This window comes from Vulpes lagopus, chromosome 10 (assembly GCF_018345385.1).
Source record: "Vulpes lagopus strain Blue_001 chromosome 10, ASM1834538v1, whole genome shotgun sequence".
NCBI lineage: Eukaryota > Metazoa > Chordata > Mammalia > Carnivora > Canidae > Vulpes > Vulpes lagopus.
This window is the reverse complement of record NC_054833.1, coordinates 51045057-51333414: the sequence shown is the minus strand read 5'-3', so window position 1 is coordinate 51333414 and position 288358 is coordinate 51045057. Positions and strand designations below refer to the sequence as shown.

The following is a 288358-nucleotide window of genomic DNA, read 5'->3' as shown; positions in this document are numbered from 1 at the left end:
GCATTGCCCCAAATCCTAACACTTGTCAGCAGTTTACCACACTAATCCAAGGCTCTATCTGAATTAATGCAATACCCTCCTTGAGTGATCTCCCTATTTCCAATCCTGCCTTTCTACATTACCTTCTCAAAAGAGCTACCAGAAAAATCCTCTCAAAGATAAACCAACAGGTTCCAATCTGGCATTTAAAGAGCTGAGAAGTTGCCACTCTGTCCCAACAAGTACAAAGAAGAAAAAAAAAAATGAAAAATCAACAACTCTTCTTTGATCTCCCAGGAAAGTGACCGCCTCAAAACCAGGGAGACAGGTGGGTACAGAGAATCACAAACTTACATGTGTGGAAAGCAATGGTCCTGTGGGAATCAGTGCCCGGGAAGGAAAACCCAAACTGTAACTGACTGGAGGCTCAGCATGGACAGAGTGGGGAAGTCTGAGTTAAATACTCCAGGGGACCCAGTCATTGGGAAAGCAGTTGTACCTCTAGACGTACCTCTAGACGTTTGAGGACCACCAGGTCCTCAAAGTAAAGATCAGAAGAAACTCTCCTGCTTCCAGCAGCAGGAGAAGCATTTTGATAGACACCAGAGCATTCTCTTCTTCTTTCCAAGGCCAGCCCTCAGGAGGAGCTATTTCACTGCAGCTTCACCCACGGGGGTTCTATCACAGCCTAGCCCACCTGAGGCAAGGGACACGCCTAACCCCAGCTCCCTCTAGCCATTTCTTCCCCACCAGGCAGGAGAATATGACTAGGAGCACTGGTGAAGTACGCAGGCCAGGTGCGTTGGCTCAGAGAGATAGAAAGCCTAGGAACCAGAAAGAACTTCTAGAGATCAACACTACAACAAACATGAAGAATGCTCCTAATGGGTTTATGAGCAGACTGGGCATGGCTGAGGAGAGAACAAAAGGAACTTCCACAATCAAAAAGCAGAGAGAACAAACACTGAAGAAAACACAACAGGATACATAAGAATTGTGCGACAACTACAAAACATAAGCCAGATCATGACACTGTCCTAATCAAAACCTTCAACACCACTTACAACCCATCACTCAGGAAAGCCACAAGCTCTCACACTGGCCTGTTAAGACCTAAAAGATGTGACTCATGCTACGTCTCCCACCTCTTCTTCTACTCCTTTCCCTCTCCCGTTTTTCCCAGTCACAGGTGTCACCCTATTGTCTTCCTAGGCTCTATGAGTTCACCTCTGCTTCATATCCTTTGTGTTTGCTGCTTCTTCTGCATGAATATTCTTCCCCTCGATATTCACCTGGACCACGCCCTGACTGTTCACAGGCTGCAGAAACATCACCTCCACAGAGAGACCTTCCTTTAACGCTCTACTGAGAACACCAGCCTATCTCCTTCTAGTTTACTGTACTTCCTGCAGCAACATTTTCCATTTTGTATAGTATTTGTTATGCAATATTTTAATTCAAGCATGTGTTCACTTTGTCTCCTCCACTAGAAATATAAGCTCCATGAGGGGAGGAACACTGACTTTATCAGCTCCCTGCTCTGAGCACCAAGAATGTATCTACCTCACACAGATTAGGTGTTCCATGAACAGTGAAGTAATAAATGATTATTACAATTTACAACAAGATTCTTTTAACCTGGTGTGTCAACCTGAATGGACTATGCTCAGATAACTAAAACTAAATAATTCAGAGTTCCACATAAAATGGTCTGTCCGTTTCTGAAAAGAAACTTTCATAAAAATACATCCTTCATTCTACATTGAATTCCCAGAACCTATGACACTTCTAGTCTTTCCCTCTAAATAAATAGAAGTAAAATGATCTTACAGGCTAAATTTAAACCCATACAACTCTTGGTGATGGGAAGAATAACCATTTCTATTTAAACCCAAGTTTGTTTTACTCCTCCCAACACACACATACACACATAGACACCTTTGTTGTTTCTATTCTAGTTTTCATTAAGTGAAGTTTTTCACCAGGCAGTATATTCACAAAGTTTAAAAAAAAAAAAAAAAAGTCTAAAAAAATGTATACTATAAAAGGTCTTCCTCCTGAACCTCAGATACCAAGTTCAAACTCCCACCACTGAAAAGCAACCACTGCTATCCCAAAGCAGGCTTGAGCGAATTATTCCAAATATTTCAGCTTTGTGGGCTGAAAAGTCTCTGTCACAACCAATCAACTCGGCTATTGTAGGGTGAAAACAACCTCAGACAAGATGTAACAAATGTGGACACTGTGCTCCAGTAAAACCTGATCTGCAAATCTAGACAGCAAGCTGAGTGAAACCCCAGCAGAGCCAAACCCGTTACACAGCTGAGTTCAAATATGTCTCTTTCACAAAAAACGTTTGGGTAATGTTTGGAAAGGACTGCAACCGGGATCCCTGGGTGGCGCAGTGGTTTGGCGCCTGCCTTTGGCCCAGGGCGCGATCCTGGAGACCCGGGATCGAATCCCACATCAGGCTCCCGGTGCATGGAGCCTGCTTCTCCCTCTGCCTATATCTCTGCCTCTCTCTCTGTGACTATCATAAATAAATAAAAATTTTTAAAAAATTTAAAAAAACAAAAAAGGAAAGGACTGCAACCAAGAATGCTATTTGAAACAAAAACTAATCCTGCTAACCGTAATGATGTACTAATACATATTTTCATACAAATATGCTATATAAATACAAAGTTTTAAATAGATTTAAGATTATTCCAAGATGCCTGCTCTGTAATCCATAATGTTACTTTAAATATACTCTTTGTGGTATAATTATAAAGAACTGAAGGAACATTAAGATAAAATTCACTGGTCACCTAACTAGCAGCCTGTTGCCGACATTAAACTCTGGCCCAAAACCTTCCCTTAAATGGCACATCAAATACACAGTTAACACTCTCATGCTATACATAAAAAAACTAAACCAGAGTCTATATTTAAAAACAAAATAAATCCCAAGTATGTATTTCCCAATCAATTCCAAAATATCTGTTCCTGATAGGTCTTAGAAAGGATTTGGTTTAATAAAATAAAGTTCAAAAAGAATGAGCTCTCTAAAAAATAGATCATGCTAGATGGAGTAATCAGCTTCTAAAAATTGAAAGGTATCCTAGGAACATATCTTACCTTAGATGCCATTCTCATAAAAAGTTTATTTTGATTTTCTGCTGTTCCCATCTTTTCATTCTTGACTAAGTCATTTAGGCTGAGATTATCATCATCATGAAAGTATCTAACCCTTTCTTTTTCTTCATGGGTTGAAGCCTATGAGAAAATGAACATTATTTAGTGAAAACATGGGTGTTTGAAGTATTTTTAGTTAACATCTGTAAATCTGACATTATATGTAAAAAGCCCACTCCAGATCACAGTCTCTCCCTTCAGCTTATCCTATTCTATGTGCTTCCTTAGGGAGGGACTTCCAATAGAATACTTCTATCTCTGCCCCATTACTTTTCTCTTTCCCAGGGATGGAAGCACAACATTATCTGATTTCTGGGTTTTGGGGAAAAGGTAGAAATGCTCTATCCCTTCTTCTCTCCCATCTCTACCCTTCTCCCGGGTGCCTGAGTGGCTCTTCTTGTTGTAACAATCCTACCACCATGGAGGGAAATCTGTAGTCATTCAGAGATGAAGTAAGCACATCAAAGACAGAGGTGAAATATGAGCAAACTCATGTCATACAGCTCTATCAAAAACAAAGCTAACATTCTGATTCTCATCTAAATCAATCCTGGGTTTTCCTATCAGTTGGTTCTATACCTACACGTGGAAAAGAAGAGTGCTATTTGTTTCCTCTCAAGTCAAGTCTCCCTCACATTCCTTTATTCTCACATTTCCTTCTCCAAATAAAACCTGCTCTTCAGCCTCCAAGATCTTCGGAACCACATTCCCATACTTTTTCCCGACATTAGTATTCCTGAAATCACTAGACTAAATCTTCTATTCCAGGACTCCAATCACTCTCAGGCTCCACGTCCTTAATTTCTGGCTCTCTTATCCTTTCACTATACTCAACAGGCAAACCTCAATCCTGAACGAAAGTGTCTGCCCTCTTGACCCTGATACCTGTACTGCTCGGTCAGAGGCGACTCAAAAAGCCTGACGTCATCTGGCAATGCACCGATGACTGGCTGGCGAGTTCTGTCCTTTCATTATTTCAAACTTCACTATTCTCCTGCTACATCTCTGCTTCAAACCCCTAGTTCCTCCCATTTCATTAGAAGAGGGATCTATCCCACTCTATTTGCTGAACAAATTACTATCTCTGGCAGTATAGGCACTCAAGAGGCAAATAATCAACACTGAAAAAACAAATGAACCAATCTTTGGACCCAACCAACACTGGTATGATATTTTAAATTTAAAACAAAAAAATCTAACTTAGGAAAACAGAATACATTTTTTACCATCTCAAGACCCTCAAGGGAGAACTAAAAACGGTAGAGCTAGAAGATGGAAAAGAAAATAAGGTTTATAAAAGATCACAGGAACGACATAATTAAGACATTATTGTGTATTGATACCCCATCACCATGACTCAAATTAGCTTACACAAGAATTTTCCCTAAGAGCTATGATAAATATGTAAAAGAAGTTGGAAATAATGGCAAAAAAATGTGCTCAAAAGTAAAACTGCCAGGGTGCCTGTATGACTCAGGCAGTTAAGCATATGATTTTTTATTTCAGCTCAGGTTATGACCTCAGGGTCATGAGATTAAGCCCCGCATCAGACTCTGCTCTAAGTGTATAGCCTGCTTAAGTTCTCTCTCTCTCTCTCCCTATGCCTCTCTGCTCCCCAAAAATTAAAATTGCCTTAAACATTCAACGTTCCCAGTTACTGGAAAACCATAGTTCAATCAGATTGCATTTTGTAAAATATAAAGGGATATACCCCAAAATAAAAATAATAATATAATTTACTACCTTCTAATGTTTGTATTATAAACCTACATTACAGAAAATATCCTGAAGTAGTCTGATGCAAAGAAAGCCAAGGGGGAGAGAGGAATTCTGATTTAATAAACAAAGAACTATGTTAAACATACCATTTGTCTCTTCCTTCTTCCTCCTTTAGGTTCCAGAGGTTTTCCTGGTGTATTCACAGGCCACACTCTTCCAGACTGATCTGTTCTGACCAGGATCACTTCTTGGTCTTCATTCTATGGAAAGATAACATTTAAACATACTGTGAAGAGTACTGAATATTTATATTTAGTAATAAAAAAAAGCATAAAAATAATTCTAGCTTTCCCATATAGATTATCCTCAGTCTCTTGGAATTTCATTACCCAATATAATGTAAAATGATTGTGATCTTTTCAGAGAAAAGCAGGGGAGGATTCAAAGTTCATTTTATTATTTTTTAAAAAAGAAGCAATCATAGAAGCAAACTTCAAACAACGTTTCCATCTAGACAATATTAAAAGATGACTAAGAACCAATATTCATACCAGTACTATATGGGAGTGCCCATAATTTATGCAGCCAATCTCCTGTTTAATGCATGTTTCTTCAATTTAAAGATGCTACGAAAATCTGATTATAAGAAATAAAGAAATGAGGGGTGTTTAGGTAGCTCAGTGAGTTAAGTGTCCAACTCTTGATTTCAGCTCAGATCATGATCTCAGGGTCATGAGACTGAGTCCTGTGTCAGGCTTGAGATTCTCTCTCTGTCTCATCCCCTATCCCTGCTCAAGCACACATACTGCCTCTCTAGAAAGGAAAAGGAAAAGGAAAAAAGGAAAATGAAAGCAATGAAATGACACAACAAACCTGCTAAATTAGCTGCTATAATGATGCTCAACCCAACTTCTATTCTTTCCCTAAAATGCTTTCCACTTCTCTGACTCTTTAGAAGTTATATCCCACTTATTTTCAACCCATAATCTTTTTCCTACAAAGTATTGGCCAAATACATGGCTGGTATGGTACAGAAGATTAAATGAGGAAAATGAACATTATTGGAAAGGTTCTTTTTTTTTTTAAAGATTTTATTTATTTATTCATGAGAGACACACACAAGGAGGGAGAGAGAGAGAGAGAGGCAGAGACACAGGCAGAGGGAGAGAAGCAGGCTCCATGCAAGGAGCCCGATGCGGGGCTCGATCCCAGGTCTCCTGGACCACGCCCTGGGCCAAAGGCGGCACTAAACCGCTGAGCCACCCGGGCTGCCCTATTGGAAAGGTTCTAACAAAGGATCACATAAGAAATATTACATAACTATTTTATTAAAAAGTAGTTTGAAACAAGACCAAGCCAGATTATTCACACTTCAATTTTTTCTCAAATCAGAATCAATTATTAAAAATTGATGTGAAGTCCATTTAATATTTAGTTCCCCTGTTAAGATGGAAGGAAAAAAAATACATATTACTGATTTATATTCACATATGATATTAAGTAGATAGTAAAGTTATTTTCACTACTTTTCTTCTTCAATTAACTAACATTAATTAATGATGTATCTATCATATTTTAAAGGGTATCTTTTGTCATTCTCTTACTGGGTAACTGAGATGGGCAACACATTATTTTTTATCTAAGTTTATCGAATTGCTAAAGTGGATCTCCGCAAGGACTTTCAAATTACTAATTCTAATACATACTTATCAATTATCATCTTCCTTGATTTGAAAGTATCTGATTCTGTTTATTACATTCTCAGCCTGAAACTCTTATTTCAGTTTTCTAAATACTCTTTCCTAGTTCTGCCTTATCTCTCTCTGACTCATTCATTCATTAAATATTCTAAAAAGTACTAGTTACCAAAAGAATTTAGTACCTGCCTACAAGAAGTGTGCAGCCTATTGAGAGAATCATTGTCTACATGAATTAATCAGCATAAAGAGAGTCAACTTCACTTTCTCCTCCATTTTGAGCTACACTCCAAGTGCTGATGATTCCAGGGTTCCTTGGTTTCCATCCTTCTAGCCTGAACCTGTCACTAGTATTGACAAAAAAAAAAAAAAAAAATCATTTTGCTCAACACAACTGTAATTGTGTCACTTTGTTGAAAAACTTGCAGGAACCCCATATCACCTAGGAGAAACCAGTACCATTCAAAGTGTAGCCCACAGACCAATGCCAGTCTGAGAATTACCAGCCATGATATATTTATCAGTCCTTGATGAGTTAAGTACAAAAACTGAGTGTTTATAAACTTTTATCACAATCTCAAAGAGTAATCTTATGTTGGTTCAATCTAAATTAAAATCTGGACCTATATTTTAGACTATCTTTATTTCATTTTTCTATAATTTGTATTGTGCTTTACAAAACTATTAGTCCCTGATAGGCTGGAAAATCCAAAAGAACAAAAAACAAACAAACAAAACAAAAAGCACTCTGCTCCTACACCACATTCTGCAAATCACTGTCCTAGATAGTGGGATAAAGGCCAAGCACCTGAACATACTATGTAAGCCCTTCAAATTCAAGTACTATGGCCTTCTTCAAATTCACTTTTTCTCTAGCTGTTCACAGTTTTTTTAAGTTTACTGTCCATTTCACTTCCTAAATAATTTTAGGCATGTCTGTATTGCTAGACCATAATCTTTTCAGTAGCTACTTGTCTACTTACAATTATCCGTCTTTACCACTTTTACAGACCAAAGACCAAGCTACGCATTAGGTGGTCCCTATAGTATCCGGATGGAGCAAAAAACAATGGTGCCTGATAGACAGAATTAACAAACGAGTGCCTTGGACAAATTAATTCTAGTCCCACTGCTTGCCCACTGCACTCCATCTATGCTCCTCTTCTCTGTGCTTTTCTACTCCCTGTCTCTTGGGCACCCCCAGGGACACCATGTGTTCCCACTCTGGGTACCCAAGACAGAAATATGAGCTATTTCCATATTTGGTGTTACATTAATACAGAATGTGGGGCTTACTTAAGAACCTACAACAGGATCAACAAACTGAGGCCCACTGGCCAAATCCAGCCTACCGCTGGTGCTACAAGCTAACAGTGGTTTTCACCCTATTAAATGGTTGAGAGAAATTCAAAAGAATAATATATTTCATTACGAATAAAAATTGTATGTAGTTCTCATGTTAGTGTCCATAATGTTTTACTGAAACAGAGCCATGTTCACTCTTGTATATATGGTCTGTGGCTGCTTTCATTCTGCGACAGCTTAAAAGCCATGTAATGGAGTTGCCATGACACATACTGGAAAGCCCATAAAGCCTAACATATTTCTATTTGATCTGTAGAGAATCTGCCAACCTTTGATCTATATTATTCTTCAGGTGATAAAACTAATTCAGAATCATTTAATGTTTACTTTTATTATCTGAGAACAAGCAAGATAAAAACTTGCAACTGCCTGATAACATTACAAACAGATGTAAGTGGGTATCCTGGGTGGCTCGCAGTTTAGTGTCTGCCTTTGGCCCAGGGTGTGATCCTGGAGACCCAGGATCGAGTCCCGCGTCGGGCTCCCTGCATGGAGCCTGCTTCTCCCTCTGCCTGTGTCTCTGCCTCTCTCTCTCTCTCTCTCTCTCTCCCCCTCTCTCTGTGTCTCTCATGAATAAATAAATAAAATCTTTTTTTAAAAAAAGGGGGGGTAATCCCTGGGTGTCTCAGCGGTTTAGTGCCTGCCTTTGGCCCAGGATCCTGGAGTGCTGGGATCAAGTCCCGCATCCGGCTCCCTGCATGGAGTCTGCTTCTCTCTCTGCCTATGTCTCTGCCTCTCTCTCTCTCTCTCTCATGAATAAATTTTTTAAAAATCTTTAAAAAAATAAAAATAAAAAATAAAAAAAAGATAAAAAACAGATGCAAGTTCTAACAGGGAGGGTAATAGAATAGGACCCGGTGCCCTTTCATTTGTCAATATGGGCCAGATATCCACTTATGGCCACCACGAAAACCAGTATAACCTGACATGGTTAAAAAGCTAGACAACACAGAAAAATACATGAAACAACCAAGCTAGAAGAAACAGCCAGAAACTAAATGTGGCTGCCTCCAGCATGTGGAGAAGGTCCAAAAATGGCTCAAGACATTGCCTTTCTTTTATACAGGCCTTCCAGCAATATTTGGATGTAACACACTGATTAAAAAGAAAAGGAAAGGGAAAAAGAATACATCACTTTACTTCAAAGCTGGTATTTAAAAATTCTAAATGTTTGTTTGAAAGCCGTTGGTGGCATCTCGTAAATAAAGGAAAACTCCCCCACTAGCTCAGATTTTCCCACCAGTTGGTGTTCTGCAAGTCCGTCATCACTGAAGGCCATAAAACATGTTTCTTTTAAAATTTCATTAATTAGGCAGTTATTAAAATTCACAGGAGTTGCATGATTTTTAAACAATCTCTCCTGTATCTCTAATTATGTCCACAGAGAGCAGATTATTCGCTACTCACAAGTTCCCAGACAATACAGTGAGTGGACTAAACACTGAGCTGCTTTCCATTCACCAAGACATGTATCCTGGCTCAAGGCTATTTGTTAATGTGTATATTTATTCACAGGGCTACAGATGCTCAAAGGAAGCACCTTTTGCTAAGCCTGTGATGGTACCAGATGGACTCCAAGCAGCCTTAGTTATGCCTCCCTTTCTAAATTCTTAATACTGTTTTATTGGTGCCTCCCCTCTCCACTTGATCAGACTTCCTAGAGGCTTATTTATTTTATTAATTCTTTTCTTAGTTTTTTGATCACTTCCACTTACTTTTGGTTTTTCTATTTCAGCTATTTCATTTTCTACTCTTTGATATGTTTTCTCTTCTCTCTTCTGCACCGAGCTCCTGGCCCATGCCACAGACCGCACAGCATGCAATTGTGAATCCCAGGGCCAGAATGCCCACGTGCCAACCCTGTCTCCTTACAGAACCCTGCACATGACTTAATTACCTCGATTTCCTAATTTACAAAAATAAACAAAATAACAAGGTATTTTCATGATCAAATTAATATATATAGCTTATTTCAAACAATGTTTAGGAATAAAGTGAGAAATAAATATTAGCTTTTACTTTTTAGGTCTCTTTTACTTATCAAATCCTTTCTTTATCTGAGTCTTACCTAGGATTTACCCCCTTTCATCTCTAAATTTCCTAGGATATTATTATGCTTCATATACATCTACAATTGTTTCATATATTTTTCAGAATATTATTCTGTTCTCAGAACTGAAGCTACTAAACATACTTAAAGTCCTTTTGAGACTGTGCCTACATTTTAAATTCACTGGCAAGGAGTCTTTACTTACCAATTATTTTTTACTACCTTTCTGTAGGATAACACTTAAGCATGCAAGTGTGCAAGCTTAAATGGGAGGGGTTTTCTTCCCTTCTCTCCTGCCTCTCTGCCTCCTCTTACCCTTCAATAAATGGGAATTTTGACAGCATCTTCACCCAGTCCATGAGGATTCCCAGTTCTACAACAGTATCTCACTCACCCTGTGACACTAGGGCTATTTCACGTTGTCCAGGTAATGGCTGCAAAGCTATGTCTGCCTTCTTCCATCTAAAACACCTGCCATCCTCATCATTTCCTAGGCACTACAGCCCAAAGTACTCCAGGCCTTTTCCAGACTCCTTTCTCAGAAGTCCTCAAGCCAGGCTAAGGCTGGGAGAGGCTATGTGAGAAAATCTAGTTCCCATTAATGTCAAAGGAGCTGAGCTCTCAGCTGCTCTGCCGATTTTTGGAATTAGATCCCTGCAAGCTCCAGCTCCATACATTTGTTTTATATTTTTGTTCAATTCAGAGAAGTGTATCTTCACTTTCAAGCATGTTACATCTCCTTCAATTCTCTTTTTATATTGTGTCTGTGATTGTTATGTTCTCATACAGAGCGAAGGCCTCATAGCACTAATCCACCTCTAGTCAGAGCACTCTGAAATGCTGCTCCACAATTTTCCAAACACATTAGGGTTTAGGGATCCCTGTGAAACTACACCAATCCTGAGATTTAGAAGATAAGAAACAGCCTGACACAAACTGAAAATATACACAGGACCACGACCTTTCAGTTCCTCAAGCAACCCTGTCAATGCTGGAGTAAGTAAAAATTAATGCTAGACTACAGCTGGATTATTTGGAGACACATTAATTAATGATTTTAATTTTTTTAAGCAAAGATTTTCTACCACCAGGATAACACCTGGCGCGGGCATAATATGAAAGCTAATTCAATTCTTCAATGTCCTTTCATCATTGCTTTTTCATAATCCTTACGTATGAAACTACCTGAAAAAACACGTAACTTTACATTATATTTTTAACTATGCTCCTTTCAGCATTTGCCAGGGTGCAGGCAGATGAGAGAAGGAAAGAGATTGAGAAATTTTTAAATGTTAACTGACATTCTAAAATCTTTCCACATTTAAATAATAGAATTCTTTTGATATAATTTTTATTGTTATTTTGACGCTTATGAAACAGATAAATTTAAGGACATGTAATTTAATATGTCAACAATAGCGGTAAAACCTGAAAACTGCCTTATATTTTTCCTATTTAAAAACAAAGTAAGGGACGCCTGTGTGGCTCAGCAGTTGAGTGTCTGCCTTCGGCTCAGAGGGTGATCCCAGGGCCCAGGATCAAGGCCCACATCACACTCCTTGCAGGGGGCCTGCTTCTCTCTCTGCCTATGAGACTGCCTCTCTTTCTCTCTCTGTATTTCTCATGAATAAATAAATAAAATCTTTTTTTAAAAATTAAAAATAAAAACAAAGACAACTTTTCCAAATACAAGTTAATATTTACATAATTTTATAAAGTTCTAAAACATATCTCATTTAATTTTAAAAACCTTATAACACATGTATTATTGAGCCACATTTTACTAGCGAGGATCTATTTCCTCTCCTTTAGTCATTCCATCACAACTTATTTCTATTACTCTATTTCTCTACAAAAAAAATGAGTAGGGATCCCTGGGTGGCGCAGCGGTTTGGCGCCTGCCTTTGGCCCAGGGCGCGATCCTGGAGACCCAGGATCAAATCCCACGTCGGGCTCCCGGTGCATGGAGCCTGCTTCTCCCTCTGCCTGTGTCTCTGCCTCTCTCTCTCTCTCTCTCTCTCTCTCTCTCTGTGACTATCATAAATAAAAAAATAAAAAAATAAAAAAAAATGAGTAAAAATGGTATTTTAGTAAACAATGACTTTCTAAAAGAAAAGGTAAATTGTCAATGCTCCTTTAACTGGTGATGTGTTTCAACTGCAAAAAATTTCTTTCACCTAAATGCAAGTTTGCACACATCTTGGAGAAGGCCTTGAGTGCCTGATTAAGGTCGCAACAACCAAGACCAATTTAACTGCTGATTTCACACATTTTATTTTATTTTTTTTTCACACATTTTATTATACTGTCTAGCATTGGGATGAAATCATGGGCAATCTGAAAAGACAGGTCCATAACTGGCATAAAATTAAATAAAAAACATTGCAGACCTTTCATTTTTTAAAAATATTGTTGCATTTCATTCCATTAGATCAATGAACTCTTACCACTCAAAACCACTTCTATCACTATATAATCCAACAGCATGAATATGTCTAATACAGTGAACAAGATATGGACCCTGTTGTTAAGAAATTCATAAATTAAATGGCAAGGAGAGGAGGAGAAAGAGTAAACAGGGAGTTTATGCAAATCTCCACTAGACTCTTAAGTAAGATAAAGTATAAATCAAGTAGTACCGATTACACAGGATGGAGAAACAGATATGTTCTTGGGTGCAAGGGAACTGGGTTTTTGGAAACACAGGTCAAAGGGTAAAGGGCTAAGAAGTTAAGGAAACAAACCCAACAAAGCACAAAGATCCAGTGCTGCTAAAAGACTTCTAAGTAAAGGCATACTCATTTTTTAGAAAAATTTTAAATTTATATTACATTTTCAAGTTCTCAAAAATATTTCAAAGGCTCTTGTCTCTAGGTAACTAATTTGGCTAACGGAGCAAAGAAGGTCAAACATGAAACCTGAGGCTCTAACTGCCCAAATCCAGGTTCTTTTGACTCTACTACAACTGCATTTAGATTAAGCCTGGTGGCAATTTAAAGAACATTCTAATGAGCAAAGAAAGAGTGGCAAGACGATCAGTTGAGATGATACAACTATACTCTAAGCAAGAGACGATGGGATACTGAAGTAGGGCAGTGACGGCAGAAAGTAAAAAGATAAGGTATGGGGATCCCTAGGTGGCTCAGCGGTTTGGCGCCTGCCTTTGGCCCAGGGCGCAGTCCTGGAGTCCCAGGATCGAGTCCTGCGACAGGCTCCCGGCATGGAGCCTGCTTCTCCTTCCTCCTGTGTCTCTGCCTCTCCCTTTCTCTCTATATATCTATCATGAATGAATGAATGAATAAATGAATAAATAAATCTTAAAAAAAAAAAAGATAAGGTATGTACAGGAGGGGGAAAGCAAGGTAAAAATAGTATTACTTGACACTTGAATGTACTGCAGGAAGAAGGAATTAAGGACCTCCACAGTTTTTAACTCAGTAAAACTGCAGGATGAGCATGCAATTAAAAGAAGGAAAATTATGACATGAATAGACATTTCTCCAAAGAAGACATACAAATGGCCAACAGACACGTGAAAAAGTGTTCAGTATCACTCAGCATCAGGGAAATACAAATCAAAACCACAATGAGATACCATCTCACACCAGCCAGAATGGCTAAAATTAACAACTCAGGAAACAATAAATGTCAGTGAGGATACAGAAAAGGGGAACGTCTTACACTACTGGTGGGAATGCAAGCTGGTACAGCTACTCTGGAAAATAGTGTGGAGGTTCCTCAAAAAACTGAAAATAGAGCTACCCTATGACCCAGCAAATGTACTACTGGATATTTACCCAAAGGATACAAACATAGCGATCCAAGGGGCATCTACACCCCAATGTTCATAGCAGCAATGCCCACAGTAGCCAAACTGTGGAAAGAGCCCAGATGAGGGGATCCCTGGGTGGTTCAGTGGTTTAGTGCCTGCTTTCGGCCCAGGGCATAATCCTGGAGTCCCGGGATCAAGTCCCACATCAGGCTCCCTACATGGAGCCTGCTTCTCTCTCTCTGCCTGTGTCTCTGCCTCTTTCTCTGTCTCTCATGAATAAATAAATAAAATCTTAAAAAAAAAAAAAGCCCAGATGAATGGATAAAGAAGATGTGTGTGTGTGTGTGTGTGTGTGTGTGTGTGTGTGCGTGCAATGGAATACTACTCAGCTAGCAAAAAGAATGAAATCTTACCATTTGACATGGATAGATCTAGAGTGTATTATGCCAAGCAAAATAAGTCAATAAAGGAAAGACAAATATATGATTTCAAACTAAGGTATAATTTAAGAAACAAAACAGATGAACAATAGGGGAAGAGAAAGAAAAATAAGAAAACAGAGAAGGAGGCAAACCATAAGAGACAAACGGAGGGTTGCTGAGGGAGAGGAGATGGGGTAACTAGTGATGGGCATTAAGGAGGGAACATAATGTAATGAGCACTGGGTGTTTGTGCAACTGATGAATCACTAAACTCTACCTCTGAGGCTAATAATATACTGTATGTTAATTAAATTGAATTTAAATTAAAAAATATTTAAAAAGAGAGAAGGAAAAGTATGTATGTAAAGGGATGGTTTTATACATCCTGAAGTTATGATACACTCATAAAAGTAAGGCAGACAACGGAAAACACTAGCTTAGGGCTCAGCATAGAGTGCAGAGCTAAAGTTACAGATCATCCACAAAAAAATGTTAACCGGAACCATGAAACTAAAAGCTAGGGCCAGGATGAGAACAGAGATTTTTACTCTTTCCTCACTCATACCTCACTCTGCAGCCTCTCAGAACAACAAACCATCCTCAAATCACAGCATCTCCCTCTCAGCTCTGCCCCCTCACCCTAGCTCCTTGGCCTGAACCACCATGCCCCGCCGGTTTGCCAGGGGAGAACAACAAAGTGGCTAAGAAAGGTGTTTGTTTGTTTTAGAGAAACAGCAACTTAAGTGTATTTGCAAGTAATGAGAAGGAGGCTAACAGAGAGAAACTGAAGATTCCATACAAGAGAGGGTGGGAAAAGGTTGTGGAGGCCAGAAAGGGAATGAGATCAGAGCTCTGATAAAGAACGCGGCCGTCAAAGAGATGAAAACCTTTCCCACTGCCAGATGAGAGATGCAGAAAGATTCATCTTCTGGGGACAGAGTCAAAAGATAGACATTGAAAAAGTTCAACCTTATAATCTCTGTTTTCCCAATCATTAGGCAGGAAGCAAAGAGACTGCTAAGAATAAAGCAGGGAATCTGGGGAGAATGGCAAAAGTTTTGAGTAGCTGCTAAGAGAAATGTGATTTTTTTTTTTTTTTTGCAGGCAAATTTGCAGGGAGAAATGGGTCATTCTAAATTTCTTCAGTCTCCCTTCCTAAAATAAATTTTAGAAATTGTATTATTGGGACACTAAATATGCTGATATGATTACAATTTCATTTAATAAAAAATAACTGTGCAGCATGGAAAAAAGTTGACAGAATGAGTAGAGGAAAGCAAAATAAAAAAAGACTATAATTATGTAAAATTATGCATGTGCTTGCACAGTTATAATGGACAGACACTTGAGGGAAACATCAAAAATATTTTTTAAATGTAGATTTCTTTTTGTCTTCTTTGCATTGCTTTGTCAATCGTACAAAAATATTTAACATGTCATTAAGAAGGAAGGAAGGTAGGCAGGCAGGCAATAAAACTGGAGGGAAATACTTCAAAATATTTTATCAGTGTATAATCCCTGAGTGGTAGGATTTAGGGTGATTCATTTTCTCCTTTATTTTTCCACATTTCTATAAAGAATGCATATTATACTTGTAATTAGAAGTCACCTAAGAATAAAAAAATAAAAACATTCTTTAATTTATTTTAAAGCCCATGTGCTATTATAATAGAAATTTTCTATTTAATTGTGTGAGCTTTTCAGGGCAACTTAAATTTTTGTGTTTAGAACTTGCATAAGTGTCACATATGAAAAAGTATTTTCAATATCTAGGTAAGATTTTATATTTCAAACATCAGTTCATCCATCTATGTCAAAGGAATTATTTTAAATAATTTATGGACTTGAAATAATTTTATTTATTTATTTTTAAAAAGATTTTATTTATTTATTCATGAGAGACACAGAGAGAGAGGCAGAGACATAGGCAGAGAGAGAAGCAGGCTCCCTGCAGGGAGCCTGATGTGGGATTCGATCCTGGGATTCCAAGATCACACCCTGGGCCGAAGGCAGGTGTTTAACCGCTGAGCCACCCAGGAATCCTGACTTTAAATAATTTTAAATTGCACACACATCCCTAACCTCATTTCTTGCCACCAAATTAAAACTTAGCTGAGACTCACATCATCCTGTATTTAATTTATTCAAAAAATGAAGATAAATGACTTCATAGAATTTTAATGAGAATTAAATAAATTTCTACAAATAAATGATTAAGACAAGTCCTGGCACATAGGCATGCCCTCAAAAAATACCATCTATTACTATTAATAGTAGCAGCTATAATACTATACACATCAATTAATACCACTGTCCTGAAAAATAAAATTATATCTTGAAACTTAATCAAATAAACTTAGAAACAGAAACTAAGTAAAAAATATTACTAAAGGAATTAGAAGCAAAGTGGTTTTCTTTACGGTAATAATTCTTTATTAAACATAACCTAGAATGCTCCAATGGCACAGATTTCTAAACCAAACTATATTTCATCACTTAATATTTAGACTTAATTTGGAAAATCACACATGGGTGATATACTGGGTATTTCTGGGTAGATAGGAACATAACAAATACCATAAACTTTTTCTATGATTCATTATGATATAATTTATAGTGTTTTGTTTCCTTGTTTTGTTGTGTTTACTTCCAATCACTAATTTTATTTTCTCTTTCTCATAAATCTTTATTAGCAACTGTCTACCACAGAACATGTCTGGTATGTGAATATTTACACACTACAAAACTGAAAACTGCATATTGTTTTCCTCAACTCTAAAGCTGAGGCGATCACAGCTGGGCCGAGGACACCAATCTTGTCCTATCAGCTCTTCGGCCTTTCCCTGGAGCCCCTGAATAAAATGATCACCCCCCCAATAAGAAAACAGCATTAAAAAAAAAAAACTTTTATTTTTAGCTTTCCTAAAAACACATTAAATTTGACTTCTTATAACTAACTTGTTATGCATACTACAATACAACCAAAGTAATTTTTAAATACAAAAAATTTACTTTGGGGGATCCCTGGGTGGCGCAGCGGTTTGGCGCCTGCCTTTGGCCCAGGGCGCGATCCTGGAGACCCGGGATCGAATCCCACATCGGGCTCCCGGTGCATGGAGCCTGCTTCTCCCTCTGCCTGTGTCTCTGCCTCTCTCTCTCTCTTTGACTATCATAAATAAATAAAAATTTAAAAAAAAAAAAAAAAAAAAAAAAAAAAAAATTTACTTTGGGGTTGATTTGTTTCACTTAAAATTGCACCCTTAAATTGCAAATATACAATATAAATCCTCATTCTTCCATGACCTCCCCCCAAAATCTGGAAAACAATGTATTAGAATCAAACCCTTCAAGAGAACATGGAAGTCTCCGGACTCACTACTGCCCAAATACAGTAGCATTTCATTTTTCCCTTAAATTTAATTATACAACAGAAAAAAAAAAAAAGGCAATGAAACGCTGATGACAGTAGAATGATGAGCATTTGAGGAAACAGAGGTGAATCGGTGGAAGAATGAGGTGTTCCTGGGTCATTCCCTCTCCAAGAAAACCAACTAACTAGTTATGGCTTTAGTAACTACTGGAGGGCCCTGGCTCACAATTTGAGAGCCCACAAAAGAATTCTTCATACCAAAATTCAACATGATATATGTATGATCACAACTATCCAAATTATTACAAGTTGCTCTAAATTATTACATTTGAGAGAATACTTTTCATGAAACAATAAAAAAAATTTTTTAAATAAAAAAAAACCTACCCCAAAGGGCCAACAAGTCATTCAAGCTGATGTTTCCTATTCCATGACTGATGTCTACGGGTCACCACTCACACTTAGCACCCGTGCTAAAGATGATTTCTGTGGCTTAGAAAGAAGTCTTACAGAGAGCTGTCATAAAGAGAAAAGCTTTTCCCTTGGCAAAGTTACAAACATGATGATAAGATCCAAAATTAATGGCTACGGCCTCAAAACATTCTCTGGATGCCCAGATTGCACTGGGCCCTCTTCACTATCCCCACATGTCTATACTTTTCCTTTGAAGTACCATCAAAGCTGTAATTATATATTTGTATAACTGATCTTATTTATAAGTTTTCTTTCCACAGAGAATGCTTTCCAAAGGAAAATATGATGTCTGAGTTAAGATTTTAAGGATGAACAGGAGGTGATAAGGAAATAGAGGGAAGGAAGGATAATATGTCTAAGCAAAGGAAATGATTTGTGCAAAGGCAATGAGCCTGGAGGGAAAGTCAGGCAGAGGTCCAGATGATGATGGCAAAGAACTGACACTTATAAAGTAGATAAGAAAAGAAAACAGCAGATTTAAGAAATATTTAGCAGGTAATGCCAACACTATTTCATGAGGAATTTGATACAAGATGCAAGAGTGAACAGATCTAAGAGTCTATGTTACTATAAAATGTGTATTTAGGGATCCCTGGGTGGCGCAGCAGTTTGGCACCTGCCTTTGGCCCAGGGCGTGATCCTGGGGACCCGGGATCGAATCCCACATCGGGCTCCCGGTGCGTGGAGCCTGCTTCTCCCTCTCTCTGCCTGTGTCTCTGCCTCTCCCTCTCTCTCTCTGTGTGACTATCATAAATAAATAAAAAATTTTTTTAAAAATGTATATTTATGTATCATCTATGAAATTGTTTGGCTTTAATTTAGCTTAAAATGTTTACTCTTTAGAAATAGTCTACTTAGGGATGCCTGGATGGCTCAGTGGTTGAGCGTCTGCCTTTGGCTCAGGTCGTGATCCTGGAGTCTTAGGACTGAGTCTCACATCGGGCTCCACGCTGGGAACCCTGCTTCTCCCTCTGCCTGTGTCTCTGCCTCCCTCTGTGTGTCTCTCATGAATAAATAAAACCTTTCAAAAAAAAAAAAAAAAAGAAAGAAAGAAAGAAATAGTCTATTCAAAGAAATAAGCCCTCTAGTAATGCATAGAAAATACTTCTAATTGTAGACCACAGAAATCAGATAATTTAGGGAGGGTAATAAAAGAAGGAGAACTGTATACAAAATAGGTACCTCCCAGACCTGTTTTGCTTGGCCAGGGAAATGATTAAAGGGGGAGAAGATCTCTGTGGCAGGAAAGACTGAACTACCAAGTAAAGTATACCCATGGTGATGCAACTGGTGAACAGTGGAATAAATGCAAGGCTACAATGTTTATTTTAGATTTAAAATACTCAATTTAGAAAACTGAGAATACATGTGATTTCTACAAAGAAGGAACTGAAAAGTATTTGCTGAATGAAGGTCAAACCTCACTACTTAAAAATGAAAGGCAAAGCATCAACACAACAGCCATTTCAATCTTGTAATTAAATTTTTTTCTCTTTTACTGTGTTTATGAGGATCAGTTGCAGAGACTAGAATGCCAAAACACAGGAAAACAGTGTAGGTGTACCTATAGTATGGGAATCACAGCAATTGTGTTATAGAAAACTCACCATGTATTCAAGAATCAGAGTCAAAACACAGTGTGAAGGTCAAGTATGGTCAAACTACAATTGGAAATATTTTACATCACCACCAATCAAGTACCTGACTTTATATACAAAATGCCACAGATGAGTTTGTTCAAATTATTCATTAGTTAATGTTTCTCCGAGGCCCTCTAAGACCTTCCATTAATTCCTCAGTTTCTTTCAGGAGAATGTCTATGAACCTTCCACAGAGCTGTCCAGGAACTATAAAAATTTTTTTCTCTTTTTTTGCCAGCCATGCAAAAAGAATTTTACAGCCCTTGAACCATCACACAATGACTACTTCATTATCCACCATGAATGATAAACTGATTTGGGTGCACTATTGTAAAAAACAAAGTGTAGAGCTGAATTCCCTTAGATTAAATGTGTCCACGATGTGATTCCACTGAAGGATCATTAACAGGGAGAAGTTAGGGATCCCTGGGTGGCGCAGCGGTTTGGCGCTTGTCTTTGGCCCAGGGCGCGATCCTGGAGACCCGGGATCGAATCCCACATCAGGCTCCCGGTGCATGGAGCCTGCTTCTCCCTCTGCCTGTGTCTCTGCCTCTCTCTCTCTCTCTGTGACTATCATAAATAAATAAAAATTTAAAAAAAAAAAAAAACAGGGAGAAGTTACAGAATGCAGACGAGGATCTATTACATTAGAGGATTGATTCAACCTGTCCTGATAGAGAACTGGTCATCTTCCACAGCTTATCACTCAGTGTCCAAGCACTAGTGTGATGGAGATACTATGCAGTAGGGTTACTATTTCAATAAGGTATTAAAGTGTACTTGTGGGAAGGCCAGACCAGAGGATTCTGAGGTTCACAGATCATTTTTAAGTAGAAAACTCTCAGTGATAAAATTAATTGAAGGCACTTGTATAACACATACTTCAAGTGTTTCTTGGGGTTGTCTACAATATGCCATGTGTTACTCCAGGCACAACATATGAACTGAGAGAAACAGCCCTTATCCTAAATACTGAATACTTCACTCTCTAAAAGGGAAGAGAAATAAGCAAACTAATAATTACAAGTGCTGATGGCTGTTCACTAGAGCCAAAACAATATTCATAGATTGCTGAATCATGAGATTTACCTTGTTCATACAGCCTAGCATTTCTAACACAAACTATGCAATGAAAGCTCTCCTCTTCATTCAACTGTTCTATGAATGGGATTTTCTCCCAAAGCACAAAATTTTTATAAGAAACATCTCAGGATTTTCCTCTAATAAGTCAGGAAATTTCTGTGAAGTAGGAAACAACTCTGCATTCTACTCTCATTTCTCAACAAAAGTACTCTGAAAGGCAGTTGAGTCAAGGCCCTGGCCTTGGGAGAATAAATGACTTTACTGGCAACAGAGAATTCTATCAGAGTTGTGTGTAAAGGTTTTGCATGTATGTCTGGTAAGACTTGAACAAATTGTGCAAGTTTTCAGTCTCTGCAGAGAAGATAAAGTTTTCTTTGTGGTCAAAAAATCCTTAGAATAAAAATCTTTCTATATGAAGCTTCAAGGCTATTCAGTTTCCTGAAGAGTTTACAAACAGAAAGTCAATTTTGTGTACTACTTTGAATATGACTTTGAATCCTGCTCCACTGGGTTATGTGGTTCACTGCTCAGAAGCTAGGAGGATCTAAAAATCACAGATATTAGTAATATTATAAACTTATTTGCTCAAGAGAGGAGATACAGTTACTGTAGGATATCCTTAAAACAACAGGAAAAAAAGTTATTTAAAAGAAGATCTGCTTTAGTTTTTTCAGTTGATTGCTTTCAATTTCAAGAATCCCCTGAAGTCCAGTCACAGCTTTAGAACCCTTTTGTATAAAGTGACAAGTGTTGGGAAAGAAACAGGTATAGATTATAGGCTGATGACTAGAATACAAATATATACCACCTGAAAAGATAAATGCCACAGAGAATACTTTACGGGCCTTAAGTCTCAAAATAAGAATAGGTCACAATTTTTTGAGAGAATGAAAAAAAAGGCTTCAGAAGGAAGTAAAAACAAATTGAAAAGTGGACAAACTTCAAGAGGGTGATCTCTGGCACAGAAAATTAGTAGCACATGTAAATGTCAGAGTGACATGTACGTTATATGAGGGCCTTGGAAGTGAGGCTGGAAAATGGGGTGCATCTATGGAAGGTCACATCATAGGAGGATCTGGGATTTAACAGAGTTAGCACAAAGAGACCACACAGAAGTGTTAAGAGTATAAAAGTTCTATGATCACAAGGACCTTAAAAACCTAAGTATGGCTGAAGTGCATAAGACCAACCATACGGTGCCCCTGGGTCCAGCTTCCTCTGTAAGTCCCTACTTTGTAACTCTACTTGCAGTGTCTTACTTTCAACTCCTTAATCTGTGTAAGAAATGTTAAGTGAACCACTTTTTAATTTTTTTTTAATTCAACTAATAAATATATAATATATTATTGGTTTCAGGTCAGTAATTCATCAGTTGCATACAACACCCAGTGCTCATCACATCATGTGACCTCCTTAATGCTCATCACCTAGTTACCCCATCCCTCCATCCCCCTCCTCTCCAGTGACTCTCAGTTTGTTTCCTAGAGTTAAGAGTCTCTTATGGTTTGTCTCCCTCTCTGATTTCATCTTATTTTTTCCTCTCTTCCCCTCTGATCTTTTGTTTCATTTCTTAAATTCCACGAATGAGAGCATATGATAATTGTCTTTCTCTGACTGACTTATCTCACTCAGGATAATACCCTCCAGTTCCATCCACATCATTGCAAATGGCAAGATTTCATTTTTTTTTTTTTTTAAGATTTCATTTTTGATGGGTAATATTCCACTTGTGTACATTACCACATCTTCTTTATCTATTCATCTATCAATGGACACCTAAGTTAACCACTTTTTTAAAATAGGAGTTGGCACAACGTAGTAAAAACAGCCAATTTTACAAACATAGTCTCTACTATGATCTAAATCATCAATAATACTAGCTTGAAGAACACCCTATGGAACTTGACTTCATATATTCTCATCTCCTCACATACAGATATTAAATTATACATATTAATCTTTGAGAGCAATCCTTTAAAATCAGTTATAAACCTCATTATAAACCTCTCAACACTGTAATACACCCATTTCAGCCCTTCAACTTTTCCTATCTACATTTAACTCCTGCACTGATTTCATGCAATTATAATGGAGTTAAATACCATGTCAAATGTCAAGAGCTCTCCAATTCCAGTTCAGAATTCCCCAATTTCCAACATCAACCTGTCTTCCTTACATTTCTATTTGTTCCACATCTAAAAGACATCCAGGGGCACCTGGGTGGCTCAGTGGTTGAGCATCTGCCTTCGGCTCAGGGCGTGATCCTGAGGTCCTGGGATTTAGTCCCACATCAGGCTCTCTGCGGGGAGCTCCTTCTCCCTCTGAGAATGTCTCTGCCTCTCTCTCTCTCTGTGTGTCTCTTATGAGTGAATAAAATTTAAAAATATTTATTAAATTTAAAAAATAATTTAAAAAAAGACATCCAAATCCAACATATCTAAAAATAGAACTACTACTTTTTTCCCCAAAACATACTCCCCTCTTCTTTCTACAACTCCAAGAACAGCCACTCTATTCTTCCAGCTGCTCAAGCTTTAAAACTTTGAAGTCACTTTGCCTTCCCTCTGTATCTCATACACCCCTCTCATCTAAACCATTATAAAAATCCTGTCTACTCTCCTTTCAAACTATATACAGGAAACATTTATGCATATAAGAATCTAACCACTTCTAACCATCTCCTAGGCTACTATCTTGGTCAAAGCCATTTACTATTCTTTGTGTGATTATTGCCAGAACCTTTCTACATTCCAGCTTCTACTCTCATGCTTCTTCAATTTACTCTTAACAAAGAACCCAGGATCATCCTGTAAAATATATCTTCTCCTAGAAACCCTTTAATGCCACCTCATTCAGAATAAAAACCCACTTCCTCATCCTGACTTTCAAGCTTCACATGATCAGGCCTCCCATGGCCTCTCTAACCTGGATCTTCTACTTCCCTGTCTTCCAACCATTCCCCTCCAGCAACAGTAGGCTCCCTGCTTTTCCAATCTTTGGGAACCCTCTGCTCCTCATGCCCCGATTGCTCTTCACCCAGATACAAGGATCCACTGTTTCACTTCAAATCTTGTCACTTTTTTTTTTTTTTTTGTCACTTTTTCAACCATAATAAGCTTGTGTACTCAAAGCCACAGGGCACTCAAGATCCCACTAGCCTGCGACTGGGTGTCTAACTTTCTAATATGCTACAGAATTTATTATGTTTAATGTGTACTGTCTCTCCCAACCCAAATGAAACTCCATGCAGGCAGGCATTTTTATCTGTCCTGCTCACTAATAGATGGATGCATGAATCCTGGAACAAAATATTTTGTTTTTTATGAAACAGATACCAAATTGAAGTTTCTCATTCTTTAGGGGAAGAATTTAAGGACCAGAGTGTATTCTATGAAGTCAAAGTATCAGTAAATGGTAGAGTCCAAAATAAAATAGGGTCTCTCTGGCTTAAGCTTTTTTCCACTAGAACACACTGGTGGAACATGAGAGAATATATACGAAAATAAATTTTAAAAACAAGCAAATACACATAAATACACCGACACAGATATAGAGACATTTTACATTAAAATATTACCACTGCCAAGTAGTAGTAGTATCCAATATTATACAAATATTACCACTGCCAAGTAGTCATTATATACCTACAAACTTTCATCACTTACCTCTACCCCAGATTTTTTTGCTGGTATCTGTGTTATAGTTTCTTTGAATTTATTTGCCTTTTCAAGTTGAGCTTTAAGTCGTTCTGCTAATTCCTTCAAAGAGAAAAACAAACAAACAAAAAAAAAAAACAGAGAAAAACAAGAAAAATAGGTGTCATATATAGCTTAATTCCTCAGTGTAGAGTACTTCAAATTTAAACAACAGAAGGGGAAATAGCCTAGTGAACACTGAGGTAGCCATAACCTGAATTCAACCACCAACTCAGAGACTAGTAAATTGCTTTTTAATGAATTTATCTCAGTTACACACTTCTCAAATACCCATGGTATTTGTTTATGCTTTAAAGGTAAATAATTACAAGGACATATATTCTAGAGGAGAGACAGGGGCATGAAGAAAATACACAACCTCAAGAATGACATTTTTCTAATTCTCTGGATACTATAAACATTCAATACTCAAAAATTCAGTTACTGTAACAAGAAAGCCTTAACAAGATTTAAATATTACCTTCTTTATTATTGAGAAATTTAAATTAGAACTCTAAATATATCTCATTTTTACTCTAGAAAGTCTATAAAAATTTATATAAAACAACTGACACACAAAGAAACAAATTAAACAAATAGAATTACATGACAAGCAAAGAATAGTATTCTCTACCACAATGGTTCCATGACCAAAGGAACACTTCTTTTAACATAAATTAGCTTCCTAATTTGGTTAGGACCTCTCTTTCACTATTTTAAACTAAATCCTTTGTGCTCTCAAAACTCAAACTTATTTCCTGCTATTATTATTGTTGGTGGTAGTTTAGCCTTTCTTACCAATTTCTGGGGTGGGCTGAAGTTCAGTGTTTCCAAAGACCAGATTCAAAGAGAAAGAGCAAGATAAGCCTTGTATTAGACACACAAACTAACAAAAATAGAAGCATCTTGTTCGACCACCTTTTATTCTACTGAATAGTGTCACACTGATAGTACAACTAAAGGGAAACCACTTAAAGATCACTGATATTTGGGTCTGAGATGAATACATTCATATGACCATGAGGGAATCTACCGTCAAGACATGCAAAGCTGTCTGGCTTTCCTATTCCACCATGCATAATGTAACATGTACTAGTACATCAGAAATGTGACACTATAATACATAAGTAATCAATAAATATAGATGGGTGTAGCTCTCACCAAATCATCCCCATTTTTTTAAATTCTGAGGTAAATCAGTCTTAAATCATAACACTATTATGAAAATTAAATGAACTAACTTATACAAAAATCTAATGCTTATCAGGCATAAACATACTCCATTACAATTTGGACAAGTGAATTAACCATCTTTTTTAGAAGCTCATTTGTGAGATTCCTAAGTAAAGAAATCTAAGAAAGAAATTCACACTCTTAATAATATGTGACTAAAACAGGGAAAGAAGACAATGCCACCTTTATCTCCTTCAAATAAGCTATGCTAGAAGTCCAAAGTAGAAAGGAAATTTTAAAAGCATTTTGTTCCCTACGATCTTAAATTTCAAAAATCTGACAAGACATTTTATTTAGAAGTAGACAGAACTGTTTTTAGAAATATTCAAGAATTTCTTTAAAGGATAAATAAACAGCAGTTATTTTTCAAACTGTGCTACATCCACATTGCAAAGAAACTCCCAAAATTACTTGTAAGAGTTAAAGAGTTAATGTCTATTCTCCTAAGAACAACACAGAAGACTTACCATATTTCCCATCATCTCTGCCTTGATAATCCTGGCTCCCAATTTATTCTTCTCATCAATACTCAAGATGTGGCTGGAATCATCCTCAGGACCACCTCTGTTTGAACAACACAGATTAAAAGCATATGAAATATAGGAACATTCAAGTAACAACATGAAGACCCAAATGTTATTTTCATTGACATCAACAAAATTCTTTAGCAAAACAAACAAAAAAAAACAAAATTTCAGTATTTCACCAAAAATCAACAGTTTAAAGTTCTCTGTTACAATGTCACAATGGCCTATGGCAGTTATAATAATAACTGATCAAAGTTCCAGCAACAATGAGATAAATAATAATGTCACTATTCTTTACTAATATTTCCATAATCATTTTAAAAAGGAAACAAGAGAAAATTAAAACACTAGAATCAGGGCATAATTCTACATGGCTGGGGTAATTCTTATTTGGTGTGATTAAATTACGGATAAGCTAAGAAACTATAACTAGGAAATGACTATTTAACTGCATTCAAAGGGCACCTGGGCGGCTCAGTCAGTTAAGAGTTTGCCTTTGGCTCAGGTCATGATCCCAGGGTCCTGGGATGGAGTATAGCATTGGCATCGGTGCACTGGTGGCATCGGGCTCCCTGCTCAGTGGGGAGCCACCTTCTCCCTCTCCCTCTGCCCCTCCCCCTGCTTGTACTCTCTCACTCTCTAGCTTGCTCTCCAGCACACGCACTCTCTCTCCAATAAATAAATAATCTTAAAAATAAGATTTAAATAAATAAATAAATAACTGCATTCAAAGAATAAAAACAATGACCATGAGTCCTTTTTGCAACATAAACCCTGAATAAGTCAAACAACATAAACTAATTTATAACTAAGATCATGTCCCAAACCTATACTCGGTGAAGATGAGAAATTTCCAGCTAGGGTTAGAGTCCTGGCATAAAAAAGTTGTCTCAGTTACTTCTTTATGAAAGATAATGGCAGGGAAGGGGAATGCCGGCCGCACCTGAAGGACTCCTTAGTGAATGAGACATAGCTAAGACTCTAGAACTCCAAATCAGCGAGAGAAAGGAGAAAGAAAGCTGGAAAGCGAAAAAATTACAGCAAAGTGTGGAGCATTCCCCTTGAGTATTCAGCAAGAAACTACCTGTAGTCAGAGAAAGCATCATTCCAAAGATCAGAGGAACAGTATTCAGTATTCCAGGAATGGAAAACTCACAATTCAGAAAACACCGGGTAGAGTATTAGGGGCCTTATTTCATTACTGGAAGTCTAAAGGAACAAATAGTTTCCAATTAATTTAACTATGTCACAAAGCTCAAGAATATTTCCAAGAATTCAAAAACATTCAGCAATCAACAAGGTAAAATTCATAATATCTAGCATTCAATCAAAGATTACCAGACATGCAACGACATAGAAAAGTAAGACCCACAATTAGGAGAAAAAGCTATCAATCAAAATCAACCCCAAAATGACTCAGATGTACGAAACTACAGATAAGAAAATTAAGTTATTATTTTAACGGTATTTATATGTTTAAAAAATTATAAACTGAGATATAAAATAGATCAGAATTGAGCTTCTATAGTTGAAAACTACAATGTCTGAGATAAAAAATACAGTAGATAGGGTTCATGAAAGATTAAACTGCAAAAAAATTTGTGAACTTGAAATCTTAAAACCCATGCAGCAAAATGAAACAAGAGAAGAAAAGAATTTTAAAAAATAAAAAGAGCTTCAGAGCTATGAGACAACCTTAAATACCCTTCTGTTCATGTCATTGGAGACCCTGAAAGAAACAAATGGGAGACAGAATATACATAGCAATTTTCCAGATTTACTAAAAATTTAAAAACTTACAGAACCAAGAATCTCAGGAAATCCTAAACCCAAAAAGAACTACAAAAAAACAAAAAAAGCAAAACAAAACAAAAAAAACAACTCCGCATCAGGGCACATCATAATCAAATTGCTCAAAGCTAGTAATAAAGAGAACACTTTTAAAGCAGCCATAGTGGAGAGAAAAAGACACACTTAAGCACACAGAAACAGGTAAATGTGACAGCAGATTTCTCATCAGAAACAATCCAAGCAAGAAGAGAACAGCAATACCTCTAAGATACTTTAAATCGTCAACCAAGAATTCTATATCAAGTGAAGGTATCTTTCAAATATAACACAAAATGAAGCCCCTTTCAGAAACAAAGTTGAAAGAATGTTAAATAAAAGGCAGAAGAAAAATTATACCAGACTGAAACGTGGATCAATCCAAAGAAGAGCAACAGAAATGATGATAAGAGTAAATGTATAATACTTTTTCTTATTACATAAATTTCCTTAAAATAACTATTTAAACAAAATAATAAGTGAGAGATTTATGATGAGGATAAGTGAAATGTATGACAATGCTAACAGAAAGGACAAGAGGGGTAAGTGTAAATAAAAACTATTGTAAAGTTCTTATACCATACAGCAATGGTATAACACCACCTAAAGTTGGACAAGTTAAAGATGTATACTATCAAATATAAAGAAACGACAAAAATAACACCCAAAAAAATTATAAGAAAAGAAATAGAATCATAAAAATATGCAATCTAAAATAAGTCAGATAAAGAGGAAAAAGAGAACAAAGAACAGATAGTATAAACAGAGAACAAATATCAAAATTACAGATTTAGACCTTATTATATCACATTATATATAAATGATCTAACCATCTGAAATAAAAGGTAAAACTGTCAGGTAAAAGAGCAAAACTCAACAAGAAACATACTATAAAAACACAAATATGTTAAATATAAAAGGGTAGAAAAAGATATACTGTTGTAACACTAGTCAAAAGAAAGGTGAAGTGGCTTCTTTAAAATCAAACAAATTATATTACAAAGCAATAAATATTACTGGGAACAAAGAAAGCTTTTTCATTTCATATGAAAAAGTGAACCCATCAAGAGTACAGAAAAATCCGTAAATGTTTATGAACATAATGAGGGCTTCAAAATACATAAAGCAAAAACTGATAAAATTGCAAAGAGAAACAGACTAATTTACAATTATAGCTGTCGATTTCAAGACTCCACTCTCAATATTTGATGGAATAAATAAATTCTTCAAGGATATGCAAGACTTGAATAACAATAACAACTAACATGACCTAATGAACAATCAGAGAATATTCTACTCAACAACAGAATACATTCTTTCCTAGTACATAGGAACACTTAACCAAGACAGACCATATTCTGAACTACACAAGTGTCCATAAACTTAAAGGGATTTAAGTCATACAAACTATGTTCTCTAAATCCCGTGATATTATTAACAAAGATCTCTGGAAAATCCTCAACTATTTGGAAACTAAATAGCATATCTGCAAATAACCCATGGTCAAGAACAAAATCAAAGAGAAATTTAAAAGTATTTCAAATCAAATAAAAATATAAACATAATATATCAGAATTTACAGGATGCTACCAAAGTATTACTTAGGGAGAAACTTATAGCTAGCTCTAAATGCTTGTATTAGAAAAGAAAGATCTCAAATCAATAATCTCAGTTTACAAGTTAAGTAGAAAAAGAAGAGCAACTCAAACCCAAGTAAGCAGAATGCAAGAAATAAAATCAGAGTGGGAATAAATTAAAAAACAGAAAAACAATAAAGAAATGCAATGAAACCAAATCTGGTTAGGACAATCAATGAAATTGGTAAACCTCTAGTTGAACTAATTAGGGGAGAAAAAGATAAAAATCACCAATAAAGAAATGAGAGACGCAAAATCACTAAATATTCTGAACACCTTACAAAAAGATATCTGGATGGAAATAAGCACATAAAGAGATGCTCAATATCACTTGCCATTAGGGAAATGCAAATTAAAACCATGAGATACTGCTACACATTTCCAAGAATAACAAAAATTGACCATTCTAAGTTTTTGCAAGGATGTAAAGGAACTGCAAGTCTTACACACTGCTAATGTAAAATGATACAACTCGGTAAAACTATTTCAGTTTCTTAAAATTTAATAATTTAATGACCATATGATCTAGCCAGTCCTCTCCTAGGTATTCACTCAAGAGAAAAAGAAGCACACATCCATACAAAGATTTATACATGAATGTTCAAAGAACCTTTATGTATAATAGCTAAAAACTGGAAATGTTCAAAATGTGCACCAACAGGTGAATGGAAAAATTGTGTTCTCTCTACCAAAGCCAAACTACCCACCCACCAATAAAAAATAATAAATTATTGTTATATGCAACGACATAGATGAAGCACAAAGTAAAAGCCAGACAAAAAGAGAGTGCATAACATATGATTCCACTTATATAAAACTCTAGAAAATGTAAACTAGTTTATAATTAAAGAAAGCAGATGAGTGGAAGTTTAGGGGACTTGTAAAGGTGTGGGGAGAGGTGGAGAAAATTATAAAAGGGTACCAGAAGCTTTGGGGGGAGGGGGTTTGAGGTTTCATAAGAATATACATTTTTTAAAACTCACCAAATTATACATTTTATATATATGCAGTTTATATATGTCAATATATATATACCTCAATATAAATATACCTCAAAAAAAATTCTCAAAGGGGAGTGATAAAAAACTTTTAAGCTGAAAAACCTGTCATAATCTCACATATAAAGGATATATCTATGATATTCCTAATTTTTCTGAATTACTAAATATCATCATACTCTACTGAAAATACTTGAGTTTCAACATACATGCTGAGCCAGTAATACTAAACTATATATATAGACCTTTAAATCAAAACTTGACCTAACAACCAATTATTTTTAAGTAGCAAATTCCTTTTTGGGCAAAAAAATATATATATAAATCTTTCAATAGGTAGCATTTGAGTTTTTTAAAAAATAAATAAAAATTTAAAAGATTTATTTTTAAAAAAACATTAATTAATATCTGCAAAAAATTCTATAAGAACCATTTCATATGAGGGAAAGAAAAAAACCACATTCTGGTGCTCAAAGAAACCTAAAATATTACAAGTGAAGCACCAATAGAAAAGAACGTGTTTTTGTTCCCCTCAAGTCCTTTCAACCTACTCATTTGTATTTTTGATTCACTGATGTTTACTGAGCACTTCCCCATGCCACATACTATGAAGTAACTATACTCCCTTTTTTTTTTTTTTGAGACGTGACATATTTTTTTCTTCCAAATTCTTATTTAAATTCTAGTTAGTTAACATATAGTGTAATACTGGTTTCAGGAGTAGAATTTAGTGATTCATCACTTACATACAACACCCAGTGCTCATCACAAGTGCCCTCCTTCATGCCCATCAGCCATCTAGCCCAACTCCCCATCTACCCACCTCCATCCACCCTCAGTTTGTTCTCTATCCTCCAGGGTCTCTTATGGTTTGCCACCCTCTCTCCTCTTTTTTGTATTACCTTCCCACACATTCATCTGTTTTGTTTCCTAAATTCCACATATGAGTGATATTATACGGTGTACATCTTTCTCTGACTCAATCTACATTAAAAACCAATTAAGAACAACAGTAGGAGGTATTACTTGTATTGTTGAGGTACTATCCGTATTGTTAGTTGTATTTTTGTATGGAAAATATTTTTTAGTAACTTTTTCCAAATTAAATTCTGAGGTACACGTAATTTTTATTGTATTATAAATGTAATTTATTTTAATTTCAGGCAACCCAATCATATTTCAATAAAAAGCTGGACTTCCTAACCAACACAACTTTCCTCAACTTGTTTTTTTTCTCATTCAATTAATTCCTCGAAATTCTCTGCTTTGAAAACTACTATTTCTGTTCTTTATGTAGGAACTATATAAATATTAAATTTTTGGGATCCCTGGGTGGCACAGTGGTTTAGCGCCTGCCTTTGGCCCAGGGCACGACCCTGGAGACTCGGGATCGAATCCCACATCGGGCTCCCAGTGCAGGGAGCCTGCTTCTCCCTCTGCCTATGTCTCTGTCTCTCTCTCTCTCTCTCTGTGACTATCATAAATAAATAAAAAAATTTTTAAAATATATTAAAATTTTACATGTATGTATAAGGCATAACAAATTTAACCATACTTCCCGCCCTTTTGAAAAAGTTATCAGTGGAATTATTCCCCCATGAAGTCAGCCTGCCCCCTTGATCTACCTTTTAAACTGCCCAGCTTCCTAAGTGAAAAACTTCCTAATATTCCTTCCGATTTTTCTGCCTTTCCTTGATGCCAAATCTTTAAGTATTTGACCACATTTTTCTTTCCAACAGTTATTCCTAATTCATCCATTTTTCATCTCAACTCCAGCCAACTGAGAAATAAAGAACATAGGAAGGTAAAATGGATAAGGGGTTGGTTTCCTCACTATTTCTCCAAACTTTTCTTTGCTAATCCAATAGATGTTTTACTATAATCCCGACACATAACATGTGCACACAGGATTTCTCACTGAATTCAAATATTCAGGAAATAAGCTATCTTGCATGCAAGCTCAGATTTATAGAATTATAGACCTATATTCAGAATTATAGAATAAACACCAGAGAAGTCTAGATGGCACAGTCAGTTAAGCATCTGACTCGTGGTTTCAACTCAAGTTGTGATCTCAGGGTTGTGAGATAGAGCACCACGTTGGGCTCCACGCTCAGCATGGAATCTACCTGAGATTCTCTCTCCCTCTTCCTCTGTCTCTCCTGCTCTCCTGCTCTCTCTCTCTCAAATAAATAAATTTTAGAAAAAGAAGGAGGAGAAGGAGGAAGAGGAAAAGAAGAAAAGTCAAAGGCCCAAAACCATTAATTCATCTCCTTTAGAGAAGAAAGATTTTAGGGATGTTAATAAACTACTATATCAAGTGTCAATATGTCAATAGATACATGCCTATGAATAGATAAGGATAAAAATAAAAGTATAATTACCTAAAAACAGACTACTAATAAAATTCTAAGAGTTCCTAATGCAAGTTTGCATGAAGCTCTAGAAGCTGTTTCTAAACTGCCAATTATAACCTTGCAAGAAATGAGAAATCCTTCCTAGGATTATGAGAAAAGGAGTTCTGGAGTTAGACTGACATGAGTTCAAATCCAGACTCTGTCACTAACTTTATGAGATTGGGCAAGTGTCTTAACCTGAGGCTATAAAACCCAAACACTGATTAATACATACCCTTACATTATAGGATCAAATGTGATAATGTATAAAATTATAGTAATTGCAGTAATAGAATAAAATTCCAAACACAACACATAACCTGGTACTCAATAATGGTTAGTTCCTTTTGCCCCTAAGAGCCAATTACTAAATCAAAGAAGAATTCTCCAACCAGTCCTCTGTTCACTATGTTCAAAATCCAATGGTAAAATCTTTTCAAGAAAAGAAAGAGGGCTGCTGGGCTGGCTCAGTAGGTGACTCTTGACCTCCGGGTCAGGAACTCAAGCCCCACACTGAGTGTAAAGATTACTTACACAAATAAAAAAAACTTAAGACAAACGTACAGAAGAATGTCTAGGAATGGTGCACAGAGAAGTAACCAAACCCTTTCAGGGACCGCAGAATTAAAAGCTTCATCACTGAGCCATGGAGGCCAACTCAAGTTCCTCCTCTCTTCTACATTCATTCACTCCTTCAGTTCATGACTTCTTGTCTCTCAACTATAGCATCCTAAGCAGTATTTCAGACTCAAATCTGTTCCATTTCCCAAGTTAACCTATGAAATACCTTGGAATCTTTCTAAAATACAACTCTGATTTCAAATCCTGGACATACCTGTTTCCTATCACAACAGAATACTATCTGACTCATAAGCATAACTTTGTATGCCATTTACAGAGCACACAAGCCACACCTGCAACACCTGCCTATTCATCTTCCTCCCATTCAACTACATTCCATAAATTATTGAGAGGCCAATGTATGCTATGCACTCTCAGGATTCAGAGATGCGAAGACTCCAGATATGTCCTCTCTTCAGGGAGCTACTGCATCTAATACTCCAAAATACTAATCACAATATTCAACTAGACCATGCTGTTTTTTGTCTCCAAGTTATTTCCTGGATTCTATTCCCCTGATTATGTCTCAGAAGAGACATCCCTTCTTGTATGTAAGAACTGAAACTATAAGGATCTATACCTATACCTGTAACTTTAAGTCCATGGCATTTATGCTCCTATATTTGTTTACATGCTTATATATAACTGACTTTTTGATACTATGAGCTCCTTGAAGAGTATGATGTCATAGCCGTTTTTATACCACTAGACCTAGGAAATCAGTGTGTTCAGTAAGTATAAAATAAACAGTAGAAAGAATTTGTCAAAGCCATCTAATTTAAGCTCCAAGGGACATGTCTGGCACAAAAATAACCTCCCCTTGTCACTGTATTTCTTGTCACAGCAGACACCTTTTTCAAATCTGAGTAAAAGTTTATTTCTTAAACTTCCAGTTTCCAAAGATTACTTAAAGGAAATATGATATGCACATGGACTGCTAATTTTAAGGTAACTCTGTTCCAAAAATTCATCTATATTTTTTGGTAAAAATAAAATAAGCTAATAGCAGTTAAGTCATAAAAATGAGAGGACACTGCAATTTTATGAGCTGTGTATGAATCAAGCTGTTAATCACTTTTTTTCTTCAGAAGCTATTAAAATCACTGTGGTCCATATCCAGAGTAAAAAGAACACCAATATTATGGGGATCATATGTTGAAAAACACTGACCTAAGCCATCAAGAATTTCTATAATTTTCTCCTGTTGTTCACAATATACAGCCACACCTTCCTCTTCCTTAACACTTCCACCCCCGGTTAATTCTTCTACTTGTAGGAGGACACTGGATTCTATTTTCATCCACAGTAACCTTGGGATTTTGCTCAATTATGGCATCTGTCATCTCTCTTCTAAAATCAATACTCTTAAAAAAATAAAAAAAAATAAAATAAAATAAAATAAATACTCTTTTCCATTAATAATGTATTCAGGTATCTGTGCCATAAAAAAAAAGGGAGGGAGAGAAAAAGGAGGCCATTCACTTAACCTGTGTCTCCCACATATACTTTCTATCTCTACCATCTCATGATCATAATTTGGTCTATGATATTCCAAAGATGATATTCATGATTAAATTGCTAAAGACCTCTATTATTTCTATCCAAAGGTCTATCTTTGTCATTTTACTTGACTCTTTCCTTTTTTTAAGAACTTTACTCTTCCTGTCACTCTCAGTATATAAGCTTAAAGATTCCATCAAGGGGACAATGAAGGTATTAAGAACTCCAACAAAGCTCACAAGTTTCAAGAAGATAACTATAATCCCAAGAGTCCTTTAAAAGCAGCAACTTTCATTGTCATAAAATTTGTACTCCTACATCTTTTGGTGGGGGTGAGAGGATTTCCTAACAGGAATTAAATTGTTTATTAGTAGATAAGGATAAATTAGATAATATACAAGAATTCCAAACACCTGATTCTAATATCTTCAATATTAACACATACTTCAACATACTTCGTAGAAGAGCAGTAGGTATCAAAGACATTAAAATGAATCGTTAAGCACACAAAGAACACATTATTTCATCTTGTTAATACCACAGCAAAGATACCGCCTAGCTGCAAACAGCAAGAAAAGACGTCTCTTTACTTTCTCTAAGCATTTACAATGATGAGCAAATACTCTGAAAAAAATATTGCTGGGGTACCTGGGTGGCTAATCAATTAAGCATCTGCCTTTGGCTCCCCCTGCTTATGCTCTCTTTGCCTCTGTCATATACATAAATAAAATCTTGCAAAATAAAAAAACAACAAAAATAACAACCACATTGCCATAACATCTGCAATTACACTATAAAAAGAAAAAACTGCAACTGTTTCTCATTTTCCAGGATTACTGCTAAATTTCAGAAGTCCTCTTCATAGTTTCTAAAAACTATGGGTTAGTTCCTTATGTCAACTTCATAAAATCCAAATTAAGGACATCACACTAATTTTTGTTCATACTGCATACTTCCTAGGTTTCAACATCCTGAAAATATATACCTAATATTTTCCACAAAACAAAATTATATACAAACACATTTTATTTCTAAGAATAATAAGCTTAAAGATCTTGAGCACATTGACCACTTTGAAAGGATGTTTTGTGTCTACATAAGATAACTGTAGGCTCTAAAGAGGACAAAGGAAAAGAATGAGAAATCTGATCAGAGTAAGAATGAATGAAAGGAAGGATGAAAAAGAAAAAGTGAAAAAAAATTTAAAAAAAAATAAAAAAGAAAATAAAGAAAAAGGAAAAGTGAAACAAGAAGAAAATGCAACTCTACTAGCGATGAAAACACTATACATTACATGAAAACTAAAGAGTCTCATGGAGAACTCAAAAAAGTTATCACGACACATGACTAATTAGCAAAGATAAAATAAAAGTAAACAAACATTGTAAAAATATGTCAAACTTCACCAATACTTAAAGAAATACAAATCAAGGAACAACTGTTTCTGAAGTAGGTATACAACAAAGATTGAAAAGTGCAATAATACTGTTGGCAAGGAAGAGAAAAGTTTGGTTAGAGAGTAAAATGGTTAATATAACAAAATATATAAATAAAATTCCACGCTTGGAGTTTTTCAGCTATATTTAAATAGTGTGCAAAGACACATATTACAAAACTATTCACTGCAGCATTATTGTAAGAGCAACAAACTAGAAACAACCTAAAGTTCATCAACAGGAGACTGAGGAGGAATACTAGCTTCTATCTAAGTTTTAACAGAATATTAAAGGGCCTTTGAAAGCTACATACATACAAGCTGATGTGAAAAGGTCTTTTTTTTAAAAAAAAAAAGATTTATTTATTGATTTATGATAGACAGAGAGAGAGAGAGAGAGAGAGAGGCAGAGACACAGGAGGAGGGAGAAGCAGGCTCCATGCCGGGAGCCTGATGTGGGACTCAATGCCAGGACTCCAGGATCGCGCCCTGGACTCCAGGATCGCGCCCTGGGCCAAAGGCAGGTGCCAAACCGCTGAGCCACCCAGGGATCCCTTGAAAAGGTCTTTAAGATACACTGATAGGGCAGAAAAAAATCAAGGTTTAGAACAGTATATGCATTGTGAAGCTATGTAACTTAAATATATAATTGGTTTTTTATATATAATTACACATGCTATCTCTTGCAAAAAGTCACAAACCCAGAAAATGGCTAGTATTATATACAATTGCCAGATAAAAAATATGACACCCAGTCAAATGTGAATTTCAGGTAAACAAAAAAATTTTTTAGTGTAAGTCTGTGCAAATTCTGCAAGGGACTTACTTTTGTTTATTTGCTAAACCTAGTAACCCTAGTGACACAACACTCGGCAAGTTACAACCTCAAATGTTTCTGTTTCCCCACCTGGAAAATTGAGGAGTCACAATATTTTCTCCTAGTTCTAAAATCAGTTCGATGGGTAGCCCGGGTGGTGCAGCGGTTTAGCGCCGCCTGCAGCCCAGGGCGTGATCCTGGAGACCCTGGATCGAGTCCCATGTCAGGCTTCTCTGTATGATGCCTGCTTCTCCCTCTGCCTGTGTCTCTGCCTCTCTCTCTCTGTCTCTATGAATAAATAAATAAAATCTTTAAAAAAAAATTAAAATAAAATAAAATAAAATAAAATAAAATAAAATAAAATAAAATCAGTTCGATGATTTTTTTCCCCATACTTTTAAGATTCATGGTTCTAAAGCTCCCTAGAATTCTAGCATTTTATAAAAAATTCAGCATATACCCAGAATAATGTTCAAACAAACAAAGAGTTTCTCACGATTCTTCACTGACTCAAGTCCCTGAAAATAGGCATTCTTCCACATCTTCCCTTGGTCTCTTACTTCACAAAACGTACACAGGCTCAGAACTCATTTCATCTTTCACATATATGTAGATAATTTCTAGACTGTTCTTTCCTTCTCCGGTCAGTCATGGAATTCATGGAAAGCTTCAAACCATCTGACATCAAAATAACCCAGCATTCAACTTTTTTTTTTTTTTTTTTTTTAACATCCAACTCTTTAACTCAAGCATTCACTCTTGACTTCAGCTCAGGTCATGACCTCACGGTTGTGGGATCAAGCCCTAGACTGCTTGAGATTCTCTCCCTCTGCCTCTCTCCCCACCTAAGTGTGCTAGCTCTCTCTCTAAAATAAAATATATAGTTTACATAAATATATATAACATATAAGCATATATACAGCTTCTAGTGAGTGCCTATATAAAATATTTTCAAAATATATTTTATAAATAAAATACATTTATTAAAACAAATCTTTAAACATATGTTTACATAAATACATACAGTATAACATTCTAACATGTATGTTATAAACATATCGATCTTCCAGTGAGTGCCTATATTACAGTAGTTCTATCGGAAACTTACAACTTAAATACAACCTACAAGTAAGAATTAGATAACCAGGTGAAATAGAGTGTAAGACTGTTTCACATGCAGCTGCAGTCACAGGCGTCAAGACCTGCAGATTGCCCAAAGGTTAAGGCAACCCTGATGATCAAAGGAAGTAAGTTTCAGCCCATCAGGAGGTGGGGACTAGAAACAGTCTACCTTTCAGAGTACCTAGAGTAAAGCCCAGGCAACTACATTATGTGTACAGCCTTAGACATTCTCTAGTCCCTGACATGTATGTCCAGTCAATACAACTAGATCTTTCCATTGGTTTCCTGGGAAAAAAGCCCTACCTTGAACCAGAACCCATCTGACTGGAGCTCCCACGGCTCAGTCCAGGTTTTGCCAGCTTCCTCCCCACTGCAAGATATACACTGTGATTTAAAATCCACAGCTTCAGATGGAACTGCTAACAAAAACAATTTACCAGACTCATGACCCCAAACCATAATGCTGACACCTACTACTGCCACCACCAAATTCGATTATTGCATAAAACCTCCTCCTTTAGTGTCCCATTCATTTGGTGGTATTTTTAAACATAATCTGATTATCATTCTAGTATAAGCTAATCATTATCCTTTTTGGGACATGTATTTTCCATTTATGGCTGGCTATCTCCAATAAGACCCAGCTCTATAGCTAAATCAGTTTCTCCTCAACTGGGATTTCCTAGTCTACTAACCCAGCCCTGTATATAACAGGTTCAAGATAACACCAGGAAATGCTACCTATTTTCCTAATTATTAGAGGTACAACCATTATACTATCAATATTTTTCTTTTGAAATACTAACATCTTGAGGGAGGGACAAGATGGTGGAAGAGTAGGGTCCCCAAGTCACCTGTCCCCACCAAATTACCTAGATAACCTTCAAATCATACTGAAAATCTACGAATTCGGCCTAAGATTTAAAGAGAGAGCAGCTGGAATGCTACAGTGAGAAGTGTTCATGCTTCTATCAAGATAGGAAGACGGGGAAAAAGAAATAAAGAAACAAAAGGCATCCAAGGGGGAGGAGCCCCGCAAGGAGCCAGGCTAAGGCCAGAGTGAGTGCACCCAGGACAGGAAAGCACCATCCTAGAGAAACAGGAGCTTCACCAATCTTCCCAGACAGCAAGGGGCTCGCAGGGAGTTAGAGCAAGACCCCAGGAGGGCAGGGATGCCCTCAGGCCCCGGGGAGAGTGCGCCAAGCGCCTAAAGGGCTGCAGCACACACATGGCTAGACCTGGGAGCAGCTCGGAGGGGCTCCGGCAGAGGAAGAGGCTCCACCCGTAGGGGGCTGCGCGGCCCCAGGAGCAGCTCAGAGAGGCTGGGGCGGCAGCTCCGCAGAGAGGTGGCTGCGGGGCCAGAGCTCGAATCCAACAGCACAGGCCCAAGAGCACAGAGTGCTGGGGACACAGCCCAGGATCCGGCCTCCTCCTGGGACAGGCAGAGGCCAGGAGGGCCCTGGACAGCAAGGACACTCCTGCCCCAAGCTGAGCAGATCAGCGGCCCCACCCCAGGAGCCTCCAGGCCCTGCAGACACAGAGCTCCGTAGTTACTGCGGGAGCTGAATCCAGGGCTCCAGACCTGGCCACCACCACTGTGGTTGTTCCTCCTGGGGCCTCACGGGGTAAACAACGCCCACTGAGCCCTGCACCAGGCAGGGGCAGAGCAGCTCCCCCAAGAGCTAACACCTGAAAATCAACACAACAGGCCCCTCCCACAGAAGACCAGCTAGACGGACAAGTTCCAGGAGAGGTAAAAAGACTTAGAGTATACAGAATCAGAAGATACTCCCCCGTGTTTTTTTTCTTTTTTTTTGCTTTTTGATTTCTCTTTGCTTCCTTCAACCTTTTTTTATCTTTTTCTTCTCTTTTTCTTTTCTTCCTTTTTTCTTTTTTCTTCTTCTCTTTTCTTTCTTTCTTTCTCTCCTCTTTTTCTCCTTTTCCCAATACAACTTGTTTTTGGCCATTCTGCACTGAGCAAAATGACTAGAAGGAAAACCTCACCTCAAAAGAAGGAATCAGAAACAGTCCTCTCTCCCACAGAGTTACAAAATTTGGATTACAATTCAATGTCAGAAAGCCAATTCAGAAGTACTATTATACAGCTACTGGTGGCTCTAGAAAAAAGCATAAAGGACTCAAGAGACTTCATGACTGCAGAATTTAGATCTAATCAGGCAGAAATTAAAAAACAATTGAATGAGATGCAATCCAAACTAGAAGTCCTAATGACGAGGGTGAACGAGGTGGAAGGAACAAGTGAGTGACATAGAAGACAAGTTGATGGCAAAGAGGGAAACTGAGGAAAAATGAGACAATTAAAAGACCATGAGGATAGATTAAGGGAAATAAATGACAGCCTGAGGAAGAAAAACTTATGTTTAATTGGGGTTCCCGGGGGTGCCGAAAGGGACAGAGGTCCAAAATATGTATTTGAACAAATCATAGCTGAAAATTTTCCTAATCCGGGAGGGGAAACAGGCATTCAGATCCAGGAAATAGAGAGATCCTCCCCTAAAATCAATAAAAACCGTTCAACACTTTGACATCTAATAGTTAAGCTTGCAAATTCCAAAAATAAAGAGAAGATTCTTAAAGCAGCAAGAGACAAGAGATCCCTGACTTTTGGGGGGAGGAGTATTAAGGTAACAACAGACCTCTCCACAGAGACCTGGCAGGCCAGAAAGGGCTGGCAGGATATATTCAGGGTCCTAAATGAGAAAAACATGCAACCAAGAATACTTTATCCAGCAAGGCTCTCATTCAGAATGGAAGGAGAGATAAAGAGCTTCCAAGACAGGCAGGAACTGAAAGAATATGTGACCTCCAAACCAGCTCTGCAAGAAATTTTAAGGGGGACTCTTAAAATTCCCCTTTAAGAAGAAGTCCAGTGGAACAATCCACAAAAACAAGGACTGAATAGATATCATGATGACATTAAACTCTTATCGTTCGATAGTAACTCGGAACGTGAACGGGCTTAATGACCCCATCAAAAGGCACAGGGTGTCAGACTGTATAAAAAAGAAGGACGCATCTATTTGCTGTCTACAAGAGACTCATTTTAGACAGGACAGCCTGAAAATAAAAGGTTGGAGAACCATTTACCATTCAAATGGTCCTCAAAAGAAAGCAGGGGTAGCCATCCTTATATCAGATAAACTAAAATTTACCCCAAAGACTGTAGTGAGAGATGAAGAGGGATACTATATCATACTTAAAGGATCTATCCAACAAGAGGACTTAACAATCCTCAATATATAAGCCCTGAATGTGGGAGCTGCAAAATATATCAATCAATTAATAACCAAGGTCAAGACATACTTAGATAATAATACGCTTATACCTGGTGACTTCAATCTAGCGCTTTCTACACTCGATAGGTCTTCTAAAAACAACATCTCCAAAGTAACGAGAGCTTTAAATGATACACTGGACCAGATGGATTTCACAGATATCTACAGAACTTTTCATCCAAACTCAACTGAATACACATTCTTCTCAAGTGCACATGGAACTTTCTCCAGAATAGACCACATACTGGGTCACAAATCGGGTCTGAACCGATACCAAAAGATTGGGATCGCCCCTGCATATCCTCAGACCATAATGCCTTGAAATTAGAACTAAATCACAACAAGAAGTTTGGAAGGACTTCAAACACATGGAGGTTAAGGACCATCCTGCTAAAAGATGAAAGGGTCAACCAGGAAATTAAGGAAGAATTAAAAAGATTCATGGACCTAATGAGAATGAAGATACAACCGTTCAAAATCTTTGGGATGCAGCAAAAGCAGTCCTATGGGGGAAATAAATCGCAATACAAGCATCCATCCAAAACCTGGAAAGAACTCAAATACAAAAGCTAACCTTACAGCTAAAGGAGCTACAGGAAAAACAGCAAATAGATCCTACACCCAGCAGAAGAAGAGAGTTAATAAAGATTCGAGCAGAACTCAACGAAATCAAGACCAGAAGAACTGTGGAACAGATCAACAAAACCAGGAGTTGGTTCCTTGAAAGAATTAATAAGATACATAAACCACTAGCCAGCCTTATTAAAAAGAAGAGAAGACTCTAATAAAATCATGAGTGAGAAAGGACAGATCACTACCAACATCAAGGAAATACAAACGATTTTAAAAACTTATTATGAACAGCTATACGCCAATAAATTAGGCAATCTAGGAGAAATGGACGCATTTCTGGAAAACCACAAATACCAAAACTGGAACAGGAAGAAATGGGAAACCTGAACAGGCCAATAACCAGGGAGGAAATTGAAGCAGTCATCAAAAACCTCCCAAGACACAAAAGTCCAGGGCCAGATGGCTTCCCAGGGGAATTCTATCAAATGTTTAAAGAAGAAACCATACCTATTCTACTAAAGCTGTTTGGAAAGATAGAAAGAGATGGAGTACTTCCAAGTTCGTTCTATGAGGCCAGCATCACCTTAATTCCGAAACCAGACAAAGACCCCACCAAAAAGGAGAATTACAGACCAATATCCCTGATGAACATGGATGCAAAAATTCTCAACAAGATACTAGCCAATAGGATCCAATAGTACATTAAGAAAATTATTCACCATGACCAAGTAGGATTTATTCCCAGGACACAAGGCTGGTTCAACACTCGTAAAACAATCAATGTGATTCATCATATCAGCAAGAGGAAAACCAAGAACCATATGATACTCTCATTAGATGCAGAGAAAGCATTTGACAAAATACAGCATCCATTCCTGATCATAACTCTTCAGAGTGTAGGGATAGAGGGAACTTTCTTCAACATCTTAAAAGCCACCTACGAAAAGCCCACAGCAAATATCATTCTCAATGGGGAAGCACTGGGAGCCTTACCCCTAAGATCAGGAACAAGACAGGGATGTCCACTCTCACCACTGCTATTCAACATAGTGCTAGAAGTCCTAGCCTCAGCAATCAGGCAACAAAAAGACATTAAAGACATTCAAATTGGCAAAGAAGTCAAACTCTCCCTCTTCGCCGATGACATGATACTCTACATAGAAAACCCAAAAGCCTCCACCCCAAGATTGCTAGAACTCAGACAGCAATTTGGCAGCATGGCAGGATACAAAATCAATGCCCAGAAGTCAGTGGCATTTCTATACACTAACAATGAGACTGAAGAAAGAGAAATTAAGGAGTCCATCCCATTTACAATTGCACCCAAAAGCATAAGATACCTAGGAATAAACCTAACCAAAGAGGAAAAGGATCAATACCCTACAAACTATAGAATACTTCTAAAAGAAATTGAGGAAGACACAAAGAGATGGAAAAATATTCCGTGCTCATGGATTGGAAGAATTAATATTGTGAAAATGTCAATGTTACCCAGGGCAATTTACACGTTTAATGCAATCCCTATCAAAATACCATGGACTTTCTTCAGAGAGTTAGAACAAATTATTTTAAGATTTGTGTGGAATCAGAAAAGACCCCGAATAGCCAGGGGACTTTTAAAAAAGAAAACCATAGCTGGGGGCATCACAATGCCAGATTTCAGGTTGTACTACAAAGCTGTGGTCATCAAGACAGTGTGGTACTGGCACAAAAACAGACACATAGATCAATGGAACAGAATAGAGAACCCAGAAGTGGACCCTCAACTTTATGGTCAACTAATACTCAATAAAGGAGGAAAGACTATCCACTGGCAGAAAGACAGTCTCTTCAATAAATGGTGCTAGGAAAATTGGACATCCACATGCAGAAGAATGAAACTAGATCACTCTCTTCCACCATACACAAAGATAAACTCAAAATGGATGAGAGATCTAAATGTGAGACAAGATTCCATCAGAATCCTAGAGGAGAACACAGGCAACACCCTTTTCAAACTCGGCCACAGTAACTTCTTGCAAGATACATCCACAAAGGCAAAAGAAACAAAAGCAAAAATGAACTATTGGGACTTCATCAAGATAAGAAGCTTTTGCACAGCAAAGGATACAGTCAACAAAACTAAAAGACAACCTACAGAATGGGAGAAGATATTTGCAAATGTCGTATCAGATAAAGGGTAGTTTCCCAGATCTATAAAGAACTTATTAAACTCAACACCAAAGAAACAAACAATCCAATCATGAAATGGGCATAAGACATGAACAGATCTCACAGAGGAAGACATAGACATGGCCAACATGCACATGAGAAAATGCTCCGCATCACTGGCCATCAGGGAAATACAAATCAAAACCACAATGAGATACCACCTCACACCAGTGAGAATGGGGAAAATTAACAAGGCAGGAAACCAAAAATGTTGGAGAGGATATGGAGAAAAGGGAACCCTCTTAAACTGTTGGTGGGAATGTGAACTGGTGCAACCACTCTGGAAAACTGTGTGGAGGTTCCTCAAAGAGTTAAAAATAGACCTGCCCTACGACCCAGCAATTGCACTGCTGGGGATTTACCCCAAAGATACAGATGCAATGAAACGCCGGGACACCTGCACCCCGATGTTTATAGCAGCAATGTCCACAATAGCCCAAATGCGGAAGGAGCCTCGGTGTCCATCAAAAGATGAATGGATAAAGAAGATGTGGTTTATGTATACAATGGAATATTACTCCGCCATTAGAAACGACAAATACCCACCATTTGCTTCAACGTGGATGGAACTGGAGGGTATTATGCTGAGTGAAGTAAGTCAATCGGAGAAGGACAAACAGTGTATGTTCTCATTCATTTGGGGAATATAAGTAACAGTGAAAGGGAATAGAAGGGAAGGGAGAAGAAATGAGTAGGAAATATCAGAAAGGGAGACAGAACATAAAGACTCCTAACTCTGAGAAATGAACTAGGGGTGGTGGAAGGGGAGGAGGTCGGGGGGTGGGGGTAAATGGGTGACGGGCACTGAGGGGGGCCCTTGACGGGATGAGCACTGGGTGTTATTCTGTATGTTGGCAAATTGAACACCAATAAGAAAAATAAATTTATTATTAAAAAAAATGAAATGCTAACATCTTTAAAACCTGTTAATGTCAAAAGTGGATTATTTCTTAACTGTAAAACAGTCACCATAGTTCATGCTTCCTTCTGCAGAATCTTTCATATATTGTTTTCACTCCATATGTAGGCTTTGGCAGCATATTTTCCTTCAGTCTCCCAGACCTCCACTGGCCATGCAATATTTACAATCATAACTACACTTAACAATGGAGTGATTTCCTTTGAAAACAATATGGCAGCAGTAAAGCAATATGGCAGCAGTAACACAGTCTACCAAAGTACCTCCTGTAGCATATCCAGTTAAAGGGATTATCAACTCATTCCATTTTTTTAGATTGCAAAAAAGCAACAATTTTGATCTAATATAGCTACTGAATTCTTCTTCCATTTATTAAATAAAACTGTGGAATGCAATGCAACCCATAAAACAAAGCTACTGATTTTTTTTAATGTGCATATCTTGTCTCCCACAATACTTAAGAAACTGATCATAACTCATATCTACTTAATAAGTGATACTCTGCAAATACAGCTCATTTCTTTGAATCCTCTGCAATTTAATATTCATTCATCAGCTTAAAAAACAAATGACAAAATACCCAGCAAATGGAGACTGTGTGTCCTGTAGATGCTCTTTCTTCAGAGAGTCATCTCTTAGGCTCTCATCCCGTGATTCTTCTCTCGCATCGTCTGTAACGTCCCCATGGTCCACAGTGCCCCCAGTTTCTAATGATCTCTGATGTGACCATTTCCTGTTTCCTTCTCTCACATCAGATTGGCTCCATGATGAAGAACTTTCTTCACTGTTTTCTGTGGGTTTTCGAAAACCATGATCAACCAGTGCTGAAGATGAACAGGAGGGTTCAAAATTTCTGCCCTTGCTATGAAATGACAGTTCTTCATCATCAGAGGGTCTTAAAAATTTGGGTTTCAAATTTCCAAAGGAAGAAAACTCTTGATTTTGCCTTGGACTGGACTGTCTTCTACAGGTTTCCAAAGACCCAGACCTATTATCTTTTTCATCACCACTAAACTTCTCTTTATTGGTACTGTTTGTAATATTTGTTGAATGGTATCTATCCCTTGAATTTTTATTATATTTTACCAAGTTTGATCTTCTACTTTCTTGACTACTTTGTGCTTTTTCTGCGTATGTTGGTTTCCTCCATCGTTCTCGTTTACAATCTTCTTTTGTGGATGCAGTTTTTTCAGCTTCTTCTAATTTTGACTGAAATATTTCCATTGACTACAAAGAAGAGAAATTAAACAAGATATCTACAATTAAAAAAAAGGTTCAATGACTTGTGCCCCCATATGCCACTGTGCTATGATACACTGTCATATAAACACAATGAAGAAAAACCCAACAAAGAAGAAAAGAAGAGACCCATACAATCATCCTACCAAATAAAGGCTTACATGTGCCCTCATCTAATTCATATGTAGAAGACCTAACCTCTGGTACTCAGAACACGACAGCATTTAGAGATAGGCACTTGAAAGTAAAAAGTTCAGTTGAACCCCAAATCAATCTGACAGATATCCATAAAAGAAGAAGAAATGTAGAAATATAAATAAAGACAGAATGGATGAGCATACAAAGAGAAAATACCACATGAGGGATGCAGTAAGAATGCAGCCATTTACAAGCCATGAAGAGATGCCCCAGGAGAAACCAAACATTGTAATGCCTTGATCTTGGACTTCAATTCTCCTCAACTGTGAGAAAATAGATTTGTTGTTTAGGCCTGTGGAACTTTGCTATGGCAGTTCCAGCAAACTAATATACTACCCTACAATAAGTGCCAAAAAAAATATGATTAATTCATCAAAAATTACCAAATAATGAAAAATATCTGGGAACTCAACAGAACTTAGACCAAATGCCCAGGACTAAAACAAAATATAATGCAGAAAACAATGAAGACATCATTTCTAAAAAATTAATTCCTACGGTCAGTGAGATTCAAGAGGCTGCTACGTTACTAAAACATAACAGACTCTCATGAAAAACAAGAATTCAAGAACATGAGAAACTTATAAATGAAAAACTATGTGTCCAAAAACATGCAGATATGGTGAACAAAAGAACAGGAAGTATTTCATCCAGTAACTAGTGAATTCAACGCTAGCCTGAGAATCCTTTCTACCTAGGAAAAGATGGTAAACAAATACATTATAAGGAAAAAAGACACAAGGACAATTAATTCTAGAAAATCTAATATGCATATATGAATACTACCAGAAGGAAAAAGCAAAGATAGAAGAAAGTATTAACAAGATAATAATAATACAAGAATATTTCTCCAGCTAACTTTCTAGATATGAAGGGATCATCTGGTAGTCTTAGGAGAGAGGAGAAAATAAAGCATATAAAGATTCATAAAGAATCATACAGGGCAGGGATCCCTGGGTGGCGCAGCAGTTTGGCGCCTGCCTTTGGCCCAGGGCGCGATCCTGGAGACCCGGGATCGAATCCCATGTCAGGCTCCCGGTGCATGGAGCCTGCTTCTCCCTCTGCCTGTGTCTCTGCCTCTCTCTCTCTCTGTGTGACTATCATAAATAAATAAAAACTAAAAAAAAAAATTAAAAAAAAAAAAAAAAAAGAATCATACAGGGCAGCCCCAGTGGCGCAGCGGTTTAGCGCGGCCTGCAGCCCAGGGCGTGATCCTGGAGACCCTGGATTGAGTCCCACGTCAGGCTCTCTGTATGATGCCTGCTTCTCCCTCTGCTTGTGTCTCTGCCTATGTCTCTGCCTCTCTCTCTCTCTCTCTCTCTGTCTCTATGAATAAATAAATAAATAAATCTTTAAAAAAAAAAAAAGAATCATACATAAAAATCAGTCGGTTGAGAATCTGACTCTTGATTTCATCTCAGGTCATGATCTTAGGGTCCTGAGATCGAGCGCCATGTCAAACTCCACACTCAGCAAGCAGTCTGCTCTCAATTCTCTCTCCTTCTCCCTCTACCCTTCCCCTACACTTTCTCCCTTTCTAAAAAAAAAAAAAGTAAAACTGTTACCAACTCTTCATCTGTAATACTAAACACTACAAGTTACAGGATAATGGAATAAAGATCAAGTTATGTTGGGAAAAATGGACAGTAAGATACAAAAGAAAAAACCTGATCCGTTCTTACACCATACACAAAATAAATTAAAAATGGATTAAAGACTTAAATGTGAGATTTGACACCATAAAAATCCTAGAAGAGAACACAGGCAGTAACACTGGCTGCACAAACTTTTTTCTAGCTATATCTCCTGAGGCAAGTGAAACAAAAGCAAAAGCAAAAACAAACTATGGGGACTACACCAAAATAAAAAGCTTCTGCAGAGCAAAGGAAACAATCAACAAAACTACAAGGCAGCCTATAGAATAGGTGAAGACATTTGCAAATGATATATCTGATACAGGGTTAGTATCTAAAACATAAAAGAACTTATAAAACTCAACACCCAAAAAACAAATAGTTCAATTGAAAAATGGGCAGATGACCTAAATAGACATTTTTCTAAAGATGACATACAGATGGTCAACAGACAAATGAAAAGATGCTCAACACCACTCATCAGGGAAATCAAAATTACAATGAGCTATTATCTCACACCCGTCAGAATGGCTAAAATAATACAAGAAACAATAGGTGTTGGCAAGGATGTGGAGAAAGGGGAACCTCTTACACTGTTGGTGGGAACACAGTGGTGTAGCCACTGTATTAAACAGTATGGAGGTTCCTCAAAATGTTAAAAATAGAGCTACCCTATGATCTAGCAATTGAACCACTAGGTATTTACCCTAGTTTACCTAGTACCTAGTTTACCAGATACAAAAATGCTAAATCAAAGGGATATTACAGAAGCAGCCCTGTTGACTGATGAACAGATATACAGATAGACACACACACACACACACACACACACACACACACACACACAATGGAATATAACCCATCAAAAAGAATGAGATCTTGCCATTTGCAAGGATATGAATGGGGCTAGAATATTAAGCTAAGTGAAATAAAGCAGTCAGAGAAAGACAAATACCATAGGATTTCACTCATATGTGAAATCTAAGGAACAAAACAAATGAACAAAGGAAGAGAGGGAGGTACAAACCAAGAAACCGACTCTGAACTACAGAGAACACATTGCTGGTCACCAGAGGGGAAATGGGGTGGTGGGGGGAATGAGGGAAACAGGTGATAGGGATAAAGGAGCACAGGTGTTGTGCTGAGCACCAGGTGTTGTATGGAAATGCTGAATGCCCAAATTGTGATTTGAAACTAATATTAACCTGTATGTTAACTAACTGGAAATTAAATAAAAACTTAAAGAATTTTTTTCAAATTATTTCAAGAAAATCTGAGAGCTGAGATGGGGGAATCAAAACATGTTAAAGTTATTATATTAGCCTAGGCAGAGATAATCCATAACATTTCATCTTTTTTAAGTATTTAAAAATACAGATTTAACATGTCTCTTAAATTGAATAACAACATGATTAGAACAGAAATGATGGAAGGGAGAAGAAATGTGTGGGAAATATCAGAAAGGGAGACAGAATATAAAGACTCCTAACTCTGGGAAATGAACTAGGGGTGGTGGAAGGGAGGAGGGCGGGGGGTGAGGGTGAATGGGTGATGGGCACTGAGGGGAGCACTTGACAGCATGAGCACTGGGTGTTATTCTGTATGTTGGTAAATTGAACACCAATAAAAAATAAATTTATTATAAAAAAATAAGAACAGAAATGATGATGGGGAGGGGGGTAGTTTCATAATAAAAGCATTGCATCAGAGGCAGCTCTCTGCCTTCTTATTGAGACATGTGTCTAAACTTAGTGGCTTCTAAGATTCAATAAAATACGGTAATGATACAAACAACAAAAACAGCAAGGACCACAATTCATCCAGTGCTCAATATATTACCTACTTTACACCGTTTAAATGGGTCCTAGGAGAGAACACCTAGGTTTGAATCTACTGACTGAATCTCACTTATTTTTCCTGCTTACTCATATTCTTGAAATCTTATTTTCTAAACCTGTTTTTTTCTAAATATTAAAATTACTAGCTATGAAAATCCAAAAATATCCACACATGGTAAATGGAGGAGCTGGTTTTAAAATATCATGGTTCCATTGTTTCAAGAGTGTGTGTGTGTGTGTGTGTGTGTGTGTGTGTATATATATGTAAATACATTATTTATATATATAGTTAATATATAATTGTTAATATATAAAACATATGTAAATATATTGTTAAAATATATTTTTAAAAACCTGTCATACTGCAAAATCTCTGGAATAAGCAAAAACCCCTAAATATATTAAAATTTTAACAGTGGTTATCTCAAGAGGTATACCATGGAGGATTTCCTGCATTATTTAAATTTCCTCACAATGAAAAAGTTTATTTACATTAAACACACACACTTAAATTGTATTCACTTAAGTTTTATATTCATCATGTCAATAAAAATATGCTACCTAAGTTTACATAATTAAAAAAAGGTAGAAAATGCCTTTGGCAGTCAATAAGAGTAGAGATTTAATATTCATTTAATTCAAAAGAGCTTCATGGCACAAAACACTGACAAAGTTAAAGACACTTATTTCTCATATAACTATAACACATTAATATTAATTAGATAGTAATTATGATCTATTAAATATTAATCTCATTAATATCAGTACTCACCCCATATCTTTCAGCAACAATGTCTTCAAAATTTCTATTCTGTTTCTCAGCCTGTTCCTTCATTCTTTGGTAAGACTTTCTCAGCCAGCTTAATCCACCATCTTCCACTACTGAAACTAAATTCCAATACTTAATGTTAATTATACTTCTCATGTGGTTATAATAAAATCAGTATTTATTACTTCTGTAATAATTTCTAAAGTATAAATTAGGAATTTTTTCTTGGACATTAAGAACCATAAGGACACTTAAAATTCAACATGTTAAAAAAATAAAATTCAATATATTATTTTTTTTATTTTTTAAAAAACGTTTATTTATTCGACAGAGAGAGAAAGCATGAACAGGAGGGGCAGAGAGAGGGAGAAAAAGAGAATCTCAAGCGGACTCCATGCTAAGCACAGAGCCTGACACGGGGTTCAATCTCAGGACGCCGAGATCATGACCTGAGCTGAAACCAGGAATCAGAGACTTAATCTGTGCCATCCAGGTGCCCCTCAACATATTGTTTATATAGCTATATATGCAAGGTACAGATTTTAGGGACGGAGGAAGGCAAAAATAAATAAAACTATACTCAAAAACAACTGCAATCCAAGAGTATGAGGATAAGAGTACAAAAATAATAATAATATGTAACAAAAATAAAGATAGAAGTAATTACAGAAAAATGAGAAAGGAGTTATTTCTAAATAGGTGGTCAGGGAAAATTTTACAGATCAGGCTTAAAACAACGAGTTGGATTTCTATAAACAAAGATAAGAGGAGGCAGGGCATTCCCAGAAATAAAGAATAAGAGTATACAAACAGCAGGGAAAAAGCTACCTCAGATCCAGCACAAAAAACAAATAAGGAAATCACAGGTGATAATACGGAAATGTATATAAAATAAATTATTCTATGCAGTCATTATTACCAACTATGAAAATCTGAATGCCTCCAAACTTTATTAAGCTGCTTGTATTTCCTTCTACATACATAACACTTTTGATGTGCATAAAGAAATCTAATCACTTAAGTCAAAACTCTATTCCTGATTTTCCTTGTCTAAAAATATGATTGCTTTGTATCACCCCCAGTTCTATCATCAACAAAAATACACAGAGACTGTGAAAGACACATATAAGATTTTTTGCAGTGAAGTCTGCAGTAATCCCTGCCTTGAAAATAATCCAAATGTTCACTATAAGAAAAATGGAAATACAGCATAAATGATGATATATTCCTAAAACAGACTAGTATACAGCATGAAAATCAATAACCACACCTATACACAACATGGATGAATGTGAAAACATGAACACAGGCAGCAGGCACCAAAAGGGCACACAATACGCACTCTTATGATTCCAGGAAAACTGACCTTGGTGCCAGACACCACAACAGTGGCCACCTTTCCAACAAGAGCACAGTGCCTCAAATGCCACAGAAGGAGCCTCTGGGATGCTAACATGTTCTGTTTCTCAAAAATGTGTGTTGATGACAAGATTTTGTGAACGTGATTAGTCTGTACTTTCAGACTGTGTACTTTTCCGCATGAGTTGAATTTTAATAAGAAGTTTAAAGGGAAAAAAAAGATTTCCTCAATCTATTAACTGCAGTCTCACTCAAATCTCCAGTCTCTTTGTTAAGCAATCTCTTCTAAGACATTGGTCTTTCTTTATAGACCTAAAGTACTTAGTACTTCAAAACCTAGATCTCTACTTAACTCAATGATTCACTTTTCTTCCAAGTTTATTTTGCTCTTGCTCTCATTTTCTTATATAGTCTATGTAACAACGCAATCAGTGAACAAAGTTAGTCTAAATCCTCAATTTACACAAAGAGAAACCTGTCTTTAATACCTATATTAACATCCCAGCTACACAAGTTCAAAGAGCTATCTATGAAACTGATAAAAATGCTGATGGGCATAGTGATTATTTCCTGAACAATCACCAATATATTAACATAGTTCAGAGGAAAAAAATCTCAGAGAAAAAGGAAGACTTTTATCCTTTTGTGTTGACATTTATCAGGGAAATCAAACAAGAATAAAAATTTTCAGTGAATTCAGCTATGAACAAAATTTACAATCTTAGAAATATTTATAAAAATGTCATTTCTAGTTAATCATATTTTCAATTTCAATAGTCTTATTCATCTTATAATTAGATACAATAATGCAATATTTTTAAAACAAAATATCATCAGACATTTTAAAAGCAAATGAAAAATAACAATTTGCAGTACCATCCATCATGAAATTCAATCTAACAAATATTTAGTAAACATTTACTACAAATATGAAAATGTTTAAACCTAGTAGGAAGTAAAAACATAAAACATAGTCCCTACTCACTATGCTTAGGTAAAGATATATCAAATAATTATAATAAACTCACCAACATACAACATTTAACATACACCTATATCTAAAGCCAAAATGTAACAGACTAAAGGGATACACTTCCCATCATAATTAAAGGCTGTATTGGTAGACACAAAATACAGCTAAACAAATTCAGGCTACATTCCCCATTTTTCTCAGAAGATAGATAATTTAAAAAATAACAACAAGCTAAGTATCAGGAGACCTAAATATCAGTCTTGCTGCTCCTACAAATTAGTTGTAAGATCTTAATCAAGTCACTGACTTCCTTGGACCTTTGTTTCAATTACAAGGCAGTTGATATAAGCCACTTGTGATGTTTCTTCCAAGTTAAAAGATTCAAAAAGGGAAAGCCAAAAAATAGAAAATATACATAGAAAGAACAGAAATACATCAGAATGGTCTGTAGGCAAGAATTTCTACTAACTACATAGTAGTAAATACAATCTGGTAGTAAAGAATCCAAAGTCACTAAAGCTAAACGAGCCATCAGATCTGGGTTCTAGGATCACTCATACAACTACGAGCAAATTAGCTAGCAGCCCTAAGTAAGCCTTAGTGCCTTTGAGATTCAGAACAATAACAGTTACAGTGCTATCTTCACATGGATGCTATGAAAATAAGCTTATATATATATGTGCCAGGTAAACTTTATACAAATATTCCCATTACCAGAATATTGGTAAAAGTAATTCTGTATGAATGCTGAGAACAGTTTCGTTACTTGTCTAATTAATCTTTTCTAAGGAAAAAAAAAAAACAAGATTAATTTTTGAAAATATGGTACCTCAATCATCACAAAAAAACCTGTTGATAAAATCTTCCCAAAACATTTCATCATAAGAACAAGTATTTGACATTGTCTTCATTATTAAGCATTTACTGTATCCCAGATATTCAGCTGAAAAGACATTCTCAGCAAATGCTCACAATACCTACGTAGGACAGGTATGGTCACTGTTCTCTATCACATATGACGCTGGAGAGGCACTGCTGAGGGACGACAGTGCTATGCAAAGCTGCGAGGGGTGACTGGTGGTGGCACTAAGGTTACTGGTGAAGTTTCCTTAGACAACTACTATGGAAAGGGGCAGGCAGGTGGAGAACGGTGCTGGCCCCCCGACCTCACACGGAGTGGTGTACCCAGTTCCAATGCACCTGATGTTACACGGTGCCCCCGACTGTGCACCTGCCGGCGGGGGAGGGCGGTGTCCCCTGCAGCCCTGCTCTTCTCCAATCACAAATAATGTGATTTAGGGAGCTCTTCTGCCTTTCCAGTGATAAAATGGGTGCTAACTCTTAAAAACAAAACCCATAATAAACATATCTGAGATGGATATTCACAATTTCTCAGAAAAAGTGGCAGTGCTGAAGGAAAAGATAACGTTGATGCATATTTGCTGAAATTCACTGATGAAGATTCTGAAGGTACCTCGTGACCAGCCTACACCAGAAAACTGATCCAGAATCGACATCTAAGTAGGAGGGTCAGCCCCTACTGCTATCAAGAATAGGTGCTATCTGATCAATTCTCAAGCAAGATCAGCTTAAAGAATGGTTGGGAAATGTGCTTTATTATGATTATCTCTAGGCTGATTTTCCAAATGATTTGTGAAGTGGTTTCTAGACAATGTGAATTGTCCAGGTTTTACACTATTTACCTCAAGAACCTACACAGCTTGTCAATTTCATAAATACTTATTTCTGAAAACATCTTTTACTGTAACTTTAGGTTAAGAGGTAATATCCTGTGAATGCTCTCATATAAAGACGCATGGCTGTTATGAAAACAGAGTTGTGTTTACTGCTGACTACTGTTACTCTTACATGGAGCGCGTGCTATGTGAAGACTGAGAAACCTTTTTCTCATGTAAAATACAGGTGCATACATATTCTGCAGGAAATACTCAATAAGATAACTGGATAATAATTTATCCTTCTCTTTTCATTTCTAAACCGAGCTTAACCAGGTAATAATGAAAATGAAAGGAATGATAAAACATCAAATATTCACCAAAATGCTTTTCTTCCCTATTTTGCTTTACACAGCATTTTGGCTCAGGAGTTTATCATATTATTCACTTAATTAAAGTATCGTACTAACTGCCAGAGATAAAATGTAAGCAAAAGGGACATCAGGATGGCTCAGCAGGTGAGCATCTGCCTTTGGCTCAGGGCATGATCCCAGAGTTCCAGGATCAAGTCCCACATCAGGCTCTCTGCATGGAGCCTGCTTCTCCCTCTACCTAGGTCTCTGCCTTCTCTCTCTGTTTCTCATGAATAAATTTTTAAAAATCTTTAAAAAAAATAAGGTAAGCAAAAGCAGCCACTCTCTCCCCACATAGAACATATAATCTCATTAAAGATTGTCCAATAAGCACATCAATACATGTGAAATCACTACTGAAGTAAAGGTTCTGAAATCAAGGGACACAGAGCTACTGGCATACAGCAGCTCACAGCCTGGTGCAGGGGTCAGAAAAGGCCCCACCAAAGAAGCTGCAGCAGGGCAATAAAAGACAAGTAGGAGTTAACTAGGTAATGGAGGGGAAAGCTGTGCAAAGGCCTCATGAGGCCCATAAACAAAGGTCTGCTGGGGGCGCTCCAGCAGCCAGAGACCAGAGAACACCAAGGGCCTCCTGGCATCCTGAAGGCTGTTTTTATCCAGAAACCATGGGACACCCCCTGAAGAACTGAAAGGAGGAGGCCTATGACAGGACTGGTCTTACTTTCTGAGGACCTCATTATGGTTGTGTTGTGGAGAATGGGCTAGGAGGCAGCAAGCAGACCACTGAGTGGCTGGCAAGGGCAGGATCCAGAGACGATATGGCCCAGGTGTGGTGCACAGAATAGCAGACTGGGTTCAGATGGGGCTTGCAGACTTTTTCTATTCTTTCCATTCTATATTGTAAAAAGGATATTTCCCACCAAAAATATTTTAGGCAGAAAATTCTGATTTGCTTTATGCTTTTGAGTTGCAAAATTTGATTCCATAAGCAAGTATGAAATCACTGGCAACAAACACTACCAGAAAAACTCTTATTTTCTAGCGCTAAAGAATGGGACAATAAGTTAATACTATACTGAATCATCCTGGGGCTTGTATTGTGTGTAGGTTATGTCCTTACACAGCTATTTTCCTTAACCTCTGGATGTGCCAATTTGGCAGAATATTAAATACTTGAAGTTGACATCAAATTAAGCTGGCTAGTTTTAATAGATTTTTTTTTCAAATACAAATTGCATACTTACTCAAAAAAAAATTTGACATAAATGTATGATAAAATAAAGGGTGAAAGTACACTACTACCCTTTCCATCTATGAAAGGCACAGAAAAGCATGCTGGGAAGTGAGCAGGCTCTAGAGCCAAACTATTTGTATTCAAATTGTGGCTTGAATACTCACTAGCCATGAACTTAAAAGAATTTACTTAAATTCTTCTTGTAAAATAGGAATTAAAAACTAGAGCTATAACTCTTAACTACAGAGAATATGCTGATGATCAACAGAGGGAAGGTGGGTGGGGGATGGGGGAAAGAGGTGATGGGGATGAAGGAGTGGACCTGTCATGATGACCACTGGGTGATGTATGGCTCCATAGCTCCTAACTATTAGGAGCCCGACCATGTCAGCCCTACCACTGGTCTAAACAGAATGATTACACTGCCTGCATATGCAGCCAAACAATGCAAATCATTTAAAACTTAATTTCAGGAAGACAGGCAAGATGGCAGAAGAGTAGAGGTCCTCAACTCACCTAGTCCCACCAACTTACCTAGATAACTTACAAAACATCCTGATCACCTACGAATTTCACCTGAGACGTAAAGAGAGAATACTCGGAACACTACGGAGAGAAGGGTTTTCACCTCTAGCAAGAATCCTCTAGGGTGACATTTACTTAGGTCGTGGTTGATATGCTTGACTCAGCCCGCTCATGCAGCCACTCTGCACTGAGCAAAATGACTAGAAGGAAGAACTCACCACAAAAGAATCAGAAACATTACTCTCTGCCACAGTTACAGATTATGGACTACAATTAGATGTCGGAAAGCCAATTCAGAAGCACAATTATAATGCTACTGGTGGCTCTGGAAAAAAGCTTGAAAGATTCTAGAGACTTCATTACTGCAGAATTTAGATCTAAACAGGCCAAAATTAAAAATCAATTAAATGAGATGCAATCCAAACTACATGTCATAACAACTAGGGTTAAAGGGGTAGAAGAAAGAGTGAGTGACACAGAAGACAAGTTGATAACAAGGAAGGAAGCTGAGGAAAAAAAAGAGAAAAACAATTAAGAGACCATGAGGAAAGTTTAAGGAAAATAAATGATAGCCTAGGAAGGAAGAATCTATGTACAATTGGGGTTCCAGAAAACGCTGAGAGGGACAAAGGGCCAGAAAGCATATCTGAATAAATCATAGCTGAGAACTTCCCGAATTTGGGAAGGAAAATGGGCATTCAGATCCAGGAGATAGAAAAGTCTCTCCTCCCCGCCACACAAAATCAATAAAAACCATTCAACACCTCGACATTTAATAGTGAAACTTGAAAATTCTAAAGATAAACAGAATCCTTAAAGAAACAAGAGATGAGAGTTTGTTAACTTATATGGGGAGAAATATCAGATTAACAGCAGACCTCTCCACAGAGACCTGGCAGGCCAGAAAGGGCTGGCAGGATATATTCAGGGTAATAAATGAGAAAAACACACACCGAGAATACTTTATCCAGCAAGGCTCTCATTCAGGATAGAAGGAGAGATAAAGAGCTTCCAAGATAGGCAAAAACTGCAAAAATATGTGACCACCAACCCAGCTCTGCAAGAAATATTAAGGGGGATCTTGTAAAAGAAAGAGGAAGACCAAAGAAACAATCCATAAAATGGGGGCTGAATAGGTATTACAATGACACTAAATTTATATCTTTCTATAGTTACTCTGAACATGAATGGGCTAAATGATCCCATCAAAAGACGGAGAGTTTTGGGACTGGATAAAAAAGCAAGACCCATCTATTTGCTGTCTACAAGAGAATCACTATAGGCCTAATAAGGAAACCTCCAGCCTGAAAATGAAAGGGTGGAGAACCATTTGCCATTCAAATGCTCCTCAAAAGAAAGCTGGAGTAGCAATCCTCATATCAGATATATTAAAGTTTATCCCAAAGTCTGTAGTAAAAAATGTAGAGGGACACTATATCATGCTTAAAGGGTCTATCCAACATGAGGACCTAGCAATCATGAATATTTAATTCAATATTTAATTCATTCAGCTCCTAATGTGGGAGCTGCCAAGTATATCAATTAATAACCAAAGTAAAGAGATACATAGATAATAATACACTAATAGGAGGAGACTTCAACATGGCACTTTCTGCAAATGACACATCTTCTAACCACAACATCACCAAAGAAGTAAGGGTTTTAAATGATACACTGGATCAGATGTATTTCACAGATACATACAGAACTTTGCACCTGAACACAACTGAATATACATTCTTCTCAAGTGCACATGGAACTTTCTCCAGAATAGACCACACACTGGGTCACAAATGAGGTCTCAACCAATACCAAAAGATTGGGATTGTCCCCTGCATATTTTCAGACCACAATGCTTTGAAACTAGAACTCAATCACAAGAAGAAATTTGTAAGAAACTCAAACACAAGGAGGTTAAAGATTATCCTGCTAAAAGATGAAAGGGTCAACCAGGAAATTAGAGAATTAAAAAGATTCATGGAAACTAATGAGAATGAAGATACAACAGTTCAAAATCCTTGGGATACAGCTAAAGCAGTCCTAAGAGGGAAATACACTGCAATACAAGCATCCCTCCAAAAACTGGAAAAAAACTCAAATACACAAGCTAATAACCTCACACCTAAAGGAACTGGAAAAGAAAAGCAAATAAAACATACACCAAGCAGAAAAAGAGAGATAATAAAGATTCAAGCAGAACTCAATGAAACAGAGACCAGAAGAACTGTGGAACTGATCAACAAAAGCAGGAGTTGGTTCTTTGAAAGAATTAATAAGATAGATCAACCATTAGCCAGCCTTATTAAAAAGAAAAAAGACTCTAATAAAATCATGAATGAAAAAGGAGAGATCACAACCAATACCAAGGAAATACAAACGATTTTAAAAACATATTATGAACAGCTATATGCCACTAAATTAAGCAATCTAGAAGAAATAGGCACATTTCTGGACCACAAACTACCAAAACTGGAACAGAAAGAAACAGAAAACCTGAACAGGCCAATAACCAGGGAGGAAATTGAAGCAGTCATCAAAAACCTCCCAAGACACAGAAGTACAGGGCCACATGGTTTCCCAGGGGAATTCTATCAAATGTTTAAGGAAGAAACAATATCTATTCTACTAAAGCTGTTCCGAAGGATAGAAAGGAACGGAATAATTCCAAACTCGTTCTATGAGGCCAGCATCACCTTAATTCCAAAAACCAGACAAAGACCCACCAAAAAGGAGAATTATAGACCAATATCTCTGATGAACATGGATGCAAAAATTCTCAACAAGATACTAGCCAATAGGATCCAACGGTACATTAAGAAGATTATTCACCATGACCACGTGGGATTTATCCCCGGGATGCAAGGCTGGTTCAACACCCGTAAAGCAATCAATGTGTTAGATCATATCAACAAGAGAGAAAACAAGAACCATATGATCCTCTCATGAGATGCAGAGAAAACACTTGACAAAATACAGCATCCATTCCTGATCAAAACTCTTCAGAGTGTAGGGATAGAGGGAACATTCCTCAACATCTTAAAAGCCATCTACGAAAAGCCCACAGCAAATATCATTCTCATTGGGGAAAAACTGAGAGTCTTTCCCTAAGATCAGAACCACGAAAGAGATGTCTACTCTCACCACTGCTATTCAACACAGTACTAGAAGTCCTAGCCTCAGCATCAGACAACAAAAAGAAATAAAACTGAGAGCCTTTCCCTAAGATCAAAACCACGAAAGAGATGTCCACTCTCACCACTCCTATTCAACACAGTACTAGAAGTCCTAGCCTCAGCATCAGACAACAAAAAGAAATAAAAGGCATTCAAATTGGCAAAGAAGAAGTCAAACTCTCCCTCTTCACAGATGACATACTGTACATAGAAAACCCAAAAGACTCCACCCAAGATTGCTAGAACTCATACAGCAATTCGGCAATGTGGCAGGATACAAAATCAATGCCCAGGAATCAGTGGCATTTCTTTACAGCAACAATGAAACTGAAGAAAGAGAAATTAAGGAATCAATCCCATTTACAATTGCACCCAAAAGAATAAGATACCTAGGAATAAACCTAACCAAAGAGGTAAAGGATCTATACCCTAAAAACTACAGAACACTTCTGAAAGAAATTGAGGAAGACACAAAGAGATGGAAAAATAGTCCATGTTCATGGATTGGAAGAATTAATATTGTGAAAATGTCAATGCTACCCAGGGCAATTTACACATTTAATGCAATCCCTATCAAAATACCATGCACTTTCTTCAGAGAGTTGGAACAAATCACCGTAAGATTTGTATGGAATCAGAGAAGACCCTGAATAGCCAGGGGAATACTAAAAAAGAAAACCAGAGCCAGGGCCATCACAATGCCAGATTTCAGGTTGTACTACAAGCTGTGATCATCAAGACAGTGTGGTACTGGCACAAAAACAGACACATAGATCAAAGAAACAGAATAGAGAACCCAGAAATGGACCCTCAACTCTATGGTCAAGTAATATTCAATAAAGCAGGAAAGACTATCCACTGGAAAAGGACAGTCTCTTCAATATATGGTGCTGGGAAAATTGGACAGCTATGTGCAGAAGAATGAAACTGGACCATTCTCTTACACCATACAAAAAGATAGACTCAAAATGGATGAAAGATCTAAATGTGAGACAAGAATCCATCAAAATCCTAAAGGAGGGATCCCTGGGTGGTTCAGCGGTTTAGCACCTGCCTTTGGCCCAGGGCGTGATCCTGGAGTCCCAGGATCAAGTCCCATATCAGGCTCCCAGCGTGGAACCTGCTTCTCCCTCTGCCTGTGCCTCTGCCCCTCTCTCTCTCTCTCTCTCTCTCTCTCTCTCTCTCTCTCTGTGTGTGTGTGTGTGTGTCTCATGAACAAATAAATAAAATCTTAAAAAAAAAAAAATCCTAAAGGAGAACACAGACAACACCCTTTTTGAACTTGGCCACAGTAACCTCTTGCAAGATACACCCATGAAGGCAAGGAAAATAAGCAAAAATGAACTATTGGGACTTAAGATAAAAAGCTTCTGCACAGCAAAAGAAACAGTCAACAAAACTAAAAGACAACCTACAGGATGGGAGAAGATATTTGCAAATGACCTATCAGATAAAGGGCTAGTATCCAAGATCTATAAACAACTTATTAAACTCAACAGCAAAGAAACAAACTATCCAATCATGAAATGGGCAAAAGACATGAACAGAAATTTCACCAAAGAAGACATACACATGGCCAAAAAGCACTTGAGAAAATGCTCTGCATCACTTGCCATCAGGGACTACAAATCAAAACCACAATGAGATACCACCTCACACCAGTGAGAATGAGGAAAATTAACAAGACAGGAAACAACAAATGTTGGAGAAGATGTGGAGAAAGGGGAACCCTCTTGCGCTGTTGGTGGGAATGTGAACTGGTACAGCCACTCTGGAAAACTGTGTGGATGTTCCTACAAGAGTTAAAAATAGAACTGCCCTACTACCCAGCCCTTGCACTGCTGGGGATTTATCCCAAAGATACAGATGCTGTGAAAGACTGAGACACCTGCACCCCTGTGTTTATAAAGCAATGTCCACAATAGTCAAACTGTGGAAGGAGCCTCGGTATCCATTGAAAGATGAACGGATAAAGATGATGTGGTCTATGTATACAATGGAATATTACTCAGCCATCAGAAAGGATAAATACCCATCATTTGCTTTGACGTGGATGGAACTGGAGGGTGTATGATGCTGAGTGAAGTAAGTCAATCGGAGGACAATCATTATATGGTTTCACTCATATGGGGAATATAAAAAAATAGTGAAAGGGATTATAGGGGAAAGGAGAGAAAATGAGTGGGAAGAATCAGAAATGGTTACAAAACATGAGAGACTCCTAACTCTGGGAAACAAACAAAGGGTAGTGGAAGGGGTGTGTGTGGGAGGATGGGGTGACTGGGTGACGGGCACTGAGGGGGGCACTTGACAGGACAAGCACTGGGTGTTATACAATATATTGGAAAATCGAACTCCAATTAACAAATATACATATAAAAAAGTAAAATAAAAGATAAAAAAATAATAAAACTTAGTTTCAACTCTGGGATCTGAACCTCTGACAAACAGAAGCTGTCATTTTTCTTCCTAAATAAGCATAACATGGGAAAGGGAGGTGATGATAGCCTGTTTACGAAGGGGAAAGAATAAAGGCTCTCTAAAAGCTTTATATTAGGTCATTCTTCTCTTCGTGTCTTAGAAATGCTGTTTCAGCCAGCTGAAAAATACTTTCTACAGTACAACTTTAAATCTTCCACATTCAAGAAGTTGAGAATATTGGCTGCAAATACCCAAAGATTCAGTTTGTCGACTCTAAGTGTTCTCTGATTGTCCTCTGACAACAGTGGTGGTAAAGACTTGTATCGAAAAATTAACTCAACACAGTAATGGTTCAGTGAGCTAACTTACTGCCCTCAACTTCTACTTTTAAGTACTAAAAAAGGTATCTCTGAGAGATTCTTGTGTGACTACAGTTACTAAGATATTTTTACCCATCCTGAAAATCAATAAAGAAAAAGCTACAATTACTAATAACTCTGGCAAACCCAGTAAAGAAAATTATAAACAAACCTTCAGGGTGGCTCTAGGAACATCTCCACATAAAATATAAAAAGAATTTTTATAAATGGCCAAAATAACAGTAAATGAAAGAACAAAAAACGCAGGAAAATATTCTGATTAACCACTAAAAAAAAAAGATAACACCATAATTTACAATGCCACCATCTGTGCACTGGGTTAGCTGTGGTTAAATAAACTTTTCATGGACCTGTCAGTGCAACATGTAATTGGCATATAAATATTTTTTAAGTTATGGTACCAAGTGTGATTATGTGACACTTAAATATTTTATCTCCATCTGTTGGAAAATAACAACACTATCCTAAGGTAAATAACAAGTTTTATGAACACTGGCAAAATAGAAGTCTCCAAAAATAAATCACATCTTTAATATTTATGCACTATTTTCACAAAATCTCAAACTTAATACTTTTAGACATTTTGTTATAAAATTTGTAACAAACCTAAGCATTATTATATCCTCACAGAATCATACTTTGTATTAATCCATTCAAAACAGAAACTCAAATATGAAAACATTATCAAGTATAAAAATATACACAGTTAATCAATTTTCCCCCAAACATAAAAGTTAAAATAATCTTTCCAGGTTCTAAATTTAAATAAGGCCTTAAAAAAATAAAATAAAATAAAATAAAATAAAATAAAATAAAATAAAATAAAATAAGGCCTTAAAAGACTGCACACATTTTATTTGCTTTGTCATCTGCTATCTAAACCTTCAGTAATAACCTATAGGTGCTCACAACAGGAAGCCATATGGATTCCACATCAGATAATCAATAAACTCATAGTTGTTATACAAATACAGAAACAAACACAGAGAATTCTGGACTTAATCTAAACTATAGAACCAAGCAGAAATACTTAATATTTAAGTAACCAAATATTGCCAATCTACTAACTTTGGTCATTCCCTTAGGAATACCAAGTTATGAGACAAACGTGTGTGGCTACAACCAAAATCTAGAGATACCTTTGGAAACTGATGACACGTTACAGTCTTCTGATGGAAGACCTGTCCCACCATCTTTCCAGTATGGATTCAATTCTCTCTCCAGCAGTATGGACTAGAACGAAACATTTTCAGAGATCATAATTTAAAAATAACCTCACCATAAAATATGTTAATAAATAATATATTTGAGAGTCAGTTAACGGTTGTAACCTTAGACAAATATTAAGACACACTCTTCTGCAACTCACAAAAAAATAACATGTAAATTAACATCATGCCTACTATGAATCAGAATCTAGCTGCAGAAGATAAAATAAATGGTCAATGTGCCTAACTCAGCCCTGGCCGCCTTATGAGACGGTGAGGAAAAGAGACAACACACAAGTCACTGACAAGTGCTCTGAGGACCGAAGTACAGAGTAAAAAGCCACACAGGGTTCAAACGCCTCTCACTGAAAGCTCAGACTTCTGAGAGGGAGTAATCCATGCAGCCTTACCAGGGGTTGGGGAATGACACACAAGAACCTTCGCTGAGCACTGTTTGTAAATAGAGCTGTTGAAAAACAGCAAACAACGCCAATGTTTTGGGGTTAGAATGTTAGAATTTCCACAAGAAATAGACAACTGCAGTATGGCATAATTAGATGATGACAGACTACATAGTGATTACAAGGAAGGAACCAGAAATAAAATATATCAATATAAATCAATTACTAAAACACTCTCAGGCCTTTTAGTCAAAATGGCTTCTACAGCTTCCAATCACTCATCACAACCACCCAGCTCAGCACAAACAGAAAAGATACACAAAATATACAACATACTTTCAGTTCAAAACAAGATAAACCCCTCTGTGGACCAGAAGAGCACAGAAATGTGAAGCAGTAAGTTGAACTGAAACCACAGGCCTTACTGGACTCTATGTGCATGCAAAAAGTGATAGCCCTTGGTTCAATATCTGTAAGATAAGGGCAGCCCTGGTGGCCCAAAGGTTTAGTGCCGCCTTCGGTCCAACAAAAAATGGTGGATAAAATTGTTTTAAAAGCTTTTAAAATCTATTCGTGAGGGATCCCTGAGTGGCTCAGCGGCTGGGTTCCCGCCTTCGGCTCAGATCGTGATCCCAGGATCTGGGATCAAGTCCCTCATCAGGTTCCCTGTGAGGAGCCTGCTTCTCCCTCTGTCTATGTCTCTGTCTGTGTCTCTCATGAATAAATAAATAAATCTTTAAAAAATAAAATAAAAGATATTCGTGAGCTGACAAAAGAGTACAGAATCTTCAAAGAACAAAATTTAAGTTCAAGGTTAACATGGAAGAATAGGCAAAACCATTAGGATTTGATTTCTTAGTTTTTACCAAAAAAGAACCTGTCACCTCCCTGGTTAGACTACTATAAAACCTCCAAGGTTCTATAATCAAGGAATTTCTTCCAGTGGTCTTGTGCAGACACTCAAACAGATAACATCAGTTTCTCAACAGGACACAAAAGGTTGGAGTCACACACTGAGGAGGACACTTGACAACAGTGTAGACAAACTGTGAGATATTATGTGACAATATACAACAGTAAAAGGACTGGGTATATAAATAACTACCACCAATCAGTAAGAGAAAGACAACTCTAAAAGAAAAATAAGCAAAATACATAAGCAGCTCATTCTATAAGAAATCTGAATGACAGGGATCCCTGGGTGGCGCAGTGGTTTGGCGCTTGCCTTTGGCCCAGGGCGCGATCCTGGAGACCCGGGATCGAATCCCACATCGGGCTCCCGGTGCATGGAGCCTGCTTCTCCCTCTGCCTGTGTCTCTGCCTGCCTCTCTCTCTCTCTCTCCTCTCTCTCTCTCTCTGTGACTATAATAAGTAAAAATTAAAAAAAAAAAGAAAAGAAATCTGAATGACAAAAAAAAAGACATGAAAAGATGTCTCACAGTAATCAGTCAAAAGCATATAAAAACAATGAAATGCCTTTCTCACTCATGACAAGAATCTAAAAGTTTGACAATCACAGATACTAAGCGTGGTAAAGAAACATACAATTCTGAGGCAGTCTGTGCTGTTACAATCTCTTTGAAGTATTTGTAAACGAAGACAGGTGTGTGGCATAATTAGATGATGACAGACTACATAGTGATTACAAGGAAGGAACCAGAAATAAAATATATCAATATAAATCAATTACTAAAACACTCTCAGGCCTTTTAGTCAAAATGGCTTCTACAGCTTCCAATCACTCATCACAACCACCCAGCTCAGCACAAACAGAAAAGATACACAAAATATACAACATACTTTCAGTTCAAAACAAGATAAACCCCTCTGTGGACCAGAAGAGCACAGAAATGTGAAGCAGTAAGTTGAACTGAAACCACAGGCCTTACTGGACTCTATGTGCATGCAAAAAGTGATAGCCCCAGGGGATCCCTGGGTGGCTCTGCGGTTTAGCACCTGCCTTTGGCCTAGGGCATGATCCTGGAGTCCCGGGATCCAGTCCCACATCAGGCTCCCAGCATGGAGCCTGCTTCTCCCTCTGCCTGTGTCTCTGCCTGCCTCTCTCTCTCTCTCTCTCTCTCTCTGTGACTATAATAAGTAAAAATTAAAAAAAAAAAGAAAAGAAATCTGAATGACAAAAAAAAAGACATGAAAAGATGTCTCACAGTAATCAGTCAAAAGCATATAAAAACAATGAAATGCCTTTCTCACTCATGACAAGAATCTAAAAGTTTGACAATCACAGATACTAAGCGTGGTAAAGAAACATACACTTCTGAGGCAGTCTGTGCTGTTACAATCTCTTTGAAGTATTTGTAAACGAAGACAGGTGTGTATCTTCTAACTTAGTCATCCCACTTCTAGATGTGCATTAAGAAGTCCTCACATGCAGGGGAAAAAACACACAAGAACCTTCGCTGAGCACTGTTTGTAAATAGAGCTGTTGAAAAACAGCAAACAACGCCAATGTTTTGGGGTTAGAATGTTAGATTTCCACAAGAAATAGACAACTGCAGTATGGCATAATTAGATGATGACAGACTACATAGTGATTACAAGGAAGGAACCAGAAATAAAATATATCAATATAAATCAATTACTAAAACACTCTCAGGCCTTTTAGTCAAAATGGCTTCTACAGCTTCCAATCACTCATCACAACCACCCAGCTCAGCACAAACAGAAAAGATACACAAAATATACAACATACTTTCAGTTCAAAACAAGATAAACCCCTCTGTGGACCAGAAGAGCACAGAAATGTGAAGCAGTAAGTTGAACTGAAACCACAGGCCTTACTGGACTCTATGTGCATGCAAAAAGTGATAGCCCCAGGGGATCCCTGGGTGGCTCAGCGGTTTAGCACCTGCCTTTGGCCTAGGGCATGATCCTGGAGTCCCGGGATCCAGTCCCACATCAGGCTCCCAGCATGGAGCCTGCTTCTCCCTCTGCCTGTGTCTCTGCCTCTCTCTCTCTCTATGTCTATCATTCATAAATAAATAAATAAATAAATAAATAAATAAATAAATAAATCTTTAAAAAAAAAAGTGATAGCCCTTGGTTCAATATCTGTAAGATAAGGGCAGCCCTGGTGGCCCAAAGGTTTAGTGCCGCCTTCCGTCCAGGGTGTGATCCTGGAGACCCAGGATCGAGTCCCACATCGGGCTCCCTTCATGGAGCTTGCTTCTCCCTCTACCTGTGTCTCTGCCTCTCTCTCTCTCTCTGTATGTCTCTCATGAATAAATAAATAAAATCTTAAAAAAATAAAAAGGCTAAAAAAATTTCTGTAAGATAAGAAATAGAGTGCCCATGTGAAATAGGAATGGAGCCAGTCTTGCCATAGGAAGCCAAGGACGGGGTGGGTACATCCTCCACTTGTAAAAGAAGGCTGGAAACTTGGCATGCATGTCTATAACCTTCTAGACTAAGTCTACAGAACCATGCTACAGACAACAGACCACGGCACAGTGCAGGCAGAAGAGACCCAGAGGACACACACATAGCCTTCAGCATGTGTTTGTATACTTTTCTGTGATCTTCAACCAAAGACAGATAGGATGTATGTTCTTGTATATGTCTGTATGTGTGTGCATCTAAAACAAAGATTTTAGGAAACAAAATGTGTCTTTATTACATGTAATACCTGCTGACATTTTATATTTTTAAGTGCTGATTGCAATAACTCAATTACATGACCTACATTTTTAAAAACACCATCCTAGAACACACAAAAAAAAATGATATCCTGAAAAAAAATGAGACATAAAAATCAAGCTTCAGTGAAGGACGATCATTAGACTTTTTGCCAGTATCTTCATTTTATCCCCACTTCCATTACAAGAGTCAACATTTGATTTTAAGGCAAGGACCATTTAGTTCAGTTGAAAGAAGAAAAATTTCACGATACATATCAAGTCAGGCCTTGAAGGATAAATATGATGTAGCCTTAATGGAGAAAGAGGGAATTCACTGAGAAAGAACTAGATGAACAAAAATGAAGAGATGGGAATTTGCAGAGAAATAAGGTAGTCTAGCTTAGGTACAAATTACCTAAGAGAAAGAGTCCAATCCAATGTGTTGGACTCTATTTGTGGCAGCTCAGGGGTGGAGGTAAAGGGGTCTTCAAAGGAGACTAAATATGGCACCTTTCTCTTTTGCCAGGCTCTGAACAAGTTCAGAAATACAACAAAACCTTAAGGAAACAAAAGACAAAAATTACTTTTATTGCTGATGAAGGCTAACCTGGAAGAGAATTCTTTTTTCAGTAAAAAGCAAGTGGGCCTGTTAACTGAACTGCACAATGAGGCAGGCTCTCCCAGGTGGAGCCAGCACAGAGCCAAGGCCACCTCCCCAAATCCCCACAGGGCCCCTGCAGGCAGTCACCTCCATAAGCAGGAAATGCAGGGCAAAGCCAAGGATGCCCCGTTTATTCTGTCCAAATTTTCCAGAAGAAAATTTACTCCATATCCTCAAGGACAGAATGAAAAATGAGAGTGGCACAAAATACCACTGATGGAGTTTCTTCCACCAGAAAGGAAACATTAGCAATGTTCCCCTTCCCTGGAATCATCAAAGATTTCTGAGCAGTCACACCATGATCCCAGATGTACTTTGAAAAGATCACCCTGACACCAGTCATGGGATGCTGAGTGAGAAGTGAAGAGGTCACAGGCATTGCCCATGCAACAGCAAATCAGGGCCTGAAACCTACTAGTATCTAACCTCATATGACTCTTCATCCCAGGGACCACCACCCCATTCATCGCACACATTAACTCTGCTCCAGTACAGATAGGACAACTGAGGCGCATATGAAGGCATAAGACCTACAACTAGGAAGAGGGGCTCTGGCAGAAATGGAAAAGATGACATACATGCAAAAGACAAGAACTCCACAGGCAGGTGAGCCGATCAGCAGATGCTGGCTTGAAGGAACCAGGGAAGTTCATAGAAGAGTTTGTAAGAAAAGATTGTTAATTAGAAAGTCTGGAATTCAAAGCTGGAAAGGTGAGTGATAAAAAATTATGACAATTTCTTAGGAAAATGAAGATAGTTTTATGTAATGGTATTTCTAAGAATAACTGGTCACTACTTCAGTCTGTTAAAGACATCTCAGGGTCAACCAAGGCCTATGATATGATACAGAGAACAGGCCTGAACAGGATATAAACAAAACATAAGACCACAAGCCAGGGTTACCCTAACATGCCAAAACATTAATGCCCACCAAGAGCAGAGCACAATTCAGAAGCAAGTTTGTCATGGCACCAGGTAATACCAACTTCCAGACATCACACAGCTCCAGGATCCCCTGGCCACCCCTTCCCCGACACCACACGTACTCTCCCTCCCCTCTCTGAACACAGTGACTCTGACTCCATCAGGTCTCAGAGACAGTACCACGTTCCAGAGCTTAGTCAGGATGCTCTGAATATCCCTGGCCTTCAGTGTGCCATATGAACAGCTGCCAATACGACATACCACATCTATGTTTTCAGAATAAAAATTAAATGGAGGTGGAGGACACAGAAAATAATACTACTCACAGGACTCTTAAGACCGCTCTCACATTTTTCATGTCTCTCTCCCTCTATGGCACGTTCAAGGTCAACTCTTAAAGATGACCTTTTTGTTCACTAATTCTCTCTTCAGCTGTATTCAATTTGTTGTTTACTCATCTACTGAGTTTCTAATTCCAACTGCAATATCTTTTATTTCTACAAGTTCTTATTGGCTCTTTCTCAAATCTGCCTTCACAATAACCTTTTATTTCTTACTCACATTTTTTATACCTGTCACTATATAAAGCTATTAAATATCCCAACAGATAAAGGTTTTATGGATCTGATTCTATTGTTCATTATTTCAGATTAACTCTCATTCATGGACTATCTTTGTGTTTTCATGTATTTTGTGATTCTAGATAAGAAGCTTTCTTCTGGGAAACCAAGACACCTAAAGTTACAGTGTGGTCCTCCAGAAAGCACTGGCGTTCACTCCTGCCAAGCACTTCAAAGCATTACCGACATTAAATACTTTAAAATACTTTAAATTAAATTCTCACCTTGAAGATTTTCAGACCACACAAGTAGCACAGTTCAAGCCCAAAACCCTTATGAATCCAAGCTATGAACCAAACTCAATATTCACTTAACTACAAATGCCCTAGATTTATTAATCTTGTATAGCATTAGAGTGACTTCCCACAGGAGATTCATTTTATAAGAACTTATACCACATTCCATAGTTATTCCCACTAATGTTATTAAATACTGCAAAAGATAAAATAATATTTCACAAGTAAATCTGCATTTATATAAATATATCATTGCTTAAGGGTGATTGGAAGTTAAAGCATTTTAAATGCTCTTACCTGTTCCAGTGCTTGGGTTTTCTCTTGCTCTATTTTCCTCATAGTCTCCTTATCAGCTTTGAGTGATGATAAGGACACAGTTTTAACAGACATGAAATCAACAGTCATCCACTCATCTCTCTGTAAAAAAAAAAAAAAAAAAAAAAAGTCATTTCAATCTAAATTGGTTAGAAGTAAACAACAAACAACAAACAACAAACACTTGGTAACAGCAGCAAGGATCCTGGAGGAACACAAGCCTGGATCAATCCTGCATTTCCTCACCTGAAGCAAGCTTTTTAGTCTCTCTCCTATAAAATGGAATAAAATTCCTACCCTTCCAGGTTGTTTACAGGAATAAGCCAGAAAAACGATTTAAGGTGCACAGTCCCAGTGCCTGACACAGTATAGGCCTTCACGCACCAGCACCTTCCACCTTCCTGCCCTCTGGCAAACATTCTCACTCAGGCAAATGAACCACAGCCCCAATCTGTCAACTCTTCAACTCTAAATATTGCTAACAGAAATTATGACATGACATGGCTATGGAAAACAACTGATGGCACTCTACCCACTGGAGAAAGCTCTGACACAAGGGGCAGTATGGAGCTTCCAGCACAGGAGGGAAAGCGCAGCTCTTCCAGCAACAGCCAGGAGGAGGAAACCCTCTGTGGGGCCAGAACAGATGTAAGCCCTCACCTTCTCACAAAGGAAAAACAGAAGTCTAAAGACTAAGCAAACAGCATCACTGCCAGAATTATTTGTAAAAGTATACTATTTTCAAAGTAATTTTTCTCCTGAAATAGTTATAACCATATGTCACTTCAACATTCATCCATTTTTAGCTGTTCACACTTTTTTCTTTACCATCAGGTAACTTACCTGAATGACTTGGTTGTCTTCTCTTTCTGAATTTTCATCTTTCACTTTCCAGGCCTTTTCTCTGCCAGGAGTCTGCGATGGGACAGCCTCAACCCACTCATCTTCAGAGCTCTAAGAATATTTAGCAGTAAGTGAAACTCTCAAACTTGCATACTTGAATGTAAAAATTCATGGTGAACTGTTTCCTGGAGAAAATTCTCAGAGTAGAGGTTCCCTCTAAAAAGTGACATTGAGGGCAGCCCAGGTGGCACAACGATTTAGCGCCATCTTCAGCCCAGTGCCTGATCCTGGAGACCCAGGACTGAGTTCCACGTCTGGCTCCCTGCATGGAGCCTGCTTCTCCCTCTGCCTATGCCTCTGCCTCTCTCTATCTCTCATGAATAAATAAAAAATATATATATTTTTAAAAAGTGACATTGAGGGAGACCTGGGTGGCTCAGCGATTGAGCGTCTACCTTTTGCTCAGGGCATGATCCTGGAGTTCTGGGATGGAGTCCCGCATCAGGCTTCCTGCATGGAGCCTGCTTCTCTTTCTGCCTATGTCTCTGCCTCTCTCTTTCTCTGTCTCTCATGAATAAATAAATAAAATCTTAAAAAAAAAACAACAAATGAAAATAAAAAGTAACACTGAAAATCTGAACAAAGAACATACAAACCCCACTCTTTGGGGATAAGCCCATGAAACACCACGACTGTCATCATGCCAAGGGAAGGAGAAAACAAAAGATTAGGACTGACAGCAGAGCACGCACTACAACACAGAGCTGCGGTTCTCACCGACAGGAATACTGACATCTTTGTTTATTTGGAACAAGGGAAACAACATTCAAGTAAATGACTTTGCCTCTAAGTTTCCCCTTTTTAAACTTCCCTGGGTCTAAAAACACAGAGATCTCAGTTAACAGCCAAGCTGGTTAAGTACTTGGTTACTGTGTTTAAATACCAGATTATTAAATCAGCTACAAAGTATTTGGCCAACAGCCCTGGTGTGCTCAGCATTTTGCCAGATTCTGGGTTCTGTTTCCCACAAACACATCAATCACCTACTTCTATATTAAGTACTGTAATAAGTCCTTTCACATATGTTCTCAAGCTGACTCCTTCAAACAACCCTACATAAAATACTGTTTGGTTTTAGAGGTAAGAAAAGCTTTCCAAAATTAGGTAACTTGCCCAAGTTACATGGAATCCAAGGAGGAGAACCAGAATAGCAATCCAGATTCCCCGAGCTCTAACATCTATCTGTGGAGCTGTACAATGTTAAGTGTAGGAAAGTTCCCTAGAAATAACCCAGTACACAACACTGGCTAAGGTGTAAGCAGAGAAACATGGAGGCCAAGAGAAAGAGGATTTCCTGAATGAGTACAATATTCCATCATTCCACAAAGTTCTTGAGAATTACCTAACTAGAAAACAAAAATATGTCTGGTAAAAGGTATAATCCACATGGAATAAACATATTTGTGCTCTGGCATCTCAAGTGCCAGCTGTTTCTCAACAGAGAGCAAAATTTATTCATTCCTTCATTCATTTAGGTATTGATTTGGATTTATAGAAATGTTAGAATTAGCTATTTACATATATAGTTATAATTTTTAAGATAATCACTATAAATAGATTTCCGGCCTACTCATATTTACATTCTCAAATCAATTTAGAAAAGACTGCACTTGTCATGATAACCACAAAGTGACATATGGAAGTGTTGGATCAGTGTACTGTACACCTGAAACTAAAGGAACACAACGTGCTAACTGGAATTTAAATAAAACCTTTAAAGAAAAATCAACGTATAGGGGGAGGGGCAAGATGGCGGAAGAGTAGGGTCTCCAAGTCACCTGTCCTCAACAAATTACCTAGAAAACCATCCAATCATCCTGAAAATCTACGAATTCGGTCTGAGATTTAAAGAGAGACCAGCGGGAATGCTACAGTGAGAAGAGTTCCCGCCTCTATCAAGGTAGGAAGACGGGAAAAAGAAATAAAGAAACAAAAGGAAAAAAAAATTAAAAAAATAAAAAAAATAAAAAATAAAAAAAATAAAGAAACAAAAGGCCTCCAAGGGGGAGGGGCCCCGCGAGGAGCCGGGCTGAGGCCGGGGCGAGTGTCCCCAGGACAGGAGAGCCCCGTCCAGGAGGAGCAGGAGCTGCACCAACCTTCCCGGGGGAAAGGCCTCCCGGGGAATTGGAGCAGGGTCCCCAGAAAGGCGGGGATGCCCTCGAGCTCTCTGGGACAGTAACAGAGGAACTGCGCCCCGGGAGATGCGCCGAGCTCCCTAAGGGCTGCAGCGCCCACGGCGGGACCCGAGCAGCTCGGAGGGGCTCGGGCTCGGGCGGCGCCTCCGCGGAGGGGGCTGCGGGGCTCCGGGAGCAGCTCGGCCACGGCGGCTCGGGCGGAGGAAGAAGCTACGCGCGAAGGGAACGGCACGGCTCCGGGAACAGCTCGGAGGGGCTCAGGCGGCGGCTCCGCGGAGGGGGCTGCGGGGCGGGAGCGCGAATCCAACAGCGCAGGCCCCGGAGCACAGGGTGCCGGGACACAGCCCAGGATCCGGCCTCCCCCCGGGACAGGCAGAGGCCGGGAGGGCCCAGGACAGCAAGGACGCTCCTGCCTGGAACTGAGCAGATCAGCGGCCCCGCCTGGGAGCCCCCAGGCCCTGCAGACTGAGAGCCCCGGAGCTACTGCGGGAGCTGACTCCAGGGTCCCAGAGCTGCCCCCGCCACTGTGGCTTCCTCCCGGGGCCTCACGGGGTGAACAACCCCCACTGAGCCCTGCACCAGGCAGGGGCAGAGCAGCTCCCCCAAGTGCCAACACCTGAGAATCAGCACAGCAGACCCCTCCCCCAGAAGACCAAGGAGACGGAGCAGTTCCAAGGGAAGTCAAAGAACTTAAAGTATACAGAATCGGAAGATACTCCCCCGTGTTTTTTTGTTTGTTTGTTTGTTTTTGTTTTTGTTTTTTTTTTTGTTTTGTTTTGTGCTTTTTCTTTCTTTCTTTCTTCTTGATTTTTGATTGCTTCCGCCACCTCCCCTTGTTTTTTCTTTTTTCTCCTTTCTATTCTTTCTTTTTCTTCTTTTCCCCCCTTTTTTTCTCTTCTTTCTCTTTTCTCGTTTTCTCTTTTTTTTCCTTCTCTCTCTTTTTCTCCTTTTCCCAGTACAACTTGTTTTTGGCCACTCTGTACTGAGCAAAATGACTAGAAGGAAAACCTCGCCTCAAAAAAAAGAAACAGCCCTCTCTCCCACAGAGTTACAAAATCTGGATTACAATTCAATGTCAGAAAGCCAATTCAGAAGCACTATTTTACAGCTACTGGTGGCTCTAGAAAAAACCATAAAGGACTCAAGAGACTTCATGACTGCAGAATTTAGATCCAATCAGGCAGAAATTAAAAATCAATTAAATGAGACGCAATCAAAGCTAGAAGTCCTAACGACGAGGCTTAACGAGGTGGAAGAACGAGTGAGTGACATAGAAGACAAGTTGATGACAAAGAGGGAAACTGAGGAAAAAAGAGACAAGCAATTAAAAGATCATGAGGATAGATTAAGGGAAATAAATGACAACCTGAGGAAGAAAAACCTACATTTAATTGGGGTTCCTGAGGGCGCGGAAAGGGACAGAGGGCCAGAATATGTATTTGAACAAATCATAGCTGAAAACTTTCCTAATCTGGGAAGGGAAACAGGCATTCAGATCCAGGAAATAGAGAGATCCCCCCCTAAAATCAACAAAAACCGTTCAACACCTCGACATTTAATAGTGAAGCTTGCAAATTCCAAAGATATGGAGAAGATCCTTAAAGCAGCAAGAGAAAAAAAGTCCCTGACTTTTATGGGGAGGAATATTAGGGTAACAGCAGACCTCTCCACAGAGACCTGGCAGGCCAGAAAGGGCTGGCAGGATATATTCAGGGTCCTAAATGAAAAGAACATGCAACCAAGAATACTATATCCAGCAAGGCTTTCATTCAAAATGGAAGGAGAGATAAAGAGCTTCCAAGACAGGCAGGAACTGAAAGAATATGTTACCTCCAAACCAGCTCTGCAAGAAATTTTAAGGGGGACTCTTAAAATTCCCCTTTAAGAAGAAGTTCAGTGGAACAATCCACAAAAACAAGGACTGAATAGATATGATGACACTAAACTCATATCTATCAATAGTAACTCTGAACGTGAACGGGCTTAATGACCCCATCAAAAGGCGTAGGGTTTCAGACTGGATAAAAAAGCAGGACCCATCTATTTGCTGTCTGCAAGAGACTCATTTTAGACAGAAGGACACCTACAACCTGAAAATAAAAGGTTGGAGAACCATTTACCATTCAAATGGTCCTCAAAAGAAAGCAGGGGTTGCCATCCTTATATCAGATAAATTAAAATTTACCCCAAAGACTATAGTGAGAGATGAAGAGGGACACTATCTCATACTCAAAGGATCTATCCAACAAGAGGACTTAACAATCCTCAATATATATGCCCCGAATGTGGGAGCTGCCAACTATTTAAACCAATTAATAACCAAACTCAAGAAATACTTTGATAATAATACACTTATACTTGGTGACTTCAATCTAGCTCTTTCTACCCTCGATAGGTCTTCTAAGCACAACATCTCCAAAGAAACGAGAGCTTTAAATGATACACTGGACCAGATGGATTTCACAGATATCTACAGAACTTTACATCCAAACTCAACTGAATACACATTCTTCTCAAGTGCACATGGAACTTTCTCCAGAATAGACCACATACTGGGTCACAAATCGGGTCTGAACCGATACCAAAAGATCGGGATAGTCCCCTGTATATTCTCAGACCATAATGCCTTGAAATTAGAACTTAATCACAACAAGAAGTTTGGAAGGACCACAAACACATGGAGGTTAAGGACCATCCTGCTAAAAGATGAAAAGGTCAACCAGGAAATTAAGGAAGAATTGAGAAGATTCATGGAAACTAATGAGAATGAAGATACAACCGTTCAAAATCTTTGGGACGCAGCAAAAGCAGTCCTGAGGGGGAAATACATCGCAATACAAGCATCCATTCAAAAACTGGAAAGAACTCAAATTCAAAAGCTCACCTTACACATAAAGGAACTAGAGAAAAAGCAACAAATGGACCCCACCCCCAGCAGAAGAAGACAGTTAATTAAAATTCGAGCAGAACTAAATGATATCGAGACCAAAAGAACTGTGGAACAGATCAACAGAACCAGGAGTTGGTTCTTTGAAAGAATTAATAAGATAGATAAACCATTAGCGAACCTTATTAAAAAGAAGAGAGAGAAGACTCAAATTAATAAAATCATGAATGAGAAAGGAGAGATCACTACCAACACCAAGGAAATACAAACGATTCTAAAAACATATTATGAACAGCTGTATGCCAATAAATTAGGAAATCTAGAAGAAATGGATGCATTCCTGGAAAGCCACAAACTACCAAAACTGGAACAGGAAGAAATAGAAAACCTGAACAGGCCAATAACCAGGGAGGAAATTGAAGCAGTCATCAAAAACCTCCCGAGACACAAGAGTCCAGGGCCAGATGGCTTCCCAGGGGAATTCTATCAAACGTTTAAAGAAGAAATCATACCTATTCTGCTAAAGCTGTTTGGAAAGATAGAAAGAGATGGAGTACTTCCAAATTCATTCTATGAGGCCAGCATCACCTTAATTCCGAAACCAGACAAAGACCCCACCAAAAAGGAGAATTACAGACCAATATCCCTGATGAACATGGATGCAAAAATTCTCAACAAGATACTAGCCAATAGGATCCAACAACACATTAAGAAAATTATTCACCATGACCAAGTAGGATTTATCCCTGGGACACAAGGCTGGTTCAACACTCGTAAAACCATCAATCTGATTCATCATATCAGCAAGAGAAAAACCAAGAACCATATGATACTCTCATTAGATGCAGAGAAAGCATTTGACAAAATACAGCATCCATTCCTGATCAAAACCCTTCAGAGTGTTGGGATAGAGGGAACTTTCCTCGACATCTTAAAAGCCATTTACGAAAAGCCCACAGCAAATATCATTCTCAATGGGGAAGCACTGGGAGCCTTTCCCCTAAGATCAGGAACAAGACAGGGATGTCCACTCTCACCACTGCTGTTCAACATAGTTCTGGAAGTCCTCGCCTCAGCAATCAGACAACAAAAAGACATTAAAGGCATTCAAATTGGCAAAGAAGAAGTCAAACTCTCCCTCTTCGCCGATGACATGATACTCTACATAGAAAACCCAAAAGCCTCCACCCCAAGATTGCTAGAACTCATACAGCAATTTGGTAGCGTGGCAGGATACAAAATCAATGCCCAGAAATCAATGGCATTTCTATACACTAACAATGAGACTGAAGAAAGAGAAATTAAGGAGTCAATCCCATTTACAATTGCACCCAAAAGCAGAAGATACCTAGGAATAAACCTAACCAAAGAGGTAAAAGATCTATACCCTAAAAACTATAGAACACTTCTGAAAGAAATTGAGGAAGACACAAAGAGATGGAAAAATATTCCATGCTCATGGATTGGCAGAATTAATATTGTAAAAATGTCAATGTTACCCAGGGCAATTTACACGTTTAATGCAATCCCTATCAAAATACCATGGACTTTCTTCAGAGAGTTAGAACAAATTATTTTAAGATTTGTGTGGAATCAGAAAAGACCCCGAATAGCCAGGGGAATTTTAAAAAAGAAAACCATAGCTGGGGGCATCATAATGCCAGATTTCAGGTTGTACTACAAAGCTGTGGTCATCAAGACAGTGTGGTACTGGCACAAAAACAGACACACAGATCAATGGAACAGAATAGAGAACCCAGAAGTGGACCCTGAAATGTATGGTCATCTAATATTCGATAAAGGAGGAAAGACTATCCATTGGAAGAAAGACAGTCTCTTCAATAAATTGTGCTGGGAAAATTGGACATCCACATGCAGAAGAATGAAACTGGACCACTCTCTTTCACCATACACAAAGATAAACTCAAAACGGATGAGAGATCTAAATGTGAGACAAGAGTCCATCAAAATCATAGAAGAGAACACAGGCAACACCCTCTTTGAACTCGGCCACAGTAACTTCTTGCAAGATACATCCACAAAGACAAAAGAAACAAAAGCAAAAATGAACTATTGGGACTTCATCAAGATAAGAAGCTTTTGCACAGCAAAGGATACAGTCAACAAAACTAAAAGACAACCTACAGAATGGGAGAAGATATTTGCAAATGACATATCAGATAAAGGGCTAGTTTCCAAAATCTATAAAGAACTCATTAAACTCAACAGCAAAGAAACAAACAATCCAATCATGAAATGGGCAAAAGACATGAAGAGAAATCTCACAGAGGAAGACATGGACATGGCCAACATGCACATGAGAAAATGCTCTGCATCACTTGCCATCAGGGAAATACAAATCAAAACTACAATGAGATACCACCTCACACCAGTGAGAATGGGGAAAATTAACAAGGCAGGAAACCAAAAATGTTGGAGAGGATGCGGAGAAAAGGGAACCCTCTAACACTGTTGGTGGGAATGTGAACTGGTGCAGCCACTCTGGAAAACTGTGTGGAGGTTCCTCAAAGAGTTAAAAATAGACCTGCCCTACGACCCAGCAATTGCACTGTTGGGGATTTACCCCAAAGATTCAGATGCAATGAAACGTCGGGACACCTGCACCCCGATGTTTCTATCAGCAATGGCCACAATAGCCAAACTGTGGAAGGAGCCTCGGTGTCCATCGAAAGATGAATGGATAAAGAAGATGTGGTTTATGTATACAATGGAATATTACTCAGCAATTAGAAACGACAAATACCCACCATTTGCTTCAACGTGGATGGAACTGGAGGGTATTATGCTGAGTGAAATAAGTCAATCGGAGAAGGACAAACAGTGTATGTTCTCATTCATTTGGGGAATATGAATAATAGTGAAAGGGAATATAAAGGAAGGGAAAAGAAATGTTGGGAAATATCAGGAAGGGAGACAGAACATAAAGACTCCTAACTCGGGGAAACGAACTAGGGGTGGTGGAAGGGGAGGAGGGCGGGTGTTGGAGGGGAATGGGTGACGGGCACTGAGGTGGACACTTGACGGGATGAGCACTGGGTGTTTTTCTGTATGTTGGTAAATTGAACACCAATAAAAATTAATTAAAAAAAAAAAAAGAAAAATCAACTTATAGACCTGTTTACTACCACTTGGTGTTATCACTAAAAAATTCACACATTCCTTGGAGGAGTGCCAAATTTACTATGATCAAGCTAAAAAAAAGTTCATGTTACTGTTCCACAGGATTCTGTTAAAGGCCTTCTTCTTCTTTTTTTTTTTTTTTAAGATGTTATTTTTGAGCAATCTCTACATCCAACATGGGGCTTGAACTTAAAACCAAGAGATCAAGAGTCACAAGCTCTCCTGACTGAGCCGGCCAGGCGCCCCACGAAGGCCTTCTAAAAATACAGGTTTGCTCTGTCCTACAAGACGTTAACCCATCACCTGAAAGTCACTTATCAGGGCCATCAGCTGCTTCCCCAGAACAGCTGCACACATCCCCACCCCACATACACCCAAACACCACAAGCTTCACAACCTCAGGTGAACCCCCACATACACCCAACCATCATGACCTTCACAATTTCCGCTGAGCTAGACTCTCAGCCACAACTAGTATCCCTCTTACTGGTCCCTGGCCGGTTCTCTCTTCCACTCCCTTGGCTTACTCCCCTTTGAAGCACTTAGTTTTACATTTACTTGTGTGATTCTCTGATTCATGTCTTGCTCTCCCATTAGGCAGTAAGTTCTATGAGGACAGTAATCACATCTGCTCTTGCCTACTTTGTATCCCCAAGGACCTAGCTTAGTGTCTTGGCAGAGAGGTGAGGCTTATGATCTTAAACATCTCCCAAGTTTTCTACCAACTCCATTCCCCATACAGTTAAGAAATGGATCTCCCCTCCTCTATCAAGAAAAATGAAGCCACTTTAGCTTTCTACTCAACTTCTAACAAAATTATTTATGGTTGTGCCTATCCTTTCCTCCTGTTAACTCTTCCTCTTCAAGGCAGGTCCTCCATATATTTTGGCCCCAACCATTCCTGTTCCTCTAGGACCATGCACCATCAATGGTCTCCTTCTCTTGTAACTTCAACCAAAGCTCTCTACTGGCCTAGAAATATGTCTTCCCCATCCTTTGGGTATGTGTGAATGAAAGGAGAAGGGGAATCTTAATAGTCCTTATGTCTCCCTCTAGTAGCAATTTATCTCCCAACTTCTACTCTAAGTTAAATTCTTAAAACAGCAGTCTATACCCTTTGCCTGCCCATCCACTCACTCTCACCTAATCCTCAAAATCTACTATACAGCTAATGTCCCCATTAACCTACTGAGACTTCTTCAAAGGTCATCACTGGCTTCCACTTTGCCCAATGCAGCAGAATGTTTCCATCTTTATCCCCCTGGGCCTCTGCTGAATACAATTCTGAATAACTCACTTTCTCAACCTCCATGACCTTTCTCAGTTCTGCTCCCATTCTTCATTTCTTCTCCATTTCCCTCATGCACTTTTCCTCCTTTGCTCAGCCCTTAAATAACAATTTAGTCCGGGGTTCCATTCTCTGTCCACTACATTTTTAAATCTCTAAACGTCCCCCTTTGGCCATTAAATCCACTCTCATGCCTTGAGTTACCACCAATTGTGCTGATATCTTTCAAATTTGTCTACCCAAAGTTTTAGTGATTTAACCAACTACCTACTATATTTAGATGCCATGCTGAACTCAATAAGAACAAAAAACTAACCCATCATCTTTTCCACAATACCATTCCTTCTCTTCTATTACTGAACTCAATTACATGGTAACACCAACGACCCACTTATCCAAGCTCACAATCTCAGGATCAACTTTCCCCTCCCATCTAAACCTATTTTAATTTCCGAAATATTTCTTAAAAGCATCATAAAGTGAACACCACATGCCTACCATGGGAGCCCACTTTCACCCCTGGCCACAGCTGACTGGTTCATAGGTAGGTATGAACCCAATTCATAGGTAGGATCTACCCAGTTCAGATCAAGCTGAAATACGGATCAGGAATTTGAAATCAAGCCTATCTGGAGCTGCTCTAAAACTAAAGAGAAGTGGAAATGCACTGGCAGAAGCTATTTTTGTCATGAGGAATAAAATTCAACAAAAATTGATCTGTTATCAAGGAAAAAAATGAACTCAGAGAAAAACAAACATGGAAGATGGCAGGATGACTCATAAAAGCATTCACAATAATTCCAGCCATTCCTGAAGCCCAGCTGTTCTTTTATAGCTATATGTCCTAGGAGACTTTTGTTTTTTGTTTGTTTGTTTGTTTTTCTAGGAGACTTTTGTACTCTAATAATTGTCCCTTTTTTCTGAATAACCCAATTTAAGTTTGACCTCTGTTACCTGCAACCAAGAGCCCCAATTAATACATCCCTCTTCCTTTGAATTATCCTAGATCACATCTTATCATCTCTCACACAAATGAAATAACCAAATTAGTTTCCTGGACTCGTCCTTCCTGCTCCCCTTTCTTTTTCCAACATCCATCCTAATTATATCTGGAGTAATATAAAGAGTACATTTGACCTCTTTTAGGGCTCCCTGTCACAAAGTTCCTTTTCTTTCCTACTAAGAGAACCCTATTTTATTTGGAGACATACTGTGCCTCCCTTGCTGGAAAGTGAAGACTTATGATCAAGTGTCCAAATACATGGAAATAAAGGTATTATCTGGGACTTTCTGGAAGTCGAATTATGAAAGAGAGGGTATATATCTTCTTTCTTGGTATCGAGTCTAAAAGGTAATGCTATAAAGATGAGAGAGTAGCAAAACAGTAGAAGCCTTACTCCCAGAAGTTCACACTAGTCCAAGACTGTCTACCCAAATTCTCTTATAGGAGAGAAAAGTTAACTATCTTGTTAAATCAGTATTTAACAAGTATGTATTGTTCTGCCTTGGCATCATGAGATTACTTGAAATTATATATCTATTTATCTATATTTATATAATTATTGAAATTATATATCTATCTAACTACAAAATGAGTTCCCCAAAGGTCTGAAAAAAAAAAAAAACTCTATTTTTATATTCCCTGTGTCTCTATCAGTGTCTGACAGAGTTGACATTCAATAAAGGTGCACTAAATTAACTAAATCCTCTTTTTCTATTCCAAAAGCGCTAGTCAGAAACTTTAATTAGCAGCCAGCATGCAAGCTTTAAATACCAGGCACTGAATGAAAGAAGCATCAGTGATACATTTAGTATTCTTATTACTCATTCAGAGCATTCTGTACCAATGGTCCATACCTGGACCATCTGTGCAACTTGCCTGCCTTCATTCCCTTTCTATTAATTTTGCTTCTCATTTTCACCTTATACAATCACCTCACTACCTTAGCAAAATCACTGTTCACCTCTCCCTGATATGCTATGACCTCAATTCTTTTGATTTTAGTTTCAATCTTCCACCTTACCGAAGAACTCATACACCATCAAGTTTAATGTACTCCTGACTTAACAAAGCCTACACATTTGAGGTTTTTCCTCTTTCTTTCTTATTTGATTATAGTTGACACACAGTGTTATATTAGTTTCAGGTATACAACTTAGTGATTTGATCATATATTATGCTGACTCACCACTATGTAGTTACCATCTGTCCCATTACACTGATGTTATAATATCACTGACTGTATTCCTTATGCTCTTCTTCCCGTGACCTACTCATTCCGTAACTGGAGGCCTGTACCTCCCTCTTCCATTCACCCATTGTATCCACCCCCCACCCCCCATAGCCCTTCCCTCTGGCAACCATCAGTTTGTTCTCCATATACATATTTCTGTTTCTCCTTTTCATTTGTTCCTTTTTTAAAATTCCATTCATGAGTGGAATCGTATGGTATTTGTCTTTCTCACTCTGACTTATTTTACACAGTATAATACCTTCTAGGTCCATCCATGTTGTGTCAAATGGCACAATCTCATTATTTTTGAAGCTTGTGTAATATTCCATAGTGTGTATGCACACCACATTTTCCTTATCCATTCATCTACTGATGGACACTTGGGCTGTTTCCATGTCTTGGCTATTGTTAATAATGCTGGGATAAACACAGTGGTGCATGTATCTTTTCAAGTTAGTATTTGCATTTTCCCTGGGTAAATACCCAATGTGGAATGCCTAGATTATCACTATGTAATGCCCTTGTCTCTTGTTATGGTCTATTTTAATGTCTATCCTGTCTATGTAAATACTGCTACTCCAGCTTTCTTTCCACTTCAATTTGCAAGGTGAATGTTCTTCATCCTTTCATGTTCAGTCTGTAAGTTTCTTTAGGTCCGAGGTGAGTTTCTTGTAGGCAGCATAGAGATGGCTCCTGGTTTTTTATCCTCTCCACTTCTGATTACAGCATTTAGGCCACTTATATTTGGAGTAATTATTGATAAGTATGAACTTATTGCCATTTTTTAAATTTGTTTTCCGCTATGTTTACAGTTCTTTGTTCCTTTCTTCTGATGCCCTCTTTCTTTGTGATCAATGAATATACTGTTTTGTTTCACTTTCTTTCTCCTTATATTTTGGGTGTATCATAGGTTTTGGGTTTATGGTTACCATAAGGTTCATATATAACATCCTAAGTAAACAAAAGTCTATCTTAATTTGATGGTCTTTTTGTTCAAACATATTCTAAAAAAAAAAAAAAAAAGTTTTTTCTTTTTCTCCTTTTCTCTTTTTACTCCCTTCTCCACATTTTATGTATATGTTGTCATGTTTTACATCTTTTTATTCATATTATTCCTATGTCCATGGCCATTTCTTTTCCCTCAACATTTCTTGGAAGGCTGGTTTAGTAAGGATAAGCTTCTCTTTCTTTTGTCTGAGAAATCTCTTTCCAATCTGAAAGAAACCCTTGTCAGGTAAAATATTCTTGGTTGTAGGTTTTGGGTCTTTTCAGCATTTTGACTATATCACACCACTCTCTTCTGGCCTGCAAAGTTTCTGCTGAAAAACCAGCTGATAGCCTTATAATTTTTTTCCCTTGTAAATGACTTTTTATTTCTCTCCAGCTGCTTTTTTTGACATTTTTGACATTGTTGTGTGCCATGGTGTGGACCTCCATAGATTCATCTTGTTTGGAACTCTTGTGCTTCTTGGACTTGGATGTCTATTTCCCTCCCTAGGTTAAGGAAGTTTTCAGTTATTATTTCCTCAAATAAGTTTCCTACATCTTTTTTCTTCTTCTTCTGGGGCCTCTATAATGCAAATGCTTGTTCCCTTGATGATGTCCAATAGATCTCTTCATCTATCCTTTCTAAAATTATTTTCAGTTTGTGTGCATTTCATTACCCTATCTTCCAGATCACTAATACATTCTCCTGCATCCTTTAATACATTGTTGATTTCTTCTAATACACTTGTTACTTCAGTTATTGTATTCTTCAACTCCTATTGATTCTTTTTAAGAATTTCTATCTCTTTACTGAAGGCCTGAGTTCTTCCATTCTTTTCTCCAACCTGGTGGGTATCTTTATGGTCATTACTTTCAATTATTTAAAAGCCATATTGCTTATCTCTGTTTCATTTTGTTCTGAGTTTTCTTTTTCTTGTTATTTCTTTTGGAGCATATTCCTCTGTCCACATTTTGCTTATGTTCATGCTTGTTTCTATAGGTTAGGCAAAACAGCTGCTTCTCCTAAAGCTGAAGGAGTCTTCTGTATGGTGTCCTCTATGAAGACCATGTGTGGTTGGTGACTTTTGCTGGCTGGCTGGATCTATGGCTGTGTATGTCAATTACTCTTTTATTTTATTTTATTTTTTCAATTACTCTTTTAAAGTAATCCATCCTGTCTCCATCTCTCTTGCTATTCTCTTGCTGTTCTACTTTTGGTTGTTCAACAGCTGTTCAGCCAGCCCTCAGCTCTTCTTCAAGAGGAATTGTTCTACCAATAGGTATAATTTGGTATGTTCCATGCAGATGAGTTCAGAGTCTTCCTACATTGCCTTCTCAAACTGAAACTCTCAGTAATTTTTTTAAACCAAAATTAACAGAATAAGTTTTATGACAGTAACAGAATTAAATTCACAGTCAAAAACAAATGAAGATAAACTGGCAAAATCCATATGTATCTGGAAATTTTAAAACGTATATAACCTACAGGTTAAAAAAAATCAATTAGAAAATATTTTGAAAACCATGACAGTGAAAATCTAATATGTCAAAATTAGAGACTCAACAATGCTAAGAGAAAGATTTATAAATTAAATACTCATTAGAAAAAAAGGTAGATTTAGAATCAATATCTACCTTAGGATGCTAGAAAGAGAAGAGTAAATTAAACAAAAAAATAAGTATTAGGAAAGAAATAATAAAAGACAGTGGAAATCAATGAAACAGAAAATACACAAACAGAAAATCAATGAAAACTAAAGGCAATTCTTTGAAAAAATTAATAAAATTGATATACCTCAAACTATACTGACCTAGAAAACAAAGAAAAAATAGAAATTGCAAAAATCAAGAAAGAAAGATGGGACACAACCACAGATTCTACAGACATTAAAAGGATAGTAAGGACATATCATAAACAATTTTATTACAAAAAATTCACCAATTAGATGAAAAAAGAAAATTCCTTACAAACTTAACTTACCAAGACTAACTCAAGAATAAATAGAAAATATTTAATACATTTAAAAGAGATTCAATTTCTGATGAAAAACCACCCCATTAAAAAAAACTCCAGGTCCAAAAAGTTTCATTGGTAAATTTTAGCAAACATTTAAGGAAAAAACTCACCAATTTGCATAAACTCTTCTAGAAAAAAGAGAAAATAATTTTGACTCATATACAAGGCCAACAATAACCTTATACCAAAACCCAAATTTGTTGGCAAATACAACCAGAAAAATAAAATTTTTTTACATTTATTTATTTATATATAAAATCACACACACCATATTTACTACACACCATAATAAACAACAATAAACATGTAATTCTCCATATTAACTGAATAAAGGAGAAAAATCAGATGATCATATTAATAAGCACAAAAAAAAGCACTTAACAAAATTAAATGTCCATTCAAGATTCCAACTCTCAGAAAAAAACTAAAGGCAATTTCCTTACTCTGAAAAGGGCATACATGAAAAACCCACAGGTAATATCATGCTCAAAAGTGAAAGGTAAATGCTTTCCATCTAAGATAAGAAATAAAGTAAGGATACCTTCTCTTACCACTTGTTTTCAACACAATACTGAAGTCCTAACTAGTGAAATAAAACAACAACAAATGAAATCAAAGGGGGGAAGAGTGTCTTTATTTACACGACATAAAAAAAGTACTAAGAAATCAACCAAAAAAGGTCACCTTGGGTGGCTCAGTCAGTTAAACGTCTGACTCTTGGTTTTGGTTCAGGTCATGATGATCTCAGGGTTGTGAGTCAAGCCCTGCATCAAGCTCCATGCGGGGTATGGAGTCTGCTTAAGATTCTCTCTCTCTCTCTCTCTATTCTTATCCCTCTCCCTCCAGAAGGAATCAATGGAAAAAAGCTATAAGCTTTTAGCAAGGTAAGAAGATACAAGGTAAATACAGGTTTCTCCACTATCCAAAAATAAAGCATTCCTATGAAACCTTGTACAAGCCAAAATGGCATAAAATAAAGAAGCAATTACCATTTCATAAAAGTGAAAATCGTCTTCAGATTTCTTTTGGTTAGCAAAAACAGGTACTAACATTGAACTTTCATAAAAGCAAAGTGACATAAAACATACTTTCAGAGAGCAGGAAAAACCTGTATACAAAGACCACTGTAAATATATATATTAGTTGCAAATACATGGAAACTGCCATTTGCTTTTTAAAGATTTCACTTTCGGTAGTAACTAAAGAAAATAAAATAGAAAAAAAAATAGAACAAAAGATACAGAAGACCTCTACACTAAAATTCAAGAACACTGAGAGAAATTAAAGAAAAGTTAAATAGATGGAGAGACATACCTACCACATGCATAATGGGTGGGAAGACTGGCAAACTTAAGATATTGTATTAATTCTCCCAAAATTGATCTACTGATGCAAAACAATTCCAATCAAAGTATCAGTAGATACTTTTATTTAAAGTAATAGGCTAGGGGATCCCTGGGTGGCTCAGTGGTTTCACGCCTGCCTTTGGCCCAGGGCGCGATCCTGGAGTCCCGGGATCGAGTCCCACATCAGGCTTCCTGCGTGGAGCCTGCTTCTCCCTCTGCCTGTCTCTCCCTCTCTCTCTATGTCTATCATGACTAAATAAATAAAATCTTTTTTACTTTTATAAAGTAATAGGCTAATTCTAAAATTTATTTTTAAAATACAAAGAACCCAGAGTAGCCAAAATAATTTTCAAAAAGAACAAAATCACAATTTACACTACCTGATTCTAACGCTTAACCTTAAGCTAAGTAATTAAGATGGTGTGTTTATTGGCCAAGGAGAGATGTGTAGCTCTATGCACAGAACAGAAAGTCTAGGTATTAACTCAAAAATAATTGCTTATTTGATTTTCTACAAAGGAACCCAAGCAGTTCAACAGAGAAAGGTTATTAGCCTTTTCAACAAATGATATGGAAACAACTGGAAATCCATATGGAAAAAATAAACTTTGATAATTACTATATATCATAAACAAAAATTAACTCAAAATGGCTCACTGATAAACAAAAAATCCAGTTATAAAACTTCCCTACATCATTGGTCTTCAAGGAAATATCACAAGAGATATTACTATGCACACAGTAGGATGGCTCAAAAGTACAAAGATCGACAATACCAAGTAGTATCAAGGATATGGAGTAACTAGAACTCTCATTCACAGCTGGTAGGATTATTAAATGGTCCAACCACAGGCAGCCCGGGTGGCTCAGCGGTTTAGCGCCGCCTTCAGCCCAGGGCCTGATTCTGGAGACCCTGGATCGAGTCCCACGTCAGACTCCCTGCATGGAGCCTGCTTCTCCCTCTGCCTGTGTCTCTGCCCCTCTCTCTCTCTCTCCTCTCTGTGTATTCTCATGAATAAATAAAATCTTTAAAAAAAAATAATGGTCCAACCACTTTGGAAATTAGTGGCATTTTCCCAAGAGCAATAAAAATGTGTTCACAAAAAGACCTGTACACAAACATTCCTAGCTAGTGTTATTCATAATGGCCCCAAACTAAAATAATCCCAATGACTTTCAAAATGTAAACAGATAAGCAAACTGGTATATTTATACAATGAAATACAGCAATAAAAAGGAAGGGATACATGCAACACGAATGAGTTGCAAAAGCATAATGTTGAGACAAAAAGGGTATTACATGAACCTATTTATATGAAATTCTAGAACAGGGAAAACTCATCTATGGTATGCTATGGCAGATCCATGGCTGCCCAATGCCAGGGTGCAAGAAAAGGGTGAGTAGGATTGACTCCAAAGGGCCATAAGGAACTTTTTGGGGAAAAGAAATGCTCTAATCTTAACTGACAGGGATAAATAGATATAAAATAGGAGCATTTTATTATACATAAATTATATCTCTATAAAATTGATTTTAAAAGTTATAGAAAAAATAAGGAAACATTGAGAAAGTCAAGATATGCTTTCTAACCTCCCATGGACCTTCAGCACTACTCAGAAATTCATCTGCTGTTTTTGTATTACCTAAATGACACTGCTTCAAATCTACACTATCTCCTCCATCCTTCATCCTACTTGTGCTCCCAAACTATCTTCTCAGATGATTTTACCTGCTATTTCACAGAGGAAACAGAAACAAGCAGAAACACCATCAATAATCTGCTCCCCTTTCCCCTACACCTCCTCATTTTTCTGTATTTGTTCACATTTTAACAATGTGCTCCTAGCTCAGGCGAGAAGGTGCTCCTACTCTTGATCAAAGTTTACTCCTTTCCTGAATCCTTGCTAATCTAAATTTATTCTCCTCAGTATTATTTATCTCTCCTTCCCTGAAGACCCCACAATAACCCAGACTCCTCTAACTATCCGTCTTTCCTTCCCCTCACTGTCTGTACAAGCGTCTCTTTCATTCTTCATTCTACTTCAGTGGGTACAGACACTGAGCATTCCTTCCAACACTCTAAAATATAGTTACACAACTTAATACCTATGTAAAAATGTACACAACGTATGTTGCAACAAAAAGACATATATACACAGGTAACGACTAACCAATGAACAATTAAGGGCATTGACTCCCCACACAGTCAAAACTTCACATATTAACTTTTAATTCCCCAGAAAAATATTACTAGTAGCCTACTGCTGACCGGAAGATTTACTGATAACATAAATAATAGATTAACACGTATTTTATATGCTATGTGTATTATACACTGTATTCTTACAATAAAGTAAGCTAGAGAAAAAAATATTAAGAAAATCATTAGGAAGAGAAAATACATTATAGTACTATACTATATTTACCTAAAAAAATCTGTTTATAATTGGATGCTTGAAGTTTAAACCCATGTTGTTCAAAGGCCAACTGTATTTCCGGTAAAGAACAAAGAAAAATAACAAGACAATGTGTCTCTAAGAAGTGAAAGCGAGAACCCTTAATCATATCACATAAATATTTACTCAACCTAAGAGATCTGTCCCCATGGGACAGAGATTCTTAACCTGTGATCTCTGTCTAAATTCCAGGGAGTTTCATAAATCCCACCAAAATAAACAACTTTGTATATAAATTTCTTTTTGGAAAAAGGATAACTTACTTTTTTCAGTCTCAATGGGATCAGCAACTCAATCCACAATTGTGAAAACAGTGCCTCTACCTTCTTTTTACTTTAATATTTTCTATCTCACTTTGTCCTGAATTATATTTAACAATTTTTTTCTAAATAACTCAAGTATTCCTACCATTACAAAAATATTGCTGGCTACTGACAAGACAGATGTATTTCTCACTATGAATAAATAAACTGCATTCTCCTATAAGATAAGCTTTCATGAGCCATTTATTTCAGGGTATACTGCCAAAAACTCAGTTTCTGGAACTATGAGAGGGCCAGACTAGAATTTGGTGATTCAACTGCACATACAACCTTCTAAAGATCATACCTAGGAGACCAATGATTCCTCAATATCCCTAGCTCATTGCACTTTAACCACATTGTACTTCTTTCTCTTTAGATATATTTGAGAGAGAAGGAGAAAAAAAAAAAGACAGAGAGAGGGATGGGGAAGGGCAGAGGGAGAGAGAGAGAATTTTGAGCAGGCCCCATGCCCCGTGCGGAGCCCAACTTGGGGTTGGTCTCATGATCCTGAGATAATGATCTGAGCCAAAATCAAGAGCTGGCCCTTAACTGACTGAGTCAATTGATTAACAATTGATTGGTCAATTAATCAGTTGATTAGTCAATTGATTAATAACAATTTGCATCGGTTCCAGGTCTCACCATTCAGGGCTACTCAGAGATTTGATCACTCAACATGCACAACTTGAATTCAATGGACTTTTGTTGGTTAGAAAATATGTTTTTTAGATTAATATTGTATCAACTTAATTTGAGTGGAAATTGAAAACTGATTCAAGTAAGTCTGACTATCACGTTAGCTTTCTAATTCCATAAAAATAATTAGTTTATACAGTTTAATATCTGACATTTCCCCCATGCCATTTATAAAGAACAACTTTCCAGCAGTACATTTGAAGCACTTTTTAACATTGTGAAGCTACAAATATAAACCATGTTTAAAAGCTCATCATGTTAAATTTCTATGTACTATTTTGGAACTAGTTTTTAAATTTTAGATTATATGTCCACCTATCTTAAGTGTACAGTTAATAATTAGCTTATTGATTGCCTTACAGTTTTCAATATTTTTTTCTTATGCAAACGTCATGCAGTAAAACACACCCTGATGTTTGGCCAAAAAAAAAAAAAAAAAAAAAAAAAAAAAAAACCTGGGTGCTCCAACAATGGACCTCTTTCTTCCAGAAAAATCAGTGTGAATTTCCCTTCCTTTGTGAGTCCTCTCCCCCTGGAACTGGCCAGAGATTCAGCAAAAGAGCATGCCCTTCCTTTTGACCCCAGAGATAAATATATAAACATGTCCTATTTCAAAAACTTAAATGTTAATTTCTATTAAAAAAATAAACAAGAATAAAAGACCCTCAAATGTCTTAAGACTCTTATTTTTATAGTACTTCCTTCCACCTTTCCACCTACTTCTACCTGCTGGCCTTTACTCCTGTCTGGTTCCTTGGTGGTGGTGGTGCTCGTTCTTTTCAGTTTCCCTGGGCAATTTATCCATCTTAATGGCTTCACCAAGCAATGACTCCTAAATTGTATCTCCATCCTCCTACCTTTCTTTGTAACTTAAGATCCATATTTCCTGGACATCTCCCAATAGATGTCTCCCCGGCATTTTCATACCCTCACTAGTAATATTTTTTAACTTCTCACAGATTTTAAGTTCCTATACATTACTCCTTTAAATACAATTTTCTCAAGTAGCTGCTTTGGTTAGCATTAACACATACTTACTGATGAACTGTCTGTTGACTCATTGCTTTTTTCATACTTCTGTTTCTTACTCTTTTTTTTCTTCTCTTTCTTTACTTTTTTTGAGTGCTTGTCTTTTTTCTTCTTTTTCTTCACAGAGTGTTCCTATAAATAATCGTTTTAAAGAGATTAAGAAAGGAAATTAGTTTTACCTTACTTCGAAAACAAATATTTTGAAGATAAAGAAATCTGTATTCCAAAAACTACATTTTCATGAAATGAAGCAATAAATATGACAGAATAAAATCTTCTCAGAAACTTTAACATGCTTCTATAATATATGCACTGCTAATAAATCACACAGCTGAGATATCTTTTCAGAAAAATATGAGGGGAGTTTTAGTTTTTAGTTTTAGTCTTATTTACAGATTCATCCGACAGATACAATCAAGTAAAAACACTTGTGTGTGTGAGCATACACACATACATACATATACGTATATCTTTCTATGGCCCCAAAAGAACTTATAGAAGATTATTAGGCCACATAAAATATAACAAGATAGTATAAATTAAAAGTATTAAAAGAGAAAAAAGAATTCAAGCAAAAAAAATGACATTAAGCTTTAAAAGATGTAACTTTTTAGATCCATAAGCTGATATAAATAGGCCAGAAATTTGCTAAGCTTTCTACCAGTCAACTGAAATAACAAAATCTGTCCAATGTTATAATGTCCAAAATATTAAAGTACATTTTTTCTGCCAGAGAGATAAATCTAGTCAGTAATGCCAACTATGGGATATTCATCCTGTAACTATCAAAAATAGTATATGAAATTGTTCTTGCAATATTAACTTGATTAAGTATAAAAAAAGACAGATCTGTTATATCAAGTGAACCTTAGTATTGACCTGTGAGAACTGTTCAATTCGTTCATTGACATCAGGTAGCATCCATGTATCCTCACCCCGAAGTCGTTTAAGTTCCCTACGCCTTTCTTCCTTTTCAAAATTGGCTTTAGCCTGAAACAACAAAAAAAGAAAAATTCACAAGTGATCCAATTGTTTTTCACAAAAGTAAAATAAAACAATTTTCCACTTTCATATAAGGTCTCCTCAGTCATTGTCCATCCCTTGCCAGGAATTTGCTTTTACCAAAGTGTAGGAAAGATTAAAAACAATACAAAACTATCCTTCAACATTAACAATCTCTAGTGAATCAAGGACAGAATCTTTGGAACTAGAGTAGACCCTCCCCTCTCCCTAAGCTCCCTACCTTAAATAGGACTCAAATTTCTTTTTTCTTTCACCATCCTACTGCTACTGCCTGAGACCTACAACTGTCAGGAGACTGATCATGCCTTCCATCTGCAATGCCCACATGTTTCCACCCAAGCTCCCAAAATGCATCAGGAAAAATCATCTTTCTAAAAGCAAATGATCATATTGCTAATTTATATTCATCTTTCAACAACAGTCAAATAAAGTTCTTTCTAGAAGGCTGCTTCTGCTTTTTCATTCTCTCTCTAAAGTCTAAAGTTGGTTTTGGTCCTTCCCTAACTCTATGCATATCTGTACTATAAAAGTTAGCTTAGGGCAGCCCCGGTGGCACAGCGGTTTAGCACAGCCTGCAGCCTGGGGTGTGATCCTGGAGAACAGGGATCGAGTCCCATGTTGGGCTTCCTGCAAGGAGCCTGCTTCTCCCTGTCTGTGTCTCTGCCTCTCTCTCTCTCTCCCTCTCTCTCTGAATAAATAAATAAATAAATCTTAAATAAAAAAATAAAAGTTAGCTTACAGGGGCACCTGGGTGGCTCAGTGGTTGAGCATCTGCTGTTGACTCAGGTCATGATCCCTGGGTCCTGGGATCCCGTCCCACACTGGGCTCCCTGCAGGGAACCTGCTTCTCCTTCTGCCTATGTCTCTGTCTCCCTCTGTGTCTCTCATGAATAATTAAATAAAATCTTAAAGAGTTAAAAAAAAAAAAACTTAGCTTACAAACCATACTCTCTCCAAAAATTGCTTAAAATACCAAAAAGGATGAAGAATATTTATTATGCATATATGTTACATATCCTGAAATCAGATAACAATACCAACCTTTCACCTGTCCAAAACTAATTGCCCACCCTTGCCTCTAAAATCTGGCCATAGTCATTATGCACACCTCACTAGGCCCCCTCCTCTACCAGCTCCTTTCCCATCCGCATTTATTTAAAACTCTAACATCTTAAAACAAACAAAAAAACATTCACTTGTACGTAGGTTGCTCTCCAGCTACAACTTTCCCCCTCATTGCCACACTTCTACATCTTATCAGATAATACAGTTTACTTTCCCCAATAATAATACCAATAAAAGACGAAAGAGGGAAACGGCCGATCTATTCCAATGTGCCTCATGTATGTTTCTGAAAATGGCAATCTTTATTTCAGACACAAGAGGAGCGAGAACCGAGGCTGTCAAATGCGCTGGGAGAGTCCTTAGTGGTGGCGTCCCTCAAAAGTGCGCAGCCCCGGTGATCAAATAATGGAAATATCAAGAATGGATAAATTTAAAAGGAAACTCCAGAAAGAAACAGGTCTCCCTAAAAAGAGAATGAGCAGCAGAAGACTGTCAACGAATCTAGGAAGGCAGGAAATAGCCAAGACTTTTCGGGCATCCCAAAGGGAGACCCTCAGCCAGATAAGATGAGACACGGAGGTGGCGAAAGAGACGGTGAAGGAGCAGAGCCAGAGGCCTAGCTCCCAGGAACCGTCCACTCCGACGATTCTAAACGACTTCCAAAGCCCCAAAACGGAGATACCTGACGTAACACCTCAGCCCTGGCAATCTTGGTCTGTTCTCTACGTTCTTCGATATTCCTCGCACTTTCAAATCTACCACTGGCAGCCGCCATGGTTGTTGTCGTAAAAACAAGGAAGCCGTCAAAGAAGTCTCAGTTTACGACTGTCGTAATTTAATAAACAAAAGGAAACTTCCGCCTGGAAGGCGGGTAGGAGGGGCACTACTTCACCTAGAGAGCATGCGCGGGGGTGAGTGGCACTTAGGGCTCGGGTGATGACGCCAACCCCAAGTTTCAGAGGAAACTGCAGAGCAAGTAGAGGGGCTGCGCCTCCATCGTCAGCCGGCCTCCGAAGTCATGTCAGTGGACATGTCAGTGGACGCTTATCGATTTGTTTTGCATGATAGCAACGGCATTCTCATCTGTTTCTTCGCAAAATCTAAGCGTTAGTAGCCGGTCGAACTGTTCAGACCCTACATCTGGAACTCTCCTAGCCAAGTGCCCTTCTGGGCAGAGTGTCCCTGTGCTGGAGGGATGTCCCGGGGGCGGGGAAGTCCAGTGGTCTGAAGTCCCGGGCTTTGCTGCAAGTCCAGAGAACTCTCAATAAAAAGTAGCCCTAGACCTACTACATACAGAAAGTTACGCGCTGTGAGCTTCGGAAAATCAACCCAGGACAGCCAACAGGGAGACCTTTTCTTGTAAAACTGTTGGGGATTTTTTTTTTTTAAGAATTTATTTACTCATGAGAGACACAGAGAGGCAGAGACATAGGAAGAGGGAGAAGCAGGGGAGCCTGATGAGGGACTCGATCCCAGGACCCCGGGATCGTGACCTGAGCTAAAGGGAGACGCTCAACCAATGAGCCACCCAGGTGCTTAAAGGGGAAAAAAAATATCTGGAGCATTCAGGCAGAAAGATGGATTCAATTCTTTTAATTTTTGTTGTTTCAGTTTTTTATTTTTTTGTAAATCTAAATAAGTATGGCATCAATAATCAAACACCTGCAGATAAATCTCTAAAAGATCAGTTACTGGAGACAAAAATAAATGCTTTCTTCCATGACTTAATGTTTATGTGGTGTTTTTAAACCATTTTCATCTGTTAGCTGTTCATATAATCCATGAAATAAAAATTAAAATATCATTTGTAGGCATCTGCCTATGTCTGCCTCTGTCTCTCATGAATAAATCTTTTAAATAAATATCACTTGTAAACTGAACTAAAATAACAATAATAAAAATAGAATTTGTGTGTGTTGTGTAACAGAATGAATGAAGATGGGTTAAATTTTAGGAGAAAGGACACCAAATTGGCATCAGCCTTGTTAGGTCATCTTTCTCTTCCAATCCCGCTCCTTTTCATTCCCTTCCTGTATAAGGCAGCCCTGGAGTCATCTAGCGGGTGTGAGCAAAGTGTGCCTGTGTCCAGGGACAGCAGGGAGGAGTTCTCTGAGCATTGAGAAGGGTGCTTTTGTGGCAGAGGGACAGCTGGGACCAGGCGTCAGGGCCCCAGCAGGGTGGGAAGTGCATCCCTTGCAGTAGGGCGCCTGAGTGGGAGAACCTAGCACAGAATGTTGGGGCTTCAGAGGGGTGAGGAGGACACCCATGCCAGGAGGGGAGCCATGACGGCAACAGATGCTGGTTATATCCTGGGTATAATCCTGGGTGATTGAACAAAGAAGTTAATATATTGGGTTTATCCCTGTTGGAGAACCGAGTTTCAAATATGGAAATGAAGAAAACGTGAAGGAACGCTGTGGTTGACTTGGAATTGGAAGTATCTGTAACTACTCACGTCTTTAATACATATAGGTTGATACAGAAATAGATATTTGTGTGTATCTAGATCTGTATCTTTATTTCTTTTTTTTTTTAATTTTTATTTATTTATGATAGTCACAGAGAGAGAGAGGCAGAGACACAGGCGGAGGGAGAAGCAGGCTCCATGCACCGGGAGCCCGATGTGGGACTCGATCCCGGGTCTCCAGGATCGCGCCCGGGGCCAAAGGCAGGCGCCAAACCGCTGCGCCACCCAGGGATCCCTCTTTATTTCTTTATAATATGTTCCACTAGCTCTGTTCATTAAGAGGTCCTGGAAATGGCAACACCCAATGTTAATGACCATATCTAGTGCCCAGATCTTGGCTTTGACAATTTTAAGCTTTACCTGAGCCCTGTGCTCAGGGCAAAAACAGTCGTTTTTAGGTGTTCAGGGGTAGGAATTTGCCTACCATTTTGTGTTCCAGGAAAAGGCTTACTATAAATAACCATCCTTCCCAAGTGATTTAGATAAGACTTGCTCATGACCTCCTGACTTACTTATCAAAGCCTCTAACTATGCATCTCCAACCCCTCAGAGGCCAACAAAATGTTCCCTTACTTTATTCTGCATGTATTTTATGCATTAGGTGGCTGCCTTGACACAGGCAAAGGTAAACTGAAGGAGGAGCAGTGACCCATGCATCCCACCTGACTCCACTCTCAAATAGGCAGACAGGTAGAGATGATGCACATGGATACACATGTGGATAGAGATAGTAGAGGACTGAGATCTTCATTTTATTCTCATCCGGAAAATAAATGAGTTTATTTATGTATTTAAATTATTTATGCTTTTTAATGACTTGCTTATTTAAAAGTATTGATTTATTATGTCTTTATCATTTTAATTTTGCTTTTTTATTTGAATTCAATTAGCCAACCTATAGTACATCATTAGTTTCAGATGTAGTGTTCAGTAATTTATCAGTTGTGTATAACACCCAGTGCTCATCACAACCACATACCCTCTTTAATTGGGTGATGAGCATTAAGGAGGGCACATAATTTTATTTATTTTAAATTTTTCATTTATTTTTATCTTATTTATAAGGCATTTATGTTTTGTTTTTATTAAACTGTTTCCTTTAGGGATCCCTAGGTGGCTCAGCGGTTTGGCGCCTGCCTTTGGTCCAGGCATGATCCTGGGACCCAGGATCGAGTCCCACATCAGGCTCCCTGCATGGAGCCTGCTTCTCCCTCTGCCTCTCTGTGTGTATGTCTATCATGAATAAATAAATAAAATCTTTAAAAAAAATAAAATAAACTGTTTCCTTTAAACAGTTGTAATAATAAAACACAGTCATACCTAATAAAAAAGATGGCTCTGAAGCGTTACACTCGAAGGACCAGTGTGGTTTGTGGGTTTCCATGTACACTGAAGATCTTTAATAGCGTGCTGATATTTTTATTTTGCCTCAGTTATCCTGTTTTATAGACTTTCTAAGCTTCCCCTGATTCATCAGAGAACACTGATGAAAATTACAGATTTGTGACTTTATGGCAATGAGATCCCAAAGTGCTTTATTGATGCTCATTTATTCAACAAATATGTATCAAACACCCACTATATGACAGGCACTATACCAAGATGAAAGCCATTGGTCCTGTCTTCAAAAGCTTACAGTCTAGCAGGGCAGGCAAGTAAGTAAACCATAAATTACACATTGATCTCCATCTCTCTCAAAGGAACCAGAATGTGCCTGTCTCGGGTCATTTGCACGTTAGTCTCGCAGCCTGGAACACTCTTTCTAAATTATGTAAATATTTATATAGTTTCAACAAGACACACTCAGGTCTTAATTATACCCCTGTTCCCTTACTCCTTTATGGGTAATAATTTTTATTAGCCCTTGGTTAACCTTTGATTTTGTTCTAAAGCTATAAGCACAAGTGACACATACCAGATAATCATATACCTTATGATGTGACACAATAGGAAGTACATTGCTAACAAGGCATTTTTTTACCAAAAAAAAAACAACTAACCAATGTATTCAATCCAACTTCTAGATCTAATGAGTTGATTGAAAACACAGGAGCTAGAGAAACAGGTTAAGCGACGTTACATGGAAGTGATCAAAAAAATCTAGAACATACTAGACGAGTAAGAGTAATACATCCTGGAGATCATAGAGCGAGATGTACATCTCTTTCTGATTCCTTTTTACAGGTGCATAGTATCCTATTACAAGAATGTATTCATTCATTTATGGCCTGTTTTCCCCCACCAAAAAGAAGTTCTATTAGAGCAGGGATTTTAGTCCACTTTCGCTTCAGTGCCTAATACAGTACCTACCACAAATACACATTTGTGAAATTTCAAGGCCTGTGGTACCTCTCATAGAGGCATCCCCAGGGTGATTAGGACTGCAAGTGGTGGGGTGGGAATAAGGGATGCTCCCAAGTCAGTGTTGAGACTTCTAGAAAGGCTTCCTGTAGGCACTAATCCTAAACTGAATCTTGAAACCCTTGTAAAAGCGGAGGAAAGTGCATGAGGTGGAAGTGACTTCTGGGCAGAGAGCACAGTAACTAACTGTACAGAGGCACAAGAGAACATGACCCTGTCGGGGGTGGGGTGAGGAAGAAAGGTAGACAGACTGCCCCTACATGTAAGAAATTAGCTAGGAGTGAATTAGAATAATCCATTTTTCTAATGTAGTAACTTGGAAAGAATCCTGCTTTTTTTTTTAAGATTTTATTTATTCATTCATGAGAGACACAGAGAGATAGAGAGGCAGAGACACAGGCAGAGGGAGAAGCAGGCATCACACAGAGAGCCTGATGTGGGACTCTATCCAGGGTCTCCAGGATCATGCCCTGGGCTGCAGGCAGCGCCAAACTGCTGCGCCACAGGGGCTGCCCAGAATCTTGCTTCTTTGAACGGCAGGCTGACACTTGACTCTCCCCCTGGGCTTCTTCCTTGAAAATTCTACAGAGGTGAAGTTCTCTTGCTGCTCAAGCCTGGGTACAAAAGGAGTTTCCATCACCTGAGGAGGGATGCCCCGGGTGTGAGGTTATCTCCTGCCTGGGGCACTCCTTTGTCTTCTTTACATCCCCAGTAGATAGTTCTCTGCACAGGAGGCTGGGCTTTAGCCTCCACTTCTTCAGCTGGCCTGCAGATGTGGATTAAGGAAGATTGGGGTAAACCAGTTCCTTCTCCTTTGTGCCTCTAACTCAGGGATAGCTGGGACAGCACACCTCAGGTCTGATAATATCGAAGAGTTTGCCAGAAGCCATGTGGTTTTCAGTTTTCTAGGCTGTGAATTCCATCTTTTAAACTGCAGAGTAGGTCACAACCCAAAACAACAAGGGCCTCTTGAAGTCTGTGTGATTTGATCCACTGGATGCGGGAGGCTGCAGGCTGCTTGGTGCTCTCAGGTCAGGGTATACAGCCAGGGCAGGGCCGAAGGGAGAGGCCGCAGCACCTGCCCACCCAGTCCCACAGGCAGCCAGGAGAGCCTGCTACAGAATATTCTCTGCCCACTCCAGTATGGCTTACACAGTAACCTGGAGTCTCTGTCGGTCATTTTACTGTTGAGAAAGAAATGTCCCTTCTACTGAAAGATTCACAGGAAATGGGCATAACAGGAAGCGAGAGACTAGATTTTTAATACTCCTTTATTGCCACTCCTGTTTCCCTACCCTGTCAAGCCAGGCAGGGGAAGGCCACCTGACACTCTTCGGGGAAGATCAGAGCAGCCCACAGGCCCACACCACGTTCATGTCTGGGATCTGCTCTGCCCTAGGCCTGAGCCTGCCCGATCCCGACACTGCCTGGTCCCAGTCCTCACCGTACACAGCCGATGCTCAAGGGAACATAAGCTGTTGCAATCTGGTATCTGAGCAGATGGCACGTGCAGGGCTCAGGAGCTGCATGGCTGCCACCTCTTGTCTCCCTCCTGCCTCCTGACCCCTGTGCCTCTGTCACAGAGCCTCCTCTCTGCACCCACCCCCACAGAGGGCCTGTGCACTTGTCATGAACATCTCAGATCAAAAGTCCCTTCCTTAGGACACCTTCCCTGACCACACAGTCTAACCTCCCTATCCTGACACTACCCCGTCACACATCCTCTATTTTAGATTCATACTATCACTTACCTCTACGTACAACTACCCTGGCTGGTTGGGTTTGGGAGTTGTTTTTGGTTTTGTGTGTTTGTTTCCTACTGTATCCCCAGCATCTAGTAAAATGCCTGTCACGTGGCAGCTCAACAAATTCAGTGAATGGATGAATTTAACTAATGAAATGTATTCATCTACTTAGGGTTTTATTTTATTTTTTATTTTTATTTATGATAGTCACACACAGAGAGAGAGGCAGAGACATAGGCAGAGGGAGAAGCAGGCTCCATGCACCGGGAGCCCGACGTGGGATTCAATCCCGGGTCTCCAGGATCACGCCCTGGGCCAAAGGCAGGCGCTAAACCCCTGCGCCACCCAGGGATCCCCTACTTAGGGTTTTAAAACACTCTTTGCAAACCTCATTTATTTGGAATTTATACTAATTCTTGAAGGAAATCAAAAGTTACCGGTTCACACAGAATCTATCAAAAACATTTTTCTACACACTGGCTCACCTGCTCAATAAGAGAACGTTTGAAAATGCTTAACCTGTCTATATGGGGTTGTTTTTGTGGAGGGGTTAAGTTCCATCACCCATGGGTAAGGCAGGCACAGCCAAAATTATCCTCAAAAATCCTTCAGATTGCCCAGAAAATACAGACATCTCATCTAGAGAAGACGACAGTAACACACATGTGTTCATGTGTAATGTGTGCGGCATCCTAGAACTTCAGGTCTCGAAGGTTGAAACTTAGCCTAAAAGTGGGATGACCATATGTCCAGTTTTTCTGGTGAAGTTATTAATAGCTTTCCACTCTTGGAAGTGTCCCAGTTTGGATGATATATCATATGGCCACTCTCCCATGAAGATCTTAATTCTTTTTCAACATAAGCCTGCCTATCTTCAGAGGAAGAAAAGGCCAAGAGTCATTTTCAACAATATGCTGAAGTCAATAACACAGATTTAAAACTCCCTGTTTTCCAGCCTCAACCGCAAAAATTTAATGGAACTGGCTCACGGTCAAACACTCAGGTCCTAAAGCCAGTCTCCTGGGTTAAATACAAACCCCACCAGCTGATGTAATCTGCTTTATGCCTCGGTTCCTCACCTGTGAGATGGGAATAATGATAATATATATGTCACAGAACCTCGGTGAGAATTAAAGTTAAAATACCAAGACATAAAATCAGTTAAACCTGAGAAGAGTGCATCCAAACCGTCAGTGCTCAGCACTTGTCAACAATAATTATTTTAGACTTCATCACATCTTTGTCAGTTACATGCTGCCACACGGATGCTTTTGTTACCTCACACTATTTGGGAAGCATCCCCCAACCTGAATGATTGTGATCCCTCCAGACAGCTAAGATTCTCCATTGTCTTCCCTTGGCCCAAACCTCTTAGATGATGACCTTTGCCCTAGTCAGAGCAGAACTGGTTAAATTCCCTTGATCTTGTGCTTTACGGATGCAGTTTCTCTCCGTGGAGGGGACCATATCTTCTCCCCTTCTCCCAACTCCTGCTCCTATTCACCTATGCTCCCCACTCAATAGAGACCGTAAAGTGTGACTGGGGGTCAAGATACCCACCCCACCCATTTTAGTGGGCTCCAGACTTCCACTGTTTTGCCACACAAGGCTTTCATGGGTTCAGGATGTGGGTTGGCTGAGCCTACAGTCAGCGGATTTTTAGTCCTGTGAGCAACAAAGGCAGGGAATAACAAAATACTAATTTATATTTCCCATGAATAACGTTCATTGTGTTTTAAGTACCAATCAACTCTTAATTATCCATAGTAATCGGAGAGAGTAATGACATATTCCCACAGAGCACTGTTCTAAATAACAAATGCTTTGGATCATCATTATTCTCCCCAGCAGATGTACTTTGCTAGTTACCCTGTATTTGTAATTTTATTGAAATGAATCTGCTTCTCCTGAGTATGGAGCCTTATAATCATAGGAGAATACATCACACAAGAGCTTTGTCAGTGGCAGAGGCCAGTCTTGGCTTAGACATTTAGATTACACGCTTACTATAGAAAAATCTCATACATCTGTGAAGAGTCAGTCATGACCACTTTAGACATCACATGGCAAGAGAATATAGTAGAATTAGGACTGGAAGTGGGGTGTGACTTGAAGTGAGGCATTGACTATATGGATGGTTGTGCTAATGAAATACTCCTAGGAGAGAATCACACAGGAAGAAATAAAAGGAGAGAACACATTAATTCAGTGACATCCTGTTGCAATGTTGACATGTTTCGGCACTATGGTTGTTTACTTCGTAGTGAAAGTAATTTTATAACAAAAGAGTTAGTTAATCAAAACTTTGAGAGAGGACAGGGAGAGACAAGAAAAAGAAAGAGAAGAGGAGGCAGAGTGGGAAAGTTCACATTTGCTGAATGCGTTACCCATGCCAAGAACTGTGCTAAGCAATTTAATGTGCGTTAGCTCCTGAAGTCCTTGCAACGACCCTGGGAGGAAGGCATTTCACAGATGAGCAATGCAGAGAGGGGCCATTCCACAAGAACTCAGGACAATATGATTTCAACATCAGCACAATTCCCTGCGAATTATTTTCTATGGCCTTCCACAGTAGTAAAGGCAGTGATGTTCAGTATAATTTTAACAGAGCAGCAGATAGTGGAGAACACATTTCTAGTTCCATCTCCATTGTAGCCCAGTCTTGATTATGTACAACAGCAGGTCAAAGCAGATTACACTTTATATAAATGCCCCTTCTCAAGCAGAGGTGAAACCTCTGAGGACAAACCACGTGATAGAAAGGGAACAGTCTCTGGGAGCCTAGAAAAGGAAATGGCTAAGAACAACCATCAGACATTGTCCAGGAGGAGAAGCAGAGGAGACTTTGACACCGCAATTACCAGAGCGATGCGATCTACCAATGTTTCAGCAATTCTTATCATGGCTGTGATATTATTCACACTGTGATTCCCAAGACGTCACGTGGCACACATCTAGTGGACATCAATTCCATGTCATTCTATGGATTACACAAGCATCTTTTGCGGACTATTTCTACCTCCTAAGAAATTTAATTTCAACAAGGGGGTGTCTGGAAATTCAAGTAAGAACATAAAATGAATGTTTTTGCATTGAAGCCTAGTTTAGATGGGAACAAAGGGGACTTGATCAGTCTCTTATGACCTCAGGTACAGAGACTCAGGCCACTGGTCCTGATCAACTCTGGCTCCCTGGTCAAAACTGAGGTTTCTGGACCTGCAAGCCTGAGTCCCACACCTGGGTGGATGATAATCACTGGCCCACCCTCCACCTCAGGTAGGAGGCCCTGTCTGGGTGGCACCAAGTCCCCCCCCCCTTGCTCTATAACTGCAACAACTTTTATCACTCCCCAGTTGACACTAGTTTATATTAATGGAGTGCCATTAGTGAACAGATGCTAGATATCTCACAAAGTGAACATGCTCATTCCCCAGTAAGTGTGATCTAAGGAGGAAGCTGGAGGGACAGCTGTTCTCTGTAGTTGAGTCTGTTTCTTAGCATCTTCCTCTCTTTTCCTTTGCTCATTTGTTTTTGCTCATTTCCTTTGCTCATTTGTCCTGAGGGACAGGACATCAGCAGTGCTAACATAGCCATATGCTAGCTAGGAGGCTCTACTATAGAATCTCTAGGGCCACCACTTCTCTGCAGCTTCTGCCTCCTTCCTCAAGCTCCAGCTTACTTTTCATCATGACCTTCCTAAAGGAAAGTTCAAAGATCTGCATTTTTCTCCTTTTGCCTAATTTCTTATGGAAATATTTCCCACAGCATCCCCCACAAACCTGCATAACCCATTGTGACACTCCAGAAAATAAATGGAGTACATTTAATAAGAATAACCATACCCATTAGAAGGGATTCTGCTCTAAAAACCCCATCCAATTTGCTAGGATTTGGCACATTTTCCCTTCAACCCACCTCTGTCCACACGAGGTGGTTACGGCACAGATTGGGAGCTCAGCTGACATCCGAGTGCCTCCATGCACAAGTGTCACCCCAGAAGGCAGCATTCACTGAAGCAGGGCAGGTTGGGGTGGAGGGATGAAAGAGGTACAACATGGCCCGGTGTAGGGTAATGGCACCTTTTAAAGTATGTTCATCTGTAGATGGAATTAAACAGAATGATGCTAAGTGAAATAAGTCAATCAGAGAAAGGCAAATACCTTATGATTTCACTCATATGTGGAATTTAATAAACAAAACAAATGAGCAAAGGAAAAGAGAGGAAGATGCTAAGAAACAGACTCAACTACAGAGAACACACTGCTAGTCACCAGAGGAGATATTGGGGGAGGGGGAGAAGGAGGGAAACAAGTGATGGGGATAAAGGCGCGCACCTGTCCATGATGAGCACTGGGTGACATAGGGAAGTGTTGGATCACTACATTGTAACCTGAAACTACTATTATACTGTATGTTAACTAACTGGAATCTAAATAAAAACTTTAAAACATTTTGTTTTCCTGCAGGAAACTAGTCAATTTTTTATTTGTTTCAGCAATGTTATTTCAGCTTTTCTTTTATAACAGACTATAAATTCTGGTTGTTCAGACACTCCTGGAACCAGTGATCTTGTCTTGCTGCTGGTTTTTTCATTAATAGGTTGAGTAAAACTTTGATGTACTAAAAAGTAATTTTGTTTGAGTATTTTCTATTGTATTTTGTATTATATAGTATTCTATCTGACTCCCTGGTAACTCCAATCTGTAAATATAATCACATTTAGAAGACCTGTTCTATGTGAGTGAAACTTCTGCTTATGAAGTGTTGTGCCCAAGATCGCGAATCCGAGAAACCGCCAAGGAGCCAACACTGATGCAATCACACGAGGGTTTATTACAAGCTCGAGCCTGGGACCAAATATACCCAACTCAGCGGAGCAGGGACTTGGACCCCGAGACTAAGAGGCTTAGCAACTTTATAGGGCCAGTGGCCAATGGGATACGCAGAAAGTTGCACAGACATGCTGGTCCACTGAGCCGGATATCCGATTAGGGTGTGTCCTGGTCTTTGATTAGGGCGGGGCAGTGCCCTAAGTAATAAGCAGGTCAGCACAAGGCAGGTACAGCCCAAAATAGAGTCAGTCCTGCTCTGCTTGTCCAGGGGTAGGGGATTTTGTTCAATTTCCTGGGTCCCACAGAAGGAACAACCATGGGTCATAGACACACCTCAGCCTTTGGTAGCTGTTGGTCTCCTGCAGTTCAATGAATGACAGAAATTGCAAATGCTTGTCACCCATCACCACGAGTGACATGGTCCCCATCACCACGAGTGACATGGTCATTGTTCTCCAATGCTGTGTGCTACAGAAGCAGGGAGAGGGCTTTTCAATAGTTCTCTGGCACAATTTCTTAACCATTTCTTTCTTCTAGAACTGCACTGTCCAGTATGGTAGCCAATAACTACATGCAGTTATTAAAATTAACTAACATGAAATGAAACTTAAAAATTCAGTTTCTCAGTGGGAGCAGTCACATTTCAAGTGCTAAGTAGCCACATGTGGCTGGTGGTGGCTACTATATTTGAGAGTGCAAATATAGAACATTTGCATCATCACAAAAAGTTCTGTTGGACAGTGCTGGTAGAGGAAATTTCAAGCTTAAGTGAAAATGTACAATAAAATAGGATGCCACAATCCTAGGAATATGTCTTTGGAAATCTGTCTTGAGGGTATTTTATTTTATTTTTAAATTTTTTATTTAAATTCAACTTAGTTAAAAAAAAAAATTAAAAAAAAAATAAAATAAATTCAACTTAGTAAACATATACTGTATTATTAGTTTCAGGAGTAGAATTTAGTGATTCATCAATTGCATACAACACCCAGTGCTCATAACATCATGTGCCCTCCTTAGTGCCTGTCACCCAGTTACCCCATCCCTCTACCCCCATCTCCCCTCAAGCAACCCTGCTTCTTTCCTAGAGTTAAGAGTCTCTCATGGGTTTGTCTGTGTCTCTGTTTTCATCTTACTTTTATTTTTCGAACCCTTCCCCTATAATTATCTGTTTTCCCAGCAACAGTAGGGCAATGAATTGTAGTCCTTGGAGTTATCTTCTCTACCTGTCTAGAGGTGAAAAGAAGGAACAGAGAGGGTGGTACCTCAAATTCCCAAGAGCCAGTGTCTCCTTCCTCTATCTGGACTTCGCTCAGGGACACCGACAAGGGCAATTCTCTTCTGCATTAAGATTCAGGAAAACTTTTCAAATCACTTTTTACCTCCATGTGATAAGTTGTTCACCGAACACCACAAAGACAAATGAATTCTTATAGGCTCTGAATATCCTGCCTCTTAAAGAAAAACTTAGTAAGTTTTTCTTACATTTCTTACTTTTTTAAAAGATTTCTTTATTTATTTGAGAGACAGAGAGCACGCACAAGTGCGGGGAGAGGCAGAGGGAGAAGCAGACTCCCCACAGTACAGAGCCTCTTGAGGTCCATCCCAGGACCTTGAGATCATGACCAAGAGTCAGAGGCTCACCCAGCTGAGTCATCCAGGTGCCCCAGTTTTTACATTTTTTAATAAATATATTTTAAAATCATCTATAATTTTCACCTTTAAAATCATCTATAATCTTCACATTTCTGAAGCATAATTACCTGAACAATGTTTAAGAAATATTTGAAACACTTAAAAGGCCCAAGAGATGAAAGGTCCTTTAATCTGTTGGATGGAAGGCAGGGAGGAAGGGAATGGAAAAATTAAACTAGTAAACCATCAGTTTCTGAGTGCTAGAAGAATTTTCTTTTCTTTCTGAGTGAGGAGGTCACTGTTGTGCCCAAGACTGCGAATCCGAGAAACCACCAAGGAGCCAGCACCAATGCAAACACACGAGGGTTTATTTACAAGCTCGAGCTTGGGTCCAAGTGTACCCGACACAGCGGAGCAGGGACTTGAACCCCGAGACTAAGAGGCGTAGCAGCTTTATAGGGGCCAGTGGCCAATGGGATACGCAGAAAGTTGCACAGTACCCTATAGTATCCACTTGAGCTGGCCTATTACTTTGGTCAGAATCAGCGGCGCGCAGTTTTGGTGGGCACAAAGCAGGGTTACATTGTTATGAGCCTATATCCAATTAGGGTGTGCCCAGCGGCTTGACTAGGGTGGGGCAGCGCCTTAAGCCATAAGCAGGTTATGTGGGGGTCATACAGGAGGTGGCAGGTGCAGCACAAAATGGAGTTAGTCCTGCTCTGCTTGTCCAGGGGAAGGGGATTTTTGTCAAATTTTCTGGGTCCCACAGTCACAGGTCAATTATTAGAGTGAAAAGGTACCAAAATACCTCGACATTGGTGTCCACATGTTTTCTTTGACCTTCAATCTAGCTGTCAGGCACTAGGTGCTTTAAGGCTGCACATCTTCCTTCAAGAAGAAATTCATTTTTCCGACCTTGACTTTTGCCAAGAGAGGCTTCTATATCTTTCTTTCACATCATTCACAGACGACTCTGCTGGCTGCTCATTAGTTTCCTTGCACCCCTTCTGCCTTCCCTCCTCCCACCCTCCATGAGCTAGACACCACCACCAAATTAACCTTCCCGAATTGCTGCTTTAACTTAATCACTCCAAAAGCTATTAGGATGCTGCTCCTGTTATGTAAGCTCCACTTTCCTTACCTAGCACTTGAAGCCCTTTGCATTCCTACCCCATCCTCTCTGTCCAGCCCCATCCACTGCCCTTGCCCCTGTGCAGACATCACTGTTTAAAACAGCACCTTTCATGGGGATCCCTGGGTGGCTCAGCAGTTTGGCGCCTGCCTTTGACCCAGGGCGTGATCCTGGAGTCCTGGGATCAAGTCCCACATCTGGCTCCTGGCATGGAACCTGCTTCTCCTTCCTCCTGTCTCTTTCTCTCTCTCTCATAAATCAATCAATCAATCAATCAATCAATCTTTAAAAAAAATAGCACCTCTCAGCCCAGACTGCCTGTTAGAAGCCCTGACAGTGCCTAGGCCTGGTTCTCAGAGGTCCTTCTTTCACTGGCCTGCGGGGTGGCTCAGACCTCCGAATTTTTAAAAGTGGTTGTGCTCTGCAGAGAAGCCAAACCAGACTCTGAACACAGAGGTACATACATTTCTGCTTTCACCTCTTTGTAATTAGCCCACTTAAACACCCGTGGGAATCTTCACTTATTCCCCAAAGTGCAGCTAGAGCACCACCTCTCCCATAAATCTCTTTCCTGGCTCCCCTAGCTCAGACTTTTTCTAAATTCTTACACCAATTTTTTCACTTACGCAATCTCTTATGTGATAACTAATCAACTATAACTGATTTCGGGTTTGGCAGTTCATAAAGTTCTTCCACAAATCTCTCCCCCAATCTTTCTTATTTATAACAGAGGCTTTAACTACCCCCAATATATGGATGAAGAAACTCTGGCTCAGAGAGCCTGAGTTTTTCCCCCAAGCTCACACAGTTGGTACATTTGGAGCCTGGGTCTCCTGAGCCTAATGATTGGGTCAGAAATATTTCAAACAGGAACAGAATCAAATCCTCATTACCATCACAGCACACAAATGTTACTCTAGGAGCCTGTCAAAACACACACGCTGAGTCCTAGTCTCAGATTCTGGCTCATCTACCTGCTCAGGTCCAGGAATTTGCACTTCCATTGGGCACTACCAGGTCATCCTTGCACAGGTGTTCAGGGGCCCCATTTTGAGAAAATTGCTGCAGGTGAATACACACCATATGGAGATGGTAGGAAAACTTCCAAAGGACCATATTACCCATGTAAAACAATATTTCAACAATAATTAGGAATTACTTGAAGGAAAAACAGTTTTGGGGCCGGTAGAGATCACAGCCTTTTTGCCCAAGGGCATCTTCTCTGTAACTGTGCAAGCTGCTTCTTAAAACCACACCTACAGTCTTCCAGACCAGCAGACAGTGGGTCGACCAGATGTCCACTTGGTGGCCAGTGCAAACCTCCTCCCTCTGAATTATGACAGGTGTACTCACTTTATGCTCCTCCTCTGGGAAGCATAGGTCACTTATAGCATTTCTCATTTCAGAAGGGCTTTGTAGAAACTCATTTGGCTCGGAGCTTTCGTGCCAAATTTCCCTCATGAGAGACTCTTCACTGACATTCTGTTCTGTTGATTAGGGTAGTGTTCTATGGCTTCTTGGGAAAAAAAAAAAAGAAAAAACTCACTCTGCCTAGATTAGAAACAGGACCGCCTGCCTCTGTGGGAAGAGCTTCCAGTATTTTAAGTGATACCATTTCACAACAACCTTGACATTCTGAAGAAGACATCTTTTCAGCATCAGCAAGAATAAAAACTGACATTTGGTCTTTTGGCATGAAACTTCTTCTGGAGGTCAAATATGTCAACAATATCCTGACTTCTGTCTGAGAACTTTGGGGAGTCCAGGATGACTCGGGTCCATTTATTTCCCGAGGAGGATTTTTATAAAGGTTGTTCTCTAACTGGAGGCAATAAATTTTTTCATGCCTCAAGGGAATCTTCCCTCACCTATATAGCATTATATAGAGAAAGGACAGAACACTGTATTGGATGAGTCCTTGTGTCTAGTTTAAACTGAATTTTAAAATAAGGCTCTCTAGTCTCTAGAGCACCACTTGGTTTTCGAGCTCAAAACACTTCTGTCTCTTGCCTTTCCCAATCCTCTGGTTTCTTAAGAAGGCAAGAAGTGTCTGGCCAGTTATAACAATAATACCAAGGATAAGCCTCCAGGGCACTGGCATATAATCCAGTGCCATGTCTTCCTCTCTGAAAAGAATTTTCCCCACTCTCAAAACAATATCCAGGCCTTTTAGCTCCTTGGAAAGGAAAGTAGGAAACTATTAAATTGGGGGTTTCAAGACAAAGGGGAGTTCATTGTTAGTCAGGCGCAAGGGAAATCCACCCCACACCTTTCTCCCCATACTCAGTGCCCCAGGAAGCTGCCCTGCATGGACTGCACCCTGGGCTCCTTTGCTTTCTGGTTTCCTCTTGGGTTCAGCCAGCGAGAGACACAGGCAGAAGACTGGACAGAGAGGAGAATGAGGTTTATTTATGCCCCTGACTCCCCTACCTGTTTGGCTATAGATGAATTAGTATGTGCTCTTCTATCAATGGACACTGCTGCTGTCAGGCAGCCCTCCCTCTCCTGGTTCCAGAAACTATCACCTACCCTGGTCTTGTGACTTCAGGCCTAGAGAAAGTTATGGCTCCCAGCTGTTGCCAGCCATGGGTGCTCCTTCTCTCTGACAGCTTCCCCTAACCTGGCCCACACTTTCGTCACCAATCCCTTCAGTAAACTTTTCACTATTCAATTGTGTCACCTGCACTGTTGGCTGGCCCCTAATAAGGCAGATCTGATTGATACGGTTTATTTTATATTAGATTTATTATAACCTAATACTATAACCTATAATATTATAAACCTACTATTATAAAACCAAGCCTCGATAAATTATTGAAAAGTAGAAACAGCCCAAATGTCATTCTCCAATCAGAAATGCAGTAAGAGGAGAATAATAAAAGAACTTTAAAAAATTTATTATAAAATCAGAAAAGTTTCCACTGTGCCTGGGAAATTTAAAGGTCTTTTACGTAATTAACTCTTTGACAATGGAAGTTGCCAGATTTCTTAAAATCAATCGTGATGGAAACATGACATTAAGAGTTTAAAGGACAATGGAAAACCTCTATCAATACAAAAGTAAAATGAAAATAAGTGAATTAAGAGTGTGTGTCACAAAGGAGAGCAGAAAGGAAGGAAATCAGTGAGTCAGAAAATAGAAAATCAGCATTAAGGAGTAAATCCAATAGCTAATTCTTTTTTTTTTAAGATCTTATTTATTTATTCATGAGAGACACAGAGAGAGGCAGAGACATAGACAGAGGGAGAAGCAGGCTTCCTGCATGGAGCCTGATGCAGAACTCAATCCTAGGACCCCGGGATCACCACTTGAGCCAAAGGCAGACCCTCTACCACTGAGCCACCCAGGTGCCCCCAATAGCTAATTCTTTAAAGAGAAAGGTAGACACAGTACTGACTGACTCAACTGCTAATGGGGCAATGCACAGAAACACAAAGTAAGAAATGCTAAGGAAAAGTAAACACAGAAAAAAAAAACTAAAAGAATCATGAAAGACCATTTGGGGCAGCCCGAGTGGCTCAGCGGTTTAGCACCACCTTCAGCCCAGGGCCTGATTCTGGGGACCTGGGATCGAGTCCCATGTCAGGCTCCCTGCATGGAGCCTGCTTCTCCCTCTGCCTATGTCTCTGCCTCTCTCTCCCTCTCTCTCTCTCTCTGTCTCTCTCTCTCTCATGAATAAATAAATTTTAAAAAATATTTTTTAAAAAAGACGACTTTGTTCAACTCTGTGTAAACAATTATGAGAACCTGGGTGAAAGCAATAATATTGTAGGCCACAGTATTTGACCTCAGATGGAAGCAGAAAATCTAATTATATTTCCATTGAAGAAATAGGGAATTTTTTAAAGAACTATCACTACCCAACAAAACAAACAGAATAAAGCAGAAAGACCCAGAGAGCCTCATGAAAGAACTGGACCAACCCTTCCAGGACATCACTCCAATGCTATGTGACCATCTCAGAGCTTGAGGAGGAAAGTGAGCAGATGAAGAAAAAAACTTCCATTTTAGTTTTATGAAAAGAGTTTAACATTGACACTAAAACCCAACAAAGACTGCAAGAAAAACCACAAACAATTCTCGTTCATGAATAACAATGCCAAAATCCTGATCAAAATATTAGGCTATTAAAAAAAAAAACATACATGGGTGAGTGAGGTTCACCTGAAAAATTTTCTATGTCAACATTAAAATATTTATTAATATAATTTATCACATTATGGATATAAAGAAAAATAATTACATTCATGTCCTTGGGTCCTAAAATGGCACTTTAGAAACTTAACAACATCCTTGTTTAAACAAAAGCCAATAAAATAGGGATAGACTTGATATCACAATAAAATTTCAGCCATTTCAGCCTTAAAGGAAATCATGAGAATCATTTCCACTCAGGTTAAGAATAAGACAAAGAAAATCACTATGTTATTATTTGACATTTACTGGAGATACTAATGCAAATAGACAAGAAAAAGAAATTAGAGTCATAAAAATTGTAAATGAGGAGTTAAAACTATCTTATCTGTGTATGATGTGACTGGGTATGTGGGAATAACAAAAGAACTCATTAGAAATTACAACTGGAAGGTATGAAATTAGTAGGCAGAATTTAAACATTATACACAAACACAGATATTGACTAGTTAAAATACATGCTATGTCCTTGGGTCATAGGACTCAACATCATAAAAATACCAACTCTTCCTAAGTGAATACATAAATTTACTATAATCTAAATTAAAAAAACAAGTTTTTAAAATTAAGGTGATTGAAAAAGTGCACACACACACACACACACACACAAATGCAGACAAGAAACTCTGGATAAGAGCAATTGGTGCAGAGGAAGAAGTGACTAGACTCATCAGATATAATAAATCTTCAACAATTAAAACTTTATAGAACTAGTACATGAGTTGACGAAGAAAATCATGAAACAAATTCTAGGGCAGCCCCGGTGGCGCAGCAGTTTGGCACCGCCTGCAGCCTGGGGTGTGATCCTGGAGACCCGGGATCGAGTCCCGCATCGGGCTCCCTGCAAGGAGCCTGCTTCTCCCTCTGCCTCTCTCTCTCTCTCTCTCTCTGTCTCTATAAATGAATAAATAAAATCTTAAAAAAAAATTTGAAAGCACAAAAATACATCCAACTAACATATAGAAGATTAATACATGGCAAAATGAGACATCTCAAACCAGTGAGACAAATATAGACCATTTTATAAATGGTACTGGGTCAACCAAGTAACCATGTGGAAGAAATGAACACATTTGACCTTTATGGTACACTAGGCCATAAGATAAACTCCAAAAATAAAGCCAAGATTACCAAAATTTAAGTGTAGAGTGAGAATGGAAAACATGGGACAGTTCCTTAGTATCTTTAAGTTAAGAAACATCTTTCTAAGTTTGATTCAAAGTCCAGAACCATGAAAGAAAAGACTGACACCAAAGCCCCATGTATGGCTACCTATACCATACGCAAACTAATAAGATAAATAAAAAGCTGGAAAAAATATTTGCAACTCACCTCACAAAGGGATAATCCCTAAAAATCAACAGAGAAAAAACTTAGGTCAATAGAAAAATGGTCAAAAGACATGAAGAAATGTTCAACCTTACTCATAAGAGAAATGCAATTTAAATGACCTGAGCTATGATTTCCGTCTATCAGACTGGCAAAATCCAACATCTCAATAACAAATTCAGATGGGGAGTTATTCTCATATACTGCTGTTGGGATTATACATCAGTATAAATTATGTGATGGGCAATTGAAAATAGCAAACAAATTGACAAATGCACATTCTCTTTGAGCCAGGAATCCCACACTTTGGAGTTGTTCCTACAGATATATTATTGAAGAATATAAAAATATACAAAGGTATGTACATGGTTTTACAATAGGTAAGAATAGGTATGTTAGTTACTACTGCTGGGTAACAACATAGAGGCTTAAAACAATACCCATTTTCAATCTCGGTTTCTGGGTGTCAGGAATCTGGACACAGCTTAGCTGGGTCCTCTGCCTCACTGTCCTCTCACAAGGCTGCCACCTGGATGCCGACCCAGAATCTGCGGGCTCATTGGAAGCTGCACCTGGGGACAAATAGGCTTCCTAGCTCATTTAGTGGTTGTTGGCAGCATCTATTCCTCAAGGGTTGCTGGACTGTGTTCCTCACAGACCAATGGTCAAAGTTTGCCCCGAGTTCCTTGCCACAAGGCCTCTCCCACATGGCAGCTGCCGGCCCAGAAGGAAACAGAGTCTGCTGCAGGACCGACATCACCTTCTATAGCCTAATCACACAAGTGACAACCCATCACACTTGCCGTATTGTTTGTCAGAAGCAAGTCACAGGTCTAGCGCACATGTGAAAGGAAGGGATCATCTCAGGGCATGAATGCCAAAAGGCAGGCATCATGGGGAGCCGTTTGCTACCACAATCAGAAATGGGAAGATGTGGGGAACTGAGCATATAGATGACAGGGTGTTGGATAGGATTCAAAGATTTTAAAATAACAAAAAAGTTAGTGAAAAGGTACTTGGTGGCGCAGCAATGAAACACCTTTTAGTATTTCAAATTTTCTGAACCATGTGAATTTATTACTTAAGATGTCAAATTTAAAATGCACTTACTTTTTTGGTAGTCTCATTCTACAGGAGATCTCCTGCTTTTATTCCCTATCAGCAAATCCAATTTCTTTACAGCATTTACAGGATTTATAACTTATATAATGACTTGAATACTAACTTGTTTATTGTTAGTCCTTTTCAGGATACTTTAAAGTAAGCTTTAGGAAGGCAAAGGCAGATCTATTTCATTCACAGTGCACTACTTAGGACCACCATGGTGCCTGGCATACAGCAAATATTCAATAATTATTTGTTATATAATGAACAAAACAATAAGAGATACAAGCAATAAGAGTGCCAATGTATATAAGACAAGAATAAAATAGATTTGATTACACTGATCTTCATATCACAAGAAAATGGAATAAAGTTGAGAATGAAGTAAAAAAAAGTAACAATGTATCCTCTTTTAAAACCCAATGGCATAGGACTCCTGGGTGGCTCAGAGGTTGAGCACCTGCCTTTGGCTCAGGGTGTGATCCCAGTTTGGGGATCGAGTCCCACATCAGGCTCTGCTTCTCCCTCTGCCTGTGTCGCTGCCTCTCTCTTTCTGTATCTCTCATGAATAAATAAAATCTTTAAAAATAAATAAATAAATAAAACCCAATGGCATGATATAGTTCCTAATCCTATTGCCAAACTTACTCTATCGCACTAGATTGTTTTTCCACACTTGTGAGCTTCTTGAGAGATAAACTTGATACAAATATAACAGATATCAAACTTATTAATATTTCCTTCTCAAAAATTTAGCTCAAACATCTTTAATTATGGCATTTCTTTCAACAAATAATTACTGATTCCCTTCTATGTTTTTATCTTTAGTGGGCTTATATCCTAAAATAAAGAAGGCAATTCATATGTTCAAATGAATATAATGAGGTACAAAGGGATAAGTAAGACCATCCCAGATAAAATGCTTTGGAAATCAGAAGAAAAAGAAATTACCTGGGGTGGAGGGGGGTTGCAAAAAGCTTTATGGAGATCACATTCAAATGCGGCCTTAAAATAATGGGATGATATGAGTATATGAAAATAGCAGAAAATAACATCTTGGGAACAGGAAGAGAAAGATTCAGTAAACAATGCAGGGAAAGTATGAGGCACACATGGGAAGGAGCATGTGGTTTGGAACAAGTGGAACCCCAGGGTATGAGGTGGGGGCAGAGAGGATTGACAGGGCAGACCCAGCAGAGAACCATTGTAAAGACTCACATCTGACATTTGCAGGAGTTTGGATCTCATTATTGGGAATTAAAGGTCACTAATGGAGTTCAGTTAAAGAGAAACGTCTTCAGATTTTATAAAACCCATTTTGGCAGCAGAGTAGAAAATCAAGACAGGTGAGGCTTAGGGCAGGGGAGAAATCAGTGCATGGAATATTTAGGAGTTGGCATCAGTAGGACATGGCGCCCTAAAATGCATGCAGTGACTGAACACTACAAGGCACAATCAATCATGGCACTAAATCTTGAGCTATTGGCAGCATGTGGCATGGAGTTCAGGGCAGAGAGTAGTTGAAAAGGGCTGGAGAGGCCAGGAAAGGCATCTGAATGCCTAGTTATGAGGTGGTGCTTTCTGTGAGACCTTGAGGAGCTGCTGCTTGCTGCTAAGTCAATCACAAGTTTGATGTCAAAGAACCAAGCTCTGTATTTAAGTGCAGCTCAGGAATCCAAAGCACAGCTTGCTCCTCATTATTAAAAGCACGAAGTCACTAAATATATATATATATATATATATATATATATATATATATTTTTTTTTTTTTTTTTTTTTTTACTAAATATTTTTAACTACTCAAGTAATACAGTATCTAGTGATCGAATAAAAAGTAAAATGAGTTGGAAATGTATTCTGGTAACTCATCCAGCTGCACACCAGGTACCAGGGGACATGCTAACTGGCCCAAGTAATTAAACCGTATCTGAAAAAAGCAGTTGCCATTCACCACCAACTGGGTGGGCTTCCGATCATCCCCCATTGCTCCTGGAGATCCGTCTGTTTTCTGCACCACAGAAAGGCCAGCTGAATGGGGATAGGGCAGCCATGGCCACCCTGGCCTCCTTCAAGTCCTTGATGGTGGTGCTCATCTCTGCAGCCCTCAGAAGCTTGGAACTGCTTCTGGTCTGTTTTCTTTATGGAGGTGGTTCTAGTGGCTTCCAAGTGGCCTTTCCCAAAGTAACAGCCCTCACTCCACAGGTCCCAGGACTCACGCAGGAACTCAGAAGCTGCTGGGTTGGGATATTCCAATTATTCATTCCAGAACCAGGGACATCACCACCAGATGGGCTTGGGGGGGGGGCCACTGGGCCCCACGGGAAGCCAACCTGAGCTTAGACTCCAGTGATCACCAGACCTCCAGGAGCCCCTACCCTCACCGTTGGGCCACAGCGCCATCCTGGATCCCAGAACTGGGGTCAGTTCAGAGCCAGTGTCCCCTAATCCCAACAGGGTCTGTTGACTTTGCCACCGGGTAAGGGGCTAATGTCCCTTTGAGGAAGGCTGAGATGAACATTCACAGTACGAACTTTTGGCAGTGGACCAGCGTCCTTCCTCAAGCTGGGGCTGGGAACTGGCTCACGTCTGGGAGTTGATTGAGGGGCCAAGACTCATTTCAGTGATTCAAGTTAGACTCAAACAATACCTTTCCTACTTACAACATTCAAGTAAAAATTTAGCAGATTCTCATCTCATTGTCTTTTAGGGACACCATCCTCAGCCAGCCAGAGCCACGGGTCCCTTGGGGTCAGACTGTCCTTCAATGGTAACCAACCCCGCCTAGCTTTGGTAGTGAGTACAGCCACTTCACCCCTGCCACCCCAGAATCCAATCATTCCCACTGCTTAGGGGATCCTAGTCTGTTGACAGCAGTTCTTGGGCTCTCAATGTATTTCAGAGAAGAGGGACCACAGAGCTCTTCAAGGATCCTAGGGCCTCCTCACAAATCTGCAATGTCCTTGGAGGTGCCCTGCTGCCAACACTGCCCCTGACGCCATCAGTGCTCTGCACAGCTCTGAAGTTGCTCTGGCTGCTAGTTGAAGCCAAGACAGTCCCTGTCACTCTGCCTGTCATCATAGACACTGTTATTAATCCCATGGCAATAACATTCCTGGCCAGAAGACACCACTACACCATTTCTTCCCTACCAGAAAGGCTCCTGGTGCTAACACTGTGAACCTGCACCATGTAGATTCCTTTGTACCCTTTTCTGGAGAGGACCTAGAGCAGCTGTAAAACCCTCGTTGTTTGCAGCCTAGCATCTGTGGTCATTCTGGTCAGTGCAGGCCAAACTCCCTTTGAGAGACCTCTTCCCCATTCTCAATCCCACGGTTTGTGCAAGACTAATGCCACCTGAATATACAAAAGAGGGCCCTGATTGCTTACACCTGTCAAGGGATCCCAATTCCTCTGGCTACAATGACAGGTATAGGGAATTGCACAAAACCCCAGCCCAAGCCAATCAGCCCTCTATGCTCCTGGCCATAGTGATAGTACACAGATCAGAGAGAATCCTGTACCACCATCCTCTACAGTCCAGTAGCCAGGGACCATCTGGCATGCAAGTTTTGTTTTTCCCTTGAACTGGCTAATGTTTCCACTGGTCTGTCTGAAAGCATGGGGGTTCCATTACTATTGGTTTAACTGCTCTATTTAACAAGGAGATGTGCCAGTCTAGCTTGTTTTGTATATTGTCCAAGAGGGAAAAAGGGAGTTTTCAGTAGGAAAAGAAACCACTATCCTGGTAAATACCTACCGTGCCTTTCCCATTCCTTTCCCAAGGTTCATAAAAAATTAAGGACTATACCACATACTTTCTTTGTTTTTACTTAAAGTCTTTCCCCACACAGGACTCAAATATGTATTAAAAAAGCTAGATCAAGGACTGATTCAAGTAATAATCATATAGACCTACTATCCCCTACATGCACCCACATCCCGGGGGCACCTCTACATCCTAATCTCTCAGTGCCTCAGGAGCTTAGACTTGGGGCTGTCTTTAAATCTCATGAGTGGTGTGCCTAGGTGGCTCAATTAAGTGTCTGCCTTCAGCTCAGGTCATGATCTCAGGGTCCTGGGATCGAGTCCTCTATCAGGCTCCCTGCTCAGTGGGGAGTCTGCTTCTCCCTCTGCTCATGCTCTGTCTCTCACACATGTTCTCTATCTCTCAAATAAATAAATGAAATCTTTAAAAAAAAATCTCATGAGCATAAGCAAGGAAAGGTCACTGCTTAGAGTCTATAGCTTGTGCACTTTTTTTGGAAAAAAATATGGACCCTTCCCCAAGAAAGATGTACACATGTACCCATAGATTTGTATCCTGTTATGGGTCACTCATAGACACTCTGAAGCTTATTAACAGACCATAGATGAAGAATTCCTTCCTTAACTGTACAAACTTCTCTAGCTTTTTATGCTGATCCTTTAAAACAGCTTCAAAAGGCTTTCATTTCCTTAACTGCCCCATTTTCCTTGCTGGAAACTACAAAAGCCAGAATGGACATTCTTTAAAATTGCATTTGAGGCTTAGTCACCATTTCTCATGAATCAATAACAAACTCCAACTGCTTTTGCAAGAGGGAAGACAATGACACTTTGCACTCTAATAGAATATCTGTTTTTTTCTTTCACACTTGCTTTTCAGGGCTTTTTTGGGACCTGTAAACAAAGGCCCAACAGAAGGCAAGGCAACAATAAAGCTCTTCACTCCCTCTTTTCATCACTATTTATTACCCCTTGCTTCCTGCCAAGGGCATTTGAAGGTTATGCTCATGCACGCCTGGCTCTTCTTGGGGAAGCATTTTCTCTCCAGTGATTTACTAAAAATAAAGTGCCATCAATCACCTGCCTTTCTGTTGCTTATCCTAATTCGGAATCCCTGGATGTATGTGTTTATCTCAACCTAACGGCCCCTAAAGGAATTTATGATCACAATCCTTGCACTGATTTCTATTTCTGTTTCACTGCCTGGACATCTAGCTGCTCAGGAGTGTGGCCTGAGCTTAAAGTACCTGCTGGATTTATCTGCAGATGTATTACCAGGAGGACGAGCTTAAGACAGCACCATGATGGACCTGTGCCTGAAAGCAATGAAGGGAAGAACAGAGCAAAGCAAAACTGCATCTGAACTGAAGGATAAAGCCCACCAGGACAGATCCAGATAACTGTGGGGCAGCTCCACTCTCCCAAGTTTGGGGGCATTGCTGGCATCTCCTGCTCCCCTACACCCCACCTCAAACCCGTCACCAATGCTGATACTTCTACCTTCAGATTACATATCCTAAAGCCACTTCCACTGCCACCACGCTGTGGCAAGCCGGTCATCATCTCCCATCCTGATGATGGCCAGGGCCTTCCAGCTGGCATCCCTGCTTCCACCCTCATCATCTTCTCTAGTCTCCACACATTGCTTATCCACTCAGAACCACTCAAATAGCTCACCGTCTGACAGAAAAAACTGCAGACTTTGCAGCACATCCTGTGTGGTCTACCTCCTTTCCCAAACCACCCTCTGCCCTCACCTCCACCAGCTCTCACACAGTCGGCTCCAGCCACACCAGCCTCCAGGCACTTTTGCTTTTGCGTTGGTCTCTTCCTCTGTCTGGAAGGCTCTTCCCCAGACAAGTACACACTTAGCTCCTCCTCTTCTCACAGACAACCATCTTGACCACCCTTTTATTTATTTATTTTTTATTTTTTATTTTTTTTCTGACCACCCTTTTAAAGACGAACCCAGGCTGGCTCAGTCCATGGAGCATGGGGCTCTCATTCTCAGGGTTGTAAGTTCGAGCCCCACGTTGGGTGCAGAGATTACTTAAAAATAAATAAATAAAATCTTTTTTAAAAAACAAACAAACAGAACCCATGTGATCTCCCCCCTTAAACCTCTTTTTCTGCTATGTTCCTTTTCTCTGTGGAGGAAAAAAACATCCCTTTTTAACATAATATATGGGTTACTTACTTAGATTTATTGGTTATCGTCTGTCCCACCACACGTGTATCACTCCCTCCAACTAGACTGTAAGTCCCATGGGCATAGGATCTCTTTACGTTCCTAGATGCATTCACTATTTAAAATAGTACCTGGCACTAGTAAGCAAGCACACAATAAACATGCATTGAATTAATTAATCAGGTAATTAATGCCTATGTCGAACTGATCCCTCCTCCCACCACAAACACACAGATTAGAAAAGGTAAAGGACAGATTTGCTCTCAGGGATGCAATTAGGCAGAAGATGGGGGAAGGAACATAACCATCTAGGATATAATGAAGTGCTGGCAGTACTTTACATGTAATCTCACATAATCCACCCAACACCTTGAAAGGTGAGTATTATTAGCCTCTCTTTACAGATGCACATTTCCCCAGGGTCCTACAGCTGGTAAGTAGTGGAGTTCGGTTTCAAATCCATGTCTGACTTAAAAAACGCTTTATTCTTTCTAGAACCACTAAACCAATTTGCCTCAGGTCGGAAGGACACCAGGGAAGAGTGTTCAGTAACGCAGACCCTAAAAAGTAAAGCAGGCACAGAGTTCCACCATACTCTGCTCTTCACATCTAATTTTCAAAGATCTGGCTATAATTCCTAGAGTATATAAAATATGATTTGAGCCAGATCAGAGCTCCATTATTATTCTCATACATTTGTCCTATCTTATCCAGTGCTGATTTGAACAGAGTAGCTTCCATACTATAAATAAGGTTTTGAAGCCACATTCAGGGAGCTAGTATTTCTAACCAAATAATCCCTACCCTCAGTCCCCAGATATTTTCATTCAAATCTGACCAAACAGCAGAGGGAAGAATTATGAGTCACACTATAACACTCTCTGCTAAAACTTCAGGTTCTTTCTCTCATTAACTGAAAAATGATAATTCTTCAACATGATAGGGTCATAACTGCAAAAGCTAATTGGAAATCATCTTGTGCCTTCTCTCTTTCCATATGGGAATTCTTTTATGGCAAGATCAAGACTTCAACTAAAGAAGGTTCTTTTAGAAGAAGGCCAGGAAGACTGTACCTTGAATACTCCTCTTCATCTTCAAGGGAAGACAAAATACAGAGATGAAGCTGGGAATCAAGAAGAGGCCAGAAGTGGGAGCTAATACATTCTCTGCCCACTGTGAGTGGAAAACATTCAGGAGGCTGACTTAAGGCTCTTGGTAAGAACAATGGACACACTTAGTAAACTCCTGACTTAGCCACTGTGGCCATTCCAAAGCAGAAAAGCAATGAAAGGAATAATGCAAAGAAAGGACCTCTCTTTTTTGTAAGTGTCAAGGACTAAAGAGATATGCAAAGTAGCAAAAAGAATAAATAATACATTTTAAGAATTTTTATCCTTATAGTCAATCAACGTGGCTTTACTTGCTTTATCTGGAATCTCCAATTCTCAAACACAATCTTCAAACATATTTAGGAACTGGCTAAGATCATACCTCTTTCATACAGAAACTGTGTCTTATTTTCCTCAGTGGATGATAGAAACACTCCCTTATTACATTGGGTTCTCATTTGAAGTAATCCTACTGTAAACAGTTCTGGGGGGAAAAAAAGCATTATTAATAGAATAATAAACTTCTTTCCACCATCAGTCTTTAAAAAATGGGTTCATGAGAATCTACCTTAACATGTTTTATTAATCAAAATTTCCAATTATAAAATTCGTGGAATTCTCTCCCTGGTCAACTCAGTCTGTTGAGAAGTTTATCAATTTTATTGGTCTCCAAGAACATGCTTTTGGTTTCACTAATAATTTCTATTTTTTTTTCTGTCATTGATTTCTGCTTTGATCTGTATCACTTCCTTTCCTCTGCAACCTGTGCATTTCATTTGTTCTTCTTTTTCTTGTTTAAGAAGAAAGTTGAGGTTCTTCTTTTGAGACCTTTCTTTTCTAACGTAGGCATTTATTTAGTACTATATATTTCCCTGTGAGCACTACTTCCGTAATGTGTTGGGAGTCCCCAAGCTGATTCCCAGGTTCAGCGATTCACTAGGACTCACAGGACTGAGCATATCATTGTATTCAGGGCTAAGATTTATTGTAGTAAAATATATCAGTCATCAAAGGGAAAGGCACATGGGGTGAAGTCCAGAGGAAACTGGGCAGTAGTTTCCAAGAGTCCTCTCCCAGTAAAGTCACATAGGACATGCCTAATTCCCCCAGCATAAAATGCTGCCAAACACAAAAGCTAGGGACTCAGTGCCCACATTTTTTACTGAGAGCTGATCACGTAGGCACTCTCTGCCTGGCCTGTACCCAAACTCAAGACTTCCAGAAGAAAGGTGCTAAGCATAAACCACCATATCTGTATAAACACTTCAGGCACAGGGAGCTGATCTTATCAGGGCAGAGGGAATGTGCCGCCACTGCCCCCCTCCCCCACACACACACCAAAATCCAAATTCATGGATACCAGCCAAGGGCCAACCTTCTAAGTAGGTCTTTCTAAGGATAGCAATGTCAGGCCTGCTGTGTTTTTTTGTTTTCCTGCACACATTTTGCTATGTCATGATTTTCATTCAGTTCAAATTACTTTCTATTTTCCCTTTTGAATTCTTGCAAATCTATGGGTTATTTCCAGTGTGGCCAGAGAGTATATTTTGTATGACTTGGATCCTTTTTAATTATCAAGTCTTGTTTTATGACCTTAAAGAAAAGTCTTTCTCAGTAAACATTCTTGTGTATTCTGCTGTCGTTGGCTGGACTGTTCTATAAATGTCAATAAGGTTAAGTTGGTTGTGTTGTTCAAGTCTGTTCTACCCTTACTGATTTTCTAGGTACTTGTTCTGTCAATCACTGAAACTTCCACCTCTAATTACAGATTTGTGTATGTTTCCTGCCCTTACTTATATCATTCTGCTTTGTGTGTTTTGAAGTTGTGATTAAGTGCATAAAAGAACAAAGTTGAGAATTTTCCATCCATGTTCATCAGGGATATTGGTCTGTAATTCTCCTTTTTGGTGGGGTCTTTGTCTGGTTTTGGAATTAAGGTGATGCTGGCCTCATAGAACGAATTTGGAAGTGCTACATCTCTTTCTATCTTTCCAAACAGCTTTAGTAGAATAGGTATGGTTTCTTCTTTAAACATTTGATAGAATTCCCCTGGGAAGCCATCTGGCCCTGGACTTTTGTGTCTTGGGAGGTTTTTGATGACTGCTTCAATTTCCTCCCTGGTTATTGGCCTGTTCAGGTTTCCCATTTCTTCCTGTTCCAGTTTTGGTATTTGTGGTTTTCCAGAAATGCGTCCATTTCTCCTAGATTGCCTAATTTATTGGCGTATAGCTGTTCATAATAAGTTTTTAAAATCGTTTGTATTTCCTTGGTGTTGGTAGTGATCTCTCCTTTCTCACTCATGCTTTTATTAATTTGAGTCTTCTTTCTCTTCTTTTTAATAAGCTGGCTAATGGTTTATCTATCTTATTTATTCTTTCAAAGAACCAACTCCTGGTTTTGTTGATCTCTTCCACAGTTCTCCTGGTCTCGATTTCGTTGAGTTCTGCTCGAATCTTGATTAACTCTCTTCTGCTGGGTGTAGGATCTATTTGCTGTTTTTTTCTCTAGCTCCTTTAGGTGTAAGGTTAGCTTTCGTATTTGAGTTCTTTCCAGTTTTGTTTTTGTTTTTTTTTGTTTTTTTGTTTTTATCTTTCCAGTTTTTGAATGGATGCTTGTATTGCAATGTATTTCCCCCTTAGGACTGCTTTTGCTGCATCCCAAAGACTTTGAATGGTTGTATCTTCATTCTCATTAGTTTCCATGAATCTTTTTAATTCTTCCTTAATTTCCTGGTTGACCCTTTCATCTTTTAGCAGGATGGTTCTTAACCTCCACGTGTTTGAAGTCCTTCCAAATTTCTTGTGATTTAGTTCTAATTTCAAGGCATTTTGGTCTGAGAATACGCAGGGGACGATCCCAATCTTTTGGTATCGGTGCCATCAGGGAAATACAAATCAAAACCACAATGAGATACCACCTCACACCAGTGAGAATGGGGAAAATTAACAAGGCAGGAAACAACAAATGTTGGAGAGGATGCGGAGAAAAGGGAACCCTCTTACACTGTTGGTGGGAATGTGAAATGGTGCAGCCACTCTGGAAAACTGTGTGGAGGTTCCTCAAAGAATTAAAAATAGACCTGCCCTACGACTCAGCAATTGCACTGTTGGGGATTTACCCCAAAGATACAGATGCAATGAAATGCCGGGACACCTGCACCCCGATGTTTATGGCAGCAATGTCCACAATAGCCAAACTGTGGAAGGAGCCTCGGTGTCCATCGAAAGATGAATGGATAAAGAAGATGTGGTTTATGTATACAATGGAATATTACTCAGCCATTAGAAATGACAAATACCCACCATTTGCTTCAACGTGGATTGAACTGGAGGGTATGATGCTGAGTGAAGTAAGTCAATCGGAGAAGGACAAACATTATATGTTCTCATTCATTTGGGGAATATAGATAATAGTGAAAGGGAATAGAAGGGAAGGGAGAAGAAATGGGTAGGAAATATCAGAAAGGGAGACAGAACATAAAGACTCCTAACTCTGGGAAACGAGCTGGGGGTGGTGGAAGGGGAGGAGGGCGGAGGGTGGGGTGAGTGGGTGTCGGGCACTGAGGGGGGCACTTGACGGGATGAGCACTGGGTGTTATTCTGTATGTTGGCAAATTGAACACCAATAAAAAATAAATTTATTATTAAAAAAAAAAGAACAAAGTTGGAAACCTGATTCCAAAACTTATCATGAAGCTATGGCAGCCAAAACAGTGAACTATTAGTATAAAAACAGATACACAGATAAAAAAAAAAAAAAAACTATGCTGAAATATATCCATATCTGTATGTCCAACTGGTTTTCCAAAAAGGTGTCAAGCAATTCATTTGGAAAAAAAATTAAATAGTCTTTTGAAATGATGTTGGAACTGGACACTGACATCCAAAAAAAGTAAGCTAATCCTTAACATGTATACAAAAATTAATTTGAAATGGATCATAGACTTAAATGTAAGGACTAAAGCCATGAAACTTCTAGATAACTATGTCAGAGAAAATCTTAAGTGATTTGAGTTGGGCAAAAATTTCTTAAACAGAACACAAAAAGGACAACATTATAATATTAAAAAATAATAGATAAATTGGGTTTCATCAAAATTTAACATGCGCTCTCTTCCAAAGACATTGCTAAGAAAATAAAAGGTAAGCCACAGACTGGGAGAAAATACTTGTAAAATATGTGAATTATAAAGCACTTTTTATCTAGAACACACATAACTTATATAACTTACTCAAGAGAAGACAACTCAATTTTTAAAAATTGATAGATTTGAACCAACTTTCACCCATGAATATATATAAATAGCAAATAAATAATGTAAAAATGCCCCACATCACTTGTGTTTAGGGAAATGCAAATTAAAAATATGGAAAGATACTATTACACATACACAGTAGAAGAGCTAATTAAAACGACTGATAATACAGGTGTTGGCAAGGATGGGGAGTAACTGGAGCTCTCAAACATTGCTCATGGGCTATCAAACTGGGACAGCCACTCTGGAAGACAGTGTGCTAGCGTCTTACAAAGTTAAACATACGCTTACCATATGACTCAGGATTCATCTCTGAGGTGTTTACTCATGAGAAATGAAAATATATGTAGATGCAAAAACACACTCCTAAAGATTTTATTTGAGAGAGAGAGGGAGAGAGAGAGTATGAACAGGGGGATGGGCAAAGGGAAAGGCAGAAGCAGATTCCCCACTGAGCAGGGAGCCGGATGCAAGACTCAATCCCAGGACCTGAGCTGAAGGCAGACGCTTAACCAACTGAACCACCCAGGAGCCCCAAAAATGCACTCCTAAATGTTCATAGCAGCCTTAAAAAATTTTAAGTTCTGACCTGGAAATAGTCCAAATGTCTATCATCTGGTGAAATGATAAACAGACTGTGATAAATTTTTATGATAGAATGCTACTTAGCAATAAAAGAAACAAACTATTGATATATGAAAGAACAAAGGTGAATCTCAAAAGTATTGTCTTGAATGGAAAAAAAAAGAGACATAAAAGTCTACAAGTGTATGATTCCAGAAATTCTAGAAAACGCAAAAGTACAGCAATAGAAAGCAGATCAGTCTTGACTATAAGGAGAGAACTAATTGAAAAGGGGCAGAAGCAGCTTCACGGGGTGATGGAAATGTTCTCTATCTTGATGGTGTGAATGATTATATGACTATCCACTGCAATGAGTCAAAACTCATCAAACTGTACACTTAAAATCGGTGAATGTTATATGTAAATTATACATTATAGAAGCTGACATAAAGGGGCACCTGCATGGCTCAGTGATTGAGCATCTGCCTTTGGCTCAGGTTATGATCCTGGGGTCCTGGGATTGAGTCCCATATCGAGCTCCCCGCAGGGAGCCTGCTTCTCTCTCTGCCTGTGTCTCTGCCTCTGTGTGTCTCTCATGAATAAATAAAATCTTAAAAAAAAAAAAAAGCTGACATAAGAATATACTGAAAACATTTGTGTATGTAGAACTTTCTTTTATAAGTTGTTTTAAATTATTTTTGAAAAGATTTATTTATTTAGTTAGTTATTTGGTTATTTAGTTATTAGAGAGGAGAGTGTAAACAAGGGAGGGATACAGGGAGGGAGAAGCAGATTCCATGCTGTGAGCAGAGAGTCTGACCCGGTGTTCAATCCCACAACCCTAAGATCATGACCTGATCCAAAACTAAGAGCCAGACACTTAACTGACTGAGCCAGCCAGGAGCCCCCAAATTGTTTTAATTTTGAAGTTTATATTACACATAAAGGTATACAAATCAAAAGGTTTTATCACAAAAAAAAATTTAAAAGGTCTTATCACATACTCAATATGTTTGTGAATTAACACAAAGCAAGCACCCATGTAAAGGGTGCCCAGAGAAAGAACCCTGTGACCACTCCAAAGGCCCATTTGTTCCTTCTTTTCAAAAGTTCACTCTTAAAAAAATTAAATTAAAAAATTCACTATTATCCAGGCTTGTAAAAGTACACTATTGCTTGTTTTTAAACTCTCGCCTCAAGAAAACTGCATAGTAGAGTTAAACCTTATCCAAAAGGGGGTCTGACCTTTTCCTTAGGCCCCTGGGAGGAGACTTTATCTAAGCCCTTGCAATATCCTGCCTGCTAAGCATCTGTTTACCTGGGGGCCTCAGGCCAAGTGGTTTTCATCCTGACCTCCAGAGCAGCCGGAGGTTAAAGGTTAGCAGCATGGGTAGTTAGCCATGTCCATGCAGATAGGCCTTCCATTAAAAATCTGAACAGTCAGCCTCAGGTGAGCCTCCCTGGTTGGCAACACTCCATGTGTATTTGTCATGTATTGTTTCTGGGAGAGGTCAGCTCCATCCAAATTTCACTGGGAGAGGATGACTGGGAGTTCCATGCATGTAACTCCCATGGTCAATGGTGCCACTTCACTTCTCTTGGCTGGCTGTATCTGTATCCTTCTGCTGAAATAAACAATGATCATTAGTGTAGCAGTTTCCGTGAGTTCTGTGAGCCCTTCTAGCAAATTATCAAACCTGAGAGTGCTCTGGGGAGCCCCTGAATGTACAATTGGCAACAGAAGCGAAGGTGGTCTTAAGAGACACACCTGAACTCTGCAGGAATCGTATAGTTATTACTCCATGAATGGCTTCTCTGACCCAGTATTAGGTTTCTGAGATCCATTCATAATGTACCTTGTAAGGAGTTTATTCACTTTCATCGCTTATGCAGTAACAACAAACTGACCATTATTTACTCACTCTACTACTGATGGCCTTGTTACTATTGAGACCTAGAAGGACAAATAGAGAAATTCATAATCATAATGGGAAATTTTGATATATCTGTTGCAACTTATAAGCAAACAAACAACATTCCCCCCAAAAAAATCAGTAAAAAATAGGTTTTTATTACACAATTAAATTAGATTTGACATCATTCAATACCTAAACTCCTGTGGGCTTTCTTTGGGAGTTAACTGTAATAGACATTTTTCCCAAATGCTTACTATATTCTTATAGCACTCAAGAGCTCTGTAAATATTATTTCAGCTAATTTCATAACAACTCTTCCAACTTTATAGCTGAAACAACTGAAGCATGGAAAAAATCAGGGAATTTGTCCAGAGTCCCACAGCTTAAAAAAAAGGGGGGGGGGGGGGAGACCAAGAGTTCAACTTTAAATCTGATTCAAGAGCCAAAGTTTTGAATTCCTATGCTATTTTCTACCTGTTCTCCAATTAATTTTGGTATTTTCATCTTCCTTGAAAATCATCTATTCCATCTAGAGTTTAAAATTTATTAGCATGAGTGCTCACTTTGGCAGTACATATACTAAAATTTATTAGCATGAGCTGAACTCAAATTACGATGTGAAGTCCTAGAATTTCTATCAGATTAAAACTGCTTTTTAGCCCCATATTTTTTCTTTCCATATCATAAACCTTATAAATTCATCTGGAGGGAACAATTATAACAATTATAATTATCACCATTGTCTCACCTAAGACCTATTGATCACTTCTGGTTTCTGGAATGTTGATGCTTGAAAACAACTTATCACAAACAGTAACAAGAGATACAATCGTCTGGGCATCATCATTCATGGAAAGCAATTTCTCTCAAAGTTGTCTTAAGCATTATGACTATAAAGGCAATGCATGCTGGCAGTTATTTAGAGAAGCACTTTCCTTTGCACATGATCATTTGACCTATGCTTAACTTTCTACCTTTGTTCCCCCTAGAAACTTGACCTAAGTTAACAGAGTAACTATGACATATTTGTAAGTAAAAACTGCTGATCGCACCCAGACTAGAACAAACTGTGAATGAACTAGAAATACCCAACAGTGACACGATGGCTTTGACTATATGGGCATAACTAGGTCTGGCTGACAATTTTTACTTTAGCTATTTAAACAAAGGAGTTAGTACAAGAGCATACTGGGGTTGCCTGTAGCACCCAGTGAACACATTTGGGAGACCAATGAATTCTTGGTAATAAACTACTCAGGATTAGTGGTTATCTCAGCCCCTTAAATATAAATCTTTTGTTCTTAGGTACAACCTCTCACTCCATTTTGCATTTTCCCCATGGCATTTATCACTACCTAGCACATAGTATCTATTTATTTGCTTACCGTTTGTCCTCCTTCTACAATGTAAATTCCAGGAGGGCAAGAGCTTCTGTTCACTGCTCCACAACCAGTGCTTAAAATAGTAACTAATATATAGGAGGGGTTCAATGAGTATCTGTTGGATGAAGTTCCTACTAAGGTATAATTATTATCTGATGGACTAATATTTTACTGAGCACCTACTATATGCTAAGCCCTGTGAGGTGAGGGCACAGAACGGTTATCATCTGTGATTTTACAGAGTTCACAATCAAAGATAAAACTTCACAAACAGGATGCCTGGGTGGCTCAGCAGTTAAGCATCTGTCTTTGGCTCAGGGCATGATCCTGGAGTCCTGGGATCAAGTCCTGTATCGGGCTCCCTGCACAGAGCCTGCTTCTCCTCCCTCTGCCTGTATCTCTGCCTCTCTGTGTGTCTCTCATGAATAAATAAAAAAAATCTTAAAAAAAAGAAAACTTCACAGACAATTCTCTACTGACCAAGAATATTTTCTTTATTAAAATGTTATATGATTACATAACCAAGACTCTACATGATTTAGTTCAATTAGTAACATTTATAGCAAAAAAGTTTATCTTCAAAATACTGTATTCTCACTCCGGGATCCCAAATAGTCACAGACTACTTCAATCACTTTTACAAACCATCCCCGTTCCTCCTCATTTAGGAGAAGTCCACTTTTATGGATAAAAGGAAGTCAGCGTAGTAGCAGCCTGGATGCATCCTAATTAATCTCTACTCCCAAATTTCTCTCAGGCGGTCTCCTTTGGCACTTTTCCACAAGTTCTCTCTTTAATGAAAAAGACAGTAAATCTCGTCTCCTTTACAAAAACAAGCTGAGCATTTCTTCCCTGTATCTATGTTCACAGAGACAATCAGACCTTTTGAAGAATCACACACCAGTTGCCCTGATCATAGTAGCTCTGCAGGATGCTGACACTGTTCAGAGTCTGGCAGGCAGCTTCCAGCTCTCCCTCACAGAACACGTGGTAGTATCGGTGAAACACAGGGCCTGGGTCATGGGCTCCGGCTGGATGCCCAGGCTTGCCTTCTCCAGGGTTTCCCTGATGGTGCCAGGGAACCAGCAAGTCTTGAGAAGGAAAGGAGGTCCTATTCGTATGAACAGGCAGCTTAGCATTAGTGACTATCCTTGCCTTATGCCCTCCCTCCGGGAGGTCAGTAACGGAGGAGACACAGCACTCGGAGTCTCGACTACTTACATTAGGCACCTGCTCCACCAGCAACTCTGGCATAGCTGTATCACTGCTGGTCCCCTCTTCCTTTCCTTGGTTAATTCTATTTTCTCGAAGATACTTGGATTTCTTCTTATTATATTCTTGTTCCATTGCCCAGACGTAAACAAGTGCCCGCCCACCAGGTCTCAGGAGCCGAACAAGTTCTTGGAGAGCTGCCACTCTACGCTCCTGGTAGAAAATACATTGTCCTTTATCAACCAAGAGGAGATATGGAGAGGAAACAGGATAGTATAACTGACGAGAGGGATTTTTTTTTAAATTTTTATTTATTTATGATAGTCACACAGAGAGAGAGAGAGAGAGAGAGGCAGAGACACAGGCAGAGGGAGAAGCAGGCTCCATGCACCGGGAGCCTGATGTGGGATTCGATCCCGGGTCTCCAGGATTGCGCCCTGGGCCAAAGGCAGGCGCTAAACCGCTGCACCACCCAGGGATCCCGAGAGGGCTGTTTTTAATTAGGATGAATAGCCCATAAAGTCTAACAAAATATAAAACACAAAAGAAAAAAATAAGAAAATTCTGTTCTGTGATTGAAGGGAAGAAGGTATTAAAGAAACAGGGAAAAGAACATTTTTATTTGCGTTAATAAAATAGACATGGAGGGTTTTCTTCTTGATTTCATTCTGAATTCACTTTAGGTCATCAGGTGATGCCAGCACAGGGCAATCTATAAAATTACTGCTTTGATTAGGGGAGAAACCACTGACACACAGGAAAAATTAGATTCTTTTTCTTCTTGTAAGAAAAATATAAAACATTTAATTCACTTATTTTAAAATTAGAAACATATGTGGCTAATTAAAAGCATGAGTAGCAGACTACTACCAGCTAAATACCTGAATTTTGAAAAAAGGGAAGGATGGGAAAGAAGGGAACCCAACCATTAGGGAGGCAAGCAAGGGGCTGAGGAAGGCAGAGGGGAAACAGAGGAGCTTGGAGGCCAAGGGAGTGGGCAGAAAGCCCAAGGTTGCTGAGCCCCCACAGCCCGGACAGCTGAAATGTAGGGACCCTGCATGCGGGGAAGCCAGGAGAAGATGAGAAGACTCAGGGTAGCCCAAGGATGGAGTCCACGGGCTTCTGCGGGAGCACCACTGCCCTGCAGCCCCTCTCCAGGCCACATGCCTTCTCATCAGAGGGAACCAACCTCAGGATGACAAGGAAGAGAATGGGAAGGAAGGAAAGAAAAACTAAAATCAGGTCCACCGCGGTCACTTCCACAAACATCTCTCATCACCTTAGCTATAGGTTCTTGGAGAGAGAGGCGATACTCACTGCTGTTGAAAAATGGTGAATCACAGCAATGGAGATGCAGGCATCACAGGACCCGCTGCATAGGGGCACTGCCAGCGCATCACAGACGAGGGCCTGGAAACACCGCTCTCTGCAGATGTCCACTAGCTTCTGGCTCCGATCACAACCAATCTGTAATAGAGAAAAAGAAAGAATTGCATAATATCCTGTTTAAATGTCAAGAGAAATTACAAGCAATGGGTTTATTCATTAGTATGAGTTATTAGATTTCACATTGTGAAACGGTGCAAGGTCGTGATTTTCTGCCCTGCAGCTGGCACAAGGTCAGATCATGTGCTTACAGGGCAGTGTTGCTAGTCCTCACAGGCATCAAACTGAACTCAAATTATTGAATGGAAACAAAAGGACTAGAGTAAAGATGACAAAGGTGGAAACAGGAAGTCCTAACTGGCATCGCAGGGGATCACCAACCAGAATCTAGATCTTTTTGTAGTATCATGCGTATAAACATGGAAATTATCCCATAAACACAGACCTTCAGATTTTTGTGCAGAGTTGCAGGTGTCTCCTGACATGACATAAACTGTACTGTGATGGCCCAGATAGCAGGAGGACAGCTGGGGTTTTACCTGCTTTTATTTATTTATTTATTTATTTATTTATTTATTTATTTATTTATTCATTTATTCATTCATTCATTCATTCATTCATTCATTCATTGTTTTATTTTCTTAATAAATTTATTTTTTATTGATGTTCAATCTGTCAACATATAGAAATAACACCCAGTGCTCATCCCATCAAGTGCCCCCCTCAGTGCCCGTAACCCAGTCACCCCCACCCCCCGACCACCTCCCCTTCCACCACCCCTAGTTCGTTTCCCAGAGTTAGGAGTCTCTCATGTTCTGTCTTCCCTTCTGATATTTCCCACTCATTTGCCTGCTTCTTTTTACTTTTCAATATATTTTACTGTACAATTGTGGGGCCCAGGAAATTTAACAAAAATCCCCTACCCCTGGCAAAGCAGAGCAGGACTAACTCCATTTTGTGCTACACCTGCCACCTCCTGTATCACCCCCACATGACCTGCTTATTGCTTAAGGTGCTGCCCCACCCTAGTCAAGCTGCTGGGCACACCCTAATCAGAAATCGGCTCATAACAATGTAACTCTGCCTTGTGCCAGCCAAGCCAATTCTGACCAAAGTAATAGGCCAGCTCAAATGGATACTATAGGGTAAGATGTAATTCAATCGGCCACCTGAGTGTGGACTGACATGACTATGCAACTGTCTGAGTATCCCATTGGCCACTGGCCCCTATAAAGCTGCTACACCTCTTAGTCTCGGGGTCCAAGTCCCTGCTCCGCTGGTATACTTGGACCCAGGCTCGAGCTTGTAAATAAACCCTCGTGTGTTTGCATTGGTGTCGGCTCCTTGGTGGTTTCTCGAATTCGCGATCTTGGGCACAACACAATCAGAAAATAAAATCCCCAAACAAGAAAAAAGTAAAATAATTTATTTCATTTTTTAAAGCTATTGAGTCTTGTTCTGCTAAATTTACACCTAACCTATATATATCAAAAATAAAGTGATGAATTCAAAATTTGTAGAACGCTATTTAATTGAACTGTTTAGTCAAATGCAATCACCTTGAGGGAATAGCCACACCCCTTCCTCCCCTCCAGGCAGGGAGGCCTCACACACCTTCCACACGACCTGGTCCTGCGGCAAGTGTTCGGGTGCCAGGAGTGCCTATCTCCTCTCTAGCTCTGCTGGTATTTTTGTACACAGTTTTGTGTTTAATCCTGAGAGTACCATATGCATGCATGTGCACATGTGTGTGCACAGGTAGGGAGAGAGCACTGTACAATGTGCACAGGTAAACTGAGGGAGGGCTAGGAGGGGGAGGGGCATAAGAAATGTTAAATCACTAATAATTATCCCCAGATATTTCTTAACTCACTCTGTATGAAATAGAGAAAAAGAAATGTGATAGATTTCAGCAGACAGAAGTAGCCACCTCAAGCCTGTATCTACTCATTTGAATTTTAGATGCAGTGAACACTGATTATTAGGTTCCCTCAGTCTATGTGAGAATAAAGAATATGAGTCTTCGTGTCAAAACAAGTCTTATTAAGTTAAATCACACTGCCATGCTAGTCATACTTAATAAGAATTTGCTCAATTTCTAACTGGTATTAAGCAGCTTCTATATTCTATCCTAGAGCTGCATTAATTTTTGAAGTATAATAAAAGGTACTAAGCTAGAGGTAAAGTATAGCGATGTATCATTGATATATTTTAAGATGAGAAAGTACGAAGGGCCCATTGATAACAGTGACACCATTCCCAATTGCTTGCCGTCTTTACCTACGTAAGATACATAACTGGCTCATTACTTTTATTTTCATCCATATTCTATGCTGCTAAGCCAGCAGTCACAATATTAAGCTGACAATACCACTCAAATAATATGTGTATTACATTTTGGTGGTTGCTACCTTTTTTTTTTTTTTTTACAATAAAATTCATTTCATGGAGTCAGAAGTTTCAAGTCTGTAAAGTTTTGTCAGATTGATATAAATCTTACTAAAAGTCTAAAAAAATCCAACTTAACTACAAAACAAATACCAGGACACAGTGCTCAACAAAGAAGGGAAGTTATTACCCGAGAACCACAGATACAGCAGAACATGGAACACAGCAGCCAAAGCAAACAAGAGGAAGTCCCTTCCTTCTGGCTTCCAGGCCACCACAGGTACCTGTACGAGTGCCTTTGTGCGCCAATGAGACCCACAAAGCAGCAGGTCTGGTGCAGACACGACACAGGTCTGGTGCAGACACGATGCATGCCTGGCTCTGCACCTTCATCCTGTGCTCACCCTGCCCAAGTCTTTCATAAGCTGCAATCAGATGGTCACTCACTTCCTCTCTCCCCATTACTATTTTTCACTTTCCTTCAGCCTCCGTACCAAGGATACTACCCAATATCTGAGGTTCTCCCTAATCATGCTGCATAGTGTCAACAGCATGAGAGAAAAGGGCTTGTTGATAAATGAGATTTAGAAGCACTCACGTTTATTAAAGGACTCACGACAAGCTACATAATTCTGTACACTGGATGGAGGTCAGGGACATAAAAACACACACTGGTTAGGCTTCAACTGTATACTTACACTCCTTTACAATTTTTAGAATCTTCAACAAAACACGAAACATGCAATTCCAGAAGGACTGCTAAAAATGAAAAAACTTTCACTCTAGTAATCAAAGGTGCAAAATGCAAAACAAGATTTCATTTTTTTCTCCTAGTAAAGTATCAAAAATACTTTAAAACCAAAATGCACTTTGGTGACGGTGGTAATAAAACTCGCTCTCAAAGTGCTGGTGACAGTACAAATGGACCCCACTGATTTTCAAAAGCAATTTTGCACACTGCTTTTTAAGGAAGATAAAAATGTTCATGACTCTTTTTGTTTTTTAAGTAGGCTTCATGCTCAGTGCAGAGCCCAACATGGGGCTTGAACTCACAACCTGAGCTAAGATCAAGAGTCAGACACTGAAAGAACTGAGCCACCCAGGTGCCCCAGAAATATTTACAACTTTTGACCCAATAATTGTTCTTCTAAAAATTCATCCCCCAAAGAACTATCCAAAATATGAAAAAAAGCTAAATGGGCTAAAAAAAAATTGCCTTTTACTGGAGCAGCCACCAGGTATGACAGCAGATTCTTTGTTTTAATAACCTCAACCCTGACACACACTCTTGAGTTATCTGTTAACACACTGCAGACGCAGAAGACTTGTCTCACCACATGTAAGTAATCTGCCCCAAGTTAGCAGAGGTAAGTGGTGGGACAGACTTACACCCAGGCTTTCTAACTCCAAAAACCCACATGCTTCCTTCCTTCCTTTCTCACTCTAAAAACCCACAAGCTTCTCAGCGTAGGTGCTCATTACTGTGTTATGTATACTAACTCCACACTGAACACAAGGAACCTCGCAGAATGTTATAAGGTCCAGTAACTATGTAAGGGTACACATCATAGTGGAAATATGAGGTGATATGGAGTCATCGAGTTGCATGCATACTTGTGATGATATAAAGCTGCTTTATTAGGGTATTAAGATTATAGGCAAACACCTTTCCGTTTGTCCATTTTCCGCATTGCAACTATTTTTATTACTTAAAAAACACAACATTTAAAAAACTGCTAAGAAAACAAGCAACTGTAGGGAAATCAGACTGGCAGTAAGGAGTTCAGAGCGCAGGGGAACAGGCAGACAAAGCCAGTCACGTGCAGTGAAAACGGCCCCCTAAAGTCTTGAGCTAAAGTCTGGCCTCAGCAATAACCAGCTGAACAACCTAGGAAAGGCACTTAGCTTCTGTTTCCTCATTATAAAAATGCCTACATCTCAGGGTTGATAGGAGAACCAAACAAAATGATGCATATTAAATACTTCCTAACCACAAAGGACTATGCAAATGTTATTATTACCATTTGGAACAAAGGGTGGACAAAATCTCTCATCCTGGAATCTAGATACAAAGAGAAACCTATGTATCCTCAAGGTATGTCATTCTGAGCTAGGGCCCACCCATTGTTGAGTCTGTCCCATTTCCTTCAAGGTTACAGAACACAGCACTGTGTCTATTCCACTTTTCATGTGAGAAATAGAAGGTGAACTCACAGGTTTGCTCCTCACCATTCAACCATCAATGAGTTTCCATCATGTGCCAAGTAAGTGAACAACAAATGAGACATGATTTCTGCCACATCTAAGACAACAGCAGCTGTTGTCTGTCACCAGAGCTGGCCGTGAAGCTCTCTCTCAGCAGAACGCCAGACTATATGGACTCTGCAGCTGGAGAGGAGGTTCTAGTACTTGTCCTGACATCAGATAACCTTGGGCCTGTTGTAACGTGACCAAGCGTCCGTTCTCCCATTTGTAAAATGGAGACAGGAATACCAATCCTACACACTACATGAGAAAACAGAACACAGCACTTAGCACACAGCAGGTACCGGATATTCTTAGGGCCTTTCTGTTCTTTACTGGGATAGTCAACAGTCAGAAACCAAAACAAAACAAACAGAAATGTACAGAAGAGTCTTACAGAAACATTATCTCCAATTCTTATCACTATAAATAGATTCCTGGCATTATTATTATACCTGTAATCCCAACTATTTACAGCAACCAAGAAAGTCCCTAACACGTATTAAGTAATGACTTATCTACAAACCACATTCAGAGTGAATGTGGTCTGAGACCAATGCACAGAATGATCACTTAGTGAGTGAGCCACGCTGAGGTCCATACTATGTCATCTACTGTTGGTACTATTATAAAGGTAGCAGTCTCTTGAAGGCATAGTCTTTGCTTATAAAATTTACCCCTGAAAATAAAGACAGCAGCTAGTGTTGATGACAGAAATGAGGAGTAACTGAGGACATCTAAAAAAGTGAAAAGCAGCTGATAAAACTCTCTCTGAGAGCCTAAGCTAGTATTTTAAAAATATATTTTGTTAAGGAAGCAGGTAATAATGATAATCATAGTTTTTAAAATTCTGAGACAATCCTACATATGAATACCTTGAATGAATGTCTCAGGTCACATTCCCTCATGAGTATCAAAAAATGCACATATTTTCAGTCTCAAAGTCAGCTGCTCAAAACACACTCCAATATATAGGCTGGAGCTTCAGCAACTTCAAAAGGCAGGCTTCCCGTTTATCACATGTAATTCCGTTTCTGGTATAATGAAAACCGTAATTCCAAGCAGACAAGGAGTTTTCATTCCTCCACTGAACCAACACTTACTGAGCCTTCCCAAGAGGCTAGACACTGCAGTAGGTTCTACGAAGAGCAGAGAGGAAGCAGTACACATGGACTCCCAACCATAAAGTGAATATAAATTATGAGAAGGGACTATACTTGTGATTTTCTAATTCTATTAAACATATTCCTCCTTGAGCAGATTCCGATTTTTTGGCTCAGTTTACCAAGAAATCATTTTTTTCCTTCGTAACAGGATGATGCAATCCATAAGACTACGTCAGTGTGGTTGACCTCAGCCTCAGTTCACTGTCCTGAGTGCTGCCTGACTCGACAAAGCTGTGGGTTATCATCAGGGAAGTCCAAAAGCAGAGCTCACTGGGAAACATTTTGGATAATACCTTAAGATGAAAATATCAGAGGATGTCACTTTGATTTTTAAGTGGCCCATCAAAACTCACTTCTTCCACATTAACAAACCTAACTCATTAGACCTTATTCTTTATAAACTAAAATTTAATTGTAAACATGATGATAATAGGTGGATACTAAGGTCTTATCTTGATGAAAAGCTGTGCTTTTATCTGTCTCAATGTACAAAACTGCCCTCCCTCAGGTGCAAGAGTGACTTACTTTCTTCATGGAGGTGCAGATTATTGAGGACGAGATCGAGATGCAGAGGATGCGCAGTGGGATGCACCCCCGGAGCCCGTGAGCGTGGGCTGCTCTTACTCTCCCGGCTATGCTCCTTACTCAGCATCTCCTGCCCCGAATCTTGAAAAAGGGAAGCTTTAGTCCTCCCAAAGCAGCCAGGATATGGCTACCTACAATAATGCCCTAGTGCAGGGAGAATGTTCCACTTGGAACATTCTCACATTTTCCTGCATGGCAGGAAAAAAGTGGACCTTAGGCAAGGAAATCATAGCTACTGGAAAGAGAAATTTGGCAGGAGAAAAAAGTAGGTTCAAATCCAGGGCCTCATGCTGTAACCTCGGTCTCAGGGTTTAAGCTATTTTAAGCCTTAGTGTCCTCCACAGTAAGACACCTCAAAATAGTAACCTTTATTTCTTCCTACTAAAAGAACACCATATGTGGCATCAGAAGCATGGGTTCAAGTTCCAGTAAGTCCCCTAATTATATGACAGCAGGGAAGTACTGTTCTCTGTGAGTCTCAGTGGCTTCATTTCTAACAGACATAAAAATATCAGCTTTTGTGGGACCCAGGAAATTTAACAAAAATCCCCTATCCCTGGACAAGCAGAACAGGACTAACTCCATTTTGTGCTGCACCCACCACCTCCTGTATGACCCCCACATGACCTGCTTATTGCTTAAGGTGCTGCCCCACCCTAGTCAAGCCACTGAGCACACCCTTACCGGAAATCGGCTCATAAAAATGTAACCCTGCCTTGTGCCCGCCAAAACTGCCCGCCAATTCTGACCAGAGTGATAGGCCAGTTCAAATGGTCACTATGACTGTGCAACTTTCAATGTGTGTTACAATCCCATTGGCCACTGGCCCCTATAAAGCTGCTACGCATCTTAGCTTCAGGGTCCAAGTCCCTGCTCCGCTGTGACGGGTATACTTGGACCCAAGCTCGAGCTTGTAAATAAACCCTTGTGGGTTTGCATTGGTGTCGGCTCCTTGGTGGTTTCTCGGATTCACAATCTTGGGCACAACACTTTAACTTTCTCATACTTAGGAGGATCTTTTTTTTTTTTTTTTTTTTTTTTTTTATGATAGAGAGAGAGAGGCAGAGACACAGGCAGAGGGAGAAGCAGGCTCCATGCACCGGGAGCCCAACGTGGGATTCGATCCCGCGTCTCCAGGATCGCGCCCTGGGCCAAAGGCAGGCGCCAAACCGCTGCGCCACCCAGGGATCCCTACTTAGGAGGATCTAAGTAAAGACAGTGGCTTCTAGAAATATCCCTTCTGGCCTGTTAAGAGCTTTATAAACATAAGATAGTCTTATTGATAAGATAATCTTAGGAAGCAAAATCTAAAGGGAGGGGGAAACACACACACACACACACACACACACACACACACACACACACTACAAATAATGGCACACATGACCACAAATTCTCAGGAGAATAAAAAAAGGAATAGGAGTGTTCATTAATTTTCCATCTGTTGGTTATAACTTTTCAGCAATGACCTAAAAGACAGCATTATGTCATGAGGCAGGTGATAACAATGTAACAAATTAAGCAAAAAGAGAGCCAGAAACAATGACTTGCCATATATAACTCCTTATTGACACCAAGATACTTTCCGTTTCCACACCCAACATCGGCCACTAACGAACCACATGGCAAACTTTTCAAGAACTCCACAACGCGTGGCCATGGAGTATGTCTCGTGCTGCTGAAGTGCTCAGCAATCTCTTCATAAACTCGATGGACATAGTCTTGCTCCAGCTGTGAGGCTTCCCTAGCACTCTCTGGAAATGATGGAGGGGTCTCCTTCATCTGGCTGTCACAGACCAAAGGGTAACCTATAAAAAAATAAGGGAATATAAATCTTTCATTTTTATCCAAGTGATTGATAAAGTATCACGTCTTCTTAAAAGAACAAGCAAATCAATGCAAATTTGGCAGCTAGGGATATGCAGGCTCTGATCTATCAGTTTAAAAATAGCTCTTACCTAACAAGTCCAATTACACGTGTGAGGGGCCTAAGTAACAAGAAGGGGAAACCATGTGCAATAAGATATGACTGCAATTTTGCCTTATCATGCAGGTGGATATTTCATAGTGAGATTAAGGGTCCTTTTGTTTAGGGAGGCATCTCGATGGGTCTGGCCTAACCAGAAGGAATTTAGCTGAATTAACACAATTTAGGGTTTTTCTCTTGGTGAGCAAAGAAACAGAAGTTCTGGGGCCCTAGGACTATTGGAAAAATAAGCCCCAGGAGCAAAGTGTCATTTGGTAATGATCATGAGCATTTAATGAAAACACTTGAGGCAGTTTGAGACGGATAGTCTCAATTCTCACAATAACACCATGAAACACACTATTGCATCCATTTTACAGATGAAGACAACACTGAAGCTCAGGACATTATGGTCCTGCAGTGACAAAGAAGGTAAGCCACAGAGCCAGTGCAGATTGCACAGCCCACAATCTCAGGGACTACAGGCATCGATCGCCTCTTTCGACAGAATCTGTACACCCTAAGGAGAACATCATCAAGTCAAGGACGTAACAAAAGAAACTGAGAGTACACTGTTACCCTAATTAAATCAATTCTGAAGTCATTTCTTGTTCCCAGCAATCATGTCTAACACTCATTTTAAATCCTTGCCCGTCCTCTGCTATGCTATAATTTCCCTTTATCTTCAGCTGAAGTCTACGATACACGTTTTTATTGCAGGACATGCAGAAGGAAGGAGCACTGCTCCCAGAGAAGCCACAGTCAGGACACAGGCATAGTTAGAAATCATGCGGCAGCTCAGATGTGGGCAGCAGCGTCCATGACTTCAGGAATTCTTCCTAACTCTGGAGAAGGGGGTGGGAGAGAGCTGGTTTCTGCTACCATTTGTAGTGCAGCTCTAAACATTTCACGAAGACATTTAAAAAGGGGTACAAAGCCCGACAGCTCTAAAATGTGCAGGTGAAAACTGACTGGTTACGTAATCTTGGTCACATTAGAATTACAGTACCACACACTCAACAATGATCCTAAACCAGTCTTGGTAAAATTTTATTCTCTTGGCAATTATAAATATCTAAGTAATCTAAAGGGAGGAGAAACCCGTTTCCTAAAAATTCAAATTTTGATCAAAAGTATCCAAAAAGATGTCCTTGAAGATGAAAAACATCTGTAAACTGAATACACATTCAGAGCTTCTATAACATGCCTTACCTTTATAATTAACATTTGCAATAAAGAAACTTTTGCATAAGAAAATTTGCAGTGTCTCTCCAATTAGACTTCCAGTTCCTCAAGCTTTATTTTTCAGTATCTTGTAAAACTACTGTCAGTTAGACACTCAGCAAATACTAAATAAATTTTTAATAAAAAATTTGATGTTTCAGGGCCTCAATGACACTTTTAGCAAAAGAAACAAAAATCTGTTTTAAGCTTCACTAACATCAAGATATTAAATATAGCAATTTCAAATTTCAAGTTTTCTAACAGATACTATTTACAAAATGAAAGGGATTTTTATATAATGAGACCATGAAATACAGGTCATGATATACTTGTATAGACAATTCAAAATAACATCCTCTCGATACGTTTTTCAGCACTTCTCTTATTCCCTCCTAGATTTCCAAATTGACCAAAACACAAACCACTGTTTACTGCCCTAGAGTTACCTACTTACCATGAAACAACCTGTCATCTCTAACTTCCTCGTTGGGTTAAGAGAAGTAATTTAGAGACTTGACAAGCTGTTTCCAATAAAACCTATTTTTGTACAAGTGATATTTTAACGTCCTACAATATTATTTAGCACCCTTAACTGTGACTTCAATTTAAAAAAAAAAATGTTTATTTGGCATCCAACTATGCCCAAGTACTGTATTTAGGAAAAATAAAAATCAATAAAATGCAGTCCCTGCCTTTAAGGAACAAACTCCATGGGGATGGATAAGAAAAATCTATATCGAGTATAATGTTATATGGAACATGAGAAATCCTGTTAGAGATGTTAAGACAAAGCTCCCCTTGGGTCTGATGGGACTTAAAAAGGTTTTTACACTAAATGTTCTCCATTTTACTGCAGAATCAAAATTATATACTTACTACAATTACAAGGCGTTTGCCTCACTTTCCTAAATGTAAATGATGTCCTCATTCCCCTCTTGCTTAAAGTTAAGTCTCCAACATCACTGGTGATAATTCCACTTTGGGGACCCTTGGATGCTTGAACAGTATCAAATTTTCTGGGTGTGATTCTAAAAACAATAGTCAAAATAATTTATTTAACACTGTATTCATAAAAATATTTCAGGTCCTTTTAAAAATATTAAAGAAAAAAGCAAATTTAGAAGAATTTATGGAAAATATCTATTTGATTCCCCCAAATTGTTAAGCACTATAGAAAAAACAAGGAAATAGAAGTCTCTATTTTTTAAGAAGTTATCCTCAGGGTAATCATATTAAAATATTGTACACATAGGGTACCTGGGTGACTCAGTGGTTGAGCATCTGCCTTTGGGTCAGGTCGTGATCCCAGGGTCCTGAGACAGAGTCTCACACTGGGCTCCCCACAGGGAGCCTGCTTCTCCCTCTGCCTATGTCTCTGTCTCTCTCATTTTCTCTCTCTCTCATGAATAAATAAAATCTTTAAAACAAAAAGACTGTACACTTAAAAATTTTTCAAGAGATATAAATAAAATAACAAATATTTTATTTTTTTAGATTTTAAGTAATTTCTACACCCAAATGTAGGGCCCAAGTCTAAGAGTTGCATGCTCCTCTGAGCCAGCCAGGTGCCCATAAATTGTTAATTAAAACTATATCTGAGAAAGAAGAAAAAAAAACAAGGAACAGATGGAGCAAAGAGGAAATAAGTAAACAATAAACTCAAATCCAATCAATAATTATGTCAAATGTAAAAAGACTACAACATCTAATTAAAGAACAAAGAATGTCACAATGGACTAAAAAAATAAAGTCCAATTACATGCTGATTACAAGAAACACTCACCTTAAAATAAGGACATAGAATAGTTGAAAATCAAAATAGAAAAAAAAAGATGTTACAGAAGACAAGTATTTTGCATGATCCAAGCAAAACCAAAAGAAAAGTGGTATAACCATCCTAATCAAAGTAGACTTCAAAGGAATAAATATCACTAGAGATGAAAAGGGATATTTCTCGTTTTTTTTTTTTTTTTTTTTTTTTTTTTATGCAGGCTCCACATCCAGCATGGAGCTCAACATGGGGCTTGAACTCATGACCCTGAGATCCAGACCTGGGCTGAGATCAAGAGCCCAATGCTTAACCAATTGAGCCACCTAGGTGCCCAAAAAGGGACATTTCATAACAACAGTGTCAATCCAGGAATATATAAAAACTGTGTATCTGTATGCGTCTAACTAATAATAATACAGCCTCAAAATGCATAAAACAAAAAGTGAATAAAAAATAGGACAAATAGACAAACACATAATTATCATTATAGCTTTGAATACATCTTTCTTAGATTGAGTAGGGAGGAAAGAAAAGATGTTCAAGAATGTCTTAAGAATTCATTGTTTTAAGATATGGATTACCTATTCCTAAAAACCTGACCTAACTGCTTTTGGCACCCCAAGCAAACTTGGGATGACACTTTCTTAGTAAGTGAAATCTAGTTGAGGGTCAAGGACATCAACATCAGAAAACAACACATAATATGGAACAGTTGCTGCTTGACATACTCATCAATACTTGGAATTACCTGAGTTTTTAATTATAGTCATTTTAGTGAGTAGCAAGTGGTATGAAACTGTTTTTTTTTTAATTAAAGATTTATTGATTGATTTGATAATAATCATACATGGGTGACTAGGAGGTGGGGCGGAAGGAGAGAATCTTCAAATGGACTCCCCACCAAGCCAGCAGCCCAAGCAGGGATCCATCTCAAGACCCATGAGATCATGACCTGAGCCAAAACCAAGAGGTGAGGCAAGACACCTGAGCCACCCAGGCGCCCCTGAAATTGTGGTTTTAATTTGCATTTCTCTGATGACTAATGATTCTATATACCTTTCCACCTGCTTATTAGCCATTCACTGATACTTTTTTTTGGTGAAGGATCTGTTTAAATCTTAAGGCCAAACCTTTGTTAGATATATGTATTCTGGATATTTTCTCCCCGAGTGTGGCATGTCTTCTCATTTTTTTTTTTAATGATATTTCTTGATGAGTTAAGTCTTTAATTCTGACACAACTAACCTTTTTTTTTCTTTTATACTGTGTTCTAAAATCTTTCTTTAAAAAACTTTGCCTACCCCTAGGCTGCAGAAATAATCTCTTGTATTTTCTTCTAGACAATTTAAAAGTTTCACTTTGACATTTAAATCCATGCTCTACCTTGGGGCTCTTGGGTGGCTTGGTCTAGTAAGCATCTGACTCTTCATTTCAGCTCAGGTCATAATCTCAGGGTCGTGGGATCAAGCCCTAAGTCGGGCTCCCTGCTCATTGGGAAGTTTGCTTGGGGTGCCAAAAGCAGTTAGGTCAGACTTTTAGGAATAGGTAATCCATATCTTTAAAATAATGAATTCTTAAGACATTCCTGAACATCTTTTCTTTCCTCCCTAGTCAAATTATAATCTAGTTGAAAAAGTATTAAATAAAAAGATAAACATTTTTTAGGTTTAAATAATAGTTCAATAGAAGATACATCTCTATCTTCTAAGATAATACAATCTTTAGGAATTTGAGGGAGAAATTACTTCAGGCTAATGCACCCAGAAAAAGTTTTACATATTATAAAGGCAGAGCTGAGCTCTACATCAAAGACAAAAGAAAAGGAAATTTACTGCCAAGGGCTGGCGCGAGAGAGTAAAGGCCAGAGGGCACAGCATGAATTTGGAGAGGGAGCAATCAGGTCCAGCTGTAACAACATGGTTAAGGGCACAGATCCTGAGGCCAGACTGCCTGGCTTCTCATCTTGGCTCTGCTACTTAATGGTTTTGTGACTTTGTTCAAGTTACATAATCTCTTTATGCTCGTTTCCTTTAAAAATAGGGACAAAACCATGGAACAAACTTTCCACTGTGACTTGTATGAGTTAAGTGAGCTAATTGTGTGAAACTCAGAACAGGGCCCAGCAGAAAGAAAATGCTCCAAAACTGATTTAAAAGGAGAGTCAAAGGGATCCCTGGGTGGCGCAGCGGTTTAGCGCCTGCCTTTGGCCCAGGGCGCAATCCTGGAGACCCAGGATCGAATCCCACGTCGGGCTCCCGGTGCATGGAGCCTGCTTCTCCCTCTGTCTGTCTATGTCTCTGCCTCTCTCTCTCTCTGTGTGTGTGACTATCATAAATAAATAAAAATTTAAAAAAAATAAAATAAAAAAATAAAAGGAGAGTCAAATAAATATATAAATAAACATCTGCCAAGCCAGTCAGATAACCTCAAGGAGTGAAGCAGGTGGGTTGGTCTAGAAATACATTGTTCGCTGTTAAATACATACAAACAAACAGTTTTATTTCAAAACAGAGTGTTCTCTTCCACTTTTCTTCACTTTTCCACTCATTCTAGCTTCCCATTTCCTACTTCTAACACAGACAAGCTCTAGTTCACATTCAAGTGACTGTGTCCTCGCAAAACACGAGAGTGTGAGCACAGTAATACCTGATAGCTGATGCTCAGCCCAGGCGTGGTGGGATGTGCAGAGAACTTGAGAACACAGGCCTCATCTACATAAGGCCCCAGACTGTCCCCAGGACCAGGGCCAAGGGATCCAATGGCCCAATGTTGTCAGATTTCCCATTTTCTTTGTTTTTAAAGATTTTACTTATTTATTCATGAGAGAGAGAGAGAAAGCAGGCTCCATGCAGGGAGCCTGACATGGGACTCAATCCAGGGTCTCCAGGATCAGGCCCTGGGTGGAAGGTGGCGCTAAACCGCTGAGCCACCCAGGCTGCTCAAGATTTCCCATTTTCAAAAGAAGCTGAAGATTGAGATTTTTAGGTGGAAGCTGATTTTTACATCCAGGCAATTTTTTTAAATGCTACCACATAGACCACCACTGGCCGAGCCAAAACAGAACATGCCTGCCTGCTATGTTTGACTCATGTGCTGCCAGGCTGCCATTTTTTTATTTAAGGCATGGTGGTTAGAATAGTAAATCTGAACTAGATCAAATTAAGAGTTTGGAATTAACATTACAGGGCGGAGTTTATCAACCTTCTTTTTTTCTTTTTTCTTTTTTTTTTTTTTTAAGATTTTATTTATTTATTCACGAGAGACAGACAGAGAGAGAGGCAGAGACACAGGCAGAGGGAGAAGCAGGCTCCATGCAGGGAGCCCGATGTGGGACTTGATCCCGGGACTCCAGGATCACGCCCTGGGCTGAAGGCAGGCACTAAACTGCTGAGCCACCTAGGGATCCCAACCTTTTTTTCTTAAAATTAACTTTACCCCTGACTTAGGGCTCGAATTCACAAGCCTAAGATGAAGAGTCACATATTCCACAGACTGAGCCAGCCGGGTGCCCCAAATCAACCTTCAATCTCTATCCCCCAGTACTACTTTCTAGTGCTTTGTTTTCAGCAGAGATCAAAGTTTTTGTTTTTTTTTCTTTCATCAAGGGGTATTACCTGTGGTTTATGCATATTTTTAAGTGTATTAAATACGCTTCTTCATCTCTTCTCCCATCTCCCCAGAGATATTAATGAATACCTCCATGGTTGGTATATCATTATTTGGCCAGCCTCTTTCTATTAGTCTCTACCTGTAGCCCCTCCCTCCTACTCTACCCGTAGCCCCTCCCTCCTTACTCTACCCCTTCCCTACACACACACATAATCACAATAGAGCCAATGGGTATCAATGGAAGCCTTTAACAATAACACTGATGGTTTTTCTTCCCTAAAATCATTGTAAAGAATTTTGATACAAGAGAAAGGCTTAAAAACAAATATTGACTGCAATTCAATATTATAGAGATAAACTATTCTTAACATTTAACTGCATAATATGCTTTGAACAAAAAAATAATGTTATTGGGGACATCTGGGTGGCTCAGTCAGTTAATGTCTGCCTCTGGCTGGTTCAGGTCAAGATCCTGGGGTCCTGAGGATTAGCCCCAAGTTGGGATCCCTACTCAGTGGGGAGTCTGTTTCTCCCTCTCCCTCTGCCCTAATGCTTATGCTCCTAATGCTTATACTCTCTCAAATAAATAAAATTTTTAGAAAAAAGAAAGAGAAAAAGAAAGAAAATAATGTGATTGAAATGACGTTTAGGAGAATCTGTACCGTTACCCAGAATAGATTAAAATATGTTTATAACAGAGGCCTATGAAAAGAAATTTTTCATTTTATATTTGCTAAAATACCATTACTCTTAAGTGCATCAATAGTAAAAATGCTTAAGCTTAAAACAAGAAACTGTGAATATTCTCAAAATTCTAGAAGTACTTGAAACCACTGGATCGAGAGGTGGGGGCAAGATGGCAGAGGAGTAGGGGTCCTCAACTCACCTGGCCCCACCAACTTACCTATATTACTTTCAAGCCATCCTGAAAACCTACGAATTCGACCTGAGATTTAAAGACAGAACAGCTGGAATGCTACAGAGAGAAGGGCTTTTGCTTCTAAGGAGGTAGGAAGGTGGAAAAAAATAAATAAAAAAGAACCAAGTGGGGGAGGGACCCCGCGAAGAGCCAGGCTAAGACCAGGCGGTAAAAGCCCCCAGGACAGGAAAGCCCAGCCCCGGAGAAGCAGGAACTTTAAAAAATCCACACCAGATTCTTCCCAAACTGAAAGGTGCTTAGCAGGGAAATCAAGCAGAATCGCAGGAGGGGCAGTGGAGCCTCCAGTTTCCCAGAGTCACTAATACAGGAAGCGCACCTGGGGGGAGAGAGTGGCACAGACTGTGGGCCAAGCTTGGTAAAAGGCTGGAGCGCAGCCCGGCGGGGCCTTGGGGAGAAGCCAGTCGGTCAGTCGAGGGCTCCAGACTGAGGGGTCTGCACCCTGCTGCCTTCAGGAGCTGCACCCCGGGAGTGCGATTCCAGTAGCACAGGCCCTGGATCCAGGGCGCCAAGAAGACACAGCCCAGGATCCTGCGCTCCCCCTGGGACAGACAGACATGGGAGGGCACAGGACAGCAAGGACTCTTCCACTGCTGGGTGCCCCCAAGCTGTGCAAATCAGTGCACCCCCACCACCCAGGGGCATCCAAACCAGTGCGGACTGGGAGACTACAGTAGTTACTGTGGAAGCTGACTCCAGAGCTGGAGAGCTTGCCGCTGCCAGTGGTGTTGTTCCTCCTTGTGTCACCTTGTGCCTGGAAGAGGCGGGGCTGCCAAGGGACAGAGGCCTCACTGGGTCAACAGCTCCCACTGAGTCTGGCACCTGGCAGGAGGCGGGGCAGCTCTCCTAGGTGCACACACATGAGAATCAGTACAGCAGGCCCCTCTCTCTGAAGACCAGCTGGAAGCACAGGGGAAGAGCAAGTTCTTGACCAAGCAGCGTTGGAAAGCTCCAGGGGAAGTCAAGGGATTTATAATATATAGAACTAGAGGGTACCCCTCTTATTTTTTTTTCCTTCTTTTTTCCAATACAACTTGTTTTTATATCAGACTGTAAATATCCAATTTTTTTTCTCTTTTCCCACCTTAACTACAATATTTTACCACCTCTTCATTTTTAAGATTCTTCCTTTTTGACTCTTATATTTCTACAATTACAGGTCCTAGATATATTTTCCACTTCTAGAATCCGTTCAAACATACTCAACTTAGTTTTGGGAAATATACAAAAAATGTTTTTTTGGTTTTGTGTTTTCTCTTTTCTCTGCTTCATTTTGTTCTACAATGGTGGAAGTAAAAACCTTCTAAAACATGACGAGCATGCACCCACAACCAAGTGGTATACCGTGCTGGTTCAGTCTGTGAGATTCCTCATTCCCATTCTGCCCCCCTCTTTTATCTCATTTATGTTTTGGTGGTCAATGTTAGGGCCTTCTACCAGTATTTCTGGTTTATATAAATTTGGGACTGAGCATCTTCTAACACAGAACTTAATATACTTAGAAAAAAGAGGATCACCCTCTAGAACCCCTCAGGTAGACTACATTCTCCCTCCACTACAACTTCATCACCACCACCATCTCCCAGTTCCCCTCCTTTTTTTTCTTCTCTCTTTTTTTTTTTCTATTCTTCTTTGGGATTTTTTGCCTTTTATTTTTTCACTGTTTTGTTTTAAAATTTGTTTTTCACTTTAGTGGTCCTTTTATTTCATTCTGATCTTTCTTTTCAATTTGTAGAATCATATAGGGTGAAATTTACTTAGGTCATGGTTGATATTCTTGACACAGCCCACTCATATAGCCACTCTGCACTGAGCAAAATGACTAGAAAAAACTCACCACAAAAGAATCAGAAACACTAATCTCTGCCACAGAGTTAGAGAATTTGGATTACATATCAATGTCAGAAAGCCAATTCAGAAGCACAATTATAAAGCTACTGGTGGCTCTGGAAAAAAGCATAAAGGATTCAAGAGACTTCATGATTACAGAATTAAGTACTAATCACGCCGAAATTAAAAACCAGTTAAATGAGATGCAATCCAAACTGGAGGTTCTAATGACAAGGGTTAATGAGGTAGAAGAAACGGTGAGTGACATAGAAGACAAAGTGATGGCAAGGAAGGAAGCTGAGGAAAAAAGAGAAAAACAATTAAAAGACCATGAAGATAGGTTGAGGGAAATAAATGACAGCCTCAGAAGAAAAAAATCTACATATAATTGGGGTTCCAGAGGGCGCCAAGAGGAACAGAGGGCCAGAAAACATACTTAAACAAATCATAGCTGAGAACTTCCCTAACTTGGGGAGAGAAACAGGCATTCAGGTCTAGGAGATAGAAATGTCCCCCCTGCCAAATAAATAAAAACCATTCAACACCTCGATATTTAATAGTGAAAATTGAAAATTCCAAAGATAAAGAGAAAATCCTTAAAGCAGCAAGATGCAAGAGATCCCTAACTTATATGGGGAGAAATATTAGATTAACAGCAGACCTCTCCACAGAGAGCTGGCAGACCAGAAAGGGCTGGCAGGATATATTCAGGGTCCTAAATGAGAAGAACATGCAGCCAAGAATACTATATCCAGCAAGGTTCTTATTCAGAATAGAAGGAGAGATAAAGAGCTTCCAAGATAGGCAAAAACTCTAAGAATATGTGACCACCAAACCAGCTCTGCAAGAAATATTAAGGGGGACCCTGTAAACGAAAGAGGAAGCCCAGGGAAATAGTCCACAAAAACAGCGACTAAAGAGGTATTACAATGATACTAAATTCATATCTTTCAATAGTAACTCTGAACACGAATGGGCTAAATGATCCCATCAAAAGACACAGGGTTTCAGACTGGATAAAAAAGCAAGACTCATCTATTTGCTGTCTACAAGAGACTCATTTTAGGTCTTAGGACACCTCCAGCCTGAAAATGAAAGGGTGGTGTTCCATTTACCATTCAAATGGTCCTCAAAAGAAAGCTGGGGTAGCCATCCTCATATCAGATAAATTAAAGTTTATCCCAAAGACTGTAGCAAGAGATGAAGAGGGACACTATATCATCCTTGAAGGATCTATCCAACAAGAGGACCTAACAATCATGAATATTTATGCCCCTAATGTAGGAGCTGCTAAGTATATCAATGAATTATTAACTAAAGAAAGAGATATTTAGATAACAATACACTAACAGTAGGAGACTTCCACACGGCACTTTCTGCAAATGACCAATTTTCTAAGCACAACATCTCCAAAGAAACAAGAGCTTTAAATGATACACTGGACCAGATGGATTTCACAAATACATACCGAACTTTGCATCCGAACGCAACTGAATACACATTCTTCTCAAGTGCACATGGAACTTACTCCAGAATAGACCACACACTGGGTCACAAATCAGGTCTCAACCGATACCAAAAGACTGGGATTGCCCCCAGCCTATTTTCAGACCATAATACTTTGAAACTTGAAAACAATCACAAGAAGAAATTTGGAAGTAACTCAAAGAGCAATTCAGCAATGTGACAGGATATAAAATCAATGCCCAGAAATCAGTGGCATTTCTATACACTAACAATGAGACTGAAGTTGGAGAAATTGGGCAGCCCAGGTGGCTCCACGGTTTAGTGCCACCTTCAGCCCAGGGCCTGATCCTGGACATCTGGGATCGAGTCCCTCGTCGGGCTCCCTGCATGGAGCCTGCTTCTCCCTCTGCCTGTGTCTCTGCCTCTCTCTCTCTCTCTCTCTCTCTCTCTCTCTCTCTCTCTGTGTCTCTCATGAACAAATAAATAAAAATCTTTAAAAAAAGGAGAAATTAAGGAATCAATCCCATTTATAATTGCACCCCAAAGTGTAAGATAGCTAGGAATAAACCTAACCAAAGAGGTAAAGGATCTATACCCTAAAAACTACAGAATATTTCTGGAAGAAATTGAGGAAGACACAAAGAGATGGAAAAATATTCCATGCTTATAGTTTGGAAGAATTAATGTTGTGAAAATGTCTATACTACCCAGGGCAATTTACATGTTCAATGCAATCCCTATCAAAATGCCATGGACTTTCCTCAGAGAGTTGGAACAAATCACCTTAAGATTTGTGTGGAATCAGAAAAGACCCCGAATAACCAGGGGAATATTGAAAAAGAAAACCAGAACGTATCATAATGCAGGATTTCAAGTTGTACTACAGGGCTGTGATTGTCAAGACAGTGTGGTACTGGCACAAAAAAAGACACATAGATCAATGGAACAGAATAGAGAACCCAGAAATGAGCCCTCAACTCTACAGTCAACTAATATTGGACAAAGCAGGAAAGACTATCCACTGGAAAAAGGACAGTCTCTTCAATATATGGTGCTGGGAAAATTGGACAGCCATGTGCAGAAGAATGAAACTGGACCATTCCCTTACACCATACAAAAGATAAACTCAAAATGGATCAAAGATCTAAATGTGAGACAAGAATCCATCAAAATCCTAGAGGAGAACACAGGCAACACCCTTTTTAAACTTGGCCACAGCAACTTCTTGCAATATATATCTATGAATGCGAGGGAAACAAAAGCAAAAATGAACTATTGGGACTTAAGATAAAAAGCTTCTGCACAGCAAAAGAAACAGTTAACAAAACTAAAAGACAACCTACAGAATGGGAGAAGACATTTGCAAATGACATATCAGATAAAGGGTTAGTATCCAAGATCTATAAAGAACTTATTTTTTTTTAAGATTTTATTTATTTATTCATGAGAGACACAGAGAGAAAGAGAGAGAGAGAGAGAGAGAGAGAGAGAGAGAGAGGCAGAGACACAGGCAGAGGGAGAAGCAGGCTCCATGCAGGGAGCCCCATGCGGGACTTGACCCCGGGTCTCCAGGATCAGGCCCTGGGCTGAAGGTGGCGCTAAACCTCTGAGCCACCCAGGCTGCCCCTATAAAGAACTTATTAAACTCAACAGCAAAGAAACAAACTATACAATCATGAAATGGGCAGAAGACATGAACAGAAATTTCACCAAAGAAGACATACACATGGCCAACAAGCACATGAGAAAATGCTCCGCATCCCTTGCCATCAGGGAAATACAAATCAAAACCACAAGGAGATCCCACCTCACACCAGTGAGAATGGTGAAAATTAACAAGACAGGAAACCACAAATGTTGGAGAGGATGTGGAGAAAGGGGAACCCTCTTGCACTGTTGGTGGGAATGTGAACTGGTACAGTCACTCTGGAAAACTGTGTGGAGATTCCTCCAAGAGTTAAAAATAGAGCTACCCTACAGCCCAGCAACTGCATTGCTGGGGATTTACCCCAAAGATACAGATGCAGTGAAAGACCAAAACACCTGCACCCCAATGTTTATAGCACAATGTCCACAATAGCCAAACTCTGGAAGGAGTCCAGAGGTGTCCATCAAAAGATGAATGGTTAAAGAAGATGTGGTATATGTATACCATGGAATATTACTCAGCCATAGAAATGATGAATACCCACCATTTGCTTCAACATGGATGGAACTGGAGGGTATAATGCTGAGTGAAGTAAGTCAAGCAGAGAAGGACAAACAATATATGGTTTCATTCATTCAGGGATTATAAAAAATAGTGAAAAGGATTATAGGGGAAAGGAGAGAAAATGAGTGGGAAATATCAGAGAGGGTAAACCATGAGAAACTCCTAACTTTGGGATACGAACAAGGGGTAATGGAAAGGGAGGTTTGCAGGGGGATGGGGTAACTGGTTGATGGGCATTGAGGGGGGCACTTGACGGGATGAGCACTTGGTGTTAAAGTATATGTTGGCAAATCAAACTCCAATAAAAACACACACACACACACACACACAAAAACCCACTGGATTGCCTCACCATTTTCATTTATTGTAAGTGTAAATATTTTAGATGGCCTTGAAAAAAAATCAGGTAAATTTAAGCCTCATTGCACAAAATCAGGCCATTTGTTTTATGGCTCATATTCAGGACACATTACAGAGTGATTTACACATTCATTTCCTTGATTTCTTATTAAAATGCATCGGTTAAAATCTCCAAGCAGGACGTTACTAATAAATACAGAACTCAGCAGTATTTTAAGTGGAATATATGGAAATTTTAGTAGTTTGATGCTTCTCCTCTAAGGCTAAAGCTATATTCCTGCTGACAGTGCATAACACATTTCTCTGAGATTAAATTAAATCAAACAAACTCCAATTGAGGGACATTCTACAAAACTGGCCCCTTTAAATATGCCAACATCCCAAAAGACAAAGAGAAGCTGAGGAATTGTTTCAAAGTAAAGAAAAGTAGAGACCAGACAACTAATCAGTTTTGAAGACGGAATTGTGAATTAGAGGGAGAGCATACTACAAACCAGTAACAAAGATTCTCTGCTCAACCAAACCTTAGTTGGACTCCTCTGAGCCTGATTCGGCCCCATCCTTGGGCATCACCGCCAAGAGCCCAACTTTAGCAAGAGTCCTGCTGAGTCGGTTTGACCAGAATCCCCCACTCTCGACATCTGATCCTCCTCAATATCCGACCCAATTCCTCACTGTCCAACCATCCCCCAGGGGACCTCTGATCAGCAAGAACCCTACAGTCCTTGGCCAGAACCCAGCCTCCCCCTGCTGCTTCATCGCTGATGCTTCCACTTGGATTTATTCAGCCCCACCCCAGCTCCTTGGCTATCTGGCTGACTTCTCCTTGCTGTATTTGGGATCCAGCCCAGTTCTATGCTGTGGTCCCTTCCCTCCTACTGCAATAGTCCCTGAGTAAAATCTGGTTGTGCTCTTCTAACTGCCGGCAGTCTTCAATACTACTATGCTATGAAGCACAACCAGCAAAATGTGAAGATGGACAGTATAAGAGTATTTTTATCAGTGCTGATATTTCTGAATTTGAGTTGCACAGCAGCTTTATATTATCAAGGTTGGCAAACTTTTTCTGTAGAAGGGCCAAATACTAAACATTTGAGGCAAAGAGGGCCACACACAGTTTCTGTCACATGTTCTGTTTTTGTTTTTTACAACCCCTTAAAAATGTAAAAACCAAAATAATAATAATCATAATAATCATAAAAATTTTAAAAATACAAATAAAAAAGTAAAACTATTCTTCGCTTAAGAGTGACATGAAGCAGGCTAAGGGCTAAATTTGGCCAAGGAGCCAGATCCCGGATATAACGAATATCCTTGCTCTCAGGAAATATGCAATAAAGCATATAAGAGTAAAGAGTCATGATGTCTGCAACTTACTCTCAAATGATTCAGCAATATTAATAATAATGATAATATATATAAGAACAATAAAATACATGGTGAAATGTTCACAATTGGTAAATCTAGGAGAAAGATGAAAGGACCTCATTATATTTCACTTGCAATTTCCCATTAAACTTGAATTTCATCAAAATAAAAGGTTACTATTTACCATAAAAAGGGCACAGATGTCCCTGGGGGTTGAAATCTGGACACATCAATGTGCAGACATGGGGCATGATTCTGGTGGCTCAAGCAGGAAAGAGGAGAACTCTCACAAAGCAAGAGGTGTTCTGTCACCAAGGTCATTTCAATACATACCCATGTGAAATATCAGAAAGGGAGGCAGAACATAGACTCCTAACTCTGAGAAACGAACTAGGGGTGGTGGAAGGGGAGGAGGGCGGGGGGTGGGGGTGAATGGGTGATGGGCACTGAGGGGGGCACTTGAGGGGATGAGCACTGGGTGTTTATTCTGTATGTTGGCAAATTGAACACCAATAAAAAATAAATTTATTATTAAAAAAAATACATACCCATGTGTCCAGAGGTATCTAGATTCTCCAGTCATCACCAGCAAACTCCGACGAGGCAACATAACTGGCACTGTGACACCATCTGGGTGCTTAAAATCCATGACAATCTTGAAAGAAAGATAAAAACAAAAAGATGAATCCAAAATGTCATGTACTCCAAGGACAAGAATTTTTAATTGATTCTGGCTATCTTTCTAGGTTACTAGAGATTAAAACATGACAATGCTTATAGAAGCATATGGCACAGTGGTCCTCAAACTTCAATGCACATAAAAATCAACTGAGTGGAGTGCTTAGGTGGCTTAGTCAGTTAAACGTCAGACTCTTGATTTCAGCTCAGGTCATGATCTCAGATTTGTGGGATCAAGCTCTGCATCAGGCTCTGCACTCAACACGGAGTCTGCTTGAGATTCTCTCTCTCTCTCTCCCCCCCTTCGGCCCCTCCTCCCACACACATTCTCTCTCTCTCTCTAAAATAAAAATTAAATCTTTTCTTTAAGGTTTTATTTATTTATTCATGAGAGACAGACAGAGAGAGAGAGAGAGAGAGAGAGAGAGAGGCAGAGACACAAGCAGAGGGAGAAGTAGCATGGAGCCTGCTTCTCCCTCTAGCGGCACTAAACCACTAAGCCAACTGGGCTGCCCTAAAATAATAGCTAAATCTTTTTTAAAAATCAAATGAGGGGATCCCTGGGTGGCTCAGCGGTTTGGCGCCTGCCTTTGGCCAGGGCGTGATCTTGGAGTCCCAGGATCGAGTTCCACGTCGGGCTCCCTGCATGGAGCCTGCTTCTCCCTCTGCCTGTGTCTCTGCCTCTCTCTCTCTCTCTCTCTGTGTTTATCATAAACAAACAAACAAACAAATAAATAAATCTTTAAAAAAAATCAAATGAATGATTGAAACACATACTTCATGCACACGTTCAAACTCAGCAGGTCTAGGATGAGGTTCAGGAGTCTGCATTTCTAATAATCTCCCCAGAAAATTATGATGCAGGTGGTCTGGATACCATACATACAATGCAAAACATTAGGAGAGTGGCCAAATGCTAGGACTTAGAGCTGAAACACACATAACCTGACTCTTCCATTTACTAGCCACATGACCCAGGACAAGCCACTTAACCCCTCTGTGCTCAGGGTCCTCAGCCCTTAGAGGCTGGTTACACGAATTAAATACATAATACACATAAATCACAGTATCTGGCATACAACAAATATAAAAAATAGTAGCTATAATTATTCATAGGATATTAAAAATTAATTAGTAACCCCCTAAACAATTATTAGATGCCTATTCTCATATGACCCAATTTGTTTTTAAAGTCACACAACGTTTTGGATATCAAAGGTTAATGTGTAAAAGATAATCTAAGAACACAGGAACATTTTCAGCAACTCTTCCTAAGTTGTGGCCAAATATTATTACAAATAACAACCTATATTGGGCAGCCCTGGTGGCTAAGCGGTTTGGTGCAGCCTTCAGCCCAAAGCATGGTTCTAGAGACCCGGGATCGAGTCCCACATTGGGCTCCCCGCACAGAGCCTGCTTCTATCTCTGCCTGTGTCTCTGCCCACCCCCCATCCCCGCGTCTCAAATAAATAAATAAATAAATAAATAAATAAATAAATAAATAACTTAAAAAACAAATAACAACCTATAAAGACACAACACCTAGAAACTGTTTTTGTCCTCAGGAATCCAAATTCCAAAGAGTTCAGTCTAGACATAGCAGCAGCTCACAAATGTGCATTCAAAAGGCATGCCACAGGGCTAAAAAATATTTTTAAGCGAACACATCAATCTACTTGAAAAATAAACATGATCACCAAGTACCAGTGGGATAAACAGAATTTAATAGAGCATCTTTGTTATGGGTTAACTTTTAGCACGGTATCTGGCACAGTAACTGTTAGCTACAGTTATTATCAGCAATGCAGCAATATTATTGGTCCAAATGAGAAAATAGACATGAAAATTCCTTGTAAACTACAAAGAATTATACAGCTCTAAACTGCTTTCTTTACCTTTAAAGTATGGAAAATAAAGAGGATAGAATTTAATTTTCTAACAATTATCTGTTCGAAATGATCACATATAATTTCAAATAGCTACACTCTAAAAATATTGTCAATAAACACTACAAATGAATTCTAAAGTTGTGGGGGTGAAGTGTACTGATACACACAACTTCCCAAAATGTGTAAGTAAAATATACTGATAAGAGGATGGACAAGTGTATAGATATTTGATAAAGCAAATATATTAAAATGTTAACTATGGAATCCAGGTAGTAGATATATAGGTAACTGTTGTACAATTCTTTCAACTTTTTTTTTCAACTTTTCTATATGAAAATTTTCATACAGAAAGTTGAAGAAAGGGGACAAAAGTCCACTGTACCTATTTTAAAACTAATACATAATAAGTTTCAATTTTCTGAAGAAACACTAAGGTACACATGTAGGAAAGAATGAGCACATTTATTAATTATTTTATTAGAGAAAATCATTTATGGCTTAAGGGAATAAAAACTGTTGATGGAAAAATACTCTAAGAGACTAGACTCCAATTTATTCCCTAGACAAATATTTATTTGTCATTGTCTGAGATATCAAAGGCCACAATGTTGAGTGAGAGACATGTCCTTGCCCACCCAGAGGTTAGAGTTTCTGGCTAATTAACACTCAACATGTGTAACAAATACACAGTGGCTATTTACTTGTGAAATTCAAACACATTTCCTTCCATCAACAGGAGTAATGATTTTAAAATAAGGAAATCTCAGTTTAAACAAATGATTAGAACTAACAGGACAAGTATGAATGTGACACTAATTAATTTGGAAATGCTTGTCCTGAATACAAAAACCAAGTTTCAAGGAAGAAAAATACACTATCAAATAAGCCAAATTTTATGGGACTTAGGTTAGAAAATATACACAAAATTTATTTTTACCATTGATGATCATTTTTACTTTGCTTGAGAGGCTCACAGAACTCAGGAAAACAGTTTACTGACTGTCGACCAGTTTATTATAAAATGATAAGATAAAAAAAATGATAAGATAAAGGATACAGATGAACATCCCGATGTAAGAGACGCACAGGGCAGGGATGTGGGAGGGGGCACAGAGCCTCCCTGACCTCTCTGGGTGTGGTCCTCTCCTAGGACCTCCACAGGTTTGCTCATCAACCTGGAAGCTCTCTGAGCCCCATACCATTAGGAATTTTACAGAGGCCTCATCACATAGGCATGATCAATTATTAACTCCATCTCCAGCCCTGCTCCCGTCTGGAGAATCGGGGACAAGACTAAAAATTCCAAACTTCTAACCACGGCCTGTTCTTTCTGGTGACCAGCCCCCATCCACCGCCCACTAAGAGTAAACTTATTAGAACAAAATTTCCTGCCATCCCTGAGGAAATTCCAAGGGATTTAGGAACTCTGTGTCAGTAGCATGCTTACCATTTGGGAAATTTGCAAGTGTTTTAGGAGTTCTTTGCCAGGAACTGGGGACAAAGACCAATATATATGTTTCCTATTACCTCACAGATATATAATGTGAGAGTACAGTTTTTTCAATTTAAGAAAGATTTACTTATAAAATTAAATGTACATTTTTCTGTGAAAATTAAGTCTTTTTAAAAACATTCTATCATAAAATACTGTCACTGTCATCATATCTAAAGTATCTGTATCTTAACTAAATAATGCTTGTTGGGGATCCCTGGGTGGCGCAGCGGTTTGGCGCCTGCCTTTGGTCCAGGGCGCGATCCTGCAGACCCGGGATCGAATCCCACGTCGGGCTCCCGGTGCATGGAGCCTGCTTCTCCCTCTGCCTATGTCTCTGCCTCTCTCTCTCTCTCTCTCTGTGACTATCATAAATAAATAAAAAAATATTAAAAAAAATAATGCTTGTTAAGGCCAAAATTTTTAAAGGGGTTTTTTTAAAAGTTCACAAAGGATTCACAATCAATAATGCTTCCTGCAACTCCTGAATCATTCTGCCACGTGACAGCTTTGCTCCACAGGACCTTTTTTCAATTATTCTTTTTGGTTTTACCTATTTTCCTTATTTTCCGAGATGGCAGAATCAATAAAGATCAAGGTCCCAGCAAGCTTCCAGGGCATGACTTCAAAGCAAGCAAACAAAAAGTCCTAGACTTTCTGATCTTATAAAACCTTTAAGCATCCAAAGTACAATAGAATGAAAACCCCAGACATAGCCATCACTCTATCACTCAAGTAGAAGAAGATTCGTGACACAAAAGTACATGAAATAAATAGATCTCTGTGTCGGCTAAACAGGAAAATGGAGAGCACATTCCTACTTCCAATACTTCAGAGAAAGAACACAAACTTAATGTGGATCCTTATTGGTTAGGAAGGGGCTGAGATGATTAGCCTTCTGAAACCCCGAGGAGCATATACACAAGAGATCACACTATGAGAAGCAGGACAGGTGATTCAGAGAATGGTGAATGCCGACATGATGGAAGTCACTGTGTTTGACCTAAGAAGAGATCCCACAGCAGAGAAGGAAGAGGACAGAGAGAGAGAAGTCCCTGTTTCCCACAGCCTGCCTAATATAAATCTTCTGATGTTGTCACTGGACCCAAATGTAGTAAGAATTTGCTTCTTATTGAAAATAGCAAACAGGTGAGGCATGTCTAACATGTTTGGACAAGTGAGAAAGAAGAGAAGCAGACAGACTCACAATTACACATGTGTAAGACTGAAGCTACAAACTATTGACAAAGAATCACGGGTAAGTAAAAAATGTCCGTTTATATCCTTTCGTTAGATCACAAATACAGAATCCCAGCATATCGTAAGTAATTAGTTCACTGTGGGAGAGAAGAGGAACTTAGAACATTTTTAGTAAAACAAATATAATTTTCTGTCTCTACAAATGACACTCCCAGAAGTATACTTTGCCCAGATGACAAGTAGCTAGACGAGAAGCCTGCTGATGTGCCATAGTATTCCAGGAATAATAGGAATAAGAATAACAGGGTCTCGGGATCCCTGGGTGGCGCAGCGGTTTGGCGCCTGTCTTTGGCCCAGGGCGCGATCCTGGAGACCCGGGATCGAATCCCACATCGGGCTCCCGGTGCATGGAGCCTGCTTCTCCCTCTGCCTGTGTCTCTGCCTCTCTCTCTCTCTCTCTCTCTCTCTCTCTCTCTCTCTGTGTGACTATCATAAATAAATAAAAATTAAAAAAAAAAAAAAAAGGAATAACAGGGTCTCTGGGACACCCTGGAGACGAGCAACTGATGTCATCAATAACCTTTCAATCTCCTCCCATATAAGCCTGCTCAGTTTCCATTCCTTAAAGCAAGTTAAAAATCAAAGACCGAAACCAACCTGTTTCCCTCTATGTTCCTTCCTTAATTCCCATTAGCAAGATATGTTTCCAAACAACAAAAACAGGAACCTTGAAATTTGCTAAATTTCTTGAAAACTGGAATCTCAGGAGAAGGAATCTCACCAAGTCTTGTGAAACTCAAAGGAAAGAAACAATAGCAGCAACAAAACCCAGGGCCTCCCATTTGAAAATCACCAAAGGAAACCAAGCTCTAATTCCTTGTTCTGCACTCAGGAGTGATACAATAAAGGACAGGTCTCAGTATTCTTGTCAAGAGAGAGAAACTCTCACATACTGGAACATAAACATGAGACAGTGCTTTATGGCATAGCAAAGGGGTCCCCTCAAGTAGGACATGCAAGAGTGAAATACCATGGTAGCCCCAACGCACTTGCTTCTCACTGCTTCTAAGAGGGGATGTCTGATGTTTCTGGTGTGAAAACTTCCCCAGCTGGTCAGGTACCATGTATGCATTTAGCAAACATACCTGGGAACCTGTCAGTAGTACTGTACATGTGAAACAAGCAAAATGAGGCTAAAATTTAAAAAGAAAAACCTCACAAACAAATCTACTTTTTAGCATATGTCAGCAAATTCCACCTCTCAGTACAACTCTGCCTTATAGAACTAGGTCTCAGCTGCCAAATGAATAGAAGCTGCCATCTCTACCTCTCCACTCCCAAATACACATGATTTGGAACTGTCTTATCTGGCTGAGCTCAGTAGAATGTGAGACAAAAGAGGAGGCATTTTTCTTTTTTAAGTTTAATGGTTTAAATACATTTGCAAAAGCACAAAAGAGAGCAGAGGAAACATTGCATAACAGAAAAATAAGCCTGAAAGAAAAGATGCTAAATTGCAGATACTTTAGCCACCACTGAATATCTCATATTATGAATGCTTAGCATAAAGGCCTATAATATATGGGTGCCTGGGTGGATGGATCAGTGGGTTAAGAGTCTGACTTCGGTTCAGGTTATGATCTCAGGGTCCTGGGATTGAGACCCACATCAGGCTCCCTGCTCAGTGGGAAGTCTGCTTCTCCCTATCCCTCTCCTTCCACTTCTCTCCCAATTCATGCTCTCTCTCTCTCAAATAAATAAAATCTTTAAAAAAAAAAAAAAAGCCTATAAGATAGTCATGCTCACATGTTTGCAAGGAGACCACCTACTATGAGCTTTCATTTATCACACCGTGGCTTTATTCCTCTATAGGAACTGTGAAGTGAAAATCCATGTCATCCAAAATTGGACTCTAAAACCAAGAGTCAATCACAAGCCATTTCAGTAAACTGAAGTTTTATTTTACATATGACAAAGCTCCAAAGGTAATGAAACATTTTAGCTTTAAAAAACATTTTTTGAGATTTTTGTCCTATTAATTACTTGTTAGAGTCTGTCTAGTAGATTATACTAAAAAAATATTTTTGAGTAAACAAATGAATACATTCATTATAAGCAATTTATATGAAAAGAACAGAGTAATGTACCTTACATTTTTGGACAGAAGGCTTCCTAAATTCCATTTATTTATTTTCTGAGCTTTCCTCCTGAAGCAAAATAAGTCAACAGACTCATATACACAGATAACCAAAATGAGACAGCTAAAGTAAAAAGAACATTAATAGTCATGAATTTATCTCTAAGGCCTAGATTATTCCTCATTAAAAAAACTCACTTAGGATAGCACTTTCCATAGGTACCACAATGAGATATCACCTCACATCTCCTAGAATGGCTACTATCAAAAAAAAGAAAAAAAGGGGAGAGGAGGGGAGGGGAGGAGAGGGGAGGGGAGGGGAGAGAAGGGAAGGGAAGAAAAAAGTGTTGAAAATGTGGAGAAAAGAGAACCCTCCTGCACTTGTTGGTGGGAATGCAAACTGCTGCAGCCACTCTGGAAACAGCATGGAGTTTCCTCAAGAAATTAAAAATATCAGAAAGGGAGACAGAACATGGAAGACTCCTAACTCTGGGAAACGAACCAGGGGTGTTGGAAGGGGAGGAGGGCAGGGGATGGGGGTGACTGGTTGGCAGGCACTGAGGGGGGCACTTGACGGGATGAGCACTGGGTGTTATTCTGTATGCTGGCAAATTGAACACCAATAAAAAATAAATTTATTATTAAAAAAATAAAAAAATAAAACTCAAAAAAAAAAAACAAACAAAAAAAAGGAAATTAAAAATAGAATTAGGGCAGCCCCAGTGGTGCAGCGGTTTAGCGCCGCCTGCAGCCCGGGGTGTGATCCTGGAGACCCGGGATTGAGTCCCACATCAGGCTCCCTGCATGAAGCCTGCTTCTCCCTCTGCCTGTGTCTCTGCCTCTCAGTCTCTCTCTCTCTCTCTCTCTCTCTGAATAAATAAATTAAAAATCTTTCAAAAAAAATAGAATTAGCATAGGATCCAGTAATTCCACTTCTGGGTATTTATCCAAAAAAAATGAAAGCACTAACTCAAGAAGATATCTGCACCCCATGTTCACTGCAGCATTATCTACAACAGTAAGACAAGGAGGACACCTAAGCGTCCACCGATATATGAATGAAGAAGTTGTGGTATTTATACACAATAGAATATTATTCAGTCCTTAAAAAGAAGGAAATCTTGCCATTTGCAACAACATGGGTGGACCTGGAGGGCACTGTGCTAAGTGAAATAAGTCAGAGAAAGACATGCCACATGGTCTCACTTACATGTGGAACCTAAAAAATGAAAAAACTCCTAGATACACGGAACAGACCACAGTTGCCAAAGGAGGGAGCAGAAGGTAGGTGAAATGGGTAAACAATCCTCCAGTTATAAAACATAAATCCTGAGGATGCAAGGTACAGCATGACAACTATAATTAATACTGTAGTGTATATTTGAAAGTTGTTGAGAGATCTTAAAAGGTCTCATAAGAAAAAAAGTTGTAATCATGTGTGAGGACACATGTTAACTAGACTTACTATGGCGACCATTTCGCAAAATGTGTATATATCAAGTCATTATGTTATACACCTGAAACTAATACAATGTTATATGTCAATTATATCTCAATTACAAAAAACAAACCAGGAAATACACGCACACACACACACACACACACACACACATGCGAAAAAGAAAAAAGAGGGGGACCTGGGTGGTTCAGTGGTTGAGTGTCTGCCTTTGGCTCAGGTCATGATCCCGGGGTCCCAGGATAGAGTCCTGCATCGGGCTCCCCACAGGGAGCCTGCTTCTCCCTCTGCCTATGTCTCTGCCTTTCTGTGTCTTTCATGAATAAATAAAATCTTTAAAAAAAAAAAGCAAAAGAAAAAAGAAAACACCTCATTGCAGGTGGTGATGATCATAGTACACTAGTGTTGGTAGCAGGAGTGGAGGCAACAGTACCTGCAGTCATTATCATTAAATTCTTCTCAGGCAGCCCAGGTGGCTCAGCGGTTTAGTGCCACCTTCAGCCCAGGGCGTGGTCCTGGAGACCCGGGATTGAGTCCCACGTCAGGCTCCTGCATGAGGCCTGCTTCTCCCTCTGCCTTGTGTCTCTGCCTCTCTCTCTCTCTGTGTCTCTCATGAATAAATAAATAAAATCTTTAAAAAATAAATAAATAAATTCTTCTCAATTCTGTATAATAACTAAAACTCAATAATTATATGCCAACTTCAATGTATGACAGAAAGCACAGAAATTAGGTGATTTCTCTGTGGCCCCAAGAGGGATGAGTTAGAACCCAACTCTCCCAACTTGTCCAATGCCAAATCGAGTCCCAGTGCAAACACCTAAGGATCTGGACACAATGCTCACAGACTCTCACTTTTTCTGTTCCCAGGGCTGCGCTGGAGTATTTAATTGCATGGTGACCACAACTGCCCCTGGTGCCTACATTCTTCCATGTCTATTTATTCTGGGAAAGATTACTAAGAAATCCTACTGCCTTTGGAGTTGATACTACACAGATTTAGTATTTCAACATTTTCAAACTCCCACAATTCAAAATCCTAACTAAATATCATAATTGTGAGCTTTCTAGAAGTACAGAAAATCAACCTTCATCTCAAACATTCTGAATCAGAATAAACCACAGTATTTGCTCTGGAAAAAAAACAGTCTAACAAGGAGAACAGAAATAAACCATGGGGACCTCAAATATGCAAATATCAGATACAGGCTAAGAAACAAAGATTCTTCTCATGTTTACAGATAAAAACGCTACACTTGATAATTTTGGCAGAGAACTGGAAATGCCTTTTTTAAGACATTGTAAATCTGAAGAAAAACCAAGCAAATACTCTAATACAGAAAAACACCATGACCCATCAATGAATGGGTTTAACAGCAAATCAGACATGGCTGAGAAGAGAATTTCAGACAGAAGAAAATGTCTGGAGTAAAGCATGGAGAGATAATATACACTAAACACAGAAGAGAGGATAAGCAAAACAACTTCTACAGAAAACAGGCAGATGGAAAGAGAATGGAATAGAGACAAAATCTACAGGAATAATGGCTGAGTTTCCAAAACTGATGGGGAAAAAAAAATCTACCGTTTCAAGAAACCCAATAAATCCCCAAAATAAATAAATTCATCAAAATAAATAGAATAATCAGGCACATCAAAATAAAAGAAACCAAAGAAATAAATAAAGGTCATCATCAAAGGTCACAAGAGCAATAGTGGAAGCCAGAAAAAAATAGTCTTTCATGCACAAAGAGAAAGTAACTGCCAGCCTGGAATTCTATACCCAGTGAAAATATCCCTGAAGGATGAAAGTGAAATGAAGACATTTGCAGACAGAAATAACATAGTATGAGCCACAGCAGACCTGGATTAAGGAAATTTAAAGGGTGTTGTATCATGCAAAAGGAAAATGATCCCTGATGGAAGGTGTGACATAAAAGAATAAGGGCAAAGAAAATGCTAAGCATGTCTAAATGAACATTGGCTGTTAACTGTCAAAGTATCTAAAAAAATAAAAATCATAAATCAAGAAAATTCAAATACACAATAACAGGATATAAATTATAAGGAAGTAATGGAGTCAGCGTTCTGATGTTCCTATACTATTCAGCAAAAAAGTAAAGATACCAAGTAAGCTTAGACTTTGAATGAATCTCAATTATGTTGAGTGAAAGAAGCCATATAGCAAAGAGTATACTCCGTAAGATGCCTGTGTAGATGACTCTGGAAAATACTATGTGATCTGTGGTATTTAAGAACAAGAGGAGACAAGGAAACTTCAGGGAATGATGGATACGTTTGTCATCTTGAAAGTGGTGAAGCTTTCATGAGCACCTATTTTAATATGTGTGGCTTACTGCATGACAATTATACCACCAGGAGCTGTTTTTAAAAGTAAGTGTTATGAGACATAGTTAAAACAGTACTTGGGGAAAAAAAACAAAAAACAAAACAGTACTTGGAAGCAAAATTCACAATCTTAAAAAGGTATATCAAGAATATTTCCCAGGTTCTAAATTGATGCATTGGTGGACAATTAAACAGAGCAGGAAACTCAGGAAGAGTTTTGTACAGGAGTATAGCAGTGGGTGGTAAACGGTTAAAAACAAAGATGCACTCAGACTTAGTAAAAAGAAAATATCTTTTAGGAATACCTAGGGGTCTTAGTCAGTTGGGCATCCGTCCTGGGCTCAGGTCATGATCTCAGGGTATTGGGATCAAGCCCCACGCTGGGCTCCCAGCTCAGTGGGGAGTCTGCTTCTCCTTCCCCCTCTGGGTGCTCGATCTCTCTCTCTCTAATAAATAAATAAATCTTATTAAAAAAGAAAAAAGAAGAAGAAGAGAAAAGAAAAGAAAAGAAAAGAAAAGAAAAGAAAAGAAAAGAAAAGAAAAGAAAAGATGAGGTCAGTTTTCTAATGGTCCAGACTGTATTAGTTGTTTCAAGTCCCATCAAGAAAATATCTTCAGGTTTTTTTTCCCCAATTTGTGCTGAGGACAAGAAAACAATGAAATATTTGTCTGCTAAAGCAATATACTCCTAAAAGAGAAGTTACTCTATGAGTCGTCATTCCTGAATACAGGAAGCAATGAGAATCACTCCCGCATCAGAAGATACCTGGGGCAAACTACACTGCGTTTGGGGGGAAATACCACAGAACCTACACACCTATTTAGCTGGCAACAGAGAAACCGGGTCACTCAAGACATTTCACAAAAAAATTGTATTCAATATCTTGTATTTCAGAAGATCAAGCTGGACTCAATGACTGTTTGCTAAAACCAAGAGCCTGGAGAAAGAACAGGTAATATAATAAAAGACGAGCCCTCTAGCAGGCATTCAATAGTCAGAGTCTTCATTAACCAAATACCCAACTGCCCAGACCACTCAATTGCAAAAATCACCATGATAAAAAGTATTTACTGATAAACCAACTTCTTATAAAATTCCTACTTCTCCAAATATCTGTGTTTAATACCAACAGCCATCTGTGCCCACTGTGGTAACCTCTGGTTGGTCTTTCTGTGAATTTTGATGTAACTTTTAGGGTGACAGAAGGTAAGCAGACTTGTTATGGTAATCATTTTGTAATGTATATAAATTTCTTTTTTAAAAAAGAGTTGTTGTTTTTTTTTTTTTTTGAGAGAGAGTATGAGAGAGAGCACAAGCAGGGGGAGAAGCAGACTCTCTACTGAGCAGGGAGCCTGATGCAGGACTTGATCCCAGGACCCTAAGACCATAACCTAAGCCAAAGGCAGATGCTTCACCAACTGAGCCACCCAGGTGCCCGGTGTATATAAATTCCAAAGCACTATGTTACACCTAAAATCAATATATATTGTATGGCAATTTATGGCAATAAAAAAAGATTAGGAGTTCTCAGAAATTTTCTAGTAAAAGGAAGCAAGTAAAAATTTAAGTATTTTAGCTAAGGAGAAACAAACACTAAAAAAAAAACCAAAACAAAACACAACAATGCCACTGACAAATTATTACAATGGAATGGAAGCTAGACACTATAGTAAATTTCTTACAACAATTAAGGATGTCAAAGATAAGAAAATAAAAAAGGGACAGAAGTCTAGAGCCAGGTTCTAGGTCTGGGGCAAAGACCAGGAGAGACTGCAACCAACTACACTGTGTCAAAAGCAAACAGAAGAGCACAGGAGCAATGGTGGGTAAATACAACAAGAAAAGGTGGAAGCCTTCTTTTTGGTGACCACGGGAAGTCTTATTTTGAGGCCTTCCCTCTGTTACAGAGTGAAACCTTCCAGGAGGGACCAAGAAGCAGCTTATCTCAGGAAGTCTCCACACATAAGAACTGCTCTAAGTTAGACAGTTCATCAACATTTACTCACAATCCTTCAGCCAGGCAAGAGCTAGTATTAATCCCACTTTACATATGAAACAAAGGGCTGCAAATACAGTCAACTTCTTAAATAGCATGAGATATTTACATGGTTAGTAAATATTTTTTTCCAAAATTACAAAGATCAGCTACCTGTCAAAACCTATCTTTTACAAGAAAATCTATTGTTCTAGTTGTAACTTGTAGCATGCATTCTTTTCTGCTATTACAAAGACGGCTCTAACCAAGAACCCCATCATTCAAATTGGCAGCTGAAAATTATGTGCCTTCGAGACACCAAGTGGAGGTGACAAGCGCAGCAGATGATCAGAGAGGGTGAAGGGCTTGTTTTCTCTTCTTTGACTTTTAATTGTGGAAGAACATGTAGTTCCCACTCCTCATATTTCTCTAGGTAAGGTGCAAATTTCCACAGGAGTGAAAGTGTAAGAACAACATACCTGGCTTTTCTCCATTCCTTCACTTAAAAAAAAATTTTTTTTTTTTTTAATTTGAGAAAGAATGCATGTGAACAAGCAAGGGGAGGCACAGAGGGAGAAAATCTCCAGAAGACTCACCACTGAGCATGGAACTGGATGCGGGACTGAATCTCATGACCCTGAGATTATGACTTGGGCTGAAATCAAGAGTCAAATCCTTAATGTATGGAGCCGCCCAGGTGCCCCTCCAATCCTTCACTTCTGATTCCCGGGAGAGAAGGCTTGAGCCAGGGCCAGCCTGGGGCCACGTTTGCTTGGTTGAGCTCTTCCCTCTCTTTCTCAGGTCCAGCTGGTTCACAGAACCTACTACATGCTCCTTCATGTCAAGGAAGACCCTGCCTCTATGAGGAAGGTATCCAGCTGTCTGACTGTGCCAGTGACAAAGAGACTTGTCACTCTAATTCAGAGGTGAAGTATTAACAAGTATACTTAGCTGTGGGTCTAAAGCCATGCTCTCCATGCTTTCTCAGTAGAGAAGCTGACATTCTGACCTCCAGTTATGTCTTCTTTCTCAGCTGGTTATACAGTTAAGAGGAAAAGACAAAGATGTTCTTTACTGACCCCCTAAAGCCATGAGCCAGGATACCAAGGTAAGATAAAAATAAGCCAGACAGAGGAGAGCTCTTTTCTTCTTCCTACCTGTCCTCATTATTTTATAAAGCATTTAATAAAAATCCACACAGGTGGTTGATAAGACGGTCCCGTCTCATCAAACGTCACTAACTCTCTCGTCACAGAATGAACAGGATCAACAAGCTCAGCATCAGTTAAAGAGCCAAAGTGGGGAACCATACGAATACAAAACAAAAAACAACCTAGTAAACAGTTATTTACCTCCAGGAATAAGATCAGATTTTGAAGAAAACTTTAGTTAGATTAGATGACCTTATATTTTAAAGGTTCTTCTAGACTTAAAATTCTGATCTTTAACTAAAACTTTATCTGTGGTTTGCACTCATCCGTTTCAATCACGCTTTTTATGTTCTTTAACAGTTCAAGTGAAGTGCAGCCATACAAATAAGTCAATGAATAAACATGAGCCTTGCACTCTTCATCTGTAAAAATGAGGCTATTACCCTGTACTGCTCAGAGTTTTTGAAGGGATTGAATCAGGTAAAATATGTGAAAAAGTATCAAAATTCTGAGCACACACATTTTAGTTTCGTGTTCCTTTTTTCGTGGCCTGCGGCTACCACCTCTCGCCACTAGATGGCAACACTGCACGAGTAAGGAGAGTAGTCTGGCTTGTATTCACCAAGTCCAAGTGAAATAAGTAAGAAAATGTGTAAAAAGCAGGGGTTCTCCTACCATCTGATCAGCTGACAGATAAGCTTCATACACTTGAAAGAAGAGGCTGTGACAATTTTATATTCTATAAGAAATGGAAGTATTATAGCACCTTTACTTCTCATTTTTAAATCTTATTTTAATTAAGAAATGCAGGAAATCCTATGAAAACAGTATTATATAAGGTAAAATAGTTGTTGATGGCTAATGAAAATGCTTGAACATTTACCTCTGACCCCAAACTGAGAGAAACAATCTCATCCTCAAAAGCAGAATGTGTATCAATATGAGCAGGAATTCCTGGGACAGAAAATAAAATAACATGTCATTTCATTTTTCCTTTCAGTAGATTTCAGATGACTCTAAATACGGCCTCACACTATTAGGGTGAGAACATTGGTAATCAGGAAAGTACTATAACTTTAGTTAGAAGTAAACATTTAAGAGGAATGTGACTACATAAAATCAAACTAATTCTGAACTAGAAATGTCTTCATATTGAAGCGCTGCTAGCACTCAATTCTGAAATCAGGACGTGAGAGTCACTGTTTACCTAGGCCATTTACCTACGCCCAGCCCAAGAGCATGACACGACCAAAGTCGTGTTTTCCCTTCAACAGGGATCCCCAAGTAGATGCACAACAACAGCAATGGCCAGGTGTGAAAACCAAGCATACCAATCATTAAGATGTGGCTTCCTCCATTAACTTCTCATGTAAGTGTACTGAGTAACCCCTAAGAAAAAGGAACTCTGCTACATGGTAAGAGTACATAAAGCAAGTAAGACATATCCCTGTCCTCAAGGAGCAGACAGACCGATAGAAAGACTGACAGGTAAATAAGCAATTACAGTACAGTGTGATAAAAGCAGGAAAAAAACCCAAAACTCCATGAAGTCTGCCTTAAGATTAATAAATCCTAAGATTGTTTCATTAGGAAATGATTAATAAAATTAATAATTTCTAAGATTTTATTTATTTATTCATGAGAGACACACACAGAGAGAGAGAGAGAGAGGCAGAAACACAGGCAGAGGGAAAAGCAGGCCCCATGCAGGGAACCCAACGTGGGACTCGATCCTGGGTCTCCAGGATCACGCCCTGGGCCGAAGGCAGCACTAAACCGCTGAGCCATCTGAGCCACCCAATTAATAATATCCTTAAGATAATCTCATTACTATAACTATCGATGTAGATGCTGCTGTAAGTGCAAAAACCTCAAGAGTCTCAAGATTTTTTACTAACGTATCATCCTAGAACTGTCTTCACATTCTCAGAGGAGAAGAAAGAGCAAGACCATGCAACCAAGCAGCCTCCTGCAGGTATCTGTAAATGATACGAATGGTTCTTCTTACCCATGTCTCCTATGTCTTTAAAACAATCTCCTCCCTCTCTACATGAAATGTTGAGAAGCAGACAAAAAAAAAATCACAAACAGCAACTGTGCCAGTCTGCTAATCTAAACTTTGAGACATGAGGGGCTAACATGTAGATTTGTAAGGGACTAAAGTCAACACCGGTAACAAACAGAAGCAAATCCCTGTGGAGAGTCAGTGTAAGCTAAAAAAAGAATATCTTTGAGTTACAGAATCTACTTAGTTATGAACTATATGACTGGAATGTTAAAAGAAGAAAATACTCACCATGTCCAGGTTCATACTGGTTTACAGTCAACTGGTCGGGTTTGTGTTTAATGAAACCTTCTTTCAACCATTTCTCCAGAAGGCTATCACAAATGCCAGGAAAACCTGATGTCAGTATTCATAAAGATAGAACATTAAGATATTTGCTTTGCATGTTTTACTCAAGAATAAAAAAAGCCACTAGGAGAAAAACCACAGCTTTTAACTTAGCAGTCAAGATCTAAACAGAAAAATAAACCCATAAGACAAAACAAAATAAAAACAAAACCTTAAGAATCTTTTATTTTATTGATTTTAATCAAACAAAATATCCAAAAGAACAATTTTGCTCACAATTTCAGCATTTTGTAAAACAGCAATAAAATTATAAAATTTACTATTATATACTGGAAGTTAGCCTGACCACCCTTTCTTATTTAAATTATTCTTATTTAAATTGAATTTAAATTTAACTTACTTATTCTAAATCATTTCCTCTTAAAAAACACAGTTTTCAGGGGCTCCTGGCTGGCTCAGTCGGAGAAGCATATGACTCTTGATCTCCAGGTTGTGACACTGAGCCACACATTAGGTATAGAGATTACTTTCAAAATTAAAAATTTTTTAAAAATTAAAATATTTAAAAAACAAAAAAGCAAAAGCAAAAAGCAAAAACAAAAACAAAACACGGTTTTCAAAGTAGAACTAATTTATTTTCACTAGAGTCAGAAACATTATTTCATGAATGACAGTAAGCCTTAAATAAGATTAATAGTCATAAAGATAAATATAACTCCAACAAAATCCTACCGAAGGTTTAATATCCAGATTATACGGTAAAATCTTACTAATCAGTCAACCCCTTAGGAAAAACTGACAAAGGATATGAAAAGGAATTCCAGAAAGGTAAATAAAAATGGCCAAACTCACTAGTAATCAGGAAACGATATAGTTAAACATTTTATAATATCTTATGTTGGTGTGGGTCAGGGGAAGGAGGTACATACACGCTCCATAGGAGTATGTCAATACAGCTGGGTTGGGGGTAATTTTTCAGCATCTATTAACATTTTTAAATGAACAAAACTTCAACATAACAATTCTACTTTCTGCTTACTACATAAGAGGTATATATAAAGACATGCACAGCAGCACTCCTTATATAAAAGCTAAAAGCTAGAAATAACCTAAATGTTGAGCAACTGGGAATTAACTGAATAAGCCATTGCTGAACACTGAATACAATGAAAAACTGGGTAAGATCTCCAAGACATTTAATAAAGGAGGAAGAACAGGCTGGAGGTATACATGGAATATGTGAACATACAACATAGCATACAGCATAACACATGTTAACAACTATATACTTTTACAGGTATCTGCCCTACAATGCAACGTCATTTGTTACAGCACGGGAATGATGTGTACATACCTGCTAACAGTACTACTGCTGAGAAGTATGGAGGAAGGATGATGTTCAAAAGGGACTCTACCCTTAGCTCTATGTATCCAGTTCTTACAACAAAACTCCACCACTGTATGTAATTTAAAGGTTTTAAATATAATCAGCTATTTCAACATTCTGCCTAAAAATGACCAATGAAACATAGCATGACGTACTTCCAATATATTAAATCTTTCTTTTCTGAGCTAGTATTTGTCGTTTAGTAACAATTACTTACCCCCAGGTAATGGCATGTCTTTATCTACATTGTTGTTCTCATAGTGGAATTCATAACCAAAATGCTTTACCCTCCTGTGTTTCAAGGATTTTTGAACTATATGAAGAGAAGAAAGTAAACTATTTAAGAGAAAAATATTTGCTTTCCTTTGTCAATTTCAAAGTCAAAATTGTGAGCTGGGATTCCTTGAGTAAAGGTAATTTTTGTTAACTGCTAAATTATTGTCTTTAATAAAATTAACCATTCTACCTCATCTCTGCTGTTCTTTTCAGTCTAAAATGGTAACAAACCCTTATAGAATTTCACCCCATCAATCTGAAAGAGTCAAACATGGGCGCTGCCACTCACAAGACCATTTATGATGTGGAACGAGTCAGAGGAAATCTAATTTGCAAACATCTCCAGGAGGCTCTTCCTGCGTTGCCACTGTTGTGGCAGAGTGGCTGATCATGCACAGGAAATGTGACTTAGGGGGAGAAGATCAAAGAAGATAATGTATGTGAAAGGGCTTATCAGTGTTAGCTCTACAAATGTCAGCTAATAAATATTAATCAGTTTGGAGCTTAAAATTGATAGCTATATAAGTGTCAATTTTATTAATGCTCCTAAGAATTATTGGTATGACTTGCCTAATATTAGATCTAGCCTACTTTCACTAATTTTGAGGAAATATTAGAAATTTTAATAAAGCAAAGGAGGAGGAAAAAAAGAAGCAGTAACATGGCATTCTGCAGAGACATTAAATATCATATTTTAAAAATTTTACTTACCATTTTGATTGTCTATATCCTCTGTCCAGTTAATACTTTCCAAAAGCATTTTCTCATCCTCAGATGAAATAATTTCTTCTACTACCATGAGGCCTGGAGGTAAGGCCTGAAGCCCCAACTCTTTCCACTGTGCTGTGGGAAACCAAAACAAAATAGTCACATACAAAATTTAATGTTCCTAAATATACATAATTCTGCCCAGAGGCCATTTATCAGTTCATAAAATCCCCAACACTCATAATCAAAAATAAGAATGCTAAAGGCACATGACATAGGAAAATACAAAAACAAAGTCCAAGATAAAAATTATGATACATTTTATCCACTTTAATTACCAACGGCAAAACCGTATTTCCTTAAATATTATTTGATCAAGCTACTTTTAAATCTCACTAAGAAACAAGGTTTCTCTTAATATCTACAGTTTGCCTCTCCACTAAAAAGACAGACTCTCTCTAAATACTGAAAACAAAACTTTAAATGCTCATTTTTGACCTTAGGTTCTTGACACTAGCTAAGGTTCAGTAACAGAAAAAGGTAAAACAACAAAAAACTTATCCTAAAGAAATAAAATGTCATTGTATGAAAAATTATTTGGTATATATTAAAATAATTTAAGTCCCTGTGCCCTTCAAAGAATTAAGGCAGGTTCAGCTGTGAAAGAAAAAGAGGAAAGAATTTACGACTAAAGGGAATAGTGTAATTCACATTTACCATTAGGGATCTCATCGTTCACGTTACAGATGTAACTTCTAAAGCTTTTCTGCTGAAGAGTTTTCATACTTGAATCATTTAATATAAAAATTCACAAAAATAATAATATAAATGTCTACTAGATTTTACTATTATTTCAGAAATACAAATAGTGAATTACCTAGCAAATATTTATCAAGTGTTTATTATATATCAGGCATCATATTACTTATCCAAATTATGTAAGAAAAACTTTGGAGAAAATTCCTTAAAGGCAGGCAATTTATAGTACAATTCATACTTAGTTTTCTAAAAAAACCTGAGAAAAAAAAGAATTAAAAATACCCTTTTTTTTGTTATTCAGTGGCTCTCTGGTAGTAGTCAAAACAAGTATCAAAAAATTTATGACACAGTTCTGTTCTCTATTCATTTCTACTAAGAATTATTTTTAAGGTTATAAACATGATAACAATAGTCCTGGAAGTACACCTAGATCTAATGTGGGATTTCAAATAAAGAACAATCCATAAATAAAGCATTTCCTGATTAGAACTTACTTCCAAACCATTCAGTTTTCAAAAGCTGACCATAAACACAATACACAGATACTACAGTTTTTTTAATCTGTAAAGATTAAGTCAGATTTTAAATTAAATACAGATAGATACTGAGAATTATAACTCCTAAAATATATCTTTAAAAAGTCTTTAGAAAAAATAAATAAATAAATAAATAAATAGTCTTTAGAAGTTTCTTCTGCATCCCATTTTACAAAAACAGAAATTCGGTCAGATGATATTCACCTACCCATCTTGAGGGTATCTGAACAAAACATTAAATTACCTAAATAGGTAAATGAATACAATGAGAGACCAGATGTCTACATCAAAGTTCATCTCAATACATCTTATTTCCATGGGACAGTGGTGAAAAGATACAATAATCTCTGCAGCAGTTCTGTAGATCAGTCTATAAAGCTGTTATTTAATTACCTTAAATGAAATTCAATTAAAAAATCCATTCCTCAATCACACGGTCATGTTGGACAGTGCAGCTATGAATGTAGGAACACTGCCACCATTGCAGGAAGTTCCTTGGACACTGCCACTGTGAAGCTTTAGGGCTCTCTGGTGCCTACAGGTGTTCCGCCATCAATGGCACACTTGGCACACAATCATTCGGATCACAATGAATTCTTAAGTGATTAATTGCAAGCTTCTGAGTAGACTCTATAAAATTGGTAATCTGAATCCCCAGCATTGAATTTGAAAAATGCAATTAGGTAGAAGGGTTCCAAAATAAGCACCACGGATAATAAATATACCATTAGGGTGGTAGGTTCAGCCCCTTCTAGGCAGGCTATGTTTAATGTAACATGGCCCCTTGCCTGGCACATACCAAGTGCATACAGAGTGTTTGTCAGACAAAAAGGAGCTGCCTAACGAAGTTCTGTTATTGTTTCATAATAGCCACATCTCCTAACTTAGGTATGAAAAGAAAACACACAAAAGAAACAACTACTTTTTATAGGATGCCTGTATACTGATACCTTTCTCCACAAAATTCAAGTACAGAATGATCTTTTGTCCTAAATCATCCACTATTTCTTTTCCGTTGAGGGTGACATAGGCTTTCTTGGCTTCTTCTGCAGTTCTGTATCTCACAAATGAGTAAGGCTTATGAGGTGGCATTAGGAGAGCATCCACCAGCCCATACTTCTCTAACACTGGGAGCAGATGGTTCCTACTCACACCGTTACCCAACCCACCATTGGCGACAACCAGGCTCTTTAAAAAAAGAAAAAAAGGGAAAAAATGAGCAATTAATATCAATCCATTTATTTTCAAATAAGATAAAATAAGATTATTTTTAAATAACATTTCCAGGCAGCCTGGGTGGCTCAGCGGTTTAGCGCCACCTTCAGCTCAGGGCATGCTCCTGGAGACCCAGGATCCAGTCCCATGTCAGGCTCCCTGCATGAAGCCTGCTTCTCCCTCTGCCTGTGTCTCTGCCTCTCTCTCTCTTTCTGTGTCTCTCATGAATAAATAAATAAAATCTTATAAATAAATAAATAAATAATATTTCTACAAAGGTGTAATTAAGATGGGTAAAAAGGTTTCCTTATGGTAGTTATTTGGTTTTCTAATTTCATACATACTATATAAACCATATATTAAATATTGTGGATTAAAAAGTACACCTATGTTATAAATATTGATTTTTTTTATTTATTTTTTTAATTTTTATTTATTCATGATAGTCACACAGAGAGAGAGAGAGGCAGAGACACAGGCTGAGGGAAAAGCAGGCTCCATGCACCGGGAGCCCGACGTGGGATTCGATCCCGGGTCTCCAGGATCGCGCCCTGAGCCAAAGGCAGGCGCCAAACTGCTGCGCCACTCAGAGATCCCCTAAATATTGATTTTTAAATTAGCCTTTGCAGTAAAATATTCCTTTCCTAATGGCCGTACATACAAATTAAAAGGTCACATTTATTACTGCTTATAAGTTCAACACAATGAAAGAGAAATAGGAAGGAAACAAGAAATAGGAGTTACCTAATACTTTTTGCCAGACCATACTATATGCTTTCACCTACTTTCCTGCTTACTTCCTACCATTTGCAATCCTGCACTAAACTTTATTCAAGGGATTTGCTTGGGGGGAAAAGTTTCCTATTTTTTTCTGCTGCATATGGCCCAGCACCTCTTGTAGAACATTCTACACAGTGTTAACATTTTTAATTTACAATCTATGACTCCTAAAAACTTTGTAGCATAAGAAAAGTAAATCATTATCAGTTTTACTGTTTATATCAGGTATTGACAAACTAGGCTTCACAGGCAAGTCTCTATCACATACTCTTTGTTTTCATTTTCAACAACTCTTTGAAAATATAAAATTCATTCTTAGTTTACAAGCCAGATTTGACCTGGGGACAGTACTTTGCCAACCCTGATTTATACAAAGCTGGAGATCAGAACATAATGTATTTGTTTCATATATACCAAATGGGAATATCTAGAACCTTGTTTTAAAAGAATGTAATAGAATTATTATAAAACTGGATAAGAAAAGTAAAGCTCTGTGCTGTCATGAAAGAGCCAATACTTTCTATGAATGCAAATACACACATACACATGATGAACAAATATACTAATGATATAAAACATGGTATAAAATTCAGTCTAAGATGGCTTGCCTTGAACCTCGCTGAATAGGGTTTATAAATTAAAGTACTAAAATAGTTTGATTATATGCAGCCACAGTTACAAAAACATTTCTATATTCCCAAATCTAAGGAATTGCAAAGGTGTTATAAATGTCAAGGGTGACTGTCCCATCTAGAAATTGAGGAGCATGGTGAGGTATGACTTGAGGAATACTAGTGCCCCTCCTCAAAGATGCTGTCTAAATGATCTATGGGCAATTCTAAAGGCAAACCACACAAAAACAAGTGCAGTGGGGGAAGAAAGTGAGGAATTTATTACCTGTTGCATGTGAGTCACACGATATAATTAAAAGCAATAACTGTCTTATTTATAATTCTTTAGGTAAGCAATTTTCTCAATAATATGAAGTAGAGAATTCAGAGGGTTTTTTAAGTTCTCTAGTCCTGACAATCTGAAGACACTGCTCTATAAAAATCTTACAATGGCTATAAATTTAGTCAAAGGCACATATACTTATAACACATCATGAAAAGACCATTTGTTCTCCCCTGGATAGATAATATGTAATTGGAGGTCCTTCTATAATTTTATTCATTTCTTTTAAAAATATTGTGGAGAAAAAAACCATCATGCCCAAATGAGAAAACAATTTAGAAGCCATGAAGATGAGATTATAGCTTCTAGAAATCTAAAACAAAAACAGATCTACTAGAAACAGCTTCAAAGGCAGAAAAGAAATTTAACCCACTTCTTTCCTTACACTTGTCTTCACAACTCTAGAAGGAAGGAGCAGAGAGACTATGTCAGTTTAATCTTCTGAATGCCTTACAGCCTCAGTGGCTTTTGGCAGAAATAGTAGAGTCTGTGCAGGCATGTTACTTCTATCTATTATGTGTTCTATCCTCTTTATAGAAATTTCGTTTAATTCTCTGAAATCATTAGTACTGTGTTTAATCTAGGCATGGGCCTATTACCTGCTAAATTTAAATCTCCCTCAGTAGGGACGCCTGGGTGGCTCTGTCGATTGAGCATCTGACTCTTGCTTTCAGCTCAGGTCATGACCTTGGGGTTGCAAGATCAAGCCCCATGTTGGGCTCTGAGCTCAGTAAGGAGTCTGCTTGAGATTCTCTCTCTCCCTCTCCCCCTCCCCCACTCTCCACTCTCTTTCTAAAATAAACAAATCTTTAAATAAATAAGTAAATAAATCTCCCCTAACAGAGTATTCATTTCTAAAACTATGATGCAGCACGGAAAACAGTGTAACATGATATAAGGGAAGACCATTGGTCTGAAACCCAAGTTTTAATCCTACCTTCACCTTCTCTAGGACATGTGTTCAGCCATTGGTTAGATGATGGCTGATTTTCCTTCTTACCCTTCAGGACCAGAAAAAATACTTTATATTCACATGGAATTTTAATGACTAGTAAGTACTGTCACACACTTGCTCTAGAATCTAAATGTCTTTATAAACAAAGAAAGCTGAGATCAAAGGGACTGTTCATGTCCAAATAAGTGGAGAAGCTAAGAGTTAAACTAAGTTGTTCTGAACTCACAGTCCCAGACATCTCACAGTCCCTCATAAATATAATTGATATATAATATATTGTAATATTATATATATACATAATTGAATGATTGCATCAGAAAATGAAAAGGCTTTATAAATAAGGTCTAATAAATTAAAAATGTTTTGTTGCATGTAATTGAAATCACTTATAACAAAAATGAAGTTAGGAATAGAGGGGAAAATATTGCATTAGGATACAAAAGATTGAACTTCAGTTTTCTAAAGCACATACCACCTGTCTTAGTCCTCTAACCCATCATATAAGAATTCCCTAAGGAATTAAATATATTAATGAACAGAAGTATGCTTTGTTTTTTGTTTTTTGTTTTTTTTAAATTTTTTATTTATTTATTTATGATAGTCACACAGAGAGAGAGAGAGAGAGGCAGAGATACAGGCAGAGGGAGAAGCAGGCTCCATGCACCGGGAGCCTGACGTGGGATTCGATCCCGGGTCTCCAGGATCGCGCCCTGGGCCAAAGGCAGGCGCCAAACCGCTGCGCCACCCAGAGATCCCCAGAAGTATGCTTTGTAAACTCTGCATAGTTATACAGTGTTTCTGTTATTAACATATACCCACAACTTCCTCTAGTTCAACCAACAGGGTCAATGGAAATTCAAATTATGCCTCTCAAAATTGAAAGTCAGCAGGTCCTGTCACATGTACACTGAATAAAAATGTAACACATGACTGAACTCTGAGCAATTATTAACAAACAGGACTTATAGCACATTAACATGACAACAAGATTACATTGAACCAGTAACAGTTTTAGGTTACCTGAGTGGCGTAGGATACTGTCTCAATGCCTTCATGTCTCAGCAAAGTGTGCCTGGCTTTAATCTGTTTCCTTAAGAACTTCTTCTCGGTTTTACTGAGTTTGTAATTACTTTGACTGTTGCTGTCCATGGCAATACTGGCGTGGGGGGGAGGGGCAAGGGAGGGAGGAGATACAAAATGTCAACTTTAAGAATCCTAAAGGGAATTATAACAATGCTATTCACATATTCTATAGTTTGTAAGTATTTCTATGTGATCATTTTTTAAAATGCTCACTTTACTTTTCACCAACGAAAAGAAGTGAAAACAAACAGATGCCTGAACCACAAAGGAATATTGAAGAACAAATAACAGCATCTCTGGGGGTTCTACTATAAGCTCTGATGCTTTAGCTCCATTAAATGTACTATATTATCCATAGGTGATATATCCCCTTACTTGTGAAGTCCTGGGTAAAATGTACCACAGACAAGTTTCACAAACACAAGGTTAGAAAAGAAAAAAAGAGAAAGATTCCATTTACATAAAGCTCAAAACCCAAGAGAAAGTCATATATTGTTTAAAAATACACATACAGCAAAATGCCAAGAAAGGTAAATAATAAACATGGAATTCAGGACTGAAGTTATTTCTGGGGGAGGAGAAGAATGTGATATAAAAGGGACATACAAGAGCACCAAAGATATTTCTTTTTTTTTTTTTTTTTTAATTTTTTTTTTTAAATTTTTATTTATTTATGATAGTCACAGAGAGAGAGAGAGAGGCAGAGACACAGGCGGAGGGAGAAGCAGGCTCCATGCACCGGGAGCCTGATGTGGGATTCGATCCCGGGTCTCCAGGATCGCGCCCTGGGCCAAAGGCAGGCGCCAAACCGCTGCGCCACCCAGGGATCCCGATATTTCTTAAGCTATATGGTGATCTAGGTGTTTTGTTTTTTAAGCTAGACATATTATTTATATGTATATATAAATATATATATATTTGTATCTATAATTTTTTAAATACAGATTTAAGATCCCCATAGAGCTGTGTTTTCCTTCTAAAACATGCCAGTCAGCAAGTAGTTACTGAACACTTTCCCAAAAAGGCCTTCACACTCTACATCATGCCTATTTACAGTAGCCACAGAATTCAACATAATTGGTGATGATTTGCGTTTGGTAGTTTAATCTCCCCATCAGGATATACAGTCCAAGAAAGGGAAAAGGAAACAATCACTTAAATTCAGGAGACACATAGAACTCCTATCAAATTCAACAAAAGCAGGCTAACACCAAAACATATTGTAGAGGAATCTAGACATAGTAGGAGCTCAATAAAAATTTGTTGAAGGGACAAATGAATGATAATGGGCAAATACATGTGTGCCCATTTTTGATCCCCGCGCTCTGCAGCCTACAACTTTAATACACAGTTTATGCTTTCAACAAGTTTATAAGCTAGTTGAAGAAAACAAACACTAAACAATGAAAGAATAGCATATCTTGATATAATTGTTAACTGTAGAGTCTGTCCATGTGCCGTGAATTAGAGAAAAAAAAAGATTCCTATTAACTGGAAAAATCTGGGAGAACTTCAAAACAGAAGTCGACTTGAGTTGATCACTGAAGGGCAAGAGGAACACAGAGTCATCTGGAAGGGAGGCATCCAGTGAGGCAATAAAGAGCAGGAGCTAAAAACAGAAATGGATGTGTCTGGCAAAGACAGCGAGAGGTAGGCAAAAATTTTTTAGAGCAGAAACTGTTGGCTGATCCACCGATCCCACTCTTCACCCACTTGAAAATCCTCAAAAGTTAGCAAACAAAATAAATTTAGGAAGTTAAATAAAATCATAATCCAAAACAGCTCATAAACAGCCAAAACTCCAATTACTAATTTTTACGTCCAGAGAGAAGATGCTGAGTCGACTGGAAGAATAGCCAATGGCTAGCTCAACTGATACACAGGGTGCGTGTGAGGAGCTGGAGCCAGCACAGCAGGCCGCCAGACAGCTTTCCAGGGGAGCGAGAGGCAGGAGGAGCTACACTCATGTGGCCTGGCAAGGAGAAACTATGGGCTAATCCAGCCTGTGTGGAGACTGTGAGAAGAAAGGATAGAGACGGGGGAAAGACAAGAGAAAAGTTCTAGTACCTTCAGTAGGACTTGTGGATGACTGAGACATGAGGGAAAGGGGAAACAGAGGTCCCTTACTAACAGGACAGAGCTTGAGTGACCGAGAGACCAACAATGTCATTCCAAAACTGGAAAGTCAGAAGAGGTCAGGAAGAGGTAGACAGTAACGAGTAAGGGAGGTCATGAGTAGGACCTAGGATACAGCAGGTTTGAGGCACTGGTGGGGTACAGTTTCAATGTCTGCCTGGCAGGTAACAATATGAAGTAGCCAAAAGGAGAACTCAGGTTAGAAAGCTTTTGGTGTCATTAGACAGGAAGACAATAGCTGAACAGGTATTTTTGACATTGCACTAATTATATTTGTTCTAATATTTTGCCCCTTCCATTGGACTCTGAACTCTTTAAGGACAAGGATTAAACCATAAATGTTTAATCCCCAGAGCCCCCATGGGTGTTAGGAGACAGTATAATACAGTGTCTAGGGGTCCAGGTTCTACACTCAAATCTCAGCTCTACCACTTACTAGCTATACAATCCTGTGTGAGTTATTTCTGTGCTTGGGTTTCCTCATCTGTAAAATTGAGCTAATAATGCCTGTTCTTGGCACATAACTAAACCTAAACCGTGCACTAAAAAACATGACCAAACTCTACCATGGCTTCTAGCAGCATAAAGCCTTGTTCCTAGGATGTTCCCAGCTTCCCCATTACAATGTCTGCCTGAGAAAACTGAACTGCCAGGAAGTTTTACTATTTGTTCTAGCAACACCTGCCAATAGGACCCTGATCTCCCTTTCTTAGAGCATTTACTAAAAGGGGACTACAATTGTGAATAGGTAGCTCTTGCAACTCAGAAGTATCTCTCACAGAACCCATGTGTGGCTCAGTCAGTTGGGCATCTGACTTTTGATTTTGGCTCAGGTCATGATCTTGGGGTCCAGGGATCGAGGTCCGTGGCAGGCTCCACACTCAGTGGGGAATCTGCTTGAGATTCTCTCTCTCCTCCCTCCCCTGCCTCCACTCACATGCTGTCTCTCTCTAAAATGAATAAATCTTTAAAAAAAGAAAAAAAGTATCTCTCTCATGGACCTGAAAGCCACTCCTTTGAAACGTAATCATCAGGAAGGATAGGGCCTGTTTCTCATAGGATAGAATCCTATTATAACTGCTGGCTAGCAAACACAGGTGGCCTAACTGCATTTGCAATGACCAACCCTTTGTGATTTTTCACTTCTCTGACTACAAAGCCCCTACTCTGCCCCCCACCCCATTCTACCTTTAAAACACCCAAATCATTTCTCACAAATTGGAATGGAGCTCAGCTCTTTCCCCTACTGTCAAATAAATAAATAAAATGTTTTCTACACTTTAATGTCTGGCTGGCTGTGTTAAACTCTGATACTATCTCATAAATTTGCCAAAAGTATTAAATATGTCTACTAATCAATTGTTGAGAACTTCCAGAAAAGCCAGATTAGAATGAATTAAGAAGACAAAGTAAAGCTGAGGGCTCTCAAAGGAACTATCTTATTGTCATTGTATTCCAAGATCATCATCTTTGGAATGGCATCTTGCAAACAAGAGATGAATGCACCAAAAATTCTTTTCTTAATATGTCACATGAATAAAGACTGCAAAGTGGAAGAAATAAGAAAGACAGGATGCTGAATACATCCTTTTAAAAGTATGACACTAAGAGCCCAGTACCAGCAGATGGAGCCTCATGATCACATTCTGTCCTCTCTTCCTTCTTCCCTTTCAAAGACAAATCCAGATAGCTCTGAAAGCCCATTTGTTCCCCATTCCAGGGACTTAGCAATGTGCTGCCCCAGGAGGTCTGAGTCACCTCAACAAAAGGAATAGCCTGATACCAGCTGCTGAGGTCTGGAGATACCCCTTTCTAACAAGGACACATCCCTGGCCAAGAAATTTCTACAACTGCACAAAGGTTTGGAATCTCCATGGCACGTCTGTAGAAGTGTTACAGGATGTGACAGGAGTGACGTCATTATTTACTAGATAAAATATTAGCCATATACTGAGTCCAGTCTAATAAAAGACAGTCTAAGCACTCTCTGTAGGATAACACGAGGTTAGAGATCACACAGACTCTGCTACTAAGTTTAACCCCAACATATCCTATTGGAGATTGCCCTACGTGGTAATAGTAATGTGTGATCCTGCCCTCCCTGAACAAAAGAATATCCATAATGCAGGAAAGCAGTATAGAAAAATGTTCCTGTGCTTGCAGGTAAATTTTGCTTAATTAACAGCTAAAGTTAGAAAGAACTTAAATTCCTCTCAGATGAGGCCTGTTTATAAATTACAGCACAGGTATAAAGAGTATACATATAAATCTCTAGAACAAAAAAGAAATTAGTGATATGGGTTGGCTCCAGGAAAGGGAAATGGGTAGACTAGTACAGGAATGAGAGGGAGATTTCTTCTGTCATAACTTTTGAATTTAGTAGCTATTCAAATTGCACTGCCTACTGCAAAAGGAAATAAAATTTTAAATAATTAGAAAAAACTTACTCCATCACTGGTCGTCCAACCCTGTTTTAATTCCTTTAAGAACACCTATTCTGTATTTTCTTATGCCTCATTAATTTATTTTCTCTCTTTCTCCTCTAACTTAACCAGAAAATAAACTATGAAACAGAGATTTTTGTCTGTATTATTCACCCTGGGGCATTCAGCAACTAGAACAGGGCCTAGCAACAAGCAGCCATCCCACAAACGTTTACTGACCACACTTAACCTACCTTGCCTTCTTATCTCCTAAACCACGTCAGGATTCTGAGTTTGGTGGCCCCCTTCAACGTTCTATTACTTGGTGTGTACCTCTCTCTCTGCCATTTTCAGGTTGTATTATAATCACCTGTTTGGGTGTCGGGCTAGCCCAGAAAACTGTCGTCTGCTTTAGGTCCCAGACCTGAGAGCCTGGCGCACAGCAGGAACTCGGTAAACGTCTGTTAAATAAACTTGGCTGAAACCGCACCCTGACACTGCGAGGACCAGAGAGCGTCAGGGAGTACTCAACACAAGCACCGCCACAGCAGCTGTGCGACCGCCGCGGGGCCGGCACAGGTCAGGGCAGCCCCGACAGCGCCGGACGAACCCCGCCCGGGCTGCAATCGCCCGTCCCCCACCCCAAAGGAGACAGAGGAGCGGCATAGACGCCGCGTGAGCATCCGCACCGAACACCAACAGGGCCGTGCCCACGGACCATCCCAGGGGCCCGCTCCCGCCATCCCTGCCCTCGTTCTGTCCTCGGGCACAGGCGGGTGAGGCCGACAGGAGAAGGCGGGGTTGCAGCCATCCCGCCCGCCAGGATGAAGCGCCATATATCTCTGCCCTGGCTCAGGCGGGCCTCTCGCCACGCCGGTACCCCCTCCCCTTCGCCAGCCTCACCATTGTGTCCCCGAAAGCCTGGGCGCCGCCATGTTGGAGGAGACAGCACTACATTTCCCATGAGTCTGCGGGGCGACGAAAGGCACTCCCACAACCCCCTTCGCCGCCCGGCGGTCCTCGTCTCTGGCGCGGCCTCGAGGCTTCCGCGCGTGAACAGCTCTGCCTTACGGCGAAGATGTGGTCGTCGTATTTACGGCAAGAGTGAGGACCGGGAGTGCGTCTGACTTCTGGTAGCTCCGCACAGGGACGCTATCAAGGCGGTTGTGCCCCTCGGTCGCGCAGTGATGCCCGCCTCCTGAATCTTCTTGGAGGAACAAGAGAGGGGCCTGGGGTCTGAAGGAGACGTCGCGCGGGCGACGGAGAGGAGAGGGAAGGTGCATGAACGTGGCAATGAAGGGGGCAACCACACGGCAACAGGACGATCTGCGGAGGCCGCGGAGGGTCGTAGGGCGGGAAAGATGGGCTGCCCCAGGTCGCAGAAGATGCAGAGGGTCGTAGGGCGAGAAAGATGGGTTGCGCCAAGTCGCGGAGGATGCTCGTACTGAGAGAAACCGTTCTGGTCTGCAGGTCTGTGGGGGCGCCTGGAGGAAATGGAGTTCTTGAGCAGAGCGGCTGGTGGAAGGCGGGAGGAGACAGAGAAGGAAGGAGAAGAGCAAACTGGCGCGAGGCCCAAGTACAAGGTAACACAGTGAGTAGGACCCAGCAGGGGCCAGAAGACGCGGGAGCGGATGGTGATTAGCCATGCCCTCGCCCTGATGTCCTGTGTGGGACGTGACTGTACTGTCCCCGTGCCCCGGTGAGCTATGTGAGTGCAGGGAAGAGAAGGGGAGAAAATCACGCCCGCAGAGCAGCGGTGGGTCCCCCCGGCGGACCCTGCCCCTGGAAGAACAGCTCCAACCGGAGTGCTGTGCAGTGGAGGCATGACTTCCACGGAGCCTCCTAGGTTAGGGGGAGGAAAGAACAGAAGTCCAGGGAGAGGGAGTGAGGCTGGGGCCGGATTGCAACAGTGAACAGTTGCCCGCTGGAGACGGTCAGATCAAGCACACTCACCAGCCACAGAAGACAGGATAGGGGAAACCTGCTCCATTTCCCCATTGTGTCCTTGCTTGTGCATCACCGGATGTCTGCAGAAGCATGCTCCTCTAGGACCTGCTGCGATGGTGGACATGTTTGTTGTCCAGTAAGGTGGCTGCTCACCATGTGGCTTTCAAGCATTTCAAATGTGGCTAGTACAAGTAAGGAACTGAATTTTGAACTTTTAAAATTTTTATGTGGTTTTAATTAATTAATTTAAATTTAAATAGATGCATGTGTCTTGGGGCTACAAAACTGGACAACAGTGTAAAATATCCCGTTGGCCAAATTCAGTGATTTCATCTCCCCATCCACCCTGCTTGAAGGTACTGAAGATTTTAAAGCTTTTGAACTTCTTAGCCTCTGAAACTACCTTGGTTCTGTGAGTTCTTTCCACACATTGTGATCACTTGTTTTCAGAGGTTTTCACTAGCTTGCCTTTCTCTTTCTACAATCAAACAGAAGCAATTCTTCAGGCTTTGCAGTTGACAGTCTTCTCTTATTCTGTAGTATTTCCCCATCTGCTGCCCCAGAGTTTGAGAGATTTGTGAATCATTCCTTAATCTTTTATCTTCAGCCCTTATTTTGCTTTAGGAGGCAGTTTGGTTTAGGAAAAATAATATGGGCATTGGGGTATGACCTGACACAGAAACCGCAAAATACCATTCACCTTTTGGGATTTATATAATAATTACTGTAAAGTATCTATTAAATGGTTCTTCATTCTTTTTCTGTCCTGATTTTGAGTTACAAGCACATATTTCCAACCGCCCACAGTCCATCCTTGCCTCCATATCCTTAGAAAAAGTTAGAGACACATAAAATTTTACATGAAATTGATTTCATACAGGCCCTTATCTTTTGCTTGGGATATTGCATGGATCGTTTCTCCCAGAGAAGATGACTCCCTGAAGTGATTTTCAGCTATGTTAAGGCCCTGTTTTATTCATTATGTAACTCCAGTGTCTTCCATAATCTTGTAATAATAGAAATCTGATAAATGTTGAGCTGAAAAGAAACTTAATCTGAAGATAGAATTCATCTTCACCAGCTTTACATGGTGATCTATAGTAATTTCTCGAAGGTTTTAAATGCTGAACTAATGACTCTTGCCTTAGTAAAAGTCACCTCAGCTTCTTAGTAGGTGCAGTCCTCTGTGTGACAGGTACAGAGGTTGGCAAGATTTTTCTACAAAGGACCAGATAATTTTTCATCTTTGTAGCCACACATGGTCTCTGGTCACATATTCTTTTTTTGCTCCATTTTTTTGTTTGTTTTTAAACAACCCTCTGAGAATCTAAAAACCTTCCTTAGCTCCCCTGGCTTATGCCAGCAGGATTTGGTTCGTGGGCTATAGTTTTCTGACCCCTGAACCCACTTCCTGGGCTCTGTAATCCTGAGCACAGTCTCAAGGTAAAGCTAAGATTGGTGCCACTACTGAAGACATTTATTATGAATTACTGTATAAATGAATTTCATCAGATTAGTCAATACTACATTTTAAGCATGGAACACAGAGATCTGTCCCACAGTAAAGTTCCAGAAATTAAGGCTAGGAGTAACATATCATTCAGAATTGCTTTTAGTTGCCAGTGACAGTAAAATAGACAGACTGCTTTTTAAAAAAACGTTATTCTTCCTCAACTGACAATTCATCCAGACAAAAGCAATCACTAGTATTTGTTCTACTGTTCAAAAATGTCATCAAGAACCCAGGTGTTTCCTACTCTCCTGCTCCACCACCCTTTGCATGTAGACTTTTCATTCTCATTCTTGATGTCTCCTATTACAAGGTGGCTGCTGCTGCTCCAGATATCTTGTCCCCATACTAGTGTCTCTAGCTGGGAAAAAGGAGCAGAATCTGTCTTTTCATCAAGGAAATGAAGTTCACAGTGGACTCCTCCTTGTTTCTTTCATCATACATGGGGGTACATACTATGGTAGGCAGAATAATGGACCCCAACGATATCCACACTCATCCTTGGAACCAGTGAATATGCAGGAATAATTAAGTTTGCAAACCTCAAAACAGAGTATCTAGGGGCTGCATAGAACCACACAATTCCTTAAGAATAGAACATCCAACTCTCTGGTTCCCTTTCCCATCGGATCTATTCGCTAGTCTTGGTGGTTGTAAAAGGAGAAAAGGAACAATGAAGCCAGCCTCCCAGTGCTTACAGTCTGGCATATAGCTTTTGGGCTGTTTCAAACGAGATCTGAACTTAAAAAACAAAACAAAACAAAACCAGTATCTACTCTGGCCAGAGCAAGAGAAATAGAGCAGAAGAAATAAAAAAGATTCCAAGTGTTAAGGATTCAACACACTGTTACTTTGTCAGAGAGATAAGAGTCTGTGTGCAGGGTCTAGAGAGAAGCATCTGTAAGCTCGATGTAGCCCCCAGCTGATAGCCAGCAAGTAAGTGGGGACCTCAGTCCTACAACCACAAGGAACTGCATTCTGCCCACACTCTGTATAATTTTGGAAGCAGATCCTTCCCACAGTATCCTGATCAGGTCCCAGCCAACTGACACTTTAATTCTGTCCTTATAAAACCAGAGCAAAAAAAACAAGTGGGCCAATCCAAACTTAGGGCCTACAAAACTGTGAGACAGTTATCTGTTCTAATTTGTTAGAGCAGCAATAAAAAACTATTACACATGCTTACTAGTCCAGTCAATCACTAGCTAATGGGAGTGGGATTGCCATGGCAGCTTTAGGCTAGTCATGCTTAATTCCATAGGTCTGAGATGAGGCCTATCCTCCCTGGGATCAAGAAACCTGGATAGAATACATTCTACCTGGAGAAAAGTAAAATTAGGGTTCTATTAGCCAGAAACACAGGAAAACAGCTGTTGAGTAGACAAGTAACAGCATATTCCATAAGTGGGTTAAGCACTTGATCCAGCTGGATTTATCTCAAAACCTGAGAAAGAGAGGCACCTGGGTGGCTCAATGGTTGAGTATCTGCCTTTGGCTCAGGGCATGATCCCAGCATCCTGGGATCAAGTCCTACATCGGGCTCCCCACAGGGAGCCTGCTTCTCCCTCTGCCTCTCTCTCTCTCTCTCTCTCTCTGTCACATGAATAAATAAATAAAATCTTTAAAACAAAAAACACCAAGAGAGGGATGCTGGAAGGATGAGCAATATTATAAATGAATAAAGCATTGAAAGGTAGAATTTTAATAGTATTTTGTATTTACTTCAAAATTCCTCAATCAAAAAATATTGAAGATGTTCCCAGTAATCCCTGATTATGTATTTACTGTGGTTCCAAATTGTGATTTCATTTCACTGCAGTTTCAGAATTAATTCCTCTATTTAGGAAGTTTCTAATTTCCCTTCCTTCCAACCCAGACTGTTGGTTTTTGGCTACCTTCTGGCTTTTTCCCCACTTGTCCCCAGTGGCAAGTATACTACTTTTTGCACTTTTTTTTTCTCCCATTTGTTGTTTAAAAAAAAACACAACTTTTCTTTCTCAATTTTTCCACTTACTCTTCTGCTATTTATTTTCTCCCTCCTAGGTAAATGACAAGTTTGTATCAAATTAAAAGTTTCCTTTCCAAACTTTTGTCTCTGATGCTTCCCGGATTGCTGTCTTTAAACTCTCCCAAGAATGCATTATGTAAAACCATTTGATGTTCATGGTGACATTTCAGGATGGAATGCATTATTCATGCTTTGGTGATAAAAATTCAATGAAAAGTTTGCAGTTTTGTTAATCATATGGTGAAAGAATTCCCATACAGTAATTAGAGGCAAAAAGAAAGGGGACCAGTCTTCAATTTGTTATATAAAATATAAACCATTGCTTGGATTGGTGGTTTTTTTGGTCAGCTGTAAAACATAAGATTTTACCAGTAAAACATTAATTTTGTTTTGTTTTGTTTTTTAAGATTTTATTTATTTATTCATGAGAGACACAGAGGCAGAGACACAGGCGGAGGGAGGAGAAGCAAGCTCCATGCAAGGAGCCCGATGCAGGACTTGATCCTGGTACTCCGGGATCACACCCTGGGCCAAAGGCAGACGCTCAACCACTGAGCCACCCAAAAACATTAATGTTTTAAGGCCCTCCTTCCCACAAAATGGTTTACTTATTCTTGAGGCTGAAGACCTGCTGCTTCACAGAATACTTATTTGCAACATATTTCTCAGGTAGCAGAGAAGAAAGAGCAGATAACTGAGGATACAGGGAAATCTTTGAGGTGGCCAGAGGACTGGGATTTGTGGTTTACAAGTGTTATGGTCAAATGAAGCAACTTCTTATAAAGGTTTCCCTTTACAAGAATTTAAAACATATCCTAAAAACTTATAAACAATTCATTTTAAAATGTTAACTTTGATGGCTTCATACTATCATTAATCTCTCAAAAACGCACCAAAATAAAGAGATAATTGCCTCAAGACAGCAGGCTTCATCATTAACTGCACTGGATGTAAAGCCGTATTTCAGTATCATCTTCATGATCATTTCTAATTTGGGGGATTTCTTGTTAGATCTGGTTAGATGGTCTTAGCTTTACCTTCATGGCTAACAAAGACTGCCTTCATGCCAGAAGCAGCAATTCTGCCATTTTCTGTTAGTTGGGCTGATTTATCTTTATTCACCTTCATTATAGGGACAACTTGTCCTTTTAAAAAAAAACAAAACAGTTTTTGAATTATGTAAGCACTTACCAGGCACCAAAATCATGCCTTGCTTCAATCAAAGGAGGGAAGGTACCCATGGCAGCTCCTCTGCCTGAGAACTCCCACTCCGCTCTTCTTTTAGAGTATCTAAGTCTAAAACATGTGACAACCCAACATGCAGGCCTGATGAAGCCTCCAGTACACTAACTGTGAGTAAAGTTTAACTTGCTTTGCATGAAACTGTAAACAGAATTTTGAACATCTTCCAGACACTCGCAGCCTTGCAGCCTGCACATTAGAAGCCACAGCACTGGGGCATATTTCTCAGAGTGGCCTGTAGACTAGCCACCATCAGCATCACTGCAGTACCTGTTAAAAACGAGGAATTCCAGACCTCAGTAGACATGAGTCAACTAAAGCAAATGTAAGTTTTAATAGCTTCTCTCAACCCAGGGCATTATAGTGTGCATTTCAAAATCTCTGCAGCCAGGGCCTAGCATTCTGCATGTGTAACAAGCTATCCTGCTGCTTTTACAAATGTTTAACCATCGAAAAATTTTGTATATTCATCAACATAGAGCTCTTTAAAAATCTACCCCAGAATGACAAATGACCAGGTTTCTAATATTTTGGGGATTTATTTTAGGTAAAATGTTTTCATTATATAAGGTATCTGGGACCAAGAAACCAAATGGTACAGCACTCCAATTATTAAATTATTACAGAACCTGTGAAATGTATGTCTCCAAACAATTCTGGGGGCACTTCAGAGGTTCCAGTGGTTAAGCATCTGCCTTCAGCTCAAGTCATGCTCTCTAGGTTCTTGCATCGAGCCCCACGTCAGACTCCCAGCTCAGCAAGGAGTCTGCTTCTCCCTGTCTTTCTGCCTCTCACCCTGCTTGTGCACTCTCTGTCTTTCTCTCTCAAATGAATAAATAAAATCTTTAAAAATTCTAATTACTGTCAACTGCATATCCTATTTTACAGATGTAGCAACTGAGACTTAAAGACAAAATGTAAGCTGGTTAAATAGGAGACATTTTTAAGAGAGTGATCAACTTTCATGTCTGTATCCTCACATGAACAAAAGAGCTCAGTTTTCTGTGTTAAAACATATCTGCTATCTTTTGGCAAATACTAGCAATAATATTAAGTTATGTTATTAGTCAACCCTAACAACAAAAACAACCCTAGGAGTTTTATACTGTCAATTTTACAAATGTGGAAAGCAAGGCTCCATGCGATGAAGCAATGAAGATGAAAATCACACGGTTAGCGACAGAGCAGCATCTGTCCCAGGGTCCCTCCTTCTCCAAGCATATACATTATGCTCATGGACATCACTCTAGGAAGAAGTCCATTGATATTCTGAAGTCTGTCCAAATAATATGAGACAAAGAGGTGACAGACATGAAAAGTATTTCACTTACATGGTTGCATCTTTTAAACAAGTGTAATAAAGTGTAACTTAATCTTCAATAGAGTGTGTCCAGAATCCCAATTGCAAGTTTAGATGCTCTCTTGTCAACTTTATAAAAAGGCAAGCATTATTAATTGTCTTCTGTTCTTCCAGCTTTCAGTGTCAGAAATAAGATTGGTCACCATAACTTTCTCACCTATTTATGATCATATCATGGCTTCAGAGAGCATGTGGTTAAGAGGACGTCAACTAGACCTAGAATTTACTTTCAACATCTCTAGGAAGCCTGTGGACATTGTCAGGATGAGGAATTAATAATTAATTAGCACTGATTATGGAGCTCTTCATGAAATTTAACACACCATAATGGAAACAGATAGCTTTGAAAAATCATTTGAAACAAGAAACTTAGTGAACTTAAATTATTGAGGTGGTAATACAGGTAGACCATATCTCAAGTTTAAAAATGTTTTCCATGCCCACCTAAATAATTGTTTGTGATTTAAGAGTCTCTGACATTTCTTAGGTCATCCCTTCTAGGACAAATGCCTCCACAGTTTCAAATGCTCTTTCAGTCCAATGACCATAAATGTTATTGTGACAGTGGCCTCATATTAACTGGTTCTGATCTAATCCAAGGATACTGTGGTGGGGTGAAGCGGGCAGGCAGACAAGCCTTAGCTGGGAATTCAGGAAACAAAAGGCGTTAGGGATAAAGTGTTAAATAAATGGGCATCTAGGACCTAAAGAAAGCAAGAAGCACAAAGCCCAAACCTTTACACTGTAGTGGGCCCCTCCAACCAGGAGATGGCAGCAATGGCAGCAGGAACTTACAGGAAACAATAAAAATAAATTAGAATCCTGGGCAAATACCCATACTTGGAAATCAGGGCCTACCCTCCAGAGCTCCAGAATCACTAAAGGCTTCTGGCTGATACCGAAGCCTTCAGGAGGTGCCATGTCCCTGAAGTGACCCCAGGCTTCTCCCATTCAGAGTCCCAACAGAAAGGGTTAGGCATATTGAGCAAATGCTAACCAAGCCAGGGTAGCAAAGGGTCTCTCAGAAGGCAGCCCAGTTTCTATCAAGAAAAATCAACTAGAAGTAACAGACACCAAAGCATTTCAACAAGATAGAATGATAAATAGGGATTCAGGTCATAAGTCATAGGACAAAGCAGAAAGCAAATCTGACTGGGAACTAAATATAATGATAACCATGGCCAGTGCCAAAGATCTAGGCTGGGCCTGTCCTGCTAGTTCTTGGAATAGTGGTGGGGAGCACCCCTGGGAGGACTCAGGTCTGAGGTGGGAGGTATTCTGGCGATGCACAGCCATCACATGTTTGGGGGTAGTTCAGTTTCTTGAGACATACTAAAGTGCTGGATGAGAGCAGCTACAATCAAATGGTGCAGATCACAGATACAGCCTTTTCATTAGCTGTTAAACAGAGGAATAAGGAATGAAACCATGGTGTCAATTAGATAAAGAAGGCCAATGAACATTCCTCCCCAGGAGCTTGAAGAGATTGTTGTTGGGGCTGGCATCAGACCTAACCATAAGGAAAAAATTCACTTCTAGTCAATGTCTGCCCATCTTATAAAGCATGGCTTAGTCTCATGATGATCTAGAATGGTTATTCTTCTAGCCAAGTCTATAGCAGAGTGATGGTTGGAGCTTTTGTTTCCTAAAAACACTGACATCAGAGAAATGGGGTCAAACAACCAACTGAAGAAGAGCTGAGAACCTTTGGTGTTCTAAACAAAAACACTTAGATTTCAGCAATCCTTCTATTTCCTGGGGGAGGATGTGTGTCAGGAATGCTCCTGCCCTTAGCCATACTTTTCAGTTAAAGCAGCATTGTATCAGATTGCCTGTCTGGTCCAGAGCCCAAAATGAAGGAAGAAATCAGCACCCATCCTTCTTTTAAGGAATAGGGCCTGGTGCTCAGCTTCAGGTACACAGCGCAGCTCCTGCCAGATCCAAAACACTCTTCTGAACTCTTTTCTCTTAAACTTAGGGATCCAAGGTCAACTCTCCTGGTGGGTCAGGTTTGGAACAAGTGCTTGGCAGAGATGACCCCCAGGTAAAAAATGGCAAGCAAGCAAAATCAGAGTGTTCCAGAGCCAGAATACCCTTGTTAGTTTCTTGCACAAACAGGGCAGAGAGCCTCCTAGTCTGATATCCCTAAGGAATTTGAGATTCACACTTTGATCACCATGATCCAGGCCTTTGGACCATAAAAAAAACAGAACCCCGCCTTGCCCCAAAAAATACTATGAGGGAGACAGGATGCCATCCATTAAATGAGGTCCTATATGGACCTGGAGACTGAGGCTTTGGCCAATAGTCTGTCACAAAGATGTAGCCACAGTTGACAAAGGTCCAGCCCTTTTAAAAGGGGGTAAATGTAACCCCCACCCCTCCAAACAAGGCAATTCCCATACCAACCATTGGCCACGAATCTGGAGTCCCAAGTCATACACAAATGCCAGAAGTGGACACACAAGCAGCCCACATGGAAGAGAGCTGTCAGGCTTTTAAGGTGAAGCTGAGCCATCTCCACCCTACACGGGACATGCAGCTGGAACATTCTCAGACTCCCACTGTTGACATGGTCTCCTATAAACAGTTGGGGCTTGAGCTCCTCTCTGTCATGATGCACTTCAAAGACTTCTAACCTTTGAATTTAAAAGCTGGGTTACCTATTCTCTCTCATACCAGCATTGTTTTTCTCCCCCCAGATTTGTCAGGGTTTTTCCATAAATGCTATCCTGGGGACCATTACAGAACAGGTTGCTTACCTCTTGAGGCTGGTGATCTTCAGCCTGATTTTCATGTGATCAGTAGAAGAGTCCGTGACTAGATTCTAGGACTTAGGAAAAAAAAAAAAAAAAGTAGGTCAACACCAAATAGCTAGAGGACTCCATATGTGTCCACCTGCACTGTGATGAGAATGTCCCATGTGCTTGGTCCTCAAGAGCTTGTCCTCCTTGGTGAGGTAGGAGATGTAAGACTTCCCAACAGCATTCTCCCATAGTAACTGCTGGTCTAGACACCAAGGAGCCATCATGTTATGAGGAGGATGTCAGGGCCTGGAAGGTACAGGTGAAGCTGCTAGTTTATTCATGTTCTTATTTGCAAACTAGGTTGTAAAAAACAACCGTCCATTAAACAGCATTCAGTTAGATTAATTGCAGCTAAAGACCAGGAGAAGCTACCAGCAAGATGAGACGGCACCTCTTCAGGCACTGTTGGCAAGGTCTGCTTAAACCCAAGGAAGATGTAGAACTACACATCCAGCCACCAGTGTGGCCAGCAGACAGGACATCCAGAAAGCAGACAGACTCAGTGTCATGCCAAGCAACAAAAGATAGCAGAGTCATCCCAAAACAATGATGAAGAAGAGGTCCAGCAGCAGGCAATTATTGAAACTCCCAGCAAAACATCTTCAGAGAAGTCCACCAGCAGGGAAGAGCCCTCGGTCACCAGAGTTTAAGGACAAAGTCGACTCAGAAGAACTCACAAAAAAGCAAAGCAGGTTTCAGTTTCAGGGAAAGCAAGTTCCCATAACTTGGGCTCAGAAGCAGCAGGCAGGAGGGCACATGGCTGCCTCAGTCGGTGGAACATGTGACTCGATCTCAGGGTTGTAGGCTTGAGCCCCATATTGGGTCTAGAGATTACTTTAAAAAATCTGTTTTAACTTAAAAAGAAGCAATGGACAGGAAACATTTCTGAAGAGCTCATAGACTAAGCTCACAGACACTGAGCAGCTGGGAGGATCCCTGTGGGGGCTTTACCTCCCTCTGGGGGAAACAGCTGGGACAGGTCTGAGCCCCCACGTGGGAGGCCAAGGACTCCAGGTATGTTCAGAAGGTATGTTCCTCCCCTGGGGGGACAGTGCAAATCCTTGGGGAGCAGAGATGGCCATTGCCTGATTTCTGCCCCTGCAGGGGTCAGGTAGGACCCACCTCCTGGTCTCTGTCAGCTATTCAACTTTTATATGCTGTTAATTCAGTTTCCCCCAGTTAAGCTATAAACTCTTAGAAGGCCTTAGCTTATACTTTTATATCTTACACTGCTGCCCCCAGGATCAAGTACCGCATGTAAATAGTGCTAATATATATTTGAGGATTAATTCTGTTCACTGGTTGAAAGGCAGTAAGGTACATCTGAGAACACACTGCTGGGGGCACAGCGAGGAGTATTTCATTCCAGCAAGTCTCGTCACCTTTCTGCACCTCAACTGCTTCTCCGTGACGTGGGGAACCTTTGGACCAAGCTATTGATTTTTAAATTAAGTTTCACTGAACCTCAGGGGTTTCTTAGAGTTGTGCCAGGTAGTCCCCAAGCACGGTGGGAAGGGGTGAGGGGAGGGACACTGGCCCACACCCACTTTACAGACAGCAGATCTGCTTGTGTCAGTTTTGCATTTGGGAATTCACAGAAGACCATTTATCTGGATTCTGGCTAAAATTTTTCAAAATTACTTGGCTCGAATATTTCACTCTAACATAATAGGATTCTGCAACTTCATTGACATTTACACGGGACAGGTGACTTACCAGGTCACAATCCAGCCCTGGCCAAGGACGTTGCTCCCCTTTCCCGGAACCCCCCCTCCCCATCTGCAGAGGTGAAACATATGGGGCTCTGTTGGTATCTACTTCCCTGTTTTGCTCCATTTTGCACTCTGCACCTCACTCATTTCAGACACAGACCCACCTCCCTTTCCACCAGCTTCTCCTGAGCTTTATCCGTGGCAGGTGGGAAAGGCACCTGGCACCCCCTCCCTGAACTCCACCTGGATACATCCCTGCTTCCTGCAGCTCTTCCCTCCCATAGAGCTCTTACCTGTGCCTCCATCACTTGGTGCAACACTTGGGTTCTTTCTTCTATTCTGCCTATTTATACTTGAGGGTTCCCAAGAACACAAAGAATTTCTGCAGGTAATGTCTGTAGACTGACAGCCTGAGCAGTGGAAAAGGAAAAATGTTGGAGCAGGAAGAAGGAGAAAAGACAGAGGGGCTGAGGAGAGCACACGCAGCAGGAGGAGGAGGTGTGCATGGTCTGGGCAAATGGCGATCTGTGTTCTTCCTCACCCTCCTCTAAAACATACCCCAAGTTGCCACTAGGTGTGGGGCTGCTCTAACATTTAGTAAAAAGATAAAGCTGGGGCAGCCCAGGTAGCTGAGCGGTTTAGCGCCGCCTTTGGTCCAGGGTGTGATCCTGGAGACCCAGGATTGAGTCCCACATCCGGCTCCCTGTATGGAACCTGCTTCTCCCTCTGCCTGTGTCTCTGCCTCTTCTGTCTCTGTGTCTCTCATGAATAAATAAATAAAATCTTAAAAAAAAAAAAAAAAGATAAAGCTGGATAAATGTGCACCCTATTCCTTATCACCAAATTAGAGTCAATGCCATGACTCTGAGAGACAGTATCCCCTGGTTGCAGTCAGACCGCCTGGACTCTTGCTTGCTCCATGACCTTGGGCTCTCTGTGTCCTGGGTTCTTCATTTTATTTTTTTATATAAAGATTTTATTTATTTATTCATGAGAGACACAGAGAGAGAGGCAGAGACACAGGCAGAGGGAGAAGCAGGCTCCATGCAGGGAGCCTGACATGGGTGGGACTGGATCACGGGTCTCCAGGATCACACCCTGGGCTGAAGGCGGCGCTAAACCGCTGAGCCATCTGGGTTCCTCGTTTTAAAGTGGGAATAATAAAAAGCACTCCCCTTCATGATTATTACAACAAGGAAGTGACGTCATGTGAGTACAGGTTCCTGAACTGAGGCCGTGCAGGTGATGGACAATACTCTAAAGAAATGTTTTGCTTTGAGACTCTTCCCCATCCCCGTCTGCTACATCGTATTCCTTCATAAATGAATTGGCCCCGTCTCCCGTGGCCTTACCATGCCTACCACAACCTAATAAACATTAATGGTAAATGATGGCAAATGTTGCTTTCTCCCTGGAGTGCCTATTAAGTGTCCTTGCTGTCATGCTAGTTAAGTACTGGTTCCACTTAGGCAAAATAAGGAAATAACCACATTATAGTCTATTCACAATAGGCCTGTTTAGAAGGTTCAACCTGGGGCAACATATACATTTTATGATTTTATTGCAAGAATATAATAAAATATGAGACAAATGAGCTCCTGTTCATGCTTTTACAGAACTTGGTTTATCTCCTGAGTGTGTGGTTCTTAATCAGCTGTGTGCATGAGGATCACCTGGGAGAGTTTTCAAATACATGCGTACCTGGGCCCCACACCCCAAGGATTCGTATTCACCAGGCCTAGGTGATGTTCTGGCATGTTTATGTGGGAAATATTTACCCAAGCGATTCCAATGCAAAACTAGTGTTCCAAGTATTCCTGGCCCCTCTCCTACCATTCAACAAAACCCAATTTCAACCAGAATGAAAACATCACCCACAGTTTTGATGGCACTCCCCACATAACCAGTCATACTAGGAATTTCTTAGCAAGTTCTCCAATCATAGAAGATGTCTGTATTTCAATTTTATCACATAACCATGGAATCATGTTCCATGAGGACTGAGCTACTAGAAACTCTTCTGTGGGTTCTTCTGCCATTTTAATGAGACAAGAACAAAAAAAAGAGCCTTTATGGATAATTTTGTAACTCACTTCCTTTACCTGAAGCCAATGTTGAAAGCATGATGGCATCACCGTTGCCACTTTCATTTTTCTCTTGGGTGCTTCTCCTCCTGCTTTCTTATTTTAGGACACTTGTTTACATTCCTATGTAAGGTACCCCAGGCACACACAACTTCGATCTAGAAACAACAGTAGAACAGGGGACAGGAGAAATACAGTGAATTCTCCTTTATTTAACTTTTTTTTTTAAGCATGTGTTTTACTTTCATAAAAGGATAGATGTTATAAATAAAAAAAGACATATTGGTTCACCTACTTGTAGCTCCCCAGCATTGGAAGTTCTCTGTATTACCATTGGCTGCTTCTCTGCCTTTAAAAAAGTGTTGATAATCCAGCCATCTGTAGCAGCCCCTTCTATATACTGGCTCGAAGGAAACACTGGCTAAAGTGATCTAGCAAACAAAACATCCAAACACAAATTTCTTATTTCCTTTATTCCCAAATCCACAGAAATCAATTAAATCAGAGACGTGAGAACCCCGTGTCATTTTAGTTCAGCTCATACATAAAGTGTTTACAACAGTGCCTGGTGGCATGTCATGAGAGCAATGTGGAGGTGTTGGTAATCTTTATTATTCTGTACTGCCTTCAGGTATTATTATCATCCTGGGGCTACAACTAATTTTCAGGACCTAACTATGTGGCCTCCCTCATTGATAGTAGGCGCTCAGGAAACACTTGTTAAAGTGAAGGAAGTTAACTGAATTTACAAGTAATGTTTCTGAATTTCAGAGCTGCTTCACAGAGGAAATGCCCTTTCTACAACAACAAAAGAATGATACTCTAAACCTGGCTGTTCTGTGGAATTTCAAGAGCTGAAAAGTCAGACTTTCAGAGGCACATCACTGCAGACTGCTCTGTATACCATGACTGATATGCTTAAATATGAAATGTAAAGCTACAGCCTTTTTCACAAGCTGCATACCCACACTGCATGAGTCACAGGGTGCAGTCGTGACATGCCACTGCGCTATGGGGAGACATGCTCTTTGATGGACAAATTTTGTGTATAGGAAATTGCTGGACATGCTGAGAGATATTCAGACATGTCTTCCGGTGGGCTCCTATCAGGAATCTGTCCATATCTCCAGTCCACCACTTACTCTTTTGCATTAAATATATCTGTTTCCAGAACTCTTTCTGCTACTAAATTGCTACTGTCTTTGAGGCTGGTCTTCCCAGTATTTATCTTCATGTCCCCCTTGCCCACCAGAATGTAGCACATAGCACTCACTAAATCCAGCATGAAGACAGGATTAGTTTGCATATTAAATTAGTAGGAGAAATAATCTCCATGCATATGGTAACACAGCTTCTGAACCAAAAGTTGAGATTCATCATCTGAAACACATTCTGAGGAGAAAAAATATGTGAAATCTGGAGAGTCTCAGAAAATTCTGGACAGATGAATGCCTTGTCCATGGTATTCATTCATCTACCCTTCCCTCCTTCCTTCCTTCTCTCCATCTATCCACCCATCCACCCAGTTAGCCATCCGCTCATCAATCCATCCATCTATCCCTTATTTATTCAAAGTACATTATCAACTCATACTTACAAATAGGGGGGAGGGGTATATATGTTGCTTTTGACATTAAATAAATACAGTCACAATGATTACCTTTTTTGCTTATTAGTACAAAATTTTTTGCTAATAAGTCACTAATATGGAATTTAATGAACACATTTTATTTTTTTAAGATTTTATTTATCTACTTGACAGCATGGGTGGGGGTGGGGTGTAGAGACAGAGGGAGAGGGAGAAGCAGACTCCTCGCTGAGCAAGGAGCCAGACGTGGGTCTCGATCCCAGGACCCTGAGATCATAACCTGAGCCAAAGGCAGATGCTTAACTGACTGAGCCACCCAGGTCCCCCTAGTGAACACATTTTAAAACCTTCACCAAAACTTGAAACTTAAATTCTTTTCCACCACATAGATAACTATCACGGGAAAAGCCACACTTTATTATATTATTCCCTCTTCCAACAACAAGCTGGTAGATTCTAAAGAAAAATTTAAAACAACAACATCTGGGACACCTGGATGGCCAGTGGTTAAGCGCATCTGCCTTCAGTTCAGGGTGTGTTCCTGGAGTTCCAGGATCAAGTCCCACATCCGGCTCCCTGCATGGAGCCTGGTTCTCCCTCTGCCTATTTCTCTGTGTCTCTCATGAATAAATAAATACAAATCTTGAATTTAAAAAAATAAAAATAAAAACACAACGTCTATAACAAACTTGATCTTCACTGTTGTCTCACTGGAGGATGAATGAACTGCATCGATTTTCAGAAAAATCAGGATTATTCACTTATGGAATAAAAATGAAAATTTCAGCTCCACAGACAAAAAAGTCTTTAGGTTTGATGTTGATTGTGAGGTAAATAGTATATTCAAGGCTAAGGCAAATGGTATAATACATATGTAGGTAAACATATGAATAGTTTATTAAAAAATAGTTTGCAATAGAGCAACCCCATAAATTCACAATATGTGTTGGAATGAGAAACTTGCAATAACGTTATATTTTGTAATAGCTAATTGTTATAGTGTTTCAGTTGTATCCTTTCAATAGTGTAACATGATCAAGCCATCTGTTTTAAATATAATTTTGCCAGAGATTTTTAGTCTGTTTTTAAATTATTCTAGGCTATACATCCAGCAGAATTCTTCTTTTTTTAAGAGAGAAAAAGAGTGCAGTAGAGGGAGGGGCAGAGGGAAAGAAACCTAATCAGACTCCTCACTGAGCATGGCACCCACACCAGGCTTGATCTCACAACCCTGAGATCACAACCCAAGCTGAAACCAGGAGTCCGTTGCTTAACCCACTGAACCACCCAGGGGTCCCTAGAATTCTTTTCTTTTCTTTTTTCTTTTTTAACAGATAATCAATTTATTAAAAAGGTTGATTTAAGCATCTGCGATGGTGACTTCAACCTCAACTCCAGGCTCAATACTGATGGAGGTAATCTGTTTAACAATCTCAGAAGGACTGTGCAAATCAATGAGTCACTTGTGGATCCTCATCTGAAAACGATCCCAAGTCTTAGAACCTTCACCATAAGGAGTCTTTCTCGTAGTGATTCTCAGAGTCTTGGTAGGCATTCGCACTGGTCCTTTCACTTTGAGATTCTTTTCCTTTGCACCTCTGATCAAGTCAGCACACACCTTTTCCAAAGATTTTACATTGCAGCTGGTTAGAGTAATTCTAATTTGGTGAATCGCCACCTCTGGTTCCACGGGTGTCTTCCCAGTGTCTTTAAATGCTATGGCTGCAGTGCGGCTTCCTGACTGACTTGTTCCTCTGAGAACAGTGGTGAGTCAGGAGCAGGAGCAGGGCATCCTGTGCTCCACTCTGGCTGTGACCACATCTTCCTCAAAGAGCTAGAATTCTTTTAAATAAACTAGGTCCCAATTCAAAAATTTTCACTGTATCTACAGAGTGCTCCCCAAAGTCAGCAAAATGCTGTCCACTGATGGTCTTACCATCTAAAGAACATAACATGACCACATTATTTTAATGAAAACTATATATGAATTTATTGGGAAAAGTACAAATTTAAGATCTTCCATATGCCTCACTCGCTTTATTCCCCACCCCCAATGGAAAACTATTTTCTTGGGATGCCTGGGTGGCTCAGTGGTTAGGTGACTGCCTTTGGCTCAGGGTGTGATCCCCAGATCTGGGATGGAGTCCCACATCGGTTTCCCTGCGTGAAGCCTGCTTCTCCCTCTGCCTATGTCTCTCCTTCTCTCTCTCTCGCTGTCTCTCATGAATGAGTAAATAAAATCTTTTTCAAAAAAGGAAAAAAAAACTATTTTCTTTCTAGTAATAAGAACTTTCCTTTTTTCTAGAAATTGAGACTTCTGTCCCCAGTAAATGAGAAACAATGAGCCACTTCTTTGCCATTCTGGCCACAGCCTTCTTGACTATGTCCTACTAGTCAATGCCAGAAGCAACAGGGAGGTGGACACAGCTGCGTATGTACTGAGACCCCTGCACATTGATTCCTTCAAGTCTGACCACCTGAGCCATGAGTTGTAGCTCTCATCTTTGAAGATCCATAAGCACTAGAGCCAATTTCACTATTCCACCTTAAACCATGTTGAGCATGGTTCCAATCTTCGGATCAGCAATGAACAATTTAAAATTTTAGTATGCCTGAGCCTCCCTCACACCACTACTGAGACCCAAGAAGTTGGCTGGGTTTTGACCAACAAGGGAAATGATGTCTTATAGAGCCATGCCTAGCCCAGCACCATCCACAAAGCCAATGATATTCCCACTTTTATGTATTTTAGGTCATGTCATTTTGAATGGATGCATTTTTTAATTTGTTGTCCATAGAAAATCTGTGTTTTTGTAGGTGTCTTGAATTGTCCTGGAAGTTTATCGTGGCATTCAAACAGATAACTTGTCTTTTCAGAGTTTCACCAAAGGGTTTCCATGCAACTTAAGTAGCATAAATTTTCAGGAAGAAATTACACAGGTTCTTAATTTGTATCACAGCTTGGTTTTCATAGATCCATAGAAGCCTAAATTTTCTCCAATCCACTAAATTTGACTGTCCTCAAAAACAAGCAATCAAACAAACAAAAAAAAAAAAAACACTTAATTTTCTTCTTAAAGATATTCTTATATAGAAGCTGCTGCCTATTACTGTCAATGCCCCAGCCAGAGGCTGAGCATCAGTGAAGGCCATTGCGGGCTCGGCCCACTACAATTCAAGTAGGAGCATCATATGCAGTGTCAGCCACAATAGTCCAACTTTTACCTTGTTGTCTGACATCAGTTTCTTGCTCTTGGATTCCTACAGGATCAGCCATCCTTTCAGACATTAACTAAACTCCCTTGGCCTTGACTGACAAAAGAGTGGGGGCCTGAGCACCAGGACTCACAGATATTTTTAGCCTGCATTGTTATGGCCCAATGACATCTTAAATAAAAACTAGGCCCATCTGACAGGCTGATTGAACAGGGAGGAGAAAGAGGTTCAGTAGAGATTTAATCCTAAATTAGCAAAAACCTGAGAAAAGGTCCATACTTTGTGTATGTGTGCATGTGCACATGCGCACAGGTGTTTATGCCTCTATATAGGAGTTGCTCAAGATCACAAACTATTTTATCCATCTTTGTCTCCCCAGTATCCAGCATAATATGTTATATACATAGGTGTTCAATAAATTATTAGTATATGAACTGCATTTTGGCCAGTGTGTAGGCCCTGGTAAAGCCCTCTCTGTGCCGTATCTTGTGCTGTATCTGCGGCAGCAAGTCTCACAGCCTTAGTGTATTTGGCTTCAAGCATTCTCTAGCATGATGACTAACTCTCACACAATCTTGGGCACAATTTTATCAATATAAAGATTAGGCATATTGGGTCCAACTGCCATGTCAGTTTTATAGCCAGAACTCCATAAGCTTATAAAATCCATTCTATTAGAAAACAGAATGCCTTTCTATTAACTTCTAAACTTTACACAACAATTAAGCAAAATGAGACAAGACCTAGTACTTTGAAGCCCAGAGCTTGCCTTTCCAGTCTCATTATGAAGCCAATATATACAATACATACATCTCCTACTACCAGTTCTTCAGGTCACAATATTAAGACCACAGCTAGATTAAAAATAAGAATATAGGCCATGACTTTCACCCCACCCAGAAAATGATCCAGGTGGGAAACTCCTACTTGTCCATTGCTCAATTGAACCTTGCTAAAAATAGAAACCTCTGGGTGGGGAGGTTTTTATTCAAATAAATACCTAAGGATGATGGTCTATAAAATATCTCCCAAGCAAGGCAGACAACTCACCTGCCTGGGAAAGACCCAGGCTCTGTGTCACCTGTAATGAGCTAATGTTGAAATCCCAAAGAGGACAGAGCACAGCATCTCCTCCTCAGCTCCACTGCTGTAACTGGGGCAGGCTTTCGTGGCACAAGTTCCTCCTCCATGGACCCTCCTCACTCATTACATCTAAATGCTACATCAGATGATCTCCATTCCTTCAGCTGCCGCCTCGATTGATCCCATGGTCATCTGTTAAATATGATTTTTATCCAAAAATAATGCAGCTAGAGTCATGCCTCACATGTATTGAGTACTGTGGGCTAGCCATGAAGCTAAGCACTTTACAAATCATCAACTTAATCCCACCAGCCAGCAACACTATGAGGTAGATGTTCTTACTGTCATCCTCACTTTGGACAGAAGAATGAAAAGAGCGAAGCCTAGATTCCAGAATGTCCAGGGTGGTGCTTTATCATTATGTAACACTGCTGTAGCAACTGTCACACATCACTTCCTTCATTCCAACAATTAATTGCTTCCAAACTATCTGGGCAAGGATCTCCACTGGTTTAGAAGTCCATAAGGACTTCCTGGATTAACCCAAAGATACAACAGTCTCCAACAAGGTTATTACCTGAAATTCTATATGCCTCTCTGCATGTCATCCTACTACACTATTAGTCATGGCGTTCCTGTGTTGATTAGCTGATGAGAAATGCTTCATTGGCCTGTGACAAAACTGCATATCAGAGTACTTTTCCTTGAACAGTGCCTAGCTGGTACTCTATGAGAATATAAAAGATATCTGATGATGGAGATATTTAGAAAAGCTTTTTCAGTTAGCAGAGCATGAGGTACACATCTTGGTGTACTTACAAGCTTGGCAGTTGTAACTGTAACTATGATGAAGCACAAAAGAAATGCCTGGAGTTGGGAAAGAGCCGATGAATCTCCTGTAAAGAACCCCTGAGAGCGTCACACCAGACAGTCATTTTTAGACATCTTAACAGGGCATTGGTGTCAAATCAGGCTTCCTAACAAACTCTGGGTATGTTTATTAGAAGATGGGAGGTGGTTGAGAGAGAAGAGAAAGAGACAAAAGTTGGTGACAGCCAGGAAAGAGTGAATAAAGATAGAAGAAAATAGTCTACTGGTATAGACTAGCATCCAAGAATAGAGATATCTACTCTGCTGAGACTGAGAGGAAGAGGCAAGGGGGGAACTGGAGGATATATTCACCATAATGAGCTAATTCCTAGGGTAATGACCCTTGATGGTCTCTCTTCACTGGGGCAGTGGGGAGAGCCAGAGGTACATCGTTCAAAACGCGGTGGGTGGGGGAGATGGCAAAGAGAAGTTTTAAAGATAATTGCCGTGGATCAGAGGAAACAAGACTGCTACTGATTTATTTATTACAGATAATAGGTTGTGGCTTTCATCATACACCAATTATTTAATAAATTAAGGTTTTCTTCAGAGAGCTCTGGGGACCCTGAAGTGTAAAGATCTGCATATTTGTTGCAGGAGGGAAATCAGTAAATAGAAAAAGGTGAAATTGAGCCAAATAATAGGGTTAGTAGAAAGAGTAATTAGAAAAGAACTGTTGTCTGAGGAAACTGAGAACTTGTATACATTCATTCATTCATTTCACAATATTGTGTTGAGGACTTGTTGGCTAATGGTTATCTGCTAAGTGTTGTCATATAAGGATGAATAAGATCCTGCCCTGGAGTTAAACAATGAACAGTGGCAAGGCTGTCACTAATTGCTATGTAGTACATGTATACATATATGCTTTGGAAAAGTTGGTTCTAAGTGATGCCAAGTCTGTGTCACATTCAGACAATAAGAGAATCAAAGAAAAAAGCTGGAGTCATTCTGATGGTAGATAGATCGAAACAGTCAAATGACATACAACGGAGAATAAGTGTTGACATAGTAAAGGCCAAAGGTCGGGAGAGAGGGCGGAGGGATTGGGTGTGGTCCTGGCATGATCCTGGAAGAGAGGTCTGGGACTCAGGAGATCTGGGAATCCAAGTTGAATCCAGTCATTTGAAATGCCGTTCCTTGAAGTTAGAGAAAGGATATAATTTGGTGTGGGGGCTAATCTCCTTGGCTTCCTCCCATCCCCTTCCATTCATCTTATGGGATTGCGGGTACCTACCTACAATGGTTTGGGATTAGGACTATTTTAGCTGAGGGAGTAAAATTATTGCTTCAGCAACAACCAGGCAGGGATCCATGTCCATATAGTCTGGTCAGCCTATATGGCCAATATTAATATTTTTATTGATGTTTTGGGAAGGATGAATCTAGACTGTATACATTAATCTGATGAGTAACACAAAGACAAAAATATACATGACCTTGTGGCTTGGGTGATTATCTTTTAGGTGTTTATTGCCTATCTTCCTCAAACTAGACTATAAGTTACATAAGGGCAGGGACCATTTCTATCTTGTTTGTTACTATCATCCTGGCACCTGGAACAATGCCGTAACAGTTGCTCAGGGGTTGTTTTAGATGGTTTTGGCAATGCCAGTAGACGGTGACACAGGCAGACAGCAGTGTGGCAGAGGAGTATTAACTCTGCCATGGGGTGTGCAGAAGTCTTCAGAAAGAAGGTGGCATTTGAGCTTGAAGAGTGGGTAGGACTTTGTGAAGTGAAATGGAAAGGGAAGACTATTGCAGAAAGAGTGGGATACCATAAATAAAGGCAAAGTGGCATGAAGAAAATGATGTGTTCAGAAGATAATGAAAAGTCTACTTTCTTTGAGAGAGAGAAAGAGATAGAATGAACAGGGGTGGGGGAGAGGGAGAGGGAGAGTCTTAAGCAGACACCATACCCAGTGCAGAGCCCTCCCTACATGGGGCTTGATCTCATGACCCTGAGTTCATGACCTGAGCCAAAATCATGAGTCAGACCCTTAACTGACTAAGGCACTCGGAAAAGTTGAGTTTTTGAACATTGATACTTATCAAGAGTGGACAGTATTATGCAGAGCAAACTTCCTTCCATCGAGGCATATCTTACTTTATGCAGTACTAGTGAAACAAGGACCACAGGGGAATGCAAGTTAACTATGTTTAGAAGACTATGGCATGAAATTCTTATGTGAATGACCCCAACCCTGGTGAATTGTCCCTATATATGGCCTTGGTCTAGCTTTTTCCTAGAGGTTTATTCAAGGAAATAGGAAGAAACCAGAACATGGAAAGAAAAGATAACAATAATGGTTTTTTGTTGTTGTTGTTGTTGTTGTTGTTTTACAAAAAGTTAGAAGGATCTGAGTTTCAGGTTATTTAATGGGAAGGGGTGACACCACAAATGTTCACCACCTCACCCAACCTGTCATGAGAACAGATCAGTGGATGTGGAACCTTGGGAGACTTCAGTGAACACCTACTATGTAGCAAGAGCTCTGCCTATTTCCTCAATCCTCCTAGCAGCCCAGGGAAGCCAGGATCACCACCCTCCAGGCTTGCAGAGGTGCGGAATGGGTAGGGACTCTGGGTGGCAGATGAAAATGAAATCGAGGCTCATCGTCTTCCCCTACCTATGCTGCCTCTAACGTTCAGAAGCTCTTTGCCTAAATAGAAAGAAAATGTTCTTCATGAGACGTGAAGCACCGCATCACAGAAAGGCACAGGTTTTGGAGAGGCCGCTCCCTGAAGTAGTGCTCCCTAAATAGCCCCAGCCCACAGCGTGTGTCATGCATCCATTACAATTAACCCCGGGTGAAGATATGGTTTCCGAAGCCCTGGTTGAAATGCAGATATGTGACCCGAGAGGACTCACAGCATCTCTCAATGACACCTAATTAAGGAGCTGGCTCTGGGGGAACTTGACCCGACTGATCCGGGAGTTGGGAAAAGGCGGGCGCTACTCGCGCACCCCGGAGGGCTGGTGTCCGGGCACAGGAAAGCAGGTGGATCGCGGGAGGCACTCACTCGGTGAGGCCGCAAAGGCCGGGGCTGGGCTAAAAGCAAACTTTGACTTCTGGACAGTTCTCTGGGGAGCGAGCGAGGTGCACACCTTGCCGCCCCGCCCCCTTGCAGGATTCTCCGGGAACCGCGCCGACAGGTGACCCGCGCCCCGCGCCCCCCGCCCCCCGCGCCTCACCCCAGGCGCCACCTCCCCTGGGCGGCCGCGGCCGAGCCCGGGCTCTGGGGCCCCGCAGCCGCCCCCCTCCCCCCACCGCCCCGCGCCCGCGCCCCTGGCTGGGCACTGGGCATGCTCAGTCGCCTCCCGCGTCGCGCTCCCAGGGAAGCCTCCGCACGCCCTCCGCGGGCTGCTCGCGCTCGCCTCCCCGCCGCCGGCCGCCCGCCCGGTGCCTCCCGGCTCGCTCGGCTCCCCGCGACCCAGATTCCTGGCCCGCCCCCGCCCCGCCCGCGCCCGAGCCCGCAGCCAGTGCGGCAGCCGCGGCCACCCTGTGCAGCCGCGGCGCGGGGGACGGACGGACCGCATCCAGCGCAGCGGCCGAGCGCGCAGCCCCAGCGCCCGCGGAGGGCGGGGATGGACACCCGGCCGCCGCGCGCGGGGACCCGCTGAGCTGCCCGCAGCCGCCGGGGTCGGTGAGTGGGGCGCCGCGGGGCAGAGGGGCGAGGGACGCATGCCCTTGGAGAGGGGGGAGGTGGTGACAAGGACCGTGCGAGCCGCGCTGCGTCTGGGGCGCAGCCGAGAGGTCGGGGTCGTGGCCACAGAGGGCTGGAACGAGAGCGCGCCCTGCCTCGGTGCAGGGGGTGCAGGGGCTGCGGGGGCTGCGGGGGCTGCGGGGGCTGCGGGGGCAGCCGGCCCGGAACCCTCCCCCGCCGCCCCCCCAGACCTGACACCCGCGGGGCCGCGCGGGAGGCCGTTTGCGGCTGGCCCAGACGCAGGTCACCTAGCGACGGATCAGGGGCTCCCGACGAGGCCTCCCAGGCAGAGAGCAAGGGAGGCGACGCCAGCGGCAGCCTGGGCCGGCGGGGGGCGACCCGGGTCCTGCCCCCGCCCCCGCCGCGGCCTGGGGCCCCGGGGTGGTGCGGGTGGCGGCCAGGGGGTCCGCGGCGCCGCCGTCCCCGAGGGGCCGTCTGAGGGGCTCCTGGAACTGCTGGGGAACTCCTCACTTGCGAGAACATGTCTTTCCCTGTCGGGTGGAACCGGACGGGCCGGGAGCTGCTGGGCGCGCAGCGGGGGGGGGGGGGGGGGTGCTGCGGCCGTGGGCGCGGGCTGCTCCCGCTCGGCGCGCTTCTGCCCTGCCTCTCAGCCGCGAGTCCGGTAACGCGCCTGATGAATATTTCAGGACCCACCGCGCAGGCTCGCTTGCTTCAGATCAAGTTTAGCGCGTGCCTGCCTGTTGGCCCCGCCGCCCGGCGCGGGCAGGTAGAAGCCCCGAGCCTTCAGCTTCGTTTCGCACCAACTAGGAAAATGACGCCACTCCCCCCCAGCGAGCTCTGGAACGGAACCGCCAACTGCGCGTGTGGTTCGGAGCGCCCGGCGCTGGGCGGGCATCCAGGCCTTGTTCCGCGTCTCCGCAGCGTGCGCGTGCGGCGGGAGCTCGACAGCCGGCCTTCACTGGGGCTGCCAATATGGTGGAAAGCAGGTGCTGTGCTTGCGCTGGGACAAGCGTCTTAGCTCGTTACCGTCGTGTGACAGACACCGGCAGCTACCAGTTAACGGCGGACTTAGTCCTCTCCCTCCGAGTTGAATCTGAGGCCAGGCCAGTTGAGATTCTGGGGAAGGCGCCCTCCGGTATCCCTCTCCTTAGGGGGACCCTTAAAGCCTTCGTGGGAAAAAGAAGGGAATGTCTGATAATAATAATAATGAGCCATCATCGTCACGAACACTGCGAGGAGAACACGTTAAGGTGAGAAACTTTGAGGACGGGAACAAGCTTGTCCCTTTCACTCCCCCCGCACCACCGCCATCGGCAGACCTGCGCGCACAGCGCTTAGCATTCAGAAATGGTACTCCTTTCCGGAAGAAACCTGCTTTTTCTTTCCTTAGTGAGCCAGGTATGTCTTTTAACAGCCCGTGAGGAATCCTTCTGTTGACCAAGGTTTCAAGCCTCCAAGATCTACAGGATACTCAAAAGAGGCAACTCTTAACGGCTTTCCAGTCCATTCACACAGAAGCTCAAGCGCTTGGGTTTACAGATGTTCCCATTTAGGGAAGGCTTCTCCAACCAAGACCCACTGCGGTTACATCACAGGCTCCACCTCCGCCTGCCAGGCTGCTTCTCCCCAGCCTGTGAGTGAGGACAGGATGTCTCACTGTGCTCCACTAATGATAAGAAATCCCAAAATGAAAGTCTGACTTATTTTCAATACTGTGTTTTGCTGGCTCAGTCGAAAATACGAAATTTTTAAGAATTATTATTAACACATGGAGATAGGACTTGACTCAGGCATAGTAATAACTATGAAGATCAGCTTTGCAGGAGATTTTGAGTAATGCTACAGTGTTCTTTCTGCTAAAATTATTAGTAGATACTGAAAGAAATTCTATAAATTAGCAAAATAGATGGAACTTATATATAGTAAATTATATATACGGCATTTCCTAAAGCGTGTTACTGAGATGTTCAGAAAGAAACCCAGCTGCATTAAAAGACATAAAATCTTGCCCGACTGAGAAGTTTGCAGAGCTGGGACACAAATCTCCAAGTGCTCTAAAGAAGCATTCTTTAGAATTGTTAAGGAGTCATTGGTAGAATTGTCAGACTTAGCAAGTAAAAATACAGCCTGCCCAGTTAAAACGGAATTTCAGATAAACAGTGAATAATTGTTTTTAGTATAAGCATGCCCCATGCACTACTTGTGGCATACTTATAGTTAAAATAAAAAACAGTATTTGTTGTTCATTTGAAAATCAGTTTTGATGGAGCAACTTGTATTTTATCTGGCAATTCTAGTCACTCACTTTTGGGTCATTTATGGGTTGAAAATAAAGTGGAGCAGGAATCATATGCTGTTCTGCAGACAATCTGGGACAAGCCCAGTTCTGGCTCAAGCTATTGAAAATAACTCATGCTTAAAGTTAGTAGTTTCATTTCAACACATATTTGTTGAGTACCTCTGCTTGCTAGGCTCAGTGAGAGGTGCCAACGCTGTGATGAGTAAGGACTGTGTGTGTGAGGGTGAATCTACAGCATGAGACGTGAGGCTTGCTACACCAAGTGTGTGCAGGAGCCTGGGAGTGACACTGAATTCTGGTGGGCAGCTCCAGACAGGATGACCAGCACTTGTGGCGGGTCTGGCCTTGAGTAAGAGAGTGAGATCTCATCCTTACTCTGGGTGGGAAAAACTCTGGGTTTATACCCAGTGAAGGGGAGCCAGAAGTGGAAGGGTTTTACTTGATGGCCTCAGTTAGAGGACAGAGTAGCTTGCTGAAGAGGAAGTGAGAAGGAGATTAAAAAAAAAAAAAAAAGACTTTAAATCATTGCTGATGAGAGGGAACTGAGATAGGACAAGTGCAGGGACCGACAAATGGTGCTTAAGTGAATGCATCTCACTGCATTTAAAAAAGCAGTTGATCTGCCCTTTGAATAATACCCAAAGTGGTCCTTCACTATTCTACTACCATCCTGGTTTCCTCAGGTAAAAAAGTCATCAGGTAATACTGGAGTATAGTATTTATATAGTATTTTGTATGAAAGTAGATATTTAAGAGTAATATTTGAAATGTCAATCAATATTCGGTTGCTTTTGGCACAGATTCCTGACATGGAATTAGCAGATGTTTTGGTTTTAGCAAATTTACCTCAAGTAGGAAAAGATACTAACCTGCAATCATTTTCTGATATAGTCCAGCCATCTTTAAGGAAGCAGATTCTGATGGTGGAAAGAATGTAGGTTTTCCAGAAATAGCACTATATGAAAATGACCATATGCTTGTAGTACCACAGAGTCCTTACTCAGAATATTCCAAAAGCAATTAATTCCAAAAAATAGCACACCACTTACATTCTTTGAAATCCCAGTGGGTACTTTCACTATTAATCAGCACAGGAAGTTTCCAGAGGTGTTGAAGACCAAACCAGTACAGTTCATGTAGAGAACTGTCACTCATCACTGGAAGATTCCAATTTGCCAATCTCAAGCAAATGACACTAGAGTGCCATTCTAGATTGTACTTCTGTCAACAAATCCAGATCTCTTAGGGACCATTTTCAGAAGAGGTTCATATGTTTGAGTATCCAGATGGTTAAGTTTCCACTTCATATTTTATAATAAGTCTTAAAAATAATAAAAATTACTCTATCCTAAAGTGTATAATGAAGTAATTAGGGTCTTTCTTATCAAAGGATTATCCTTCAAAATAGAGCAAAAAGAAAAGTTCCATTTCAGGTATTTGTACTGCTCCTCTTTGTGCTCTCTGCCAAGCGTGCCTTGCCTTATGATTCTGATAGTAGATGAGAAGGAAAGTGATCTAGGACATACTGAACTTACTAGAATTTCCAGGCAGTTAGACCATAGGTTTTATTTTCAGCAAGATTTCACGTGGATATGGCCTATTAAAGAAAGGCTTACTGCAGTGGTCTCTAATGACAGCTTATGTGCACTATCACCCTGAGAGAGTTTTAACTGAAACTGTGTGCTCACTTCACATTCTAAGTCCTCAGTAAATACTCTGAATTCAAAGAATCTGAAGACAGCGTGTTCTTGCATCCCAGAAGCTTTTAACCTTGTAGCGCACTTATGCTGACCACGAACAAGTCTTATTTTACATCAGTTTCTGTGCTGTAAAATGGGAGATAGGCACATTTAAAAAAAGAAAATCGCGCCAACTCCAATCCTCTGTGTCTATAAAATAAATGTTAGCTGTTACAACTGTTCTGAGGGATAAATAGCTGCATTTTAGATGATTTGTATATTGTCTGTGTACCCTCTGCCATTTTAGACACCAGTGAAATAATTCACAATTTGTTCTGTTTCATTTTTTGCTTTTTTGGTACAAAGCATGATGATTGTGGTAAATGCTTAAAAAGAGCTCATTAAACCTCTTTAAAAAATCAGTCACAAGCTAATAACTGCAGAATTCAAAGGTCTTTACATAGTTTTTAAATGTAGTTTCCATTTTAATTATTGGCATTAGGACTTGGTTAATTAGAATGCTTGGTATAAGAGCTTATTTCAGCTGCTATAATTCTCCCTCCTGTTTCTCTTGTGTAAATAGATGGCAAAAAGCTGCCATGTGTTTTGAAGGTTTGTGTGTGTGTGTGTGTGTGTGTGTGTGTGTGTGTGTGTGTTTTGAAGGTTTCATTCATGATGAAACTAATTATTTATCCCACAGCTGCTTTTTGGCTTAGCAAATATCGATGACATCATAAACTCTGCGCCCCTCCTTTTTTTTTACATCACCAGTTGGCATTGTAAATATTTTAAGTGTGAATTGATCTCTGCAATGAATTTAATTTCTTCCTTTTTCCTTTAGAATAAGAATATTCCACCCTTCAGAATTTAAAAGCCAGATTTTCTGAAGATTCTACATTCCAGTAGGATACTTTAATTTTAATTTTCTTTGATCTTAGAATCCATTTAAGTTAGCAAAAAATGTAAAACAGTTGTTTTTATTCAAGAAGTTAAATCATACATTCTCTTAGAATGGTAAGCATTTATCAAAGTTGTTTTAATTAAAATGTGTATTATGCACATCATTGATTTTTAAAGCCTGTATTAAAATGCCTAATGTAGGATTTTAACTTTCATATTGACTCATGTACTATGTGTATGTAGCCCAAAAGTAAACCCAGTCAATGAAAATCAAGACTTGAAAAAGGTTTGGGTTATAGTTTTTGCTTCACTGAAGAGTTCTGTGTTGTATCAGAAATTTCTCCTACTACTCTTTTAAATTGTAGATAAGCTAGACTATTTAAAATAGAGCCAGACCATCAAATTTCTAAATCCTCACAATCCTTCTGGAAGACATCTGTAAATGAGGATCTTGAGTAATCTTTGTGGGTGAGATACAGAAATGCGGTCTAGGATGTGTCAAATAGCTGGGTAGATCATCTCTACCGAAAGAATATTCATAGGTATGGAAGTCACCATAGAAGGTGGTTCATGTTGGCCTGCTTCAGAGCTCTTGCCTTGACCTGACATTTCTATAATTTTATCAACAATGCAGGTATTCTTAGACTGGTATGTATATTAGGTTTGCTGATGATGCAAAGCTCACTAGTGAATTCGAATGACAATCACTATTAAACTTGTTATCCCTAAGCCCAGAGCAAGGGCTGAAACTAAGAACTGTATTTAAAAAGAATAGATGTTGGCTTCATTTAGGTTCCTAAATCAGTTGCCCAAGGACATGGAATGGAAGTCCTAGTCTAACAACAGTTCAGGTTGTTAGGAAAAATAGTTTCAGTTCACCTGAGTATTAACCAACAAGACAAAATAAATTAATGCTATCTTTGGTGAGATTCATAGATGAACAGAGCCCATATCAGAAAAAAACAATATAACACACTATACTCCAAAGAACGCATTGTCAGGGATGTCAAAGGGGGACTGCCTTTGTTGAGTTGGACGCTGGCTCACATGACCTTAAAAGCACCTCCTAAATCTAATTATGCAGTTTAAATTGAGCTCCCAGGCACTTCTACATGAATCTGCCAATGTCTAACTCAGCCTAATTCAGTAATATTTATGTAACAATGTAACTATTATATATCCTTTTGTTGATTTATAATGAATATCCTTATTCTTTTCGACTTAATGATTATTCCCTAGATAATTAATCATCATCACTTAAAGTATATGCATCTATTCTGTGACCACCACTGGGTTAAATTTAAAAGGACATTTCCAGGTATTCTTTCATTATCTAAGATCATAATTGAAATTCTTAGTTCAAAATGATATGTATTTTGAATAGCCATAAAATAGGCATGTGTCCAGGCTTTAAAATATAACTGCACAATACACCTAATCAACTTAGACAAAGATGGAAGGCAAAATGTGTTCACTCAGTGTCCTCTGTGTACGCCACTATTCTTGATTGTGTTTTGGCTTTCAAAAATATTTCTTTATAGAGTGGACCCTGGTTGTTACTTTTGAACACTGCTGTCTGAACCCCTGTCCCATGTTGGGGGCTCTCCCACATTGTGAGGCAGAGCCCACTCCCCACCATAGGAGCTAACGTGCTAGATACATCATCCTTGCATCCTGGGCCCATGACCCAGACTCTGCTCCAGTAGCAGGTGTTACAGATAGCAACACCCCTTGACCAGTCCTGGGGGGGATCAGTGGGGCCTGTTCTAGAGTCCAGACCTGGTGGCAGCAATAGAAGTGACTTTACTGCACTGGCTCCATGTCATCATTTGAAGGGCTATTTTTGGCTACCTAACCTCTAAACCTAGTTCTGTGGCCCTGCTGGAGAGTCTGTGGGTTACCTTCAGAACAAATTCCTTCTCTGCTAAAATAGGCAGAGCTAGTTTCTGTTCCTTGTGATAAGAAATCCTGGCTGTGAAAGAGTGCAAGTCCATGCTTATGCTGACGTTACCAGTCACTAGGACATACTGAACATGGTACACTCTGAAGAGCACAAAAGGAAATGTTTATTCATTTTATGAGTATTTCTGGAACAAGGCACCTTGCTTGGCATTGTACAGGAGAAGCATACAAACATGGTATTTTCAAACTAGTGGTGTGGGGACTAATAGGAGGAGATAGGGATACTACTGTCAGATAATATGGAGGCAGATATTTTGTGGGTTTCCTGATTCTGAAGATTGATTTAGCCTGGGGATAAAAGACTGGGATAAGAAAGGATGCTCTCTGGGAAAATACTGTTTCATCAATTCATCAAGGCCATTTTTTTTTCCATCTTAACATGAAATTAGGAAACATTGTTAGAGTGTGTCATACTTGTTTTTAAAGATTTTATTTATTTATTCATGAGAGACACACACACACACACACACAGAGGCAGAGACACAGGCAGAGGGAGAAGCAGGCTCCATGCAGGGAGCCGGACATGGAACTCAATCCCGGGTCTCCAGGATCACACCCTGGGCTGAAGGCGGCACTAAACCGCTGAGCCACCTGGGGTGCTCCAGTGTGTCATAGTTTAATTGCCACTTTTTTCTTCTAAACCCATCTACCATTTGGTGATATATCACCAAATATAAGATGTCTTTGATATACACTATTACATGTTTTAACCCCTAAGAAACAAGATCTGTAATTTTTTTTTGAGAGATAGAAAACAGGAGAGGGGGAAGGGCAGAGGAAAAGGGAGAGAATCTCAAGCAGATTCCCCATTGAGTGCAGAGATTGTTGTGGTGCTGGATCTCACGACCATGAGAACATGACCTGAGCCCAAGTCAAGAGTCAGATGCTTAACTGACTGAGCCACACAGGTGCACCTCAGTAAATATTTTTAAATGGCAACACCTAACACCATCTGGAGGCTCTAGAGGATTTAAAATCCCTAAGAGAACTAATTCAGTCATGGAACTGGTGTGGGTTAGATACCAAATTCCTATTCATCTTTGTTGTACTCTTCCAAAGAGTAATAAATTTACCTCTAACTTATATTATGAACAAAGTCAGGTGCTAATCGTCATTGTTTGGCTGTAAAAAATGCCTCTTTTAGTTAAAAATAGACCTGCCCTACGACCCAGCAATTGCACTGTTGGGGATTTACCCCAAAGATTCAGATGCAATGAAACGTCGGGACACCTGCACCCCGATGTTTCTATCAGCAATGGCCACAATAGCCAAACTGTGGAAGGAGCCTCGGTGTCCATCAAAAGATGAATGGATAAAGAAGATGTGGTTTATGTATACAATGGAATATTACTCAGCAATTAGAAACGACAAATACCCACCATTTGCTTCAACGTGGATGGAACTGGAGGGTATTATGCTGAGTGAAATAAGTCAATCGGAGAAGGACAAACAGTGTATGTTCTCATTCATTTGGGGAATATGAATAATAGTGAAAGGGAATATAAAGGAAGGGAAAAGAAATGTTGGGAAATATCAGGAAGGGAGACAGAACATAAAGACTCCTAACTCGGGGAAACGAACTAGGGAGGAGGGCGGGTGTTGGAGGGGAATGGGTGACGGGCACTGAGAGGTACACTTGACGGGATGAGCACTGGGTGTTTTTCTGTATGTTGGTAAATTGAACACCAATAAAAATTAATTAAAAATAATAAAATAATAAAATAAAATAAAATAAAGAAACTAGAAAAAAATGCCTCTTTTGGTCATAGTGATTCTCAATTTTGTAGAAGACACCTTTTTAAAAAAAATTTTATTTGGAAAATGTCAAATATATACAAAAGTAGACAGAATAGTATAATGGATCCCAGTATTCAAAAATCATCAACTTATGACCAGCACTGTTTGATTTTTAACCTTTTGTCTATTTACCCCATTTTATTTTGAAGCATATTCTAGACACATACCATATATAAATATTTGTTTTTGTGTCTATAAAATATAATGACTTTTCAAAAACACATAAGGGCAGTATCATTATTACATTCTTGAAAAATGTATAATTTGTGGCACTTTTTAAAATAAATTTTGTATTCATTAATTAGGTTTTAAGATGTTTTTGTCTTTGGAGGTTTTTTAAAAGGAAAACCAAATTAGGCCCACTTCCATGTCCACTGATTTCTTTTTAAGAAATTAATATGATGCTTGTAGGTTATATTGCAGCTTTGGAGTAGTATTGATCTTGATTTTCCATTCTGTAGCTTTCTTATGAATGTGTTTTCCATTGAGAATTCATATAAATATGCTGCTGTTCTTGTCATTTCCAAAGAAGTCTTCAGAAAACTCTTATCTATCCCCTTTTTATTTTCATTCCCAAAAGGAAGATTCATAATTACTGACTGTATCAAATGACTTGGACATTCTGTTAGATAATAGGCACACCCACACTGAACCATGTTGGCATTTGTTAAAGCAAATTGTGACGTTCCTGTTGAATATTTTCAGTGCATTTTCATCTATGTCACATCCAGCACTACACTTGCAACTTATGGCCTAGTCAGATACTGTTCTAGAAGTAGGATGGGCTTTTCAAAACTATCCACTTACTGCAGGCAGCTCTCTGGTTCCTTAAGCCTTAGTTTCTCTTTCCTTTTCTTTCTCTTCCTTTTTACTTTTATTCTGTTTTTCTTTTTTTTTAAGATTTTATTTTTTCATGAGAGACACACAGAGAGAAGCGGAGACACAGGCAGAGAGAGAAGCAGGATCCCTGTGGGGAGCCTGATGCAGGACTTGATCTGAGGACCCCAGGATCACGACCTGAGCCAAAGGCAGATGCTCAACCTCTGAGCCACCCAGATACCTCTCTTTGTTTTCCTTTCCTTTCCTTTCCTTTTCTTTTCTTTTCTTTTCTTTTCTTTTCTTTTCTTTTCTTTTCTTTTCTTTTCTTTTCTTTTCTTTCTTTTCTTTCTTTCTTTCTTTCTTTCTTTCTTTCTTTCTTTCTTTCTTTCTTTCTTTCTTTCTTTCTTTCTTCTATGTGTTGACAGAGTCTAGGGCACTGGAAGAGGAAGCACCACCCTGGGTATGTCATCTTCTTTAAGTTTTTGTTTTTTTCAAAGTAATACCCATCATTCAAAGCATCATAGAATTGTCTGTCAGGTAATCTGTCAGTTAATTTTTTTTTCATGAAAACCTCCTTTCTTAAGCCCCCATTCACCATCATCTTGAGAATTATTTTCACCTTTCTCAAATATGGGATCTTCCAATTCCTGAGTCCTGTGTCTTCTCATTCTCTACCTTCATTCTGGTGGAATGCTTCTTTCAGAAACTCTTAAGAAGGCATGCTTGGGAGGTACATGGAAGGCTTGAGTGTCCAAAATTGTCTTAATTTTCACCTCATACTTAATATTTGGGCTGGGTATAGAAATTTAAATTGGAAATAATTTTTCACATAATTTTTATTCTTGCTTTCATGTTCCTACTGACAAACTGGATGCTCTGATTCTTACCCCTTTGTGTATGAATCGTCTGTTCTTGGAATTTCTTGTATTATTTCTTCAATAATTTTTCACATACTTTTTTCTTTTTTGTAAATTTCTTCTCAGCAGATTTCCTCAAATCTGGAACATTTCTTCAACTTCCTTTCTGTCATTTAAAAAAAATTTCTAAGAACATTTTCTTATTCTCTTAATGTAGATTTTTATTATTTCCTATGTCTCTTTCATGAGTGTAATATTTTTTCTAATACCTGTGAAAATTATGGTGTACTGATTGTTTTTCTTCTCTTTGCATTGCTTCTGTTTCTTCCAGATTCCCTGTTTTCACCTTTCTTTGTCTCAATAATTCAATCAAGTTAGAAACTTTCCTTAATTCTCTGATAATCCCTGACATCTATTTGTATTTAAGACTGAGACATTAAAACACTGATTGGAAGCTTTCTATGAATCCGTGGGGTTCGCTGGCCATTTGGCTTCACAGCAGCCGGGGTAAGGGACTGGTGCTTCACTGGGAGATCCACATGTATGTTGGTTAATTTTCTGAGGGATAAATCCCCAGGAGCCTGAGGAGTAGCATTATGACTGCCTCTGTTCTGAGAGTTGAGTGGAAGAAGCCTGGATAAATCTCACATTTATCATGTACATTTTCACCTAAGCTTCTTGGATTCAGTATGAACTAAAAGTTCAGAGCCTCTCTAGTTCAACCTCTTCAAGAATAAGTCTTACCTCTTCTGATAAAATGGAGAGCAGTTATACTTGTTTTCAAAGAATGGGGAAAGAGATCTAACTTTTCCTTATGAAAAATGTCAAACAACCCTTCTGAGTTGACTTCATTGCACAGTACCAGTTTTAGAGGAACTGGGCATTGCTAACTCCTGAATATGACCAAGATTCTCTATTCTAAATTTTATTGCCTATGGGTCAGTTCCCTCACTGCAGGCTTCATTAATTAGGCTAAGTAAATTACCATTTATCCATCCTCTTTTCAAGTCTAGAAATCTGCTGATATCTCATGTATGCCCTTGTTGCCCTCAGCCTTATGGATTTATGCTTTTTTTATTTCTTTACTCTCATGTTGGCGGGATTTCATGTGTTTTATTTGTCATGTTTATTTTTTTAATTTGCCATATTTAAATAGAAGTCCATAACACAAGTATTAAGGGCACACTTAAAAGGAATTAAAGTTGTAAAATACTGTTAAGTACATCAGCAATAATTATAGTGAGATAATTACTACGTAGTAAGGTCTCATATTGCCTATGTAAACTTCCACAATTGCCATACTTGTTTTGCTTACTCCTCTTGTCTCCTAACCCATGGTAAATTTTAATAATCTCTTAACACATTCATACCACCTCCTTAGCAAAAAGTATTCCACTAACATACACTACTGTAAATAATATGTACTCCCCCCTAAAAAGAGAGAGAGAGAGAGAGAGAATTTCATATAATCACTGATCAGAATCTTGTCACACATCCATGGAGAGTCCATTGTACTGACATATTGGTTAGGAAACCTTACCTAAGAGGATAGTCTGGTTAGGTCAGACATAGCTGAAATGTATGTTCATTTGAGGCAACTCAGAGCTTCTATACTGACTTCAGAAAATCCCTAGACTCCATGTGTGGGATCTACCCAATTTCCCACTCTTGGATGGCAAAGTCTGTGTCCTGTTTATTTTGTGCCTAGAAAGAACTGAATGTAATAAGTGAATATGTTTATTGACTAGAAATAAGAGTTGAGGTCTTTTCCTACCAATTGGCTGTCTGGCCTTGGCCAAGTCATTTGTTGGATCTGACTGAGGCCCCAAAAGAGAAGGTCACTTAGAAGAGGCGAAGGGGAAGAAAAGGCCCAAGGGTAGAACACTGTGGAACATGTACACTTAAAATGGAGGCAGAAGAATGTGAAATAGATAGAACCAGGATAACAGGGATCATGAAAGCCAAAAACAGGCATTCATGAAGCAGCATCACATGAAATTGTATCAACTGAGATAAGGACAAAAAAATGGAGCTTGGACTAGACAGTCCTGTCTTCAGCCAAGTATTTCCATACTCACTAACTCACTCTTTGTGTAGATGAGGCATGTTTATCACTTCTGAGATGTTTATGGTCAGGGCATAAGATGGTAGCATAAGGAAGTTGGGCTGAGTCCCACGTATTTATGAGAACTTGTATGTGTGTGAATTGTGTGTGCTGTGTGTAGACTGGAGGCATTGTTATTACAGGGAAGGGAACCAGAGCCCAGAGACTATGTAGTAAGGGATTGGGAGGATCTCCAGTGAGTTAAGAAGGGCATGAGTTGGGGATCCCTGGGTGGCGCAGTGGTTTGGTGCTTGCCTTTGGCCCAGGGCGCGATCCTGGAGACCCGGGATCGAATCCCACATCAGGCTCCCGGTGCATGGAGCCTGCTTCTCCCTCTGCCTATGTCTCTGCCTCTCTCTCTCTCTCTCTGTGACTATCATAAATAAAAATTTAAAAAAAAAAAAAGAAGGGCATGAGTTGCTCATATGTAATCAACCTGTGACATACTATGGAGTTACTCAGCCTGGTGTAACCTGAATAGAACTGTTTGAGTTGGGGAGTAGGAATCAGTAGTGTGATCTGCTGCAGGCCATTAGTGCTCTTTGTCATCAACCAATGGATTCTTCTGTTGAAACATCAGGGCCTGGAATTTGTAAGTGAGACTTACTATATTTCATTGATTCTAAGATTTTTTTCCCCACACACTACTGAAATCAGGCGCATCACAGTTTAATTAGCAGCATCTTATTCTTCCTTAAGGACACATGACATGATGATGCATTTTCCCTTGATGGCCATGATGAAATACCATTGGACAGGATCAAATAATATTTATTCAGCAAACAAAAATTTATGAAGTCATGCATATCAAGTCATAACTCTAAAGTGAGTTTAAAACTGTTTTAAATTTGTTTTACAGTATGAATTGTTGCAGAAGCCCAACCTAAAACACCTACTTGTCATAAGTGAGTGCTACGGGTGACGCATCTGTGTGATCAGGGTCAGCAACTGCCATAGGGGCAGGATATTCTGTTTGCCTCCAGGCCTCTGGAAATGCTCCAATTTGCTTGGATTTCCCTGTCCAATGTTTCTAGCAGATGCCCTAACTATATTTTCATTATAAGAAAGAGAAAATTTGGAATGCTTGAATGACTCAGCCGTTTATTTTTATTATTATTATTATTTTTAAAGATTTTATTTACTCATGAGTGACAGAGAAACAGAGAGAGAGAGAGAGAGGCAGAGACACAGGCAGAGGGAGAAGCAGGCTTCATGCAGGTAGCCGGACCTGGGACTCAATCCCGGGTCTCCAGGATCACACCCTGGGCTGCAGGCGGCGCTAAGCCGCTGCACCGCCAGGGCTGCCCTGGCTCAGCCATTTAACTGAGTCCCACATCAGGGTCCCTGCATGGAGCCTGCTTCTCCCTCTGCCTATGTCTCTGCTCTCTCTCTTTCTCTGTGTCTCTCATGAATAAATATATAAATTTTAAAAAAGAAAATTTTACAAAAGGTATCAGTTTAGATTGGCAAAATCATATCCATTTAATTTTTATACAGACATAGGTTTACCATTTTTATTATGGTTTTATTTAGAAATTTAACTTCTAAACTCAAATATATAAGTGAGAACGTACAAAATCTACATTGAGTAGTTCTGTGGAAAAATGAATTAATACTTAGATTTTGAAATTTCCTTACTCTTTTAAAGATGAAAGACAAATTTTATCAGTTCTGCTTTCCCTACCTTCACTCCCTCCATGAAAACCTTTAAAGGAGATCATAAATATATTTGCAGGCAAACCTGAGTTCTGTGGCTGGCATGGGCCTCCATTGCTATAAATCATAAAAATAAACCCTGGATGAGTATTTTATTCCTGAAGAAGGGAAAAAAACCTTCCTAGTTGTCATTTTAGTGAGTGTCAGCAGAGCATTTTTCAAGCTAATTGCCAAAGGAAGAAAGTTCTGGAATGTGGCCTCAGGGAGAATGTTATACATGAGCATAATACCTCTAATGTGGTATGCTGGCCAGCATGTGTGAAATGTAAATGCATAATCTGAAAGATTTTCCATTTCTCTAGGATGGTGAATTTGCATCTTGCTTGCTCTTTCCCCTCATCTGCATACATGTAATAAAGTAAAAAACCACATTATATACATGTTTCAAATGCTCAAAAATACCTTAAAATTTTTTCTTTACCTTCTCTTTCTTCCCCTTCCCTGCCCTGCCCTCCCTATTTCACAGGGTAAATGACAGCATTCTATCCTCCGAAGCCTGAGTCTAGGGCTCCCTGACACAGTGCTTCTTAGGACTTGACAAAATAGGAAGCACCATGCAAGTTTAGACATTCCCTAAATTTGCTAATCCAGACCTATTTATTTACCGGATTTGAGTCTGATACTTGGCCCACCAGATTTATTTTTTTTATGCATTTTTTTATTGGAGTTTGATTTGCCAACAAATAGCATAATACCCAGTGCTCATCCCATCAAGTGACCTCCTCAGTGTCCATCACCCAGTCACCCTGTCCCCGCCACCCACCTCCCCTTCCACTACCCCTTGTTCATAGCCCAGAGTTAGGTGGCTCTCATGTTCTGTCACCCTCTCTGATATTTCCCACTCATTTTCTCTCCTTTCCCCTTTAATCCCTTTCACTATTTTTTCTATTCCCCAAATGAATGAAACCATATAATGTTTGTCTTTTTCCAATTGGCTTACTTCACTCAGCATAATACCCTCCAGTTCCACCCACATTGAAACAAATGGTGGGTATTCGTCGTTTCTAATGGCTGAGTAGTATTCCATTGTATACATACACCACGTCTTCTCTATCCATTCATCTTTCGATGGACACCAAGGCTCCTTCCACAGTCTGGCTATTGTGGACATTGCTGCTATAAACATTGGGGGTGCAGGTGTCTCAGTCTTTCACTGCATCTGTATCTTTGGTGTAAACCCCCAGAAGTGCAATTGCTGGGTCGTAGGGTAGCTCTATTTTTAACGATTTGAGGAACCTCCACACAGTTTTCCAGAGTGGCTGTACCAGTTCACATTCCCACCAACAGCGCAAGAGGGTTCCCCTTTCTCCACATCTTCTCCAACATTTGTTGTTTCCTGCCTTGTTAATTTTCCCCATTCTCACTGGTGTGAGGTGGTATCTCATTGTGGTTTTGATTTATATTTCCCTGATGGCAAGGGATGTGGAGAATTTTCTCATTAGCTTGTTGGCCATGTCTATGTCTTCTTTGGTGAAATTTCTATTCATGTCTTTTGCACATTTCATGATGAAATTGTTTCTTTCCTGTTGAGTTTAATAAGTTTATAGATCTTGGATACTAGCCCTTTATCTGATATGTCATTTGCAAATGTCTTCTCCCATTCTATAGGTTGTCTTTTAGTTTTGTTGACTGTTTCTTTTGCTGTGCAGAAGCTTTTTATCTTGATTAAGTCCCAACAGTTCATTTTTGCTTTTGTTTCCCTTGCCTTCATGGATATATCTTGTAAGAAGTTGCTGTGTCCAAGTTCAAAAAGTGTGTTGCCTTGTGTTCTCCTCTAGGATTTTGACTGATTCTTGTCTCACATTTAGATCTTTGATCCATTTTGAGTTTATCTTTGTGTATGATGTAAGAGAATGGTCTAGTTTCATTCTTCTGCATGTGGCTGTCCAATTTTCCCAGCACCATCTATTAAAGAAACTGTCCTTTTTCCAGTGGATAGTCTTTCCTGCTTTGTTGAATATTAGTTGGCCATAGAGTTGAGGACGCATTTCTGGGTTCTCTGTTCTGCTCCACTGATCTATGTGTACGTATAATTGGGGTTCCAGAGAGCGCCAAGAGGAACAGAGGGCCAGAAAGCATATTTGAACAAATCATAGCTGAGAATTTCCCTAATTTGGGGAGAGAAACAGGCATTCGGATCCAGGAGATAGAGAGGTCCCCCCCAAATAAATAAAAACCATTCAACACCTCGATATTTAATAGTGAAACTTGAAAATTCCAAAGATAAAGAGAAATTCCTTAAAGCAGCAACAACAAGAGATACCTAATTTATATGGGGAGAACTACTAGATTAACAGCAGACTTCTCCACAGAGATCTGGCAGGCCAGAAAGGGCTGGCAGGATATATTCAGGGTCCTAAATGAGAAGAACATGCAGCCAAGAAGACTCTATTCAGCAAGGCTCTCATTCAGAATAGAAGGAGAGATAAAGAGCTTCCAGGATAGGCAGAAACTGAAATAATATGTGACCACCAAACCAGCTCTGCAAGAAATATTAAGGGGGCCCCTCTAAGAGAAAGAGGAAGCCCAAAGAACTAATCCACAAGAACAGGGACTGAATAGGTATTACAATGACACTAAATTCATATCTTTTAATAGTAACTCTGAACATGAATGGGGTAAATGATCCCATCAAAAGACGCAGAGTTTTGGACTGAATAAAAAAGCAAGACCCATCTATTTACTGTCTACAAGAGAGTCATTTTAGGCCTAAGGACACCTCCAGCCTGAAAATGAAAGGGTGGAGAACCATTTACTATTCAAATGGTCCTCAAAAGAAAGCTGGGGTAGCCATCCTCATATCAGACAAATTAAAGAGATGAAGAGGGACACTATATCATACTTAAAGGGTCTATCCAACAAGAGGACTTAACAATCATGAATATTTATGCCCCTAATGTGGGAGCTGCCAAGTATATCAATCAATTAATAGAGACATACTTCGATAATAATACACTAATAGGAAACTTTAACACGGCACTTTCTGCAAATGACAGAGATTCTAAGCACAACATCTCCAAAGAAACAAGAGTGTTAAATGATACACTGGACCAGGTGGATTTCCCAGATATATACAGAACTTTGCATCCGAACGCAACTGAATACACATTCTTCTCAAGTGCACATGGAACTTTCTCCAGAATAGACCACATACTGGGTCACAAATCAGGTCTCAACCGATACCAAAAGATTGGGATTGGGGAGCCCGGGTGGCTCAGCAATTTAGCACCACCTTCGGCCCAGGGCATGATCCTGGAGCCCCGGGATCAAATCCCTCATCGGGCTCCCTGCATGGAGCCTGCTTCTCCCTCTGCCTGTGTCTCTGCCTCTCTCTCTCTCTGTGTCTCTCATGAATAAATAAATAAAATCTTTAAAAAAAAATTGGGATTGTCCCTTGCATATTTTCAGGACACAATGCTTGAAATTAGAACTCAATCATAAGAAGAAATTTGGAAGAAACTCAAACACGTGGAGGTTAAAGATCATCCTGCTATAGAGAAGAATTAAAAAGATTCCTGGCAACTAGTGAAAATGAAGATACAACCGTTCAAAATCTTTGGGATTCAGCAAAAGCAGTGCTAAGAAGGAAATACATTGCAATACAAGCATCCCTCAAAAAATTGGAAAAAAACTCAAATACACAGGCCCACCAGATTTCAAAGACTGACCTCCTCCTTCTGCTTTGTGGATCAGCTCAGCCAGAGTCCAGTCCCTCACGTGGCAGGTGGCTTGCTAGCCACTCCTCATCTACAGCCATCTGTGCCCCTGTTTCTGTTACCACAGAGACATGCGTGTTTGGGAGCAATTTTGAAGTAATCACATCTTAAAATGATCTTGGCTTCAAATATCTGTAAGATTGGGCCTTTATGGGAATAGTTGCCTTGCTCCTCTGTTTTTCCTTCCCCACTAGATATATAGCTAAGGCTGAAGGAAGGGTGGAAAAAGAGGAGCCTGTATCTGTTACTGTAAGCATCACAAATCTCTCCTTGGCTGATTGAGGGATGTCAATACTGTGATTTCACTGGACTCTAGCACGGCACTAGTAGCCGTGTTACTCTGAGTAAATACTCTGAGAATATTTGGGGGGAAAGTGGAAATTGCCCCACAGGTTAAGAACATTTACTTGGAGTTTAGTACTTCCATCATGAAATTTTCTCAAATACTTTTAGAAAATATTGAAAGTGGAATAGTATAATAAAGACACAGGATAAATAGAATTGAACCAAATTAGCCATAGGCTTTCTTCTGATGCCCAAAGCAGCTTTCGATCAAATGTATTTTTAGGGGAGAAAATTATGAAAGTTTTATTTCTGGACCCTATGGTTCAACGTATCATTGTTTCCTTCTTTCAAGTGAAATGAAAAGAGAAGCTCAAAGTGAGGAAATTAAATCAGTGGCAAGTAATTTTGCTACCGCTGACTTGACTTTATCATGTGCAGGGTGAAGTTGCAGTTGTGACCCCCTCCCTCAAATGCTAAGCAGACTTTTTTTCACTTCTGCTAAAAAATGTTGCCCAAACCTTGTCTTTTTAATCCAGACTCCAGGCGACAGAGAGTGGAATGTGTCTTCCTCCCCAATTATAATTACACATTTTGAGACTGACCTGTTTGATTTTTTCCTCCTCAGTTGTGTTATAGCATGAAGAGAAAACAACCAATTAGAGAAACCTAAAGGAGAATAGAACTTATTTTGCTTTTCAATGACTTTATGAAAACTCATTCTAGTTAGTACATATTTTCTAAGTAGATGTGAATATTTTACCAGCCATTAGATATATTTCATGTACAGTAAAAAAAAAAAAAAGTATTTTATTTGTAAACTAAAAGGTGTAGTGTATTATGAAAGCAAAAACAGAGGTGGGCTGAAAGCAAACCCAGGGAAAATGCTGATTTGAAGACCCTGTCCCACCAATCAATGATTCAAAGAGTAATTTGGGGAAAATGAAATCACCACACAAACAGCTGGAGCTTGAATTTCATTGTATTCTCCCCCAAGGGAGCACTAGATTTACACTGAGGGGAAGGGAACTTTTCACTATGAGTTATTTCAGCATTCTACAACTAAGGATTCATATGTCCTTGGACATGTGGCCTCAGGAGAGGATATAAAGCCCACCCGTTGGGGCTCTGTTGTGTAACTTCCCATAAAATGTTCTTGTTTGGAAACTTTCCGATCTACAGTGCATTTGCTTCAGGACAGGAAAGAGTTTAATTTTTAGTGGAATAGTAACCCTTATTATGCAAGAGTTCCCTTGCTAGGTCACAGAGGAACACTAAGTTTTCAAGTGCAGATAGATGTACATCTGAGCTTTATCATTAGCTCTGCAGTTTAGTTTGAGTTGAATACATTATTTATTTATTTCACTCTTCTGTCAGTCCAGAATTTTACTTCACTGGTTTCCAGAGGCAGCACAGGAGAGTGATTCATAACAATGCCTCAGGAGCCAGGCTGCAAGGCTTTGAATCCCAGCTCTGCCAGGAATAGCTGTGTGACCGTGGAAGGTTGCTGAACCTCTCTGTGCCTCAATTGTCCCAGCTGTAAAATGGAGATAATTATTATTATTCACCTCATAACAGGATGACTGTTAAGTAAGTTAATATAAACAAATATATCACAGAATATTGCCTGGCACATGGTAAGCACTTTTTAAATATAAGCTTTTTTTTTAATTTTTTTTTTTAATTTATGATAGTCACACAGAGAGAGAGAGAGAGGCAGAGGCACAGGCAGAGGGAGAAGCAGGCTCCACGCACCGGGAGCCTGACACGGGATTCGATCCTGGGTCTCCAGGATCGCGCCCTGGGCCAAAGGCAGGCGCCAAACGGCTGCGCCACCCAGGGATCCCTAAATATAAGCTATTAATCACAAAACTTTAGGCTGAGACTAAATTTGTAAATTGAATTTTAGTTTTTAAATGTGTTCCATACAACTTTTTTTAAAGCTAGAATAATCCCAAATTAGGCAAATTATGAGAGTAGAACACTGTTCACTTTGTAGACTTTTATTTACATATAAACATTAAGAGTCCACAAGCATTTGGTTGTTAACAGTTACAATTGTTAGTCAGAATTTAAAGGGCTACATACAATTTTTTTTGTCTCATGTAGGGATTATGATTTTATTGAAAGGATATCTCTTCCCTCTAGTTGAGTGCTTAATTCATTCCCTGGGATGCTCAATAGACAGAAGGGTTTCTGAGAGGCAGGGTCACCCTGAGGGACTCTACAAAGAGCCATAGGGGGTTTCTCACTCAAAGGAGGCAGGGCAGGTTCCCTGATGCCAGGTGAGAGAATGAGTTCTCAAAGGAGCAGATCACTCCTGCTGTTCCTTTCTTCCCAGCTGGGAAAAAAAAAAAGGTACAAAGGGGACATAACCCCACACACAGCAGTGAAGTGTCAACAGATCTGTGGAGATGTTTGATGCATCAAACATAGTCATTTGATCCTTTCCTTTGGAACAGGTCTGGGTAGTGGAGAGGAATCACTGCAGATAAACTGAAAGGATCAGGAAACCCACGATTATGATCATATTCTTTATTTTGGTTAAAAAAAAATCTACAAGCTTTTCTTTCTCTTCCAGTGGGGAGATTTTTTGTTTTACTGGTACAGTTATGGATTAGTGCATTCCTCTAGAAGGGTGCAGAGTTCATCCCAACAGACCCATCCTGAGCACCCCCCTCAATGTGCCAGGCGTTGTGTCAGGCCCCATGGCTTCCCTGGTGCCCTAAAGGAAAGAAATAGGAAATGCACCACTTCAGAACAGCAGGAGGTAATTCTGGTGTCCACCTGGTGAAAAACCCCTCTGGAGAGGAGGTCACAGGGAAGAGATGGCACACAGCGCAGTTCCTGCATGTCCTTGCATGTTGTGAAGCCGGTGGCATTAGAGTTCATGTCTGACTAAAAAAAAATGGTGAACTTTATATAAATAATACCTGAATAATTCTGAGTTAAACAAAAAGCTAATAGGAGTGTTTTTCAAGTAGTGAGACAGACACAAACAAAGCCAAGTGACTTAATTAATCGAGTTAATCAACAGGCTGGTGTATGAAATACTTGAGAGGGCTACCGTTTTGTTTCAGTGCTGTGCAGACCAGAGGCAGCCTCAATTCTCCCTGATGTCTGGCCCTGCCCAGCACCTGAAAAATGATGCTTTGGCTACAAAGGAATAGATTAACTCAGCACCACTCTGGGGAAAAGCAACTCAAAAGACATTTTTGTGAAACCATAGTGGCTCAGAGTATCATACTTTGCACACTATTTCATGTTCCTATCTTTACACAGATGGTCTAGTTAACAGTAACTAGGACATTGACAATTGTGCCTCCTTTAAAACAAAACTAGATTTAAAAAACTTAGTGGGCAGTAATTTTTGTAACAGAAAACATTTAATGAAGTTACCAAATGGAATACCCAGTGAGTCCTGAGCTAATAGCACTTACACAAGCTTTCCACCCAAAGCCACTTCTGGTGTTTCCTGTTTGGGGGACAGAGAATTAGATAACTAGAACTAATTGTTGTTTTTGTTTCCTGTTTGGGGGACAGATAATTGGAACTAAGTGTGATTTTCCATCTCCTTATTTTTCCCATCCACTTGGTAATGCCTTCTGAATATCTTCCACTTCTGTTCACTTGTCTCCACCATCACTGTCAATGTCCCAGGTCAGGTCACAATGGGACACAATTTACCTAAAGTCTCCTCAGTGATTCTTCAGTTGACAAAATGACTTTTTATTTTAGAAGAGTCTTTAATAAGAATGATGAAATATTAATCCTAACAATGAGTACCAACTCATTTAGTGTATGTTGTATACCTGTCACTATGCTAAACACCTTACTTGCTTTGGTCCATTCAATCCTTAGTACAACCCCACAAGGTAGTTATAATTTTTTTCCCATCTAATAGGGAGAAAACTAAACCCTAGAAAGGTTAAACAACTTGTCTGAAGCCACTTGGCGAGTGGAAGATCCCAGATATGAACTGTCTCTAAAGCTCATGCTCTTAAGCACCATGCACACACTGCCATATTTGCTGAATTTTCCCTTAAATAGTAAAGCTCCCCTGCAGTATTAAACTATGTGATAATACCCAGCACGATGCTAGCACATAGAATTCAGGAATGTGTTTTGTTTGTTTTGTTTATTTGAAATGGATAGATTCAGGAACACTTATGTAGAGCACAGGAAGCTCAAGTGTTATTACAATACCACACTTCTCCCACATCATTATGAAAAGACATTTTTTTAGATAAACCAGTTTTCTAAAGAACAAACTAACAATTTAAGGATATTATTGTTATTTTGATAAAATCTTTCTGAAATGTATTTTATTTTTTATTGCCTTAGTAGTACAACTCTAATTTATTACCCTAAGGACAAAGAACTATTTATGAGCAACAAATGTTGAATATACTATTGACTTAGTATTTCCTTCTGGATTGTGGTTTTAATTACCATCTATATGCTGGGGAAGCCCAAATCTTTGTCTCCAGCTGAGATTTCTCTCTTGACTTTCAGATCCATGTATATCCACACTACCACTTGACCCTGCAAGTTCAAAACGCTGCAAAGACCCCCAAATACACGTAGACCCTTAGATCTGCATCTCCAGAATTCCATACCTTAGGGGAAGGAAGATCCTACTGTCTACCCATAGGGACAGGCATGGTATTTGACTCCTCCTTTCCTTCACTAGTGTTCCCTAATCAGTAAATTAACCCAAGTCCTCTTGATTTTACTTTCTAAACATCTCAAATCCATCACACTTATCTCTGTCTATTGTCTTCTCCGGTCACTGGTTATCTCTGCCTGGATTGTTGTAACAACCCTCTAAATGGTGCCCTACCTATAGTTCTCTCACAATCTAACTTACTCTCCATACTACAATCAGAGTATATTTTTACTACCAGAAGTCTGATCATGTCACATCTCAGTTTGAAAACTTGTAGTAGTTCCCCACTGCTTGTGGGACAAGGTTCAGATGTCTTTAATATAGGCTCCTTCTGGGCAGCCCAGGTGGCTCAGCGGTTTAGGGCCACCTTCGGCCCAGAGCCTGATCCTGGAGACCTTGGATCGAGTCCCACATCAGGCTCCCTGCATGGAGCCCCTGCTTTTCCCTCTGCCTGTGTCTCTGCCTCTCTCTCTCTCTGTATCTCTCATGAATAAATAAATATAATCTTAAAAAAATAAATTTTATTTATTTTTTAGTAATCTCTATATCCAAGGTGGGGCTTGAACTTATAACCCCCAAGATCAAGAGTCACATGCTCCTCTGACTTAGCCAGCCAGGCGCCCCCAGATTTCATTAGTTTTTAACCTAATGTCCCTTTGCTGTTTCAGGATCCCATCCAGGATAGCACATTACACTTAGTATCTGTGTCTCCTTAGGAATCTCATGGCCCTGACAGTTCCTCAGACTTCCCTTCTTTGTGATGATCTTGAGAATTAGGAGGAGTACTGATTGGGTATTTTGTGGAGTATCAATAAGAATTTATCTGATGTTTTTCTCATTATTTTGGAGGAATAGGTAGACCAAAGAGGTAAAGTGCCTTTTATATCACATCGTATCAAGGGTACAGAGTCTCATTATGACTTGTCATTGTGGTGTTAACCTTGATCACTTAGCTGAGGTAGTATTTGCCAACTTCATCTAGTGCAAAGTTACTAATTTCCCCCCCTTTCCATTTTGTGCTCAAGAAGTCACTATGTCCAGCTTACATTTAAGGGATTAGGTGTTAGACTCCCCCTCCTTGAGGGCAGAGTATCCACATAAACTATTTGGAATTCATTTGTACTAAAGACTTACCTATTCCTCCTTATTTATTTATTCAGTCATTTATATCAGTATGCAGTCATGGATATTTATTTCCTACTTTGGGCAATAATCCAATACTACTTTATTTATTTTGTTACTTAAATAGTTCCAGCTTTGGCCATTGGGAGCTTTTTTGGTTGGCTCCTGTGTGTATTTGATATATCCTTGACTGTTTGTCTTTCAAGCACTCCCTTACTTTCTGGCACAAGACTCTTCAGGCACACCCTGTATATTCCCTGCCCCAGCCCTAGAATCAGCCATTTCTCCAAGGAACCCTAGTTCCCTTTTTTGTCAACCATATTCAGAACCACCATCTGGATGCTGGGTAGGTACTAACACTTTAATACAAGACTGGATTCATTTTTTTAAAGCCATAAAAGCACAAAACATCTTCCCACCACCTACCTCTATTATACATTCTTGCCCCTTTGTTTGGCTTCAGATACATGTTAAGAAATAAAACCAGGAAGTCGAAGGCCAGTTTTCCCCAGGGGTCTTTACTCCAGTCCTCACTCCTTCCCTCACCTCCCAGAAGCAACTGCAATCTTCAGTGGAGGTGTAGACACTCTTTTACTCTTTGTCAAACATTCATGGAAGAGTTACAGAAACATATGTAGTAAGAGAAAAACCTGGCTTTTATTTGGGCTGTTCTGGGTGGCAGTGGTGTCTCAGCTCCTTGCCTGTCTCCCACAGCCTGGGGCCCCACTCGTCTCTTCTCTCAGTTGCCTCCAGCCACTCTCTCTTCTCTAGTCTGTACCCTTCCATCTTGTCCCAATTTGCTGCTTTGCAGGCAACTTCTGGCAACCTCCTTGTAGGGAGGAGGAAGACCAATAGCCTGTAGATGTTGCAAAAGCAAACTGCAAACTGGAAAGTGCTAGACAAATAGAAAACTTCATTGTTTTGTTCAAAGTGCCAAAAAAAAGTTGGAAGGGGGGGCTGCGGGTATAACGTTCATTTGGAGTACTTGGCTCTTTATCATCTAATTTTTAGCTTAAAGATATCAGCAGTGGCTTCTGGCTATTTTTGAGTTGTACTTCTGGAAAGCTGAGGCTGCCAGATCTAAGACCACCAAATATCTAGAAATTATGATAGTTCATTTTATGATTTTTCATTTCTTACAAATACTGTTCTTCAAAATATAGGAATAATACCCAAGACAGAGAAAAACCTTACTATTGATTAGACTGCTTATGAAAGGAATTATTTCTCCAGCAAGGGACTTAACAATGAAAGACTAACTACATAACTATAAAGTGAAAGCCTTTGGCTGTAATCACCATTCACTGAATTGCAATGCTATGTGAGCAGTTTAGTTGATCATGTTCTGGTACATGACATGTTATCTGCTTACTAAAGCAGTGATCTTGGTTTTGGGATTTCTAGTCCCATTAATAGTAAATATATTAAATTTCTTCCCACAGCTTACACATACTCTGACAAAGGCAAATTTGGAAGCATTTACTTGAGGACAGTGGCTAACACATAGATAATCACAACGGGCGCAATGAAGCACTTCCTGAGGTAAGTATCTATGGTTCTCTGGTTGAGCCCTCTAAAATGGAGATATTTCCTTTCCAGTTAGGAAAATATTTCTATTCATCATTTGTAATCCTATAACCAGGTCTCTTAGGAGTGCATAAAATAGCATTGTATTCTGGCTAAAAATAATTTGGTCACAAGATTCCTCTGCTACTGCTATGCATACTGATGCTAAGAGCCCTTACCGGGAGGAGATGACAAGAGATTCTAAGAGACCACAGACACAAAAGCATGATGCAGGCATAGTCTGGACAGCCTGGATGCCATGCATCTCTAAAGCCTTAAAGTCAAGGTTTGAGGAATTAGGAGTCAAGGAATCAGTACAATTTATGTAGAATCATTTCCCTGAAAAAAAGTAATTTTAAATATTCCTTAATTAGTTAATTTTTTAAAGATTTTATTTACTTATTCATGAGAGAGGCAGAGACATAGGCAAAGGGAGAAGCAGGCTCCATTCAGGGAGCCTGATGTGGGACTCTATCCCAGGACTCCAGGATCATGCCCTGAGCTGAAGGCAGATTTTCAACCGCTGAGCCACCTAGGCATCCCATAAATATTCCTTAAATTTAGATTTTGGTTGGCTGGCCAATCATACAGGTATTTTCAAACATTCTTTTTTGGTAGTAAAAAATATATATGTTCATATGTATATTCTAACCTTTTGCTCTTCCTGCTGCCTTGATGCCTCTGAAATCTGCATTAATTGTTGGTTCCTTTAAGATTGTGCTGTACAGGGCAACTGGGTGGCTCAGTGACTAAGCATCTGCCTTTGGCTCAGGTTGAGATCCCAGGGTCCTGGGATCAAGTCCTACATCAGGCTCCCCACAGGGAGCCTGCTTCTCTCTCTGTGTATCTCATGAATAAATAAATAAACTTAAAAAAAAAAGATTGTGCTGTACAGAGTAACATATACACTGCTGTGTTTTGTGGTGATTTTGTTTTGTTTTGAAAGCTGTTTGGCTGGACCTATAATCATAATTATTTTTAAGAGCATTTGACTGCCATTCACAATCTGTTAATGAAATTCCCAGAGAAATTTTACATCATATTAAAATATGACAAAATAGAGTTATTCTGGTCCTGAAAGTTAGAAAATAATACCCACTTTCCAGAATATGGAGTTTCTTTTCCTCAAAATGGCCTACCTCTATTATGCATTCTTACTCCTTTCTTTGGCTGTTTTCTCTAAGCAAATAATTAACGGGCTTCTTTTAGGAGATGATTTAATTCCTTTAGTGTCTGCCATTTAAGATTTTCTTTTCCTCACTGATTTTGGTTACAGCACTGTGTCTGGAACACCTAGATCAGTCTGTGCAGGACTCACTGTGTTTTGGTGGAGCTCTTGGTGTTAGAATTACGAAAACCTTTCAGAAGGTCCCTGTTAAACTGTTTATCGGCTTTAGCTTTTGTTTTACTGTACAGAATATTCCTCAGCCTGTTTATCTCAGCTGTGCAAAAGGACAGTATTTGAAAAATAACTAGGATATCTGCCAGCACAGGACTGACTTGACATGGTTTTGGTTGCCATGGTAATTAACCCATCTATTTACTTACACATTCATGAAAAATTGGTATTTATGAATCCCTCCTGAATGTAAACATGGTCTTTTAGTTGAAGTTTCTAGTGTTAGATGAAGATTAGAGGTCAGCAGCTCCTTCTGACAAAGGGGAGCTGGTAGTGGTGAAATCTGTGGCAAGATTCATATTACTGGGTTCCCTCTTCAGAGTCTTATTTTAGAAAAATTTGAGCAGCCTCTAAACCAGCCATTTTAGGAGAAATAGCATTTGTTTCTGTTTTCTATTAAGCTAAACATCTGCAACACTGTGTTTCATAGAGATTAGAACATTTTTAATTAATTTGTATTTGAGATTTCGAACTGGTCTGGTGAAAATCTACTGCTTAACCTCACACAGGCTAGCCCTAAGACCAGAGCCAGCACATCTCAATCAGTTACATGTTCTGATACAAATTCGTCTCTTTTAACTTGAGACATATTTTATACATATGACTTGACATTGATTCTTTATATGAAACTGAAGCTGAGGTAACAGATTACATATCAAGAAAGAAACTTAAGGATTTTCATTGACCATTGGTTTTGAAATAATGAAACTCAGTGACAGCCCCATGTTGATTATTGCTTTGGCCTTAGTTTGTGTTTTTAATGCTTCTTTATTAAGTCATAATGTGTGTGTTCATTATGTGTTGATGTTCATGGAATCTGAAAGGATAAGAGGGCAAGGAGAATCACCCTAATTCACAGGCTCTGTCAGGTCATTTAGATTGCCTTTCCTTCCCCTGGTGGACCCTTCCCATAGAATGTGGGACAATTGTGGCAATCTTTTCATTTGCACCAAAGAGAGGGTTATATAAACACAGCCTGAACAAATTAGGTGTTTATTCCTGAGTTCAGCAAATACATTATGTAGAATGAAGAGTTGATTCTGAGAAGAATTCAGGATTATTTAAAAGCCCACAGCATGATTCATCTGTCAACCTCTGAGTTGCTCCAGAATGGAAGGCTTCATGTACAGCTCCAGAAGAAATGAGGCTAATCTTAAACCAGGTTGTGGGAAAGAATGGATTGTAGCCCATAGTTAAGTAACATAGTACCCACACTCTGCTCTAAGCTCACTGCTGCCATTAGGATAACTGTCACCAGTGTATTACTGGTGTGACTCTTCAGAGCATAGTGGAGTGGAGAAAATATTTGATTAAAAAAAACATTACGTGAGAGATTAGAAATAAATGCTATAGGATTAGCACACCAGCTGAAGGGTACTTTTGAAATTGAGAGTAGATATGGGATGCTGGATAAGTAGCCCATAGTCATTTCCATGACTTTAGCCATGGTCTGCATTAAAGGAAGACAAAGGTAAAATACAGAAGAAAGTGTAATTATGTAGATATCAGAAAAAGAGGGGGTACTTTTTGAGCCCCAAATAGAACTGAGGCTTAGGATTTAGTTCATGTATTTTTTAAATTTTAATTAAGTTGATGTATGTAATAGGGATGGCTTAAAACTTGTACTAAGATATTTTCCCTGGCTAGGATTCATTTATTGAAATTATATTTTTTACAGTTATCAGACTATTTTGAAATTTCCTAATAAAGGGAATCTTTTAAGTCACTCTCTAAAAATAATTGCTTCCAACTTTCCCAGCCTCAGAGTCTCACTTTCTTGGCCTTGGATTTCACTGCATACCCTCTTCCTCAGGCAAAAGAGAGGGAAAGAAAGCATATCTCACACTCATACTGTGTGGGAGAAATTCTGAGAAACAGAACAAACATGTACCCAAGTCCTGGTTTTAAAGCAATTGACGGGGGAGAAAGTATTTAACGTTAACGCTATCATGAGATAAATAAAGGCTTCCAATTAGCAAAAATATCTGTAAATTGGTTTTTTAAGTCATTCACATTTGATTAATTTCTAGTCCACTCATTGATTTAGTAAGCACTTACTGCTAATAATTCCACATTTTTAATTTTTATTTTCTCTTTATAACAAAGTAGGGATTAATATCCCCTTGTAGAGAGCAGAGCAAGAAGGCTCAGCAAAGTTACAAAACTCATCCAGGAGTACACAGATATCTGAATGCAGGCCTGTCTGACTTCAGAGCTGTTCCTCATCATTTCTGCACCGTGTTACCTCCTCACTGTGTGCCTGTCGTGAGGTGTTGTAGGTGATACAAAAGCCAATATGAGGTGATCTCTGCTCCTAAACTACCACTTGCACACGCATACAAAACTCAGATATAAGAAGGAACGTGATCACTGATGGGTCACAGGCATTTTGTGGCAGGAATTTTCAGAGAAGTCCTCGTTGAGATGAGGCTGAGAGAAAGGGAGGCTGGAAGTTAATATTTTTAGATAAGGACAGAGGGTTTGGGAAGTGGAGAAGTTGCAGGAGACATAGGCTGAGAAAGGACCATTTGCTGATCTGGTCCTTTCATGAGGAAGCAGGTTGGATACCACAAGCAGCAGGTGGTCCAGGTTTGTTGGCCCTACATAGACCCTTTTCAGCGTGAGTAGAAGACAAGTGGCAAAGATAAACTTGAGGCAGTTCTCGGGGACCTTGCAGACCAGACACAACACAGCCCAGAAGCATGGTAACCTTTTCGGCCAGACCTACAGTGGGACTTAGAAGGGAGAGTCCGATGAAAACTGAGCCTTGCAACTTGTGTCTAGCCTTTGATTAGAGCCAGAAATCTAGTCCATCCCCTTCACCTTACAAAGGAGAGGACAGAGACCTAGAGAAGCAACATAGCTTGTCCAAAGTCACACAGCTCATAGTGGCAAGTCCAGGCTAGATGTGAAATCAGGCAGCATTTCCACTCAACACTAACTTGTCCACTGCTTTTAAAGGGCAGAAGGTATATAGAGTCATGCATTTACTAGGTCAAACCCCTACTGACAAGTTAATTTCCAACTGACTGCCGTGCCCCTAATTAGGAACTCCAATAGAACAACTAATATTTTTAAAGTATCATTTCAGAAAATGCATGAAATGTTGGAAACATTGACCAGTCTGTTGTTTTTTACGGCCATTTAGATGAAAGGTGTTTTGTTTAGGAAACTGGTTTGAACCAAGAACTGCAATTATTTTGTATGCATCATTCCTCACCAGTAGTGTGCTTCTTATTTATTACAGGATTTCTTCAAGCAAGAATTAACTTTCATTAGCAAATTCATTGAAACTGTTCAAAATAAGCCACTTTTCTCTTATTATCCCCAAAGAAGACGTCAGTCACAATTTAAGATGCTGGAGTAGTGTTGCACTGCAGGTACCCACACCCCCGACCCTGCAGGCAGGGGGCTACATGGTTCTAGGGTGATTCTTCCATTTCAGAGGCCCCATCCCTTCTGAGTAGATCCCTTTACCACAAAATAGGAGCTCACTTTTATTTGGTGTTAGAGATATGATCCATTTTGAATAATTTACCTTGGATGGCTATTCTGGTTCAAGCCAGAGAATGAATGTTAAATAATAGAAGTGATCATAATTGCCTTGTGGAAAAACACTGCTGTGAACTCCACCATAAACCTTACTCTGCAACATATTAATAAGTGGTTGTAATAGAAAATGTTGGAAATAAAACATCTGTAAGTAATTCTTATTATTAAAATCAGTTTCTGCCAGTGCTTGTGCAAGGCATTTACAATATGTCCTCCTGCAACACTATCAAAATGCTGTGATAAAAAAAAAACAGAAACAAACACAAAAATTGCTATCTATGCATGCAATTATTAAAAACAGGAGATATGATCAGTATTTTCTCCTAGTACTCTTAAGAATGTTATAGTTGTCCCTACAAATTGTAGATCTTTTCAATAGTGAGTTGAGAATCTTCCATCAGAACTAAGAAAATAAGTCTAGTGTGATGAAGAAAAAAAGCAAAAGATTCCCCTAATGAAAAGTAAGCCTCTTGTTTTGGTGATTTAGTCCATGAGGAAAGGCCAAGCAGATTTATAAAACCCCTGAACATAGAATTCAGCTGGTGGACAGGGGATGGCTGTACGTCTCATTCTAAAAGTAGGAACTTCCTTCCCTTTTCTCCAAAACCAACTACTGATCAACGTAAAAGCATTTAAAAATCCATTTCTTAATTTCTTCCTTTTCAGAAAAGGATAAACATGCCAAGCACATTTTTAACATTCTCCTAAAATATTTAATCATGTTTATTCTCCTCTGGACCTTCAGCAGTTTTTTCATAAACGTTACAATTTAGGGACTTAAATAGGTCCAAAAACTTAAAAAGTAAGCTCCTGGCAACACCTATTGGTGAACCACAGCCATTCTGTGATGCTCATATGAAGGCTTTGTTGATCTGGTCCTTTCATGAGGAAGCAGGTTGGATATTGTTTTGTCATTAAAACAAGGCCTCCAAAGTAAAGGGTAGAACTGATGTTTCCATCTCTGTCCATGCCTTAGGTTTCTGATCTAAATGCAAAATAAATTACATCTGTCAAAACATTGTCTGATCTGATGATCTGGCTTGTAAAAAATTCAAGTACCTAGCAAAGCAAGAAAATATAGTGCCTAGCATAGCGAGCTGGCTTTTTAATGAAATATTTAGGGGTGTTTTGGCCTATTAGGAAAAAAGTTAAAATAACAACCTTAATAATTAATATAATCAGGACAACTGGCCCAGAAATTACAAAAGTAAATAACCAGTGTGTAAACGTCAGTCTGCAATTGAATGGGCATTTCTTGTTCACAGTGTGTGATACTACTGTTTATGTGATTGTGTGAGACGGATGTCGTACCTATACCTCAGAGAGATGAGCCCAGAGAGATGATGCAGCATCTCTAACCCCTCACCATAGATTTCCACTGGGTTTTTCTGTCTTTGATAGTAGGAACATCCTCAAGAGAATTGAAAAAAACAAAAGATAAAAGCAAACAGAATATGCTATCTTTTCTCTTCTTTTATGTAAAGCTGTCTTAATGCAAAACAGTTCCCCAGGCATTTTCTTCTCTTGTGCAAGGAGGCCAGTGTTAGAAATTACAGATGGGCTAGAAGCTACTACTATACACCTGGATGTTCCCTGCTCCTAAAAGGACACTTCTAGGCCTCAAGCCACATCTTTGTATGGATTTGATGGAGAAGTTGCATGGGGGAAACTTTCTAGTTTAATTTAAGCTATAAAACGGTCTGATGGCTTGCACCCTAAGTAGAGTAAATACGTAAATACTCCTTAAACAATAATCAGAACCCTTTGTCTAGGAACATTTGGTACCACAAGAACCAAATTGTCCTGGTGTCCTGACACATGGACTGAAGAGGCTTCATTTGTGGAGTTGGCTCACATGCTAGATAAACTACATGGGCACCATAAGGACACATCGTGGAAAGCTTTTATCCTCAACTTAGTAACAGGAATAAAGCCAATCTATAATATCATTGCCACTTGGCTGGTGACCAGTTAACAAAGATACTGCTCAATCTTTTCTTCTGGCAAAGCTATCTACTAGGTGGAAAAATGGAAAAGTTTTCCCAAGAGAGAAAGTTGAAGTTTTGTAAAATTTCTCACCCATCTAATTAAAATGTTCCTCTAGAGGCACCTAGGTGGCTCAGTCAGTGAAGCATCTGCCTTCAGCTCAGGTCATACATAACCCTAGCGTCCTGAGATGGAGCCCTGCATCAGGGGAGTCTGCTTCTCCCCCTGCCCCTCTGCCCCCAACTTGTGCTCTATCTCAAATTTTTAAAAATAAAAAAAAAGATGTTCCTCTAAATTTATTTTTAGGTTACCTTTGGGCAGGTGGAGGGGAGCGGGGGAATGGATAACCTAAATCTTAATAGATCTTAGGATGTATTTGGCTAAAATAGTTAAATTTCAGATTTCTAAAGATAGTGAATCAATTTTTTATATTTCAGCAGAATCTGAGTTTACATTGATATTTTATATGTACTTTTATAAGGGCTTTTGGGTGATCATTTTATACATTTTAATTGTTATAACCCTCCTTTTTCTTAAATAAAATGTACTTATTATACAAAAAGGTAAATATACTTAGCCAAAAATGAAAATTGAAAGTACTTATTTTTTCTTTACCCAGAAATACCACTGTTAACATTTTTGTTGTATATTCTGCATCTTTTTCTCTGTGTTCATACATCACCATTAATTTATTTTTATTTACTTACTTTTTTTAGAGAGAGAGAGATAGAGGGGTGGGGAGGGGGATCCACCTAAGAAGAAGGATCATAGGTGTGGAGCCTGAGGTGGGGCAAGATCTCAAGACCCTGGGATCATGACCTGAGATGAAAACAAAAGCTAGACATAACCGACTGAGCCACCCAGGTGCTCCACCATTAAATTTTTTCAAAGAAAAAGAAGATCATATGTGATCTTTCTAATTTTTCTTTTTGTTAAGCATATTATGACATTTTCTTATGTTTTTTTTTTACATTTTCTTATGTTACTAGCTCTTCTAGAACATAATTTTATTACCTACAAAGAATTCCATTGTATTATCTTAATATAGCAGTTTGGTTTCCTCCATTCCTTTGCATTTATATGATATAGATCCCATGCCCTTGTACAAATTAGCCTATTAGAATTTTTATTTTAACACAGGCTGTCCAAGATATTAGAGCCAGAGCAATTAAGCAAAGGAACACACAAAGTGTTGGTTCATATACATAGATGGATCACATCACTAAGGTTATTCGTTAACTACTCTCATTAATCTGAATGATCATGTTAAAGTTGGAGGGAATTACTGAACATCTGTGAAAAATAAACATCTTTTAGAAATGACAGCAAAAGGAAGTTATATAAATAATTCTGCCTCCTAGGAATGCACAGTAGGAAAAGAAGATGGGTTGAATATAAGTTCCTGGATGGGAAGTCTTTTCTTCTGTAGCTTGAGTCATTTTGAGACTCTAAACTGTACTGTGATGTGGAAGACACTCACATATTAAAAATGAAAATCAGCATAAAACACAAATCCCCACATGCTAGAGAAGTTGTAAGTACCTGATTGGCAACTATACATTTCATAGTTTGTTGAGGAATTACTGGAATGAGATAGAGGGTGCTATAAAGAAAACTTTGTTAGAAGGAGCCAAGAACAAACTTGTCAAGAGATGAAGTTTAATTTAAATGAGAGGATGTTGGAGAACTAAAGGTCAACCCACTTATTCAATGAACTGATGAAGAGGCCTTTGACCAGTCCACGAAGTGGTGCAACTGGGGAGCAGAGAAGACACGTGCCACACAACCGCGTCCTCTAGTGCCTAAAAGGAAAGCAGAGAGAAGGAGGGAAAGGATGGGATCAAGGGAAGAATCAAAATAGAGGGCCCCCCCACAAGGCACTAAGGCAGGGCTGGAAATCGAGCAGAGCTAGCTGAGAGGCTGTCTACAGAGGCAGAAGAAGGCTCTATGTTCTTCCCCTCAGCTAAGGGAGAGATAACTCCTAAAACACAAGGAGGTACCTATTCATTTTAAAAATGTTTTTAGGCAAAGGCAGGAAAGGGATTCTTGGCTGAGCCTCACCCTCAGTTTTGGGAATATCCACTCTATTAGCATAGGGCATTCTGGAGTTGCCTGCAGTGATAGTGTGTCCTCACAGACTTTGGGCTTCCTTCCCAGTAATGGGTTCTGTAGATACATCAAGTAGAACGTGGTATTAGAAAAATGAAATATGCTTGTAAACCCAGAGTCTAATGGTTGATTTTTTTCTGGGCTCTTCCTGCTGGTGGTGGCTGCTTTCTGCTCTCTTCCAGAGTTCTAGTGGAAGGGTGCTGTCTTTTGTCTTTGACAGAATGTTGTTCCAGGTGTGCCTGTATTTTTACTGTAAATTTTTGTGGCGCTGCCTAAAATTTGTAATGAGAAAACTGACTGGAAGATGTGAATTGCAACGGATCTGCTACAATACCAAGCCTGGGGCTTCTAGAACCATGAAAATCGGTAAGCATGAAACAAAGAAGTGAGCAAAATACAAGCTTGGTGGGATTGTGGATGTTGTGTGTTATATTTGTGTATAGTAATTTTAAACCACTTATAAAGGATAATTTTTAATGACTTTTTAATTGTCATTTTTATAGAAACATCACTGAGGGATTCAAAAAGTAAGGTAAGTAAAATTGTTTTTATGTTTTTAAGCAACTATTCACTTGGATGCTTACCTCCATCATCAAAAAGTAAACACTAAGAAACAAAAATATATCAATGGGTATGCAAATTGAGAAGAGTTGTTTGCCCATCACAAGCCACCCCACTTTTGACGTGAGAGTAGCCACAAATGTGAATTTCTAGGCAGATTTATGATGCACTTATGACTTTGTTGTTGAATTAATCCTTTTTTATATTTTCCAAATCATGGAATATTCTTTGAAAATAAGAACAATGTTAACTCTCTGGCATTTCTTAAATATCCAGATCATTTAACTTTATACTCAAGATTTCCCAAGAAAATCAGAGAAGCCACTATGCTAGCTGTTATAGCATACTGTTAAGCATCCACATAAGAGACAAAATCTGGGTTGGTTCTTTTTTCAAGATTCTTGAACATTATTATTTAATTTGGGCATTTTTATGACTGCATCCTCCATGTCCTTCACTCAGTCATAGGCATACTATCTGTTAACAATGGAAACCATGTATATTGGATAAGAAAAATAAAATAATATTTCAACCTAAGTACCTTGAGAAAGATGAAAATACTAAAAAAAACTTCTGTATTTCTGTTTTATGTTAATTATCTTAATCAGGAAAATTGCACTGCCCCCCTCCATTGTGAAAATGTCTAAGTTACTAGAATTCAAATACAAAATCAATTTTTGCTTTTAGTTTAGTATTAGTTTAGTGTCATTGAGGAGTTCTAAGCAAATACCTAAGACCCCCTTATGAACAGACCCTGCTCAAGTCACTGCCACTCGTGACAAGGGAACTGATTGGCATGTGTCTTCCAGCTGCTGCAGACCTCAGTGACTGCTCACCCTGACGCCATTGAGAAAACCATAGAGGACATCATGGAACTGAAACAAATTAACCCTGACATAAATCCACAGTAAGAGTGTATTTCTGCTGTTGTAAACACAGAACACATGGCATGTGCTTAGTACTTCTATAGTGCTGAGCTGGCTGGCATGCTCTCCCACTCTCCCTGCCACCATCATCTGCAATGTTTCTGACTTTCAGATGAAGAAAAAAGAAAAAAGGTACCTTTTTCATATTTGTAAATAGCAGCAGCTCTCTACTTCTGTTATGATTTACCCTTTGCTTCTGAGCTGCAGTGAATGTAGGAAATCTGATGGATGCCCTGATATCAGAAGAGGAAATAAAGGGCACCCATTTTATGAACAATCATGCCACACAATGCCTGTTTTACATTAACAGTAAATGTTCATGTTGTAAATGTGCCCAAGCTGATTCTGCTCCATCAAAAATATCCCCTCAGTTTATGACAGGCTGATAATCTTGGAGACGGTTCCTACATGCTTGTCAAGAAGACTGGCATGTGTGGGAGGGAAGGATGGTTTTTATACAAAGGCTTCAGAACTTTGTAATTTAGTCCTCTCATTTTGGAAATATTAAAATGCACTTGGCAACGTACATGACTTTTAAAATTAGCTTTATATTTCCCATTGGGTACAGGAGTTTTTCAGTAAAATTTTGGGTTAAGGATGTCGGGTAGAATAAATTCTGCAGGCAGATATATTTAAAGACAGTTTAGGTAGGTAACAAACTGTCTTTTAGATGTGCATAGGCAAGAACTTCACGTTATGGCTGAGAAAGGCTTTTAATTGCCAAAGATGGGAAACTGTAGTTAAAGGGACTTTCCCAGTGTACTTTGTATAGGTCTGCCTCTTGGAGAGATTCTGGGTACTAGCTAATTGGGGCTCAGCACAAAACCCCATTTCCACATGGTCTCCATAGCATTCTTTTGCAGACACTTCAGCTAATTAGCTATCTTTTCCTTATTCAGTCATTAAGGATGATTTAATTATATAGCAAATGTCTTTTTGAAACCCCTGATATATATTTTATTTCTTTGGGAAGATGATAAGAAGGCAATTCATTTTAAATTAAGTTGAACCAAAAATTTAAGACTGCGGTTGGGCATGAGGGATATATTAGACCCACAATCATATTTGGAGATTGGATTCGATTTAATAGTAAATCTTTTCTGTCTTTTCCATGAAAGTCCTATGTTTCATTCAGGATCATTTAGTTGCCATCTATGGTTTTGATTTCCTTTGGGGAAAAAACTCTTAGAGGCAGTAGATTGCATTTTTACATCTCAATATGGATTTTAGTCCTTTTTTCCTAGACTGACATGACAAAATATAATCTTTTAAAATAGTTTTCTGGAAAAAAACAGTAAATAGAGAAGACTGGAGGAAATATGTTATAATTTATTAAGCCATTTCTACTGTTAACCATACATTGTGGTTTTTTTTTTTAATTCCAGTGTAGTTAACATACAATGTTATATTAGTTTCAAGCGTTCGGTATAGTGACTCAACGCTTCCCTACATCACCCGGTGCCCATCATGACAGGGGCCCCACCCCCTCCCTTCTGGTGACCTCAGAGTCTGGTAGTTCAGAGTCTGTTTCTTGGTTTGTTTCTTTTTTTCTGCTTTGTTTTTGTTTTGTTTCTTAGGTTCATATGAGTGAAATCATATGGTATCTGTCTTTCTCTGACTTATTTCACTTAGTATAATACTTTCTAGATCTATCCATGTTCTTGCAAAAAAAACAAGATTTTATTCTTTTTTATAACTAATATTCCATTTTGTGTGTTTGTGTGTGTGTGTGTGTGTGTGTGTATATATATATATATACCTTCTGTGTGTGTGTGTGTGTATATATATATACCTTCTGTGTGTTTGTGTGTGTGTGTATATATATATATATATATATATATATATATATATATATACACACCTCACATGTTCTTTATCCATTCACCTATCTCCATTCACCTGTCAATGGACATTTGGACTACTTCCTTAAGTAACCACATTTTGTTTTACATTTTTTTCAAGCGCTGCTAATGCACTTGAGAAATTACTACAGTAAAAATGGGGGGAAATCAAATTGGCTCCTCTTGTTCCCTCCTATATTCTCTTGCTCTTTTCCTCAAAATTAACTCTCTTCTCAGTTCTACATTGATTCTCTGGGTGACCAGTGCCACTCTGCCCTTTTCCTAAATTTAAATCTCTCCTTTGATTTTGTGGTGCTATGGTAACAGATAAATATAAGGGCCATTTAATTGAACATTCAGTTTTATTTAAGTTTAGTATTTGGGTTATCTGACCTTATGCTCAATATGTGGAATAGGTATACAATCCTAAAATGTATAATTCTCTATTGCTCCCAACATTAGACTTAACCTCTAAACATCTCATTTTCTCCTTCAAAAAAAAAGATGATTGTAACAAACACCACCACAACAAAAAAATGTTCAAATTTAGTGTGAATTGGGAGGAGGATACTGGACAGTTAACTCTGGGTAGGATCCTATGAAATTGCCAATGTTCAACTATCTTTGAGCCACAGAAGTGAATGACTATAAAGAAACTTAACAGGATAAATAAATAATAAATAAATAAATATGAGATATTACCTTTAGATTTTAAAATGCCATCAATGGAGATCCCTGGGTGGCTCAGCGGTATAGTGCCTGCCTTCGGCCAGGCCATGATCCTGGAGTCCTAGGATCAAGTCCTGCATCAGGCTCCCTGCATGGAGCCTGCTTCTCCCTCTGCCTGTGTTTCTGCCTCTGTGTGTGTGTGTGTCTCATGATTAAATAAATAAAATCTTTAAAAAATAAAATAAAACAAAATGCCATCAAACAAGTACTGGAGAATAGTTTACATGACAGTAGTTTATATGAAAAAAGGATCGTGGTGATTATTTGGTCACTTGTTTTATAGATGTAATGTGACCTATTTTATCTGCTATGTTGTAGGAGAGAAAAGCAACACTGAGGTCACAGAAAGTAGTGATTCTCTGTGTATCACACTTGCCAGACTGTTTTCTGGTGATATGTTTAAGGAGGCTGTTATTCAAACAGTATACATTCAGAGAAGACAACGAGAGTAAAACAAGTGAAACCCTTGTCCCATGAGAGGAAATTGAAGGAACTGAGGATTCCTGGAGATGTGAGGATTCCTGTATATCAGACTAGAAGAAAGAATCACTCTCTTAAGATAAATAGTTTTGGCCAGGGAAAGTTGGAAATGAATTTTCTCAGAGAACAAAATTTGAACCACTTGGTAATAAGGAAAGCGAATTTTGTTTCAACATAAGAAAAAGCATTCAGACAAAGCAGTCAGAAGGGAATGAGAAACTCTGTAAAGTAGTGAGTTCTTTCTCTTGGTATTGCCTCATCTATCAGGGATGCTCCCGAGCACAGGTGTTTGGGGATTTTTCTGTTATTGTTGTTATTGTTTTTAAATTTTCCTTCCACTATGCTCCTGAGAACACTCTCTCTCCCCCTTTCTCTCTCTCTCTCTCTCTCTCTCTCTCTCACACACACACACACACACACACACACACACACACACCCCTGAGGTGCTTCTGACAGAGCCACCTAGCAGGGTTAAATCATCCCTCTAAATTCATGATCACCTATATTTTCTACGTCTTATTTAACTCACCTGTGTAAAGAGCTCCCTTGTTTTTTAAGCCATATTGTTGTAACTTTAAGAAAAGGCCAGAACAAGAGGTAAACTTTAGCCAAGTTCTACAACTGTCCATATGGAGCCTCAGTAAGAAACTGTTCTTCCACTCAAATAAGTGATTGGGAGATCAATGCAGGAAATGTTACATTCCTTTATGTTTCTAAATAAACTAAATATGGTTCTGTGTCCACAAAAAGAAAAACTAGACTACAATTAAATACATCTCATGAGTGGGAAATATCAGTGAGGGTGACAGAACATGAGAGACACCTAACTCTGGGAAATGAACAAGGGGTAGTGGAAAGGGAGGTGGGCGGGGGGTTAGGGTGACTGGATGACGGGCACTGAGTGGGGGCTCTTGACGGAATGAGCACTGGGTGATATGCTAGATGTTGGCAAAGTGAACTCCAATAAAAAAAATACATCTCATGAGCAATTTCCTCAATATTATATAAATATGGAAAGTCCTATTGTGCACACATCAAGTGAACAAACGCCAAAATATGTTTTGTTTCTCCTCATGTGTGTTTCTTCTGTTTTTGAACACCTTAGGTTGGGAATCTCTCTTCAAGCTTGCCTTTTGCAAATTGTTGGCTACAGAAATCTTATTGCAGATGTGGAAAAACTGCGCAGAGAACCCTATGATTCTGATAACCCCCAACATGAAGAAATGCTTTTGAAGGTTAGACCTTGAAAACATTTCAGTGCTTTCTTAAGTCAGCTAACCTCTGCCAAGCCCCACCAAGTGCTAGACACTGGGTGTGTAGCTGGCTGGGAAAGCCTGCTCTTCTTGCTGGTTCAGATGTGAGAGGTAAATTCTTCATTAGAAAATTCATGTGAGAAGTTAAATGTAAAGCCTTTTAAAAAAATAAATAAATAAAAAATAAAAAAAATCTGAGACAGCATCAGAGGTGTTTTCCTTAAGCACTCATTGTCTGGCTCAGGTTTAGGCTGTTTAACTGTATTGAAAGCCAGTAGGAGAAAAAGCATTTGTCAAAGAGTGACATGGGATTTCCATTTATGACTTAATAGACATAAAAGAAGATGAAGTTGGTTTCTGCTTCAGCAAAAGCCCTCTTGGGAAATTACCTAAGATCTTATTGCTGATTATTTATTCATGTAACTTGAAGAGTATCAGAAGAGGAGGCTAAGGTTTATATCTGGTTTACTAAAACTGTTAGAAGAACAATGTGCACTTGTAAATACTTCTTCTGGCTGTCAAAGCAAACCCTCAAGGATCTTATATGATCTGATGTGCATTATTAAACACCAATAACTTGACCTCAAAACACTGAATTTGGAGTTTAAGAAATTAAGACTCACCTTTAGAACTATTCATTTGAAATATCTTCTAAATTCACTTCTGAAAATAGGTGCTTTTTAGGATGGAGTACTTCTTTGTCCTTCGCTAGAATACAAAAGACGCTAACAAAATTGGAAAGAAACATTTGTTTAACTGCCTTATTTTATTGAAAAATGTCAATATGAGCTGTAATTTTAAAAACATATTCTGTGTTTTTGTGTGGAGTACGCACTTTTGTGTATGTAAATACTTACACAGATGACTTGTCTGCTAATTAGTGCCATATCTGATGTGAATCCTTAAAGATGAAAGAAGACTCACTCATTCTTAGCAGTTTTTCTTTTCTTCCTGCTCTGCTTAAATTTAGCTAACCTACTGGCTGAGCTTCGTTTCCTGTTATTGCCTTTTTTATCCTATTTTCTGATAGAAGTAGTCAAGCTCAATTAAAATTACCTCAAGGTGAGAAATAAGAGGTAAATGAAAGAGAAAAGAGGTATAAAAATGAACAGAGTGGCCACAGGCAGCTGAAGAATTCATTAGAATGGCCAATGCCTTCAGAATCGGTGACATCTAGGTGTCTGCTGTGCACCATCCTAGCTGATCTGTTGTATGGATGTTGTACATAGTGGGTTTTCAACAAATAGGGATGAATGCATGAATTACTGTAGTTCATTAGATACTAAAAGTCAAGGACTTTTATGATATACCTTTTATCTGGGGTCATGATTTGAGTTTGTGTTATTTTTTACTGGTATAGCTATAAGAAATAAGCAAGGTGATGGTTGGTATCTTTACAACTGAACAAACTATAAGCATTACAGTCCAGATTCTGATCCATACAGCTAGTAAGTCATAAAGCCAGGGCAGTCCACTGCTGCCTTAGGCACCTTGAGGAAAGGCATCTTTTCTACCCTCGAGTGGCTTGCAATCTAATTGGGGAGATACTATGCAATGACAAAAAAATCACTAAATCTTATCCATAGAGATCCCTCAAAATGGCTCTTGAATGTTTCCCATACCCACCACCTCATTTAGCATGATCTCTAGCTTGGGGCGTTATAATAGCCTTTTAATTCTGCCACTATTAGCCTCCTCCCTTCTGTCTTCTACAATACTGCCAGAGGGATTATCCAGTCATGTTATTCCCCAGGTTTAAAACTTCAGCTGCCAGGGCAGCCCCCGTGGCGCAGTGGTTTGGTGCTGCCTGCAGCCTGGGGTGTGATCCTGGAGACCCGGGATCGAGTCCCACATCGGGCTCCCTGCGTGGAGCCTGCTTCTCCCTCTGTGTCTCTGCACCTCTCTGTGTGTATCTATGAATAAATAAATAAAATCTTTAAAAAAATAAAATAAAATAAAACTTCAGCTGCCCTGTGTCTGACAGAAGAAAGCCCATGCACCTTAACTTGGCATTCTGGGCCCTTTCCAATCTATTTCCCCAAGCTGTACCTCCTATAGCCTCTAGGCTCTGTCATTCACCTTGACCCAGAACAGTCCAGGCCATGCCATATGCCCAGGCATTTGCTCATGCAATTCCCTCTATTACCTGGTATCCTCATAGCCAGAGCCAGCTCTTTCTAAATCCTTATTTATTCAATATTGAAATCTTCACCAATCTCCCAGGAACACTTAAAAGTGGGACCTTCATTCTCTTCATTAGTTTATTCAAATTCCAAGTATGATAATAAAATTAGTAATAATAAAACATTCATTCAGTGAATATTTAGCACACATTAATCATTACAGTAAATGTTTTACAGCAGTATTTCACTTAATGGTCACAATAACCTTGTGGTGAGAGATTAGCACTATCCCCATTTTCAAGGGGGAGGAAAATGAGGCCAGGCAGTTAGATGCTGCTCCAGCTCACCTTGTTAGAAAGAGCTCCATGCTTCTGCACTACACTACCTCCCAAGGGAGAAACGGTGCCTTTTTCCCCATTTGTATTTCAAGAGGCTGGTCCATGGTGTGTGTTTAACTGCCTGACCTGAGGCTGCTTCATCTTTAAAATGGTAATAAGACTCTTGTTACCTACTTCATGAACTGTTTAGAGCAGGAGTTAGCAAACTAAAGCCTGTGGGCCAAATCTGGCCTGCCACCCATTTTTGTAAAGCTTTGTTGGAACATGTCCATTCATTGATGTATGTACTATTTGGCTGCTTTTGTACTACAATGGCAAAATTAAGTAATTGCAGCAGTGACCATATGGCCACCAAACCCTAAAATATTTACTATCTGGTCCTTTACAGACAAAGTTTGCCAACTCTTGATTTAGTTTGCTTAGATAATACATTGCCATATTGTTTAAGTGCTCTGATTTATAAATGTGGGAGGCCATTATCAGTGTTCATAGTCTTAAAGTATTAAAAAAATCAAGATTTTATGATCATTTGATTCAAATATAGGGTGAGATTAAACTAAATAACATTGCCTTATGTTCATAGAGTACCGTCCATATGAGTTATTCAAATGAACATTTCTATTAAACATTTGCTGACCACATTAATAATAAAGTGAAAATTTTAGGTAGAGTCAGGTACTCAATAGAAAAAAAAAATAGGGGCCCGTGGGTGGCTCAGTCAGTGAGCATCCAACTCTTGATTTTGGCTCGTCATGATCTCAGACTCATGGGATTGAGCCCCACATCAGACTCCTCATTGAGTGTGGAGCCTGCTTAAGATTCTCTCTCTCAACAACCGGAACAACAACAAAAAAGCTTCTCTCTCTCCCTCTGCCCCACTCTCCCCTATCTAAAAACAAAACAAAACTCAAAATTAAAAGATCCTCTCCTGATGGGAAGAGATAACCCTATGATCGGTGGTCTTGGTGAAAGGCTGCTTCTCCTTGAATGAATGGATAGACAAAGGACCTTGCCCTTGTTTTTCTGAAACAGACATGAGACAGGGAAAGTGTTGAAATAAGCTTGTGATAAAGGCTCAGTGTAAAGAGAAAGAGTGAAACAGAGTGTAGGCCATGATGGATGACAGTCCATCAGGGTACAACTTCCACATCTGTAGCTTGTCATCTGCCATGGGAATCACCCTTTCTATTACTGGTCTCCTGCCAGTGGCCGGTAGCTTTGCAATAACTCCACTCCCAACAGCACGGTTTAGATGGCTGAACTCCAAAGAGGCCTGCCACCTTGGTTCAGATTTCTGGTCATCTCCCTACATACAAGAAATGACCTCACCCTTCAGGGCCACCCTGCCTCCTCTCCTTACTTTTTCAGGAAAGAGCTTATCTATCAGAAGAGAATCCAGTAACTCATTCTTACAGGAAATATATACATGGTAACACTTCATATAAATACTTTAGCATAATCAACTTTCATTATCTGAGAAAGTGACCCTTATTAAAGCAGATAGGATTAAGAATTTAATTAAGAACACTTTTTAGGGATCCCTGGGTGGCTCAGCGGTTTAGCGCCTGCCTTTGGCCCAGGGCACGATCCTGGAGTCCCAGGATTGAGTCCCACATCAGACTCCCTGTGTGGAGCCTGCTTTTCCTTCTGCCTGTGTCTCTGCTTCTCTCTCTCTCTCTCTCTCTGTGTCTCTCATGAATAAATAAATAAATAAAATATTTAAAGAAAAATAAATAAATAAGAACACTTTTTAGCCATTGGTCTGGTCTGTCATGATGCATGAAATTATTAAAATGGAATTTCTTTTTTAAGCATTATTCAAATTTTTTACTTCCCTAAAGTATTTTAAAAAGAGGCTGTTCTCTCATTCTTTAGCGCTTCTTTCCTGAACTCAAATATTTTCCAACCTGATGAACACAGAACACTGATAAATTCTCATATGGATAATATAAAAAGGGATTTCTTAGACTCATGTTTGCTATTTTGCTTTCAAGCATGATAGATTCACTTTGTTCGCTCTGAAATTTTTCTCTCACCCTTTAGCAGTTGTACCACTAACATATTGTATCCTTTGAATTATATCTCTTTTTCGTTAGTGTTTCCTGTCACTATTATGTTCTATACTGTTTCAGATGTGGCAATACATTGTAAAGCAAGCCTTTTGTGTATTACTGTTCTCTGTAAGATTTAAAGTCCGGATTACATAGAATAAACAATTTAGAAGTTGAATTATGTCTGAAACAGTAATAAGAAAATTTTATATTTGTATTTGTCCCTGTCTATAATAAAGACACAATATAAAATATTAATAGTCTAAAAAATAAATTTGCTTATATGTCCATCTCTTTATTAGAAAGATTAGTTTGAGCATTATATATTTATGCAGCTGTGGGTTTCACTTTCTCAAGTAATAGTATTGCTGAATCTATTTTCAATAGAAAACTTAGAAAAATAGAACCAGTTCCTTAAGCAGTGAAGATCATAGTATTTAAGTTTATTTTTTAAAAAATTTTTTTTAAGATTATTTATTTATTTATTCATAGAGATGCAGAGAGAAAGAGAGGCAGAGACACAGGCAGAGGGAGAAGCAGGCTCCATGTAGAGAGCCTGACGTGGGACTCCATCCAGGGTCTCCAGGATCACGCCCTGGACTGCAGGCAGCGCTAAACCGCTGCGCCACCAGGGCTGCCCAGTATTTAAGTTTATATTTGTCAATTAACATATACTAATATTAAAATTCTTCTAGGTAACTCTTAAAAATGATACTATAAAAGAGAATACTATATTTTGAGGTTTATTTATTCATGAACATCAGTGATCTTCCTTCTTCCAGTTATAGGATGCTTGTTTGCTCTCACTTCTACTAGAGGTCAGAAAGGAAACTCAAGGTCAGAAAGGAAACTCAAGTCCACTTATCTTTTTGTTAATAGTGGGGTAAACTGGGTGGCGCAGCGGTTTGGCACCTGCCTTTGGCCCGGGGCATGATCCTGGAGACCCGGGATCGAATCCCACGTCGGGCTCCCGGTGCATGGAGCCTGCTTCTCCCTCTGCCTATGTCTCTGCCTCTCTCTCTCTCTCTCTCTCTCTCTCCCTCTCTCTCTCTCTCTCTCTCTCTCTCTGTGACTATCATAAATAAATAAAAATTTAAAAAAAAATAATGGGGTAAAAATAATACATGGCCTAAAATTTTTCCCTGTTCACCACTTATCTTCATTCTCTTAAATATTTTTGAGGACCTTTTCTGGGAGATTATACAGTTATATTTTTTATTAGAAATTAAAACAGAAAGGTGTAAAGCACTAAAATATACAAGTACACATTCCATAGCCTCCAGAGTAATGACATCATCACAGGTCATGCAGCCTCTGGAAAATTCTACTATATACTCATGAGAAGATGAGAAAGAAAAGGCAAATAACCTCTTAAGTTTTATTATGAAATAGTTTTTACCTCCCAGATCCTCTGAAAGGGTCTCTGAGTCCCTCCAAGGAGTCTTCAGACCATACAATGAGAACTGCTGTCATAAATTATTGAAATATGATCAAATCTATATTCAGCTTTATAAAGCTCCTCCTAGTAATGTAGTTTACAAAATCTGCCATAGGAAAAAGTGTTTGTGTTTACATCAACAGGCTAACCTTCTATCTTGTCTTCCAGTTATGGAAATTCTTGAAGCCCAATACTCCATTGGAATCTCGAATTTCTAAGCAATGGTGTGAAATTGGTTTCCAAGGTGATGATCCTAAAACTGATTTTCGAGGAATGGGACTTCTGGGCCTATACAATTTGCAGTAAGTAAAACGCAGAAGGGTTAAGTATTAAAAAGTGATGTCCTGGTCATGTGGAAGTGACAAAGTTGAGTTTTACTAGTTCCAAAAGCCACTTCGTAGAAAATTCCAAGAAAACACTGAGGTCCTCTGAAAGATAACTCCGGTTCCTAAAATTTAAAAAGGTACTACCTCTTCCTTTTCTTTGGCAAACTTCATTGTGTTTGGAGGTATTCGGAAAGGCCTCAGTAGGTTCAGGTGACATCGGAGGGTGGCCTGCAGTGTCCCCTTCTCAGTCCTGCTGAGAGGGAAGGGAGGCATCACAGCCTGATGGTGCCATCATAAAGTCCCTCAGCCCTTTATCTGGTCACTTCATCCTTCAATAATCTTCACTGGACAAGTTAATTAATTGTACAGAAAGTGACTTTCCAATTCTGTGATTCCTCTCACGATTGTTGGCTGGAATTCTGTAGAGACTTGGTTTCCTTCATCAATTATGGTTACTTAGTTTCTCTAAAATACAGACAGGACAGATGCTCAAATTTTCTATTTAGTTGCCAAATCTCAAGACTGAGGAGTTGGTGCCATAAGTTCCTTGTTAGTGATCAAAAAAAAATTTTAAGTTTTTTTAATACAATTTTTAATTCCTAGTTTTATATGTTTGTTGTAATTCAAATAACTGCTCATTCTTTTATTTTCATGTTTAAATTAAGTCATATGGAGTCACTAGTTTTTAAGACAAAGGTAGTTCTTTTCAGTTGCTTCTTTGTGCTTTGACACCATCCTGTTAGGATAGTGATGTGTTTTTAAAGGAAACTAAGCCTTACTCAGTCATTTTTTTTTTTTTGGAGTTCAATTTGCCAAATTATAGCATAACACCCAGTGCTCATCCTGTCAAGTGCCCCGCTCAGTGTCCATCATGCAGTCACCCCACCCCTCACCCACCTCCCCCTCCACTACTCCTTGTTCATTTCCCAGAGCTAGGAGTTTCTCATAGTTTGTCCCCTTCTCTGATATTTCCTACTCATTTTCTTTCCTTTCCCCTATATTCCCTTTCACTATTTTTTCTATTCCCCGAATGAATGAGACCATATTATGTTTGTCCTTCTCTGATTGACTTACTTTACTCAGCATAATACCCTCCAGTTCTAGCCACATTGAAGCAAATGGTTGGGTATTTGTCATTTCCAATGGCTGAGTAATATTCCATTGTATAAGTAGACCACAATGTGTTTGTCCATTCATCTTTCGATGGATACTGAGGCTCCTTCTACTGTTTAGCTATTGTGGACATTGCTGCTATAAACACTGGGGTGCAGGTGTCCTGCGGTTTCACTGCATCCATATCTTTGGGGGTAAATACCCAGCAATACAATTGCTGGGTCATAGCGTAGTTCTACATTTAACTCTTTGAGGAACCTCCACACAGTTTTCCAGAGTGGTTGTACCAGTTCACATTCCCACCAACAGCGCAAGAGGGTTCCCCTTTCTCCACATCCTCTCCAACATTTGTTGTTTCCCATCTTGTTAATTTTCCAGAGTGGTTGTACCAGTTCACATTCCCACCAACAGCGCAAGAGGGTTCCCCTTTCTCCACATCCTCTCCAACATTTGTTGTTTCCCATCTTGTTAATTTTCACCGTTCTCAGTGTTGTGAGGTGGTATCTCATTGTGGTTTTGATTTGTATTTCCCTGATGGCAAGCGATGTGGAGCATTTTCTCATGTGCTTGTTGGCCATGTGTATGTCTTCTTTGGTGAAATTTCTGTTCATGTCTTCTGCACATTTCATGATGAGATTGTTTCTTTGCTGTTGAGTTTAGTAAGTTCTTTATAGATCTTGGATACTAGCCCTTTATCTGATAGGTCATTTGCAAATATCTTCTCCCATCCTGTACGTTGTCTTTTAGTTTTGTTGACTGTTTCTTTTGCTGGGCAGAAGCTTTTTATCTTGATTAATTCCCAATAGTTCATTTTTGCTTTTGTTTCTCTTGCCTTCATAGATGTATCTGGCAAGAAGTTGCTGTAGCCAAGTTCAAAAAGGGTGTTGCCTGTGTTCTCCTCTAGGATTTTGATGGATTCTTGTCTCACATTTAGATCTTCGATCCATTTTGAGTTTATCTTTGTGTATGGTGAAAGAGAGTGGTCTAGTTTCATTCTGCTGCATGTGGATGTCCAATTTTCCCAGCACCATTTATTGAAGAGACTGTCCTTTTCCAGTGATTAGTCTTTCAGGCATTGTCCAATATTGGTTGACCATAGAGTTGAGGACCTATTTCTGGGATCTCTATTCTGTTCCATTGATCTATGTGTCTGTTTTTGTGCCAGTACCACACTGTCTTGAAGAGCACAGCTTTGTAGTACAACTTGAAATCCAGCATTGTGATGCCCCCGGCTCTGGTTTTCTTTTTCAATATTCCCCTGGCTATTCGGGATCTTTTCTGATTCCACACAAATCTTAAGATGATTTGTTCCAACTCTCTGAAGAAAGTCCATGGCATTTTGATAGGGATTGCATTAAATGTGTAAGTTGCCCTGGGTAGCATAGACATTTTAACAATATTAATTCTTCCAATCCATGAGCATGGAATATTTTTCCATCTCTCTGTGTCTTCCTCAATTTCTTTCAGAAGTGTTCTGTAGTTTTTAGGGTATAGATACTTTACCTCTTTGGTTGAGTTTATTCCTAGGTATCTTATGCTTTTGGGTGCAATTATAAATGGGATTGATTCCTTAATTTCTCCTTCTTCTTTCTTCTTCTTCTTAGTGTAGAGAAATGCCACTAATTTCTAGGCATTGATTTTATATCCAGCATTGCTGTATGAGTTCCAGCAATCTTGGGGTCGAGTCTTTTGGGTTTTCTATGTACAGTATCATGTCATCTGCAAAGAGGGAGAATTTGACTTCTTCTTTGCCAATTTGAATGCCTTTTATTTCTTTTTGTTGTCTGATGCTGAGGCGAGGACTTCCAGTACTATGTTGAATAGCAGTGGTGAAAGTGGACATCCCTTTCGTGTTCCTGATCTTAGGGGAATGGCTCCCAGTGTTTCCCCACTGAGAATGATATTTGCTATGGGCTTTTCGTAGATGGCTTTTAAGATGCTGAGGAATGTTCCCTCTATCCCTACATTTTGAAGAGTTTTGATCAGAAATGGATGCTGTCTTCTGTCAAAAGCTTTCTCTACATCTGTTGAGAGGATCATATGGTTCTTGTTTTTTCTCTTGTTGATATGCTCTACTAGGTTGATTGTTTTATGAGTGTTGAACCAGCCTTGCATCCCGGGGATAAATCCCACTTGGTCATAGTGAATAATCTTCTTAATGTACCGTTGGATCCTATTGGCTAGTATCTTGTTGAGAATTTTTACATCTATGTTCATCAGGGATATTGGTCTATATTTCTCCTTTTTGGTGGGGTCTTTGTCTGGTTTTGGAATTAAGGTGATGCTGGCCTTATAGAAGGAGTTTGGAAGTATTCCATCCCTTTCTATCCTTCGGAACAGCTTTAGTAGAATAGGTATTGTTTCTTCTTTAAACGTTTGATAGAATTCCCCTGGGAAGCCATCTGGCCCTGGACTTTTGTACATCGCAATACAAGCATCACTCAAAAAACTGGAAAAACAAATACACAAGCTAACCTCACACCTAAAGGAACTGGAGAAAGAACAGCAAATACAACCTACACCAAGCAGAAGAAGAGAATTAATAAAGATTCAAGCAGAACTCAATGAAATCGAGACCAGAAGAACTGTAGAACAGATCAACAAAACCAGGACTTGATTCTTTGAAAGAATTAATAAGATAGATAAACCATTAGCCAGCCTTATTAAAAAGAAAAAAGACTCAAATTAATAAAATCACAAATGAAAAAGGAGAGATCACAACCAATACCAAGGAAATACAAACGATTTAAAAAACATATCATTAGCACCTATACACCACTAAATTATGCAATCTAGAAGAAATGGACGCATTTCTGGAAAACCACAAACTACCAAAACTGGAACCGGAAGAAATAGAAAACCTGAACAGGCCAATAACCAGGGAGGAAATTGAAGCAGTCATCAAAAGCCTCCCAAAACAGTTCCCTCTTAGCACTACTTTTGCTGTATCCCAAGATTTTGAACACTTGTATCTTCATTTTCACTAGTTGCCAAGAATCTTTTTAATTCTTCTCTAATTTCTTGGTTAACCCTTTCATCTTTTAGCAGGATGCTCTTTAACCTCCAGGTGTTTGAGTTTCTTCCAAATTTCTTCTTGTGATTGAGTTCAAGTTTCCAAGCAATTATGGTCTGAAAATATGCAGGGGACAATCCCAATCTTTTGGTATTAGTTGAGCCTGATTTGTGACCCAGCATGTGGTCTTTTCTGGAGAAAGTTCCATGTGCACTTGAGAAGAATGTGTATTCAGTTGCATTCGGATGCAAAGTTCTGTAAATATCTGTGAATTCCATCTGGTCCAGTGTATTATTTAAAGCTCTTGTTTCTTTGGAGATGTTGTGCTTAGAAAATCTGTCATTTGCAGAAAGTGCTGTGTTGAAGTCTCCTATTAGTGTATTTAAGTATGTCTTTACTTTGGTTATTAATTGATATACTTGGTAGCTCCCACATTAAGGGCATAAATATTCATGATTGTTAGGTCCTCTCATTGGATAGATCCTTTAGATATGATATAGTGTCCCTCTTCATCTCTTCTACAGTCTTTGGGATAAACTTTAATTTATCTAATATGAGGATTGCTACCCCTGCTTTCTTTTGAGGACCATTTGAATGGTAAATGGTTCTCCGACCTTTTATTTTCAGGCTGGAGGTGTCCTTAGGCCTAAAATGACTCTATTGTAGACAGGAAATAGATGGGTCTTGCTTTTTTTATCCAGTCCAAAACTCTGCATCTTTTGATCATTTACCCCATTCACGTTCAGAATTACTATTGAAAGATATGAATTTAGTGTCATCATAATACCTATTCAGTCCCTGTTTTTGTGAACTATTTCTTTGGGCTTCCTCTTTCTTTTAGAGGGGCTCCCTTAATATTTCTTGCAGAGCTGGTTTGGTGGTCACATATTATTTCAGTTTCTGCCTATCCTGGAAGCTCTTTATCTCTCCTTCTATTCTGAATGAGAGCCTTGCTGGATAGAGTATTCTTGGCTGCATGTTCTTCTCATTTAGGACCCTGAATATATCCTGTCAGCCCTTTCTGGCCTGCCAGGTCTCTGTGGAGAGGTCTGCTGTTAATCTCCCCATATAAATTAGGTATCTCTTGTCTGTTGCTGCTTTAAGGAATTTCTCTTTATCTTTGGAATTTTCAAGTTTTACTCTTAAATGTCGAGGTGTTGAATGGTTTTTATTTATTGGGTAGTGGGGAACCTCTCTGTCTCCTGGATCTAAATGCCTGTTTCTCTCCCCAAATTAAGGAAGTTCTCAGCTATGATTTGTTCAAATACACTTTCTGGTCTTCTGTCCCTTTCGGCACCCTCTGGAACCCCAATATATATAGATTTTTTTCTTCTGAGGCTGTCATTTATTTCCCTCATCCTTTCTCATGGTCTTTTAATTGTTTTTCTCTTTTTTCCTCAGCTTCCTTCCTTGCCATCAACTTGTCTTCTATATCACTCACTCTGTCTTCTACCTCATTAATCCTCATCGTTAGGACCTCCAGTTTGGATTGCATTTCATTTAATTGATTTTTAATTTTGGCCTGATTAGATCTAAATTCTGCAGTCATGAAGTCTCTTGAATCCTTATGGTTTTTTCCAGAGTCACCAGTAGCTTTATAATTGTGCTTCTGAATTGGCTTTCTGACATCAAATTGTAATCCAAATTCTTAACACTATGGCAGAGAGTACTGTTTCTGATTCTTTCTTTTGTGGTGAGTTCTTCTTTCTAGTCATTTTGTTCAGTGCAGAATGGCTGTATGAGCGGGCTGCATCAAGAATATCAACTACGACCTAAGTAAATTTCATGCTAGATGATTCTAATGAGAGCAGAGACCAGAAATTGAAAAGAAAGATCAGAACGAAATAAAACAAAAGGACCACTAAAGTGAAAACAAATTTTAAAACAAAGTAGTAATAAATAAAAGGGCAGGAATCTTAAAGAGGAAGAGGGGAAAAAATGATAAGAAAAGAAACAGAAAAAAAGATTAAAAAGAACAAGAAAAAAAGGGGGGGTACTGGGAGATGGTGGTGGTGATCAAGTTGTAGTGGAGGGAGAATGTAGTCTACCTGAGGGCTTCTAGAGTGTGATCCTCTTGTTTCTGAGTATATTAAGTTCTGTATGCTCAGTCCCAAATTATATAAACCAGAAATAGTTGTAGAGGGCCCCAACATTGACCACCAAAACATGAATGAGATCAAAGAGGGGGGCATAATGGGAATGAGGAATCTCACAGACTGAACCAGCACGGTATACCAATTGGTTCTGGGTGCATGCTGGTCATGTTTTAGAAGGTATTAACTTCCACCATTGTAGAACAAAACGAGGCAGAGAAAAGAAAAAACACAAAACAAAACAAAAAAACATATCTTATATATTTCCCAAAATTAAGTTGAGCATGTTGAAGGGAATCTAGAAGTGGAAAATATACCTAGGACCTGTAATTGTAGAAATAAGAAAGTCAAAAAGGAAGAATCTTAAAAATGAAGAGGTGGTAAAGTATTGTAGTTAGGGTGGGAAAAAGAGGGGGAAAAATTGGATATTTACAGTCTGATATAAAAACAAGTTGTACTGGAAAAAGGAAAAAAAACAAAAGGAGGGGTACCCTCTAGTTCTATATACTGTAGATCCCTCGACTTTCCCTGGGGCTTTCCAGTGCTGCTCAGCCAAGAACTTGCTCCTCCCCGGTCCTTCCAGCTGGTCTTCAGGGGGAGGGGCCTGCTGTGCTGATTCTCAGGTGTGTGCACTTGGGGGAGCTGCCCCGCCTCCTTCCGGGTGCCGCACTCAGTGGGAGCTGTTGACCCAGTGAGGTCTCTGTCCCCTGGCAGCCCGCCCTTCCCAGGCACAGGGTGACACAAGGAGGAACAACACCCTGGCAGCGGCCAGGTCTCTAGCTCTGGAGTCAGCTCCCGCAGTAAGTACCGCAGCTCCCAGTCCGCACTGGCCTAGATGTTGGGGTGGGGTGGGGGGAAAGGAGCAGTGACCTGCGCAGCTTGGGGGCACCCGACGGCAGGAACGTCCTCACTGTCCTGGGCCTTCCCCGCCTCTGCCTGTCCCGGGGGGAGCACAGGATCCTGGGCTGTGTCCGCTCAGATCCCTGGGGCCCCGGGCCTGCGCTGCTGGAATCGCGCTCCCGGGGCGGCGCAGCCCCCTTGGCCTGGAGCCACCGCCTGAGCTCCCGAGGCCCCGGGCTCGCTCCAGCCCTTTCCCGAGCTCGGCCCACAGTGTGTGGCCGCTCTCCCCCGGGCGCACCTCCTCTATGAGTGACTCCGGGAGACTGGAGGCCCCACTGCCCCTCCTGCGGTTCTACCCGAGTTCCCTGCTAAGCGCCTTTCTGTCCGGGAAGAATCCGGCGTGGATTTTTTAAAGTTCCTGCTTCTCCCGGGCTGGGCTTACCAGCCTGGAGCCTTTCACACACACACACCCGCCCTACCCAGCTCCTTGCCTCCCTGCCTCACTTGTTTCTTTTTTATTTTTTCCGCCTTCCTACCTTGTTAGAAACGAAAACCCTTCTGTCTGTGGCGTTCCAGCTGTTTTCTCTTTAAATCTCAGGTCAAATTCTTAGGTTTTCAGGATGGTTTGAAAGTTATCTAGGTAAGTTGGTGGGGCCAGGTGAGTTGAGGCACCTATTCCTCTGCCATCTTACAATGCCCCTTAGTCATTTTTGATGCACCTCATTTTTCTCCCAGATCTTTGCCTTTATTTTAAATTTGAGATGTTTAATAATCACCTATTCTTTTATGAAATGTTGTAAAAACCACATTATTACATAACATGAATGAATAAAAAGTAAATTTTGAGGACAAAGGTATTGTGACAAGTGGAGAAAGGATGAGCTTTTGAATAGGTAGAGCTAAGGAGAAAGAAAATAAAATATCTCTTCTCAATCTCGGTTTTACAAATTGGATGATGCCCAAGAGATTCTGCAAGCACGCTTCCCAATGCCACGTTACATTAACACGGAGCATGGAGGCAGCCAGGCTCTATTCCTTTTGTCTAAAGTGAACCCATCTCAGACACACAATAACCTGTATGCCTGGGGACAGGAAACAGGAGCACCCATCCTAACTGATGATGTTAGCCTGCAGGTGTTCATGGATCATTTGAAGAAGCTGGCTGTCTCCAGTGCTTGTTAGGCTGGACATGTGAGCAGAACATAGAAGAGCACATGGGGTTGTGTTCATAATTGCTAATAACAGCTTAGAAACATTCACTTTCCTTGTGGATTTTAATAAATAAAGGAAACATTGTATGTAACTCTTTAGATTATAATTTATTTGTATTCCTTATTTTGTGCCCCTTTCCTGCATCATGAAATTGTAAGGTCATAAAGGTTTTGGTACTTTCTCAAAGTAGATGAGTTTATGCTTTTTGTATCCTAATTTTACAGTTTACAAAGTAGATGTTTTTATGCTTTTATGCTTTTACAAAGTAGATGTTTTTATGCTTTTTGTATCCTAATTTTGCAGTTATATAAAATCAGAGGTAATGTATTTTGGCAACTTATATGAAAGTCATAATGATCAGAAAGGAAATAAATCTGGATAAAGAAAGTATGGGCTAAAAAAAAAAAAAAAAAAAAAAAGAAAGTATGGGCTAAAATAATGCTAATACAAATTTGATTTCCTGAAAAAAAAAAAGCAAGTCTTTATAACTTCTAGGAGATAATCTTTCAGATATGTAAGAAGGAGTCCCTTAAAGACAAAGAAAAAAAACCATAAGCTATAGAACAAAAACCAGTACATTTCACACATTAAAATTAAAAACTTCTGTAAAATAAGTCACCATAAACAAAGTGGAAGGACAAGCCAAGTCTGACACTCACATAAATGTTAAATGATCCCTTGATCCCTATCCAGTATATTATTCTCTATAGGGTTATCTGTCTTATTTGTTTGAAGATATTTTTAGATATGATCGACCAAAAAGTATGGATAAGACACAAAAGACATCCAGGCTTTCTAGATGGCCAACAAAAGTCAGAAAAGACAAAAAAACAAACAAAACAAAACAAAGCTCTGAATTGAATAAGTAAGAAAAGAAACTCCATTTCATTAATAATCACGGACATGTGTATTAAAACTGCTGACTGTGGTTTGAAATTTCCTGAGAGAAAATTTAAGAGTTTGTTTTATGCTTCAAATTTATTGGGAAATATATAGATGTCAAATTAAATAACAAATGCTAATGTTTTATTTTGTTACTGTCTTTATGAAATACTTCTTGTGGTGTATTTTAGAAGGTAGGTAAATGTGTGTATTTTTAAGAAATTCCTTGCCCTTTTTCCCGAGGGTAGAATTTTGCTTTTTAGCACCGTATTTTGTATTCATCCAGAATTCAAATACCCATGAATATTCTCCAAGAAAAATGCACATCGTGTCTCCCCTCCTCCATTTTCTTCCTCTCTCTGCCCCTTGCTGTAACAGCTCCTCCCCTGTCCCTTCATCCAGGCCACTTCTAACTTCTGAGTGGCCTCATCCTGCCCCCTCGTCTATCACTCTTCTTACTGCAAATACCCTTAGCTCCCTGGGAAATGGCAAAGTTAAGATTTTTCAAACCCACTTGATACATTCCTAAATCTGTGTGGGTTTTACAACTATCTTATTATACCATCATCCTATCTGGAAAATTCTATTATGAAAAGCCATCCATTCTCTGGAAGAGCTGAAACAAGTGGGAATCTTCTGCTAGTGTGTATCTCTGAATGCAAAATGGCCTGAAACTGGATTAAAATGAATGCATCCAACAGGTATGGAGCTGTGCCTTTTTTTCCCTCTAACTACAGGTATTTTGCAGAAAGGGATTCTGCAGCGGCTCAGCAGGTCCTCTCTGACTCTCTTCATCCAAAATGCAGGTAACTGCTGAAAATAAAAGATGGATTAGACTTGTGTATTAGGTAGGAGGAAGTTCTCCTCCACAGAGGTGTCAGTGGGATTCTCAGGAACATCAACTCGCCAGAAGTGAAGCTTAAAGCTCTTTCAAATGAACCCTTTGGACAAATACTGATTAGGAGGGTTAAAACTTCAGGTACTTACTACCTGAAGGGATTCAAGATGTGAAGTGTCACTGTTCAAGTGAGACAAGTATTTAAAGGGACTGAAAACATTGCAAGTGTCCAGAGGATTAAGGAGGTAGACATGGAAGGAGAAAGCAAAGTCTAAAAGAAAGATTTCAGAGACAAGGGAGCACGATGGAGCACATGCCCCATGAATGGGAAACAGAGAGGAGATGGGAGTCATGAAGTCAGGGGCCAACTGAGAAATCTGGAATGTTGAGGCTTTTTTATTTTCCTTGATAAAAATCTAGATCCTAAATTTTCTACATTTTCATTTACCTTCCTAATTTTTTTTCTTTAACTGATTACGTGAAGGGATATCACTAAAGAGGAAATAAGGTATTTTTTTGTTTGCTTTTGTGTTTTGTTGCTTTTATTTTAGAATAAGTATGGGTAAGAACTTTTACAGAAATATAAATTCATGAAAAAAATTTAAAAAACAAACACTAACTTTTTATCTAATATATTTCATTATATTTGGGTTGTGTGTTAGTGGAGGAAAACCAGATTAGATCAACCTAACAGAAAATTTCAAAGAGCCTTTCTATAGTCATGGCTGTACCTGATCAGAGAAACACATTGAGTACTTCACCTAATGTCTGAACATCTGACCTCATATACTCCTCAGAGAGGGACATTTTATTTGGAAGTTTTGTTGCATAGAGCAATTCTGCTCTTCTATTAATATACTTGTAACTTCACTATTATAAGTAATAGTTAATATATATAAGGAGTTCTGCCATTTTGCAGTCATACTTTTGTATCACTTTTTTTCTCTTCAGCATGCCAAGTTTCTTATAGTGTTCATATTTAATAAATAAATCCAAAATTTTATACCATTCTCAAAATTCAGAAACAGATTGACTTTGTCCCTGCCACCTTACTATCATACTTGTTTGAGCTTCATTTGGCTAAGGTTCATTTAATTACACTGTACTTTCCAAATTTTTATCTATGATCTTTTATAAGATTACACTTTCATTTTCTTTACCTTTTATTTACTTTGAGAAAAACAGTAAAATCACTCAGCTCTTTCTTGATATATCACATGGTTAAAATCAAGCTATTTTAATTTTTAACAATATTTTCTGAATTGCATATTTCTGTAATGTAGAGATGTTGAACTCCCTCTTAATTAAAATTGTCTGGGGGAATCTATGTATAGACTCAGGTGTTCCTGAAAGAGCATCAGCAAAAACACGGGAATCTTCCATGGTCATGGGGAAGTGACAATAAGCTTAAAATATTTTTTTGATAAATAATTATGAGGTGATAAATTTTATCTGTGAGCCATTCTCAAAGAAAGGCTTTATAGTTTTATCTCTTGTGTCAACCATCAGAGGACATATTCGAGAATCTGTGTGTAAATACTCTTACTTAAGAAGAGACTAGCAAGTGTGTGAGGGGCATAAAGATAAAGCTACCCTGCTTTCTTTGTCCCTCAAGCCACCATAAACTTGAGTAGACAGACTTCAAATATTGATCACTTCATATTTATGGTAAATGTCAATAAACACAAAGCAGAATGTTTTTAAAATGCTACCATCCTTCACCAATGTCTGAAATAAGTATATATTAACCACTTGTGACAGCAAGGATTGTCAGACCCTGAATATTTCGGGGGTTGAACAGTAATGTATACTAAGGAAAGTTCTCTCCTGTCTGCTGTTACTGCCCTTGTAAACCTCCAATCTGTTCAGTCCTAAAGTACCTTGAGGGACATAAGTACATTCAAGTTTAAGAGGAGAATTTTGCCTGTTTGATTGTTGTTGTTGCTGTTGCTGTTGTGTATTTCTTAAAGAAATGATTTATTCTATTTGGATCAGGATATCCTGTAAGTAATCAAATGAGTGGAGGTCATTTGGCCTTTTCTTGCATTTCCAATGCAGACAGAGGTTTCATTTAACAAATGCAGAGACACTGTATATTTATAAACTTTTGTTAAGAGAAAATAGGTGCTTATAAATTTGTTTATATAGATTTTTTTAAATTTCACCCTTAATTCAGTTTAGTTCAGATGTGAGTTTTTTAAGTAAAAATCTCCCAATGCCTTTTTGGCTGGGTGGTTGGTTGGTTTGTAGGCAGCTACACTTTAAAAAGAGGTGCATATTTTAACATGAATGAAGAAGTCACTTTGATTAGAGCCAGTCATTTGCAGAGTAGAAAGTACATATCAATTAAAATATCAGTTTTGTACATTTTCCTGGTCTCGTGCTGTGTGTATTACATGTGTCTTTTAACCCTACTTAGATGGAAGCTAAATATTCATAACTCTAATTTTAAAATGTTATTTAGTTCAAATGCTAACCACATTTTTTTTTACTGTAAAATGAGGATTACATTAGCCACAAAGAGAAGTGGAACGTGGTTCCTGTTTACAAAACACTGGCAGTATGGAGTAAGAGAGAATGGGAAGGACCTGCAAGTCCACAGAGTAAAAGAACACAAAGCAGTATTTTCAGGATGCTTCAATGATAGAGCCCTTTCTACAAAGTCTTATTGAGAAGCTCAAATTATAAAATGGATTAAAGTGGAACTCATATACTTTAGCTGTCTTAGCCTAGACAGAGGAAATGCCATAGCACTTATTGGAACAGAATTTTTAAAACCTATATATCCTTCCTTCCTCTCTCTGTCTTCCTTTCACTAGTTCACTACTTTATTCATCAATAAACATTTATTTGGCATCTACTGTGAGCCATACATCACAAATAAGAGTGAATAGGATGGAGGCCATGAAATAAAACCAAAGGAAATGCAGTGGGGAATCATGAGAGGGCAAGGGCACTCCTGGGTAGAAGAGACATACCAGGCAGAGGTTCAAGGAAGAAGTACTGGTTGATAATCAATGATCCCATTAAAAAAGTACATTAGTGTTTCACCTTAAGGACTGTCTCCCACTGCAGCACTAAAGGGAATAGGGAATAAGTAGCAGATCTTTAAATAATCCCATTTCTGAGCTCCACATAAATTTTACTGTGGATTTTTAGTTGGTAACATTTAAGTTGATTAGTTTTTGAGAACTGGGTTACAGATATCTCTGCATGTAGTCAAAAGTTTGAATATAAACATTAAAAGAGAACAAGTACCAATTAGAGATTAAATCTTATTTCTTTATTCATTCAGCAAATTCAGCAAAGCAGAATGGGAGAAGAAAAGGATGGATAAAGCAATTGGGTGAGTGTGGAATTTCATATATAAAGGTTGTAAGAACCAGAACCAGAATAAAAATGTCCTAAAACATGACAAAGATGAAGAATGTCCTGATGGAAATATATAATCCAGCTGAACTTTTAAAAGAAGCTGTTTATAAGTTTTTGGATTCATTTGTATGATTCTATGGTACTACTTTGCTTTTGACCACTGACAATATTTACAAATATATAACTATATGAAAATGATTTTCAGAAATCATTATTTATCATTGTATTCCATAGGTAGGGTGGCTCAGTTGTGTTAAGCACTAGACTCTTGATCTCAGCTCAGGCTTTGTTTGGTTTTTTTTTAAGATTTTATTTATTTATTCATGAGAGACACAGAATGAGAGGAGAGACACAGGCAGAGGGAGAAACAGACTCCTCTCAGGGAGCCCAATCTGGGACTTGATCCTTGGACCCCGGATCACACCTTGAGCTGAAGGCAGATGCTCAACCACTGAGCCATCCAAGTGTCCCTCAGCGCAGGTGTTGATCTCAAGGTCATGAGTTCAGGTGCTGTACTGTGTTCCATGCTGGGTGTGGAACCTACTTTTTTTTTTTTAAAAAAAAAGAATTTACCTAGTAGTTTTAAGAATTTTTATCAAGTATCAGGTTATTAAATTATAAATTTACTTTAGAGGTTTTATTTTAATGCCCTATTTCATTCAAAAATATTTCTGAATAGAGAACTCCTTTCTTTTATGTGCTAGATTTATATAACCCAGAGACTGAAAGAGCTCGATTCCATTTAACTTTTGATAGCCATATAGAAAAGGAAATAGGAAATATACCGAGTGTTAAGATAATTAAATTTTGCCTCATTTTAAAAGTAATATATGGCTAATTATGGAAAATATAGAAAATACAAGAAAGCAAGCAAAAAAGAAATCACCCCAATCTTATTCCTCTAACATAGAACAGTAATATTTGGTGGCACTTCATTCTTGCCCTCTTTTTGTGCACATTTGTGAACATATAATAAAACCTGGCTTGTTTCATATATAATGTTTCCTACTTAAATAGCCTTTAGGAATATGGTATTTATTGGCTATATTATATGAGATTACTATAATTTATTTCACCATTCATCTTTTTTTAGAATATCTGCATAGTTTCCATGTCTTTGCCATTATAAATAATGCTATAATGAGTATCCTTGAGTATAAAGCTCTTCATTTCTGATATTTTCCTCTTGTATATTTGAAAATGGAATTACCAAATCAAAGCATATGGATTCTTAATTCCCTTGGTTACATTACTGGCATTTTCAAAGTTGCAAATTCAGGGTAGAGATTGGGTAGAAACAGAATGGCAGCCTGCCTCTTTGATAATTTAGCAGTAATTTAAAAATTAGATTATTTTTAAATGCTTGTGTGACACATAGTTGGTTTTGTGGTTTGCACTTTGCAGGTACTCATTTGCAATCGTGGGCATCAATATAACTGATTTGGCATATAATCTACTGGTGAGTGGAGCTCTAAAAACTCACTTCTACAACATCGCCCCAGAAGCTCCAACACTGTCTCATTTCCAGCAAACATTTTGTAAGTGTCCTGTTGCTGAATTATCAATATAGTGTCTATGGAACATTCTACGCCAGAAGCAAAGCTGAGAGATCTTTGCTATTTGGCTGCTTTGGGATCTTTGAACTTCCCCTTTGGTTTTGAGTTTGTTGCTTGTTTTCTCATTCAAAACTCTACAGTAATATTTTCAAGCACCATGGATTTTTCTCTTTCTCAGCTCTTGCATAATATCCACCATATCAACTTCTGGTCTGGGTATCTCTCTCCTTCTGATCCTGCACGGCATAGCACTTAAGAGTGCAGGTTCAGAAGACAGCCTGTGTTGACTCCCAAATCTATGTTTCCCAACCTCTCTAAGCCTTGGTTATGTCAGGTATAAAAGGAGTATTTCCTCGTAGAGTTGATAAGAAGATAAAGTGAGATAATGGATAAAGAGTTTTTATTAGCTAGTTCCATAGTTAGTGCCTAATGAACATTAGAAAGAGGAGATCTTGGTTTAGTGAGTGAAACTGATGGTGGTGGAGCTGGCACTGGCACTGCTTTTCCTGCCACCACAAGTAGTGATTCAGAAGTTAGTATTAATGAACAGTATCCTTGGAGTTGCAGCTATACTGAGGTTTCAGAAGATAAAGACCGAGACTATATGACAGAGCCCAGAGGTGGTACTTTACATTCTTAGAGACAGAATCCTAAAATCTGAATGTCATGGTGACCTTGCAGGCCACACAGACTGGTTTGGAGAAACATGGAAAGATAATCCAAGTCACTAAGCAAACTGGCAATTTAAAGGAGAAATGTCATTTAAACCATGCTTACTGCTTTGAGGGCCTTATACTTTTTATTTATTTATTTATTTATTTATTTATTTATTTATTTATTTATGATAGTCACAGAGAGAGAGAGAGAGACAGAGACAGAGACAGAGACACAGGCAGAGGGAGAAGCAGGCTCCATGCACCGGGAGCCCGACGTGGGATTCGATCCCAGGTCTCCAGGATCGCGCCCTGGGCCAAAGGCAGGCGCCAAACCACTGCGCCACTCAGGGATCCCTGAGGGCCTTATACTTAGGCTTTCTTAGCAAGAAAATTTCAAAATTTTCCTTCTCTGTAATATTTCTTTCAGCTCTTCTGTTAATTTGCTGAGCAGATCAGCTGTTCATCCCAAATACACTGCAGGGGACTATTGGTGCCCAGTTCATTTTTACAATGTGACAGAGTTAACAGCAATTTATTTCACCTAAAATCCTAAATTAATAGTGCTTATGTTATCTTTTTGTCATTTTTAGTATCTGCTTAATCAGGACTTCTGGTTAGAGATGGCATAATTAATGCATGTATCATGTTCCCTTTTGAGACTTCACTAAAGTTAATGTAAAAGAATTTTTCCAAGAAAGCATAAATCCTTATAATAACAGGAAAAATCAAGAATGAGGCAGGAAAAACCTCATTTTGAAAGCTGGAAAACAGATGAAATGATAACTGATTCAGTAATCCTGAGAAAGCAAATACCAAATAGGTAGTGTGGAAAGGTAAGAAGCAATCTGATGTATTTCCACAGAACCTCCCAAAAGGTTCAGGAGTTGGCAGTATTTTGGTGTGCTGAAAATAGGAGTGAAGGCAGGATCAAAAACAGCAAGATTGCTTGAAAGTATGTTAAGAAACTCTTAGAGGCCCAAATCCCCTTCCCTAGGACATAGCTTCTGTCCTTCCCTTGTCCCCCCCCCCCCGCCCCCCCCCCAGGAGAGTGTGGTAGATTATTCTCCAAAGAGGAGAAAACAAAGGGTCTGTGGTCTGATGAGCAGCAGGTACAGCTGCTGGCAAACCTTACTGAAAATGCTAATGAGGACTGAATCATGCAGGTGGCTCCTCCTTCGCCATTCCTCTAACTTTGGCAGCCAGTCACAAGATTGATGGGAACTTCTCTGGGTTATCAGAGCAGCCCAACAGAAAGGAGGTTACGAGATGCTGACCTCTGGGTCTCCTCAGTGAAACAACCCAGCTATTATCAATCTACAGTCATGCTCACATTCAAGAAGCCCTACCTATATGCTCAGGGCTTCCAATAAGCTTTTAGTCTCTGGCTTTTTATTTTGTAAAAAATATTCAGACAGCCAAGGATTATCAGCTGTCTTAGTGTTCAAAACATGTCCTCAGATTCTTTGACACTCCTCCCATTCACTAAGAGAGGGTTTATTTGTTCCTTTTACCCTTTGAATCTGGGCTGACCAGTTGTTTGGCCAGTAGAGTATAGCAGAATTGACACTATGTGACTTCCAAGACTATGTGAGACAAGGGTTTTACCTGGTTCTCAGAGACTGAGCTGAGAGGCATGAAGGCATGAGCCATCGTGTAACAGTTCTGATCTCTACATGTTGTGAGGAAGTCTAGGACAGATGGAGTGGCCATACCTAGGTGATCTCACAGACAGCTCCAGATGAGGTCCGAACTGGTAGCCAGTGTCCACCACAGACCTCCAAATGATTCATGCCACCAGCTATCAAGTCACCCCACCTTCAGGTCTTCCCAGTTGAGACTCCAGATGTGTGGAACCATCCCTCCCAGGCCCTTTCTGAATTCCTAATCCACTGAATTCATGAGTGTATTAAAAGCCACTAGATTTTGGAATAATTTCATAAGCAGCACTAGATAACAAGAATAGTGATGAAAGCCTCAAGCATGAAAGAGAGTCCAAAACAAGCAGAAATAAAACCACTAGAAGGAAACAGAAACTATGCAGGGGAGGAAAACTTCAAAAATATGTATCACTAGTATCCCCAGGGAATTAAGAAATTTTAATTTTAAAACAAGAACAAGAGGCTACAGAACACACATCCAGAAGACAAAAGAGCGCTCTTAGAAATTAAAAATCAGATAGTGTAAATTAAATCACCAAAAAGGATTTGAAGATAAAACTGGAAACACTCCCAGAAAGTAGAACAAAAAGTGTAAATGAAAAATAGAAAATAAAAGTCAAGATATTAAAGGACCATTTTAGAAGTCTTCTTATATATGAATAATGGAATTTCCAGAAAGAGAATATTGGAAAAAGACCAATAACATTAAAAAGAGGAAATCAAAGAAATAAATCAAGAAAAGTTTCCAGTAACTAAAGGATGACTTTTCATATTTAAACTAGTAAGAACCAAAAAATTTTAAAAATTAAAAAAAACAAACTGGTAAGAACCAGCATAATAAATTAAAATAGACTCACACCAAGGTCCATATGATTGTAAAATTTTATGATAACAGAAAGAGATGGTTCTAAAAATTTCCATAGTTGCCACAACATGAAGAATTGGGAATCAAGATGTCACTGGAAAAAAGAATTAAAAAAAAAAAAAAGATGACACTGGAATTCTCAACAGCAACATTGAATTCTAGATGACAGTAGAATAATGTCTTCAAAAACTTGAGAATATATTTTTTTAATCTAAGGGCATATGATTTCAGTTTAGATTTCTATATCCAGGCTAACTTCCCAATTAAGTGTGAGAGTACAATAAAGACATTTTTAAAATGCAAGGTCTTAAACATTTTACCTCCTTGTACCTTTAACAGGAAGCTCCTAAAGTGTATGCTTTCACAAAGAGAGTAATCCTGAAAGGAATAAATGGGGTCCACAGAGCAGGAAATCTATCATATGAACCAAGTGAGAATATTCAAGGATGAAGATGAAGGGAAAGCCCAAGGTGGTATCTGTGCAGCAGGATGAGAATAATAAATCTAGATTTTAGCAGGTTAGAAGGCTCTGGCAGAGTTGAAGAATATGAAATTGATAGAATGTCTACCATGTTTGAACACACTTGAACACACTGTGAAGACAATGGCATAGTTTAGAGTTAACTGGGTGAAAACTAAGTAAATAAAAAGAGGGAAGCTGGTAATACTACACAAAGAAAATTGTTAGAAAATACATGATAATGTGGTTGGAATGGGTGAAAGGGAACTAAATCTTCATCTTATTATAAAGGAAGTCCAAAAAATCAAGCAATGGCAATCATGTTATAAAGAGCTATGGGGGTCAATAATTAAAAGAATCAGCACGAGCTGAAATGTCCATTAAGGGAAGCAGTAATTAAGGCAGAAGGTGCTGCTGGTTTTTTGCCTGTTTTCTGGAACAAGACTTGTTAAACTATATGACTCTAAACTATGTGCATGTGTAACTTAGATAAAAATGAGCAAATTTAAGAATACATATACTTTATGACTTGTTAATAATGGAAAATGAGGAATTACAAGGACAGATTTGGGATTCATGAGCACTGAGGAGAAAATAAAAGCCACCCAGTGGGGGAGCTCTGGCAGGAGAAAATCAAAATTAGAATCGTATGAACTGACACTTAGAGACAGGCATTTTGTTGTTTGTGATCACTACTGTATCATCAACATAGAGCCTTGTACAGAGTAAGTACTCAGGAAACATTTGTTGCATGGGTGGGTGGGTAAGTAGATGGAAGGAAGAAAGGAATGGAGGGAAGGAAAGAAAGAAAGAGGGAGAGAGGGAGGGAAGCTAAAATATTAGATAATGTCTTTTGTGGAAGAAAGGCAGTCTTGTTTCTCCCGAAAAATTTAGCATTGGCCTGAACTGATAGGCTTTCAAGAGAGCCCTAGCCCAGGTGAGTAGCATGCAATAGGGATACTTATTTCCCAAGGCCCTCACCAGGTTTTAGAAAGAACAGCAATCCCCTTATGAATTGGGATGTACACATAGGGACTCATGCCTCTCCAGAGGAATCAAAGCATGCCCTGAATTCATTGTTCCTCCATCAGACACGATCAGTTCTGCACGTTTCCTCTGTAATATTCTTGCAATTACCTGTGTCCTTGCTTATGTCTCTGCTGTCTACTAACTGAATGCAGTGAAGCAAAACCAAGATACATTCAAGCAACAACAAATACACTACAGACTTGGCTTGGAAAACTAAATTAGTATTCTAAACAGGTATTTTCATCTAGGTGAAAAAATATAAGAAAATAATGTCTCTATCATTCTGACTTTATAGTATTATTCAGTGAATACTGCACTGCCAAGGCAGTATGCTACAAAAATTGCATTCAATCTAAAGCTCCAATGAAATGAAGTAAGGCTAGGTGCAGTGAGCACAGGAAAGTACAATGACCAAAAGATGAAAAAATAATTATCTTTCTTTTGACCTTCAGATGAAGGGACTATTCAGTAAGAATAGGAACCAGAGGAAGAGAAGCCACTGGGAAAGGTACAGTAGTAGAAAGTCAGATGATTTCAGGTTCTCACTTCCAATTTCCGGCTATATTGTGTAATTGTACACCATTCAAATATGTTGTCTAAGCCCAGTGTTGTCATCTGTTAAATAAAGTTATATCTGCACTACCCACTCCACAAAGCTGTTGTTAAGAATTCATTAAGAGACTGTAAGCAATAGCCTGACCTCTGTTTCCTCCCTCTACTTGTCACACCATTTTGTTAGCTTCCTTACCGAATGAATCATCAGCTGGAATTGTCTACCAGGGTATCTCTTTCCAGGAGACAGAGAAGTAGGGAGCACAGAAACTCTACTTTTTTCTTGTATCTGTTGCATATTTGTTAATTGGCAGATGAGCCAACTGACCAATTGACCAAGTGGATATATGAACACTCTGTAATGTAAAAATGAGTGGAGTTGTGTAATTATGTACCCTGAAAGTCAAACCACCATTTCTGCAATTTGATTAAAATCATGTTATTCAATCTCTATTTTCCTGATGGGATAGAGTCTATAAGCTTCACAGCTTCACTTTTGTAGACCTAAGAGGAAGGATCCTGAGAATAGTGTCTGATTGTTAACCACCCAACCTCTAGTCTTATCCTTGCCTATCTTTTAAACTTTTCAAAATGTATTTCTGTAATTTCATGTAGGGTAGAAAAATGGGGAAACCAAGTGGGTCTGCCTTCTTCTAACACTCTGTACTCTACTAGATCACCATTAGAATGAGTTGCCAGTATACCAGCACACTGTAGAAAGGTGAATATTTTATATTATGATGATAAAAGTGAATTCTTCATTAGAAGGTAATTTTCACAGTACCTTCTTATTACTGTCAATAAGGGTAAAGACCTTATCACTCATGAGATGCTTTTAACTCATCATGTATGATTTTAATTCATAGTATTAGAAGCCTGACGCTAGATACAAAACAGCTCAGGTGTGTTTATTAGAGCTCAGAGGCCAAGTCAGAAAAATTATGTATTTTATATAGTACAGGAAGAAGAAAGTATAAATGGTCATAGATTTCACTTAAAACCATAAAAAATATAATATTTAGAAAAAAGCCAAGGGAACTTAAGAAGAGGGCATCTTTTAGAGCACTGGATCTCATATTTTAGTGCCCTGAGATTCATCTTACTGAACTATAGTTGATCTGGGAGCTCTGCACTTCTAAAGAGTATCCCATACCATCCGCAGGGTACTTTAGGAGTTTTCTCAGTCACTGAAATGGACAGATGATTGAATTCTTTTGGTTGAATAAGATACTGAAATCAGAGGAAACGACTTCCTCTTGGTATGCACTAAAACAACCAGAATAGAAAACAGACTGTGAGAAATGGTGAGGAAAAATAGGGACGCTTAACCCAGAAAAAAAGAGCAGCTCAGGGCATAAAAGACACTTCAATTACTTGAGTTGGAGAAGGACTGAATCTGTTCCAAGAAATACAGGTTAGCGGATTTTGGCCCAATATGAGGAAAAACTCTTTAAAAATAAGGTTCTTCATGCATGAGACAGGCTAATGTCAACGTTGTCATCAGAAGAGCTCAAGGCCAGATGCTTCCTCCAGGAATCCAAGCACCAGAGCAAACAGAGATGGATAGGACAGCCTGATACCTGTGATCTGGAACTTCCCTGATGTGATCAGGTTCCATAATAAGAGTGGCCATGGCCCAGAGGTATTTGAGTGAGGTTGATGTGTGTCCCCATCGAGAGATACTAAAAACTGTCACATCAGTTAATATGTGTGGAGGGCCCAAAGATAATCCAATTGTAAAAGAAATGCAATGGTCAAATCCCAAAAAAAGTAAAATAACTTTACTCTCTCCTTACTACCTTTCTTCCTGTAGCTGTAGAGAGACCATATACATAAAGATGTATAAGCATATTTAACAGATGAGAAACTAGTGTGTTTGTGGAAGTGGATCAATATCTGGAAGTGTGTTGGGGGTGGGAGAGAAGGTCACTTCTAATTTTGTATTACAGTGAGATATGGTAAAGATTTTAAAAAATCTGTTTATGGACCTATGTTAAAGGTTTTCTTGTAAGTAGCTACTTAATAGAAAAACAATTTTTTTTGTTTTTTTTTTTTTACTATTAGCAGTGAGAATACTTGTTCCCAAATTCTCTTCCCATGCCCCCTCTCATTTCTGCTGCTCACTGCTTCCTGTGGAGGTGGAAGAACTAGGATTCAAACCAGGTTTCTGGCTCCAGAATATATTCTGCTCCCTCTAATGCTAAAACTAAGAAAAGCTTCTATAACATTTGGGTTTTTTAACTAGGAATGCTTTAATGCTTTAAGGAAAGCCTTAAATGCTTTTTTCTAATACATAATGAGACACTTGAGCTTGTAATAGGTTTACTACATACAAATATCTATTACTGTCTTTTTAAAAAGCTATTCACACTTCAATTCTGAATCTGGTGGGGAGAGGGTGCACAGTGGGGGGAACAGAACACAGTGAATAAATTCAAATACTTAACATTTATTCCAAAAATGTTTCCAATCCAGATCATTCAGTGATAACATTTTTGAGACACAAGAGTATTTCAATATGACATCATGCTTCAGAGCAAGATGGTCTTATTAACAATTCATGTAGTTTAATGACCAGTCTGTGTTCAGAGTTGATTTACAATTTTTATTGTCTCATAATAGACTGTCAGAACACATTTGTTTGATTTGTCAGAGTAATTTAAAACTTTACTCAAATATCAAGAGAAAAAAAGGTGAGTGGAGTAATTTTGAAAAGTCAGACCATTATGTTAATTTAATCAGGGGGGAAGGATGAAGTAGTGACTGTTGGCCTTTAGGATTATATTCCAGATGTGATTCATGTTCAAGAGATGGCACAATTGATTTATCTTCCTCCTTAGGAAGAGTGAGAATAATTCCAGGACCAATTGCAAAAATCTTGCAGATTCGTAGCTTCTACTGCACTAGTTTTAAAGAATAATCTTTAACAGTAATACCTGCTGCATCGTGATCTCTTCTTTGAGCTCCATGGTTGCTGTCATTTGGTCCAACACCTCTTTCAGCATTTAGTGATTCTGAATGTGATTAAGGACTTCTTTTTTTCTCCTGCATTCTTATCACTGTCTTATTTATAACAGGCTATTTGATGCATGAGTTCCATAAGTTTTGGATTGAAGAGGACCCCATGGACATAATGGAATTTAATCGTGTGCGGGAGAAATTCCGCAAGAGGATCATAAAACAGCTGCAGAACCCAGACATGGCATTGTGTCCACACTTTGCTGCCTCAGAAGGTCTAATCAACATGTAGTCACCCATGCTGGTTTTAACGGATACCCCCAGAACACTGCCTCATTGTCGTGTTAGATCCCTGCTTAGGTCCCAGCTCACACACTGAATGCACAATGATTGTATGCATGCCTTTTGGTACAGTATTTTCATCTCTTGGTCATAATTACCAGACCCTCAGATACCACTATTTCTGGAGTACCTGTCATCCAGTGACTGTTCATATTGTGGCATTATGCAGTGTTACATTTGCCTTGACACCCAGGTATGGAGAGAGTTTTCTATTTTTTTAGATTGTTTTCCTCCCCCTCGTAATTCAGCATTGAAGAATTGTATTTCTCTAGCTGTATTTTGTATGTAAGAGATTTAGCTGAATCTTGTTCTGTGAAAGCCTTTTAATTTATTGATATGTTTCATGACCACTGTTGCTAGCTCTTCGGGCCAGGTCACGCTTGAATCTCATTCCACTAAAAGTATACTCATTCCATAAAGTATATGACTTTCAAGTAATACAGACAGACAGACACATGATAAGCCAAACCATTCCTGCAAACACAGCTGCGCTTCGTGAAAATATAATGAGGCTGACAAGAAGCAAATTTAGGTAGGTGCTGTCTTTGTTTGAAGTGTGGCAGAATTATATTGTAACTTCCCCCAGTTGCAACTGTGTCATAGTCATATGGATACCAGATTATTTTATTCCCATAATTTTACTGGCTTGGACGCCTAAATATGTTTATGATGCTTGGAGCCTCAGAAAAGAAGTATGCATACTTCAAAAGCTTCAAAAGGTTTTTCACTGCCTGCCTCTTGCTGAACTCAGAGTTACGCCCTGGCACTGTTCTGATCCAAGCACCTGTGCTTGGTTTGTTTTCAATGTCAAGAGGTTATATTAAAAAAAATTTTTCAAGAAAATGTGTTGCAAGAGAGGGACCTAAAATGTGTCCTTCTGTAATAGTTCTTGAAAATAATGACCTTGCCTTGTATCAGTGAAAAAAGTAAATTGCTTGGAAGGGGAAAAAAATCAAATCATTCCAAAACTGCTAAAGATCATTTCAAAAACCATGATTTAGTTTGGAATTATGATTGTAGTCTGTTGAATAGTATTTACCATGGCATTTCATACCCATGGTATTTTATACCTTCTGACTATCAATTTTAGTATTATTAGACATTTGTGTAATCACTTGCTTATTTAAATGAAGTCTGAGTACTGCCTAACTGTCAGTTATATGAATAAATTACATGTCATTCTACTGTAACATATAGTGAATTTCATTTTAATATTTTTGTGCTTGTATAGCTTCTGAATATGCAAATATGTGAGTGGGTAGCATGTCAAAGACAAGCTGGAGCTGCATGTAAATCACGCCATCGCTCAGAGTAACCAGGTGTAGATTAGAGTGTGTCATGTCTGAGAGACTTACTTTATTTAATCTTGAGGCCTGATAGTGCTCTAATGAAAGAATAAGATCCAGCTTCTTCTTTGTAACTTCCCATAAAGCCCGGTTTGTCTACTGCCAGACACCTGATAAAGGCAGCCGTAAGCTGCCTTTTGTTTCCTCGTCCATTCTAGCTCCTCTGGGATTGTGCTACTTTCTGTTTCAGCTGCATACCAGGTGGCAGCATTTTGCATTGCATCTATTACAGCCCTGTGCCCTTCCACAGAACGGAGGAGGGAAGAAGTTGATTAACTCACAATGTGTATCATGAGGAATGACAGGAATATAGATTCCTCTATGGGCGACAATGTGTGAACCTGCGAACCGGCCTGTCTTGGGAGCCCTGAGCTCCGCCGCAGCTGCAGCAGCCGTGTGTGCAGACAGCACTCCATAACTCAGCACAGCCCTTGTCAGCCACGTGCGTGTTGTCTCTCTCTATCCACCACGGGCCCCATCACTGACTTGGTTTGATAGTATGTGGCACTTACACCCACTCACGTCTCTTCTGCTCAGGTAGAGATAGTTGATGGTTACAAAGCTGGGAGTCTTCCCTTCCAGCTCCTTGCATAATTTCTCTCTGTTGTATCTTAATATGGCTGTACAATTTTAGGATGAACAAACTGCCAGCTCCTTCTAATTCTGAGTATTATTAGACTTCTTGTTCACACTTCTTTGTAAAAGATGCGTTCTACTCAGTTACATGAAGTGAAGTGAGAAAAAGAAGAGGAGAAGGTTTCAAAAGCATAAAAAAATGTGTGATGTGTTTTCCCCTTGATCATTCTTAGCTTGCTTATCCTTATTCCACTGAACAAGGGTTGACCATTTAAAATGTAAATTATGTAGCAAGCCTCTTCCAAGTTTTCCAAAACACTACTTGCTATGATAAAAACACATTCCAGTTTGCACTACAGAAAGAAAACTCTTTGAAATGCCATTTTTGAAAATTATGACTTCCATTTGACTTGCTTTATCACACTTATTATTATAATACTGAAAAAAATTTTTTTGCCTGATAACCCATCATCTTTTCTACTTGAAACAAAACTTAAATATATACCTATCTCAAAAGGTAGGATGACCTTATAATATATCTTCCCAAGCTCAAGATACTTTTGAGAGGAAAGTAGGATACTGTTAATAATTTCTTTAGGACAACAGCGTGAATCTGGGACAGTATAGGGAAACTGAGATGTTAGGTGCCTGAGAGAGACCAAGAGACAGACATAAGTAGACTGTCTACCCACAATGCAGATTAAATGCAACCTGATTTCTTCATGTCCTAGCCTCTGGCAGAAGTACATACAGGGACACAGACATTTTGATATGTAGGATACTACCCAACATTTTAAAGACCCATCAGAGGCATGAGCTTCATCTGAGAAGGTCACATGAATAGGTTGGGCTTACAGAAAGTCAGCAGTGGGGAAACAAAACCCAGCAATCAAACTCTATGGCCATAAATTATCTTGATCTGTAAGCAGATGGAGCCAGATCCAAACTGAAGAAATATCAGGGGGGGATCAGAGAGGGTGAAGTGTGGGGGTCAGAGATGAGAAACAGAAGAAAAGAGGGATGGGAAAAAAAAGTGTCATCTAGGACCACAGTTCTATCTAGGAAACTTTGAGCCACAGTGACATATTCTATCAAAGCAATGCCTCTAATTCTCCAGGGAGCTTGAAGTAACTGCTCTAATCTGGAAACAAAATGGCAGAAAAGCAGAATAAAGTGTAACATCAAGTAGTAGAATGAAAGAGATTCTGGTATAGATTGCATTTCAAGAGCTAACATTTAGTGACTACTGATGCTATGTGCCAGGACCATGCTAGCCTTCATCTGCATTAGTTCACCTCCTTAACAACATACAAAGTGAAACTCTTTGCTTCTTTTTCTAGATGAACAGGCTTAGAGAATCAAATATATTGCCACAGGTCTCAAGAAAGTGAGATATCACCTCTCATAGGAAAATGTTGGTGAGGAGGCGGAGAAAAGGGAACCCGGGTGCGTTGTGGGTGGGAATGCAAGCTGGTGTAGCAGCTCTGGAAAACAGTATGGAGGATCCTCAAAAAATTAAAAATAGAACTACTCTATGATCCAGCAATTCCACTTCTGAGTATTTATTCAAAGGAATTGAAAGCACTAACTCAAAAAGATATCTGTACCCCCAAGTTCACTAGAGCATTACTTAAAATAGCCAAGACATGAAAACAACTTAAGTGTCCATCAAATGATGAATATATATATGCCATGTTTTATTTATTCATGTATTTTATACACACACACATACACACAGGAATATTATTCAGCCATAGAAAAGAAGAAACTTCTGATATTCATGACTACATGGATGGAACCTGAGAGCATTATGCTGAGTAAAATAAGACAGAAAAAGGCAAATACTTTATGATCTCACTTATATGTGGAATCTAAAAAAAACCTGAACTCACAGATACAGCTACATATCATGGTTGCTGGTTGCCAGCAGGTGGGGGGAGCTGGGTGAAATGGGTAAAGGGGATCAAGAGGTACAGAAAAGAAGTAAATGGCACAGCTAGATCTTAAACCCAAGGCCTTAAGCCCTGACTTTAATCATTATGGTGTCTCCCTAAGTGGAACTATTTTCTATCGCCCAAGGTAGATTTTAAACATGCATATACACTATACACCCTCACCCCCCCACACACACACCCAGTTTATAATATACATGTAAACAGCTCTTGCTCAGGTGTCTTTAGGGTAAATTCTTATGTTGCAGACCACAAATGCTGCCATATTGCCCCTCAGGACTTCCCCCTTTTTTGGTTAGAATTTCTTCCTTGAAACACAAAGAACATTTCTGACAGGACTACCAGCTCTCTCCTAATTTCTGTCTCCCCTAAGAGTCCTGGAAGCCTGCACACCGCCTCCAGGCTCCCCTGTGGGAAGCTTCAGTGAGGTTCCTCAGTGGATCTGCAGAGCCCGAGCTGAAATATGCCTACATAGATGCTTAAGAGAGAGGTTAGGACAGGGTTATAAAAATAAAAACCTGGCTCGGTGCCTTCCTGTTATTTTATCTATTATGTACCCAGCACAGTGGTCTGCTTTGCAAAAGAGGCCATAGATGAAAAGTTTATCCTGAGGCACCAGTGTGACTCAGTTGAGTAAGCACCCTACTCTTGGTTTGGCTCAGGTCATGATCTCAGGGTCACAAGATGGAGCCCCACCTCGGGCTCTGTGCTCAGCATGGAGTCTGCTAGAGAGTTTCCTTCTTCTGCCACTCCTGCTGCCTGTGTGTGTGCATGCACTCTGTGTGTCTCTTAAATAAATAAATAAATAAATAAATAAATAAATAAATAAATAAATAAATAAAATGTTTACAGCGATGAGGTAAGTGTGGCAAAGAGAAGAGAAAGCTGAGATATAGCTTGTAAAACAAGGGCTGAAGCCCCTCCATCATACAAGGTGGATTAAGGGAGGTCCCTTAAAGACTGCCATCTACCATAACAATAGTCCAGATGAGAACTCCACAGCATCGCAAGGCTTGGGTCTTAGAATAGACTTTATTAAGGACGTTTCTAAATCAAGGATTAGTAAGAGGAAGGAAGATATGAGTGCATCTCACATCCCATAGCACACCAGGGCCTGTGTGCTATGCTAGACACACTGCAGTCTGAGTTCAGGTGAAGAACTCCCATCCCCCTGCTGCTCTCCTTCTTTTAGGGCAAGCCTAAAAGCAACCATGGGAGACGTGGTGATCTGACAGGATCACTCTGTAGCCAGGCAGTCTGGATTTGGTTGCCAGCTGCCCTGCCCCTGCAGATTTGAGGTGTGTGGACTGGTTACCCTGGGGAGGAAATCTCTGGTCCTAATAGAAGATAAGCATAGAAGCAACCCCTTCTGAAGGGAAAGAGAAGAGTCTTCAGGCACAGGCAGTTTGGTCAAGCAGCCCAAAGAGAGCTTTGTGAATTCTTTTTTGACAAGTCTCATCATCACACACATACATTTAACATTTTAATATATTAGCTCTTCTATGCCAACTGTGTGACGATTAACCAGAAAGAGGGACATCATTAGCCTCCAGCTGTATGATACTAAAAGTCACATAATCTGCTTTTGGTCAAGCTTTTATTATTTCTGCAAAGTACAGCAGAAAAAAACTGGCACTCAGAAGACCCACACAGCAGTGTACCTGCTGCTAGCCTTCCTTAGGCCAGTGACTTGCCCTCTCTGACTTTGCTTTTATCACCTCTATCTGAAAGATAATGACAGCTCCTCTCCAGAGGATTATTGTTAAGAGTAAAAATCAAATAAGCTATCATCAATTAAAGTGCTTAGGAAACTCCAAAGTACTAGTTAAACACATGTTTAATTATGGTGGGTACTTATCCATTTGTTTTTGGCTATGAGCTCAGCCTAACAGAAAATTAAGCTATAAAATTTGTCCTTGTAGCCAGTGTCTCCCATTAATTCAATTCAGCAAATATTTATTGAGAACTCACTTTGTGCCAGGCATCATGCCAAGACTGGGGATAAAATGGGAAACAAGACAGTGTCCTTGGTCTCACAGACCTCATTGTCTAAATCTAATGCCTCACTTGTCGAATGTGGTCTTTGGGCCACCAACCTGAGCACTGTTAGGGATGAATCATTGCAGCCTCTCTCCAGACCTACTGAACAAGAATCAGGTAACACTCTCCCAGCTGGTTTGTGTGCACTTTACAGTTTGACAAGAACTGCTCTAGAGGGTATTGATCTGGTCACTCTCCACTGAAACCTGACCAGACCTAAGCCTCAACTGTTAATGGTTTAGAAATAAATCAAACATTCCCTTTGTTTTCCCACAACTTACCCTGGAAAGCAAAGAAGGACTACATGTTCTGTTGTCATCTGCTCAGAACTGCAGACAGGAGTCAACATGGAGGAGGAGGAGGGCTGTGATGGACTGGATGTCTGTGTCCTCTCAGTACACTGTGTCCCCTTCATATGCTGCAATCCTAAACCCCACTGTAATGGTAGTAGGAGGTGGGGCCTTTGGGGAGTGATTAGGTAATCAGGCTTCCTGGATAGGAGTAGTCCTTGTAAGAAGAGACATGAGAATCTCTTTTCTCTTTCTCTCTTTCTCCTGTCTCCCTCTCCCTCTCTCTCCTGGGGATACAATGAGAGCATGGCCATTGGCAGACCAAGATGAGTGCCCTCACCAGACACTAGATCTGCTGGCACCTGGACCGTGGACTTCCCAGCTTCCGAGCTATGAGAAATAAATTGTTTAAGCCACCAGCCTATGGTATTTTTGTTACAGCAGCCCAAACTAAGACATCAGCTTGGACACAGGAGGATGGCCTGCCCTTCTAACCCAAACGCTTCTTAGAAGCCAAAGCTGGGGCTGCACCACATGCACACTCTCACTGAAGGCCATTCT

The 288358-nt window shown here is 39.4% G+C and overlaps 3 protein-coding genes, 1 long non-coding RNA gene, 1 other non-coding gene and 2 pseudogenes across 12 annotated transcripts in view; 2 read left to right on the top strand and 5 right to left on the bottom strand.

Annotated features, from left to right (window-relative positions):
• CWF19L2 (CWF19 like cell cycle control factor 2) overlaps positions 1 to 95661 on the bottom strand; it is a 147061-nt gene extending 51400 nt beyond the window's left edge. The window contains exons 1-12 of the mRNA XM_041772214.1: positions 95544 to 95661; positions 93653 to 93763; positions 92783 to 92905; positions 72192 to 72302; positions 71331 to 71450; positions 64488 to 64581; positions 51237 to 51352; positions 46136 to 46782; positions 26144 to 26240; positions 24414 to 24506; positions 5022 to 5135; positions 3100 to 3237 (exon numbers count right to left, since the gene is read on the bottom strand). Coding sequence (XP_041628148.1) covers positions 3100 to 3237; positions 5022 to 5135; positions 24414 to 24506; positions 26144 to 26240; positions 46136 to 46782; positions 51237 to 51352; positions 64488 to 64581; positions 71331 to 71450; positions 72192 to 72302; positions 92783 to 92905; positions 93653 to 93763; positions 95544 to 95636 — 1857 coding nt within the window. The 5' untranslated portion in view covers positions 95637 to 95661. The remainder of the gene's footprint in view (positions 1 to 3099; positions 3238 to 5021; positions 5136 to 24413; positions 24507 to 26143; positions 26241 to 46135; positions 46783 to 51236; positions 51353 to 64487; positions 64582 to 71330; positions 71451 to 72191; positions 72303 to 92782; positions 92906 to 93652; positions 93764 to 95543) is intronic.
• A 9658-nt stretch (positions 95662 to 105319) lies between these two features.
• ALKBH8 (alkB homolog 8, tRNA methyltransferase) lies at positions 105320 to 197306 on the bottom strand. 6 transcript variants are annotated; one of them, XR_005990242.1, is made up of 14 exons: positions 197288 to 197306; positions 181837 to 181972; positions 177863 to 178100; positions 175621 to 175752; positions 174851 to 174946; positions 173190 to 173294; positions 171777 to 171847; positions 157114 to 157220; positions 143888 to 144039; positions 141373 to 141629; positions 133370 to 133519; positions 132062 to 132265; positions 128861 to 129167; positions 105320 to 105531 (listed from the first exon to the last, which is right to left on the bottom strand). XR_005990242.1 is itself a non-coding variant. In XM_041770952.1 (13 exons), exons 2-13 carry the CDS (start codon positions 181963 to 181965, stop codon positions 129132 to 129134), a joined length of 1677 nt encoding a protein of 558 aa, XP_041626886.1. In that variant the 5' UTR covers positions 181966 to 181972; positions 197288 to 197306; the 3' UTR covers positions 128134 to 129131. The 6 variants fall into 6 exon arrangements, 4 of the variants coding, with proteins under 4 accessions (XP_041626886.1, XP_041626883.1, XP_041626884.1 ...); XR_005990243.1 differs by lacking the exon at positions 105320 to 105531 and adding an exon at positions 129451 to 130926 and having other exon boundaries at positions 128123 to 129167; XM_041770952.1 differs by lacking the exon at positions 105320 to 105531 and having other exon boundaries at positions 128134 to 129167.
• On the top strand, positions 187472 to 282783 carry ELMOD1 (ELMO domain containing 1). 3 transcript variants are annotated; one of them, XM_041770953.1, is made up of 12 exons: positions 187472 to 187735; positions 187929 to 188041; positions 236919 to 237018; positions 246309 to 246454; positions 246592 to 246620; positions 247459 to 247556; positions 251731 to 251860; positions 257997 to 258130; positions 268045 to 268113; positions 271441 to 271491; positions 272922 to 273055; positions 281371 to 282783. In XM_041770953.1, exons 3-12 carry the CDS (start codon positions 237002 to 237004, stop codon positions 281541 to 281543), a joined length of 981 nt encoding a protein of 326 aa, XP_041626887.1. In that variant the 5' UTR covers positions 187472 to 187735; positions 187929 to 188041; positions 236919 to 237001; the 3' UTR covers positions 281544 to 282783. The 3 variants fall into 3 exon arrangements, with proteins under 3 accessions (XP_041626887.1, XP_041626889.1, XP_041626888.1); XM_041770955.1 differs by lacking the exon at positions 187472 to 187735 and having other exon boundaries at positions 187785 to 188041; XM_041770954.1 differs by lacking the exons at positions 187472 to 187735; positions 187929 to 188041 and adding an exon at positions 211398 to 211533.
• Positions 190520 to 190650, top strand: LOC121501078. The gene has a single exon (XR_005990517.1). It is a non-coding gene; the product is annotated as a small nucleolar RNA SNORA61 (small nucleolar RNA).
• On the bottom strand, positions 204077 to 205993 carry LOC121500899 (annotated as a pseudogene).
• Positions 220528 to 224926, bottom strand: LOC121500898 (annotated as a pseudogene).
• Positions 245656 to 287892, bottom strand: LOC121499797. Its single transcript, XR_005990244.1, has 3 exons — positions 287789 to 287892; positions 252502 to 252603; positions 245656 to 245781 (listed from the first exon to the last, which is right to left on the bottom strand). It is a non-coding gene; the product is annotated as an uncharacterized LOC121499797 (long non-coding RNA).
• Positions 287893 to 288358: the final 466 nt, after the last annotated feature.

Bases quoted from the DNA above. Each gene is read 5' to 3' on its own strand.
- ALKBH8 (XM_041770950.1), bottom strand. From the start codon at position 187,393: ATGGCGGCGCCCAGGCTTTCGGGGACACAATG. The intron at 181,973-187,361 runs GTGAGGCTGGCG...CCCCCACGCCAG, and splicing joins AGGCTTTCGGGGACACAATG to TATTGCCATGGACAGCAACA. The intron at 132,266-133,369 runs GTGAGTATCGCC...ATTTTCTACCAG, and splicing joins TTCACCATTTTTCAACAGCA to GAGCGTAGAGTGGCAGCTCT.
- ELMOD1 (XM_041770953.1), top strand. The intron at 246,455-246,591 runs GTAAGCATGAAA...TCATTTTTATAG, and splicing joins TTCTAGAACCATGAAAATCG to AAACATCACTGAGGGATTCA. The intron at 268,114-271,440 runs GTAACTGCTGAA...TTATTCATTCAG, and splicing joins TCTCTTCATCCAAAATGCAG to CAAATTCAGCAAAGCAGAAT.